The sequence below is a fragment of the Lytechinus pictus genome, chromosome 1 (assembly GCF_037042905.1).
Source record: "Lytechinus pictus isolate F3 Inbred chromosome 1, Lp3.0, whole genome shotgun sequence".
In the NCBI taxonomy this organism is placed as follows: domain Eukaryota; kingdom Metazoa; phylum Echinodermata; class Echinoidea; order Temnopleuroida; family Toxopneustidae; genus Lytechinus; species Lytechinus pictus.
The window spans coordinates 38,735,001-38,940,000 of NC_087245.1; the positions used below are offsets into that span (position 1 = coordinate 38,735,001).

General features: G+C 35.9%; 5 protein-coding genes across 22 annotated transcripts; 2 read left to right on the top strand and 3 right to left on the bottom strand.

Moving 5' to 3' along the window:
* The first annotated feature begins 2,773 nt into the window (after nucleotides 1-2,773).
* On the top strand, nucleotides 2,774-22,214 carry LOC129262414 (dual specificity protein kinase CLK2-like). Of its 2 annotated transcripts, none has more exons than XM_064102425.1 (13): nucleotides 2,774-2,948; nucleotides 6,744-6,892; nucleotides 8,021-8,210; nucleotides 9,572-9,665; nucleotides 10,274-10,343; nucleotides 12,329-12,442; nucleotides 12,980-13,070; nucleotides 14,050-14,125; nucleotides 14,737-14,831; nucleotides 15,160-15,289; nucleotides 15,803-15,885; nucleotides 16,935-17,014; nucleotides 18,629-22,214. In XM_064102425.1, exons 1-13 carry the CDS (start codon nucleotides 2,898-2,900, stop codon nucleotides 18,891-18,893), a joined length of 1,488 nt encoding a protein of 495 aa, XP_063958495.1. In that variant the 5' UTR covers nucleotides 2,774-2,897; the 3' UTR covers nucleotides 18,894-22,214. The 2 variants fall into 2 exon arrangements, with proteins under 2 accessions (XP_063958495.1, XP_063958501.1); XM_064102431.1 differs by lacking the exon at nucleotides 2,774-2,948 and adding an exon at nucleotides 3,045-3,144.
* Nucleotides 22,215-26,238: 4,024 nt separating this feature from the next.
* On the bottom strand, nucleotides 26,239-40,287 carry LOC129262394 (protein archease-like). The gene is made up of 9 exons (XM_064102435.1): nucleotides 39,969-40,287; nucleotides 39,083-39,107; nucleotides 38,236-38,246; nucleotides 37,010-37,041; nucleotides 32,791-32,869; nucleotides 31,679-31,761; nucleotides 30,559-30,611; nucleotides 29,704-29,740; nucleotides 26,239-29,030 (listed from the first exon to the last, which is right to left on the bottom strand). Exons 1-9 carry the CDS (start codon nucleotides 40,195-40,197, stop codon nucleotides 28,941-28,943), a joined length of 639 nt encoding a protein of 212 aa, XP_063958505.1. The 5' UTR covers nucleotides 40,198-40,287; the 3' UTR covers nucleotides 26,239-28,940.
* Nucleotides 40,288-43,606: 3,319 nt separating this feature from the next.
* LOC129262403 (protein D7-like) lies at nucleotides 43,607-65,393 on the top strand. Its single transcript, XM_064102442.1, has 8 exons — nucleotides 43,607-43,739; nucleotides 50,225-50,482; nucleotides 52,463-52,589; nucleotides 54,391-54,492; nucleotides 56,071-56,125; nucleotides 56,880-57,088; nucleotides 57,742-57,893; nucleotides 59,459-65,393. Exons 2-8 carry the CDS (start codon nucleotides 50,288-50,290, stop codon nucleotides 59,588-59,590), a joined length of 972 nt encoding a protein of 323 aa, XP_063958512.1. The 5' UTR covers nucleotides 43,607-43,739; nucleotides 50,225-50,287; the 3' UTR covers nucleotides 59,591-65,393.
* A 5,279-nt stretch (nucleotides 65,394-70,672) lies between these two features.
* LOC129262435 (regulating synaptic membrane exocytosis protein 3-like) lies at nucleotides 70,673-87,052 on the bottom strand. 6 transcript variants are annotated; one of them, XM_064102468.1, is made up of 6 exons: nucleotides 86,538-87,052; nucleotides 84,362-86,404; nucleotides 76,914-77,143; nucleotides 76,083-76,218; nucleotides 74,841-75,058; nucleotides 72,624-74,684 (listed from the first exon to the last, which is right to left on the bottom strand). In XM_064102468.1, exons 2-6 carry the CDS (start codon nucleotides 84,373-84,375, stop codon nucleotides 74,338-74,340), a joined length of 945 nt encoding a protein of 314 aa, XP_063958538.1. In that variant the 5' UTR covers nucleotides 84,376-86,404; nucleotides 86,538-87,052; the 3' UTR covers nucleotides 72,624-74,337. The 6 variants fall into 6 exon arrangements, with proteins under 6 accessions (XP_054756531.2, XP_063958538.1, XP_054756540.1 ...); XM_054900556.2 differs by lacking the exons at nucleotides 84,362-86,404; nucleotides 86,538-87,052 and adding an exon at nucleotides 82,289-82,694 and having other exon boundaries at nucleotides 70,673-74,684; XM_054900565.2 differs by lacking the exons at nucleotides 84,362-86,404; nucleotides 86,538-87,052 and adding an exon at nucleotides 83,443-83,927.
* A 16,485-nt stretch (nucleotides 87,053-103,537) lies between these two features.
* On the bottom strand, nucleotides 103,538-141,280 carry LOC129262450 (regulating synaptic membrane exocytosis protein 2-like). 12 transcript variants are annotated; one of them, XM_064102516.1, is made up of 14 exons: nucleotides 139,628-141,280; nucleotides 131,017-131,171; nucleotides 126,844-126,903; nucleotides 124,172-124,391; nucleotides 122,672-122,795; nucleotides 121,644-121,729; nucleotides 120,710-120,864; nucleotides 120,093-120,223; nucleotides 116,801-116,966; nucleotides 116,068-116,365; nucleotides 113,311-113,463; nucleotides 110,910-111,737; nucleotides 106,705-107,053; nucleotides 104,354-104,751 (listed from the first exon to the last, which is right to left on the bottom strand). In XM_064102516.1, exons 1-14 carry the CDS (start codon nucleotides 141,159-141,161, stop codon nucleotides 104,403-104,405), a joined length of 4,608 nt encoding a protein of 1,535 aa, XP_063958586.1. In that variant the 5' UTR covers nucleotides 141,162-141,280; the 3' UTR covers nucleotides 104,354-104,402. The 12 variants fall into 12 exon arrangements, with proteins under 12 accessions (XP_063958604.1, XP_063958617.1, XP_063958573.1 ...); XM_064102510.1 differs by having other exon boundaries at nucleotides 121,632-121,729; XM_064102503.1 differs by lacking the exons at nucleotides 126,844-126,903; nucleotides 131,017-131,171 and adding an exon at nucleotides 130,336-130,643 and having other exon boundaries at nucleotides 104,353-104,751.
* Between the last annotated feature and the right edge of the window lie 63,720 nt (nucleotides 141,281-205,000).

The following is a 205,000-nucleotide window of genomic DNA, read 5'->3' on the forward strand; positions in this document are numbered from 1 at the left end:
AGTTTTTCGTACAACAGGTTTATATATCTCTTTAAACAGACAATGCGAGCACCAGGAACAATGACATCATAGGCCCTGAGCAAATAAAGTTTCATAAAGTTAGGATAAAAAAAATTTCTATGTAACATAACATGATTATAATATAATATACCATTATAATGAATAATAATTTCTTCTTTCCCACTACGTTCCTCTTCCTTTCTCCCTCTTTTTCTCCTTTTCCCCGTTTTTTTTTTTTTTTTTTTTTTTTTTTGTCAGCCGATTGGGGGGGGGGGGGGCACGTGCCCCCCATGCCCCCCGTAGTTACGCCACTGACTACTACTACTCACTACTACGTACTACTCTACTACTTCTAAGTTCTGCTATCACTATACTAGGCCTATACTACTGCCGCTAATATAATCGTAAGCGCACATATCCGCCTTTTTAGGTATTCAAGCCCGTGTTCAAGACGCTCTGATATAATCACAAATTAGCTATTCAATTCTAAAATGTCTATTTTCCGCTCGCTCGCACTATTTAGAAAGTTTCTCCAACTCTCATTGGTTTCCCGGGGGCGCACTTGCTATTGTTGTACACTCGTCGGCAAGACTTCGAGTGCCTTTTAAAATTTTTGCCCCCAAAACAAGTAGGCCTACCCCTATAATGTTTCACTTTACATAAACATAGCCGGGCCTACACCTTTTCCTGATTTGGGCCCTTTTGACATCTTAACATTTTTAGGCGTTTTTGTTTTTTTTAATATCGTTATATATTTTTTTTTTTCCGGGCGTGTGTGCAAAAATTGAGTGACCCCGGGCATTTTTTTTACTGCCCCCTTTCCGCATTTTCCCTCTTTTAATTGATTGATTGATTGCATTTATTATTTTTCATTCCAAAATTCAACAAAAGTTACAATGTAAGGCAAAACACAAAAATATAATATACAGAAATGAAAAAAGGGAACCCACTGGAAAGCAAAGTTTGTTGGTATGGGTTCCCTGCAATAAATAGTTAAAGTATAGCTTTGATCAATGAAATTCAAATCGTAAATTAAAAAGGTTTGTACAATGAAAAAGAATACTAGTGGGGTCAAGCTATTTATGCCTACTCATTATGTGACAATTAACAACAAAAATATTTGCTGTATAAAACAAACCCTTAGTTCAGGAGTGTGTGAAAAGACAATCACTTGGACAAGACAGGACGAAAACTAAAAACAAAACAAAACAAAAAAGGCACACACACAAACAAAAACAAAAACAGGACAGGATAGAACAAGACAGCGAAAAAAACAAAACACACTACAAACATAGACAAACAGGAAGATCAGAAAAGCAATAGAACTAGACAGACATTAACATGATTAAAGGGGAATCCAACCCAAATAAAAACTTGTTTTTATAAGAAAAAGAAAAATCAGACAAGTTGATAGGTGAAAGTTTGAACAATATTGGACAAACAACAAGAAAATTATGAATTTTTAAAAGTTGTAAATATTGGTAATCACTATACCCATGGAGACTTCAAGTTGGCCGCATATGGGATGTCATAGTGATGTAAGGCAAGGACTAGTCTTACATGTACTCCAATATATATCATGGCTGAAATGTCATTTTTCCCAAAAGTTTTATTTCAATTTATATTTTTCTTTCATGAGGACATAAAACAATATACTACTTGGATTATATCCCGGATTATATTTAGATTACTGCCCCAGGGGAATGGGTACTTAGGAGAAAACCACAAATCCCTGATAATAAAGTACATGGCCTATGGGAAAGTTGTCCTTGCCCCTTGTCATAATTACTTACCCAGTTGCCAATTTGAAATCTACATACTATTAGTGATCTCAATTTTAAAGCAGCTATAACTTTCTTATTGCTTGTCCGATTTCTTTCAAACTTTCGCCATTCAGTTTGATTTATTTTTCTCCTTCCCAACACAACATTTTATGGCCAAGGCTGGTTCCCCTTTAAGGTGATAGGAAGAGAGAGAGAGAAAAAAGAAATGTGAGAGGAGAGGGGGAAGAGAAGGAAGAAAATAAGAAGGGAAGAATGATGTCGGATGTTATGAACTTGAAAAGGCAAGATTACTCCACATGGACCATGTAGATCAAATTCTAGACAATATTAGTATTGCACCATGTGCATAAGATATTTTATTCCGATACATTATGGCAAATAATTTCACCCGTTATCTGGTGGACCATTATCATATCTCCTCTCCTCCTTCTATAATAGAGTGAGTACATGTTTAAGTTCCCCGAGTCTCCTTTCATATATGGTACGTAGTTTCTCAAATCCTTCACAAGTTTTGTTGCTCGCCTGTCCTCTGTACTCTCTCAACCTTCTTGTTCTGTAAATCTACCGTTCCAAATGACGCTCCCATATTCCAGATGTGGCCTAATTAATGTCTTGAAGAGCATTGGCAAGGTAGATTTGTTTAATATATATAGTAGGACCCCATTGGAAATACCTTTCGGCTTTCATGGGTTAATATCCCATCAATACAGAGGCCGCGGAACGGTTTTCAAAGTGGGGGGGGGGGGGCCGACCATGCACAAATTCACAATCATTTAGTAATTTTTACGTTTTTGTACATGGTTTTGGGAAAAAGTGGGGGCCGAAGCAGTCAGTCAGTCACTCAGTCAGTCAGTCAATCAATCAATCAAACAAATCAATAAATCTCTCGAAAGTAGATCTCGAGATGATCCCAGAGTTAAATACGTAGGTTTGTATTGTACGGATGATCCTCACATACGCGCGCCGCGCCAGCTCGCTCGTCGATGATCGATAATGCGCGCGCGCTGAAAAAAAAACAGCAACAAAAAATTGATCAAGACAGGAGACGAAACGAAGACGTAACGTATTGAAAAATATGCATTTTCTCCTGAAATATGAAGTTTAGCATTATTGATGAATACAATTTATTTTGTTGAAAGAATCAAGGATCTTCTAGGCAATGCGGTATGTAATTCTGTCTGGTTCTTTCATATGTAGCGATCTACAAAAATCTGGCATTCCGTATTCCTCCACTCCGGCCGACCATTTTGTATGTGCTTTGAATTTGGTCGACTGACTGCCAATGTGTTTGTGTACTGTGCTGAGCTGTGTACATGTTTAGCGGAGAGTGCAGGCGGCTGGCGGGAGTGCAGAGCATGATGTATGTATGTAGTGCAGAGCGATTGGGGCAGTGAATCAAGATCTGTGTTTGTGAATTGTGTCGGTGTCGGGTGAAATTTAGGCCTACTTACTTACATACATGTACTTATGGATTCTTCTGAATGCAGTCTGACTTAGGATTAAACTAGACTAAGTCTGTAGTCTGTAGCCTGGGGGGTCGGGTGTCCGGACACTTTATATTTTTGAAGCCTTCTTTTTTGTATTTGGATTACACTAAAAATATGAATTCAATACTTGTAATCATCTTCTATTTTGTTCTTTATAATATTTCCTAACATTTTGTACTAAAAGTTTATGAAACTTCGCTTGTAAATTTTTCCAAATTACTTTCTAAAATTGATTGTCCGGACACACAACCTGTCCGGACACACAACAACTGGGTATACTAGATAGACAGTTGGCAGCCGTCTGTTTCGAGGAGTTTTTTAACATTTTTTAAATTTCTCCTCATACACAGACGGCTCGCTATCGTGCAGCCACCATTAGGGGACTTACAATGCAAAATCCCCCCGTCGGGGCTCTTCAATTTTTGTCTTTAATGAATCAAACTTTTGAAAATTAACGCGACCGAAATGCAAATTAATATTCCCTCTTGGCACTAATTGCCAAAAAACGGGGAAAATCGAGTTAAAAGGAACAAAAACAGTGACTTACCTCGGCTGTCGCGCAACTTCACTGCCCTGTTTTATCCGAACTTAATACACATAAACATATGGCCATTGAGTCCCCTGTACAGATCGCACTAAAACTTCGGTCTCTGTATTTGGTGAGTGAAGCCAACGGAGTTCAGCTGAACAACCAACATAACAGAGACCGAAGCTTTTGGTCTAGTACTAGACAGCTGTCTGCTTCAAGGAGTTTTAATTTTAACATTTTTTTTTCTTCAATATTTCTCCTCGTACACAGTCACAGTTTTCACACTCACAGACGGCTCGCGACCGTGCAGCCGCCATTTAGGCATTAGGGGGTTAAAAATGCAAAATCCCCCCGACAGGGCTCATAGATTTTTGTCATTTTGTAAAAATGAATAAAAAGAACTGGACCAAAATAAAGATTATTCCGGGCGCTAATGCAGTTTCGCACTGGCCGATTACCAGCATACCTCATCACCAATACTTGTTCCCAAATGTCATGACAAGTCTCTCAGTCACATTTCGAGGTCAATATACCCACCTCTTTTCCAAATATCGCGATCGGGAACGGCTGTATTTCAGCTTTGATCTCGATGCCGTTCGAATCCTCAGACATCACTTCGCGGATCGCTTGGATTCGCCGTGCGCCGTAATGTTGATATGGACTGAAGTTAGCAACCAAATCATGCGAACATGTGGCAAACAAACTGCCAGCATGCTGCGGGCGAATCTTTTGGTGGCATAGCTTCAGTCCATATCAACATTACGGCACACAGCGAATCCAAGCAAAAAGTTCATTTGAATGAGAAGAGAAAAATCCAACAAGCATAATAGTGAAAATTTCATCAAAATCGGATGTAAAATAGAAAGTTATGACATTTTAAATTTTCGCTAAATTTCACAAAACAGTTATATGCACATCCTAGCTGGTATGCAAATGAGGAGACTGACGTCTTCCACTCACTATTTCTTTTGTATTTTATTATATGAAATATTCTAATTTTCTCCTAATTGTCAAGTGATACAATGTATGATTAATTCCTCCCTGAACATGTGGAAATGAAATTGTTTAATACTATATGTAGGGACAGTGATTTTCCGTTTCTAAAAATTGCCTTTTCCGTTTCAGAAAATTTCAAATTCCGTTTCAGCATGTCTGAAAATGGAAATTCCGTTTCCCCATAGACTTTGTGTACATGAAAAAGTGACAATTCCGTTTACATAGAAAACCAATACGCAATGAGTAGCGATGTCAAAATGCTAGCGCTGGTCAAAATTTGCATCTACCAATGTACTAACATCGCTTTAAAATCCATTTTAATCGAAGAGAATCGAGCTCAAAAACTATTTAGAGAAACATAATCAACATGGATATATTCTCACCTTTCTTCTTATTAATATTAGCATTATTTTATTGTTAAATGGGATTTTATCGCTGATTTGGGGACTTTTCGGACATCGTTTTGAGCAGTCTACGACTTCCGCCTATCCGCCATTTTGGATTTGTTGAATCACCGTGATCATTATATTATGACCGAACGCAGAGGGCAGCAACACACGTCCGTATTCTGCCTTATATGCGGACGTTAGTGTAAACTAATTTAGATACGATCGAGTGATGGAGGGGCTCGAGTGTAGTTACGATGTGTTGATTGTCATGATTGTTATTGCAAAGTGAAATCGTGTTTTTTTCAGTTGATATTTGTAATTTGTTAAGGATTTGGGATTAATTTCTGTTGCTTTTTTGTGCATTTTGAGAAGAAACATGTTTTCCGTGATTTTCCGTTTGAAAAATCACTTTCCGTTTTAAAAGGCCGATTCTGTGAATTCCGTCCGTTTTCCGCGATCGCGGAAAATCACTGTCCCTATATATGGTTCAGTCAAGTTGGTCCTTATTGTCAAATCTGTAAAAAAATGAAATATTGTATAATTCAGACAATAAAAAAAAGAAATAGTGAGTGATGGACATCATCGACTGACTCACCTAGTTGTGCTTATCACTGTTTTGTGAAAAATAAGCGAAACTTTGAAATGTCATAACTTTCTTATTTTACATCCGATTTTGATGAAATTTTCAGCACTATGCTAGTTTGATTTTTCTCTATTTATTCAAATCAGCATTTTCCTGGGGTGAACTTGACCTTTAAGTATAAAATAAATAAAAGATTATTGGTTAGTGACTGTGCACAATAAGAATTCTGAACAAAATATTTTTAAAATCCACGATGAAAGCTCCCGTCTCGTCTGATTGAATCGTTATCAACTTCAGAATTTTTTATAAACATGAATATTCCCTATTCTTTGGAATGTGAATTTTACCAGTATGATAACAAGTGGAGTGGAGGTCGTGTCTACTGTTTCAACATTCCCGATCAACACTTTCCAATCGGAGAAGCTGCGTTTGCAATGTCATTGTGATCGATCATAATCAGATCTACATGAAATAACCATGAAAAAAATATATTCTGTTCTTTGCAAATTCTGTTTCTGTCCTCATTCTCTCATTATCAATATTTTTTTCTTTGTTTTTTTTCATTCAATTTAAAATTGAAAGTAAAAATGACTCTTATTTTTTGTTTAAAGAATGAAATAAATAAAAGAAATTGTTAATGGTTATAAATAATTTTTATAACCTTTCTTTTTAGAAAGAAAATTTATTATAAATGTATGACAGATCTTTAATGTGATAATGTGGCTGAGGGTCGGCGATCCTTTCTTTTATATGTTACTAATTTAATTTGGCTTTCATTGCCGAACCCCTCACCGAACCAAAGCTTTGAAAAAATTGTCGAACCCTGCCGAACCGAACTGAACCCGAACATGCCGCCTGACTTGCAGCACTACTTACAAAAATGTTGATGGTCCCTGACTAAGGCAGGCTCACCTGTTTGTGAAGCAAAAAACTGCTGAATAGTTACTAACTTGTCGCTGATCATTTTTCCTCCAGATGCCTCGTTCAAGGTACCAGTCACCGAGCAGGTACTCCAGTCGCCACCGTCACAGGAGAAAACTGAGGACTCCATCCTATGCCAGAGAGAGGGACCGAAATGACTTTTATAGCAAAGACTACGGTGCTTGCAGATATCGCTCAAGGAGGTACGTGTACAAATGACACCATTACCAGTGCAAGTGAATTCGTAAGCATGCAGGTGATGTCAGCCTAACCAGATGTACATGTAGGACATTGAAGATCAAAACATACAATGATGTATCTTTCACTTTGTTTGAATTATGTTCAGTTCCAAATTGATATTTACCGGTAGGTTGTGTATATATACACCGGTAGTTACAGACCTGCCAACCAGTACGTTTTAGCCGTATTTAGTCCTTTTTTTTTTTTTTACTAAATCGTAATTTATTGAGAAAAATAATCTCTATATGTCTCTATTTCATAAAACGTACACAAATATGGTCATTAGATCAATGTTATTTCAGGTAACTTGTTTTTTTTTTCAATCATTTTGTTAAAACCAGGGTGACGATGTACACATGTTTGAATGTTTTTTTTTTTTCATCTGCAAGAGCAGTGCGCATTTTAGCTTGCATGCAGCTTGAGCGCCGCGATGAGCGAGTGCGCCAAGCATTTTATTATGAAATACACTTTTGGGGGGAAAAATACAGTTTTTTTAATCACAGAATACAGTTTTTCATTCCCAGAGGTTGGCAGGTCTGAAGTTAGGATTTTTATACTGCCACCATGCCCATTTAAATTTCACCCTACTACACTTCCTGTCATTTTTTAAAATTTTGATGTGGCTATTACATCATTCATTGCATTCCCACTTTGTTTCTTTATATTCAACATACTTCAGACTGTGATCATCGTCATCGCACCTTGTTAACAATCTCCATCCATCTATCTCACTGGTTATAGTACCAATAGAATACATGTAAACATATTTGAATTTCATGCATACTTTCTGGATAAAATTGTACATGACAACTTGAAAGCTTGATAGAGGCATGCAAAACGTAGCAACAAGTAATGGATGCAAACTGGAGTCTTATTATTATCATGTATTTATTACTGACATGTTAAATGAATGCTTTGTTCCCCCTGGGGAAAAGAAATCCATTTTAAATGGATTTTTTTTCCCCAGGGGGACATGGTTTAGTTGAATCATTATGCATTAATATTTGGGAATGCAAATCTGGGCTATTGCATCATCTGTTGAATTCGTTTAGAAATTCAGAGTTTCCAATGTTTATGATTTCCATTTGCAGTCGAGATTACTACCGAGAGCCGTCACCATCACCCCAGAGCAGACACTGTAGAGACTTTGACCGCGACAGGGGACGAGACAACTTCTACGACGACCGCTTCAGAGAAAACCACGGGCACGAAAGTCAACATAGAAAACGTCACAGTAGGAGGTACCGGAGGCCACGGAGACGCTCAGATAGCTACTCAACGGTATGTTACCCTATTGAACAGTCACCAGCTTTAATGAATGGTCTTAAGATCAATTATCTTTGCTAGTTGAAAGAGGGGGTGGGTGGGTGGGGCTTCATTTTCAGACTATAAAATAATGCAAATTACTGAATTCAATTATTGATCGGATATTTCATCTGAAGCACTGCAAATGTGCATGAAATGCTATTTCTATACATCACTTCTTCCCATTCTCACTAATGCTACTCTGGAAGAAGAGGAACAAACAATAGATAAGTATTATATTATGGAAGCATTTTTCAGAATATATTTTTCTTTTGCTATGCTTACATGGATCCAGCCCTAGTTTTGAAATTTTACTTGTTTTCTGAAAATTCGCAGAATGCATTTTCAACATTAGGAATATGAAAGGTAGCCTGACTAGTCTCTTTTAATATTTATATTTTATTTAGGATGATTTGTAATAGATGTTAATATGGGGCTTTAGAGTTTAATGTTGAAAAAGTAATGCTGTAAAAGTGAAGTGAATGATGATTTACACATATATGGTAAGTTCAATCAGCTAGGATGAAAAATTATATTCTTATTGCTTGTAAAAGAGTATTTCGCTTTTGTTTTTTTTTTATATTATCTTTTCTGATTTTTTAAAACTGTTTTACAAAAAAAGAAAGAAAGTGTCAAAGGTCTCACTTGAGCTCCACAGCTACTCTGATAACTTTCACTTTTTTTTCAAATTTTTATTCATTTTGTGTTATAAAGTCAATATTGCAATGCAGATGTTTTATGGTGGGTCTCCTTTAATGTTGGAGATAAATGCTAGAAGTTGAGGGTGAACAAATAGAAAGTGAGCAGGCAACTGTCTGATACTTGCAGTGGATTATTACCGCCTTGCTTGACATTATTATGCCAAAGAGGCATTTTAATCAGAGAGAGAATGCGAGAGATGGAAAGAGAGAGAGAGAATATGTGTGTTATCAGGACATTTGCAAAGAGGGAAGGAGAGTGATGGTGATAAAGCACACTGATTTTAGTTATGTATGCCATTTGCATCCCTATCTTATCTTCTGTATGTATCCTCATGAAACCGTTTGTGGGCCAAAACGATGTTGCTCACCAAACAACCTCCATTCACTTGCCCACCTGCCCCCGCCGCCAAATGGAACAACTCAACCTCTTCCACCACCACCACTACCACCATCGCTACATGCACTACAACCCTACCAATCCGTCAACGTACCAATCCGTCTTCTACTCACTCCAACCGGGCTGATGATGGATGTGTGCCTACTGCATACTGTTGATCTTGTCATGTGACCTTTGGGCGGGGCTGGCCTGTTGTCGGCATGGTTTTCTGGTGTGGCTTCCGTTGTTTCCCGGTGTAGAGTCGGCATAGGGAGGAAGGGCACAGAGCAAGCGTTATAGATGATGATGAGGGTCATTTGATCTATCGACCAGGCGACTGCTTGCAAGCAAGATGTACACATGCAGCTTCGTAATTTCGTAGCGCTCCTTTTAAGACAAGTGACAACTTTCCCTCGACATCTACATCTCTTACATTCACAACATACCACAACACATTCCTAAAAAATGAACATAAAAAAATCCTCATACTTGCCCTTCCTTTACCTTTTAAGTCAAATGAATTGACTCGAAAGAATATGTACTTTGAAAAAAAAAATAATTAGGTCCTTCAATATATCACTGTCCTATGCAAAGAGTTGTACTTCTTTGCTTATTACTAGACTAATATTTTCTAGTGCATGAAAGATTATTTTCTTTAGCCTTTCAATTTTTGTTTCTTTGTCATTCATAATATTCGGATGTTTAAATTGCTAGGAATTTTTCAATATTTCCACCCTAATTTTCCATTTTGTTTGACTTAGGAAAGTACATGTAGATACTTCTGTACCTTTTGTCATGTGTGTGATTTGCTAGGAAAATACCATAGTATTGAAAAAAAAACATGTATTTTTTTTTGCTATTGCTACATGTATGTTAAGGGCAGTGATTTCTTATTCTTTTTTGCAGGGATCTATCTTTTCATAGACCAATTTCTAATGCTTGTCATGTTTTTTCTCCTCTAGATGAAATCACCTCCACATTAGGGGAGGGAACCTTTGGTAAAGTTGTTCAGTGCAGGGATAACATGTCTGGGTAAGTTTATCCATTTTTACTTGAATTTTCGATTATGCATTGCTTGGCTTTTAGTCCAATGAATTAACCAGAAAGGGGGGGGGGGGGGGGGGCTTTCATCAACATTATTTGACTGACAAATTGTCAGATCAGGCAAATTTGAAAGAGTAATAGTTTTTTTATATGCTGAGAGGCATATAGGTGTCTGACCATGACTGTGGTAACAGTTGGATAAACGACATTGCTTACGACTAGCTGCAAGAAAAGGTCACCAGCACTAAGAATAGATTTAATCCCCATGTTTATGGAACGCGAGGTTTTGTCTCCCTTCTTAAATATTGATGACAAAGATAATCCACCTGGGACTCTTTTGAAATTCAGACTATACTCATGTCGTGTTATTGTTTTCCTCCCTATATATAGTAGACCCTCTCATTTCCATAGTCTTTTTTTACTGCTTTTTCTTTAAAATGTCAATCCCTCAATTTGTATCTAATTCATATTACTTTATATTATGTGTGAATGGAAATGAAGTACTGAATTGAATTGAAAAAAATATATTGCAATATTAATATTTTTGAAACTTTAAATCACAGGCTTTAGCACATACATGTTTTGGCTGTTGCATTAGATTCCGTCAGTGTTGACTCTAAAGTGTTGATAGTTCTGGTGTAAAGGTCAAGCACTAAGCTAAATATTAAAACAAACAAATCGTCAGACGTAGCATCAATATCCCCATCTGGTAAAATCATTACGAGTCTGAATGAAAATTTGTAGATACAATAGACCATTCCTGTGCGATATTACGAGCAATCTTATTGGAGGATAAGACGAGAGGGAACCTGTGCGTCAGTTCATGTAAAAAATGATTTAGCATGGTTTGATGAATCTGTTTCTATTGTTTAGCCCTCCGATATGGATGGAGGATGACGACGTCACTGGGAACACTCTTATAGTATAGGAGCTTGTTCAGACAAAGGACACTTGTCCAGTTGTCCCGAAATCTACTGCCTACTGACATGAAACTTAATGGCCCGAATTCACAATGGTGGTTTTGAAAACCCACAGTTGAGTCCTGGATTATGCAGATTTCCTGTATAGATTACACTTAATTTAGCGTGTGTATAAAAATTCCAATGCTGATGCGTGCTTTTGTCACAGTGCGCCAAATTGACGCCTGTTACCATGGTTAGATACGCTATTTTATTCATTAGTCCACTGTTTGAAGAGTGGACTCATTAATTCAAACAGTGGACTCATGAATAAAATAGCGTAGATAACCACGGCAACCGGCGTCAATTTGGCACACTGTGACAAAAGCGCGCATCAGCGTTGGACATTTTTTTAATATATATGGTAAAATAAGCGTAATTTATACAGAAAATCTGCATAAACCATGGACTCAACCGTGGGTTTTCAAAACCACCTTTGTGAATTTGGGCCTATAAGATTGCCTGACAAAGCAAAACTCAATTTATGCAAACTGGATTCTAAACACAGAGCCTCACTTACAAAAAGTGAGTGATCAGAATATCTTGTTTCTCACTGCTCTTAACTGAAAGGTGCTTGTGTAAATTAGAGGGCTGCCAAGTTTCCCTGATTGCCAGGGAGACTCTCAGAAAATTGACTGACTTTCGAGTGGAAAATTGCAGATTTTCAACATCTCCCTGATTCATACATTGATTTCTTTCATTGGATGTGTAATTGGGACAGATCTCCCTCCTTCCTTCAGTAAATTCTCCCTGAAAAATGAATACCAAGTTGGCAGCTCTGAATTATTGGAATGCCCTAGTATTCACTCAGTCTCAGAGTGCATTCCATGATATCCAAATACTCTATTCTCTTTTCAAAAAGGATTTCAAAGCCGTTCAGGAGACACATCCATGATCTCATGAGTGCCTGATGCGAGTGAATAATTGTACATGTAGGTCATTTGGAACATGGGCTAATTACAAACTAGTCTATTGTTAAGCATGAGGTTGCCACTCGCATTATTTTCTTTTCAGGGGTACTAAAAAAGCATTGAAAATCATCAAGAACATCGAGAAGTACAGGGAAGCCGCCAAACTGGAAATCAATGTCCTAGAGAAAATCAACAAAAAGGAAGGAGCTGGAAAAAGGTATCATTTGTTTTGAAGATATTATTTAAGTAAGGAAAATGATTTTCTCTTTTGAAAAACTGCCCTTTGGTGTTTCAGTTTTAGGGTATTATGAATTCAACGTTACGTTGTTCAGTATGAAACCTTATGCATGTATTTAAGACCGGAGCTTGTTGTATATACTTTAAAAAAATAAATTCTGATGACAATTTGAAAATCTGTTGTTGCTGCATGCTCGCCTCTGAGATTCAATTTAATTCAAGTAAATATTTATTTTCTTCCAATTTATATTCTTTTTCATATAAAGTCATATACAGTCAAATCTGTCTATTGGGGCCACCCTAGGGAAACTGATAAAGCTTAACAAAAACTAGAGGCATAATTGTTTGTCTATGTTTATGGACTTTCGGGGCTGGCAGTTATGTGCATTTATATGATGAGTTTTGACAAATGTGATCCACCTATTTTTATATCCTTTAAAATCTTAATAACCCTATGCTTCATTCAAACGTCTGTGAATTGGAGCCATTGCATTCTCATTTTGCATTCTCTTTGTAGCTTGTGTGTGAAGATGTACGACTGGTTTGACTACCACGGCCATGTCTGCATATCCTTTGAGATTCTTGGTCTCAGTATATTTGACTTTCTGGTAAGTATACTGAAATTTGGGGTACTACAGTAAAGGTAGGGAATTTATGTTATGGTTCAGACAACGTGAACCAACAAGGCTTTAGAAGCAATAAGCGTACTGCCAAGTGTTTTCTTGGAGTAAACCATATTCCAATATGAAGGGAGCTTTCTAATGAGACACGAATAGTGCCAATAATATTTAACTATAAATGACACTATAAATTGAAACCTTTCCACTGACTTTATTTTGTGGCTAATTTCTAACTTCGTTATATTTTTTCCTTTCATGTTTAGAAGATTAATGTTTGTATCTATAGATTGACAAACTTAAATATTCATTGTTACCATGATACTTCAAAATAAATGAACCTTTCAATTAAAGGAGAATGAAACTCTTGGAGCAAGTTAGCTTTTGTGAAAGCAGAAAAATCAAAGAATAAGATCAACAAAAGTTTGAGTAAAATAGGACTAGCAATAGAAGAGTTATGAGCATTTGAATGTCGAGATCACTAATGCTATGGAGATCCTCCCATTGACAATGCGACCAAGATCTATGATGCCACAGATGAACAACTCTCCCCTTTTGGACGTTGAAAATATACCCCAAAACATCTCTTTTTGCTCATTCTAATCATATGACAAACGATTCATCAATGATATAATGTTGTGAAACCTCTGTACTTGTCCTCTCATAAAGAGAACACCTCACCTTGTGATAGACTATAAAAGTGAGAATATAAGTGAAATAAGTACTAAAGTAATGAGGGAGTTGTACGTGTGTGACATCACAGATCTTGGTCGCATTGCCAATGGGAGGATCTACATGGCATTAGTGATCTCAATATTCAAATGCTCATAACTTTCTTATTATACATTCAATCTTCCTCAAACTTTCAACAATATGTTTCTTTGATTTTTCTCTTTGATATGGATTCAGCTGGTTTCAAGGGTTTCATTCGCCTTTAAAGTTTTTTCTTTACATTGTTTCTACATTACAGAAAGACAACAACTACCAGCCTTACCCTTTAGGTCAAATTAAACAAATGTCCCACCAACTCTGCTCAGCTGTCAAATGTAAGTATGTGATAAATGAATCTTCATGTTTTATATCAAAGTATGGGCAGGTTCAGGCATTTTTCATATTCGAAGGTCTGTGCAAGATACAGCATTATGTGACTTAGTCGTAATTTGTAAGCAAAAGATCAGCAAGTTAACCAAAAACTATGCTGGAAGTTTATTCATGAGTGACACTTTGGCCCGTATTCTGAAGTCAGGTTTAAATTAGACCATGGTCCAACTCTGTGATAAAATTATGGGGAGCCAAAAGTGTCCAAATTTTTATTTAGTTCTATGTTTCTTATGTTTACTGTGCTCTTTCCTGATGTATCGATGATGAAGACAATCATCTATTTATACTTCCTAGACAATTATGAATGATTTGAGAGCCAAATGAGCTGAAATATGATATCTCTACTATTAGTGATTTATGTAACAATTGGCTATCCATACTTAAACCACAACTGTAAACCTGAGTTTAAGTTAAACCCGACTTCAGAATACAGGCCTTTGAATTTAGACTATCTAAAAAGTAGACTGATTGCTGGAAGATTAAGTGAATATAAACTCACATGTACAGTTTCATTTATGTGCTCTTCTCTGTTTTTTTCCCTCTCTTTTGTTTCAAGTTCTACACGATATGAAGATTACACACACAGATCTCAAACCAGAGAACATTCTCTTTTTGGATAGTCGATCATCTATCAAATATGATCCGGGCAAGGTAAGATCCTTAATTTTTGTTATATTTTTGGTGTGTTTAGTTTGATGTATTAATAATATATTTATCATTCATATTAATATTTTTTAGATATATAACTTCCTAATATTTCAGTTAGAAATTGTATTCAATGCAGGCTAGGTTGTTTTACCTGTTTGAAACATTTAGGGGGGGATGGGCTGATTTTGAGATCAAATTAAATCTCATTGTATTGATAAATCTGAAAAATTTGAGCTTAGAATTTGAAATGCATTTGAGAAAGCCATGTTACCGATTTCAGTATATTGCATTAAAGTGAAATAAATGTATGTTGTTTATCTTTTTTTTTCAGAAACAAGATGTAAGGCAAGTACTGAATTGTGACATCAGACTAATAGACTTTGGATCAGCGACCTTTGACCATGAACACCACAGCACAATTGTTTCAACCAGGCATTACAGGGCACTTGAGGTCATCCTAGGTATTTAGATTTTAATATTTACTGTATCCCCCTCTCCTATCGTTATACCTGTGTATAGAATCTTTAGTATTGCTGATGTATTGATAATAATTATGATAGCCATTTATGAATCACCATCTATCTTGAAATAATTCATTCCGAGGCTCACTCATCTTATTACCCTGGCTTGAGCTTGTGCTGCCGTTTCTAGTGCTTTGCATTCAAGGAATTCCTCCAACCGGGTACCCATTCACCTCACCTGGGTTGAGTGCAGCACTACGTCGATTTTGCTGAAAGAAAATACACCTCGGCTGGGATTTGAACCCATGATCCTCTGTTTCAAAATGCGGAGAACTAATCAGGGCTGCAAAGCTCCAAATAAATTATATCGAGTACCGTGTTCTGCTAAAATTTGTGTCTCTTGGGCTCATATGAGAATAATTGATTGTTGTAATCTACATTAAGAATATATACAGAGCATTTCAAATATTCTGCCGCAGCTTACTATTTACTATTTTCTGTTGTTTATTACAGAGCTTGGTTGGAGCCAGCCGTGTGATGTATGGAGTATTGGATGTATCATATTTGAACTTTACACCGGATTTACATTATTTCAGGTGAACATCAACAGCTTTCATCTTTACATGTAACACTGTTACAGCCCGTCTAAAGCTTTGGTATAGGGTCTGTTGTCATCTAACATTCTAATCATACCAAAGTGTAGTGGCCGTTGAATATTATTTCAGCCGTCAAAGCTCACATTTGACGTTGTTTCGTATCTAGCGCCCTCTCTTTCAATGTTTTTTTTATATTTTTCTTTAAAAGAGTCTCTTTGAGCACTTCTCTTACAAGTATAGTGATTGTACATCAGAAAACTACAGAAAATTTTTCAGCCTATTCTATGCCTTGTAATAGGTTTTATATCAAAAGAAAGAAACAAAATGATAATTCATTTTGATCGGGCTGCCAGATCAAAATGGTTAGTAGACAAACTTGTTGTGGAGTAACTAGGATTAGATTATGTGGGGATGAGACCAAATGGAAAGTAGAAAAAGCAGGTGAACTGGCAATTAAATTAAATTAAGTATACCCAATATTTTAATTCAAGTTTGTATGCATTTTTATTGTAGTTTGATATTTTCAATGTTACAGGACCGTGTTGAAAAACAGTGTATTTTATCTGAACATGTTATCCTGTATAAAGATGTTTTAATAAATAAATAAATTATAGGTTTATTGTGGAATGGTGTCATAAAGTTTCAGTCCTGGTATGGAAATTGGATTTTGATAGCAAATGGTTTGAAGCAATCATAAAGTGTTTATCATATGCCAGAATGCTTATTTATTTAGATCAACAAATTTAAATGGAAATAATTTAGGCTTGCTTGAAATTATATTCATTTCATTACCACATGCTTCTGCGGGTGTAGCCAACACAGGGAACAACATGTGGCATTTTTTTGTATTTTTCTAATCTTCTTTTGCTCATTACTGTGAAATTATACATCTTCCTAAAATATTGTGTGACAGATATCATTTATTAATATTTTTTTTAGAAATCTGTGTAGGTTTTACTCAATTCTGTGAACATTTTAATTTCTGATGTTACCAGTAATAGGGTCAATCTTTATTTTTATTGTTTCTATTTTGTATATGAATGTCGCAGACCCATGATAACAGAGAGCATCTTGCCATGATGGAGAGAATACTAGGGAGTTTCCCTTCCTGGATGATCAAGAGGACAAGGTAAGAAAGAACGTTGACACCGTAGACAATCCATCACATCAGGGCCCCGTCTTACAAAGAGTTGCGATTGATCCAGTCAGTCGTAACCATGGAAGGCCAGCAATGTCAACATCTAAAATGCATGTTTATTTTTAAAAAATTCTAGTTATGATGTATATTCATACATTCATTGTTTTCTTGACAATTTGGTCTCTTTGCCTTTGTTTACAAAGGACATTTTGCAAATTTCCTGTAGAAAAAATTATACCGATGGATTTCCATAGAGTTACGATTGATCCGATCAAGCGCAACTATGGAAAGCCAGCAACATCCAACATCGATTATGCATGTTTGTTCAAAATATTTTCTAACTATGATGTATATTCATGCATTCATTGTCTTCTTGAAAATTTGCTGTGCTTCTCATTGTTTACTAAAGACTTTGTGCAACTTTCCTGTAGAAAAAAATATGACATTGTTGGCTTTCCATAGAGTTATGATTGATTGGATCAATCTTAACTCTTTGTAAGACGGGGCCCAGGTGGATGTTTCATAAAGCTGTTCGTGAGTTAACGACCACCCACTGACTGGTGATCCTTGTGGTAAACGATATACACCTAATATCCGTTGATGTTAATGTTGCACCTGAGAAAGGATTGCCAGTCGTTCGTAACTCACTAACAACTTTATGAAACGCCCACCCGGGTCCCATTTCATCAAGACTTGTTGTAATAACAAATGCTTATTTTCTATAACAAGTTTACTACCAGCCGATCAAATAGAACGATTTTAGTAGCTTTAAACTGTTGTTGAAAATTTGCTATTATTATAAAACATTTTCTCAAATGGGTCTCTTTGGACTATAAAATTGCAATCTTGAAAAAGTTAAATGTTCATTGAAGTGAAAAACAGGACTATTGTTCAATTCATTTACAGCTAAAATTGCACAAGTTGCATATTTTTCCAAGTTGAAGTATTTTTTTCGACCAGTGCTCCGTAACACAAAGATTAACGACCAATCGCAAAACGGACTGACCAATCAAGATCAGTGTTACACGCGCATTTAGTTCAATTAGAAGTGCTCTTTTATATTTGCATTCATCGCTTAGCTTTGTGTTACGGGGGGGGGGGGGGGGGTGTTTTACAAAGAGTTAAGTATGATATGCACATGATATGTAACACGCAATCTTATTGATTGGTTAATATCCTGTAACTTGCATCCTATTTGACTATTCCAGTGATGCCTTTTATACACAAGGCAACTGGAAATTTAAGTGCGACTCTGAAGTCATACTTGACTCTATTTTAACACCCCCCCCCCCTCCACGAGATTATGCAAAACGTGTGAAACACCATTGTACTGTAAGATAATCTTGTCATTAACAAATTATTTTTTTAAAAAGAAAAAAGTGTGAAATAGTTCTTGTTAGACCACTGACAGTCTGCAAATTAAGAAATCAGTTTTTTGAAAGAAAGGTTGTAGAAAGAATCTGTCTATATTCGATATAAACCATTTCAGATTGTGTCATAGTACATTTGATCAGCATTTGAGTGTGTAAAATTACTAGAGGATAGGGAAACACAAAGGAGGCTAACAAAATGAGACTTTGATCTATTTCCACTTTCAACTTTCAGAAAGAGCAAGTACTTCTACCACGACCGTGTTGACTGGGACCAGGACAGCTCGTCCGGTCGCTACGTCTGCGAGAACTGCCACCCGCTACGCTACTATCCGGACAGCGATGCTGACGAGCACCGCCTTCTCTTTGACGCCATCGAGGAGATGTTAGAATTCGATCCTTTCAAGAGGGCGACGTTAGGTCACGTCTTAGAACACCCTTACTTTGCGGACATTCACCACTATGGAGGAAGCAGAGACATGCACAGTATCAGTAGGTGACGCTAGGCCATACTAACAGAGACTCTTATTTTCTTTTAGCTTTCCCCTTCTTTCCATTCTTATTTATTTTCATTTTCAGATATGAAAGTGAAATCTTTTTTGCCCCTGCATGCATACTTGTACTTGTTTGAGGAAGTGGATATGGAAGGAAGTAAAGATCATATCTTTGCCCTTACATTTATACTTGTACATGTATGGGGAGGCAGTACGAGTTGTGTTCTTTATTCTCTGTCTGTATTACTTCAGAACCATTTTTGATTGGATTCAGATGAAGTATACCGGATCATGCAATTATGAGCTGATAACATCCTAAATGCAAGGGAGTGAAGTTACATGCCAAAAAGAGTTAAGCTATTAAAGGTGTGTGACACTCCACTTCTGCAGAACCACTGGATATAATTGAAGGATCGAAAGATCAAAACCATGTGCTACTTTTACCAATACCACATATTTTAAACATTAGATCAAACTGCTATGTATTCAATCTGCAAATGTTTTGCAGCACATTTGCATATTACCTTCATCATTTGAGATTTGAATTATCGGGTAGACATGTTACTAGTCGGATTCACGTGTGGTTGAAGCTTTAAATTTGGAGTGCAGTTTCAATCCGTTCGGCCAGACATTCGTCAAAACTTAAGTGTATTGCTGTCCCAGAACTGCAAGTAAGATAATGGTTAATAATAATAATCCGCTTTTGTATAGCGCTTAATACATCGGAACGACGTGGCTAAGCGCTTTACAGATATATTATTACCCCGGTTATAGTTAATACACCAGGGTCATGTATCACAAAACTTTGTGCCTGATCTTATGATGGATTCTCACAACTGATCCTGCATTGTGGTCAATGCAATCCATCAGAAAATCTTGTTTTAGGATTGATTATTAGTAAAATTTGTGTTATGGGGCCCCAAGGTCTGTGATCGAAGCGGCAGTCAGCAGAATGTCCCGTTGTCTGTTTTTGCATATGTTTCTTCAGGGTTGGCATTATTCTCAGTCCATGACTGGATGCCCTTGTAATTGGTCACGATTCCCCCTCTCATTGGTCAGTGGCCTTAGAAATTTTTATGCCATTCAATTATTTTCCATATATGTGGTCAAATTCAGGAATGTGCCCATTGAAAAGAGGCATTGTCCGTACTGAAATTTGAGGCCCAACGTTGAAATACCAAGTCGTTGAGGTTTGATATTATTCCACTCCTTAAAAAATGTTTGAATAGTTTCGAGAAAACTATGTCTCATTCTTCTCACTCGCTAGCTTTGATTATCTGTACTATTTTGATTAATTTCTATTTCTCTTTATTACATTCATAACACTATATATATGCAAATGTTCAGTATTACGACACAAACGAAGGTGTTTTTGTATAACATTGTAACAGCATGCCAAATGATTGCAAGTATGTCACTTAGGGAATGCTGCCGGCTGTTAATTTGTTTGAAAAATCGTTTGAATGATTATTGAACTAATGTATTGTATGATGATTATATTGATATTGCTGCGGGTTATGGCTTTAGCAATGATGGTTACACTAATGACAAGGTGTGTAATGATGATGGCCAACTGCCAGTTTTGTAATGCAAAAAAAGTATCACTTTTGTGCTGCGATTGAGCAACTCGTTTTTGTAGAGATTCCAGTTGGCATTTAGGTTTCGGGTTTTCCTTGGATTTGGGATGCAAGGATCATGGTGTTCACGTTCTTATATGTTGATAATGAATGCAGGAGGGAACATTTTGCTTGCATAATTCTATTTTGAGATGACATCACTTTGACGACATGCAACCCAAACTCCCTATTCCAACACCTTTTTATCAGTCTGACATGAAAAATACACGATTTTCTGCAACAATTACAGTGCAGCCCTCTCAGTTTGAAAATGTTCCATGGTTATCATAAGTAATTGTGTTCATATCTAATCTTCCCATCGGAGTATTTATATACTCATTTTCCCTCAATTACATCAGCAGTCTTTTCGTCATAAAATTGAAAAAAATATCTTCTTTTTTTTTCAAATTCATAACAAGGTCTTAATAAATAATAGCCCAATTTTACATCAGCGTTTCTTATTTGTTACTCATTATATGAAGTGTTTGTTAATAGTATTGTATGATATAATGTATTTATGAATTTACATATTGATTATTGAACATCAGGGAAGAAATAACTCCATTGTAATATCTATAAAAAAAAATTAATAAAAAAGAAACGGTGAAAAGGAAGTTATTTGTTGCATCTGGGATAATTGACAGTTACTTGGGAATACAGAATATATATCTGGATATCAGCAATGCGATGGAAAAAAAATGGTATGTTTAAAAACTATTTGATCAGCGTCAATGCCACACTACTCATTGCATACTGTATCGAACCTCAATGTTTCAAATATATTCAAGGAATTAGCTTCAAATTTGTCCTCTCATCTTGTCAAGTTTTCTTAAAAACTGCTTATAACTTTGGTTGTAGAGTGTGATTTAGGTCTTTAAGAAGACATATCAAGTTTGCAGATCAATTTCCAGAAATATCTACTGTGGCATGGGTTTCAAATTAAAAAACTTAGCCATAGTCTGCATCGAGATTGGTAAAGAAAAAACAAGAGTGAAGATGTATCCTACATGATAAATAATCTTGAGGTCAAGATCAAAGCTGTGAAATAACCTTTCCTTATAATAAAAGTTCAAAGTGGAGAAAAGTGAACAGTACAGTTGCCAAATAAACATCTTTATTAGAAAAATGTAAGAAAGTTATTTTTTGAAGGTCAAATTGCCCTACCCCACCGAAAACAAATCAGTTCGGTCACATGCATTTTTGAATTTGGATTGGTTACTTTTCTTTTTTTTTTTTTCTTCTGTTCACTTCCACTGTCCTAATCATGTATTTTTTCTGTCTATTATAAGGAGGAATGTTAGAATTCCCATTGAATATTAAATGACTATAACATTATTACGAATAACGCAGGTATTGGGGGCAGGAGATGTAGGAGATGCTGTATTATTTACCTTTTGCTTTATGACATTTTATCTGTCAGACAATACCGACTATTTTTAAAGAAAATAGTCCCGGATTCATTTCTCTTTTTTTTATTTGTATCATCTCCTTCACTGTACATTTATGTTGGTCAGCATTGAAATTAGTTTATTCTGTTTATATCTCTTGACTATTGGATACCTCGCGGAGTATGAAGTAATCGCAATAGTCGGTGCATTGTTGCCTAATTGGGGGGGGGGGGGGAATGGAGGATGGACATTTGTGAATGTATGTTTTCTTCTGTATGAATATTTTATGAACAATAAATGTGTGTAAATGTCATCCGTAATAATTGGAGAGTGAATGGTTCATTTTCTGTGTTTGTTCTTGCAAAGGAGGTGTGAGGAGTGACACAGATTTAAATCTTGAAGAATAGTGAAAGTTGAGGAATGGTGTGTCGCAGTGTGTAAAGCCCCCATCATACTTATTAGGAATCAGCAGGAATCAAGCAGAATTAGCTGGAATGAATAAAGTTTAAAAAATCTAGAAAAATTAAAGGAGGGGGTCAGAATTCACCCAACTGGAGTTCTAATATGGTAAATTTACCAGGCAACTCATCACACACTAGTCTAGAGTCAAAATGAGCCTCAATGGAGTCAGGTTTAAAATTTGTGCTGCGTTCTTGGATATTCGAGGGGCATTCTAAAAATTCTCTTCTATTTTTGCATTCGGAATATTCGGGCCAGTTCTTGTGGGTGCTCAAATGTTTGGGTCATGTTCGAAAAAAAAATTTGCGTTCGAAGTGGAAAGAATATCAAACGGTGTTCAAAGTACATTTTTACTGCATTCTGAATGCATTCTATGTATTTTTTTATAAAACTTGACCAGTTTGTGGTCGAACAATATTCATTTAATTCCAGCTGATTCTGCTTGATTCAGAATAAGTGTGATGGGGGCTTAAGAGGTAAATGTATATCCAAATTTTTCTCATTTCTCAGTGAAGACCTTTAAGACCATGATCATTTTCTAGTTCCAGTTCAACCTTTTGTGCTATTGGGCTCTTGTTAGATGACTCATCAGGCATGAACAATTTACCATATAAATACCCCAACCTCGAGGTAAATTGCTAAATTGTCTATTGCCAACTCGTCCACTCATCACATGGTCTACCTTCATTTTATCCATCAAAAATTTGTCTTGGCCAATTGGTCCAATCATCACTTCGTCTCATAACCAGTTGGTCTAATATCCATTTTATTTTCATTCATTTTGCCCAATTAACACTTATTCCAATTAGACCAAAAATCGTATATGGACTAAATGGCTATTGGATGAAATGTTGAGTGGACAAAATGGTGATTAAGAGTTAACCCTATAGCACCTGAACCGCCCGAGACCGCCCTTCCTATTACACACTGAACCGCCCTTAACCGCCCGTACATTTTCTTTGCGCTATAGTATCTCTTGTCTATGATTTACCGTGGTAATATTGCGTGTGCATACCGTATAGGTTGGCTGCTATATAGATCTGCAAAGAAAAGTGTATGCTCCTATTGAGTATAAAAGAGAAAAACCGATTGACATGCATCGGTGTGTAGCAAGTTTCAGACTGTTGCGCAGTCGATCTCGGCAAAGATGGCTGCGTCCATGTCTCGGAAAACCACTTACTTCGCCGAAGAAGCTCGGGCGTTGCTATATGTTCATCAAAACGTTGGATATCACACAGAGTGACATCTAGATGTGAGTTGGAATTAATTTTTGACATATTTGATCCAAGATTTGGCGAAAACTTTAGTATTCTGTCAGTGATACTTTACATTTTTTTGAAGGCGTGGGACTGGGGCGGCTGAAACCCGAAATTTTTTTTTTCTTCTCGCTCTGCAAACGATTGTCAAAGGTCAATATTCGTACATCTGATTGAACTTTGCCATGTACCATTCTATTCAACAGGTCCTATGCTACAAAATAAATATAACTTGTAATGAACAAAAGTAAATTTATAAAAAACTATTTCAATTTGTTTGGAACAATGCCTACTTATTACCAGTTTTATTGTTTCATCCAGTGAGTAATTGCCATTATGCATAGGAATCTGTAGGTGCTATAGGGTTAAGTCTTAGACTATGTGGCTAGTGGATGAACTGATGGTAGACAAAATGATAGACAAATTGGCTTGAGACAATTGAAAATAAACCGAACTTGACACAGGAAGCAGATTATCATGTAGTTTGTATCTAAATTATATTATACTTTATTATCCAGTATTCACTCTTGTTGGAATACTAAAAGATGCATTCATCAACAGAGAAAATGCAGCATGATAGTTAATCACATAAATTCAAACAATTTTAAAACTGGCAATATGGATCCCAATCAAGTGATTGGCTGACATCTATCATGTGACCATTCTATCTTAGCGAACAGGAACAATTGCCAAAGACTGGTACTAATGACTAGTAGCCTTCTATCTACAAGTCATGATTTTGAGATAAATGGAGTTTTGCAAGAAACCTGCAATCAATTGAAGGTCCCAAAACCAATTATCAGTCTTGCAAGTAATTGCAAATATCCAATAGGCCATTTCGTAGTTCCGGTCTGCGCATGATCAGAAAAAGTTCATTGGTACTAAAGTGACATGCTGTTTCAATATTTAATGAGATAAGCACCAACTTTGATGTCTTGATTATCAATAAATTCCTCTGAATAGTGTTTTTCACTAGATCCACAAAAAACAACAATACGTCTACTAGCGACTGTTATATCAGTAGACCAAGTACATAGTTACAACAACATGCTAATGCACTCAAAGTAGAAATGCAACAAATACCTTCTCGTCACCTGGTCTATTCAATTTCTTCATCCTGCTATGTAAGGCATGCTTACACAATATCTTGCTTTCAAATCTGCCTATCATAATGAAAGAAATGAAAGGTCATTTGACCGAAATTGCACATGAAGTAAACTACGAAATGGTCTATTGATCACTGGTCCGCTTCTTATATTAACAATCATACATAACTTTTAGTTACAAATCTTTTATCACTTGTACATTTGCAATTGATTGCAAATATTTTCTTGTGACGCCACCCATGATTGTTTATCAAATAACAAGGGTCCACATCACTATTTCATAAAACATACATAATAACAATCATTTTGCTCGAGCATTATGCCCTGCGCACACTACGCGAATCGTTGCGATCCGAATTTTAAAGACATTGTAATAACATTTGAGATGAACATTCCAGCCAATAAATATCTTAGCGATCATAATTCAGAAAACCGGTAGTGGTAGGACTGACATCGAAATTCAGTCTACTTCAAGCCTCCCTGTAGGAATTAAAAAAAATTAAATTTCAAAATCGCAATGACATCATCGGCTGCAACTTGAAGCCGATTTGGACTAACCCAACCTCAGACCACAGCTTTCCGCAAAGCAAAATTATGATTTTATTATTCATATCATAATGCCGAACTTCAAATAAAATAAGTTTACTTCTTGGAACCTTCACATTTAATGCAAAATATGATTTATTACTAAATCGCGTCGCATCGGATTGCATAGCGTGCGCTGGGCTTTAGAATAATCACACAAACTTGTCACCTTTGTAACAGTCAAAATGCCCTTGGCTATGACTCTGGCGTATTCAAACTGTTCCAAAGGTAACTTGTGCATGCAATTCATTCTAATGACCTCGACGGTGTGTATTATTTGTATACACGTATTACATTACACGCATCTGTATCTATTCAATCCATCAAAATGACTGGACTACTAGGACTAAAAAAATCATAGAATCATTGGCCCGTATTCTGTTCTGCAATGCATTCCGGTTTAACCTCGACCATGGTCTAACTCTGTTAAAGTTATGGGAAGTCAAATATTTCAAAATTGTATTTACATTACATGTTTCCTATCTGTTTTTGGATCTTTCCTCATGTTTTAATGAAGAAGATGATTATTCCACTAATTATTCCCAGTCAGTTATGAAGGATTTGAGAGTCCAATGAGCTGAAAAAGTGAACTTGTACTGTGAGAGATACCCGTCATAATTGGTTATCCACAGTTAAACCAAAACTTTAGACTAGTGTTGGAATTAATTAAACCCAAGATCAGAAAATGGGCCAAAGTGTCAATGGAAATATTTGTCCAGTTTGATGGCAGGAGGGAGACGAGGTGAATTCACTCAATGTCAATGGTGTTATGTCTCCCTCTGCAGGCACTTATGTGTACATGTGCACGCCACAACTGGGTGCTGTGGCGTGCACCTGAAATCCAAGCTATGTGGCGAAGTTACAAATTGATGCAGACAGAGATTCGAGCCCTGGTCGCATCTTACGGATGGTGACGTGACGTTAAAGGTCAGTCCCAGACGTAAATAATCATATCCGATTGATACACGTCTGACAAAACTCTCACACACATAATTATATCCGACCGAGACCTTATGGCCCGAATTCACAAGGGTGGTTTTGAAAACCCACGGTTGAGTCCATGGTTTATGTAGATTTCCTATATAAATTACGCTTATTTTACCGCGTATATTAAAAAATGTCCAATACTGATGCACGCTTTTTGTCACAGTGCGCCAAATTGACGCCTGTTGCCGTGGTTATCCATGCTATTTTATTCATGAGTTCACTGTTTGAAGAGTGGACTCATGAATAAAATAGCGTATATAACCATGGTAACAGGCGTCAATTTGGTGCAGTGACAAAAGCGCTCATCAGCATTGGGAATTTTTTACACACGCGCCCGATACGCGCTTAATTAAAGCGTAATTTATACAGGAAATCTACATAAACCATGGACTCAACCGTGGGTTTTCAAAAAGACCTTTGTGAATTCGGGCCTATGAACGCCATCTAATAAAGTCACCACTGGAATTGTAAACTCAGGAAAAAAATCACCCGGAGCCTAGTAGGAAGGGGGAAGGAGAAGGGGAAAAGAAAAGTGATCACCATGCAAGTGAAGAATGAAACACCGTCGATTTAAGCCGAGTTTGCAGTTCCAGTGGTGACTTCAATAGATGGCATTCATAAAGTGCAGCATGTACACAAAGTGCCTCCACAGTGAGACATAATGCCAATGGCATCATTCATGATCACAAAACACATAAAAGGACATCATTCCTCAGTGCCTAGGATATACAAGAACAGGCAAAAAAAATGTCTGAATGGTAAATATATTATAAAATAACTGTTAAATTTAAGTAAAATTGCATCAATCAGTTGCATCAATTTCAGATATATGTGCAAATATTATTCCCTAGTAGGGGCCGTTCGCATAAAACCCCTTATTAGCCGTCAGGAGTCTGGGAACATAGACACCCTACAGAAACACATTTCAATTCTATAACCCAAGTATCTATCAGCATAAAGTCAATGATGGAGAGCATTTGTTAAACACTTAACCCTAAAAGGACTGGGGGTAAGGGCAATTTTTCTGGACTGCAAATAATGCCACAAAATATTACGACAGTTTCCTTTGAACTTTTAAAACCAACTTCGCGACATACAACATTACATGACCTTTATGACACAAATTATGCTTTGTGTACAAAGTCAATGGAAGATCAAATTCAGAAAAGGGAGACCGAGACGACACTAATTTCTCGAGTCTTAATTTCTCAGGAACTTCATTATTAGAGGGGGTTATGTTGTGATGTAGTTTTCGGCTTACAAAAATGAGAGGATTAAGGTTTGTGTTTTTGTTTGGCTTCACGTGCAGATTTCCAACAGAGTAATTCGAGCAAATACCATCATTAATCTAAAGCACAGGTATTGCATCATTTCAATGTAGACAACATATCATGTTTGATAGGGCCCACTGGGAGAACAGTTCTTAGCTTAAGTGGCTACCTTAGGTAAAGAGAAACCATCATTGTTATTATCATTACAATCATCATGAAGTATAAAATATTAAAAGACAACTTTTATGCTTTACAAAACATACTATTCCACTTTTATTGACTCTCAAACTGCTAAAGAAAACTAAGCTCTAAGGACTTTGTTTGGATATGAATTTACATGTATTTACATTGGCATAGCAAAGGTTAAAGGTCCTTGAATTTTGGAATCCTGAAACTTAGAAGGTCACTGCATTTCACCAGGTTTCCCTGCACTTGCCCCAAACTGTGCAATTGACTGCAAGTAGGTTTTTATAGAAATTGCAATAAGATTGGTTAAATTGAGATTCAAATTGTAAATCGTTCATGACCGAGGTCCAGAAAGGTCATCAGATTTATAAATATCAAAACTGCTCACAATTTTTGGTCAGCGAGTCAAAAGAGGGCCGACTTGGATACCAGTTGCAGGCCCGACTTGGATACCAGTTGCAGGCCAGCTGCAACTGAAGCAGCATCGCTGTCATTCTCTGCCTTCTGCCATTGTACAGGAGTAGACGGGCCATACCACTCTGCAATCTATATACTTATTCATACAGCAATTCAGGATATACATGTAAATTTGAAATTCGAAATAATTTACCTTGTATCAAGAAATTGTATAAAACATCACAATTTCTTTCACAAATCCAGTAGCCACTCGCACAGTGTAAAGCAATCTTAGCGGCACACATCATATTGCAGCACTGCCACATATACACTCTAAGACTTCTGTGTGGACAAAAAATCCTCTAAAGATGTATGAAAAAAATAGGCACCATAGATCCTCATCCAGCTGATAAAGATAAGAGGCTGTTCTATGTACAAGCACACATGTATTATTTGTTTTATTTATTGATTAATTAATTCATTTTCTTTATTTTATACTGCAGGGTAGGCCTGTTCAGTTATGCAAAACTGCTTACCATCACATCTTTCCAGATGCTTGATTTACAGTCATGATTTGAGCTGGTTTATGCTTTCGTCTATAAATGTTCCTACATGATAGATTTTATCAAATTAGAAGCCAGAAAATACTTTTGAACAGCCGTGGATGATCAAGTATAGAAAGACATAGGAATTCACTTCATCTCAGCATTGAAGATACATTCAAACAGCTGGTACAGTCCCATATACTCGCTCCGATGTTTGCTTGCATGAGGAGAAAGTCTATGCTCTCGATTGAGCTTGTATCAGATGTCGATGATCACGTAGATGTCATTTGTGTCCTTATCTTCGTGGATCTGCATGTTGGAATAAGTGATGGCTTTAACCTCTGTCCCCTGTAATAAACACAAAAATATATAACACGTTAAATGGTGGTATTCTTTCAATCCAACTTCTGACATATAATCATAAATAATAAAAGAATAAAATACAGTTTCTGTGCAACACTACCAAAATGCCTACATTATTCAGTAGTGCACTAGATCAGACCTTGCACTATATATGGTAATAATGTAGAGGTGTTGTGAGTGAGTGGATAAGTCTCCATGTAGACTTTATTTACAAGGTCTGGGGTTCAAATCCCACTCCAGCACTCGCATCTTTGGCAAGGCTTTCTTCTACATGTGCCACTCTCAACACAGGTGTAATAAATGGGTACCCGGTAGGAAGAAATTCCTTTAATGCTCGAGCACCTGATGAGGGTAGCTGTGATAAAGCCAGGGTAATAGTATGCAACGCTCAGAAACATTATATATAAATTTTGCATATCATCATTATGACCTTGGCTCACAGCCCGGCTGCTGTTTCAAGGCATCGGTGTATGTCAGGAATTAATCTCGTTAGGTACCCCATTCACTTCACTTGGGTAGAGTGCAGCACAATATGGATTAATATCTTGCTGAAGAAGATTGACAAATAAAAACAGTGCATCATTCTCTAATTTTAAGGTGTGGTATAGAGAGTTGTTCACGGATTTGAAATGTACTTTTTTTATTGCTTTAGACTCACCTGTGGATGCTTAACAAGATCAAAATATTCTCCAATCCTACATGGAAAAAAAATGTAGAGGGAAAAAATTACTAACAATCAATGACTCCATACAACATAGAGTCATAGAGATAAAGAAATTTTGTAATTATGAGCAAAGTAAGCATGACATTGCCATTCCAGGAAATGTTGGGTCTTTTCCAAGCAATAATAAGACACAGTCCCACATGTGCTTCTCTGTGTGGATGATCTTGAGTGTGATTTTTTTTTCCGCATTAGATTTCATGATTTAACAAGGCTCTTGGTTAAAGACCAATAAAATATAGTATGAATGGTATATCTTGATTAGTTCATTAATATTTGATAATTACTGATTAATACATGAAAATATAGTGTATAATCCTACCAAGTATAACAATGTCCCTAACTGCCAATCTAAGATAAATATGTATTTAGTGATCTCATTTTTCGAAAATCCTAACATTCATATTCCTTTTTCAGATTTCTTTAACTTTTATCATTCAGTCAAGTCATCATTTTCTCCCCTTGTCTTGATTTCACATAGAACGAACAGACAAAAAAAAATTATCAGTAACTACACATTTGTATTATCAAAATGTTTGATGATCAATACTCAAATATAATTCACATTAATACTAAATAGGTTCATTATTGCAAACTGAAATAATCGCTAGAGGGTATTCATTTGTCTCGCAATCTACTATGGTCAACAAGTGATCACGAATTTCCTTGTTGACCATAGTAGATTGCGAGACAAATGAATACCCTCTAGCGATAATTCACATTGTTGAACCTTTACAAAACTTTAGCCAGGCTTTAAACAATATCTATAACCAAACAATGATGTTTTCTCACCCAGTTGACTGAATTTTAAATTTCTTTGTATCAAATTCTGTGATCTTGACTTCCTAGAATTTGAAAGAAAAATCAAACAATCACAAAAAGTAACAAGACATTATATTATGAAATTTCATACAATATTTTTTCGTCATTGTACTCCAGAACATTTATTATTAATTCATATGCTGTATTCTTGGCAAAGTAAGCACATTTGGATGTTTAGTCGAATAACTTCTTGGAGCAGAAACCTAAGGATCAGAGCAGAAACCTAAGGATCATACATGAAAAGAATGATTGACATATTCCACAAATATTCTACAAGCAGTTACTGCATCAGATTCGTTCATTTGATGATATTTTGAAGGGAAAAATATCAAAATCCCCAAATAGGCAAATTTTCAATTTTAAAACATAGGTGCCCTCTATTCTTCATCAATCTCAGTCACGTTACTTCGGGGCCCGTCTCACAAAGAGTTGCAATTGATCCGATCAACCTCAAGTATACGGAAATCCATCAAGTTACATAATTTTTTTTCTTTAGGAAATTAGCACAATGCCCTTTGAAAACAAAGAGAAGCATACTGAATTGTCAAGAAAACAGTGAATGTATGAATGCACACCATATCTGGAAACCATTTTAAACAAACATGAACTTTAAATGTTGACGCTGCTGGCTTTCCAGAGTTGTGGTTGGTTGGATCAATCTTAACTCTTTGTGAGACGGGGCCCTGTTATGTAACAGTTTCCAAAAGAAGAATTACCGAGAGGCAAATTTAACTGATAATGATTCAACACAACTTTTCTTGTCCTCGTACTGGCTCAACGCGAGGGCTCTCGCTAGTCGTCGTGAATTGCAATGAAGAGGTTTGTATGGGAGTTATCCTGAATGATTTGGAAAAAGTAGCTCACAATCAAATTCATCATACAACAGGGATGAGTTCATGGCCGGCCCCGAGGTCATATTTTGCCGGCCTTGGCCTCAGCCTCATGTATAAAGTCTATGGGAAGTTTTCTCCAGCAGCCTCATGACTCGTAGGTACTGGCCTTGACTACATCACTGTCAAACAAAAAATCATACACATAACTTGCAAGAAGATAGCCATCGCATGAACACTACAATGGACTTTGGACTCACCCTAGGGATAAAGAAAGGTTCAGCCGAAAAAACAAAGAGCCATTCGTCCAAGAAATTGAAGAGTAAGGACTTCATATCATCTCCTGCAAGTGAAATAGGAAAAGGAGTGGAGAAAAAAATAGAAGAACAAAAAAATGCAGTTAAAATCATGTAAAATCCAATAAACAAAGTACAAACTCATGCATATCCGCAGATCCAACCTGTTCACAGTATTTAGCATGTCACCAAGCTTTTATCTGCATTCAGCAGGGTGTCGAATGGAAACTTAGATTTTCTGACATATTCACTATTTATTTATAATAACTTCAACCTGTGTTTTATGTACAGTATGTTATCAAAGAATGAAGAATTTGATGTTTAGAACACCAAAGAATATGGAATTTGCATTTTAGAGAACATAAACCTGGAGATTTCAACTTAACCCCCAATAGTCATGGAGGGGGTAGCGGATTATGGCCCTTTAAGATCTTGTCCGCAGAACGCATGATTGCAGCAAAATTCACACTATGCTAGAAAATGACTAACTATGAGGGTTACATATAAATAGCTAACTTTCACTAAATCTATATATATTACATTTTATATGAATTTATTGTGTGGTTGTGGGTCGGTCAATTGGAGGTGCACACCAGTTTTGATTCTTGATTAATAGTAGGCCTATAGGTTCATTAGCTGTGTCATTTTCCCCTGCTACATTGTTTTCTTTTCTTTTACCGGTAATCCCACAGAACACAGTGCGCTTAGAAACACCAGTAGTAAGCACCTTATAAATGTTATGTATTATTATTATGCTAATCTACATTTATACATGAAATTACACTTGTTGCTCTTATTCAGTGTTCAATAAAGTTCCTGGAATGCTAATTTTTGGTGTAAATATTCTCTATTGCATTCCTAACATTAACTGAACTGAAAGAGTCATGAAATATTGAGATGCAAACCTCTAAAGTTACAGATATATCACAAAAAATAGTGAGGTGCAGGCCATTATGCCCCCCCCCCCCCTGACGATAAAGGGATGACCCTTCAAACAACCCCCCCCCCCCAAAAAAAAAAAAAAAAAAAAAAAAAAGACATACCCTAAAATTATTAATTATTGAAAAAAAACATACCTTCAACTGAAACTTCCTGATTTATGGTACTCTCTACACATCTGATGTCAGTCATGTAATCAAACATTGCTTGCACTACCTGTCAGGGTTAATATACACAGAATTTCATTATACACTACATTTTGAGGATGATGATGATCAGAAATGAATCAAGTGCTAGAACTGTGGTCTTAAAAGAAAAAAAATTATATTTTGTAAACAAAGTACAGATTTTAATCATTTCATTTCATGACTGATGGTATTGAGGCAATTATCTAATAAAGAACAATTCTCAGTAACAAATCCTTAAAAAAATAGATCGATGATATGGAAGAGGTTCATCGTGGTTAAGGATTGAGTAGAATAACCAGTTGTCTCATGATGTATCAAACATAGTTTGATACATCGTGAGACAACTGGTTATTTCTTCAAAAAATAGATCATGCATACAATGTGCTCTATACAGAAAAATTGATCATGTATACATGTGTAGTGTAGTGAAATAAAATGTATTTTTTTCGGCTATGAGTAAATGAAGTGGAAATTAGACCAACTCGGTACTACAGTACATGTAGACTACATGAGAATTATATGCTTTTCACACTGCATTTCCTTAACCTCATACTATATTTTCGTGGATTCACTGTCTTTCTTAACCCCATACTATTTGCTTAGCCAGGGTTAATGCCTTAACCCCAAACTATCACACAGCTCATGAATATTGATGATTTTACCATACAAAGCATGATTATCATGCAATTTTGGCTTGAGTTTCGACGTGATTGGCTAATGCTTAGCCCCACTTTTCCTTAGCCCAGTTTTGTTTCACACTGCATCTCTTAGCATTGCAATTGTGGTGCTAGCACCACAATAAGCCGGCTTACCCTGCTTGTTTGCACGGTCAGATGGTACCGTACTAATTACCGTGATAGCCACTTTGCTAAAACGTAGTGTGAAAACGAAGTGGGCTAAGCTTAACCCCGGGAAATTGGTGGGGATAAGACCCGACCCCCCCCCCCCTTTGCCCCACCAATTTCCCTGGGTTTAAGAAAAAAAAGTGCAGTGTGAAAAGCATATCAGAGTTACAGTAGTCTATGTGGGTATTAAACCAAGTATAGGGTAGACCCAATGACAATTACATGTAGACCACATTGCCAATTCATGAGAAGGCCAATTGAATATAAAACCCATACATGTAAGTAAGTTCACCCTGGAGTGATCCCCCACGATTGGGTTTTTCAAACGCATCCTCCATTGTGCATCATATTCCAACACAAACACTCCTTTATTGTTATGTGACAAAAGCATGCCAGAGAGTGGGCGCGCTTATGTCAATAGAAGTGTAGACTATTATCATACAGAATTCATGGGAGAACAGTCGCCCAGACAAACTAGATCTCAAAAACAAATTCATCTCGATGATCAGGGAAGAGTTATTTAGTCCTGTTTGTATGCTTCCCCTGGAAAATTCCCATTCACGATAATGCTTATCCAATGTTTCAGATTTAGGTAGAAGGTAGTAAAAAGTAGCCCCCGAAACTAAGAACAAGTGGAACGCCTCTGGCAGTCTCGCCTGCATTACGCAATTTAATATAGCAGCAGTGCTAACTTTGAAAACTACTATAAAATAATCATTCACAAAAACACCATTCATATAATGACATAATACCACGTTCATTGACCATAGATGACATTTGAACGGTGACTTAAGACTTGTCAAATACACCCATGTCCACATTTCATTCACTCTATCCATAAACTTTCAAAGTTATGATGGCAATTCAACAATTACCCCAACATGGCCTCAGTTTATTGACCTTATCTGACCTTTGACCTTGGTTTTGTGACCTGAAACTCACAGGGGATATTTAGTGATACTTGATTAGTCTTATATCCCAAGTTTTATGAAATAGATCCATAAACTTCAGAGTTAGGATGGTAATTCAACAAATACCCCCAACACGGCCAAAGTTCATTGACCTTAAATGACCTTTGACCATGGTCATGTGACCTGAAACTCGTACAGGATGTTCAGTGATACTCGATTACTCTTATGTCCAAGTTTTATGAACTAGATCCATAAATTTTCAAAGTTATGAAGGTAATTCAACAAATACCCCCAACTTGGCCAAAGTTCATTGACCCTAAATGACCTTTGACCTTGGCCATGTGACCTGAAACTCAGGAAGGATGTTCACTAATACTTGATTAACCTTATATCCAAGTTTCATGAACTAGATCCATAAATTTTCAAAGTTATGATAGTAATTCAACAAATACCCCCAACTTGACCAAAGTTCATTGACCCTAAATGACCTTTGACCTTGGTCATGTGACCTGAAACTTGAGCAGGATGTTCACCAATACTTGATTTACCTTATGCCCAAGTTTCATGAACTAGGTCCATATACTTTCTAAGTTATGATGTCATTTCAAAAACTTAACCTTAGGTTAAGATTTGATGTTGACGCCGCCGCCGCCGTCGGAAAAGCGGCGCCTATAGTCTCGCTCTGCTATGCAGGCGAGACAAAAATTACTTTTTGTCCGATGGGGATAATATTTTGGTTGTTTGACAGCTCTCACTGATTTAAGGAGCAGTATTTCCATGCACCAAATACTGCCTATTCAAATTTCTGAGATCTGATTTCCAACCTAACTTTCAATACTTTTTGTCCTACATGTAGGCCCCCTCCCCTATACACCACACCCCCAGAATGAATGGAAAAAAAATCAGCGATGTTTTAAATTTCTCAAAATTTAAAGTATATTTTGTATGTCACAATAGTAAAAACTAACTTCTACCAACCTTTTTTCCTATCCATCCACTTAGGGGTAGATCTAGGATTTATCAATTGGGGGGGGGGGGCACTTTTAAAAAAATCGACAAGCTACCCCCCCCCCCCCAAAAAAAAAAAAAAAAAGACTTGTGGAGACCATTTTTGTGTAACATTTCATGGACATGCCCCCAACAAAAAAAAGAAAAATTAAAAAAAATAAGAAGGGCTAAAAGGGGGCACATGCTTCCCCCCCCCCCCCCGAGTCAAGCTTGCTCCCACTTAATTCAGGGTTTAACAAACTCATGGTCTTCAAACTCTTAAGACCAGATACACATACATGTACATGAAGGAAAACTTTAATCTATGGGTCATATAGTTTGAAATCAATTTGAGAATACTCAGAGCTTGTAGACTAAACCAGTAAGCTCATTTGTCTCAAAGTGGAGCAAATATTGCATAAGGGCAGATCGAAATAGAGGAAAGATCATTCAATGTTTAATGTATGCTTAAATGTGGGCAGGTAGGAAGTGGGATAAAGGCACATTGTTCTACAAACAAGACCAAGCTCCTTACAATTGTGGGTCTGGACATGCAATGTACATAGAAAATTTTAATGCTTTGTCACCACTTGCGACCTTAAGCTAGACTTCTTTCAAAACCCACTTATTGATTGAAATTTCAATCATGGTCTGTGCTAAGCCCCCCCCCCTCCCCCTCTCCACCACAGCCTTGCCCAACTGAGCCAACCTTGGTCATAAAATGTTGTGTGGGAAAGGAGAAAAATAAGTTTAACAGAATGGTGAAAGTTTGAAAGAAATCAGACAAGCAATAAGAAAGTTATGACTGTTTTAAAATTGAGATTCCTAAGACTATGTAAATTTCAAATTGGCAACTGGCTAAGTAAATTATGACAAGTGGGAAGGACAACTTTCCCACAGGCCATGTTCTTAATTATAAGGGATTTATAGTTTCCTCTTAAGTACCCATTCCCCTGGGGCAGTAATCCAAATATAACTAATGAAGCATAACGGTTTGATAGCCTCATGAAAGAAAAATATAGTTTGAAATAAAACTTTTGAAAAAAGCGACAATTTCACAATTGTATGTATTGGAGTAAATAGCAGAGTAGTCCTTGCCTCACATAACTATGACATCACCATTGTGGCCAATTTGAAGTCTCCATGGGTATAGTGATTACCAATTTTTTACAACGTTTAAAAATTCATAACTTTCTCATATTTTGTCCGATTTTGTCCAAACTTTCACCCATGTACCTGTCTGATTTTTTTTCTTCTGATAAAAATAACTTGTTATTTAGGATGGATGCTCACTTAGTAGACTCCTATGATTTTGCAGGCATTGGCCTCTCAGACCTACATGTACTACCTATCAGATATTGTAAATTTTGAAGTGGTAATGATAAATGTCGATAAATTGCATCATGAAAAATTTTTAGTACTCACCGATTCAAATGAATCCTTGAGTGTTGGACCCCCTGTTGCATCAAATTTCTGCTAAGGAAATTTGAAACAAACTATTGCACACATCTGCATGCACATATTTTTTTTCAGGTACAGTAGTATTGGAAGACAAAACCAGAGTTACAAGGAGGCTCAAACTACCCTTCCAGCAAGGGGGCTGCATGATCAGGGGGGTTCTGATAGGGGGAAGGGAGGTGAACTAAATTTGAGGACTTCTTTCTTTTTTTTTCTTATTGAAAAAAAAATGTGGAACTATATATCTATAGTTCCATGACCATGCTCATGCCCTCTTTCCAGTAATCTTCTTTCTTTCTTTTTTTAGTTCTTTCTCTTCCCCTTTCCCTTCTGATTTTTCACCTCTTTTTTTTTCTTTCTAAATTACATGAAAAATCATACATGACAGGCACCATCCTAACCAAGGAGCAAGGCACCTAGCTAACATTGAAACTTCATTTGATTTCATTTATTGTATTTTTTTTTGGGGGGGTGGTATAACAAAGAATTGGCATATTATTGACAGTTGATTGTACTTTTTTCTTCTTTTTTTAGTTTCACAGAGACTTGCAGTTATGCTTCTAAAAATGAGCAGTTAACCCTGACGATAAATGTGTTTTAATAATTTCAACGGAAAAAATAACGAAAATATTGGTGTAGGTTGACAAAAATCTATGGAAGAGTTCTGAAATTTACATGTATAAGCAGCAGCCCAAGATGTCATATGATATAAATTCAATAAATTTCCATTTTTTTATGATTCATGATGACTGAATGTGCTTTAGTGGGTATATAATGACATATCTAATGACATGAATGCACAAATAAATCAATTTCAATTTTCTAAGAAAAATGGCATTTTATTGAATTTATGACATCCGGTCAATAAGAGAGCTACCAAATCTTTGATCTGGACTTCGCAAAATTTTCACCAGTAGGTTCTTATGTTTTTTCTGCTTTTATCAAAACCAACTTTACACATTTTAATAGAATAAGTGATTGCATATTAGAGGGTTGCATTATAAAATTATATTACAGGGCATATATTTCAAAATTTGGGATCCTTAAAAATCATATGATTCGCTTTACCCTGAATATTTTATAATGGAATTATTTCAGGAATGGCTTATAGACATATCATATATATATATCACAATGCCTATAATGAATTATTTGTATAAGGTGAATATAGTAGATCATAAGATAAAGGATACAAGAGTGTAATCTGCAAAAGAAAAAAGAAATTAAAAAAAGAGCAAAATTATTGCAACTTGAAAAGGAACTAAATAAATTCCAACCTTTGATCTGTCATAAACATTACCCCTAATTTAATGTCACAAGATATTAACATTAGAACACTGGACTTTTTTTTAATATGACTGATACTGATAATAGAGTTTGATCATAAAAAATGTTATTGTACACATAAGGACTAAGAAAACATCTGGGGAAATGGCACAAAGTTCAAGATAAAAGAAAAGTTTTAAGTAAAATAATGGAAAGTAAAATAAGAGTTCAAAACCATATTTAAAGATAAAGGTAAGCTGGCAAGGTCTACTTAAATTCAGGAGCAAGCAAGTAAATGATTTCGATTTTTTATTGATTTGAGGGCAATAAATGGATGGGGGGGGCATTAAAAAAAATATATCATAGCATATACACATGTAATATTTAACATAAAAGCTGAATAAATAGGGTTTCAGAATACATTTAAAAAAAAATTATTTCCCATCTTTCCAGAATGCTCCTGAAAACTTGAACTCAGTCATGGCTTTGAACTAAACAGCATGCATTCTTAACCTTTATATGGTAGGGAAAAAGAAAACTTACAGTACGGTCAGTAGCGTACCGTGAACCGGAGGAGACAAAGCATTGGGGGGGCACTGCATTGTCTGTGAACAATGCTGTGCCCCCCCAATGCTTTGTCTCCTCCGAGTCACGGTCCGCCACTGAGTACGGTACTAACCAAAAATGAAAAAAAGAAAAAAAGAAATTGGAGCCCTGTATTATTGCTGTAACTAAAGACCATGAAAAAAATGAAAAAGACAAATTATCACTCACTGGACATCTGCAGTATGATCCAAATCTGAAATGAAAAAAAAATAATTATGGTGATAGAGGTCTATGGAACAATCACAAAATTTCTGACATAAACAGTTGAAGGCTTTGGCTAGCTAAGGGACATTTTTATAGATTGATAAAATGAAGACTGAAGAGGATATAAATAGAGGGAAAAGAATATTCAAGAGGAGAAAGGTAAAAGAGTTAAAGGCATGAAATTACTGTTTTACATGTACGTCTCAATTTATTATGACTATGCTTTGGCAAGCTTAGTAATGTTGTGGATAATCTTGCAAACAGTAGAGGTGCTGATCCAAAAATTGGGATTGTCCCAGAAAACAAGGATATCCTCAATCCTCATACTGTAGACCAAGACAAATCATGTCTTGATAAATTGGGATTGTCTTTGTTTATGGGAAGTTTTTTTTCACTAACCCCTGAAGGAGACAGCAATTACAGGGATTGAGAGTGCTATAAAAAGAGATTTAGTGACCTCATGCAGTTCCCCCCAGTTCACCGTCTATTTTTCATGACTTGCCATCTTCCAATGTAATCTTGTGTAATAATGAAACCCGAGGTGAAATACATCCACTAGGTGACTAGCGCACTTGATCGGTGTCGGCACCTGATAGGTGAATGAACTTTCCTAGAATTCTTGTGCGGAGAAATCTTTGAAAACTGAGACAGTCCCTGTAAACTGGGATGATCCATCCCAAATTTCTGTCACGCACAAGCACTGCAATAACCTTGTTAATTGATTGAACGAGTGCCCTACTGAGTGTAATTGTTGTAATGAGCTACGGTAGCTAAACTAAAGTAAAGTCTAAAGAGTAAAGTAAAGTCAGATCCCCAAATTAACACTATAAAATTATTTTTTGGTTCTTACATTCATAGTTTATACCACCGGCTGGTTTATCATCTGCGTATAGAGGATAGTTTCCCTTTTGATGACCAGCAAATACGTGCAGTTGTTCTTCAGAAAAGTCCACAGGCCCAGCAGACTCGGATCCAGCAGCATCTGCGTCTCCCGGGGTCGAAGTCGCCCCGGTATCTCCGGCGGCGTCCTCAAGCTCCTTTCGCTCCTCCAGCTTTGCGGTGGTGGCATCTGACTCCATCGTTATTTTTGTCTTTTAATTTTTTTAGTTTTCCACAATTCCGTCTATTCGTTTATATTCCTACACTACCACCGTTTTTCTGTTTTTTCTCAGCAGCCACAGCATCAACGTAACATAAGAGCTGAGAAAATGTTAACACCGGTACTACGCTAACTATTACTGGGTTTTAATTTCGGATTGGTTAAGCCCAATTACTGAAGCAATATAATATGGGTACGGCACATCACAGTGCTAGTGATGAATCGGGCCAGTGCTCGGGCCGCGCGCCGGGGTTCATGATCGACGTGAAAATCCAAATTTCGCAACCCTATGCAACAATCTCGACTGCACATGCAATAACAATGGCAAACTATGGGCGGCCGTTTATAACAAAATTAAATAAGAATCCCATAAGGATTTCTTCTTTCCTGAAATTTTCCTTAAATTTACGAGGAAGTGAAGCAAATATATACGCAAACAAAACTCGAACACTTAGTCCCAATATTTTGAACAAGATTCATTGCACTACAATATTTTCTGTTTAAACAGATTTGCATCTATAGGGCTTATACGCCGGTAGAATATAGCAGGGGCCGCGGAATGGTTTTCAAAGTGAGGGGGGGGGGGCTGACCATGCACAAAATCATATGGTAATTTTTACGTTTTTGTACACGGTTTTGGAAAAAAGTGGGGGGGGGGGGGCTTCAGCTTCCCCGGCCCCTGTATAGACAGGGATAGACATGGGCGGATATCTCTCCCCAAAGGTAGGGGGGACCAGGCGCAGATGAAGGACTTTCCCCCCGGAAAATTTGAAAAGCAAAAAAAAAAGATTATCACCCAAAATGTATGGTATTTTCGTCCAAAATAAATTTGACAAGCACAAAAAAGGGTATCACTTTCAATGGGGGGGGGGGGGCACACTTAATTGGAGAAAAAAAATTCTATTACAAATTTTGATTTTAAATGATGTATTTTTTCCATCATAAAAGACCACAAATAGTAGGGGGACATTTGATAATGTGTCCCCCCCCCCTTTCCAAATGGTAGGGGGCGTGTCCCCCTGTCCCCCCTGGGATTTTGGCCCATGTATATAGAGGATAGGTGGCTACCGTAATGGGCGGCCTCAACACCCCGGCCCACGACAGTCCCAATACAAAACACACAAACCCAGACACAATTATAAGTTTCAAGTTTATTTTTATTGATTTGAAATCCAAACATAAATGATCACAATCAAAATAAAATGAACAATTTTTTTACAAATTATCGAACATAAGTTACAATGATATATTAACATTTCTAACAATAAATAGAGTCACAAATATATATATATATGCTGTCTGATACACATAACTAAAAAAACAACTTTAACAGAGAATGTTAGACTTTTCTTTGAAGTGTCACGACCTACATGCCTCCAAAATAATCTGGCCTATGTGAGGTAACACTTTTTAAAAGAATCTATGCGTTTTTTGTTACTGTCAAAAGTCGAGCTGTTATTTGTTATGTATTTCATATTGTAAAATATTTACTTTCTAATTCTTTTCTTTTCAAGCCCTGAAAGGGCACGTAGGCCATATAGTAGCCTAGCTATATACTATATTATTGGGTAAATTCTTGTCAACAAGCATGCGTAATATAAGTCTATATCATTTCAAGGGAAACAATTCTATAGGCCTATGATATACCCAAAATATACAGAGTTGTTATTAGCGCCAGAATAGACTACAAAGTAAGTTCTACGAGTTAAGATTTCAAATTGATCATAAACCGCTCGCTCTCAGAATATACAACTTGTATAAATACTTTACTTTGTATTTCAATTATTAAAAATATCCTATGGAAAAAGCGTTTTGCTTACATCTCCACGAAAGACACAGATACTTCAGGCGAAAACACAGTGCATGCATGCATGCCTCTGTTTTTACTCCAAATCCCCTTCTGACATGTTATGTTATGTTATACCGAGGTTTTTACCTGACTGCTAAGAAAGCAAGAATGCCTGTGAGCAAGCAACCAGGGGACCAACGGCTTAAGGTCCTTTCCGAGGGACCTGGTAATGAGGATAAATGCCTTACCAAAGGGCACTAGCGCACCACTTGGGAATCGAACCCGGGTCACCGGAATCCGAAACCCCCGCTCTATATAATATACCGACTGAGCTATCGCGCCTCTTAAACACAAGCTTTTTTTTTTGCCTTGCCGGATCGACCCCGAAGAAAATACGTTCTGTCGCCCCTGATTCCACATGTAGGGACGGATCCAGATTTCCAAGAAGAGGGGGTGGGGGGTTCTTCACTCCCAAAAATATTTATAAGAAAAAAATTGACGAAATGCATGGAAATCATTTTGTTCCAGGAAAAGTTTGGCAAGCCCAAAAAATAAGGGTCCTCACAGTGCGTTTTTTTCCTTCTTTTTTTTTGCCTTGACTTAAAAGAAAATACGTTCTGCAGCCCCTGATTCCACATGTAGGGACGGATCCAGATTTCCAAAACAGGGGGGGGGGGGGTCTTCGATCACTCGTCTCCCAAAAATATTTATAAGAAAAACTTTGACAAAATGGAAATCATTGTTTTCCAGGAAACGTTTGGCAAGCAAAAAAATAAGGGTCCTCACTTGCGTTTGCACGACATATACCCTTTACAAATATTGTTTATGTCTCTCAAAGGGGGGGGGGGGCGGGGATGGGGGACGCGGGCCGGACTTCCCTTGAAGAGGTATACTCTCCCAAAAAGCGTACACGCTGGAGAGTGAACCTTGAAGAAGGCACCGGCCCTGGATCAGCCGGCTGGCCACATTTCAGACACATACGTATGATTATTTAGAGGGGGTATATGCTTTAAAAAAAAAAATTTGCATCAACAGTGCCAGCAAAACTCAGCTTCATGTATACTTCATCCGCAATCTTCACACAACGTAGGCCTATACTAAACCACATTTAAGCTCTAACAACCAATAAAAATTATCTTCAGTTTAATACTTTCAGCTGAAATCAACGGTCGGACCTTAATGGAGGAAGCTAGCTAGCTAGGATACAAGAGAGAGAGAGAGAGAGTGCCCTTTATGCCACAAATTTTGAGGGGGCCAGTATCTGGCAAAATGTACAATTGAGCGAGCACTGTCACGTGCACAGCAATGCCTAACATTTTTATTGACAAAAATCCAATTTTGTGATAGATTTTGACATAATATTCAGAAAATTTACCTTTCTCTCTTTCCTTAATTTTCTCTTATTTTCCTTGGTCGTGATTTTTTTCTCTTTTTTTTTTTTGGGGGGGGGGGGCGCCCCTCCCCCTCCCTCCATCTGTGTACCAGGCACTGAAGGTGAATCGTCGTGTATTTTTTTTTTACTTAAACTTCAATTCTTTTCTTTCTTTTTCTATACGTGTTGGTTTTATCAGAGCAAATTTTGTTCCTTTTGGCTAGCCATACAGAACGCGCCTGCGCAAATCACATTCAGTAGATCGGCGAACAACAAACCAAGTCCAAGACCAAACCAAACGAGGGAATCTCACATCACGTCACCAAAATTGTCAGATGAACTAAGAACCAGATCAGATTTGGTAATGACAGTTAGCATGTAAAGTCTTTGTAGCATAAGCATGATGACTATCTATTTTAGATCCAAAGAAATTTTGCAATGGAATTTAACAATCGAATTTTATCTGTATTATTTTGAGCTGGCACATGTTGAGTGGACACACACGAGACTAACAGTGTGCAGTTGTGTGTGAAGAATAATGTGACGTCTGTGGGGTGTGTGAATGTGCATGTGGTTGAAGCTGCACTGCACTGCAAGCCACATGCTACTTTTAATTTCCAACATTTAAACGCACACTCCAAAAAGTGCAGTGATAGCTTTTGTATAAAAGAAATACTTAATTCCAGGGTTGCTGGATGGTATCCAGACAATTGTCTTTTTAACTTTAATTGTAACTAGAGTAGTTACTACTAGTAGTAGTACTACTACTAGGCCAGGGACTTTTACTTTTAGGGTCTATTTCTGTAGCGTGGGTGTACCGTATATGTTACAAAAAAAATAATTGAGAAATGAGTTTTTAGATCTCATCAAGACCTTTCATTTAATACCTCATTCATTTCAATAGCCCCAGTATAACAAGAAAGTTATGGTAGTTTTAAGTTCGTACAAATCGCCTATCCAATTCTTATGACTGTATTCCTTTGTTTTTTAAAACAAAAGTTGGGACCTTAATTGGGACCAAGACGCACTATATTAAAGGAGAATGAAACCCTTGAAACCAGCTGAATCCATATCAAAGAGAAAAATCAAAGAAACGTATTGTTGAAAGTTTGAGGAAGATTGAATGAATAATAAGAAAGTTATGAGCATTCGAATATTGAGATCACTAGTGCCATGTAGATCCTCCCAACGGCAATGCGACCAAGATCTGTGATATCACACACGTACAACTCCCTCATTACTTTAGTACTTATTTCACTTAAATTCTCACTTTTATAGAGTCTATCACATGGTGAGGTGTTCTCTTTATGAGATGACAAGTACAGAGGTTTCACAACATTATATCATTGATGAATCGTTTGTCATATGATTAGAATGAGCAAAAATAGATGTTTTGGGGTATATGTTCAGTGTCCAAATGGGAGAGTTGTACGTGTGTGACATCACAGATCTTGGTCGCATTGCCAATGGGAGGATCTCCATAGCATTAGTGATCTCGACATTCAAATGCTCATAACTCTTTTATTGCTAGTCCTATTTTACTAAAAGTTTTGTTGATCTTATTCTTTGATTTTTCTGCTTTCACAAAAGCTAACTTGCTCCAAGAGTTTCATTCTCCTTTAATATGATGGTGGGCCCCAAGTCTGCGCACCTAACAATTTGAGTTAAGATTTAACATGAATTTCTTCTTATTTCACAAAATCTTTTACTTAATAATATTCCTTATATTATTATTAGTAAGTGTACCAAATTTCTCACAAAAAAAATGAAAGAATATATAGGATTTTCTTGAAAAAACCTCGGGCTGTCATTTTCAGATTGAAAAAAAAAATGGTTCCCCATGTCTGCGCACTCATTCACTTTGCACACGATTCGGGGATTTTGATGAGAAAGGCTGCATTTTGAGGCCTTCACATGAAATGCCCTAAATTCATTATTTTTCCATCATTTTGAGTCGGATTTTTTTATGAATACCTGTCTATGTATTGCATGTGTAGAGTTCGTGCTCGTTGCGTATCTTCTTTTACTAGAATCGCGCAGATACGCGTGTGTGCAGACACGGGGGGACTGCGCAGACTTGGGGGAACTTGCCATACTAGGAAACAACAATGCGCATACATTGGCATACGGAAGTGCACAACAACACTCCCCAAAATTACAGACGTCGCCGAAACAGGGACATAAAAAACACACTGAGCGTCGGTAGATTTCTTTCAAATTTCACCACAAAGTTGTTGAAATGTTCTATCGGAATGAATACCTTTTAGAGTGGGATGATACCTGTAAAGAATAGCAAGAGGTTGAAAGCAAGACTTAAGTTCCAGTAGCACACAGAGTCGCAAGATCACCGAGGGAGATTTTTTTCAAGTCTAGACAGCTGCCATAGACATTCAACTGCGTAAAAACAATGATGTCATGGGGAATAACCTTTTCTTGCACATGCAAACACAATACAAAGCAATGCCCCTACAGTCAACCTGTGGTTATAGGCAGCACACTCAATGTCTCGTTCAGAATGCATCTAGAGGGTGCTTTTGTAACATACCTAATTTCTGGTAGATTCTAAGGTTAGACTTAGCCAGGCCAGAAGGCTCTTCGAGAGTAAAAATCATTGACTAACGTATGCTTACTCTCCACAGAGCCAGGGATTCGATTGCGTTCATCTACACGTGCCGCCAAAAAACCTCAAACTTTCGCCCCCGAGATTTCTACTTTCTAAAAGATCTAGCCCTTAATCATGTATGGGATTACCTCAGGCGATGTTCGTGCAGGCTCCACTTCACTACCGCTACACTACGCTCCACCTACCCGAACATCGGGACAGTGAACTAGATCGGATATTCCGAGTCATAAAAGGTGGGATGGCAATCATCGTAAAAATTAAAGAAAAAAATTATAACGAGGGATATGAATGACTTAATATCTTACTCTACACCCGTATTTCACTCCGTGTCCATCCTCCGGTTATCCTCAAAATTGGTGATTTTGGGCCAGTATCTTTTTCCTCACACGTATTATTCACGGCCGATTTCAAAACATCGCATGCGATCGGTCGCTGATCGATGGGGAAGAACAATAGGGGAAAAAAAGAAAAGATTTTTACTCTCTAAGAGCCTCCTGGCTAGTTAGACTCAGAGTCTGGTCATAGTCTCATAGAGTCGTAATTAATCAGTCTCCACAAGATAATTTTCAAAATACTGAATAACTTTTATCGCTAATCAGAACCACAATGCGTTATGGGATCGAAAAGGGGGCAAGCAAGCTAGCTACGCGCACTGTCTGCAGTGCGCGTAGCTTCTTTTTCTTTTTATGTGCCCATCCTACGCCTACGGGACGTATTATGGTATCACGCTTAATGTTCATCTGTCCGTCTGGCATCTGTTAACTTTTCTTTGTAAACGCGATAACGTCAGTTTAACTTAACCTATTCTCATATAGTTTGGTGTGTATGATACTAGCATGGATCCCAGGAAGCCTATTAATTTTGAGGTCAAAAGGTCAAGTTCATAGTGACATGTTTTCATCTTACCCTTCTGAAAACCGCGATAAAAAAAAAAACGTGATAACTTCAGTTTAACTTAAAGGAGAATGAAACCCTTGAAACCAGCTGAATCCATATCAAAGAGAAAAATCAAAGAAACATATTGTTGGAAATTTTAGGAAGATTGAATGAATAATAAGAAAGTTATGAGCATTTGAATATTGAGATCACTAATGCCATGTAGATCCTCCCATTGGCAATGCGACCAAGATCTGTGATGTCACACACGTACAACTCCCTCATTACTTTAGTACTTATTTCACTTATATTCTCACTTTTATAGAGTCTATCACATGGTGAGGTGTTCTCTTTATGAGAGGACAAGTACAGAGGTTTCACAACATTATATCATTGATGAATCATTTTGTCATATGATTAGAATGAGCAAAAAGAGATGTTTTGGGGTATATTTTCAGTGTCCAAAAGGGGAGAGTTGTTCATCAGTGACATCATAGATCTTGGTCGCATTGCCAAAAGGAGGATCTCCATAGCATTAGTGATCTCGACATTCAAATGCTCATAACTCTTCTATTGCTAGTCCTATTTTACTCAAACTTTTGTTGATCTTATTCTTTGATTTTTCTGCTTTCACAAAAGCTAACTTGCTCCAAGAGTTTCATTCTCCTTTAAATAGCAAGCCTGACCTATAGGCTCATATAATTTAGTGTGTATGATACTGGCGTAGATCCCAGGAAGCCTATCGATTTTGAGGTCAACATGAACAGGTCAAAGGTCAAGGTCATAGTAACACGTTTTCATCTTACCCTTCTGAAGTCCAAGTTGTAAACGCGATAACTGTAGTTTAAAGGGATGGTCCAGGCTGGAGATATTTATATCTCAATAAATACAGTAAAATTCACAGATCAAAATGCTGAAAATTTCATCAAAATCAGATGACAAATAATTTTAAGTTATTGAATTTTAAAGATTTGCATTATTCCGGTAAAACAGTTCTAGGCATGTCTTTATGAATATTCATTAGGTGGGCTGATGATGTCTTATCCCCACTTGTTCTTTTGTATTTTATTATATAAAATTAGGTGTTTTTTTTTTTTCTACAAAGAACTAAAACAATTGGATTGACAACTGATTAAGTGCATAAGTTTTTTATTGCCGCAACTTATTTCATCATAATGGAGACACATCATTTACACATGTATGGAAAAATGAAACAATTATGGTTTCATGTAATAACATTAAAAAAAGGAAAGTGTGGACATGACATCATCAGCCCACCTAATGAATATTCATGACGATGTTCACAAAATATTGATAAACTTTAAAATTCAATAATTTCTTTATTTGTTATTCAATTTTGATTAAATTTTCAGCATTTTGCTTTGAGAATTTTGTTTATTTATTTAGATATGAATATTTACAGCCCGGACCATTCCTTTAACTTATATAGGCTCATATCATGGATCCCAGGAAGCCTATTGATTTTTAGGTCAAAAGGTCAAGTTCACAGTGATATGTTTTCATCTTACCCTTCTGAAAACCTTGCAAACACAATAATTTCAGTTTAACTTAACCTAGGCTCATGTACATGTAATTTAGTGTGTATGATACTGGCATAGATCCCAGGAAGCCTATTGATTTTGAGGCTAAAGGTCAAGATCACAGTGACGTGTTTTCATCTTACCCTTCTTAAGTCTTTTGGCGTGTTTCTACAGAGAATCGTTAAATCGGTTTATCTTTTCCGGAATAAAAAAACCATTTCGCCCTTAAACCAACTTGTTTCTACAGAGCGAATAATCCGATTAACTCAGATTCCGCGTTGCAAATAAACAGATTAATACGGCAATAACTAAGATTAGCAATGACCACCTCCCAGAGGTGGTTATGAGAAACTGTATTTGGCGCTATGCAGTTTGTCAATAAATCGCATCGCGTCAGTTATAGGGAAATTTTCTTGTTAAAGGAGAATGAAACTCTTGGAGCAAGTTAGCTTTTGTGAAAGCAGAAAAATCAAAGAATAAGATCAACAAAAGTTTGAGTAAAATAGGACTAGCAATAGAAGAGTTATGAGCATTTGAATGTCGAGATCACTAATGCTATGGAGATCCTCCCATTGGCAATGCGACCAAGATCTATGATGTCACAGATGAACAACTCTCCCCTTTTGGACACTGAAAATATACCCCAAAACATCTCTTTTTGCTCATTCTAATCATATGACAAACGATTCATCAATGATATAATGTTGTGAAACCTCTGTACTTGTCCTCTCATAAAGAGAACCTGTCTCACCTTGTGATAGACTCTATAATAGTGAGAATATAAGTGAAATAAGTACTAAAGTAATGAGGGAGTTGTACGTGTGTGACATCATAGATCTTGGTCGCATTGCCAATGGGAGGAACTACATGGCATTAGTGATCTCAATATTCAAATGCTCATAACTTTCTTATTATTCATTCAATCTTCCTCAAACTTTCAACAATGTGTTTCTTTGACTTTTCTCTTTGATATGGATTCAGCTGGTTTCAAGGGTTTCATTCCCCTTTAAACAATTTTCTGTAGAAACACACCGCTTGTAACGCGATAACTCTAGTTTAACCTACATGTAGGCTCACATATTTTAGTGTGTATAATACTAGCATGGTTCTTAGGAATTTTGAGGTCAAAAGGTCAAGTCGCCACTTTCCTTGCTTGACCAATAACTCAATTTTTCGTGTTACAGGTGGGCTTATGGTTCGCTCAAGCGACACTCCTGTTTTGGTTAAGCAAAAGCAAATATACAACTATACAAATGCTTTTTTTTTTGTGAGTAAATGCTAGATTTGAGCAAAGAATTTGCTAAAGTTAGTATTCTACAATAGCTAAAATGAAGCACTGATATGTGCGTTTTGACTGCATAAATAAATTGTCTCATGCACGATTTTCTTTGTACAGTACAGCAGCCAAGGTATATGTAAAAAAAATATTACCAGTTGACCCAAATTTCTCATCTAGAGCAACATTAAAGACCATTCAGAGTATGTGTTGACTGTTATGTGCTTCTTGACTATAACTCACTCTCTCAAAATGTTTCCACAACACTGACATCCCAATCTTTTCATGCCTAGTAAACATTACAGAAGAATGGTGCTCATGTTTGACCCTTCCTCCCTTTGAATTATCTTTCAATTGTTTGAATCCATATGCTTTACATAACATACCTTACAGATTTAGCTGTGATAGTGTCTTTGACACCATCATGACCAGGAAGGAATATGTGCAGCCTGAGCAGAAGACTACAGATATTTTTTTTTTGGTGGAATTGCTCTCGTTTGACCCTTTTTCCCCTCCAACCATCCTTTCAGGTGTTACTTCAATCCATGAGAACTAGACCCTTGCAGATTTTTACCTGAGAAATCCCGATCAACATGCCTGGACGACGGGGCGTCTTTGACGCCATCATGACCAAGGAGGATTACATGCAGCCGGAGCAGAAGGCTGTACCGGTCAAGTTGGCGGAATCCTCAATCAACGACCCAGACGAACTCATCGAATGCCCGTACGACAAAGTCCACAGGATTCGTCTTGGCCGCTTTCCTATGCATCTCCTGAAGTGTAGAAAGGTATTGTGAAAATCTTCTTTAGTGTTGGTTTGCATATCCATATGAGTGATATTTGCTGTGGATGCAAATCCATATTCACATGCATGGGGTGCACTTTATTATTCACATCATGGGATGGGGATAGCAGGCCTGCCAACCAGTACGTTTTATGCGTATTTAGTACGTTTTTGCAACCAAAATACGACAGTACGTTTTTTCTTTAAAAAATACGTTTTTGTATAAAAAAAAATTAACAAAAATTGAGAAAATCTTCTCTATATGTTTCTATTTCATAAAACTTACACAAATATGGTTATTAGATCAATGTAATTTCAGGTAACTTGTTTTTTTTCCAATCGTTTTGTTAAAACCAGGGTGAGATATACCGTAAGTAACGGTGTATTAACCGCACCCCCCATTTTCTGATGGAAAAAAAAAAAAAAAAAAAATCATAAAAAAAATATTTAAAAAAATCATTAAAAAAAAAATTTAATCAAACTTACTTTCTATCTCTAATATGCGTATTTAAGAAAGAGTCAAGAACCAAAAAATATCGAAGAATTACTGGTAAAAAATGATGGGAAATCAGCGCTTCGTCACTTATCTGCAAGTTGCCGATATTATTGGCCACTTCCACACTCCGAGTCACCTCACACACACACATATGGTACCGGTGTTCATTGAAAGTACCGATACCAGCATCAACATGGGGGCTCACCCATACGAGAAGATCGTTCATATCATATTTCCTGCATCACAGCCCCACTTTTGCTTTCAGAATTCTGTCTAGCATTCAATGTCTTGACATGAATTTTAGACAAGGGAATACGGGAAGGTTCAAGATACGAGAAATTTGCGATTTTGTTCAGGTGTTTTTCTTGTCTGCTTTGAACCACTACCGGTAGTTCTCAGTACGTGTGTGGCGGTATCTTACAGACAGCAAAATAGGGAAAAAAAATGCTAGTACCGGTATACCGTATTTTCAATGGGAGCTCTGGGCGGGAATAAAGTGAATAATAATTAAAAATAAAAAGTCGGAAGGAGTGAAGATGGGGATTGAAGATTGATTTTGAGATGATGGATGATAGAGAGAAATGAAGGAAAGGCAAATGAAAGAAATTAATTGTCAAATAATACCAATAATTTGTCAAACAAAATAACTTCCACGGAAAGGTAAAGCGCCAGCTTACGTTGACGTTGCGATAAACATTACCCATGCATGTCTTATTCGGCTAGCTGCACCGCGCTGTGCGATCGATTGGCGTCTGAACTTTGCCGCGATGACTAAAAAATGACAACAAAGACAGAGTCACACCATTAAAAAAAGTCAGTTTCATGAAGGTAGGTGCGTTTGTTACCGTAATCTAACTTTGAGGGACATTTACGGCAGATACCGGTAGTCATAGTTCCTTCCCTTTTATACCCGCGGCTCATACCCCTCTAAACGGGATTGCCCCAAGCGGCTACGCTCGGCCACCCGACGCGAGTTGAAAACTGGTAGTGGTATCGGGCTGAGATTGGCTTGGCTCAGACCTGTCACCGTGTATAAACCGCAACCCCGACTTTTGATTCTGTCCCGCCGAGAAAAAGGTGCGGTTAATACACCGTTACTTACGGTACACATCGTTCAATTTTTTTTTTTCATCTGAAAAGAGCAGTGCGTGTTTTAGCTTGCATGCAGCTTGAGCGCCGCGATGAGCGCATGCACCACCCATTTTATTATGAAATAAACCTTTTTTTGGAAAAATACATTTTTTAATCACAGAATACAATTTTTCATTCCCAGAGGTTGGCAGGTCTGGGATAGAGAAATACCATCAGATATTTTTAGAAACATCTTATAGTTTACCGCTCATAAACATTGTATTAAATGTTATAAATGTTGCATATTATCTGCTACTAATGTAATCATTAACAATTAAGTGAAAACACTAACCATATAGCCAAAAGATAACAAATTAAATTAATTACATTTGAATCTTATTTCATTAACTATTTCAGAATTATACAGGGAAAGAAATGTTCACCTGTCCATTCAATGCATGCCATCTAGTTCCAGCTCCCGAAGCAAGGCACCACGTCGCAAACTGTCCAGACAAGGCTTGTGTGGAGAAGGAAATGATGCGAGGTATCTATTTATGTTCTACTTCAGTTCAGTTTCATTCAATTTTATTAACACGTCGTTATTAAAAAAAACATATAAAAAATGTTTGATGCTTCATAATTGATAATGATGATGGGATCTTGCACAGCGCCAGTCTCTGCCTCTGTTGGGCACTGGTGGTGCTTCCCCGAAATAGGAAATTTACAGTGCTACAATTAGGTTATTCTTGCGATGATGGTGGATGGGGAAATTTGACAAATCAGTACATATCACATAATACAACATATTAGAAATGGCATAACTTAGCATTGTAAAACTTAAAAAAGATAGAAAACAAAATGGAGTAAAGTATTGAGTGTGTAGGGAATTTAATAACAAAGGCCATCTGTATGTCAAGGTCAATCCCCAATTTACACTCTAAAAAATAAAAGACAAAATACTTGAATACAAGATTCTCACAAATTCTCACAAAACTTGTATTTCCTTATCGTTCACTCGTTAACCCATATGTGGATAAAGAGTCATGTGCAAGGTTAGGCTACAATGTCTTTCCCTAGACAGACAGGAATGATTGTTGATTAAGCGTCAGTTTGTGCACCGTAGCACTGCAACACAGACATATTATGCTTAAATGTATTTCAGTGTTTATATTTTTGGAATAATTGAGATCCAGCTTCTATTTTTCGTCTTTTCACAACCAGTATATAACATCAAAGATAATTAGGTTTGATGTTCTTAAGATACATAAAATTAAATAGATCTACCAGACTTAAAATTTTGTGTAAAAAGCACATTTCAAATGAGTGGAATAAGGCTATTGTAACCATTTATATAGAAATTGGTGAACTTAAGTAGGAAGAGATAAATAACTATGAATGCAAGGTTCCCCATTATAAAATAGACTTACAAATTATTGTTTTGAATGTGGTTTTGTAATGGCAGTGTTATGATTTTGAATGTTCATGGTGGTTAAGGACATTAGCCGACTCTGACCATTGCTTTAGTGTCAGAGGTCCTAATCTGAAGTCCAGTTTGATTTAGGCCATGGTCTGCTAACTCTGTGCTTATATAACAAGAAACAGAAAATGTCAACTTTCAGTCTATGTTGTATGTGTGTCTTACACTTACTGGCCCGTATTCTGAAGTCGGGTTTAACCTAGACCATGTTCTAACTCTGTGCTAAAGTTATGGGAAGCCAAACGTGTCAAAATTTTGTTTACAGTGAATGCTTCACTAATTATTTAATAGTGAAGACAATTGTCATACTTAGCCTTTCCAGGCACTTAATGTTTTGGGAGTCATATGAGCTGATACATTGAACCTCTACTGTTAGAGATTTATGTGACAACTGGCTTTCCATAATTAAACCACAACTTAAAACCAGAGTTTAAATTAAACTCTACTTCAGAATACGGGTCATACTGTGTTCTTACCTTATGCTTTACCATTAAAGAAATATATTTTACTTATTGTTCCCAGACAGTTATGAATGCTCCGACTGTCAAATATGTGTCACAATTTGCTATCCAAACTTTAGCTACAACTAAGGACCAGAATCTAAATCACACTAGAGTTCAGGGGAGCGTTTCATCCACATTTTCATTTGACAAGTCAGATCTTCCCTTGAATGTGATTGGCTGAGAAGCACTGTTACTACGGTTACTGTCGGATAAAGTGGGACTTGTCAGAACAATCATCCGACAAGTCCTTTCGTGAAACGCTGCCCAGATTACGTGCCAGTCAATCTGAAATGACCTCGTGAACTCTACGTTTGATTCGATCGCAGTGATGACAACATTTTCTCTCTCTCTCTCTGTCTTTGTAGGGTACGATGCGAATAATACTTACTGCAAAGGCTACACCAAGAGTCCAGCATACAAACGGACGGAGGACTTCGGTCACAAGCCCTCCGAAAACTGGGATGAAGGTTAGTAAATGAGGTCTACATACGACAGACTGTTGGAAGACTGATAATAAAAACCTGGGATGGTATTCTGAGATTGCTTTTTATCTGAGAGGAAATTGACATTTTATCTGTTGAGATTTCATGTATCAAAACATGATATTAAATTGGATAATTTGACATACTCTCACCTCCATGGGTTGAATAAGATGAGTGCTATTGAACACTGTTTCTGATTGGATATTGCTTCATTAAAAAACATGCCTTACAGGGATAAAATGAAGATATACCAATTCAGAGAAATTTTAGGGCTGTTTTATTTCACTGATTTTAACAGAGATAAAAAAAATTATCTGAGATCAAATGAATCTCAGAATAAAAACCCTGTGCATCAAACTGATCAGGGAACCATCTATGTAACCATTTAGCTCAGCATCCACATAAATAAGCTTCCAGGCAATGTTCTCAGTAGTTACGAGCCAAAAAAAATCCCTTAGGCCCGTATTCTGAAGTCGGGTTTAACTTAGACCATGGTCTAACTCTGTGCTAAACTTATGGAAAGCCAAACGTTTCAAAATTTTGTTTACAGTGAATGCTTCTCATGTTTAACTGTGGTCTTTACTAATTATTTAATGATGAAGACAATTGATACTTTTTTCCTTCCTAGGCAGTTAATGATGTTTTGGGGAGTCAGATGAGCTGATACATTGAACCTCTACTGTTATAGATTTATGTCACAACTGGCTTTCCATAGTTAAACCAAAACTTTTAATCAGAGTTTGAATTAAACCTGACTTCAGAATACGGGCCTTAGGCTTCAAAAATCAAACTTAAAAGATGAATTCGATGTAACTGCCTACTATGTGAAAATGTGGATTGTTGTGGTTTAGCAGCATTGACTCTGACCTTAACCCTAACCCAATCAAGAGCATTGTGTGTTCAAATTGCACCACAGGCCTTGAGTCCTTAGCCAAGGCATCAGTCCACACTTTGCCACTCTCCACCCAGGTGTTGAATGGGTACCTGGTAGGGATGTGAAAGCCAAATGTGGTATGCCTAGCAATTGAGTTGGAATAGAGAGTGGAGGAAGTGCATACGTTGTATGCGGGCAAGTCAGGATCTGATAACTGGGGTAATAATGTATGATGTTGTGCTTTAAGACGTTCAAATATATTAAGTGTTAGAAAAGTGGAATGCTATTTTTATATTTATTACTGCCGTCGAATTATGAAGTAGAATTTAATGAAAAAAAACAACATTTTAGTCGTACTTTGTAATAAATAAATTCAGACATGGGTTGCTGTGGTAGGAGACCTTCCTCACAGTGATCAGCCATATCGTAAAGATGTACAATGTGTATTTACCAAATACATGACTGTATTCATATGTTCTATGTATATAAAATCATTTAAAATATGTTATTTCTTTAATACAGTCTTGAATCCTAAGAGTGGGTCGATATAGTTAATGATAAAATGTTTTACCTTTTGTTGTCAATATGAATTAATCTTCCTTGTAATTTGTTTCCCCGACCCGATGGAATAACCCAATTTTAAACGAAGAGACTAATTTTCTCTTTTATTATATGTTCCTGTTTCTCAGAGATCCGAACAGACCAATCCAGAGAATACTGGGGCCCCGAAGAAGGAAGTAATAGGTAGTAAAATTTGTCTTTTCTTATTTTTTTGATTTTTTTTTTAAGTGGGTTTTATCTTACATTTTCATAGTTTTGTTATTTTGATTAAAAGGAATTGCATCTTTTACAAAAAGAACCTTTTTGAATTTGATTGGTCCGTAAAAGGGTTTATATCCTCTTGGTGTACTAGAAAATTGTCTAATTCTCAGTTCATCTAACACCTTGGCTTAATCCGCTTCAGTACCATGGGGCAGCATAATGGTTCTGAAATCAGGGGGAGTGGCAGGTGCTGACCATGCCAAAATACAATCAGATGGTAATTTTATATTTTTGTCCATGTTTATTGATTTAAAAAAAAAAGGGGGGAGCTGATAGCCCTGGAAAAATAAGTTTAAAGATCAGATTTGTTCATTTAGATTTCCATCAGACATGGACATTATTGTGGACAGTTATAAATGCTTGGATAAATAATAATAGTTACATATTGATTGCACATGATAGCTACATGTATGTTAAAAATAGATTTGAAATAAGTTTTCCCATAGTTATGCCTTGTTGTATTGTAGTCTACCTATTTTTACATTACAATTTATGTAGCTTATGGGGCCATCATTCTGAGATGATGGCTATTTCTTTCTGTCACAATTTTGCCCAAAATACTTGAAGTTTCATGGAAATAACTTCCTTTTTCTGAAGTTTTGTTACCGATACAATGCAGATGTTTGCAATGTTGGTTGGTTTGCGAGGTACCCATGCCACGAATTCTCTTTCGTAGGGAGTCCAATCATCTGCCAAGAGCGAAAGGCAGGGGTGCTCCTCGAGCCATCGGCCAAGACCGTTCCCGGGAGCCTGTAGAGATGAGGTTACCGAGGCAACCAGCCCAAGCAGCCGCAGTAGCTCAACAGCGCCACCAGCAACTTCGACAGCAGCAGTATGGCACCGTTCCTTCGGCTCCGGAACCCCAGGTCAATGGCACAGCACCAGGTAAGTCTATACATTAGGTGAATTCAAGTCCGGTGTTGGCCTTGGTGTTGAACTTTGGATTGCTTCCCCTAGCTCCAAAACTTATTCAGAGTTTGCAAAACTGATCCAGATCACATTATTGACATCTCAACAACTAGTGAGTGACTTTTTGGGACCATCTTATTTATTTTATGTTAGATGTTATAATCGTGTAAAGATTGACCTAACACCAAATCAAAAGGTCAACACTGAACTTGAAATCACCCATTGTTGCTTGTTAAAGATTCTTGTAACAGCACATTAATAATTGTGCTGTTTTGTCAATCATAGTTTAACCAGCAAATTTCAGGGAAATAAACAAATCTTTCTTTTTAATTGTTTAATGTTTATTTCTGTCTTAGATTTAAAAAAGTTTTTAAAAAGATCTAAAAGCAGTTTTAATAACAATAAGGAGAAAATATGCAAATATGGCAAGGGGATTAAAATCCCCCAAATATTATCCAGATGAAAAGCAAACTATTTTTTAACTTGTTCCTCTATTTTCAGAGGACATCAATGAAGTATGAATTCATTCTTTCAACAACCTACCAAAGTGCCTCAGTATAACCTGTCCATGTTATCTTTCAAGTACATTTTCTTTATCAGTGTCTCATTTCTTTCTCTCTCTCTTTCAGCACCTGTGCAACCATCAGCTGTGGCTGGTCTAGGCAGAGGTCAGTTCAAAGGTCGTGTCATGGCAGCCAATCTATGGGGTGCTCCCCCCCAACAGAACCAACAACCCTCAACCAAGCCTGGTGGACTGGCTCAAAGCTCCTGGGCAATGCACGTAAGTTATGCAAATTTATTCTGATTATTATTCAGGAATGCCAATTTTCAGGTTTTACTCGGAATTCAACTTTTTTCCCCGTTATCTGTCTTATTTCCGGGTTTCAGACTTTTCCTCTTTTCTGTATTAAAAAAAGTTGGAATATCCCTCCTTTCTACCCCCCACTCTCTCGATCGCTCTGTATGTCGATTGACCGAATAAGAGATGTATACACGCGCGCGCTTACCATAAATTTCCTCTCCAAACCAACACGCGTCGACCGGTCACCGTCAACCATCCTCACCGGGGGCAGCGGTATGGACTGTGCACAACATCGCGCTAACTTGCTGCGCTGGCCATGTGACTTGCGACCGTATTTGGTACGTCGCAAGCACAAGGTGTACGAAAGGGCTCGGCCTAATTTTTCTAACTGGATATTTTTTGGATCATCAAACTTTTCCATTGAATTTGACATATTTGTGGGAAAATACTTGTAACTATGCAACCATCACCAGAGTCTTTGGATTATGATTCTCTGCCACTGCACTGTAAGATACACTTGACTCTCACTGAATAACTAAGCATCATGTTACAAACACAATCAGAGATTGTGCTCACTACTATTTATCATTTCAGGGGATAGCATGTGATTTTGGAGAATTATTGCTGAATTTACCCACAAAACCACCAATTAAGTGTCATTGTGGGTTTCTTCTACAATTAGAGAAACTATTTTGCTACATGTTATAGGGAGTCGTCACTGTCCTTGGGCACTGCCCCTGCCAGCAAACAAATTTCAGGGTTTTTGGAGGACACCTAGTGGCATCCCTGATTATTGTTATTCACGTCTCCACACTAACTTTTTTTTTTTTTTTGTCCTTCAGCTGTGGCAGGTGTTGGCAGAGGTCAGTTAAAAAAAAAAAAAAAAAAAAAATTAAAATTTTAAGTTTACAGGGTTAGTTTAATGTGGATCTAACGTTGGCTGTTCCGTTTAATCTTAGATCGTATTTAGATCTAGACTATATTGGAGACTTTTAATTGGTTCATAAAAGCCCTAATACACCTATGCATTGCGAACACCAAGCCTTTGAAAGGTTAAATAGTAGGAGGGAGGAGGATGCATTGAATAGAGTAAAGTGGAGGAAGGGGGAGAGGGCGATCTCTGTTGGTGCAACGTATAGCCTGCCAGCCACCCCTGTAGTAGAGGACTAAACCGGATTTAAAAGCCTGGATGACTGACTAAAACCCAGCACAGTGAAACATATTTAGTAGATCCCTTCTTATACACTTTCAAAGCAGATTCAAATCCTGGATGACTAGTAAAAATCCAGCACAGTGAAACAAGGAATAGTAAATCCTTTTTATACCCCCGCCAAACGAAGTTTGAAGGGGGTATATAGGAATCGGTGTACGGTCGGTTGGTCGGTCCATTGCAAATCTAGAGCATCAAACTACTTCCTCAGTTTTTAACTGATTCTCATGAAACTTGGCACACACATTGGTGTCAGGGTAAAGATGTGCAAGACACATTTTTGGTAGTTTATTCACCTTTTATGCGTACCCCCTCTCATTCTTTGAACATACAGCAAGCTTCCTCTGGGAACAGTAGCTCTGGTCCTCCGTCCCTAGAAGACGACTTCCCTCCTCTTGGTGCACCTCAGCAGGCTCACATCGGACTCGGGCGCGGTCTTGGACGCGGCAAGGTCCTCCAGGGATAGACTGATCGCTGGGATACAATACTTATGCATGATGGGTAAAGTTTATTTTTCACGAGACACACGGATGATTTGTAAAGGATTCTAAGAATAAAGTGAAATTACAAAGCCAGATATTCACAGTTTATGCTGCAAAAGTTTGCCAGATCGTGTGCGTTGGTTAGGAAACTGTCAAGTGCTTGTTGTTGATGTTGTTTTTGGTTTGAAGCTATTTTTTTTTAAAAGGAAATACTGCTTTCTGCACCATTTTCTGTGCAATCTGTTTTGAAACGTGTCTTAAGAGTATCGTCATATGCACACGACATTCGCAGCACATATGAAATGCTTGCAAAGTATTTGAAAATCCCTTGTCGGGTCATGAAAGATTTATGAATGTCCCGCTCAAGTCATGAAGTTAGCTAGCCCTTCTATTTACAATTTAATGTAGCTTGTGATTCTTTGGTCATTGCTGTAGTCAGTGGTGCACACAACATTTGCACCAAGGTTGAGGAACTTCCCTAAAAACTGCAAGAATTGTTCTACAACTCGGTTGCAGGGAGAGATTCAGAGAACGCTTCTCTGAATCTGGACTTGAAATATTTTTGAAGAAGAAAAAAACACTAACACACCAAAGTGAAACAAAAGAAGGTAATTGTTCTTTTGATTTATTGTCAAATATCATTTTCATTGTCAAATAAGTGGTGATTTTCAAGAGTCATTATAGTTTTGAAAATGGGTCAAGATTATTTTCCCCAATTTAGAAGGATATAATAAATACATGTTTAGTTTTCCAAAGATAAAGATAGATTTTCAACAAATGACATCAGTTTTTGTATTGATAAGTTGACTTGGGTATTTTGTCTCCGGCTTGAGAGGAGTTATGTTAGTATCATATTTTTATGCCAGATTTGTGACTTTGTAGGGTTTTTTTGCCAGGATATGTGGTCATACTTCCGGGTCACACACAACTCAGTCTTGTTTATTGTTGGAAATATTTGTTCTTTCTGGTCTCAAATAGTATACGAAAGAATATGAACAGGAAGTATTGTGGGTCATATTTTTTCTAACATTTCTTTGTATAGTTCTTTTCAAATGATAGATTTATGCATACATATAGTTTTTTCAAATGTAATTTTAAGAGAGATTCATTGTTTATTCTGATGTTGATTGCGTTATAGTTGTCAAAATTTGTTGTTGTGTCAACGCGAGTCGAAATGAAGACAATAAGGTCTATAGTTGTGTTTCTTTATATTTCAGTTATTTCTAACGAAAGAGATCTTTTTTTAGAAGGTACCTTCGATATTATCTGAGAGTATAAGACGCTCTTTTTCTGCAATACCAACTATCCACAGTTTGCAACTTTGTTGATGTCTTTAGTCTGCTCAAGTGTGCTTGCAGCTTATTCTTTGTTTGGAGGATCATTATTTAGAATTTTATCTAACCTACTAAAGCCACATTGCTTGCTTTCAATTATATTTCCACTGCTTTCCCCTCAACATTGTATTATAAATGTACAGTGATATCAAAATTTCATTTAAACTATTAAAGACATGTTTTTACCTATGTTCACATTTATAAGCTATCATAATTTCATTGTTATCATACTTTTGGTTTGTTTACCTCAATATGGATCATCAGCATGTTGCAGATACGTTAATAATGTATTTATGTTTTGTATGTGTTTCCCAAATATTTCATTTAGTCGCACATAACTTAATACAAAGATGAACATCTTTATACTTTGGCCATTTAATATCCTTGATGTTTAGAGGGTAGATTAAAGTCTGTATTTAGCATTGGTAAAGGGTCAGTAAATGAGAAGTATATTTGAGGCCAAAAGTTAACATACACCCATGAAATTTAGTGAAATTTGTTCGCTTGCCAAACATAAAATTTACTATATCTTCAGAAATATAAATACTACCATGACGAATTTGTTATCAAATGAAAGAGAGTATTAAGCTCTTTCACATGACTGGGATTAAAGGATATTTCAGGTGGAATTTTCTTTGAAGAAAAAAGGTAATATTCGTGCCAAATGTATTCTATTTTTTTATATATTTTCAAATAATGTTTCATAGAAATTTATAAATGTCAAATCTGTGATTTATATTACATTTTCTATCATGATATAGCACCACTGAACAAAATAGTGTAATCTGAAGTGTTTGTGTTGAAAAGTAACTAGCACAGATAGGAAATGTTTTTGTCAAATTTTTATTTTTGATTTGTCTAAAATATGAAGATTTTTTTTGGGAAAAAATGGCACCTTAATATTTTTCAGCTCCTGATGACAAACCAATGAGATGAAGAGGCATGACATACTCATATGTTTGATATCAAATTTGTCATGATAGCACAAATATTTTATGATGTTTGGCAAGTGCCAACTTTTAATATTCAAAACACACATATCTTGTGACCCCTGTCAGCGATATTTTTGTTTTCCTTTAAAATGGGACTTAAAAGCATTCATCTCACAAATTTAGGGATTGGATTTATAAAAAAAAAGCTTCAGACAAAGATTATATACAGCAATTTTCAGCCCAGTCTCTTCTTTAGAATGTGTCTTTTTTATCAAATAGAAAAACCACACAAATATTCATAGGGCACCCGATTGAAATACTCTTTTATGTGAAATTGTAAAATTTATCCTGAAAAACACATTTTCATTCCTTATCCTCCACATTAATAGTGGACTAGTCATAGCCACAAACATTTCGGGGGATTTACCAAAGCTTAAAGGTCAAATTCACCTCAGAAAAATGTTGATTTGGATCCATAGAGAAAAATCAGACAAGCATAATGCTGAAAATTTCATAAAAAACGGATGTAAAATAAAGTCATGACATTTTAAAGTTTGGCTTATTTTTCACAAAATAGTTGTATGCACAATTTAGTCACATGCAAATGAGAGAATCGATGATGTCCCTCTCTCACTATTTTGTTTTTTATTGTTTGTATTATACATTATTTCAATTTTTACAGATTTGACATTAAGGACCAACTTGACTGAACCATAAAATGTTTGACAATGGTAATTCCACAAGTTCATGGAGAAATAAAACTTTGTTTCACAGGACAATGAGAAGAAAATTAGAATATTTCATATGATAAAATAGTAAAGAAATAGTGAGTGAGTGATGACATCAGTTTCCTCATTTGCATACCGACCAGGATATGCATATAACTGTTTTGTGAAATTAAGCGAAACTTAAAATTGTCATAACTTTCTTATTTTACATCCGATTTGGATGAAATGTTCAGTGTAATGTTTGTTGGATTTTTCTCTTTTTATTCAAATCATCTTTTTGTTAGGGTGGACTCGTCCTTTAAAGACTTTAATTTCAGCGAAAGAAGCAAATTTTTTTTTATAGTTTTGACAGAATGAGTGGTAAATACTCTACACTCGTGCATGATCTAGAATATATGAAAGATTTCAACAAATGGGAAGTCATTGACTATATTAAACAAGTGGAGAATAATTGAGCTTCCCCATACTCCATGTCACCTGCCAAGAACACAGATATCATGTTTTTCAGGATAATTTGTATTAGTATGGTGGTACAATAAAAATTTTAAGGCATTTCCTGTTTGACGTAAAAAAAATTCTATTAAGATTACAAGAGATGCTGGAAGAGTGATCTTGACTGATTCATTCATTTATTTTCACATTTCATGAAAAGAACATTAAAATACAGTGCACAAAGTTAAAGTCAAATTGAATTTTTTGAGTAATCACCCCATGTTGAGCTTGCATATTTGTTGGGTGAAGTTGGGTTGTGCCTTTAATGCTTCATGTGAGATGACAATTTCCAGAGCACTCTAGTATACTTTTATACAAAATTGCGTAACGTTCATTCCATTACTTTTGCTTGAAGTATTGTTGAGTTGTGTTGTATATTAAGACAGTTCATTAAAATTTCTTTGATTTATTTTGATATCATTGATAATGTTTTTCGTTGGTAATATTCAATCACGCTCCCTTCGAGTATATTTTTTTTGGTAGTTAATGAAATTTTACAGTGGCATTCATATCAAGATGGTATTGATTGAAGATGTGTGTGTTGAGGGTTTTTAAGATTGCACTTAGATTTGGAGAGAAAAAAAAATCAATCCTTTCAGTGAAAACAAATGCATCTTCCAGAACCGAGTACGGATGTGTTATTCATTTTGAGGTATTTTTTATTGAAGTATGTCCATCACATTTTAAGATGCACAACAGACTATTGTAAAGGCATGATCTTGCATGAAATCTTGCACAAGTGTTGATTTAATAGTTTAAGTCAGTGAAAGTATGTGAAAAAAATTCTTGCCATCAGATTTGATCAACTTCTCTGATTAGTGATTGTCTTTCATAGGTATAGTATAATGACTTCAGGGTTATATGGTAAAAACTTGTTTTGGTCTGGAGCATATAAGTGCCATTTCAAACTGATTTGCTGACTTCACAGTTCAACAAATGAACAATGACTCTTCCTCCGCCAATGAAAAATAAGCAGCCAATACTTTTTTATATTACGTGACATCCATGTGCTGTTTTTAAAAGGATAATTGTTACTTGGGATCGTAAAATCAGTTGTTAATTATAAGGAAAGTCCACTTAAATTATAATAATAATAGCCATTTGTATAGCACCATCTATCTAGTAACAATCTATTCCTAGGCGCATTGTTATTATTATTACCCCGGCTTTAGCTCGAGCTGCCTTTCAGCGCTAGTGCATTCAATTAAATTCAATGGAATTAAATAGCAGAGCCCTGTACCATAAAGTTTAAGGTGTATCTCACTGAGCGGTGGATGCTTTACACAAGCAATGCAAATTTTAGGATTTGCCAACTTTTCTTTTGAGTGATGCTAATGAATGTTTGTAATATCAAAGTCTATTTGCGAACTGCTACAAAACGGGGGAAAATATGTTAGCCTACGTTCGTTACGCATTTTTATCAGTGGGTAGATTTCATGCAGGAGCCATGTAATTATGTCACTATCATTTGGCAAATTACGAGATATACAAATGTTTTGCAAACGGTAGCAAGCGGTGGCAGAAAAATAGATTCGCAAAGAAATTTTCAACATTTCTTTGCGACAGGAAGAACTGCTTGCAGCAATGAAAACCTTTCACAAACCTTGTGCAACCTTTTAGGAACACTGGCTAAATTTCAAATTCGCTACATAGGCAAGCATTGCTGCTCCGTCAGATATCCCTCGAATGATTGCCCGTAAGGACAAATCCAACTTGCATAAAACAGTAGCAATCAAATGAGAAATAAATAAAAACATGGAGATTGAGATGATTGTCATGTATGCAATTTAATTAATTAGGAACATTTGGTTTTGGTTGAAAGAGCAGTAAATTTTCAAGCAAATGTTGTTTACATTGGGGAAAGAAATTACTGTTTGAGAACTGCTGGCATTTGAAAAGTTAACCTCGTTCAAAATTCTTCAAATAAAACAATATCTATTGGGACCGAAAGAGTTGATACTTCTGCTACACCAATCTAAAGTCCGATGTCAAGAGCTATGTTCAAGACTTTTAACCAATCTAGACTTGGAAGTATGGAATGCAATTTTGTGTGTGACAATCAAAACTTGGGAAATATGCATAGATGTGAGGTTTTTGTTTACTTTTTTATCTTCTGTAAATCGATGTTTATGAAAATTTTTATCGTAATAAGTAATCATATCTATGTACAAAATATTAACTGCAAAATGATACATTTTACCTTGCTTATGATTGCGTTTAAAAAAAAAGAAAGATGTCCTAACTGTAGGCAGTTTCAGCTGAATTAAATATGTATTTGTATGTTTATAGCAAAACTAGAAATCTACTGTATAGAGAATTGTTATTTTCATGTGTTTTTGTGTAGAAGAATACCGATTCAAGGAAAATGAGATCTTTGGATCAAGATAGCTTGTGTCAGATAAAATTAAAATGAGATCAACAAAAGTTTGAGTAAAATTGGATAAAAAATAAGATCCATTCATTGATCTGTTTCTTTTATTCTCCCTTTTTATATAATCCAACTGTTTCCAATCGTTTCATTCTCCTTTCATAGCTGTAGATTTGCATCAGAGTGTACTGTTTTATTCAGTCAGTTTTGTTTACACCTTAATTTCAAGTGTATATTCCGTTTGAATTGAGAAGCAGAAGAATATCGGAAAATTACACGGGGGCTGGGTAGTCTGCTGTGCAAACCCTTCACTCGAGTTAAGGGTCTAAATTGCAGCCTACTCATGCTTTGTGTACCGAAGGCCCCTGAATTGAAACAGCAAGTTTTGTATGTGCTAGTCTGCGTGGAGACGCACTTGTTGATCAAAGTTTCAATCAGGGTCTGTGCCTGCAGACTAGGGGCTGGGGGCGATGTAGCCCCCGAAATGCGCGAAAGAATCCTGGAAACTGATAAAGGGAGCTCTTGAAATCTTCATTCATAGCAAGTTTAGAGCTTATCCTATGTTGCTGATTTAGGTGTTTGTGAAAAGTAGCCCCTGAGAATAAAAAAAATTTGCCTGAAGAGAAGAAATGGCACATACTGAAATTACCATTCTTACATTATTGAAATTAGGGCCAAGATTTTGGACATTTCTAAGAAAAAAAAAATCTGAAAACCATAATCTCCGTTTTGCTTAATGTCTTGCCGATTATTTCTCTCTCCCTCTCTCTCTTTCTCTCACCTATCATTTGTGTAAACATGCATAGCAATCTGTGTTCTTTCATTCACCGTCTTAAAATCAGCAGCAGCAGTAATCCATATATTCATTATCATCATTGTTCTTGTGATCATTATTATGATTTATTATCAAGTGCTTCTCTCATAAGGTCCAAATGGGGGCACACTTATTGGGTATGATTGATGCTAGAATTTAACTTCTAGAACTCCAAATAATTGGGTTCCAATGCGTTTTAACCCTACCTAGGCTGGGGGCCCCCTCAACGATTCGCGCAATGTTTTGCGCTGCGCGAAATTTTTTGACTGCGCCGCTTGCTTACTTTTTACTTTCAAGTCTTGCACATCTTTTGAGACCAAATTTGCGACACCCGGGTACGCGGTTCCGAAATTATGCAACATTTTGTACATGCATGTCAGACCAAAAATTGCTCCAAAATGTGATTTCACGTTCAAAGTCAATGCAAATTGTGTTTTCAACCAAAAATCATGAATGTATGATTTTATAATTTTGCAGGTCTAAATGGATTTATTTTATGCTGTTTATGATCTCAAGAGTCCCTGACAAAAGTTCATCGAAAAAACAATGGAAAACAAAAGGTCAATTTTTTGCTACGAGCACCACAAAGAGTTTCTACACCAGAATTTAGAACATTTGGAGCTTTATTCAGGGAATCAGAGAAAAGAATGATTTTGCATACTAATTATGCATGAATTATGCATGAATTAGCATAATCAATTAATAGCAATTTGCATGAAATGAATTAATACAGAATTTTGTAGATTATGTCCCAGACAACCTGCGTGCCAATTTTCGGCGTGATTGTGCGATCAACGGCCAAGATCTCAAGGGGGAGGGGGCCTGCCCCCCCTGGCCATATGATCTCCCAAGATGCCCGGCCTAGATAGGGTTAAAGAAGATTGATTATTCTGCAGGCACAGAACTTTTGTTTTTCACAATTTCATTGTGTATCAAGCAGAGTCTGAGGTAATGAGACTAGATTCACTATGTACTAGTACTGTGGCTGCCACTTATTTTACACAGGAGTCTAGTCTTCACTCAGACATTGTATAATTGTTCAAATTGGCTAAGTAATCAGAGGAGTGTTTCATCAACAATTATGTGCGGTAAGTTGTCAGTTATGACAATTTTCATTGATCCTGATTAGCCCGTGAAGCACTGTTACTATGGTAACTTATATAAGACAAGACTTGTACATGAAGGATGAAACATCCAACAAGTCTTTTTATGAAATGCTCCCCTTGTTATTAATTAAGGGAAAGGAGAAAGGAAAGAAAAGGGGAAATAAATGAGGGGAGAAGAGAGAGAGAAAGAGAAAGAGCAAAAAAGCATAGAGAGAGGGGGAAGAAAAGAAAAGGGGGGGGGGGAATAAAAAAAAAAGAACCTCTACCCATTAGCCTAGGTTTTATATACAAAGGGCACAGCTTGCCGAGATTTTTTCAAAGTGATTCAAAGCATCTTGTTTTAATGGTAGTTGCAACTGATGGCAAAGTTACCATCAATTGAAGATTTTGTGCAACCGGATCCTTATATCTCACTTAACAAAACACTCGTAATTGGCCATGTGACGTAATAAAAGATACGGGTTGACACTGCTTTGTCATTATAGGGATTGAAACATTTTAATAATCCATATCATAATGATAAAGAACGAAAACCGGGATAACGTTTGAAAATAATGGCAAACAATATGATAATACGTAAATCAAACACATCAAAGTCGGATGTGCAGAGTACATAAATGAAACTGTTAATGAAGATGTTTCTTCTCCATTAAAATGCTCATTCATTTTCAGATGCAGAGAGATATAAATCAATATGATAATGATAATAATATGATTACACGTCCAAACAAAAAGTCATAAGAATCATTATGTTTTTGATACTTTGTGACTGAATATCAAGTATATCGCAAATACATCAGATAACTATTGAAAAACAAATACCAACTACACGGAGACTACTCATCGGCTTTTTTCTTACTCAACTGCTTTTATATGATAACAAAAACAATGTTTCACATTTAGGTGAGACATTGCTCAAATATTAACAGACAATAAGATTTGGTCCCACAGAAAGGTTTTAAGTAAAGTCAATACTTTGCCTACAATTAACTAAAAAGAGCCACATATTTTTCATGATATATCACAAATTAAAATTCGGTATCATTTGCTTTTCCGTTCTACATCAATACATGACATTCAGAAGGAAAAACAAAAAAATTATTAGCACATTAATTAGGCAAAATGGGAATGTCGGTTGCAGGGAATTAGTCATCTTCGATACAGGGAGAATCCTGATCTTTTCATATATTGCAACTTTTCCCCATTAAATAAATAGGACAATCGTTTTTGCTTTAATACCGGTAATGCATATGAATTCAAACCAAATATGTCCATATATAAAGATAAATACAATTAATGCTTTGTCCTTTCATCTTTAGCTAATTATATTTTTTTTCTTCTATCTGTTGACCAAGTGAAGTGAAAAAAAAAATCAAACACATCAAACTATTGATTAAAATATTAAATGCGCAAATATTTTCATTGCAACTTATAAAGTGCTCATATATCTACTCTATAGAGTGCTAAAGGCGCTAATATTTTCATTATCAAATAGCATTTTCCTGAAATGAGCATGTTTCTTTACACTGGCAAGGATGAATAAGTATAAATGTATATCAATAATTAATGGCAGTAAATTTTGTACTGAGGTCATGCTTTTCTCATGTTTTTTTAAATGGAAAATGAACAAAATTATTGTGCTTCATCATTTCATCTTTCATTTCAAAATAATGTTTTAGCCTTCCACCAATCAAATAGGCACATTTATTTTATATTGACGGTATATGGACGAATGCCTTCCCTTTCTATAACTGGTCAAACAGGGTCTGACAAGGTGGGCATTAACATTTTTCCAATAATAACTAATTAATGTTTAATATTGATAAAGAAAAAAAACTCAAGAATTTTATTGTTTGCCCTTCCCTCAAATAGATTTGTCCCAATCCCCCTTCACATGCCTCTACTGATTCTCAATGTTGAAGCCAATTTTTAGGCAATTGAAATATTTTTAAACTATCAATGTTACACATGAAAAAATTGTGTGTCTATAATTATTATAAAGGGGTATAAGAAATCAAAAGCTCAGCGAAAGATATAGCTATTGTTTTTAAATATACAATTTTCAAGGAAGATACATAGTTTTTCTTAATAAATATTACAAGATTTGGCATATGTCACGGGGAAAGATGCCTGTTAAAAACAGAATGATAATTCGCAAATGTCAGAGATGGAACATATAAAACATCTAAACCAAAAGTATAGATTATGCTTAAACTAAATATGTTCTAATTTCACATTCCGTACATAATGAATATAAATACATAAGTACATTTTACCTGATACATATAAATACAAGATAATACATAAACAACATTCATATTCATATAACATATATTTATTGATTGTATCATGGATTTTTTTTTCTTTGTCTTAAGAGGTCGACAACAAATTTTTTTCGTTTGTTTCCAATTCGTAAAGTAAATCCACTGAATATAATCGTTAAAAAGTAGTAAATAGTCCATAAATGTCCATTACATATTTGCATATTATTGGTATATAATACTTGTAAATAACAGTACAATCTGGTAGAGAATTAGAAATTACATGTATACATTTGGGCAAGTGGTGAAAATTGATTTTAGCTACATCTATAAAATCAATCTAATCAGTAAAATAGTCTAGTAAGAAAGAAATAAAATACATGAACATCTAAGTTGGCAGATGTATTTGTAACACAATTTAATTTCCACTAAAATATTTTCTACACTATAGGCTGATTGACTCTACAATAAAGACATCTATGTTTGTTATCTCCCAAAAGAGCAGTATACAGATATACACAATAAGCATGAAAGATTACTTAATATATATATATATCTTTAATAATTATATGTTTTATCATATTATATGTGTATTTCTCCTATTTACATTATATAACAGTAATATAATGTGTATTATGCATTCATAAATAACATAGAGTAAAGAAATGCTTGCATTTTACAGTATGTTTGATATTTCACCGGAACTCTACTTTCTACATATCCAGCCATATAATTCTGTCTCTCATACCATACCCTTTGATAGCATATACCCCATATAATTAAAAATATCTATGAATATAAGTAGAGAATGATATATATTACCTGAAATGAGAATTTAATATCACCATTATGTTGGCCATGACAGTAATAATCTGAAGAAAAATCGTTTCAAATCATAGAATATATGAAGAGATTACTAAATATCATGCCTTCCTTGCTTTAGAATATTGGAAATTTCCATGTAAAATGTTCAATTTAATGTTTGAAAATTAGAAGTAGCTTCAAATTCATCCTCTGTTTTAAAGTGTTTTGGATATGACAATTAAGGAGAAAGAATTGCACTTGCATTGTATGACTAATGTTTCATGTTATTAACGAGTAAATATGAAGCCTTCAATTCAAGAATACCCTTTCACATGTTTTATTTGAAAGAATTTGAACCCCACCCCCAAATCAACTCTTGGAATGTCTTTTGGACTACCTGATAACCAAAACAATAACAAACAAATAATGGAAACGCATGGAATAAGAATTCCTAACACTTTAGAATGGAATGCAATTTTGTGCCGATAAGAGCATGAGATTCGGAGTTCATCGTATTAACATTGTTTTCTCTTTGGTAATAGGCATTTTTTTTCCACTACATATACAACATCTATACAAGATTCTTTCCAGAGAATATATATATATTCATATATCTATATACCTCACCTCTCAGTCAATACACAAATAAAGCTGAAATTTTGATAGCATTCAAGTTACCTATGTCAATAAATATAATGATCTGCAGTTATGACAATAAACATCATTAAATATCACCAAAGCACATAATCAAAATAATAAACAATAAAAGAGCATTTTACAGAAAACAATCATAATTCTTGCGTCTCTTAAAACCAAGACATTCACTTGAAGCACTATAAAGCAAGTTAGTGCTTAGGATTTACACATCTGTCAAAGTGTATTATATATTTACACAATAATGATTATCATATGTACACATATATTTTTCCCATGATGTTATTGCATTTGAAATGACAAAAATTGTATGTGGAGATCATAACACAAATGTCTACTCAATTTACACCAGTCAAAATCTATACCTAACCGTCTATCATAGACTAAGCATCAACTTTTTCATATCTAGGCTGCTTATGGACTCTAACAGGTTTCCACAGATATTTCGAAGCCATTCAATGGAGGCCACAACATTGCATCTCAGAACTATTACTACAAGACCAATAAACCATCTACTTTTTAATTCTTTTTATATTTCCATAAAATGTATGAATGTTCCAGAACAACATCCTAACATTCATATAACAAAATATCAAAAAGTTATATAAATTTAGTCTCACCTGCAGCTGTTTCTCTGTCTAACTTCTTACTCCATAGGCTTTCATTACACTCATGGGTTCCCAGCACCCACCCTATATATCAGCTTCTGTAATTGGTTCAAAATACTCAGTCTTTCACCAGCCCACCAATCAAAACAGAGCTTACAAACCTATAAATGAAGTGTATGGTTAAAGTACTTGCATATACCAACATTAGAAAAATACCCTATGTAGGCATTCGAGTTCTATTTCATCTCATTTTTTTTCTTGTTTTCTCTTATTTCCAATCAGATAATGAAGGGAATATATGAATGAAGTTGTACAAGAAATTTACAAGCTAAAATGTAATCTACAATACCCTACATAGACAATAATACATGTAATATTCATAGCACACATGCCTAGCACAAATTAAGAAAAAAACAAATCAATGCGAGTTTCAAATAACCTATTTGTTCTCACGCAACATGACGGGATGTTTCGCTCCCTTTTTGCTGTCTTAAGGTTTTTAAAAGAATCTGAATTTCTTCCATGGAGAAAAAAAAAACCAACACAAATTCCACTAAAGAGACAAAGTCCTTGTAGATATTTTGCCCACATTCATGGCATAACCGATCGCTTGAAAGAATGAAATCGGCTATGAAATAAACAAAGTCCATTGGTATTTGCCGTCTAAGCAAATCTCTATCCCAAATGGTATGGAAGTTCTTACTAGGATTTCACAAACATTTTGTATAATGGAGATTACAGTATCTTCATTTTCCATCGTCGTTAAAAACTTCAACAGACTACTACAATTCCCATAAACCATCTCCCACCTCCTATCAGCACACCATAGGCACAATTTTTTGTTCTTTTCCTCTTTACTCGGGAAAAGAAGGCTTGAAATTTTGATCATGTCAATTCTTTTTTTCTTTTTTTTTTTCGAGATAAAGGTGTGCTTTACTCAAACACAGTATAATGTCATTAAAAAAAGACAGTAGTTGGTTAGGGCAGTCTCCAACTTCCTAACCAATGTTTGTTTTTCCACTAATACTATCTATCAAATGTGATTCTCTAGGGTATGAAAACTATTGCCAATTTGCAGAAAATGACAAAGGGAATTATCAAGTAAGCCGTCAGCGCATTCTAATTACATGTATGTGAGGTGCATAGATAAGAATTGGGTTGAAATGCCTCTTTTTATTCAAAATGGCCATAGTGGACTTAGCACCTTGTGGAATAACACATAATGGAATATCAAGTGCAAGGGAGAACCAGAAGGCTGCAACTCACAGGTTATTTTTCAGTCAGTGCTACGCAAGCATGAACAGAAATACTTTACCAATATTCTCCCATCATTTAATGATGAAGTAGACAATTTTTTTTTGTAAACAGAAGTCTACATATAAAGACATACTCTTACTCTTTGTAGACAATATTTTTGTTTCAGGGATAATTTTCATTGAATCAATATTCTTGAAATTTGCATTGTTGAACTGTGTTTTTTTGGGGGGTCATTAAATTTAAGACTTAAATGTCTCATCAGACAACACATTTAGACTTGTTGAAAAGTTTAAATTGTCGATTTTAATCAAAAGACGCAAGTATTCAATAGTGGTTGTAAATGATTACAAGATGTGAAGTCTGACATTGGTGCATGTTGTTGTCTGGTCTACGTTGATTTTTACTTTGTGGGCACTTGGATAGATTTGAGTGTACAACTACGGTATGATAATAATCCAAATCCATGATAGTTCATTTCAAGTAAATTTCGAGGAAAAACAACGATTTGGGCCATTAGGATTTTGTTTAGTATCTCATTCATTGCAGGCACGCTGGATAGAATTCCAGGATATAAACTATACACAAGATGGAATCATGTGTAAGAAATAATTCTCATACTTAACTCATTTGACAAAGAGATGAACCTGGGTTATTCTCATAATCATACACTCAATCTCAATACATTTACAAGTGGCATTGACTTGTGAGAACTCTGGGCAATATTAGCTTGATCAAACTCTAAGTTTCTGATAATAAAACTAAAAAAGAGATATCTTAAGGGTTTTTCAATATGAAAAATGCTTCTTCTGACTTTAGATATTCCACTGCTTATGGAAGTGTGAATCCAAATGTTTGCGTGACCCAATAAGGCTTGCTATCACCACCAACATTCAAATTAATTTAGGTAAGAAATGGTTTTCGAAAACTTTGCACTTCCTTAATTTCAATCCTCGTCTGCGGAATTATCTTCAAACCTTATCCTAATTTATCAGCTCATTAAGCCTCGTGGCAACCTGGAGTACCGTACAACCAAATATGGTTTGCTTAAGAAGATGCTGACTCGACCTAAAGCAGATACCAGAGACAAAATGAAAGATAAATACAGGTACCTTTCAACAGTGCCCATAGACCCTAACCTTCAGTTACTGAGGGAATATAAGAGCTTGGGTACTTTTCCCTGGCATCTGGAAGTCTAAATCACGTCCACAGTGACATTGTGCTCTACGACTTTGACCCTGATGATCTTCAAACTTCCATAGGAACCATTGACAGGCATCTGTGGCCAGCCAACCTCTGTGGCTAAATGCAGGAGCATCTCCTCTCAAGAGATTAAGATTTGATACATTGAACAACTAAAGGCTTTGAGAGGGGACTCATTTTGCGCTAGTCAGCGAGACCATGGACCCCTCCAGGGAAGAGATGGACCCCCGCTGGTGGATGTCCGCGACGGACGAGGTGTTGAAGAGCTTGTACCACCCCATGACAGGGTGTGAGAGATCGAGCTCGGAAAGCAGGATCTGCGCGACCCCCATGAAGATCTTGCGCTCCAGCCGGCCGTAGTCCCCCCACACGGTGATCTGCAGTACCTTGTTGCTGTAGTCCTCTTCTATGAACTTGAGTGTCTGTTGGTAAAGCGGATCCAGCGTCTTGCGGGCGATCTTTGTTTTCAGCTTGGCCGCGCAGTGCTTTCCATCCATCAGATACACCTTTACATAGGGAGCTAGAGATGGAGTAACAAGAAATAAAAAAATAATAAAATCATTTATTTGAAAAAAATTTAGGGTAGAGTATAATGATTTTTTTTTCATTTTGATTCAGTTGAAAAAAAAAAGATTATCCCAAGATGCAAAGGAAAAGAAAGATTCACTTCAATTACCTGGGGGGACTTTGACCCCTGGTTTTGCTACCAGACTCCTCGCCCTGATGACCTCTACTTCCAGGTTACCTCGTTTGTCCTCCAGACTCAGCTGGATGTCTCCCATCCAGGGCGACCCCAGGGCTTGGCGGCCCACCAACTGAGAGGGCCCTAGTCCGTCCAGGAAGTCGTTGAACTGGCTCTCCCCGCCAAAGCGGAAGTTGGCTGGGAGCATGAAACTGAAATGGCAAAGTATAAACATTGGCTTGAAATGACAAAGAAATTGTAAGACTAATAATAATGCAGTGACCATATTTATAGAAGGACCAAATGTCTGCCACCTGTCCATAAAGTCCACAAAATTGGCTTCCCTATGGAAATAAGATTTCTGAAGTAACCTCTTTGTTCAGAGAGAGAGTTATATATGGTGTTGGTAAAGTATACTAAAAAATGAATGGAGGAGACCATTATGCTATCTACACAAGATTTGAATGTACTAAATTTAAAAAACAAAACAGCTGTATCTCAATGTAAATTAATAAAGTGCTATGCAAAACAACATAAGCAAATATTCATCCTTATAACAATCATTTCTGAAATAATTTTCATGCTCAAAGAGTTATGGTGTTGGTAAAGTATACTCAAAAAGAAAAAAAAAATGGAGAAAAACATGCTATCTAGACAAGATATGAATGTATTACATATTTTTAGTCCTGCCCTGACCTCGATGTACATTAATTGGTGCTATGCAAAACTACCCATAAAGCAAAGATTCATGCATCTATATAATAATCACTTCAGGGATTCAATTTAAATCTCATTTGATGATTTTTCTTCTACAAATTTGCAAAACTAGTATTAACATTTACATTTTTCAAATCAAAGTTTATGTATCTGCAATGAACATTTTTTTTAAATAGTCAATCCTGATTTTGATGTTAAATCACTTTTCATTGGAAATTTTCAGTTTTAAACACAAATATAATGGTGCAATATTACTGGATGAAGTATGTAGTTTTTCTTTCTCTCACTCTCTTCTCATGTTGACCTACTTGTTAGAATTTCTCAACCAAATTTTTTAGAGCCAAAACACAAAATAAGGACCCACTGTTGCAAAAAGGCTAGGTGAAAACGGTAAAAATTAAAAAAAACGGTAAAAATCTAGGTGAAAATGGTAAAAATTTATGTAAAAAGAGAGAACCTAGTCCCACATGAAGTCTTTCATGTGGTAACCAAACCTTTTGTTGGACGATTGATACTCACCTACTAGAGCTATCACTGCCAAAACTGCAGATGCTACCGTCGTTGCTCTCTCGACTAGCCTGCTTCTGCAACCGATCTCTCATCTCCATAGGCAACACTTCCTCACTACGCTGGATGCTTGCACGCGGCTTCTTACCTGAAGAAACAAACATGGTTTCATGAATTATGAAGCAAAATATTACTGATAATACTAATAATAACAATAGATATAATAATAATGATAATAATCATTATTATCATTATTTGTTTGGCATCAGCTGTGCGTGAGAGGCAAAAAGCAAACTGAATCACTACCCGGCAGGTCTCTCATCCCGATATAACTGATTGGGGGAGTGCATGCAGGTATGGACCACTACACCGGGGTTTCCCCCTGTTCTTAATAAAACGTCCTATCCAAGGGACGGAGTGTTTTTCAATGTAACATACATGTAGCCTGCATCTATGGAACAGGGGAGTGACGTTTACACACAACGCGCTGGCTTCAGTCATCGGCCCGGGGTGGACTCGAACCCACGATCTTTGGTTCGACAGGCAGATGCTTTACCGACTGAGCCAACTTCGCTCTCCAATAATAATAACGATAATAATAATTAGAATTGCTTACATTTTTGCTTAATGCTTATTGTATCAGAAGTCTATCGGGGCTCTTCAGTAATGCAGCATAAGTTCATGTACCCTGGCTAATATACTCATAATAAACTGACAATATTTACACCAGAGACGTCAACTTGAATATAATCAGCTAAGTGTTTAAATGGCAATTTCCCTATCCCCAAAGTAGCCCCCCCCCCCTTCCTCTTTAATACTGTTATGCCCACTGACTGTCCTCACCAGCCAAATTGGAGGTGCTGTTGCTCTTCTTGGAGAGACCGACTAGAGAGGCAACCTTGGCAATGCTACCACGTCTCTTCTTCCCTTCTGTGCTTCCCTGCTCAGCCGCAGAGTCCGATATACTGCCCTCGTTCTTTTCGTACATGTACATGTCGGTGCTGCTGGTGCTGCGGTTAAGGGGCTTGCGCTGGGGGGCTGGGTGGTGCTCCTGCATCTTGGCTGTGAAGGCACTGTGTAATGATAAAAATAATCAAAACTATAATTTTGAAATGCCAAAGAAAAAAGGGAGTACCACAATATAAACGTGGAAGATAAGCACAAAAGATGTGAAGTTTTATCATATAGCAGTTTCATTTTTCCTACATTGGTTCTTATCATTTGTACTTCTATCTCAATATGAATTTTGAATTGCTCTTTTGACTTTACTGGTGACATTTCATCTTTATTTTTGGGAGAGTTTTTAATACAGAGAAGGGGATAAAGTCCACTGTTATGGCTCCATTCAAAATTATGGAAAAACATTTAATTTGATTGGCATTAACATGCATTTCGTAGAGAAAATCATTTGAAACTTGCAGAAATACTTTATACCTATCGATTATACAACATTTTTATAATGTAAATGACATGTAGGGGCTTATCAAACCGGGTCTGAAACAGACAAGTTCATCTAGATATATAATAATAATAATAATATAATGCATAATATTATTCAAATTAAGCTTTTCCCCTCCTTCTAACTGACCTCAATTTTTAGAGGGATTGCTATAAACCGGGAATTACAATAAATCTCACAGCGCTTCACAACACACATCCATCATAAATATGTACACAAAGTGGCGTGACTACCCCTGCAATATGGATCAATAATATCTGGGCTGGGTTGCCAACAAAACCCAACCCACACACTGACAAATGACACGTGTTTTCCTCTCAAACAACCATCGTCATAGACCGAGTTCCTTGAATTCCGCCCATTTCATCAATTGTTTGATCTGGTAACAGGTGTTTTATGATGGCTTACCATACGTTCCACCTATAACCTGGATATTTTATGCAACGTTGTGCAAACCCTTGGGGGAGGTATAAAACCATTACTAAAGGTACAATGCTAGCTTTTAGAATGTACATAATGCATGACCTACATTGTAAGATATTTCATTTTATTTTAACAATTACGAGTCAATTTTTGCTCTCCAGATCAATCATAAGCCTTAAAATCAATTGAAAACTTTAATAGCTGGTACGTTAGCACCTTGTAACTTGCGATACCATTGAAATATATATGAGGAACATTAATGTCTGAATTGAAAGTTTAGCTTTAAAATGTGGGTTTTAACTATCAGAGGATGCATAGTGAATAATAAAACAGAGGCTCTCCTCCTCACAGTGAATAAATCTCCTACATTCAATGGAGCTTTTTGAAAGGTCGAGGTATGAAAATCATAATCTCCACATGTGTGCCACGCCATGAGAGACAGATATGAATCAATGGACTTCAGGACTGTGCGTGGGTGAAAAAAAAATCTAGAAATAATGAACTTTGAGGCTTTTAAATTTCATGCTAACAATTGCTGCATATCACGTTATTCATCATTGGATTAATGTTGATTAGAATCTTTTAAAAGCTTATCCATGAAGCTCACCCATGCGTCCTAGTTTAGAGTTCACATGCTATTGGGAAAGTGAAGGACGTGATCGCTTTATAATGATCTGGGCCGGTATTCTATTCAAAGTACTGATGGAGTAATAAATATTTTACTGGGCAATCCCATAAAATACGTGTACGTCCGACCCCATATATGTGAAACCTTCATGAAATTTTCTGTCTCTCATTTCTGGTTCTTAGGACAGTCTGTAATGCTCTCAAATAATCATGATTTGGTCAGTTTATGAAGTGAAGTATGAATTGAGCTAAATGGGGGTCGGATGTACGAAAATGTTGATTCTTTTATGGAATTGCCCTACTTAGCATTTTACTTGGCTAAGGAAATGCTTTCAGGTAATTAAATAAAATCTAAGCAAAATACTTAATAAAAACCATTAGGATATCATAACGTAAAAGCCAAGTAATTAATGCGCAATTATGTATCCACCTTTTTGTGCAGGATGCATGCATGAACGTTTGTAAACTTCACGCAAGCCTCCCTACCTCTCTCCCTCCTCTTTGTTTACCTCCCTACCATTCATCTCTCTCCTTCCAGTACCATCAGACTTTAAATTGGCTGGGTTTTTATTTTAAGAGTAAATCTCTCATCCCATCTCTCTCTCTCTCTCTCCCTCACTGCCATAACCATTTTCCTATTAATTAGAGCATCAATAATCAAATCTTTGATCTTCCCACTACCAGCCTTTATCGGTCTCTCCTCCCTATCTCATTCTCTGCCTACTTCTCTATCTATCTCTACCTCAATACCATTCCTCAACCTTTCTCTCTCCTTCATTCCAGTGTCATCAGACACGCCTGTCCTTTTAAAGGAAAATATCCCATCCCATCTCTCTGTTTCTCTCTCTCTTTCCTTCACTGTCATAACCACTTTCCCTTTTATCACATCAATAAATCAAATCTTTGTTCTTTGATCCTCCCACTATCTGTCGTTAATTCATCGGTCACACTCACCCTCTCTCTCTTTCTCTCTCCTATCCTCCTTACTTGCAACCATTTCTTAACCTTTCTCTCTCCTCCACGCCCGTGTCAACGCACTTGGCTAGCCAGCGTTAATCACTAATTCAATCTTAAACCCTCCCACCAGCCTTCATCATTATCGGTCTAGAGCAAGAGCGTCCATTCATTTCACCCACACATGCAAATGGATACAATGAACGGTACAACCTTCCAAATTGCCAAGATATAACAAGGAAATCCCGCGAGATGATTGGATTTTCTCATTCAGCCAGTTCATAGATTCATCTCATACAGCCCCTGCCCCACTGGCTTTCCTCCCCCCCCCCCAAAAAAAAAAATCATCAAGGCTGAAGTGAATATATATATACCGTATTCCAAACTCCAGTTTAACTAATCAAACCATGGTATAATAATTAAGTCTACGCTAAAATTATGAAAATCTATAAGTGTCAAACATTTGTTAGCACTGCCAGAATTGGCTAGACCTCACGAGCCTCCCTGGGTTAAACTGCAAATATGATTATTAGAAAGGATCGATAAAAGTAAGAAAAAATAACATACAAAAAGTCTTGATTTTAGATATTTTCTCCATAACAAACAACTCTCTAATACTGTAAACAAGATATAACCCGCAATAGCTGAAACATCGCAGTTTAGTTAATCATATCACGTTCTGATGGCAAGCGAATGTATATAACCCATTTTAATACGTTCAGACAAAAACAGACTACACAATCTTCCCGGTTATTTCGATCAGCCTTGCATGCTTCACTTCTCTCATACATTACACCAAACGATCGGACGTTCTGCCCGGGTGCACACTCAATCATCGCTGCCTTGATATGGTGATCAGAATTCCCAGAAAAAAAATGATAAAGGAAACAGCGAAATGAAGAGAAACCCTAGAACTACATTAAGCTTCCTGAATATTATGTATGATTACATCCACAACGCATCCAGCTTTACGAGGTAATCAATTAGATGCAATTTGCATTTCTGGCAACAGGATGGCATTTGATATGACCTAGAGTCCATTTGTTAGGAGGGAATATATGGGGACTCATGATGATATTACCTCGTCTGAAAAACCTAAGCCCTCTTACACAAAAAGTATGATCAGTTGTACAATTAAATGTCACAGTGGGGAAACCATGATTTACAATTGTTAAAATCAACTGTTAATGTCAATTGTATCGATGTGTTACACCCGGCCTGATTTGATATCAAAGTAAACTATTTTAAGTTCTGCCTGATACAAGGGGGGGGGGTGGTAATAAAAAAAAATGCCTTGAAATAAACAGTTGATCCACAATTATTAAATCCATAAGTTCACCACTTTTATCGGTCGATCAACTGTAATCACAATTCTTCCCAATATTCATTGTAAAAGTGACTTAATTAAAAACATGAAATTTCAAATTCAAATTCGATTCTTTTTTTTTCTAACAGAACAATCTAACACAAAATGATTACATATATATTTTTCACTCTTGGTATCGAATGATATACCCTGGAAGCTAATCAAAAAGGATAAATAAAAATGCCTGTGGGTCATAATTATGATGATTATAATTTCTACCACAAATTATGACCAGACAGGTCCCTGGATTTACATCATATACCAATTTAAAGACGGAAAAGAGAAAAATCAAACCAATAATGATGTAACCCTGACCTGGCCGAGACTGGCTCGTTTGTTTCCAATTTAGAAAAAGAAACAAGCTTCTAAAAATAGCATCGAGGGAGCGGAAATACAATTGTAGATGGAGCGATCAGCTTTCAAATTATATCCATCAGGGCGGCATCTCATGAAGAAATGAATTGTTATAAGCTGCTGAAATCCTTGCATCTGATTGGCTCAGAGCAAATTTGTCAATGAAAAATCACTGACAACATGCTCCGTGAAGCTAGCTTCCCTAGAATTGATGTGTGCAATTGCCAGCATATTGGGGGACAATAATGACATTGAAAGTCGCAAAAGAAGAACCTGTTGTTTTTCAAAATGTAAATGAAGGATTTTCATTAGCACGATCATTTCTTGCCAACTCGTGCGTACGATGTCGACTCGATTGCGGCTGCATACGTAAAACAGGAGAACCAGTTTGAATGCAAATTGAGTGGCATCCAAACGGGGCATCATCGTCAGTTGATATGAATGCTAAGAGGAATTAATCTCCTATGAAATGATACTAGAAGTCACATGGCATCATGCATGGTCATTTTCTTTTTTCTGATGATTCAAGTTGTCGTATTAAATTTCAAAGAGGGAGGCGGCGCGTGTCCAACATGTGAATTTGTCGGCATTCACCAAAAATCTTATAAATAAAATCCAAGGGCTACAGCAGAGTCATGATAGCATGGGCTAGTGCATCCAAGGAACCTCATTTAACACAACTATTTAACTAGCTTTATAAAACGGCCCCCGGGATGTTTGCAGAGGAGGTAATGCTTTTGAAAAACTATGGCGCATTATTGTTAAAATCACTTAAGTGAGAATTTTTTGTCAAGCATTAAATCAATCACCTCTTGTCCATTCCATTCAAGTGCTAGCATTGAAGTGAAAGTGAGGAGAATGCTGCCTTTGCCAAAACGAACTAGCCAATGACTAAAACTAGGATAATGCCAACTAAGCAATTAAGACTGCAAGAATGAACAATTATTCCTTGATCACATAACTCTTCAAGAATAATACAGAATAAATTACTGTCAAAGAGCTGCACCTAATCAAAAACAATATTGTAAATGTTACCCTTGTTCTGCAGTGCTTAGCACTGCACGCCTGAAGTTTCCTGACATGGCAAATATCAGTGCTTGTAGTACTCATTCAACATGTAGCTGTGCATGCACATCCCAGATATATCCAAATGTTCAAAGTAGATTTGTTGCAATGTTAATAATTCCTAATCTGCTGTGCAAACCAGTTTCAGTCAAGTAAAGTGGGCTGAATGTGCAACTAGCCTGCAATGACTTGAGTACAGTTAAGACCCTTGAAACAACAAGCTTTACATGTACTAGTCTGTGCCTGTAGACTATTTATCTCCTGAGTTGCACATTAAGGCACAATGCACTTCAGAATGCTAAATCCCATTCAATAAGACTTAAGAATTGTGAATAATTGAATTCCACCTGTTCTCCTATTCTCTCTATAAAAAAAAAACAAGTATACCTGTGCAATGAATGGCTTCTAAATAAACAGAATGCTTGCCTGATTTGTTGAATTTGAAAGCAGTAATTCAGCTGATAGTTTTCAGATATGTAAAACTTCACAACGGGGAGAAGATAATCTGGTGCTGAATGTGGTTCATTCTATTCTTGTGTCTCTTTATCTCTCAATCTAGCCCCCCCCCCTCCTTGTGATCTTTCTTTCTCTCCTGACAAAAATTCCTCATTTATACTTTATTGCATCTCTCTTCTCCTTTTCTCCTATCCCCTCCCCGTTTTCTCTATGATACATCTATTTTCTCGCACCAATCTATTTATGTCTTATTCTCTTCATTAAATCTCCTCTCCTCTCGATCTTTCTAATTTGTTCTCTACATCTCTATCTCTCTCACTCCTATCCTCACCCTCTTTCCTCTGTCGATCTCTCCCCCCCCCCCTCTCTCTCTCTTAATTAAAACAGAGTACAACAACATTTACAGGTGCAGAAAAGTGAATATAATAATAATAATAATAATAAATGTGATTTGTAATGCGCCAAATCCACTCTGCAGAGTGCTCAAGGCACAGTGAAAGAAAGAGAGAGAGAACATTACAAATACAAAGATTGAATAAATAGCATTCTTATGCTACCACTAAGATGGGGGAAAACACACAAACCTGGATCCAGAGTAATTTACAAACAAATATTTTAGCATTTAAAATGTGAGAAAAAAATATCAGGAAATTTGATCAATTACTCACAAAATAGATGAGATGAATGCCGGCATCTTGCTATGTATTTTTCTGTCCTCTTTAAGAATCAAAATGAATCAGCTTTGCGCTGCTCAATGGCAATTGATGGCAATACAAATCGACTTGTTTGAAAATATAGAAATCTTCTGATCTCAAAAATACACAAAGCTGAAGGCACGGCTTGCTTGCGTTGAAAATGTGAAAAAGGCAAAAATAAAATAAACAAACACGACAGAGCCAGCTGTGTGTTGGAGCCTTCAACCCGCAAAGGCAGAGGATGTTCCACGGTGAATGTTAGAGCGGAGAGTGAGAGAAGCGGCAGGAGGCTTGCCAATTTATAGTAGAACATCAGCACAGCATATCTAGTGGGCAAAGATCTACGCTGGTGAGCCACTATAGCTGCGTGCTGATTGGCTGGTGGGATTGTCATTAGGGTTTTCTGCTCCATGGTTCATGCATTCTGTATGAGGTGCAGATATAGGTATGATCAAATCAGAGCAGAGATGACCATGGGCCGTTTATTCTTTGCTTTCATCTTTTTTTTATTTTAAATTTCTATTATTCTTCTTCACATCTCTTGTTATAAAATTTTACATCATTTTACTCAGTCTCAGATGCTTTCATTAGAAAGAGGACTTGGGTTAATTGTCTAATTCACATATCATTTTTTTAAATATAATAATACTTGGTTCTTATATTATCCAACCGATAATAGAAACACCACAAACCCCCAAGCAACAACAACAACAACAACTTTCTTATCCTTTACAGTACATTCGATGCCCTCTCAATGTCTCTCCCCTGATATTCTTGAGAAATTCCCCTTGTTTTGCTTCTTGGTTGCATTTATAAAATTAATTCAAACAAAAATTATTTTTTCTTTAATTCAAAGTACTGTGGGTATATTTCACATCTTTAGTATTGTTACCTTGAGGTTGCCATGGAAGCCACACCTTTCCATCATAGCAAGGTATATAAGGTATATGCAGTGGAATGTATCGTGTGGCAGGGTTAAGGAGGTCCCATGGAAACTATTTAAAAAGCCCAGGATTTACAGTTCTCTCTTAAAATTGAGGAGTGTGGGAGCATCAATATGGCAGACTATTAAGGAAGCTTATTCCAGTGTCTGTGTCTGTCATAATACATGTGTGCACTGGAATAGACAATATTTGGTTTCATGTATACAAAGTTCAACTATACTCTATTTTTTTGTTGATTTTCATACTGTCTTTAAAAAAATCTTGAGATTGGGAGTGACTTTTACTTGTTGAGTGATTTTTACACCTTCAAAAGTGAAATTTGAGTGAGAAATTTGTTCATTCACTCTAAATTCACTCAAAATTGAGTAATCTTGACATCACTACCATGGGGGGGGGGTAAAAATTAGAGAAATTTCACTCTTTTCTCTTTTAAGAGAAGCAAACAATGATTACTATCATTACAAATTTTGCTGTAACATCTCTTTATCCAATACTATTTCTGTACTTCAATATGAGTTTAAATGGAAATAGAAGTCTGTTTTTATCTTTTATACAGTTATGCCCCAACTCCTAAGGGTTGCTGTCTCCCATTCATCTCCCTTTCCTATCATTCTCACTTGAATTCCTTTTCCCCTCTCATTTCCATATCTTTTCTTCTCTGTCATCCCACCCACCTCTTTAAACCTTTCCACCATCTTAGCAATTTCTTGGATCATAGGGAGGATACAGACTGTATTAACAAAAAGGTTACATTTTGGGAAAAGCTTTAAAATAATGACCGTTTCTAAATACGAAGGATGGTTTCTCTGATTTTGATAGAAGCTCAAAAGTCTCTCTAATCAAATGATATCAAAGACACATTTTTTTATAAAAGCTTGAACAAACATTGAAACTTATGTCTAGGGTATAAACATGGCTTGCATCAAAATAAAAGAATGGCCAAGATATTAAAGCAGCAGTCTAGATTAGAAACTACCGAAAGTCTTGCTCTTCGCATCCATTCATGAAAATGACTGAATTATGTTCTCTTTTTCAGTTTCACGTTTGTAACATTCTATTTGTTTCATAATTTGCTTGATCACCAACTTCAAAATCCTTCTTTTGATTTAATTTGATAACGGATGCATCTGACCGTCAATCACTACCTCAAAACTATATTATAAAGAAACATGATTTAGACAGTTTTCCCTAAAATGTATTTTTTTAATATACACTGTATAGTTGATTAAATGAAGACATTTTTGCTTCCTCATCATGCAACTCTAATGAGGTATCTAGCTGAAGCACACATGTACCAATTTATATTTCAGGGCATGGATCATTTTGCCTATATCTTTTTTTTTTTAATGATTATATCTAACCAAATCTTATCCACCTGGTGATTCAAAAATCGATTTTCCCTTTTTTCAACCTTGGACTATTTCATCATGATCTAAAATAATCGTAACTTTTTAATTATGCTAACTGTCATGGAAACCTTGATTTTAATTGGCATTGGGATTTCCAGATTCAAGGAACAATTTTTTAATACATATAATTATAAAGCATTCTCCTCCGGCAAACTTAGAATAGATATTCACAAAGAAGAATATAGAACCGGATTTTCAGATTTAGATTTTTTTTACTGCATCTTTGTTTTACTGCATCTTTATTGTTCTTACAATTACAACTTCCAATATCCCTAAGTTGTTCCAATCTTCAAGTACATCTGGGGCCCGTAACACAAAACTTAGCAATGATCGTAGAACATTTTTCTACGATTGATTCCATTGACTACAATGTACCATCAATCATGAAAATCAAGCGTACGATCAATCGCTAACCTTTGTGTTACGGGACCCAGATCGAATATCCTGCTCCTATTCAAAGTCCCATGGTACGGCTTCGGCTTTGTGAGATCCTACATTAAGTGCTTTCAGACCGAACGGACTTACAAACCGACAACGCAGGGTATTCCTCGATTTGGAAACTATACTCTCTGATCTACCACCCTTTTTATCTTGAATATTGTAATTGTTAAGTTATTATTCATCTTAAATTATTATTCATACATTGTACGCGCTATGGTACATTTTGTTTTTAGCGCCTCTAAATATCCATTATTATTATTATTATTATTACCACAATCACAGAATACCTGGTATTATTATCACTGTGCATTAAAGCAAATACTCAAATATCCCTCAAAATAAAATATTTGCTAATTAGTGGGTATTTTGGGAAATTACAAGAACTCCCAGCATCCCAGCATGTACCCTGGTTGTAGGAGCCAGAGGGTGCGGGTTCCTATAGCTGGCTGAACTAGCAATATCTCAATTGAGCACCTTGCTTGTGTAGAGTAGCCAAATGTTTGCAGGTCTGAAAAACAGACTAAACTAGGTATTGTAGGTCTATGGTCATAATAATTTGAAGAGGATACCCTAAATGGGTCTGTTTTGGGGGCTTGTGCCATCACATGGGGCAATCGCGAAACCCGACCATTTGAGAAAAGGGCCCCCTAAGATCCCAAAATGTCAGGTCCAGTTTACCCGCCCATTCAAGTATTTGGCTATTATTTTCACAAAACATGGGGTAAATGAGACCCGACCTTTCGGAAATTTGGAGGACCTTTTCTTGAATGGTTGTGTAAACTGGACTCGAAGTTTCAGCAATTTAGGGGGACCCTTTTCTCTAATGGTCGGGCTACGCGAACGCCCGACCAGACACCATAACCCAACGTGATTTCACAAGCCCGGTTTGGGTGGATATAAGTACAGAATATAATCAAAGATATCGAGGACTGGACAAGTTCTTACAATAGTTGATATTTTGGTAATCGAGTTGGTCTGAAGGCATCATCAATTCCAAACCAGAACAAATTAAACATCAGGATGTAATTATGATGGTCTGAGTTGTACATCTTCATATCTATTTACAGAAGCTATTACAAAAAGAATTTTACCGGAAAAAGGGGCGAACTGAGTGATTTTGCTTTAATCACCATCACCTCCACAAAGTTTATGATTTTCAAGAAGTCACGAAAGGAAACAGACGACATGGATGCTTTGCAAGAAATCCTGATTGTGGAGGTGGTTTTTTTTAATTATTTATAGGAAACATAGGGGCCCGAATTCACAAAGGTGGTTTTGAAAACCCACGGCTGAGTCCATGGTTTATGCAGATTTACAGTATAAATTACGCTTAATTTACCGCGTATCGGGCGCGTTATAAAACATGTCCAATGCTGATGCGCGCTTTTGTCACAGTGCGCCAAATTGACGCCTGTTACCATGGTTAGATACGCTATTTCATTCATGAGTCCACTGTTTGAAGAGCGGACTCATGAATAAAAACAGTGGACTCATGAATAAAATGGCGTATCTAACCATGGTAACAGGCGTCAATTTGGTACACTGTGACAAATGCGCGCATCAGCATTGGACATGTTTTATACACGCGCCCGATACGCGCTAAATTAAGCGTAATTTATACAGGAAATCTACATAAACCATGGACTCAACCGTGGGTTTTCAAAACCACCTTTGTGAATTCGGGCCAGGATGTTTTCAACTTCAAACAATCTCCAATTTTTCATAGATAAAGGTCATATCTGTCCTTATAATGATGTAAATGAAAAACAAAGGGGAAACCCATTTCTTTCAAGTTTTTTTTTCTGTGAAACCTAGGTATTTCAAGGAGGAACAACAAACTAACAAAATTGTTTTGGAGGTCAAATCTTTCCCGAACGATGTTGATTTGTAAATTAAACACAAAGGGAAAACACAAGACAGTAGAAAAGTGCCAGTAAACATGAATTCTTGAAGGTTTTCTTCATATTGAGAGTCCAACAAATAGCTCTTCTTCTCGAAATAAGCAACTTTCATATATTTCTTGATTTATCAAAAGTATCACTTTATCATTCAAATGCTTAAGATGATTTCATTGAGGCTTTCTGAAAATTTACCAAATCCAATCCATTTTTTTTTTGCTTTTTTTTTGTTGTTTAAATCTCACCAAAATTGACCATCTGAATAGGTATAAAAGTAAGGGAAAGATATTAGTGTCATCGCCTGTAGACGTTGTGCGCGGTCGCCGCGGCTGATTGAATGCTTCAACGAATCGGATTTTACTTCCAGGCGCGGCGCTAGTACCCGAAACAAAAACTATTTCCCTTTCCATCTTTGTCAGGAATTTACGGGAATTATATACATATTTTGGAAGCTCACATCATCAGGTAATAAGCATGAATTAGCGATTCACCAGAGGAAAATTTTTGCGTCCAGGTTCTTGTCCCTTTGAATATTTGTCACGCCTTCCAACCAATTCATTACGGCACACATCGTCATTCATTATACTAGTAGTTGCACCCTCACAAGTTCTCACGGCAAACAATAGAGGTAAGGAACTCCTCTACACGCACCAATAAATTCCTCTTGGCTTGCCAGCCCAATGCCCGCGAACAATAGAGGTGCCAAAGCGCGGCTGCACGGGCTCGTTATGTCACTCCACGATGGTCGCAGGGGTGCTCTATTGATATGCAAATTCAACCTCATTAACTTCATGGCGTGCAAGCCCGTGCATGAAAAGTAATGAGCGCGTGTACACGCGTTTGCACACCCCTCCCGGATATTGACGTCTCGCCTTAGTCAACGTGAGTAGGCTGTCTTGGGGAAAAAATCATTTTGGGTAATTTATATCTCTCCTTTTTAGAGAACTTGGGTGGGTTCTAAACCTTGAATATTTCCCTTCCTTCCTTATTCTTGCTATATATATTCGTCCCATCCTCTTACTAATGAGAAATATGGGATAATAAATTTTGATAATTCTGTTTCCAGTAAACAACTAATCCTCTCTTTATCCCTTCCTCACTTCTCGAGTTTCCTACTTATTTCTCTGGAAACCAGGTGCTTAAGTTCATACAGCCTCATTAGATACTAATTTGCAGAACACATTGTTTTCGGATGGCAAGAGCTAATGCACTCCTGGGACCATATTTCACAAAACTTGAAATAAATTGCGAGTTACATGCAACGATTGCAATCTACTTGAATACAGTGCCATTTGAATCGCTAAACAGATTTTTTTCAGTATCCCTTTTGTGAAACATGGCCTTCCTGTCGGGTTTTAATGCTGATTAGTACTCTCTTAAGGAACGTGGAGTGGAAAGTCCCTGGATACCTCTACTTTCAATCCCTTAAAATCAATCTAATTGTCTTAAGGACAAAAATAATTAGGAATGTACTTCCAGTGCTCTTAAAACTACAGAGAGCAATTCACTTTTATATGAAATGTGGAATATGCGTCTGGCAGTGGGCGTTCTCGCCTGCATTATGCTATACAATATACTTGAAGTGCTGTCTGAAAAAAATAAAATAATGAAATAATATTTTCAGAAAGAGAGAAAAAACATGTTGATTTCATTTTTAAAAATCATAATTTTGTTGACCTTGACTAAGGAACTTGCAATCAATTTTTTGGGGACTAAAGAGAATGGATGATAATTTTGAATCTTCTATCTACCTCATCAATAATCAAAATGTCCTCTCCAAGCTTGAAGATGCTTAGTGCTATTGTTAAAGTCTTTATTCTTTAGAATCTGTCAATGAATCACAACAGATAACTAGCTTCTAACACCAAATATGCAGTTACGATAGTAATGAAAAGAATTTTATGCCCATTAAGTCTGTCTATTGCCGCACAAAGATGCATTATTAAGTTTCAAGTAAGTGCACCGCTTTCCAGTTCAGAGCACAGATGGCTATCATGTGCCATCGCATGTGATCTTAAAAAGAATCAACTTTTCCAAGGGTTGCACAGTTCAAGTATTTCAATAACTAACATCAATCACATTAGACTAGAAATTATCTATAAGTGGATCCTTCACCTTCTAAAAACTCTAATTCTCGCTTATCCCTCTTTGTTCCGGAATAAGTAGTGTTTGTACAACATTATTTCCTAGGGGGCGTTGAGGTAAACTGAGTAAGAACCAATCATAAGCAGTGGAAATAAAAATAAGCCTACATTCAGAGAAATGAAAACATACATTTGCATGTACAGTTAATCTGACAGGTTCAGATGGAGACTAGTCTGCTGTGCAAACCCTTCACTCGAGTTAAGGGTCTGAATGTGCTGCCTACTCGTGCCTTGTGTTCTGAAGGCCCTCTCGCTCAGAATTGAAACAGCAAGTTTTGTATGTGCTAGTCTTTGCGTGGAGACACACTTGCTGATCAGAGTTTCAATCAGGGTCTGCGCCTGCAGACTAGATGGAGACTGCATTGATCCCCTTCCCCTCACAATATTGAAAGACAAATCCCCCAATCAAGAGGGGGGGGGGGGGAATAAGCCTGAATTCAGAGAAAAAGAAAACATACAATCGAAAGGCAAAATCACCAAAAACGTGAAAGAGAGAGGAAGAGAGGGGGTGAAAGAGGGGGCGGGGGGGGGGGGGGGGGTGTTACACTTGCCCCTAACATGCATCACGTTTGCTACGAGATAGGCCAACATGAAATCCTACTTCATCTAAGATCAGTCCCTGTGCGTTGAGTCAATCCTGAGTACAAATTATAAGTGTACTTAATAACAAGAGTCTAATGGGGCAGTGCAATTCAACAAACTTGCGATCAATTACAAATGTATTTTGGATCTCCAAATCAGTCACATGTCTTATAATCAATCACAAATTTGCAATTGATCCCTGATCTGCTTCTCACAAGGAATGTGAACTGAGGTTCTACAATCAAAATTGATCAATCAATTGCAATATTGAAAAACAAATTGTAATTGATTTCAGATATTTTCTGCACACACTATCAATAAAATGACAAGCTCTACAACGCACCCATGTAAGTTTTTTTTTCTGTCTCTCCCCCACATTTTGAATGCCCCCATGAATAATTCCTGGGTTAAAATATTGGTTGGGTGCGAATGGAAAGGGGATCATATTAGCCTGGCGTCGTCGACGATTTTAGGCTTGAGACCTTCTCTCCAGATCATCTTGCTTCCGTTTGAATAATTATTCTTGGCAAAGAGGATGAATAAAAGATTAGAACGACAAAGGAGGGCTTCTTCAGACACCCTGCAGTCGAGATGAATAAAATATTATGCAGGATGTGTTGCATTACAGCATAATATTTGATGTGCATTCGTAATTGTTTGACACAAAGCAGAGGAACGGGGATTAAGTTTGACTGCATTAGTAATAAAACTCTGTTATGTATCAATTCTTAATACTCATTAAGCTCATGCATGTATTTACCTGTGATACAATATAATCGTGTGATGAGGGGCTAGTTCATTTAGAATGATACCAACTAATTTGAGCTTGTAGCAAAAGGCCCATCAACTCAGTGCTTAGTAATTGATCCTTTTATGAATGATTGTATTGACAATCATGTCTAATCAATCGCATAATCAATGACTGAATTTTGTGATATTGGACCATGTAGGTAATCCCTGTATTTTCACCAACTGAGGGAACTGATATCCTTCAAAAGATAAACAGTGGAACTCACAAGTTAGTGAACCCCATCAAAAAATGAACATATTTAAAGTGTTCACGTTCTGCCATATGTTTTAGATATTTCATTTTGAAGTCAGGAATTCAAATATTTCATTCAATAAAGTTTGTTTCTCTGGGCTCACTGAACATTGTAGTGTTGTTGTCTCCATTCAGCACTCGGCATGGAGTGCATTTTGTGGTGGGGTTTACTAACTTCAAAGCACGACTCTACATATCCTGTGTAATAAATCCAATGAGTTTCCTTCTACGGTTGTCTTTTTTTCTCCAAGCAAACTGCAGATGATGTCAATCCTTCTGCAAATTGTGAATGTTATAATAACTTGGCAGTAGATCATTTCTGTTTGGATATACATTTTTTGTACACTTAATCTATGACTAATGCTAATAAAATAAATCATGATAGTATGTTTATTATGTTATGATAAATGTATTAACTGTATGAAACGAATGCATAAGAAAACACTAAAATCAAACAAAAATCAAATGGTAGCCAAGCAGGACGACAGTCAAGGGTGCAGTGCATATATACCCAGAGCCAAACAGAACAGACGGGTTTTCATAAATCTGTTGGTAAGTTACAAGTGACTTTAGGAAGGAATGGTGATCCTTTCTGAGAAGCAAAATCAACTCTGGTGAGAATTTACAGTACATCATTCACCACGAGAAAGAAAGGATCACCAGTGGCTCGTAGCTTGCGAATGGCTTTATGATACTTCCACCAGGGCAAGTGAATGCGCCGCTTGACAGGCAAAACTCTAAAGGTTTGGACATTCACCACGAGAAAGAAGGATCACCAGTGGCTCGTAGCTTGCGAATGGCTTTATGAAACTTCCGCCAGGGCAAGCGAATGTGCTGCTTGTTAGGTTAACCTCTGAATGTTTGGACACCAAAGGTGTTCCATTCTTCAAATCTAAATTACACCAGAAGCATTCTTTGAATAAAGATTGCACTAATTCAAATAAAAAATTCAAGAGGTTAATATCTACCATAGATGTACAACCAAGCAGGTCGTTATTAGAAACAGATTCAAAGTTCAAAGGTTCTCAAGGATCAAAAGTGAGAGAAAGTCATCTTATTTTGAAGAAAAAAAATCATTGGTATGCAATAGCTGTGATTGGTACACTGCAAGGATTGGTGTTAATTATTTGGATATGTGTGCATATGAACAAAGCGTTTTTATGCACTATGCTCAAGCTGTTCCATGATAAGCTATCCATCACACAAAAAAAATATGTAGGAATGGAGACACCAGTTGCCTACTTCATTTTCATTCTGAAGATCAAGAGCTTACTGTACGTACTCTGATATCACCACGAATAATGCATTTTATCTCTCCAGGATGGATAAATCCCCAAAATCTCTCATTCTACCATTCTGATGGTCGTTTTATCTTCCTTAAAGTCTGCACTATGTCTCTCAAAAATGTACGATAAGTATGCCTAAGTGGTTATCTATCTCATGCTTTCAATGGACATTTCAAAAGTTAAAGTAAGTTCCACTCAAATTTAGGATTTACAAGTATATGGTTCACTGAAAATACAAGGAAAGAGGTGACCCCTTTCATAATTTTTGTGAGGCAGAACTGTAAGATCTACTCTTTTACTAAAATCCACTGCATAGCGACACTGTTTCGGTACAGCTTCAGTATTTTGGCATAGCAATGCAACAATTGCCTTTGCCTGAGTTAAGCCTCACCTTGCAACATCATTCATGTCCATGTGGCAGCATTCTCCCTTCCAATCAGTGGGTTGGTCAACAACCTGAACTCGGCCTCTAGGGCGCCCATGATTGACGGGGCAAACAAACATGGCTGGAAAAACCACAGCCCAGGATACCAGTACCAGCCGCACAGTAAACGTTGTTAGCGCTATAACAGTAGGCCCAGTCGGATACTTCCGATTGTGATGTCAAACTTGGATCCAAGTTGTAACTAACGTGATGTTGTGACGCTGCATTTATTACCGGTTGTAACAGGGCCTTTATTATGTGTTAGTGTTAAATAATGTTTCTGTGCTGCGGGTACTGATTTAACCAGTTGACTAAACTAAAAAAATCTCCAATGGCTAAGTAAACGGACCACCCGATTCCAGTGGGCAATGCTTCAATAACTACATCGCTGCTGAAGACAGGAGAATTTGAACGTTTCTCTCAACTACCCATTGCGTGGTCTCCAAACGATAAATGCACCCAAAATGAAGTACATGCAGGTTTTGGATTTATTTGTATGATTACTTTACATGGTATACGCCTCCGAAGTGAGCATATGTTCGATTGTTGAGACCTACTCATAAAGCAGCCAAATCAAAACCATCACTCACATCAATAACATACTGCATTACTGTACTCAATGAATAAAACTGAAAAATCTTGCTTAATATTTGGATGCATTTGCCACATAGCTCTTTGTAATGACTTGGGGGACATTGCAAGAATCAGGCAATAAAAAGCAAGTCAATTTCAAGGCATGAATTGATTACTAGTCCTTTTCAAGTCAATCATTTTTGTTGCAATTAATTGATTGATTGCTTAGTCTGCATTTTGAATTACAAAGCCTGAATTAAAACAAATAACTTAACAGGGACAATATGGTTTTGAAAGTGAGGGTGGGGGAACCATGAAAGAAAATGATCAGATCACAATATTTGCACCTTTATACACATTTTTCGAAAAAAAGCATGGGGTGTAGCCTCAGCAGCCCCCCCCCTTAACTGCTCCCGTTCCGCAGCCAATGAAAAATGATATTCAGTATTCAGTATGTAGCATTTATTATTATTACCCTAGCCATAGGAAGCACATAAAAAAATACATTTTGAATAAAAATACATAAATTTACATGAATAACAGGGGCAATGGGATAGTTTAAAAAATGGGGGTGGGGAAACCATGAAAAAAAATGATCAGATTGTATTTTTTCACTTTTTATATACACTCATTGAAAAAAGAGTGGGGGTAGCTTTAGCAGCCCCCCACCTACCAACACTCCATTCCACTAAATAATAATGGTTTTGCTTTAATATAGCACTTAATATTATTACCCTAGTCACAAGAAGCAAAAAAAAAACACAATCAGGAGATAATTTTTACTCCTATGTACACACTCATTGTAATAATTGCCAAACGGCTCCCTGGTTCTGCAGCCTCTGAATAATAATATTTCTGCTTTGATATAACATTTAATGCATCAAAATGATGTCCCTATAAGGCCTGGTCCGACTGGCCGATGGACACAAAACGTATTCGAAACGGATACAGCGGCCAAGCAAAATTTTTGGGTGTCTCCATCGGTTTTAATCCACTCCTGACAATGGACACGATGGGTGAACAATGAAATCATAGTGCTTGATGGATACAGAGCGTATGAAACACGTATGCAAAGACTACACAACGGATACATAACGTTTTCCAATGGATTTGGCAAGATTCTTTTCTGTTTTACATCCTCTCTGCATCCGTAAGTGCAGTGGGATCAAGCCTTTAGTGCTTTACATATTATTACCGTGGTCATTGGTTTCTGGAATACCTATATGCACACAGCTTTTGGGAGCATTCCCGCAAGAGTTTCCAAACCCCATCACTTTGCATAGGCCTACTATATACACATGGCTTTTGCATCCTACCGGGTACCAAGTTGAGTTACTTAACACCTGGGTGGAGAGCGGCAAAGTGTGCATTGACGCCTGACACTAGGCCTCAGTGGGAATCTAGTCTGCAAGCTCAGACTCATACTTGACACCTTAACCCAAAACAGGTCTAGAGTGAAGACTAGACGCCAAAGGCTCTGTCTGCAGAGCCAGCCACTGTAGGCCTACATATTGAATCTAGTCTCACTACTTCAGACTCTGCATCATGCACTATGCGAATTGAGACTAGCGGGAATCAAACACAATCTCATCTGATTACAAGTCAAGAGTCAGAACCACTACACTTTCACACCTTTTTTTTCTCCAAAGTTGATATTGATATGTTGATTTCAAATTCATCACTGATATTTGTACTCGATAGGAAATAGCTTCCTTGCAATTAATGCCCCCTTAGATTCCACCACAAAGAAAAAGACAGGCCATTCCTTATTTGGAATCGTAATCATAAATCACTGTCAATTATGCATGGTTTAAAAAAGTCTTTAAAATATAGACACTATATAGGGCATAAATTGTTTATATTGCCACTGCTAAAACCTAAAGAAATATCAAATTTCATTTATAATTATGATTAAATGACATTTAAAAGGAAGTCATATAAGGGAATTTGGGGCAGATTTTTCTTTGACCCCAACCTGCACTCTATTTTGATCTAAGAGGTTATATTAATTGGAACACCTTCAATGCAGGGTTTCATGACAAATATACGTTGAAATTCTTATTTTAGAAAAGTGATCACAATTTACAGGATGCTTTAAAACACTACGACAGCATGTTCAATAAAAATTCACCCAGACTTTTCTCTCTCACTTAATGCTTTCTTTTAATGCCATGTTATTGTTTCTTCCCTCCCTTAATGTAACTTCCTTCAAATGCAACATAATTGCCCCCAGTAATTTAATATTATCTCTTTTAAGGGGCTCTTTGCCCTTCTTTACACTTCGTTCCAATACAATAATATTCTGTTTCTGTCATTCAGAATTTACCTTTCAGTAAAACTTATTTGGCCCGGCCCTCACCTTCCCTCCCTCTCACATGAAATTACCTTTCAATAAAACTTAATTATCCCCTCCCCTCTCCATTTATCATTTTAATCAGGGGCGGATCCAGGATTTTCCAAAAAAAGGGGGAGCACATTTTCCTGAGAAAAATTTGACAAGTAAAAACAAGATTTTCACGTAAAATAGAGGGTAATTTCGTCCACGGGAAATTTGTAAAGCAAAAAAAAAAGGTCCTCACATTAAAAAAAGGGGGGGCACACTTGGGTAAAAAGGGGGAAATTAAAAGGAAATAAAATTTGTTTTCATTTATTTCAACTGTAATTGATAGCTATCATGGAGAACAGACTACAACATTGCCAAAGTGCAACATCTTTCATTGCCATTTTCTGACATCATACAGAACCGTAACTTGGTTTGTTAAGATGGAACATCATTCGCACTTCAAAATTTTAATGACTCAATGACGGAAAGAATGATAAATATGCTTAGGATTAGGTCAATTTTTTTTCAAGATAATTTTCACAAGTGTGATAATATTTTTAAGGACTACTATACCATGAATCCATTTGTTTTGAGTTACGAAATCACATGTCAGGCCGCGTGGCTGCAACATGTTTATTTTGTAGTAAATAATAAATAATACATGAGATTTGTATAGCGCACTTTCCATCTTGAATAGATGCTCGAGGCGCTTCAGAGCAGAACAACATCTGACATCATACAGAACCTTGGCTTGGTTTGTTAAGATGGAACATCATTCGCACTTCAAAATTTTAATGACTCAATGACTGAAAGAATGATAAATATGCTTAGGATAAGGTCAAGTTTTTTTCAAGATATTTTCACAAGTGTGATGATATTTTTAAGGACTACTATACCATGAACCCATTTGTTTTGATTTACGAAATCACATGGCAGGCCACGTGGCTGCTACATGTTTATTTTGTAGTAAATAATAAATAATACATGTATGAGATTTGTATAGTGCACTTTCCATCTTGAATAGATGCTCGAGGCGCTTTAGAGCAGAACAACAACAAAAGCTATTTACATACATGTCTGAACAATAAGTCAATGTCTAAAAAAACACTCTTAAACAGGTATGTTTTCAGGTTGCCCTTGAAGGTGGTCACTGAAGTCTGGGTTTTCAAGCTCTGTGGAAGAGAATTCCACAGGTTAGGCCCTGCATGAGCAAAGGCCCGTTTCCCTGATTTCTTAGCAACTGGAATTTGTGAGAAATTAGATGATGCGGATCGTAAGGTTCTTTAGGGTTGGTAGACTAATCACGTGAAAGATATGAATTTAATAATAATTATGAGGAATATAGTCTGAGGCAAAGAGAGGAGAAAGAATAAAGAGAAACAAAGAAAGATGGTTTCCAATGATATATTTTATTGTAAAGTGCATGGAGAATCAAGAACTTAATTATTATTTGCTTAATAAATCTATCATTATTATTGTTATCAACTCTGTTAAGAATTTAAATGTGATTAATTCTGATAAATATTCATTGAGAGTTTAAGTCTTTCAGACATGATCTCTTGGGCTGAATATTCCTTACATCAGTCAATTATTACTGATTTACAATAAGGACAGAAAATCCAGGTTCTCAAAATTTACCATGCATGCATGCATTCAGGGCTCTGAGACAAGGTTGAAATCAAGTCCTTCTGCTTCTAAACTGACGTATAACAGTTTCTTTCTATTCATTAGCACAAAATAAAATCATTCTAAATACACAGACATGCAATGCGTTTCTTCTAATAAGCAAAGGCAATTATACTAATGAGTTTGAATGGGCTATGGATGCATGCTTATAAATTCACTTTAATACTATTAATAGTTGTATTATATTCCATCAAGAATACTGGATTAATTGACAAATAAAATTGTTGCTTTGAGGGCAAACGAACAAGCAGCCTTTATGTCTGGCCAGGTTCATACCCACAATGCAAATTTCTAAGCAGTGTAGTCTTGTGACATAGGCCCACTTTAAAAAATGGTAGCAAATTCATTCACTGCTCAATACTTTCATATCAAAACAATTCATCTGTTAAATTGTATCTGATTTATACTGTACTGTATTCATCTGTAAAATTGTATCTGATTTATATTATTTTGTATTGTGTTTTGAATGGAAATGGAATAAAGAATTGAATCGAAGTGAATTATGTTATCAAGAAGCAAAACAGGAACCTTTCCTCTCAAAAACATTTTAGTTCACTTTTTATGTATAAAATTATAGGCTAATTTATCTTCTTTATATTACTAATAAACTAGTTATCTTAATAGGTATATTTTAAGACTAGGCATTTGAAACACACACAATTCTCTCCCCCTTTATTTAAATGTTTATCATCTTGCAAATACATCATAAATCCCCTAAGAGTGACAAGCAGGGACTTTCCAGATAAAATGGCAATGAAGATGAATAAATTTTGTAATACCATAGGATCTTTAAGCTGTGAGATTAGATTATTTGTAATTTTACTGTTTAAAAGCGAAATAATCTTACTCCCAACTATATGGTGTTGAATATCTTTCAAACAAATATCACTTCCTATGTTACTGCATTTCTTTCTATTTATCTCAAATATTAGAACATTACTTTTACGTTAAAGTATATTCCATATTATTAAGTGAAACATCTTTCTTGTCAATCCAGCCACAGTCTTTAATATTAACCTATTTTCACAAATAGCTCGGGCAAATAAACATGCAGTATGTTGTTGTTGTTGTTCAAATGAAAATCTGCTCGTGAAGAACCAAATATGATATTGTTTCAAAATATGATATTGTGTAACACAGGTATTTTGTCCGTAACAGTTAAGATCAAGTAAATTGTGAATTTTCTGGATCATGCTTAGGAATTTAGAAAGAAAAGAAAAAAACAAACACATATGGCGCAAAATAATTTACATAGAGATTGTAACTGAAATCTTTATTTGTTTCTAAATTGGACTCCCTGCGGAGTCCTTAAAATGTCAACCCAGTGGCTCATGAAATACAACCTTTACAACTAAATCCCTAAAATGGGACTTTTCTCCAAAATAGCATCTTAAAATCCAGAGAGAAAAGAGCAGTATTTTCACAACGACGCCCGATTCAAATGGCAATGTAACGAGCCAAGCTTGATAGATGCCGAAGAAGACGTAAACAACTGACAAGATGACGTTGTACGTACTTTCAGATGACATCATATCTGTATCTCAAGGGATATAGACTAGTTTCCAACTAAAATTAGTCTCTAGACCCCTCAAGCCAAAGATAATCCACTTCTTGATCTTTCTATTTTTATGTCTCATCATCAATTTATTCAAGTTTATCCTCTCTTTTTTTTCTGTTTTTATGCTCCCCTTCTTATCAAATCTCTGGGTTTTTTTTCAATTCTCTTGAATCACCTATTCTGTCTTCTTTATTTTTGTTTCCATTTCCATTTCATTCTTATAGTGACATTACAGTTTACATGTATTTTTCTTTTTTTATTAATATATTCAATTGTTAGTGTTACTTATTCCACGTGTTACATTTTTCCTAATCATCTCTATTTCTCACTGTCTCTCTCTGTTTAACTCTCTCTCTCTTTTGTATCTTTCTTTCTCCTTTTCTCTATCTCTTCCTCCTCCTCTCCCTCTTTCATCCTCTCTCCTCTTCTCTAACCCTTTCTTGCCTTTTTCTCTAGCCCTTTTTCTCTTTATCGAACTCTCTCACCCAATCTCTGTATATCTTTCATGTGTATCTGTACTCCTCTTTTATTATGTTCTCATTCCACTTTTTCATTTGACAATCTAATCCTCTCGATACCATTCTTTCTGGGAATACAATCGTTTAGAGCTACTCTCATTATATCAATAAGGCTTGCTGATGCAATAATGAATCATTTGAAATATTTATATTTTTTTGGTCTGAAAAAAAAAAATGAAATTAAAGAATCACTGACAATCTTATTCCGAGATAATCGATGGCAATCGGTAAGAATAATCAAACATACCAACAAATCTTTAGGTAATGTAAATGCCTCTGTTCTCATTTGATTTTTTAGGGCCAGTTACATGAAAGATATCCCACAATCAATTGAAACTCATACACATATGGAAAACCACATACAAAATATTAGTCAGCTGTAAATATCAATTGTTCTGTTTCATGTTAATACACAGTTGTAACTTTTGATACCAATATAAATTTTTCACAAAGTCACATAAGATAGCAGAATCCTTGCTTTGTGTAATTTAACAGACTATAGGCTTGTTACATCAATTTAGCAATATGCCACAACTCTCAGGGGAAAAGTGATTACTGCCTCACAGTTAAACATTCAAAGGTTAAAATCATCCCAGATGTAACCATCAAATTTAATTGACATGTTTTTGTTTGCAATGCAAATTAAACGGCATCTGAACCCTCATTCTTCATTCGTTCCCTGTCGTAAGATCAAAACGAGGCATTGTATAGTCTTTAGAGAGTGGGCGGAGGGTGGGTGGGTGGGTGGATGATAAAAAAAAATATTGTAATTTTTTGACACCTCAAGGAATTCATGTAATTATGGTCAGAAATTAAATGCTGTGTATTTGTCCTTTATGTTAATACCAAAAAAAATCATCATACCAAAAATAGGCAGAATTATACGTTCTTGACGGAATTTTCTTAACGAAAGATGTCCTTTCCACACAACGTGTGTCCCAGGCTATTTTACTATTCCCCTTCCTCCCACACAAATTAATACAAACACACATAAACAAATACAACACACAAAAAACAGCTAGAGGGTAGGTTGCCATAAAAAATGTACTGAAGGTTCACTTTTGAAATCTGGTTTATTATATTCGCTGAATAAAGAGAGATATGTTTTTTAAAATCAAACCTTGTGAAATCAAGTATAGAATGGATAACAGCTGGAGGCTATAAGTAGCTGTGGACTATCATTTTTTAAATTAAAGACATTTGGCTTGAGCTCTTTGAAATCCACGACCACACCCACACTAGTGAGTGGTCATTGAAAGGGGGAATGTAATCAAAACAAATGCAAACCTTCTTCATATGCAGATACCCTAAAGAAAAAAATATATATCATGTCTATTATTGAATATATTCAATAATTGACTCTTATTCTGGTGACACAACATTTTCTCCGGCAACGATTGCTCCGAGCTTTATTTCATGTAAGATTAGGGTAGCAGATAGAGTGTTAAATCCAGGGTAAAAGTTATTCTTTTGGTTAGTATGAGGAATTTACAGGGGAGCATTTGTCGCCAAACCAAATGTCATGTGGTAGTTATTCCAACCCAACAATTTAAAGAATCTGTACTGGCTGTTTTATTATTTATCATTGATTTATTCTTTGTGCAAAAAAAAACATATTCATTTGACTGCTGAGTCTCGTAGTAATATGATCTTTTGTAATAAGGGCTCTCTAAACATTCACCTTATAGATTGAGTAGTATATTAGGAAGCAAAATATTGAGATTGTATTCTGATATTTACACCCCTTTCCCTAACTGAGTTTATAGCATATAGGAGACCCTATCCTACCTCTTACTTCACACATTTTAAATAAACAATTTACCTTTAAAATCAGGGGGGTGTTTCACAAAGATTTAAGTATGACTTAAGTATGAGTCGCACTTAAAGGCCTAGTTGCGTGCATTTTAAAAGGCAAGACCGCATTGGTCAGATCATGCCCAGAGGAAGCGCACTAATAAGATTGTGCGTTGCATATATACGTGTCAGCATTTAAGTGCGACTCTACGTCATACTTAAATCAGTCTAAGCGGTAAACACCAAATAAAACAAGTTAAAATAGCATGAAACAAGGTTTCTTATGACTACTTCTCACACTTTCATTATACAATTTGATCTCATTGGATTCTTATTTTTATGGAATATCTTTGTTTCTTTTATTGTGTTTTAAAAGAGCCGACAATCATAAGTCTTAAGCACTTCACGAATATCAGTATCATTATATATGTGTGTATATATATATATATATGCATATAAGAAATTCTGTGTGTTGGATATAGATGAAGAGACCAAAGAGACAATAGGTGGTTTCAAACTGCCTCTATCACAAGGATCCCCATTAAATGATGAGAACCTTTTCAGGCTAAAAAATACCTGTTATTCTCGCATTCACAACACCCCGAAACACACCCGTCGGGATAAGTTCCTGAAATTACAAGCATGCACGGTATTGTCTGATAAGAAAGCAAGACACTAGATTTGAAATCGCTAGCTCAGAAACCACCCACGGTGCCCACACCAAACTACACGCTGGGCTAAAAGTTCCCGTAATTTGCTTTCACACTGCCAAAATACCTGCGACCTTAGAAAAACCACCACAGAAAGTTCTTGTCATTTTGACAAGTAACTGCTATTTTCTTTCTGGGAGATTACACATAATTTGCTTTCACACTGCTAAAATTACCTGGTATTTTCTAATCGGGGTAAATTTCCCAACTTCGAGGAGGTCTGAAACCACCTAAAGAGTACACCTTGTTAAGTTGATTTCCCCTGAAGAAGATGTGGGGTTGCGTCGAAAATTCAGAATATACATCGAAATAGACTTTTTTGTTGGAACTTCATGCATCATCTCTCTAAGGTGTACTCTTTGTCTCTTTTGTATAGAAATTCATGTCTGTTTAAAAATTTCTCATGTTATCTTACCCAAGAAATATGAATATCAACAAATTGTCAGAAACAAAAAATTTTTGATTAGCACACCAATATGTAATTAGGAATCAATGAAAAGAAAATATTTGAATACGACAATATTTCATGGACTTTCATGCAACAATCAGTAGCTCTTGTAAACAGCAGTTTATGTAAGTTTTAGAACAATTACCAAATAAGCTGACAAAGCATGTTTTTCTTTCCAAAAGCTTTTTTTAACCAACTCACCTTGCTTTACCTTTCATCAAGTTCAGAAATTAATTAATCAAACTGTCTTAGAGTTCAGTGATATCAAGGATAAAAGATTATTTTTTTCAATGGTGTAGAAGGTAACTTCAAATCAAGTACCATCCTTAAATAGATATTACAAGGACATTTCCTTATGTTGTCTGTGTTTTATATATTTTGGAAGTCCATCCATCACTGAACTATAAAAGAAAACTTTGACTCATTGATTTCTGTACTTATGAAAGGTAAAGCAAGGAGAGTTGGTTATAAAAGCTTTAGGACAGAAAAATATGCTTTTCTTTCAACGGTGTAGAAGGTAACTGAAAAATCATGTAACCATGTTTTAAATAGAAATTACGAGGACATTCACGTTCATAATCCCTGATGGAAGGTCATTAAAGCAATGACATTTGGTTTAAAAAAAGCTTTAGGGACATAAATGCTTTGTCAACTGATTTGGTAATTGTTCTGAAACTTACATAAACTGCTGATTACAAGAACTACTGAATGTTACATGAAAGTTTATGAAATGTTGTCTTATTCAAACATTTTGATTTCATTGATTCCTTATTCTATAATTGTATGATTAATCAAAAAATGTTAAGTTTTATGTGTATAAATATAATGGGTGTTAAAACAAAATCATAGGGAAATGACTATTAGAACTTTTAAAAAGTGAATTCAGAGAAATAAAAAGAAACAATTTCATCAGTTTAAAAAAATGATGAATCACCTTCTGTTTTGATTTGATATTTATAGTGCAGAATATACTTAAATCCATAATATACTTCTACTAAAGAAATTTCCTTTTTAATTTACAAGAGATTGATTCTATAGGCCTGTTTTAAGGTCATATTTTGGACAAACTTCTCAGATATAGTACGAGTCAATTCTCCTCTTGAGATGCACTAGGTCAAAGTTCATTTTTGCAGATTACTTCGCTCTTTGAATTCTAGATGTACTCGTCCTCGTTATCCGAGCCATCGGAGTAGTAAAGCATCTGAATAGCAACCATTCTTGGCTCCGCCTTCTGGACACGCCCACTTTCACCCTGGACATGCCCACTCTCACCCCGGAACACCTGCTCTGACCTCTGAACCTTGACCTGGTGGCCAACATCCTCCAACCTCTCCTCTCGGTGTCTGCCGAGTTTCCTCCGCATCAGCCGAACAAAGAGCCCTCGTTCCCCGCTCCGTGGAGACCGCTTGACCTGACTTTCTGATAAGCTACGCTTTTTACGTGACGCAGAGTGAATATGCTTAGCACTGCGATTTCTACCCGAGGAGTTTAGAGAGAGTGTACTATTTGTGTAGGATGTAATGAGATATATGTTGGTTATTATAAATGGAGCAATGAAATGTCCATATTGTGAAAACAGTGTATATAATTTAAGCAGAGTATAATGAATGAAATATTTGATGATCAAGTATAAAAGCAAGAATGTAGAGTTTTTTAAGAAAATGAAATTTAATAGGCATAGATGATGAAACATAAATATGAAAATATCACATATATACTCCGAATGGAATGTAAAAAAAACCAGAGCAAAAAACATGATGTTATATATATATATATATATATATATATCGTTATTTTTTTTAATAATGTAAAATAAGATGAATAAGCAGAAGATTTGCAAGCATTGAAAGAGGATGGTTGGGAGGAACAAAACAAGACAAACAAAAACAGAGAATTAGACATGACACAATATCAAATAATCAACAACAAAAAATACTGCAACACTTTACAATCATCAGATAAACAATGAACAATTATGGTTCATGTTCAAATGAAAAAAAAAACAGACATACGTTTCAATTGAAGATGGTAGTGATGTGTATCCAAGTTTCCATGTCTTTCACTCATTCAGGTGCATTGTAAAGACCATCAAAGGTACTCACTCCTTTCTGAGAATGATTATCACAAGTTTGAAAACTTACCCCCTCTTACAGATATTGTATTTTCAACTCATGTGAATAAATCTAAATCATGAAAAGCCAGCAATGGCAATATAATCCATTTTCAATGAAGTGTATCAAATGTCAATTGGTAGAATCATGATTGCATATATGCATTTACTTAACCTCTCAAGGGCATTTCACTGGGACAAACATGTTCCACATTACAAATTATAATCAATGGCTTCACAGTCTGGTAAGTTTCCATTTCATTTCATCTTAACACGGTATCACATTTTGCCGTATTTTGTAATGTTATTGTTGAACTTGAAATGAAATCAATCCTTTATCACTCAATAAAGCAAACAATCAATCAATCGAATGACATCAAATTGTTGAGAATTCCTACTGCTTGCCTTCCACTTTTCAACTTTCACCTATGAACTTCACCCATGACCTTTATGGTATCTAAGGGAGATATGAAACTAGCAAGACACATTTCCCCAAGAAGTATCCTCTTTTTCCTCCCATCATAGAGGTTGAATGACCGGCTCTTTTTTTTTGTCTAAAAGGTTGTTATCAAGAGTGTAAACTCGCACCTGTCATTTGCTTTCATACTACTCCCAGGGATCTTTGATTAATTACAAGAAAGCTACAGATATTAAAAGATAAATTGTTAAGAAAACAATCTAGTTCCAGACATGTGTATCTTTATTTTCACATTTTCTTGCACGTTATCTCTCTCTCTTTTGTTTTCTCCCTGTATCTCTATTTCTCCTTATTTCTATCATTCTCTCTTCCTTTCCAACTTTCTGTCTGTCTCACTCTCACTCTCTCTCTTTCAACCTTTATATAGAGAATATATCTTTCTCTCATTCTCTATCTGGCCATGTACATTTCATGGATATCTCATCTCATAACCAAATTGACTGTCTCTTGCAAATCTCTTTTCTTTGTGTTTCCTGCATTTCCCATAAATCTCCAAGAAGGCTTGAAGGTATTGATCAAATTCATGCAGATATGGCATATCAAATGACACAAAAATCTTCAGCGCTCAGATAACAAATCATACAATCAGGGAACATGCATCACCATGTCAACTCTCAAATAAATAAGGTTTTCTTTTTTCATCCAAACGTTACACCATCTGTATGGGAATTTTAATTGGTTTCAGCTTTTCCTCATTTTATTGCATAAGTTACAATGGTAATGTTTTGTGAAACAGGCCCCTATTGAAGAACACGCAAACATAGAGTCAAGACTTGAATCTTTTAGAATTTACCGCACAAGAAACGGCAGGACGTGGGCTCTCACTCGAGGAATAGAGCATAAAAAAAGAAATTGAGGCCGGCCTACCTGAACTTTCTGGTGGGCCGGGGGCGCTCCGATTGCGTTGAGAAGGCACTCGCCGTACTCGCAGCTGTTACGGCCGAAACGTCGCTGGTGCTTGACAGGTTGCTGTCGGAGGACTTGATGCTGATGTTGTCGGGGCTCTGCTTGCGTCGGTGCGAGGAATGCTGGAAAGGGAGGGACATGTCGTGGCCCGGCGACCCCATGTGGGACCCCCTCTCTAGGCTTCCGCCACCACCACCGCCAATACCCCCGCCGCTTCCGTGAGGGGAGAGGGTGTTGGCGGAAGCGGCCTGCTTGTACTGGCTCATCTTCAGCTTGATCTGCCTGGCTCGCTCTTCGATGTCGGCAGTGCCTAGAACAAACGGAGAGAATCACCACATCATTACACACGCAAAAGATGATCTTTGTGGCTCTGCTCTACGCCAATGCAATTTAATGTTTAATCGTGCCATCACAAGTGGCTTTCCATAGATGTATATGGCGACTCAGCCAGGACCAACGATTGTTTCATCACCCTAGCCAAATTGTCTGTAATTTCCCTGCATTGTCTACTTGAACGGTGGCAGCGGTGGGATGACAACCCATACCCTTGAAATGACTGGTGCCTCAAACCAGAGAGATTCCTGGCAATTTCACAAATTGTTTTCTTATACATGGAAATTAGAGCACAAGGACAGGGACAACAAAATCAGCACTGAATCCTATAGAATTGAAATTATATCAATTTAATCTATGAAATTTAATCTCTGCTTGAGTTAAATCTCAAATCCTACCTCTGGAGTCTGAGTTAAGCTAAAATAGTTTAAATTGACTCCAACTTCACATAGAAGGTGCTATCACGAAAGAGGGTGTCGATCAAACTTCTACTAGGAAAAATTTGCTGAAATAATGTCTTCACTATACCAAATTCTCTTAACGCCACCCGAAATTGATTTCAATTTACAACAACGAGACTAAGCATCTTGGATGCACTAGAGATTTCCCCTAGATTTTCACATAAAAAAAACGTATATAAGGAAATAAAATAAGGAAAATATAATAAATACAAACTAGGCAGTACAGATTTATGTCAAATTGTCAAAGAAAAAGTATTTTCTTTCCATAAAGTTATAAGTGCATCTTCAGTAATCTAAAAGATGATAACCAAAATGATCATCGCTTATTCAGCTGTAGTTGTGATTATGGCTTGGCTTGACCCTTAATAATGATATGTAGTTCACTTTCCCTTGAAAACCCCCAGACCATTTGATGCAAAGAATTAGATTATTTATTCATCATACAAGAAAAGTTAAGCCGGGTTTTATAAGTAAGACCATTAGGGAGAGAAAGACGCCGGAGCACATCGCATTGCTAATTCCTGATCAAGCTTTTAATTAGATTTCTGTTGGCGAGTAATTCAATAAAGTGTGAACCTTAACATGTGGTTGACCGCTGTTTACAAGGAAATTGACCTTCGTTTCAAGAAATCGGGGGTAACCGGAAGAGCTCTTGGAAATTAAATTTCAAAGAGGGGTGAAGATAGAATTGCATTAATGAGGGATAACGAAGCCCAATTGGCAGGAAGCCATAGAGAGGGAGAGAAAGAAAAAAGAGAGGAAGAGAAAGAAAAACGAGAGGGAGAAACAGGAAGAGTAAACACACCCACATGGACACACAAACACATATACACACAGAAATACTGGGAAAAGATCAAGAAAGACAACTGTTTGGAGAGAGAAGAAAGAGAGAGAGAGTGGAGATGAAGCAATAGAAAGAGGGAGAAAGACAGCAATAATTAAAAAAAAGGATGAGAAAGAAGAAACACACAGGTACCAATTGGGTAAAAGACAGAGGATGAGAGAGAGAGAAAGAAAGAATAGAAAGAAGCAACAAGAGAAGAAAAAACACAGGTACAAAGAAATGCTAGGTAAAAGACAGGGGGAGAGAGAGAGAGAGAGAGAGAGAGAGAGAGAAGAGAGTGATACAGAGACAGAAAAGGTTAAAGAAAGGAAATACAGAGAAACAGAAATCCAAATTGTCCATCTACTTGTGCTTTGTATTCTCTGGAAGAGATGCGCTGATGTATGCATCCAGCTATTATTATTGTTATCAGGAAGATGACCAAAAAGAAGGAGGGTACGACAAAAGAATACTTGATATTGAGAAAATCCAATACAAATTGAAGAGAAATTAGAAAAGGGAGATATAGTGTGAGTGAGGTTATGTGTGTGATTTTTTGTGTGCATGCCACTGTGCTTAATGATCACCCTATTTTTCAAGCCACTTGCTTTTCTAAGGGGTTTGATTCTCTCATTTTGCAATGTATGTAATTACTCATGCAATTCCTTTTTTACCTAATGAATATTGAAATGAATTGAATTGCATGTGTATGTGTGCATGTGTGTGTGAGGGAGAAAATGAAAAGTGTGGAACGAGAGCTAAAGGAAGGAGAGAATAAAAGAGACAATGACAGAAACAAAGAAAGGGAGTGTCCAAAAAAATGCTTTAAGGTATTGAGAAAAACCCAAAATGAGTGATTGAGACAATGTGTACGTGTCTGTGTGTGTGTGGGTGTGTAAGTGAGATATCTGAAAGTGTGGGAGTCTTCACAACTGCGATCATAAGTGGAATCTCAATCATCGGATTCAAGCGCAAATGCTCGGAGGTCAAACACCAGTGACTAAGAACACCTGATTGAATTAGATCTGATTACCCCGGATAAATCGGGTATGAGCATCCCTCACTTGAAGGTGTCTATTGGGGAAGAGCCAACTTCTCTACGACTTTGTCATGATTACGATCCCACGAGATTCAAATTATCTGATCACCTTCAAACACTTCATTGCTTGTAAAGCAACATTCAGTTAACCCCACCTAAACATATCCCCTCCCCTCCCCCTCCCACTGTCACTTAACATTTCTCAAGGTTTGCTATATTCAAAGAGATAAAAATCAATGCAATATGGCTCAATTTCTAATTGAAACTATGACGACACTCATCCAGATCCTATTTTGGGTCATCTAGTTGGAAGACATAATTCTAAAGCTCAGGTTTTCAATTTCTTTAGTGCTTACCTGAGCACCATAACCTTGCATATTTTTTTCTTTCTTAATATAATTATGACTGCGTTGTATTAATTTTATATCTGTGATGCAGAATAGCATCTTACAGCATCAGGATGGCAAGGAAAAATTGCTTATTTTGTCTTGATGAAGCCATATAGTCTAAGCTATATCAAGTGACTAAATGGCAAATAACTTTATAGTAATTGCATGGACTTTTTTTGCATAGTTTTAGGCAATGAGAGAATAGGTCTAACAGGTGACATATAGCATACAGTTAATTAAAGGGATGGTCCAGGCTGAAAATATTTATATCTTAATAAATAGAGTAAAATTCACAGAGCAAAATGCTGAAAATTTCATCAAAATTTGATAACAAATAAAAAAAGTTATTGAATTTTAAAGTTTTTCAATATTTTGTGAAAACAATTATACGCACATCATCATGAATATTCATTAGGTGGGCTAATGATGTCACATCTCCACTTTCCTTTTTATGTTATTACATGAAATTATAAATGTTTCATTTTTTCATACATGTGTAAATGATGTGTTTCCATTATATTAAAATAAGTTGCGGCAATAAATAACTAATGCACATAGTCAGTTGTCAATCCAATTGATTTAGTTCTTGGTAGAAAATGTTTGAATAAACCTAATTTCATATAATAAAGTACAAAAGAACAAGTGGGGATAGACATCATCAGCCCACCTAATGAATATTCATAAAGACATGCCTAGAACTGTTTCACCGGAATAATGCAAATCTTTAAAATTCGATAACTTTGTTATTTGTTATCCGATTTTGATCAAATTTTCAGCATTTTGCTCTGTGAATTCTACTCTATTTATTGAGATATAAATATTTCCAGCCTGGACCATCCCTTTAAAGACTGATCAGCTAATTTCTATGATTAATATTGTGGAATCATCAATTGTTAAAATCAGCCCCATAATGAAGCATTATGGTCTTTGTAATTGGGCCCTGGGTCCCATTTCAGGAAAAGTTGTTATATAATAACAAAAGCACAATTTCTGTAACAAATTTACTTTCAGCCAATCAGATTGGCAGATTACAGTATCTTTCAACTGTTAGTGCAATTGTTTTATCATAACAAGTTTTATGAAATGGGTCCCAGGTATTGGTGTCAAGTGGTAACAATTACCTTTATCAGCTTTGGATGAAGGGGGTATCTGGGGTAGCCTTCGCTGTTGCTTGCGTGGCGTTGAAGGGGTAGAGGAAGGACTGTTACGTCCCGCGTGGATAGGAGAGTTGGGTAAACTGGAGGAATCTAGACCCGACGTAGGAGGAGGAAGCATGTGGCGCCCTCTGTACTGTCTGTCGTACTCCATCTCCCCTCGGTTCTCGGACCTGCTACGCCGCTGGTACGAGTCCGACTGCGAGGTATCGACCGACCGGCGGCTTGGCGACCGGGATCTCCGGGGCTCATCGTATTCGTACATGTTAGGAGGGGAGAGTGTCCTTGAGCGGTGCTCGCGCTCCCGACGCGGGGGCGAGCTACGGTCTAAGCGGTGAGGGGACTCACGTTCGTGACCCCGGGAAGATGTCGAATTTGGGGAAGTCCTTATATCATCAACCTCCGTGCCCCTGTAGGAGTACATATCGCGCTCTCTCTCGCGGTCCAGTTCGCGGTCAAGATCTCGGTCGCGGTCACGTTCCCGTCCTCTCTCCCTGGTGTGATTCCGGTCCCTTTCCCGGTCTCTATCCAAAGGTTGGTCGCGGTCCCGATCTCGATCTTGATCGCGATCCCTCTCCATCTCCTGCTGCAGGTCCTGTGCTCGATGTTGTCTGCCATATTCTATTGCTGGTTCGGAATGCCTCGTTCTCCCTCTCTCTTTCCTGATGGGGGACGGGGATCGTGGCCTCCGGGACACTCTCTCGGGAACGGCAAGCGTGCTCTGCGAGTTGCGTCGCTGTTTGCTGGGCATGGGTTCTTCGTTCGGTGTCAGGTCCTCTTGAGTTGGAGGTGTCACTGCAGAATAATTTTGAAAATATAGTTCATGAAGTCAAATCTGTTTAAGCCACCATCTGTAGGAAAGGACTTTATGACTATAAAGCCCATGAATTCAGTATCCTGAATATTTTCCCCCATTGCAACATCTATGGTAGGAACCCATCATTAAAGACCAAGACCTTCTTGGGAAGACTGTTTTTCTTATCTCCTTTGGGAGATCCTTGAGACAGGTTTCAATGTCATTGAAAATGGTAGATTAACACACTAACTCCTTGTAGAATAAAGAGTTGAGGTTGTATTCCTCTTAATATTTCAAATTGGAGTATATACAGTATATAGTACATTGTAATGCATATATATTTGTATACCTCAACTGAAATAAAGTTTGTCAAAAACCCTGAGAAAATGAAATAAACAGTCATTCATCAATGAATAACAGGAAGAGACTTAAATGACAATACATGTATCCCAATGCAGTTATTTCTTCTAAGAACATGCTAAACTATAGTAGGTTTTTATGATACATGCTGTAAAGATTGACAATTCATATGATAAATGAGTTGATGCAATTAAAAGTACTTGTATGTGTTATTAGATAGTGCTGGCTCAAAGGTAATGTATATGCTATAAAAATATAAGAAAGAAACATACGAAAAACAAACAATTGTTACATTACACATGGTAAAAATTAAGTGTGAAAATGAGAAAGAATGGAGAAAATATTAGAAGGAAATTGTTAAAATTGTTATTGATAAAATAAACTATATGTCCTGTCAATGTTTGAATTTGCTTTTTCACATTGGTTTTCAACCCCGAAATGGCTGATTTATTAGATCAATAAAAAGAAATAAAAACACATTTTTTTAAAGTTATTTTTGAAAGCCTGTAATAAAGTTCTTCAGTGATGGACCCACTTTTCTGCAATACAGAAAACAGAAGAAACAAATCACAGGAAAAAATAAATTTCCAGGCCAAAAATATTTGAATTATGAAAAACGTAGTGAAAATCATACAAATCAAAGCAAACTCAAATGAACAAAACAAACTGTGCATGGACGAAAAATCTGATCACATCTTTTTGCATTGTTAAGCATGACTGAGCTCGCATCTGCATGATATTACAGATAGTACTTTTCTAAGATATCACTATAAACAAATGCTCCATCACAAGTTTTCTGCATTTCATTAATGAATATGTATTTTGATGTTTAGAGCATTGAAAAGGGGGGAATTGGCATTTTAGAGAAGGGAAAACCGGGGACATAAGTCTAAATGGGAAGAAGGGTTGGTTGAGCAGTGGTTATTAGGAAAAGGGTAATGAGGCTAGGAAGGGGGAGGGGAAGGGGTAGGGAAGGGATAGGGGAAGTTGCAGGGAAGTGGAAGGGAAGGGGTGGGGAGAGGTGGGGAGAGGTAGGGAAGGGAATGGGAAGGGATCGGGGAAGGGAAGGGAAGGGGTAAGGAGGGGTTGGGGAGGGATAGGGAAGAGGTTGGAGAGAGGTAGAGGGAGTGGGGGAAGGGGGGTAGGAGAAATGGGTAGGGGAAGGGGGTAGGGGAAGGGGGTAGGGGAGGGGTAGGGAAGGGGTGTTAGTACCTATGCCAGCACGCCTGTGCGGGGCTTGACTACGTGGAAAGTCAGTATCTTGACTAGAGGGTCTGTCATCCTGGTCGCTGACTGGGGGCGGGCTGCAGCTGCTGCCAAATGATGAGATACTGGCTACGTCCCCCGCCCCTGTGGTGGTCCCGCCTACAAGATGTCAAGGTTTGGTTTGTTAATGGAGGAAGAGGAAAAGACAGAGAAAGAGGAAAACAAACATGTACACAAAATCTTGTGTAGTATTGATAATCTTTTTTTCGTTTTACATCACACAAAAAGTTTAGGAAACCAGAAATTTATTGAAGTGTTATTGTCAATACTATAATATCATTGTTTTCATTGGTATTATTTTAAAGGTTTTGATTGAACAGTTTCTTAAAAGTAGGATATAAGATGGTTTTACGTTTTTCCAGTTTAGAGAGTTATTTCAAACCAAAACAAAGACAAAAGCAGAAATATCACTTTTCATACTGGATAATCTGTACATTTTTCAAAACCAGGCAAAATTCTTTTTCATTTAAATCTGAAGAATTTGTTAGTTTAATTACACACAAGCTCTGGCTTTTGTAGACTAATCATCAAACACAGATTTTATTTACAAAAAAAGAACAGTAGAAAGCAAGAAAACACATTATGCCAATGCATTAGATATTTAAAGGAGCTTATTACAGAAAGAACGATGCTAGGTGCAAATAGGATATACCTTGTGGGTGTTTCCTAAAGCTGTTTGTATAGTTATGCATGACTTTAAAGATGACGGGAACATGTACTTAGGTACTAAGACACCGTTCTCACTACCGTCCTAAAACTAGTTTAGTGGAAACTAGTTTAACGAGTAATGAGAATGGTGGAAGCGATCTTCCAAACCGATTCAGGAAACCACCTCAAAATGTAGTTTTGAAGATCACTTTGCCTCGTTAAACTGGTTTTGGCATAAAAGAGGACACAACCGTTCTTCGGGAAGCAATCTTCGCACATTTCAAGCACGCTACTCCACACGCCGTACGGTATGCGGAATGCCTACGCTGCAGTTTCAAATTTGGCACGAAACATGTCACCCCACTGCATGAGAGTGTTCCCATGGCAACAAGACCGCTTTACGTCAAGTGGTTTTGAAAAACACTTTCGGATGATCAAATGGGGAACGCTAGCAATTGGCGATCTTCCAAACTGGTTTCCTGAACCGGTTTCCAGTAGACTAGTTTTAGAAAGTATGTTGAGAAGGGTGTCTTAAGTCAGCTACTCAGGGATCATTTCGCACAAGAAAAGGTTACTAGTTGTGCATAAAGTCATTTAATTGTAACTTACAATTAGCTGCACCTACCTGAGATGTTCCATAATGCTGTTGGGTAAGTAGCACACAATTAACACACAACTGGTGATCCTTTCTTGTGCTAAATGTGATATACCCCAAATTGCACACTTTTTCAATGAGATTTCACTTTCTATAACCCCATTCAAATTTTGAAAAATATTATATTCTACATTGGATGATTTCAAATTCAGTTTTGAGCTTTTGGTGTTGGTGTTATAGGTCAATTATTTGACTATTGAATTTTTTTCCTTGGTTGTTCATTTGTATTCAATTGTGAGCAAATAAGTTTCTTATATCTCACTATGTCAATTATATTTTGTCTAATTCCATGAGGGGAAGTTACCCAGACAAACTCTATTTTGGGGGTTTTATAATTTCCCTATTTCCTTTGTTGTTTGAAATGTTAACTTATCGTCTACATATATATTTTATGTGGAAGACTTTTGTAATACATGTATTTGGTAACATTTGCTCAATTATGTATTTTCATGAATTTCTTATACTGTGATTTTTAACTGGAAATAAATGAATTAAACTTAAATTTTTTAATGACACCAAACAGAAATAAAGATGGTCCTCAAAAGTCACTCTCTAGGTGTTGAGCTGTCAATATCGTGATCTGGATTATATTTGTGTAAACTCAGAATAGGTTTAGGAGTTGGGAAACACAATCTAAATTGTGCTTTCAGCACCAACACCAGCACCGGACTTGAAATCACCCATCCAGGTGCTGGATACAATGAACATTCTAATCTACAAAGATCCATGACGCTACAAGATGGGAATCAAAATTAACCCATTGCCTACTGGGACCGGATAATTCATGTTCAAAGACAACTGTGAAATAAAGAATCCAGTAGTCAATGGGTTAATGAGAATCTGGTCTAGCACCCGAGTGAGTCTGACCAGCCATTCATAACTTACAAACAGCTTCATGAAAACCGCCTTTGTTAGATGTTAAACAGGTAAGTTCATCAGGAAATGACATGCTCATTAAAAGCAATGCAGTATGTTATTAAGAAGAAAAAAATTACAGAATGCAACCAAGAAAACCATTCATTCCACAAACAATAAGTCACCATGAAAATGAAAAAACTTAAGAAATTCTTGCCATAAATACAAATTTTCCCTCTTGGGAAGAGTATGCACCTTTTCCCACTTTATAAATCATTGTCATTAACTGTTTTGTTTTTTATAAGTTAGATTATTTTGAAATTCTTGAGACTTAAATTGTTTTGATTTTGAATAGTTTGCTGGTTGCAGAGTTAAGAAGATATAAATGATTATGCATAATTACTCCCCCATGCCTGGCGAAACCAGATGATAATGTTAAGTGATAATCAGTTAAAAGCCACAATACCACAAGTCAGTGGTATATATCTTTCACACAGAAATTCTGCAAGTGCATGGCTTTTCCTGGCAAATCTACGATCATATACCTGATAGGCCGGTCAGTCCATCATCAAAGTCGGAGACATCGCTGTCCGTGATCCGACCCACTGAGCTGGGGGAGAGTTGTTCTCGCATGTTGCCGTTCTCCTGGGCCATGCGCTTGCCGATGATGTCGTGCATGCCAGGGTTGCCGTTGTTGTTCGTGGTGAGCGGGAGTTGTTTCTTGGGTTGTGGCGGAGGTTGCTGGGGTGGCGAGGAAGGCTGGTTACGTGAGCTGCCGTGAGGGTAGAGGGAGTACCAGTGGGACTGGCCGTCAAACGGGGCTCCCTCTAGGGGAAGTATCATCTACAAGGTCAAAGACAATGTTATGATATTAGCTATAGACAGAAATATAAACAGGTGGCATTTTATACGAAAGAGACAGACTGAAAGGTCGGAAAATAGAAAAGGTAGAAAGAGAAAATATAAGTTGGTAGAAAATAAAAAGATGTATATATGTATCTATATAGATAGATGGATGGATGAATAGATGGACAGTTGTATAGATATAAATAGACAAATAGGTAGGTAGATAGATACACAGATAGACAGACAGACAATATTTAGGGCTTACTAAGTGAACTCCCCCCATCAGAAGCCTCTACTCATCTTAACCCTTGTTCACCAGGTGGTCCCAATCAATCTAGACTTTATTTTCCTTTATAATGCACGTACAGTATGTTCACTCTATGTGATTTACAAAACGTCATAAAGTTCAGTAACTTTTTAAATAGTCCTTACCTGTCCCAGGAATTCTTTAGCACCGTATTGTTCAAAATCCCAGACGGTGACCTCCAGGTCACGACCCCTGAACTCTGACCTCTTGATGGGGCCAAAGGTGAAGGTTTGGTTCCATTTCGGGCTGAGCGTGTTCTGAATGGTCTTGGTCCGTCGTTTTGTCTCCTCACTGAAAATAAGGAGAACATACAGGGCATGACTGAGACAAGATAAACAAGAATTATTTACTGGTAACTACTTAAAGGAGAATGAAACCCTTGAAACCACAGCTGAATCCATATCAAAGAGAAAAATCAAAGAAACATATTGTTGAAAGTTTGAGGAAGATTCAATGAATAATAAGAAAGTTATGAGCATTTGAATATTGAGATCACTAATGCCATGTAGATCCTCCCATTGGCAATGCGACCAAGATCTGTGATGTCACACACGTACAACTCCCTCATTACTTTAGTACTTATTTCACTTATATTCTCACTTTTATAGAGTCTATCACAAGGTGAGGTGTTCTCTTTATGAGAGGACAAGTACAAAGGTTTCACAACATTATATCATTGATGAATCGTTTGTCATATGATTAGAATGAGCAAAAAGAGATGTTTTGGGGTATATTTTCAGTGTCCAAAAGGGGAGAGTTGTTCATCTGTGACATCATAGATCTTGGTCGCATTGCCAATGGGAGGATCTCCATAGCATTAGTGATCTCGACATTCAAATGCTCATAACTCTTTGATTGCTAGTCCTATTTTACTCAAACTTTTGTTGATCTTATTCTTTAATTTTTCTGCTTTCACAACAGCTAACTTGCTCCAAGAGTTTCATTCTCCTTTAACACTTGCTTTCAACAACAAAAATATCAATCATAAAAACTCACCACCCAATGAACATGTGCATCTGTAAAACGAGTGGATAATTAGCTCTTTATATGTCATTCCTAATAAAACATGAGATTTCATAACATAGCAATAATAACTATGTTGAAACTCAGTCACTGCAGAAGTAAGTATGAACTAAATTTATTTAACAAACATGATGGTGGATATTTCTAACTTCTCGGGAAGGCAGAGCGCCATCTTGTGGTCATAAATTGCCATTTTATAATTGTGTCTCCTATTGATGTTGTTGTACCAGTAAGATCAGACAAGGAAACTAATCAGTTTGCATTAAATTGCTTTATCTTTGTTAATTGCTCTTCACCCGATGTACACTTCAGTTTTGTTGTCTTTGAAAAATGATTTCTTTCAGATATGTGATTGTACAAAAGCATTATATTCCATCAGTATATCAAACTACTTGTCCCTTTTAATATTTTGAACCAACAAATTACTATATTGCATTCTACTATTCACATGCATGCCACTTTTCTTTTTAGATCCTATTCATCTTTACATTTATCATTGTATTTGTACAATGACCAGCGTCCTCACAGCCTTACAGGCAAGAGATTCTGTAAAATAGCCCAAGGGGGGGGGGGAGGTTCCACTTCCAGTGACGAGTGAATACCATGAGTGACCCCCCAAAAAAACATGTGAAAAGGAATTCTTTTTCAAGATAGGGCACGTTACATACGTAACGTATGATAAGGGTGTAAAAAAAAATTAAATTATTAAAAAAGGGTATATATTTTGCTAGGAAAACTATGTGTATACGGCCCAATTTGCCAGGGGATAAAAAGACTAATATAATTCATAAAGGATGTACTTTTTGCCCAAACACTACGTATTTAGGGTCCAATTTGAGCAAGGTGTGTGTGGTGGTACTAATCCCAATGAAAGTAAAGGTAAAGACAACACCCGTGATCACTTCCGTGACATAACAATTAAGATATCATTGTCCTTGTTACCCTAATCTTAATTCAAACTTTGTTAATAATAATCTGCTTTTATATAGTGCTTAATACATCAGAACGACGTGTCTAAGCGCTTTTACAGATATATCATTACCCCGGTCATCGGTTCCAATCAGTCATTCCCGCACACAATGTGTGCACATCCTCCACTCCGTGGGGAGTATTCCAGTCAGTCGCCGGTGAGGCGCACAAAGTACCGGACAAGCTATTATGACTTTCACATCCTACCGGTACCCATTTAGCACCTGGGTCGAGAGTGGCAAAGTGTGGATTAACGCCTTGTCAAAGGACGCCAGCTCCGTGGTGGGATTCGAACACACCACCCTCTGTTTACAAGGCGAGAGTCAGAATCACTACACCACGCTCCTCCTTACTTTTCTCCTTAGTTTTTGAAACTACCACTATGACTTGTAAATTTAAAGAAGTGGAATGCCTCTGGCCGTCTCACCTGCATCACGCGATTCAATATAGCAGCAGTGCTGATTTTGAAAACTACTATGACTCGCACAAGATGTTCAGTGATACTTGGTTACTCTTATTTCCACGTTTTATGAACTAGACCAATACACTTAAAGAGATATGATGGCAATTCAACAAATACATGTACATGTACCAGCAACGTGGCCAAAGTTCTTTGACCTTACATGACCTTTGACCTTGATCATGTGACCTGAAACTCGCACAGGATGTTCAGTGATACCTGATTACTCTTATGTCCAAGTTTTATGAACTAGACCAACACACTTTCAAATTTATGGCTGTAATTCAACAAATACCCCAATTTGGCCAAAGTTCATTGACCCTAAATGACCTTTGACCTTGATCATGTGACCTGAAACTTGCACAGGATGTTCAGTAATACTTGATTACTATTATGTCCAAGTTTCATGAATATAATCCATAAACTTTCAAAGTTATGATGGTAATTCAACAGATATCCCCAATTTGGCCAAAGTTCATTGACCCTAAATGACCTTTGACCTTGGTCATGTGACGTGAAACTCATGCAGGATGTTCAGTGATACTTCATTAACCTTATGTATAAGTTTCATGAACTAGGTCCATAAATTTTCTAAGTTATGATGACATTTCAAAAACTTAACCTTAGGTTAAGATTTTGATGTTGATCCCCCCAACATGGTCTAAGTTCATTGACCCTAAATGACCTTTGACCTTGGTCATGTGACATGAAACTCAGGCAGGATGTTCAGTAATACTTGATTAACCTTATGGCCAAGTTTCATGAACTAGGTCCATATACTTTCTAAGTTATGCTGTCATTTCAAAAACTTAACCTCAGGTTAAGATTTGGTGTTGACGGCGGCGCCGCCGCCGTCGCCGTCGGAAAAGCGGCGCCTATAGTCTCACTCTGCTATGCAGGTGAGACAAAAACTGAAATTTGCAAAGGATCGCAAACCATTGCTTGCAACATTCTCTTAGACATACCTTCTATCTGGTAGTAGGAAGACCTTTACATAGGGGTTGCGGAGATCCCCCGTATCTCTTGGTTGCGCCCCATGCATCGTCAAGACTGTCATATTGATCAGGTAATTATTGCTATCGTACCAAAGTTTGATCTGAAAAAGGAGAGCATATGGAATAATCTTGATATTACTATTACTGATATTTAAAAAACACATAATACTACATTATAATTAATCTGTGGATCCCCTCAACTGCTACTCCATTGACCGGATAGGTTAATTGGTAGCATTATTGAACTGGTAAGCTGTTAAATACAGCATGTAACTTCAGAAGGTTTGCATGGGGAAGAAATAAAAGTGTAGTGGTTTCACGATACACCATGTATCATTTCGTGGGTATGTGTTGGCCCTAAAAAGTACCACCCAAATTCGTCGTTTCGACAAGTGTGTTCTTGTCATCATTAGGATAATGAAAGATGTTATACAGCATGTTGGTAGTGTTGCACATTCTGGCAAATCATTTGTAGATCAAATCAATATAAGCTGCTTCTTCTTCTGTTCTAATAGACTCCATTATCGACCTGACTGGTTTGTGAGTTCCTAACAAGCCCACTATTCCTGTTTAAACTGGTTCCTTACCTGAATTTCACCCAAGGCAGTAGGGGATGTGTTCCTTCTTGGTAGGCCAGGACTTCCTGGGCTAGTGATGGTCACCGAGGGCCGCTTGACCCTACTAACAATCGGCATCGGCTCTTCTTCTTCCTTTGGCTTGTTGGACTCATACCCACTCGAACCTGATAAAGGAACAAATACACATATCCGGGTTAATTACCCTGCATTTTACTGTGAAGCGCCTAGAGATTTCGACTTCTGATACAGCAAGTGTTAAGCGCGCTATATAAGCAAGTACAATTATTCTTATCATAATTAAAACAAATATATATTTCAGTAGTCTGAACTAAACAAAGGGACGAGCAACCTTCCATAAAGGTGATACAGAATCATCCTTGTGGATTATAAAATATCATAAATCTTAACTAAAATAATCTGAAAATTTTATATATATTAAATCTACATTCTTGGCAATTGTATAATTGATTTTAAAACCATATATGCTTATTTTTATTTTAATAGGTTTATCATGAATAATTTAACTAATGCATTCTTTTATTATCTATTATCTATATCAATGATTTTCTGTGCAATTTCTATGTGAATGATTTTAATTATGAATGCATTTTTCCATCATATTCCATTACAGCAAGACGTGTCTTTTCAATAACCAAGAATTGATTGACTAAATCTTTGTATGCAGCACACAAGCATTTTAAGCAATTAATTTCTGCCAGGTATCCATTTACCTCACCTTGGTTGAATGTGGCAAATATGGATTTGTGTCTTACCAAAGGCTATTAGTGCTGCGGGAGGGATGTGAACCCTGTACCTTGCAGTATGGAGTCTAGAGACTCACCCACTGGACCTTTATCACTCTTGATAATATATTTCAGAGTGAATGTTTTAAAGATTATATTTTGATGATAATAGTATTTTCTTGGCTCACATTGTAACTCACTTTGACTGCTTCTCTTCATGATAGAGTCTGGTCTCGGAGACTGGAACTGGGCTATCTTATCCCTGGAAGAAGGAGGAATCTCACTTCTGTATGAAAGTAACAAAACAGTAATTAACTTCTGCAAAACTTCTACAGATTTCCGCAGAAAGCTGCGGCTCTGGCTGTTAACAATCCTTAGAACCACTGAGCTAGAAAAAAGTTCAAATGTGCTTTAACAGGGAAAAAACCCAACTCTTTCTGGGGATGTTTTGTCAGACCCCCATATATCGCTATTCTTACTTCATAAAATGAGTGCATTGCAATCTTCTGTATGAACTAGAAAACAGAGACAAATAAGATCAGGGGCCCGTCTTACAAAGACTTGCGATTGATCTGATCAATCGTAACTATGGAAAGCCAGCAAAGTCAACATATAAATTGCATGTTTGCTCAAATTTTTTTCTAGAATTGAACATATATCCATGAATTCATCGATTTCTTGACATTTCGGTGTGTTCTCCTTTGTTTACTGACAAAGGACATTTTGCACATTTCCTGTAGAAAAAATTATGACAACGATGGATTTCCATAGAGTTACAATTGATTGGATTAATCGTAACTCTTTGTAATACGGGGCCCTGGGGCCTGTTGCAGAAAGAGTCGCGTTTAAACGCAAGTCCCGAATACGGGTGCCTCATTGGCTGGAAATCAAGTTGCGCAAGATTTTTTGAGTTGCGTTTGATCGCAACTCTTTCTGCAACAGGCCCCTGGACAGTCTCAAAATAAAGGGGGGTGGAACAGACATATTGAACTTATTCTATGGAACTGCCTTACATTGTATGACAGTATGGATTGGACACTAGGAATTTTTAGGGGCTCCTCGTTCAATTTTTTCATGCCTTAATTTTTGGGGCATTTTCAAATTAGGAGCAAACTTGCCCATTTATTTTCTAGAGGGTTGTTTTATAAAGATGTTCCAGTCTTTCGTAAAGTTGTGCGTAACTTTACGAACAGCTTTATGAAAACACCATCCAAGTTGACAATCTTACCCCATTGGTCTTGCAACCACAAGCTCAACCTGAGGTTCACTCTTGGATTCAAAGATGATGTTATAAACTTCATTGAGATCTTTCCCTTGAAGATTATGACCATTCCATGAGAGAACTTCATCACCTGGAGATAAAAAAAAGAGTAATAAAGGTTGGAGATTTAATAGTTTTGTAAATACATATTATGATTTTAAATGAATTCAAGTCATATTGAAGCTTTTATTTCTGTAAATTTATTTTGTTTACCTGACTTGATGAAAAAGTAAAATTGTTTTAGTTTTCAATGTCAATATCCAACTTTCAGGGTTTCTTATTTCCTGGAACTTCTTACTAAAACAGTTCCACAACATTTGCTCCTGCCACGACTACTCCTTCTGAAAATCCACACACTGCGCCAAACATAAATTCAATCTTCAAAACTTACCTTGGCTTGCACTTAATCATAACCCTTACATTATTTTGAACCAAATAACCTTAACACAACCCTAATATCCTGTCCTTATATCATCAGAGAGATTTAATAGCGGACAAGCAACAGTCGTAAGAGCAAATTTTGTGTTACAACATCCATGTTATGGCAAAAAGTCATCTTTTCAACTACTTGTCTTTATAAATAATAAATCTGCTATTCCAAATGATAGAAAATGAAATAAGATACATCCATGGGTAGAGATCTTTGAAAATATTCAATAGGATGCCCTGTATATCCAATTAAAAGTCCTATGGGAATAACAGATTTCAGTTGTCAGTATATTAATACAAATAAGTTCAATGTGAAATGATTTTAACAATTTCTAAAGCTAGGTAATGTTTAAAGTTCTAATAAGTAGCAAATCCCACCGCTGCCACCATATATATATCACTTAGTTATCAAAATTCTACTTCTGGTTTATCATATAATCAATGGATTCGCACCCAATTACAAGTCTCTAATATACCAGTATCAACCTGTATGCACCCTTCGATCATCCCAGTCAAGTCTTTTACATATCCCACTATCCAAAAAATCCTGGGGTGAACAAGCCTTTGCTTATGCCAGACCAGCCCTGTGGAATACACTACCACAGGAGCTGAAAAAACTCAACTCTGCAAGATCCTTTAAGGGCAACCTTAAATTGCATTTGTTCATCAGCAAGTACTAGGTTTGAAGACAAGACATTTTCCTCTATTGTAATGAGCCTCTTCTTGTACTTATCTTTACTCTTTATTTTTGCCATTTTCTAAGTGCCTTGAGCATTTAACCACAATTGAAAAATTATATATAAATCTTACGTATTATTATCATTAGTATTATTATATAATGTTCTCATTTGTAGTAAGTCTATGGCAACTCAAACAGATGAGAAGTACACAATTTCTTTACAGTGCATGAAAGTGATTTATATTATGATGTACATATATATTGTAACAGATAATAGCAATACATAAGACATTAGTAGACCAATTAAATTCAAAATGAACAAAATAAATGAACGTAAAATAAGGGAAATATCAAATTACCTGCCCGTAGATGACCCACAGTGTCCGCTATGCTACCTCGTTTAACCTTAGAGATAAACGCCCCCAGTCGCCCCGCCTCCTTCATCTTCCCACCAATCACCTTCAACCCTAGTATGGCGCTGGAGTCTTGATGTGTGCAAGCCTCTGATTGGTTCTTCCTCAAAACCATCTGACCAATCAGGACGTTGTTCTCCATGTCAGGTTGCCAATTTACAGGGTACTGTAAGTGATACAGGTACGTCAATGAGCACGTGTTTGACTTAAATTTGATATATTTTGCATATTATTCTGCACTTTATCAGTACAGTGAGAATAATGACTAATACTGGTAATTACTGTTTGTTACATAGTTATAAACGTGAAATATATAATTATGTACACATGCATAAATAAATTTTATGTACTTGTTAAATTTGAAATAATATCTAAAAACATGTCAAAGGATCAAATAATATACTACCAGTAGATGCTTCTGATGGAGAGGGGACGTTTTTACTTCAGATTTTAAGAAATTAGTACAATTTACCAACAAAATACAATTATTGTGAGAAAAATGTTAATGTTTGCTAACCTCCATAAGGAGACAATTATAACAACAAGTGGAATGCCTCTGGCCGTCTCACCTGCATCACGCGATTCAATATAGCAGCAGTGCTGATTTTGAAAACTACTATAACTCGCACAAGATGTTCAGTGATACTTGGTTACTCTTATTTCCACGTTTTATGAACTAGACCAATACACTTATAGAGATATGATGGCAATTCAACAAATACCCCCAACGTGGCCAAAGTTCTTTGACCTTACATGACCTTTGACCTTGATCATGTGACCTGAAACTCGCACAGGATGTTCAGTGATACTTGATTACTATTATGTCCAAGTTTCATGAATCAGATCTATAAACTTTCAAAGTTATGATGGTAATTCAACAGATACCCCCAATTCGGCCAAAGTTCATTGACCCTAAATGACCTTTGACCTTGGTCATGTGATGTGAAACTCAAACAGGATGTTCAGTGATACTTGATTAACCTTATGTATAAGTTTCATGAACTAGGTCCATATATTTTCTAAGTTATGATGACATTTCAAAAACTTAACCTTAGGTTAAGATTTTGATGTTGATTCCCCCAACATGGTCTAAGTTCATTGACCCTAAATGACCTTTGGCCTTGGTCATGTGACATGAAACTCAGGCAGGATGTTCAGTAATACTTGATTAACCTTATGGCCAAGTTTCATGAACTAGGTCCATATACTTTCTAAGTTATGCTGTCATTTCAAAAACTTAACCTCAGGTTAAGATTTGGTGTTGACGCCGCCGTCGCCGTCGGAAAAGCGGCGCCTATAGTCTCACTCTGCTATGCAGGTGAGACAAAAACTACTCTCAATTCATAATTAATTATATAATGATCTGCACCATTCAAATACTGTATTTGTTAGTAAATTTGCTTGTTAAAAATATATATTTCCTTGAATAAATCATTGAAACATAAATATTTGTCCAATTGGCTAGATTAGCTGATCTGTGAGGTATAATCATTAAAACCAATCATATTTTATCTATAATTGTAGTCTACTAGAACTAATCAATTTTTTAAACATTAGTTACCATTCACAGTTATATAATTCTTCCCTAATGCATAATTATATCAATTAATTTCCCATAAATTGATACTTTACATTGCTGAATATTTATTTTCTACATAGATAAAATATATTTATATTCAATTAATGAAATTAGAAAAAAAAAACATTTTCTCTTATGAATGGCATTTAACAATTGAGCAGCTGGTTGTGATTAGTGCTGAAATAGAAAACTCTTGATTTTATGATATTGACAAAACACAAGGTTAGCTGATTAAAATACTATAAGAATATCAAATGATACAATGAAATGAATGAAAGCACATTAACAGAACAATTACTAGCCACTACATTTATGAAACAGGTATGCATGCACTATGGACAAATAATTTCATTCCTTGATGACAGCAACACAAAACATGGTTGCAAAACAAACAAAAAAGTCCCAAAGTTATTGAAAACCAAATCACATAATATTCTAGAAAACACCACACAGAAAACTACAAATTTATGACTATTGTACAATATATGCATTGCCACTTTATAACTCATGTGAGCTAATGAAATTTTGCAAGGGTGCATCATTTCCTTCACAAAGAAATGGTACATTTTTGGAAAATAACAAACTTGAAAATGTGATTAAAAAAACAAAGTGTTACTTATTAAAAAAGAATAAAGAGGAATGGGGTATGTGTTAAACTGTCAAATATATCCTAAGCAAAGGGGTATATGATATCAAATTAAAAAATATGTTGATAATCGGCATTACAATTAAGAGAACCAACAAACTGAAGTTATTTGGTAACTGTACTGGCTATACATGGAGTTCAGGTCAAGGGGATATCGAATCAATTAAATTATCATAATTACTCATTCTTTTTTAATATATTATTAGATATGTAGTTGTTTAATATTTGAACTTACCTGCTTATGTTTCTTCTATTTTGAGATATTTCATTTTGGCATTATAACAATTTTACAAGGTGGTTAATATATGAAGGGTCTTAGTGTATTCACCGAGGAAAGAACCACTTGTTAGAGAGATAAATATATAAATAGGGATAAATGTTAAATTGCTTTACCAAGAAGTGTTCATCAAGTAACGATTGGCGTAGCAGATCGAGTCCGTTTGCTTTCATTGCCTACAAGCATTTGCCAAAATGTGAAATTGAGAAAACCTTAATTAGAAAGGCATTTTTATTTTCAAAAACTCACATTGAATTTTCATCAAGCATATTCCAGGAAACAGGTGGGGGTGGGGGGGGGCTTTATAACAAATACCCGGATACAGAATTGGGTTTTCATTGACTCTGCGGACACTATAATCAATGGACCTTTGCTAATTATAAGGTGCTTTTAGGGGATAAGCCAAGCTTGAAAATTGAGTCAATAATGATGACTCAGAGATACTGATGATTTTAAAAAAATCAAGAAGATAGTTCAATTTGGATGGCAGGGAATAAATTGATAAATTAAGAGTACTCAGAGATACTGATGATTTAAAAAAAATCCAGAAGATAGTTCAATTTGGATGGCAGGGAATAAATTGATAAATTAAGAGTATCTTGTAAAATGAGTGTGGGTTAACGATGGATTATAACGGCCAAAGTTTGTCAAGTCATAAACATTCTGAATTCTAAGAATAATAATTGAATCTAACACTTAAGCCCTAAATAGAAATTTGACAATAACTTTTGTAGAAATCTGAAGGATATAAATGAGGGAATCTACGAGGACGGAAAAGAAAGCAAGTGAGACAAGCAAAAAACAAAACAAAACAAAAAATAAAGCTGCCAAACTGGAAGTTAAATTTTTTTTTTTTCAATAATTAATCTTAGCATATTTTGTTTGTTTATAGGCTGAAGAATATACCTAGAAGAATTAGAAAATGAAATAACATTCAAGTAAAGATCATTGTGAAAGAACCACACCTTAAAGAAGAGTTTATGAGATCATTCAAAGTGGTGCGAGGTAACGAGGGGGGGGGGCAGGATGACAAGAAATTGATTGGAAATTAAAAAACAGGAGTATAATGGATGATTCAATTTAACGAAGAAAAGACTTTATTCAGAGAACATATGTCCCATTATCATCTGCAAAATGGCACAGGGGGATGTTCAGATCTAATTCTTTATGTATGAATCCATAATTATTCATAGACAGAAAAATGGAAGATCAAAATCCTAACCAAGATCAAGCTAATGGAGCCTACAGAATCCTATTCTGACACTGCACTTACCATTTCACATAAAGGTACAAACCTAATTTCCTATAATCATTATCTACATTCTAATCATTTCATGTGAGTTAAAAGAAATGCAATTTTTGCCACATTGCGTTTTGCTGTCTACTGCTGTTTTATTATTATTTTTTTGTAACCAGTAGGTGAAGCTGTAATATGTATATTCTAATTATATATACCATGCATGTATTTGACTCATAGGGTCAAAAAGTGAAAGGGGGAAAGAGCCAAAGACTACAAAATTATTTTAATGATGAAAAGTGGAAAGACAGAAACATACATAAACAGACAACTTTCAAAGGTCAAACAACTCTCTTATATGAGTTCCGATTTGTCCCCAGGTGGTGACCCTTTCATTTTACAGTCACAGCGGTGTGTAACCTACATCACAAGTGTGTTACCCATGTAATGTGTAACACACATAAGAGTGTTACACACATAATATGTAACCCACATAAGTGTATCACACATAACGTATGACTTACATTACTGAGTAACCCTAAGGTATCACACCATATAATGTGCGTACTTATATCAGCGTGTCACCCACACAATGTATAACCTACATTATAGAGTGTGTCACACACATAATGCGTAACCACATAACGTTAGAGTGTCGTTGGACAAAAAAAAGGAGAATGTTTTATGGGATTCACTGATGTTTTCCATTTGATTCGATCAGTGTGACATGTGACTCAATTAAGTGTGTCATTTTACTCACATTTATTATAAAGGGGGTTGTCTGGGGACAGGTGAAATGGGTGATTTGACCTTTCAAAGTTTTCTGTGTAGGAGGAAAAGTATGAAATAGTGTTTGCTCTTGTCAACTTCACAGAATGAGGAAGGTGAGAACAAATAAGTCCAGGGGCAAATTCCATGAAACAAATAACCAGTGATTTTCACTTGAAATGTACTCTCATCCAATCAGAAGCAAGGATTTCAGTAGCTTGTAACAGTCGCCAGTGAAAATCACTGACTATTCGCATCTTGATATGCTCCCAAGATGCGTTAATACACACTCAGAACTTAAAACAACAACCACATGAAATTCAAACCACAAAAATAGCTCGTACATCAAATTTAAAAAAAAAAAACATAAATGAAATGGAATGCAGAAATGGACAAAAATGGGAATGAAAGGACTGAAATCACTGGATTTGTTAAAAGTTTTTGAAAATCAAGTTTGAAATCATCAGCTTGATGACGGCCACAGCAAGATCTGACCTAGTGTCAAAGGTCAGAAGTCAATAATGTCATGCTTCAATGAACATAAGATAAGGCAGCCATACATAAAAAAGCTGATTACAGTTATTCTTTTTTTTTTTACATTATATAACACAAAAGCTTGACTTAACTTTCATGAGGCACATGCAAGCAAGATTTTCTGTAATCAAATGATAGAGTATATGTCTCAAACAATTGTCCCTATATCTATTTTGATGGTTTTCTATTGGAATAAATTGCTTTTTTTATCTGACATGAATATTTTCAAAGAAGAATAATGCTCCATCATGCATTGCTAATGCATAAAGGATGAAGATCTTGTGGTAAACTCATCATAACTAAGATATACGTATGATAGATATTTAGATACAATAGCTTAACATTAGAAAACTAATTAATGTGTAAGCAAGTTGTGTTTTGAGATAACTAAGAAAGGTGAAATCAGCAATAGGTGTAGCATTGATCAGTGCATATCAAAATGCAAGGAATTTTTTTTTCAATTTTTTTTTAAGGTGCATTCAAATCTTCTTACTTCAATCAGGAAAGACAGTTTGTGTTTAAAAGTGTATCCTCTTGCAATTAAATACATATGGAAAATACACACAAGTGTGGCTTAATATATCTTTGAGTATTAATGTTAATGTTTGAGTATTAAAGAGAGCTATCTATATATCAAGTTCGCTTGATTACATAAAAGGTGCCTTTAGATAAAAATCAGGGAATATAATTTTGCTTTCCAAATGTGATAAGCATTCTTGGTCATAAGAGAAACGTTCTGTATATCTACGTAAAAGTCCGCTGCACAAAATACTTCATTTGTAGCAGTCTTTAAAAATGTGGAGCAATTTGCACTATGATAACAGGAAACTTATTCCCCGAAAAAATATAGTAATGTAAGAGCGTAGTAATATAGCTATACGTATCATGCAAATGATTACCGTGCTGGCAACATGTATGACATAAGCATAACATGGCAGTGAATAGGTGGTGCAATACAAACGATTGAGCGTGCTTGCATGCATGATTCATATATATATACAGTATATAATGAAGCAACGACCTTTTGACATGACTCATGTAAGTTTTGTTTCATGAACTGACATCTGACCTTTGCCCCTAGGTTATGCTCCTCGTTGAGCGTGGTGCTGCTACACGTGTCGATCCCCGAATCTTTGATCTGTCTGTCGTCCTCCTCCAGCGAGTGCCCCGCCTCGCCACGCCCAAAGTGCACAATTTTCTTGGGGGACGACACCAGGTTTATCTCCGACTCAGAGTGGTGTCGGATGTGATGGGAGGAGGAGGAGGGCGCGGGCGCCCCCGTCGGGGACGACTTGACCCCGTGACCCGACGCAAGCCCTGGATGGTTATTGGATCCTGCTGTAGCGGGACTGGATGTGATGTCTAACTCCCCTGACCCTGAGGTCACGGGAATCAGGTCACAATCAATTTGAATTTCATGATATTTGGGGTACATTATTTTTTTCAGACAAGGGATGTGCAATTCCAAGTGTTTTTTTTAATGTTATAGAAAGGAAAGGGAGTAGTTTTTGTGTTTTTTATTTTAAGTCAGCAGTTTCGTGAACAGGAGGGATTGGATGAGATTTTTGTAAAGGAATTAAAAAAAGAAAGAGACAAACACACAGAAAATGGATTACATCACAAAAAAAACCAATTCAGTAAGCATGATCTACTTTGGAAATGAGGTAGAAATTAAAAGTTTAGCAGAGAAGAGAGTGAGGACTGGGGGTTAAAAATCACGCCTGACATCTAGCCTCTAGGTTCAGCTCACCAGTGTTAGGGCCGAGTCCGCTGCGGTCTGACCGTGGTTGTTGTGACGGGGATGATGATTATGGTTGCTATGGTGATTGTGAAGATGATGATGATATCGATGGTGTCGAGGAGCAGAATCAGGACCAAGCCTCTCATCCCAGTAGTCTAGCTCACCTGGTTTAAGGGGGGGTCAAAGGTTATATCCAGCGGCAACCAAAGGTCATGGGGAGAATTGAATGTTTTGTTAACAATGTCCGTTATTATCTGTAAATCACATCATACCTGGTAGCAATAGGCCTACCCAACATTTTGGATTGCACTGACATGGCAAGATATAAAATGAATTTCTACAAATGAGTAATCTATGGCCCATGAGCAAAAATCGCCTACAATCTTTAAAATAAATTTACTTCAGACTCCTCCTAGGTCAAGAGAATACAAAAGAACAAATTCATATACATTTCATATTTGATGCAAATATTTGTAAATTCTTGTATTTTTTGACATCTCTAGCAATTATTTTTTTATCACTGACAAATTTGGTACTGTATTTGATAAAATTCCATATTCTGTCATTTAGGTTTTATACAAGACATGCTTTTTAACAACATTGTAAATGCTAGAGATGTTGCTATGACAGGCATTCATTTAAAATCCTTACGCAGCATATCATTTGAGTAGTCCATCCTAGTGAGTGTTAACACTGGAAAGAATAGTTTCACACACTTTGTGGAGCACTTTACATGCTGTTAAATTTGAGCATTTCAACAGTGTGAAGCAAATTTTTAAATAGTCCACTATGTGAACACAGTTTTAACATTCATAATGTTGAGGTATCCATGTTCACACTGTTGAATTTGAGCAATTTAACAGAGTTATTCACATTTTAAAATAGTCCACTATGTGAACATTCTTTTAACACTCATAGGCCCGAATTCACGAAGGTGGTTTTTAAAACCAATGGTTGAACCCATGGTTTATGCAGATTTCCTGTATGAATTACGCTTATTTACCGCGTATATTAAAAATTGTCTAATGCTGATGCGTGTTTCTTGTCACAGTGCGCCAAATTGATGCCTGTTGCCGTGGTTATATATCCACGCTATTTCATTCATGAGTCTACTGTTTTGAATTAATGAGTCCACTGTTCAAACAATGGACTCATGAATAAAATAGCGTATCTATATAACCATGGTAACAGGCGTCAATTTGGTGCACTGTGACAAAAGCGCGCATTAGCATTGGAATTTTGTAATATATGTGGTAAATTAAGCCTCATTTATACAGGAAATCTGCATAAATCATGGATTCAACCGTAGGTTTTCAAAACCACCTTTGTGAATTCGGGCCATACTGTTGAGGTGGTTCCATGACATTTGCTCCGGCGACAATTGCTCCGATGTGAAATCTGCATGTTAAGGAAAACCTAAAACCTAGCCTCTAAAACTATATAAACCTTAATCCTAATCTTTACATTACTCTGACCCCAAAACTCTATACTATCGTAACTCTAACCCTATTCCATCCGAGATATTCAGACCGGAGCAAATTTCGCAGGAGCAACTGTCGTGTCACCGTTGAGGTATCCATGTTCACACTGTTGAATTTGATTGCTTTAACAGAGTGAATCACATTTTCAAATAGTCCACTATGTTAACACTCATACTGTTGAGGTATCCACGTTCACACTGTTGAAATTGCTTGCTTTAACAGTGTGATTGGCATCTTCACACATTTCACAGTGTGAACACACTGTGATCACACTATTTGACACTGTTCTATCCAGCAAAAATTAGCAGACAGATATGTACTAATCAAAACCCATTGTGTACTTTATATACTATATGGTGCCATGTCAGGTAAACCACTCTTGCTCCCCGAGTATAAGGCCGCCCATATGCTCCACTCACTGCAGTTTGTAGTAAGAGGTTACTAACAGGGGCGTCGATCCATTTTTCAGATTGGGGGGGCGAAATCATTAACGTTCCAAAGGCGCTCGATCGTACAAAACACCCACCCACACACACACACACACCCTCACATACATATATATATATATATTATATATACACACACACACACACACACACACACATATATATATATATATATATTTATATACATGTATATATGTATATATATATATATGTATATATCTATATATATGTATGACTCATGAGACACAGACACGTATCTCACTACACAGATATATAGTACGAGTGCCGAGAGTGAGCTCAAATTTCTTTATATTCTGAGCTGAAAACTTGATATTCTAAGCATTTTTGGTACCAATGATTAAGATTTGTATCTAAAAGAGAATAGATGCGAGCGCGAAGCGCGAGCTGAAAATTTTGATATTTCGATCTGAAAAAATGACAGTTTACTGGATGTTTTTGATAAAGAACAAGCTATATATCCAAGAAAAGATGATTGCAAATTGAAGCAGTTCTTTTGAGGCTTAGAACTGAAAATGGGACATTTACATTCACCAATTTAATCATGAAAAGTATGGGTTTTTGCTACAGAAATGATGCGAGCGCGAAGCGCGAGCTGAAAATTTTTATATTCCAATCTGAAAAGCGGACATTTTGAGCACGATTTTAAATAAAGAACGAGTTGTGTATCTCAATCTCGCTTGCTGAACATTACAATCTTGTTTTTTTTTAATGCATATCCGGAATTATTGGGGGGGCAAAATGATATGTTTGCCCCCCCAATATTTTCATTGGTGGGGCGATCGCCCCCCCTGCCCCCCCAGGATCGACGCCTCTGGTTACTAAGAGCATCTGGGTTAGACTCTACTCATGATAAATATATGTTTTATAAGAATTTTAAATATGAGATGCTTCCCATAAAACTGGATGAATAATCAGACCACATGGGTAATGAAGATATATGATAATTGATATAAAAGTCATAATAGCATTGAAATATTCCACAATGAAATTAGTTGAAATGGAATATATATATATATAAAATGCTCAATCAATATATATCCATACAAATAGCATACAAAGAAATATATTTTAGTATTTCCTATTCATGTTAAGAGAAGAAGGAGTAGTAGTATCACTAGTGCATTTTCAGAAAGTATTAGGATTCATGAAAGATGTATTAATCGATACCGTTTCAACAATAATTTTGGTCAGTCATATGTTCACAGACTAGGTGGCTATTTAACAAACCAAGTTTAAGAATGAACTAAAATATTAAAAAAATTTCCTAATGATATTTCACAAAAATAAAATAGTCAAAAATCATATGGTTTGAAATCAGATGCTTCATAATTCATGTTATCATCATTAATAATGAAAATTTGTTTTTCATCACTATCTAAATCAAAGTATGTTACTCATAAATGATACTTGATTATACTTAACAATTATGGTAATTTATGCATATTTTCAGGACGAGAATGATTTTTATGCATCATTTTTACAGTTATTATATTTAGAAAGTTAATATGAATCATCATCAACTTTACAAATATCATGAGAGTAAAACTTTTCTTCAGACATGCACAGCATACAATGATTATCATTGAGTACACACACAGATAATTGTATATAATACTATGCTTTTTTCTGTGGTTAAAAGTAAATAGGCAAATGGCAAAACATATCATATTATAATTCATGCCATCCCTCGGATAAACAAATCCATGAATAAAAAAATCTGTATAAACAATGTTAAAGATTTGCAATGATTACCATATGCATGAAGTAAACTGAGGAAGTATAAGATTGTAACAAACTGGTTGTAGGTTTTCAAAAGTAATGTTCAAATTCAAGTTGTGAGTGGTGGAGAACACTTGTCTTTTACGATGGAGAATAATACATGTATTTCACATTGACAGAATGTGACAGAAATAATGAAGAAAGAAGTGCATCAGTTTTATTCAACCAGGCAAGTTCACAGTTTTATGGAAAATTAATTCCTGTTATGTTGAAATAGATGTGGGTAGGTAGATATAACCACCTTCATGAAGCACCCCCCCCCCCCCCGCACTCTCTCTCTCTCTCTCATTCTCCTCCTATTCCTCCTCTTTTTGGTCATGTTATACTCATTTATGAGAAAGAGGCTGTCCATTTAAAAGCAGTATACTTTTCTACTTCAGAACACAGTAATTTCAATTGTCACTGATTTAATCTATGAAATGGCAACCAATGTAAAATGCAGTTGATTATTTCTAAATGGATTAATTGTTCTCTCTAAATATACCACTACCATTTTTATTTGCTTAAAAACTCCATTGAAAAGCAAGTTTTGTACATGGGCCTATGGGATATCCTTCGGATTTTGGCCCTTTTTAGGGGTACGCTTTCGTGTTGGACAGGCAATTGTTGCAGACCAAATACACATTTTTTGCTGCATCGCTAAAAACACTCCATATAGACATTAATACAAGAAATATGCATAGTCCCTGGTTTTGTACCATGGTACAATTAAAACCATCTTGTGAATATTGGCCATTATGGATCGACCCCCTTCTAAATGCAAGAAAGAATTAACTAACATAAATGCATAATTAATGCTATGCTGTTTCCCTACAGCTGATGACCTGATAGTGCGCATAGACTCTGCCCTACATCTTGCAAACACCCTTGACCAAATATGAGTTCATATAGATGAAGAATTCTCAAACACACTTGGAGTACATGCAGGGTTTCACATGGCAGCATTTAATTGTTCTATTGTCGTCATGCCTGCATGCCCATCTTGAGCGTATCGGTACAGGCAACGCTTCACAAAACATCTCTCCCGTAACTTTTATAGGCAAAATTTGCTCCCAGCCATTCAACTGCAAGCTTTTAACAACTGCCAGTGAAAAAAAATAATTGAGACATCTTCAGTAGATGTGAAAGTACCTACTTTATACAGTGAACGAATAGTCCTTGATTTTGATTGAAAATTTGTTATAAGCCACTGAAATCCTTGCATCTGATTGGCTCAGAGCAAATTAGTAAGAGACAAATCCCTGACAAAATACTTAATGATAACACTTGTCAGATGCAAGCTCCAAAAATAAAAGAAAAATAAGAAAAAAACTGTGACTTTACGTTTGAAAAAAAATTTGAAATTAAACATGTGCTTGGAATTTCTTAGTGCTTTATAGAATTATTTTTTTCTTTTCTTCAATCATGTGTAATATTCATTTATTCTTAGACCACATTCCCCTTATCTTGCAAGTCAATGTCATTCACAACAACATGAACCACTCTAGAATGATCAAATGGATCTATATTATTTCCAATAAATGGAAATTAAAATCCTGAATTCTGTTCAGCAAGGATATAACTGGAGTTTCAGTAGCATTATAAAGTGTCATTTTTCACTACTGCATGAAATCAAAATGTTCATTCCCCCTTAAACTGAAAAGAAAATCCAAATGCAGACATGCATTTTTTTTGTAAATTTATTTCTTGTTTGTAGAAACCAATTTCAACAGACGGTTCATTAATAGTAAATTATTAGTGTTTCCCTTTTTAAGGTGGAAGCGAGAATCATTAATCATTCATTACTGAGGGGGAAGTTGCTTGGTATGGATTGAGACTACTGCATGGCTTCTGCGCGACATCAATTCCCATTTAATGAGGTTTGAAAATAGTGACTGCAAAGATCCCGAGGGACGGGTGAAATGAGACCGCAGATCCGGTCAGCAAGATCCCCTCCTTAAATTTCCTTTCTCATGTTTGTTTCCTTCATTCTGTCATCCCATCTAACTGATGTAAAAGGTCAAAAGTTCATGACCGGAATTGCTTTTAAAATCCAGTACAAATTCATTTCTAATTTTTGTTCATGCCTTCTCATGTTCACCATCCAGTCTGTTAATCACCATTACGGTGTTGGCAAATTGACCGATTTCCATGTCCTGATAAAAAATTTGTTAATTGATAACCATAAATTAACACTGATGAAAGTAGTATGGTGTGTTGGCCGTGGTTTCAAAATTGTATTTGTACTTATGGCGCAAAAGGGTTTCCATATTTGACGATTCTACCATTTTAAGAATAACGTTTACTTTTTCTACTTTTTAAATGCCTGCATTTATTTGACTTTCAGTAACTTCAATATTGATATGTAATTCTTGCAAATTAATGAAAATTTCAAAACCATTTTATAAGGATTGACTTTCAAGCTTGATTATTAGTGTGCAACAGAACTAACAGCATTAAGTACCATATAAAACACATACTATTTAAAAAAGTTATTTCATCATGTGAAATATATCATTTCATTTCAGAAAAATTATACATTGTCACTACCTTATATAAAACACTGAATGAAAGCTGAATGGATTCAAATTCAAATGTCTCGGTATTTCTTTAATCTTTCCTGAAAATAACTTTCCATATCTCTCATAATAATTTGAAAATTCAATAATGATAAGAAAAACTTATGTGCATCTGATTTGTCATCACGTCATCACGACATCTGATCTACTCATCCATAACATTTAAGAATGTCAATGATCTTAATCAGGCCAACATAATTGGATGCAAATTTTGATACTCACTTCACATAGCTTACAAAAAGCTCTCTTAAATGACTCAAGGTCAAAGGTAAAAAGAACAACCTACAAGAGTCACCATATTATGACTAGATTTTCCCTTTTTTTTTCTTTCCTGATATTCATCATTAAATACTCTTTCAAATGCCCATATATCCTGAGGACGTTTTCGTCCCACCCTCCTGTCAACGCTCTCCCCATCTCGACACACGAGGGCCTCCTAACTAATCAGTCGGACGCTGCCTGCATTACCTCGCCCCGTGCTAATTTTAGACTCTCGCAATAAATTGGGTCTTGATGAAATGAAGAAGCATGGACAGAGTATGGAAAGAAGAGAGAGAAAGAGAGAGAGAGAGAGACAATCTCGTTGGTATATGCCCGGGCTTTGTATTTACCTCCCCATTCCGGTAAACATGCGAGGTCGGAGCAATTTTCTACATCTGAATAAATCTAATTTGAAGTGATGCCTAGTCTCTCAAATATTGTAAAAACATGTCACCGAGCTGCCCCCTTGATACGGCATGCTTACATGCACATAGTATACATACGACATCTGACATGATTTGTTTAGAAGGCCATTAATGCCTGGCAGTCGGTACTATCGATGTGCTAGGTACACTCTTTATGCAGCTTAAATCATACATTCTGGTACGATTTTTTATTTTCCCTCTCTCTCACAAAAACATTTTCTCTCCCTTTCTCCATGATTTCATGCTTTGGATGAATTATATCAATGTTTTTCTATTAATTTTTTTTTCATTTCCTATCTCTTCTAACACTAGTTATTTTGCTATTTTAATGCTGTCCTCTAGTCATATCTGTATACTATATTTTCAATTATCATTTTGTAATTTGTGGCATAAAAGACAAGTGTTTTCCATTCTAAATAGTCAGTAACAAATTATTATTTTTCTTTAGAAGTAAAATATTGTTTTATATTCATGAAGCAATTCAGTAAAAACCATGCAAGCCTTTAAATATTTCTATGTAACAATGAAATAAGTCATGAATATTATTATTTCAATGTAAAGGCAAACACAACACATAATGAATCAAAATTTGAAGATAAGATATCAATGCAATGATCAAGGACAATCAAGTTATTGTAGCATTTGAAATACAAGAAAAGAATACTACCACCTACTGACAAAAGGGAGCAACTCTACTTTCAAGTCAAAATCAACTTTTTCTTGATTCGGTATATTTCATGTATGCTCTTAATGATGGCCAAGCAATTGGAGACACATAGCCAGCAATTTCTGAAATATACATGTAGTCTAGATGTTTAAAAAGCAAGTGACTCTATGTATCTAAGCTTAAACAATGACACATTTTCCTCATTTACTCAGAAACTCATCCCACAGAGTTCTTTCCTTTTGTCAGTGGACGGAGGAATATCTCACACGCAAGCAATATTTTTATCATAAATCGGATGGGTGCTTCACGAAGAGTTACGCTTCACTTTAAATGAATTAGTAAGGATCAAAGGACGAGTTTCAAAGGGACTTAAAGGCAAATTAGACTTAAAATCATGTTTAAACACTAATCAGCACATATAGTATTCATTGTAATACAAATGATGACTGAGCACGTAGTAGCATGCATACTCCTGACTGCTACCTGGCAAATGCAGATATGTGTTCACTGCATGCAACTTAAACTATTCCTGCGTTGTGAAACTGCACCCCCAAGAAGTGGTTACCTGACCCTAATTGTGAGGGGGTGGGGGGGATCACAAAGCTTTTTATATAATCAATGCAAGCAAATCTAGAGAACAGTTCTCATGGTAAATGAGACATAGGCCTACCCTTACTATTGTCAAGTTTATAAGTTACTATTATCAATTAATTTTGTAGAAGCCAACCGTTGACAAAGTCTAGACTTTGCATGCATATGTTCAGTTTCTCAATGGATTAATTTTGACGCAAAATTAAAATTCTACAAGAAAATGTGGTAAAATGGAGTTCTGATATAGTCTTCGGTTAAAATGGTGCTATATTTAGGTAAAAAAAGCCTTAAGTGTTAGTGCACTTTTATTTCCAACATAACTCTTTGTGAAACACCGCCGCAGAAATTAAGAAACTAACTTGCTCAAACTCTTTGCCTGATATGTACTCACCTCTTTCGCTGATGCTACCGCTTTCTATTTCCCCCTCATCGCAGCTGGTATAGTCTGGCGTTGATCTTATTTCCTCCTCGGAACTGCTCAATGAGTAATCACGTCTCTTCCTCATCCCTTTCCCTTTGTGCGGTTTAGGAGGTGGCGGGCGCACACACTCGCTTTGGTCCGAACTTAAAGAGTCATTGCGTATCATGGAGTCCGTCTTGCGCGAATCTTTTGCACTCACTTTCCCCGCCGCCGAACTGGGGTCTAGATGTTGCTTTGGCGTCACGTCAGTCCGCACTCCGTATAAATCCCGCGTTCGCGCGTCAGGGATGTCTTCCCCCGCGTTTGTGTGTCTATGCCCATGGTTTCCTCGCTTCCCGGCAGAATTACCATAGTTCGAGGATCGATGCATTCCATATTGCACAGGTGGTGGCCCAAAGTCACTTGGGATACGCTCTTTCTCGCGAACATTCGATGGCACTGTATGAGTTATGTGGTCTCTCCTATCGCGATCACGAGGTCTCCTCTCTATATGAGGCTCGATCTCACTAGGACCCGAAGGAGGTTCCATTCCTTCTATTCTATTGATTGAATCTCGTTTACCTACAACACTAGAAGAGTCAGAGTAAACATCCTGCAGAAACTCCTGCTGAGGATCATCATACATCCGTCTTTGACGGTCCAGGGATCGTCCACTTGCGGTCCTGGACACAGGCTCCTTGTGATAATGTCTACCCCTCTCTTGATCATCCGAGTAGAATCGTTCTTCCGGAGGAAAGCCTCTCCCTGGCCCATCACCTTCATGGTATCTGGGAGGATACCGATCATTCTCAGGGTAACGTTCCCGACGATCTCTGTATTGATCTGGTTCGGGGTACTTGCGACCGTCCGGCTCGTGTTCGGGCCCTGGAAGCTTTCCCCTTCCTGCATAGTTGGCACGATCCCCAGCCTGTCTGGGTCCATATCTATCACCACTTACTGACCGATCACGGTCGCCCGGTCGGTCCCTGCGAGGGTACCTATCCCTATCCCGATGCCTATCCTGATCTCTATGATGCAAGTCCCCGCTAGAGCCGTGGAGAGGTTCACGCCTTGACCCTCTATTCCCTGGTATATCCCGATCATGTACATGTCTCAAGCTGTCTCTACCATGTGGTCTATGCACTGGTCTAGGGGTGCCCGGTACAGAGTCATCATCCTTTGAAAGCTGGCGTGTTAAAGGCGCATGTTGGCTACCCCCTCTTGACAGACCCTTGGACTGGCCTCCACCTAGAGGTGTCCCGTCTTTACCCGGTTGTCCACGTATGGAAGGCGCTTTGCTATCACTCAGTCTTTCTCTGTCCCTAAGGTTCAGGCTCGATGATGTCGATGATGCTGGTGATACTGTCTTGGTCGTCGTTGTCACCGTTGTCGTCGATGAAGGGCTCGTTGTTGTCGTCATTGTTCCGGCTCTTGCCGCAGTCGTCGAGGGTGTGTTTGGAGGTCCTCCTGCCCCAGGAGTGCTTGGTGCTGATGATAGGGCTGCAGACAGGGATTCTGTTGACATGGCCAATCGCTTGAGTTTGTCTCCTGGAGTAGAAGGGGGTGTCTTTGTCCCACCATGATACCATTGTCCTGTCTTTGTCAGGTATTCCTGCTTCTTCCGACAAAGCTTGCACACCCATAACACCTGGATGTAAAGATGAAAAAGAACAAGTTCAGATAAACATTCTGGTCATTGACTCACATTTAAGGAAAACCAAGAATGGCTAAAGTACACATTTTACATGGCTATTGCAACAATAATTGAAGATAATTACCATATCATACTTGGATAACAAATATAATACACTGGCTCCATCTACTTTGTCATTATGGTTCCAAGTCATTTTCATTTTGAAAAAAAAAATAATTTAGCTAATATAGTGCAAAATTAAGAAATATTTTCATTCAAAACCCAGAATAAACCAATACTTAAAAAAATAGAATTGGTGCATTTGGTTTTTAGTCATGAAAAAAAAAATCATTTAGTTGATCAATACACCAAGAATAAAATAAAAGACCTTGAAGAAAGAAAAAAATCTTATGGATAAGTATATGATTATAATAATAAGCTATTGAAAATGAACAAAAGCTGTGGCAAAAATAGTCAAAAGAAGAAGTATATCAACTGACAAAGAGAACAATCCCGGAGTTTAAAGGAGAGACTTTTTGATGTAAAATTAAAGCTGCAAGTGTAATGAAACAATGTCACTGTAATGCACTTTGGCTGTAACCTTGTTATATTTATACTAGGTCTTTATGCTTTAAAATGCGGGAAGTTTTCATCCCTAAAAATCTGTATCGGACAGTGCAGTCTGTGCTCCACGGCCAATCGAAATCAGGTCTGGCAACACGTCAGATGACACAAGGCTCTACAGAGGAGCATTACATGAAAAGTATTGTCAGTGCTATTTTTGCTCTCAGCTGATTAGATGCAAGGATTTTCAGAAGCTTATAATATTTATCTGTACAAATCACCAACAAACTCTTCATCAAACATACGTTCCCATTTACCAACATACAAATACCAAACAAAAATGTTTAAGTTTGAATGCAATAAGAAAGCCAAGACAAAACAATCCAGTTTGGAAGCCTGTACATCCATGTAGTGTCCATACCAAAATATTGATTTACATAACCAGCATAAAATAGAGAATATACCCCAGATACCGTACCATTAAGGGGAAGTTCTCCATGACAATTTTTCATTGTTAAAATGGCAACAAACATAATAAAAAGATATTGGTGAAAATTTTAGGAAAATCTATCAAACACTAAAAAAGTTTATATAATTTTAATTTTTGACTAACCCTAACCCTACCATATATCATGTAGTAAAAAAATCAATGAAATATCAGTTTCTCAAAAATTGAAAACAGTTTTAATTGTACCTTCAGTATATCAATGGACTAATCAATTGACGCTCGCTCCTGATAGAGACACATTTTCAGTCATCAAAAATCAATAGAAAAATCAGAATTTTATACATTTTGCATGGATTATCATCCTTGTCACAAATCAAAAAATTAAAATTTTAATAACTTTCTTAATATTTGATGGATTTTCCTCCAACCTTAACCAATATTTCTATTTTTTCTGGTGTTTTTACAACAATATTTTTGTCAGGCTGACCTTCCTCTTTAAGTGAAAGGGGTGATTTGGGCATAGAACTGAAGAAGGGGTACTTTGGTTTGGAGGATTGAATTGATGGATAGGATCTAAGAAGGGTCATGCTTTTATTTCCATTCCATACAAACCAAAAACAAATTTCTCCTACTTGTTTCCTTTAGCAAAATAAATCCAAAACATCATGTATCGCACTCCTTCATTTTATTGCAATTTTGGTGTATTTCTGCTTTCATTCACAAACCTTTTAAGCACCGTTTACTTTGGAAAAAATTGTGAAAATTTTAGTTTATAGGAGTGAATTCAATAGCGTAGATTTTCACTCATATTGACCCTGTATTGACTCTTTTTTTTTTACAAAAATCGAACATTCTTAATAACTTCATTCCAGAGTAAATATAATCCCAAAACATATATGATTTTTCATATATATATACAAATGCTCCCCATATCAGCAAAGCAAATCATATACATACAAGGGTTTTTTTTAAGGTAAAGGCCGCAATCAATAACTTCATACTATAAACATACGTGCACACAGGGTATAATGAAAATTCTCATTCTCAATGGAAGAACCTGAATAGGGACAAATTAATATACAAGAAAAACAAATAAATTACCATATTCATTAATTGCATGTATATGTACATTCCAAAGACAATTTGGATTATCGATTGAATATGCCATCATCATATAAAACATGCTCTAGCTCAAGAGTGAATGTAGCACATAAAATATGTATTATCATTGTTAATTGGGCTTACATTAAAAAAGGAATGGGATTATTCAACTCCGTACTAAAATATGCGATATTTATTACTCATTTTCTCAGTTGAAATACTCAGCTGATTTTAGAATTCAATCCATATATCCTGATCATTTTTCTACCTCATAATCGTGTCATTTCTTAGGGAGACTAAAGCCAAATAATTTGGAAATCTTATTGGCATGAAAAGGTTTTTGTATGCAGTTATCCTGAACAGTGAAATAATGACAAAGCAACTCTATTTGTTACAATGGGCTAGTTGCCCGTTGTAACAAATATAGTGGGACGTAAACTTGCTTCACATTTAGAATTTTCAGTCAAAGCTTGATTTATGAAATGAAAATGCTATGTATTAAACTGAATACGGAAAAGACAAATTTCTTAGCCTAGTACATGTATAATTAATAAGAATTTGCTTAATCCAAGTTTTGAATTGAATACCAAACATAGAACAGGGGTGTCAGTGGTCACAAATGAAAAGATATGAAAAAAACCTTAAGAGTGTTGAAAAGATCTGAAATAGAAAGAGCTCCCATACTTTTTTATACAGAGGAAAGCCAAAAATAAGCTGAAACTAAGCTGAAAACGAAAACAAAAAAAATCTGAAATCAGCCAAAAATCTGAACTCTCACACCCCTGATAGAATTCATACAAAAGATTGAAAGTTGAAAATTACTGTTATGGTAACATTGCCACCCAATGGTTAACTTTCCTGAAATCCTTTATTGTGATTGGCTGTTGAACATCGTTTATGTTACCATGATTACCATTTGAATACAAAGTCACCAAATAGTAACTCTTATGCAACAGGCAAATGTTGTACAATTTTTAAAATCATGCAATAATCCATCATCACATACATTTTCCTGTAGCCAATGCACTCTCAAAATTGTTAAACTAACCTATAAAGCCCCCTACAAGATGCTTAAAAATGAATCAACTAATTAATTGTTGATTAAAACAGTATTGCATGCAAAAGGAGTTAGAACTTTTTAACCAACATTTGGTTGGTTCATATTTCTTTTTAACCAACATTTGGTTGGTTCATATTTCATTCAATGTTTTGGTTGATAACAAAAATTCTGAGAGTGCACAAGCTAGACACCTCTATCATACAAGAAATTGAAACAGTAGTATTTCTGTAGTATTTCTCGTTATTGGAATAACCTTGTGTAATAATGATTATCCTTGCAACTCTCTTGTGCATAACAAAATATGTTGTGTTGTAAACAAGTTTTTTTCCCCCTTTTTTATTTCACCTCAGCTCATTAACCCACTTCTTAGGTAAATTCAGCATAATGTCTACTGAGAAATTAATTGCAGAAAATTCTAGGAGACTTTCTTAAGATTCACAACACTATTTGCTGGACATGGCTTTAGGCTCAAATCCAGCTATTCCAATTTTGATAATTATGTCACACTGATTTGTCATTCTAGCATAGTAATCTATGAACCTTCAATTATGCTATCATCTATAGAAAAAGTAAAAACTTAAAATCTGCTGAAGCCAATTTGAAGAACACCAGCTCAAGATCTAAACTATTATAGTTCCTGGATTTTTACCAAATATGCAACATTTTTCATCATAAAATGACCAATAACATATACATCATATTATCATGTCCCCGATTTCAATGGAAAGCATGGGTTCTTTGTTCAATATTTAGTTTTCTTGCATTCTCTGACATCTTGAATCCAACATAATTCTAGATCATAATAGTACTTAATTGTGAAATTATGACACAACCGTCACAAAAGAATCTGGAGACTATTGATCTCGCTTTTTTTTCTTCATTTTCTTTTTCCTTCTTTCTTTAAAAAAAATATACATTCAACTGGATTCATGGTCAAATTTCTACCATGTTGTATTTGTTTTGTTTATACTGTTCATACAAATATGTAATAGGTGGCTGCATTCTACAAGCTTTGCTTTTTAGCAGCTTCCTCCGTTTCCGACCTGATACATGGTTATCTTGATTATTATACATATTATACATATAAGTTTCCTTGTTTTATTGATTACAATTATATCGAGATGTATGTAACAAAACTTATTGTAAATGATTGTTGGAAATGGAAAATAAATTAAATGAAATGAAAATACATAACAGGTAACAAAGACTTCCTTTTTTTTCACAAATTGACGGCTGTCAGTTTTCGCCAACGGTTTATACTTTAACAACTGAGATCTGTCACCTCATGAAAATCCCCAAATGTGAGTAATGTGACGTTGTATACATCTTCATAAGCAGAGTTGCACAATGCTTCCATTCTTGATGGATGACATTTTATTAATTAATTACTTGAGAAAAATGTGAAGTATTACTATTATAATTCCGTTTATTGATGGTATGCATGTAATCTCACATCTTACATTAGTGCTTCTTCCCCCCTTAACCCCATTTTTTTTGCTGAAGGAGTGTTTCACTTAATTTTGATCTAAGATTTTTACTCTTTAATTTTATTATTTGTAATGTATTAATGTATCGTGGTGACCCCTTTTATAAGCATCGCTTCTCCGGGGTCTCCGAACCATCTATTTTTTTTCTGATACTTTGTTAATACTGTATATTGTACTGTTTTTATCCTTTTGATGGTTGAATAAATAAATGAATTGAAATTGAATTATTCGAGTTCATTTATTGATCATGTAATGATTTTTACTTGTGTATATTTTGAAATTATTAAACTCAATAAAAAGCCTTTTGGAGAGCTAAAAACCCCTTTTTAATTTTTTGTCCCAGAACTTGACTATAAGAGTTAATACTCTCCATTAAATTAATCCATGCATACAGTTAGGAAAGTTAGCTGGATAAAAATAAATATGGATGCGCCGAGCTGCCCATCCTCTTACATTTACTTTGCTAATGAGTAACTTTGGTAACGTTTCGTGGGGGGGGTGGCGGTGAGCACTCAGTAATGGGAAAATGGAGTGAGACAGAGCGAGAGTGACAGAGAGAGAGAGAGAAAGAAAGAAAGAGATATGGAATACAAGCATTGCTTTTATACCTTGGCTGCAAATGTCAATACATTGGTGTACAAATAATTCATGGATTCTCGGCAAGATTATCACCACTCCTTGCATATCAATCAATCGTTCTTTTCTACGGCTTCAGGATCGGAGATGGAAAAAAAAAAGAGTCTCTCGTTTTCATCATGCCTCAATGCACACGGGTGATAAAGTGTCTACTCATTTGCATAGATATGGCCTCTGGCCGTGGCAACTCCAGCTCCTACAGTTAACTGGTTAATTTGACAATCAGCATTTTACTGATGTTAATGTACAGATATATAAGTGCATATACAATAGACAAATTGCATATTGTATCTCCCATGGTGAGGCTTTTATCTTGGAAACTAAGATATAAAGTGAGTTCAAATTGCTTCAACTAGCTTTTATTGACCAGAGTTGACATTCCATCTAAATGAACTCTTCTGTGATATGAAATGTTGAAATAAAAATGATTATTATTATTGTTTTTTTTTTTGGGGGGGAGGGGTGGGGGAGTTATTTGGAATTTCGATGCCATAACACTGTAAAAGTATAGAGTAAAAGTCATATAATTTGATGCTGTGAAACCTTCTGGTGTTAAAGAATGGAGTTTGGTTATAACACAGTGTTTATAAATAAAACAGACAGGATACTTATTACCAGAATGGTGTTCATCTCACACAATAAACTTATCACTAGTGTAAAATGTAGATGCGGTCCTCTCAAAACTGACATAATTCTAACAGCACTGGTTTTTTAAGTGTAGTGATGACTTTTGCACAAAAAAATATAATTCAAACAGGTCCCAAATACTGGAATGATATCCATCAAAGCCTTAAACGAAAAACAACATACACACGTTAAAAATCATCCAAAACTTTCATCGATTCATGAATACCTTCAATACTACTTTCAAATTCTCTATTTGGCACGATACTTTGACTGTCGATCCTTTTCTATTTCCAATTCTAAGATGACCACCATACTAGTTTTCCTTTGGTTTACCACTTTATTTTTTTCTTTAAATTTGTGATTTTATTGTTTTTGTCTTGTTCTGTTATTTTTTTTCTCTCTCTGTCATCAAAAAATCTATAATGTTCTTCATTATATTTGATCATATTCACCCTTCCCTACTTTTAATTGACTATGATTAAAATCTCAATTCATTTCCAGAGGGGCTTATCAATACAAGCTTTATTTTTAGTAAGTTCCTTATTTTCATATATTAATCATGAACTGTAATTATTTAATTATTCATTTATCAAAATATTTTTTGAGACTACAACTTATTTATCTACCTATCACTTTTCTATAATATCATTTGTAACTAAAATATCTATTATGACGTTTATTCTGCTTTGTATAATTATGTATGTATATGTTTGTTGTTATGTTGTTGTTGTTATGCTTTTCCTTGATTATAATTTTTTTTTAATTCAAGACTTAAACCAATTTCAGCTTGGAGTGTTTATGTACATGTATAAGAACAGTATGGTTCCTTTTGCATTTCATATGTTTTCTTAAAATAACAATTTTCATAGGTATCCTACCAGACATGCCGATAACTTTCATTTACCTATCCTAAGAACTTGTTTTGCTCAAAATACTTTTATTTTCACCGGCCCCAAATTTTGGAATTCCCTCCATAAAGATATTCAACAGGCCCCCTCCATCCACTCCTTTAAGAGAAAACTAAACATATTTCTGTTAAGTCACGCTCTCTTCGATCCACGTCTGCACTCTCGTTCTTGTCCCCCCCCCCCTCTCTCTCTCTCTTTCTGACCCTTTCTCTCTACATAAATATCTGTGTGTGTGTGTGTCTCCCTCTCTGTCTGTCTCTCCCAACTTATCTTTTACCTCTCAGTCTCTTCCTCTCTTGCTCCCCTTTCAGTACTTTATTCCTTCTCTCTCCCCTCTATTCTTTGTCATGTCTTTGTTTTCTTTTGCGTTTTTAGTATCGTTCCGCATCTCTGTCATCTTTTTATTATTTCTCGTTATTACTCACCATCTTATCATTATTCCCAATATTCTATTTTAACTTAATTGCATTTTCTTACGCCTACACATGCGAATAAGTCCCAATTATCAAATGTTTGATATAAACACCGAGTCTACTGTGAATTACTGTCATACTGACTATGATGTAGAGCTCATCTTACAATGAGAGAATAATTGCATGATAATGATAACAATAGGCAATTGTATAGTGCCAAATAGATATCAAAACTTATATCACCATTGCATAAAGTGATCTGATAAACAAATAAGCCTATGTTGGATATGAGGGTGAAAAAAGATATTGTTGAAACGAGAAGAAAGTATTAAAATATATAAACAGATGATATTAAGAATACAAGGTTGGACTCACGGATAAGATTACTGCAAAGCTAGATATAAGGTTCAACGGAAAACAATACTAAAACGCAAAGTAGTGGACGTCATGATATAAACACTCTGCTCTGAAGTCCTCTAACAGAATTTCCTGTCATGAATAGAGATATATATATAGTTTTATGGTCTGAGGTCCTTGCTTGATGCGAGCTATTTCAAATTATGTAATTCTGTTAGGAATACACTGCGGAATAGCAGAGAAAACAGGGGGGCTATTTGTTCAATTTGCCAGTGAGGAGAGTGGACGGGCTGACATTTCATTTGATATATGCCTATGACTACAATATACATGTACGCTCACTTTACTGACTGTAATACCTTTCTGAGGTAATATACCTTCTCTCATCTCTCTCTCTCTCTCTCTCTCTTTCTCTATGCTTCTCTCCACCTTTCTCTTTCCCTCAATCAATTGTTCTCTGTTTCTATCTTTCTCTCTGATTTATATAATATACTGCTTTGAATTCTTGGAGATTTGTTATTTAATCCAAGGGGCAGATCCAGGATTTTCCAAAGGGGGGGGGGGTTACATTTTCCCCCGAGGAAAAATTTGACAAGCAAAAAAAGAAAAAGTCTTCACTTTCAAAGGGGGGAAACACTTTTGTTTCAACGGCATTTTTACATTAATGATTTTGATTATGCACTCAAAAGGTGGGAGGCATGGGCCGGCTGTGCTCCCCCTCCCCTGGAACCGCCATTGGAAATCCTATTCTTTGTTTTCGTTTTACATAAATTTCTTTTATTCCCTCCCATGATCTTTATTCCCCATTTGTACCCCCCCCCCCCTCAGCTTGATCTTTATCTCTCTCTCTTTCTGTCTTTATCTCTCCTTTTATCCTTTAAGTCACATGTTGCTAGTACTATTTAATCATTCAAATAATAAATTTCTTATCATATTCTGTCCTAATAAGCAGATGTCTATTTTTTTCCCTTTTATTATGTTGAAAAGCAGAATGATCCCTATCTTAAATATCAATTATCCTATCTTTTATTTCAAATCAGTTATTCATATCTTTGAGAACAGTTTTGTAATACAAGTAAATATAATGTGTTTAAATAACTTGTACATATTATGTAATTGTTTTTCTCTATAAAAGGCATTTATAAAGATAATTCCATTTTGCACTTCATAAGTCGAGCTTTATCATCATCATCATCAATATTATCATCAATTATCATTAATATTATTATTAGTAGTAGTAGTAGCAGTAGTAGTAGTTGTTGTAGTAGTAGTATCATTGTTATTGTTATTGTCAATACATGTATTACTAGAATTTCCTCTCAGAAATGTGCCCATCAAAGCATCAAAAGCATAAAAAATAATTCACTCACTGAAGGGATCTAGAAGGTGTCTTTTATCATGGACTATTATCCTTTTCTCCCCATCTTTGAAAATACATTACAAATATATATTTATATCTTATCTTGGATTCTCACATGATAACCTTCAGGCTTAATCTTCTATATGAAAGCGACGATTATTCATCTTCATAAATAATTCTACAAAAAAAAACATGTTGTCATGGATCTGCCGTCAAAAAGCACATTCCGAATGAGGAGCTACCTGCTGAATAAATACATCTATCTCCCCGTCTCTCTGACGGACAACGGCGACGACATCCACACAAGTGTAATATATTGGGTATACACGGCCCACATCAGTTGGTGATGTTTTATGGCCACACATAACACCTTCCATATACACACACACACACAAACCTGCCATGTTATGTGCGTGCACCGGAACTCAACGGCCAAGCAGACCATAATACACTTAAACATAATGAACGATACGTTCAGAGGACCGTGCAGCCGAATACATTTAACTTGACTTTCCCTTCTCTTCTTGTTCGTGAAATCTCTCGTGCTGTCTATCTCCTATCTCCCTCCCTCTCCTTCTTGTTGGTCATTCATGTATCCCCACCCATATCTTCCATCCCCTATCCCCAATATCTTTCTTTCTATCACCATCATCTTCTCATTCTTGTTGTCATTCTATCCCATTCTAAAAAAATACATATTTAAGAGAGCCGCTAAATATTTCGTTTAAATTTCTATTTTAAACACGTTTCACTATTTGTATATTTTGCAAAAAGTGATTCCCCCTTTTCTTTATTTTATTTTCTCCCTGCTCTCTCCCTTATTTCTTTTATCTCTATTTTTTCATCAATTTCTAGTCATGCATGGTAGTGTCCGGTAAAGTATCTATCTTATTTCATAATTTCTTGCAGGATTTCTAATGTTAAAGGATTATATTTCTTGACCGTGCATTTTGTAAAATACAGCTATGTAATATGGATGTATTCTCCTATTCTCTAAATTGTCTATTATTTTACTTTTTTCTGAAGTGTTATCGATTTTTCTTCTGATACAATTTTTCAATTTACAATGCAAATCCCTCTACCAAAACCCCCTTCTCTCTGTGTGTGATGATGAATCTCTTTAATTTTCCCACTCTAAATAATTTAAGATAAGCTAGTCCATTTTACATCTTTCCTCTACCCCCTACCACACCCCCATCTTTCTATTTTCTCTCTGCATGTCTCTCTTTCTCTTTCTTCTTTTTTCTTTCTTTCTTTCTTTCTTTCTTTCTTTCTTTCTTTCTTTCTTTCTTTCTTTCTTTCTTTCTTTCTTTCTTTCTTTCTTTCTTTCTTTCTTTCTTTCTTTCTTTCTTTCTTTCTTTCTTTCTTTCTTTCCTTCCTTCCTTCCTTCCTTCCTTCCTTCCTTCCTTCCTTCCTTCCTTCCTTCCTTCCTTCCTTCCTTCCTTCCTTCCTTCCTTCCTTCCTTCCTTCCTTCCTTCCTTCCTTCCTTCCTTCCTTCCTTCCTTCCTTTCTTTCTTTCTTTCTTTCTTTCCTTCCTTTCTTTTTTCATTCTTTCTTTCTTTCTCTCTTTCCTTTCTTTCTTTTCTTTCCTTCTTTTTTTTCTTTCTTTCTTTTCTTTCTTTCCTTTTTTGTCTTTCTTTTTTTCCATTCCTTCCTTTCTTTTTTTAATTTTTTCTTCTATCCATTTATCCACCCTTCTTTCATTCCTTCCTTCCTGTCTTTATTTATCTATCTCTGTCTCATTTTCTTTTTCTTCATTTGCTGTCTCTTCAATTTTCTTTTTCTTCATTTGCTGTCTCTTCCTTTCTCTTTTTCTCTCTATTCATCTCTGATATTCTTCTCTCTCTCTGCTGCTCTCTTTCTTTTCGCTTCACTCCCCCTCTCTATCCGCCTCTCCTTCTCTTTCTCTCTCCATTGCTCCCACTCTCCGTCTCCCCATGTCCAAACAACTCCCCGGCTGCCTGCACAGCAGAATCAGCAAGTGTACACTCATCCCCTTGCATGTTGACATACACATAAAGGAATGGCCTACACCGGGCACGGAGAAAGCTCATCCGATAGAACGAGATACAGAGGGAGCATGAGGAGCAAGTAGACAGAGAGAGAAAGGGAGAGAGAGAGATGGAGCTGTGACGTCATACCGCCGATCGAAGAAGATTCAGGGTTATACCCCGTTCTGCTTCTTCCTCTATCGAGATATGGACGAGATGCACCAATCGGGTGGCCTGATCAAGGTCTATGGAGCAAGGACTCCACACCACATACGGAATTCAAACTAAACGTACAGTCTATAAAAATTCCTTCTCCATGCATGGTGTAATTCATCTTCCAAAATAACAATAAAACATTTCAAAATGTCCTAGGAGTAATCTAATTGGTGATTAAGCTTTGAATAAGAATGCTGTCCTTCGAACATGTCGATTATTAAATGAGAGATATTTTTTTATCACATGTAAATGTTTATAATATTCTTTTTACAATATCAGATCCTTTGCAATAAGACACTCACTCATTAGCATTAGAAATAAAAATAATTCAACTTCCTTCACTGTCCTATAGTTATTTTGTGTATTCTCACCACTTTTAAACATTTTAAGTGCTATAACTATTCAGTCAAATTATATATCCCCTCAATTGAAAGGGCAATGAATATGCAAACATTGTACAAGAGAGAATGACCCATTTTTTTTTCATTATGAATAATTGACCCCCTCACAGCTGCAACTGTACATCCCACACCAATAACACTTTAGGTACGTGTTGGCCCTTGACGTCTCTTTAATAGTCTGTAAATAGTCCCACCCAATGAAGAACAAAGTTGGTATGCCATTACGAGGCAAAGGGGTCATTAATCTTTACCTTTAAGGTGGAATTTTGGGCTGGTATCTAATACAGAATGTTTGCCACAAATGTAAGCAGAATCCAGTTTATGATAACGGTAAAGTTATTAATTTTGTTGATTAATTCTACCCAAAATTTGTGATTTAGGCTTATGGTTTTTGGAGCCTTGAGTGGCAAAGACTTCATAAACATTTCTTGAGATCATTTGAATGTTTTTTCAGATTCATTAACTCTTTGCCCGCCACGGACGACTCGCGGCACATACAGCGGACTGCCAACGACGACTCAAGTCACAGTTCGCACACAATGCATACGGAACGCATTTAATTGTAATTGTGTGCACACACATACAATAGCGACGCATGTATTGCATTGTTTACGAATCTAGCTTTCATGTTATAGCTTTCGCCGACGTTGTTTACATAGAGATTTTTCGCGTAAAATTGAGTTTTTTAAACTGCTTTAGGATATATTTCGATGAGCTTTCAATAGCTTGCACTGCTTTCCTTGTAATAAAAGAATGATACAAATTACCACCTCCCTATTACAATAAGGGGATCAAAGTATCAATAGACGGGTAGTCTCCCAGGACGGGAACAATTCTATTGAGAAGTAGCCAGGGACAATTTCAATAGAAGAGTTTAGTTCATTGTCAGTTTACTCTTTTTGAATGCCCCATTTCAATCCTAAACTGCTTAGCTCATAATGACCATATAGACATGGATTTGATATGTAATGAAAGCTAAAGAACACATCTTTTCAATGGACTAACTTAGAAATTTAACCTTCATTAGAAAAAATTGAATATAAGAGGTATAAAATACCCTCCTAAACAAAAAATTGGAAACAGAATGTAAAGTTAAAATTCTCAAAATCTATGATTTTATATATAGCAAAAATGATACCATTGGCAAGAATATTTATTTCTCTAAAACTTTGCTACACAATTTTTTTCAATACGACAAACTAGTAAAAAGTTATTGCTAGTTGAATAAGACAGTGCATGCAAACCCCCTCTGAATGTGGCACCCCAAAATTAATGTGGCGCAGAGGGGATAGTGTACGTGGCGGGCAAAGATTTAACCACTGGCAAATTTTATGAGACAAGGATTTCCATTGTCCATTTGTTATAAGCTACTAAAATACTTTCATCTGATTGGCTCAGAGCAAATTTGCCTGTGAATAATCACTTATTTGTATCATAACCCCCCCCCTTGTTGACAATGCTATGTAAAGTATATCAATCTATAGTAAATTAAGAGGCTTTTTTATAGGAGGAAATCATAACTTGTTAACAAATTTTTTCGGCACCACTCCTATTTGTTTAAGATCAGTATGCTCGATCCGTAATGAAAATCATAAGATCAGTATGCTCGATCTGTAATGAAAATCATAAGATCATAAGTCAGAAAAAAATTGGAACCAGTGGGATTCGATGGCAGGTTCGAATCCCACTGGTTCCAATTTTTTTCTGACTTATGATCTTATGATTTTCATTACAGATCGAGCATACTGATCTTATGATTTTCATTACGGATCGAGCATACTGATCTTAAACAAATAGGAGTGGTGCCGAAAAATTTGTTAACAAGTTATATCAATCTAGTCGCAAACAGATTAAATGTGAAATCACAGTGCTTGTCATTATTCCATCATTGTTAGACTTAGTATCATTATCAAGAAAAACATTAGAAATTAAAGGAACGTTTGGTGAAATGTTGAAGTCCACAGTGTTATTCATATATATATGAGGGTGTGGTCCCTCACTGACAACAATGAATGAGCCCTATTAGCATTTTTCTTACACAGTGTATACTTCTGATGATTTTTTAAGAACATTAAATGTTTGCAAGATACATGAAAAGAAAGAGTATTCTGAACATGCCATTTTGTTTTGTTTCACATCACTAAAATCTTGATTTATATGTCTGAAATTATTAATTCTGCAATCGATTGTAAAAAAAAACATGAGAAAGCCTTTTATTTTCATATCAAAATTTTCCACTTTTATATTTTAGTATAATAAAACCATGCATACTGTTTCGCTGGGGTCGCAAGAAACACAGATCATCAACGCAGCAGTAGATTAGTGATATTGAGCTAATTCGAGGAATATTATGTGATCATAAAGTGTTCATACCATTTTAGAACTCAGCAAACAATATGACACGAATGCACAGTCATAATCTTTACAGTTTGCTCCCAGAGAATGAAAAATAAAGATATTTGCTATCAAGGGTTAAAATCAAACAATCCCTCGATTGCAGCAGATATTTACAAGCAGTTGAAATCTGTTTTCAAGCCTATACATGATGGTTAGCTAAAAATAAAGTTCACAACCTGGTGTTCCTAGAAAAACAAATTAACTTGAGAAAATCAATCGATTGTAGAGCTGATTTGAGGTATGTCCTTTGTTTGAATTAAACATTTTACCTCATCTCTCACGTCAGGTATATCACTGTCAACTGTAAATTCACACAACTGCTGTTATCATTTATTCATACGATCATTATCTTTACATGTATTACCATTAATTATCTTAATTATAACATTATTATTATTATCATAATTTATTTATTCATTCTTATTAGTAGTGTCAGTATCAGTTTTTTCCCCCAATCTAGGATTTTACAATGATAGAAATAATTACAATCATGGCTTACTCGCGACATTACGAGTATTGTTGCTGTTTTTTATTTTCATTGCTATTATTATCACCATTAAGTTTATTATCATTATCAATATTATTATTGTTATTATCAATATTATTATTATTAATATCATATTTATTATTATTACTAATCTTATTATTATTATCCTTAGTTCAACTGCTGTTGTTCTTATCATTTTTTTAATTACTATCATTAGTATTACTCCAATGATCATCTTTATCCTATTTGCATAATCACAAATACTCTTAATTCTATTTTCTTAATATCATTGTTATGATAGTAATTCATTATTACTATCATTATCATCATCAACATAATTATAATCATCCTCAGAATCATAATCATTGATTAAGAATGATTGCGCTGTCTTCCTTAGATGTGAACCAACTGCAATCATTCCGTACTGTATGTGATTCAAATTAAGTTTCACCGACACAATTGTTTCTTAAATATTTATAAATATTTTCATCATAGTACAATGCCAAAATGAAGAGTATAAAATTTTAAAACAACATGTCTCCTATGAAATGCCTATATTCGTAGATGATGCAAGATGCTAAATTACTCGGCAGAACAATCTAGAATGTGATGTCACCCTTATTTGCTTTGGATCTCCTCAACCCCCCCCCCCCCCGCTTTTCACCCACAGCCTATATCAACATCTCTCCCTACCTGTTTCCCCTTCTCTCTCTCTTTCTCCCTCTTCTCGTTCTTCCTCCAGTACCATTACCCCTGCTGAAAGCCTCAGCATCATTGGCATAAAACCAACATGTATCCAAATCCATCTAACTTATGACAAGCGGATGTCTTACATAACCATTTACCATGACGCAACTCGGAGATGACAACTTTTTTTTCCTGCCTTCTTCTGACTTTGGCAGAGGATTCATTTTACATTTCCAGAAACACACCCCATTGTGCATAATTTCCTATTTCAAATATTTGGTTAATTAATTAAACATGTGCATGGTATAAACATGGAATCGATAAGTCTTGTAAGCTTACACGGAAAGGAGAGTGACTGTTTGCAACATGTTAGGATCTGAACAGATATTGATGTTCATGTGCAGTTTCAGAATAAGAATATTAAAAACTTGCAAGAATTGGATGATCGTCACATAAATTACATGTTATAAGTGATATCATTAGAGGTAAAGAATCATCAAAATGCATGTACATGTATGACACGAAAGAGCCAAGCAGGAAAGGAAATAAAACATTTTTAAACATGGTATGACAATACTAACTTAGCGTGACAATCTACGCTGATAGCATTATTTCTATATCAGCACACTTAACATGAAAATTGATGATTGTAACACTCTAAACATCTGTGTGTTACAACTGAGAACAATTGGTGTCCCTAGAGGGCCACAACCTATAAGGTGTCAAAATTACACCCCAGACTTTGAACACAAAACTGAAGAGTGTTACCGTAACAAAAAAAGGTGTTGTAATTAACACTGGATGCTGAACTAACACTGAATTCGACACCATGGCATATTTACTGGAGTGGCCCACTCTGCGCATTGGTTACCCAAGTTTCTGTAGTGTACTTTTTCTTTAGAATGCACTAAAGGCATATTTCATTCTCATTTCAATAAGTCAATCGAGCTGGTTCCTTCTAAAAATGGCAATCCAGTTATCAGTTTCTTGGCTTTCCTTTTATGGAATGGGCTTCTAAATACCACCCACAACCCTGATCTTTTATGTAAACTTATTTCCATCTTAGCATTGTTGCATGTTTTTCATCCGTTATCATGACGTCAAAACCGTTTGCTTTGAAATCCGTTTTGTACGGTACTGTGTCTGAGCTGTGAGGTGCTGCATCGAGAGTCCTTCATATGTTGGGTGACGTCAGCCTAGTCTCAGATACCAGACTCCTTCACCCTGGATACGATAGGGAGTGACATCGTACATATAAAGGAAGCCAAACATTGTTTGTCCAATTAAAAGTGTTTTTCCCCCATATATACACAGTGCTTCACTGGATATCATCAATTGACGTAAATGTTTCAAGGTTTTAGACTAAACCTTCAAGAATCCTTCTGTGCTGCGGTGTATAAATAACTTGATTGATGTATGTTGTGCTGGGCAATTTTTGCATGAAAACAATTTCAATAACAACTGAACATCTACTGTTTTCTTTGTAAGAGTTCTTGTTTTGAATAAACAGATTTTGTAGTAATAGATTGAAAATACATGCATGTCTTTAAAAAAAAACACAATATAAACTTTTGACCTCCATATAACATTTCATTGCATTTTATTAGCATATTTCTCAGGCTCTAGGTATGCTGCTACTCCTGTATGATCATATAAAAATTATGTTAATTACCAAAAATTACAATTGTTCATCTTGCGTCACAATTCATGATTGCCATAGTGTGTCATAATATATTAGTGTCAATTGATCATGTTCTGACAGTGTGTACTACTACTACTACTACTACTACTACTACTACTACTACACAGTAGCAATAGATTACCATGTCTGCCAGTGTGTCAACCACTATGACAACTAAATGGTTGCAAGTTTATCATAATAACATGGATTAGCAAATTACAATGCTTGCTATGGTGTTTCCAAATGTTCTTTTTGACACTGGTTGCCAGTGTGTCACACTTTTCTATAATGGTGATTATTGTGTGTCATAAAATCCTAAAGTGGCACTGGCACATTGTGGTGGGACTGATTAGGGTATTGCAGCAAATTATACTAAAGTAATGATTGCTTATCATAGTTGCCACAGTAAGTTATATTATCCTAAAGTACTAATTGCTTATCATGGTTGCCACAGTGACTTATACTATCCTAGAGTAGTGATTGCTTATCATGGTTGCCACAGTGTGTTATACTATCCTAAAGTAGTAATTCCATATCATGGTTGCCACAGTGTGTTATACTATCCTAGAGTAGCAATTGCTTATCATGGTTGCCACAGTGAATTATGCTATCCTAGAGTAGCGATTGCTTATCATGGTAGCCACAGTGTGTTATGCTATCCTAGAGAAGCAATGTTTATCATGGTTGCCACAGTGTGTTATACTATCCTAATTTAGCGATTGCTTATCATGGTTTCTACAGTGAGTTGTGCTATCCTAAAGTAGCGATTGCTTATCATGGTTGCCACAGTGTGTTATGCTATCCTAGAGAAGCGATTGCTTATCATGGTTGCCACAGTGTGTTATACTATCCTAGAGAAGCAATTGCTTATCATGGTTGCCACAGTGTGTTACATGTATACTATCCTAATTTAGCGATTGCTTATCATGGTTGCCACAGTGTGTTATACTATCCTAGAGAAGTGATTGCTTATCATGGTTGCCACAGAGTGTTATACTATCCTAAAGTAGCGATTGTTAATCATGGTTGCCACAGTGTGTTATACTATCCTAGAGAAGTGATTGCTTATCATGGTTGCCACAGTGTGTTATACCATCCTAGAGTAGCGATTGCTTATCATGGTTGCCACAGTGTGTTATACTATCCTAAAGTAGCAATTGCTTATCATGGTTGACACAGTGTATTATACTATCCTAGAGTAGTGATTGTTACCATAGTTGCCACAGAGTGTTATACTATCCTAAAGTAGCAATTGCTTATCATAGTTGCCACAGTGTGTTATACTATCCTAGAGAAGTGATTGCTTATCATGGTTGCCACAGTGTGTTATACCATCCTAGAGTAGCGATTGCTTATCATGGTTGCCACAGTGTGTTACTATCCTAAAGTAGCAATTGCTTATCATGGTTGACACAGTGTGTTATACTATCCTAGAGTAGCGATTGCTTATCATGGTTGCCAGTGTGTTATACTATCCTAGAGTAGTGATTGTTACCATAGTTGCCACAGTGTGTTATACTATCCTAGAGTAGTGATTGTTACCATAGTTGCCACAGTGTGTTATACTATCCTAAAGTAGTGATTGCTTATCATGGTTGTCACATCATGTCACAATTTCCTACATTTGAAGATTACTAACATGAATCGTTATCTCACTATGATAGCAAATTGTAGTAAAATTAATTTGTGGTTATGAAATACCAGTACAACAATATATTTCTTGGTAACCATAGTATGCAATCATTAATGATAATTAGATTCAAGCATATAATTTTACCACAGTGATTACAAAAATAATCAAAAGCATTGTATGTATAATGTTATAAGCACAGTAATGGCATATATTATCATTTGTAGAACCTACATTAATCTCATGATCATTTTCAACACAGTTCTAAGAGACAAAGTTTCCCAGAAAACAGAGTTTGGTCCTTTTTGTTACTTCTTTTGGGCACATATCACAACGTTTCACTCATTCTATCAAAGCCACAGTGTGGTGCACATCACATTGTTTAGAAATACGGTATATCAACAACAAGTGAATTAAGCAGCAATGGTAATTTGAATTAGTATGCTAGAATGACAGGTAAAGTTATTTCCCTCAATATACAGAAAGTTATGACACACAAGAAGTTGATGTAAGAGTTCATTGTACACACAAACACACACACACATATATATATACATGTAGCTAAATATTTCGTAAATGTTATAACCTGTTAACTTTTCTTTTTTCAACACTGTAGAATAAAGATAGCATGATTTATCACACATCAAAACTTTAATTTATTAGTTTTGATATATTGTGTAGTATTGTGATATCTATATTTTTTTTTTACATATTTCATCGACTTTAAGGCACAGTTTGTTTCATTAAACACCTGTTGATTAAAAGGACACTAAAGGGTTTACTAACTAACGGGGTACAGATAAATATCCACAATGGGTTTACATGGCAATATATAGAAAGTCATTTCCCGTGAAGACAAATAAATTTGAGCTTTTTACCCTTTTAAAGGTTTTTTTCATTTTAGATGGTTGGTTGCCTTAGTTGCCTGCTATATTTTTTCTATTCAAAATAGAATTTATAGATTTCAAAATTGTCTGTTTTGTAAGCTTTGCAAGAATTAAAATGTTCATCATCTGAAAATGCTGTTTCTTCAAAATTTTCAACAAAAGATATGAGTAAAAGAAAACAAAATGATCATAATGATTTTTGACTAAACATTGTGCTTTCAGAATAATTATAATAAACTGTGCCAAAAAATATCCAATATTGGGCTGATTTCATAATGATTATGATAAATAGTAGAAACTAGACGGGATACAATAAATGGTTTAAAAATATGGGTATCACTTAGGAAGAGGGTTATCTACACTACACCCAGTTAGTATTTCTAAAACTAAAACTTCCGGTTATAATTTTTTTTTTAACTGTACCTCTGATCTGCCGGTGCCTTTATCGGGTGATGGCTATGTAAGCGTTAGATGAAAGAATAAAAGAAAGAGAGATACTGGTATAGTTCCTCAATGTATACCTGACTACTGTGGTGTTAAAAACACCAATAGTCAGTGTTCTGAGAGGAGGAACACACCCAATGTGTTAAATTTACACCCTTAGTTTGAACTTAAAACCAAATAGTGTTAAATTGAATAAAAGAATGTGTTACAATAATACCAAAAGGTGTTATAATAACACCAAAAGGTGTTGAACAAACACCATGAAATAGACACTGGTGTAAAATGCTTGGTGCTATCCTCTCAGAACAGGTGGCAGGGCCTATATTTTTAACATTATAGGCCTAACTTTACAGTGTACAGTGTATACTGTAAAACTGTATTAACCTAATTGTATTTGCAAGGGTCATCACATTAAAAAACCCTTATTTCTTCTCAAGCAGGCTTATAATGCCACTGCTTTTGAGAATCAAATCACAATGTTACATGGATGATAGATACTGCCATTCGAGTATTCAGTTATCACTCAGATAAAATTCTCTTTGTCTTAACTCACAGTTGTAAAACAAATACCAGTGCCCCAAATAATATTATGTGCAGTACACAACATGCTTCAAATTAACGTTCATGCACCATCAATATTTTCAAATTTACATAACAAACCCAAACACTTAATAATTTTCATTACATCATCATATTCAAGCAAATGATATTAAATGGGCATAAAATAATAATGATATTTCATGATTCATAATAATAACTTGAGAAGATAAAGTATCTGAATTGATTTGTTGGGTATACATGTGTAGCTATTGTATTTCACAATACAGATAGAGTTGTGTTTAAACAATAAAGGTATTGAGAATGATACATTTTATTTTTTCATGTAATATAAATGAAAGGCACTGGCCAAAATAACAATAAATAATACAAAAAGGATGCTTAAACAAAGTAATAAAATCAATATAAAATGCAAAGAGCAAAATTATAAAAAAAAACATTGATTTTTTTGCCGCTATATAACAGACTATACATTTCATCAAACATATATTTAGAAAGCATGAAATCTCAAATAATTAGTTTTTGTGGTTCACATATTAAAATAAAAATGAATAGAATATTCAGCCAATCGTACAGGATTCCATGCATCCCCCACAAACATCTAAGAGGAATCGTTATAATCCTTTCACATAAAAAAGCACGTAAATGCCCTTTTGCATGGTTTGATAGTCATTCATTTCCTTTTTCATTTTCAAACCATTTTCAATCCATTTCACTTACTTTTGTTTTCATTTTCTTGACAGGATTTTCAATGACAGGGTTCATCATCACAAATCAAAATGATCAAAAATATCAAAAATTCTATCATTGTTGAGTTTTTTAAAGAACTTCTCAAAAGCCTTTTATAGAAATCTTAGCTCTTTATGCGCCTTGAGGAATGTATATATTATTATTCCCTCTCTGAAATTATAAAGAATCAAAGCGATGACATCACAAAAACATATTTTGCATTTCAGCATTTCTTTAATTCCATATTTTGGTAGAGCATGATAAAATACCTCCACAACCCGAATTTGGTGGGGATCGGTCCATGGGGATCCAAGATATGACCTCATGAATACATAATTAGCTCCACTGAAGTCAATGTATTATTTGCCTGGATCTTAACATTTAGAACCGGGAGAGGGTTGTGGAGGTCTTTCATCACCTTTCGAAATGCGGTACCAAATATGCTGAAATGCAAAATTTGAAAATTGATGTCACACTTTGGTTTACTGTCGACCAACAATTCCACCCCGACCAAGATACTGAAATTAGGGTGGGGGGAGAGAGACCTACCTTATTGGATCTTAAAGTGACACGCCCACCGCACCTGGCACATGACTTAAGATTGCAGTAGTTGCAGGAGTGGCCCACCCCATCGGCAAACTTAGTTTTGTGACAGATTTGACAGACTGCCCCGTTCTGCTGCATGTTCTTGACTTTATTCTCCTCCGTGATGACCTTGACTGTCTGCTCTGCCTTGCTGATGTCATCCTGCAACGATCTGCAGAAGAAAAAAAGAGAGGATAAGAATTTATTCAACCCGTTGCACGCTGACATTACAATCTTGAACATTTGTACAATTAAATTCAACAATCTTAATAATTAGTTTTCTCCCTTACCTTCAAATAAGATAAGCAAATAAAAGACAATAGTTCTTGGATAACATCTATATAATAATAATAAGTATCAATGGTGCGATATGGAAATCTTGAATTAAAGAATATAACATGGAAACAATTGACATTATCATCCCCCTAAAATTAATTCAGCATGCGAAGAGTTAAAATTTCATCTGAACGATATTCCATTATGTGCTACATCTCCTGATTTGTGTTTATATTGTCTACAATTATGTTTATTCCTGTTTATATTTGTACTACTTTATCTTGTCTGCCATTTAATATATATGTATATTGTTTTTATTGTGCAAGGCCCTCAGTGATAGCAGTTTGTCAACTGAAAAGCCTAAGAAAAGCTTATTTAACTCTGTAAATGTAAAAGAGCTAATCTGGTCCCTAATCAAACTCCTCTCAGCATGAGAAAGTGGACCAGTTTTAGAGTGGGATTCACATCTTTTGAGAGTGCATTCTAGCTCTTTCTGGAGTGAACACAGTATATTTCTAGACATTTTCACTCTAGAATGAGCTATAATGCACTCTCAAAAGATGTAAATCCCACTCCAAAATGACTGGTCCATCATCTAATTCCAGGAGGAGTGTGATTAGGACCAGAATAGCTCTTTTGCATTTAAAGTGTATATTTGATGTAAAGCCAATCAAAATGGTAATCAAAATTTCATATCAATGTGTGAAGTTGGCTGATACTGCTTAGACAATCTGCTGGTATTACTCATACCCTAAAAATACATACATTACTCAAATGATATCAATCATTATCATCAATTATTAAAAGAGCAGGGGGAAAGAAAATCAAAGAGAGGAAATAAGGGCAAAATTGGAAGGAAAAAAATTAAAACAAATTTCAGAATGGCGAGAAAGACTAAACTATAATTCATCATCCACTTGATTATGTCATTTAATTAGTTACCATGGCGACTATACAAACAACAGTTTCATGTGTACAACATACAAGGTATGTATATAGAGATGAGAGGTACATATATATGCCATGCAATTACAGATTAGACCTTGGACTATGCCCATTTGTCATGCTTATTATATGATGTGTTCTGCTAATAACAGTTAGCTATTGCTAGATCACAACTCGTCATGTAGGGTAGATAATACACATGTCATACCAGATATGGACCTAGTTAAATGAACTCTTTAAAGGGTGCACGTGCCACCCCAACAAAAAGCTGATTTTGATCAAAGGAGAAGAAAAAAATCTAAACACTGAAAATTTCATCGAAATCGGATGTGAAAATTTAAAAAAAGTCATGAAATTTGAGATTTTCCTTATGTGCACATCCTGGTTGGTATGCAAATAAGAGAACTGGTGATGTCAATCTAGGGTATATATTATTCGGTTTGTATTTCATTATATGAAATATGAATTTCTTTAAGTTTTTCATCATTATAATGAGAAAAAGAGTTGATTTTTTTTCTGAAAAAAGTAGAAATGCGATGTGGTATAATGAAGAATTTCATGGTCAACTCTGAAAATATTCTTGTCAGATACTACTATACAAAAATTACTCTCTATATTCCATCCATTCTTCTTCCAATGACCTCCTTCAACAAAAAACACACATTGGATGTGGGCATTAATTCATCTCGACAAAACAGCAATAGGCCATATAGGCCTTGTTCTTTTTTACCATCTTCACTATCCATTCCTCCCACATAATAGCACTCCTACCCATACACAGCTTGTCTATTCAATGACCAATGCATAATTAATGAGTCGATGTGCGCAGCTACAGTGGCGTCCCGACGTTTGTATTATGTACATGTAGTAGAGTGTATAGGTATTTGACAAAGAGGGTGAACTGTTTTATTTGACCTGGTGCGTAAGTTAAGATCTATGAATCTATTCTGTCGGAAGATGCACCCCAAAAACATGTGCCCCCGGTAGAGGAATGCCCCTTTGGTCACTTCTGTAGTCTACGGGTTGTGAATCACAAGGTCCGAGGTTCAAATCCTACCGCGGCACTTGCGTCTTTTGGCAAGACATTTATCAACATTTTCCACTCTCCATTCAAGCGAAGTAATTGGGCTTTTTAAAAATTATTGAATAACCCACAACACTTAGAAACAAGGCATTAAGTGCCTAATCGATGTTGAACATTAGATAACAGTGAAAGTGGTGATTGCAATTCTTTCAATTACATCTTAGAATCATATAAACACCTTAATTACAATTATTAAAAGAATACACAAATTACATAACCATACAAGTGTGAGCTAGGTTTTAAAATCTTGATCATAACATGATATCTGGAGGCTTTTGATGGCACTAAGTTGTTTGTTAACGTCTTAGCAGCTTTCATAGGTGCCCTCCAGATATCTCAATCATATTGAAACTCATCAGCTAAAATAAAGATCTGATTTAAAATAGTTTAGCGATTATAATTATCTGAATGCAGAGTTTACAATTTGTCAAAATTTATTGAGGGTTATACACTACTTGAAAATTGGGATAATCTCATTTAATACAAGAACAGGAGTCCGATGCATATTAAAAGAAAAAGTCTGCCAATTTTTTTTTTTAATATGTAAGTGTAAATGGCATAAATTTTGTTTGCCAGAGTTTTTGGCAAAAATTTTCTGCAACAGGCTCCAGGGGCCCGTCTGATAAAGAGTTATGATTGATCCAATTAATTGTAACTCTATGGAAATCCATCAGTGTCATAATTTATCCTGCAGGAAATTTGCAACATGTCCTTTGTAAACAAAGGAGAACACACCAAATTGTCAAGAAGTCAATGAATTTATGGAAATACATTCCTATCTAAATTTTCATTTTGAACAAACATGTATTTTATATGTTGACTTTGCTGGCTTTCCATAGTTACGATTGATCGCAACTCTTTGTAAGACAGGCCCAAGATCACCAGTCATATGTAAAGTCTGAGGAACAGCTTTATGAAAACTGGTATATCATGTTAATTCAACTTGGTCCCCCTTTCTTTCTCTCCATTTCTCCTATATATTTTTTTCCTACCACAGGTACTCTGCATTAGCCCGTTGTGTTTCTGAGTACAATGCCCACTGAGGTGCATCCCTAGCTATGCCCCTACTTTCAAAACAAATCAATACCAAGTAATCAATAATATACATGTAGAAGCAGTGTTAGATGAAAGTCTGGGATAGACAGGTATCCTAAAAGGAAGAATGAATCGCATTAATTATTCAACTTTATCCACAAGGGGGTCGTTTATAATGTTCTATAATGAATTTGTCAGTGCTGATAATGTCGTCAGATTAAGATTAAATCAGTGAGGCTAATCCGAAGATGATTAAGCATGTTCAGTTTAAATTCATTGTCAGATAAATTGAAATGTTTTATCTGTATCATAAAATATGTATTGTCAGATGAATCATAAAGCACATATTGTGTGACAGACTCAACTCAAGATCTGATACAGGTGAAGTATCTAATTCAAATGTCCAAAATTAACAAAATATGGTTCCTGATGAAAATTTCAGGTTACAATTTTCCATATAGCTATATGATATGCAATTGGTATAGTACATGTGTTTGGAGATCTTGTATTAGGAACAATATTTTAATGACAGAGGATGTACATTTACAATCTAATAAAAAGTTCATCAAAAATAAAAAGATATCAATACATTAATATTTCTTAAAATGAATGAATGGCTGAATTCAATCCAACTAAAGAAGACAAATAATGAACATTTTTAAATGTTTCTATTTCAAGCAATTTGCTTATAATGACAATCCTGCTAATTGTAAATGTTATATATACTAAAACAACAAAATGTATGCAAAATAGATCTGATTACATGGAACTATTCGTATCAAGGACAAATATGATGTACTCAACCTCTTATAGTGCTGTATATAATGTCATTGGGAATACATATATATATTATGATGCACAAGTTGAAAATGAGATGGAGATATGTTGAGGTAGGAAACGGAGGTGATATTGTTTGATATTAGATGTCATGTTTGGGTAGCCTGCGTAAGAGGGAAGGGCACTGTTCCAAATGAATGCCACATTTTGATCAAGGCCAGCGCGCAGAACAGCATGACCAGTGACGCCATTACATCTTATCCATTTAAATAGAGAGAGAGATAGAGATGCAGGGATAGAGAGGCAAAGATGGACAGAAAGAAAACTACAAGTGTACTACAAGTTAAATAGAAGGTGAGGAGAGAAAGAAACAAAGAGCAAGATTACGAAAGACAGTAGAAAAGTTACAAAATGCATTAATTGACCCCTTTCCCCTTCTTTAGCCTAGTTATCTCCTTCTCCTCATACTTCTCCGCCTCATCCTTCTCCTACTCTTCCTTCTTCTTCTCCTCCTCCATCTGCTCCTCTTCCTCCACCTCATCCTTCTCCTCCTCATTCTCCTCCTGCTCCTCCTTCTCTGCCTCATCCTTCTTCTCCTCCTGCTCCTCCTCCACCTCATCCTTCTCCTACTCCTCCTCCTCCTTTCCTCCTTCTCCTTTTCTCCTGCTCCTCTTCCTCTGCCTAATCCTTCTCCTCCTTCTCTTCCTCTGTATTCTTCTTCTTCTCCTCCCTCTTATCCTGCTCCCCTTCTCCTCCCCCTTCACCTCATACTTCTCCTCCTCCTCCTCGCAGACATACCCTGCATTAACCCACGATCCCTTTATGTTTACAGGCAGTGCAACACATACCAAGAATATGTAAAGCTTAGAAAGGACTCCTCGCTGAAAAAGAAAAATACCCTATCATGAAATATAAATGAATATGAAAAAACAATCTGGGAGAGCAAAACGACATTCTTTATCCCTTTTCATTCATCATGTCATATCATTACCATCACCACCACCACCACCACTTGGCCGTCATCACCACCACCACCGTTACCACACCCCCACTTCCTTGCCAGACGCTCATCAATTACTCTGAAAGTGTTGGATTGCTCACATGCAGTCAATGTACTTGCAGATAAAGGGAGAGGTTCGCTAACCAAAATCAGTAGTGTGATAATGTACTTTTGCACGCATGGGCAATATCCAGAGGAACTTAACTCATCTTCTACAAGCGACCCCCGCCCCACCCTCAGAGCACTTAATATAGAGGTACGGGGAGGGGGGTGGGGGGTTATGGGGAGATCATACACATAAAGAGATGGATAGAATGGGAAAGGATTAAAGATAAAAAGAGTGGGGGCAAAAAATATGCAGAGATGAATGGGCAGATGAATATGCCTCCATATTTTCCTTTATTGATGTTTTGTAAAAATTTAGATTACGCTTATGTTTTGTCATACCTTCCATTTGGTTGTATTTGAATGTTTTGCTCTATAAAAAAAAATAAAAAAAAAAAGGATATAATCTGTGCAACTGAATGCAATATATCGAGATCAGCTTCACTTGGATTGCTTCAGATTTTCTATAAGACTATTGCAAAAATGACCATTTCATTTTTTTTTTTAATATGCTCATTCTTTTCGCAGGCTGTAAACCACCTTTCATCTCATAGGCCATAAAAAATAAACAAACAAAGGATAAAAACTGTGCAATTGACGCAAAAATATCTAGATCCGCTTCACTTGGATTGCTTCAGATTTTCTATAAGACTATTGCAAAAATTACCATTCATTTTTTTTTTTAAATATGCCCATTCTTTGCGCAGGCTGGAAACCACCTATCATCTCATAGCCATAAAAAATAAACAAACAAAGGATATAAACTGTGCAATTGACGTAAAATATCTACATCCGCTTCACTTGGATTGCTTCAGATTTTCTATAAGACTATTGCAAAAATGACCATTTCATTTTTTTAAAACATGCCCATTCTTTGCGCAGGCTGGAAACCATCTTTCATCTCATAGGCCATAATAATTTTTACATTCCCTGTAAATGTGGAAAGAGAAAACAAGGCCCGTCTTACACAGAGTTAGGATTGATCCAATCAGTCGTAACTCTATGGAAATCCATCAATGTCATAATTTTTTCTACGAAAAATTTGCAAAATGTCCTTTGTATGCAAAGGGAAGCACAGTGTATTTTCAAGAAAACAATGAATGCATGAATATGCAGCATAGTTGGAAAATATTTTGAACAAACATAAATAATAGATGTTGATGTTGCTGGCCGTCCATAGTTGTGATTGATCGGATAAATCGTAACTCTTTGTAAGACAGGGACCTGAACTCCCAGTATAACTGAACCAATTGTCTGATCAAAACCAGGAGGGAAATTTGAGAAACCGCATTCAAATGTCAAGACCGCATCGGAAAGAATCTTTCTATGCATAAATCATCCTCCTCTAGAAATCTCAGTTTACAATTATATTCAATTCTGGGGTCCGTAGCACAAAAGTAAGCGATTAATCGTACGCTTGATTTTCAAGACTGATTGTACATTGTAGTCAATGCAATCAATCATAGAAATATGCCCTACGATCATTGCTAAGCTTTGTGTTACAGGCACCTAGTGTGTCACAAGATGAGAATCACTCTCTCTCTCTCTTTCTTTGTACCAATTTCTAATAGACAAATGCAAAGAATCTTTACTTTAAACCCTGGACAGTGGATGAATCAGGAAGAAATATGGCATTTACAGAATTCCAGGGGTTTGATTTGTTGAAATGGGTTTTCCCTTTTGATTCCGCCCACTCGTACACTGTATATATCCTAGGTCACCCTTATAATCTTGAATTCTCACAATTGGACTGTTTTCAAAAGAAGCCCATGTCCAGATAATTTCAAAGAAAACCATGCAGGTCTAATGTTATTCATACTGATAAATATTGCATTAAAAATAGTACGTACCTGAAAATATCATTATAACTGACAAAAACTATTTTGAAAATGAAAAATAAAATATTGTGAACTATTCATTCGTCCAAACTGAATTAAGTTTATATATTAGTATATTTCTGAGCATATTCTATTATCTAAATTTCAGCTTGCAGTAATGACAACAATAATAGTTGGTCAAAAAATCCATGATTTTGATAATTTTTCAGGGAGGTGGGAGAGAATGAATATGATTTATGAAAAGATTAAACTTGATCAAACCATGAACTTGATGAGGATTTACATTACACTATAATGGCAACTGATCATAAAAATCAAATTTAAAGGCCATTTGCACTGCTTAAAAAAAACATAAACCATTAGGGGCATCTTCATCATAATAAAGATATTTGAGAATTCTTGGGGGGGGGGGGAGAGGTTCATATCAATGGTGTATCAGTAAATAGTTTTGAAAATACTAAGTAATATCATGCCCCCAAAAAGTGAAGTGATATTGAGAAGTTGCACATTCATGAGATTGCAAAACAGATGTAGCGAAGGCCAGAAGAAGAGACATAGGGGTGAAATTGTGAAGTCAGCCCCCCCTCAAAGAAAAACAAAACAAATAAATACAGCAGCTGAAAAACAAAACAAATAAATACAGCAGCTGAAAAGCCTTAGTCAGGGAATTTTCAATGTTATTTGGAAATGACTGCCTCACCATTGGGACTGTGAAATACATATTGCTAATCCTTGTGGGACCTGGACAGATGGCACTACCAGGAGTGTTAGCACAGGTTTTAACAAACCGATTCCTATGAACTTTGGATCTTCATGTCAGAGATGAGTACCGATACATGGCAAGGCAAACTAGCCCAAAGATGAATGTAACAGCAATGGCCTTTATTCTAAGTCAGGTTAACTTAGGCCATGGTCTAAGTTAAAGTTATTGGAAGTCACACACTTAAAAATTGCATTTACAGCTTGTCTTCTATCTTTATGTGACTCTTTCCTCATGAGGAGGCGCGATAGCTCAGTCAGTAGAGCGGGGGATTCGTATTCTGGTGACCCGGGTTTGATTCACACTTGGTGCGCTAGTGCCCTTTGGTAAGGCATTAATCCTCATTACCAGGTCCTTCGGAGAGGACCTTAAGCCGTCAGTCCTCTGGTTGCTTGCTTACAAGCATTCATGCTTTCTTAGCAATCAGGTAAAAAATCCCCACCAATCAATCAATCAATGTTTTCATGATATTGAAAACTATTTCAGTAATTACTCATATGAATGATTTAATTGTCTAATGAGCTGACAAATTGAACTTGTCCTTGAGGGCTACTTGTCCCAATTTGCTATCCATAGTTAAACCACAACCTGAGTTCAGAATACGGGTTCATTATTTTTTTTTTGGAGGTTCACTGGATGGTTGCTTTCTAGTTCACTGTCAGTGTTTTATGGAAGCAAAACTCAGATTGATGCCTCTATAGCTGCAAAACCTTACTAGAGTTCACAAATATCACCCAAATCTCTAGATAGCTCAACAACCTAATGAGAATTCAATTTCAGCTTTGTCTTTGGTATGGTGTTGTGATATCTAATATTGACACTAACACTAAAAGCCTAACACCAAACCTGAAATTACTCACAGTAAAACTTTTTTTTCATGTGTGAATTTATGTGAAATAGAAAGGTATCAAGATATATAGAAAAAGTATCCATCTTCCTTTAAACAAGCGAAATAGAACAGTGATGAACATACAATGATAGACTTGGTACATTAATTCAATTCTTTAAATTAAAAAAGTAATTCAAAAAATGAAAATACATTACCAGAAGGTGTAAAAACTATATTCACTTTCAAAATTCAAATAAAGAATGAGTAGATTAAAAAGATCTAATAACTTATTGGCTTTTATTACAAGGTTGGAAAGTTAGATGACATTCCGATATAATTCACATGATTGAACCAGTTACCAAAGCTTTAGACAGGCTTTTGGACTAATTATAGTTCAATCCTTTCTCATAAAAAAGGGGAAACCCCTAGAATAAGAAACATCTGTATATTTCCAATCAGTGCATGGGGAGATATGCCCAAAGCTAGGGGAAGGCTTGCATTCATCTCTCCCAAATACAGATGTGCATGTGAAAGCTTGATGCGATGGACACCATTGTTGCTTTTATTGAATTTCAAGTTTTCATAGCATTTTTTAATCAAATCATGTATTTATCCAATTCAGCACATGTGTTTCACATTTTCGTTCCAGATGATGCTGTTTTAAGAGACTTCTTATAAACATCATTGTCTTCAAACCAAACTTTGGTCCCAAGTCAATCCTAGGTTTTGCAATTAATTGTAAAATGGCGATCGATTGCTGGCCTGCTTTTTGCAAAAAAAAATTGTGCATATTAATATGCAGTAGATTATGCATTTATGATTAGTTTTCCAATGTTATCAGAATACTACTCATGGATTTTGAAGCTTGTAATATTCTACATTTAAAATGAGGGAATATTTTTTTTGTTTTGGGGTTTTAACTCTCTTCATCCAGAACTACTGGTTCTCTCACTCTAGAAAGTTGAAAACAAATGCCATTTCTATTCTACAGACTAAAGGAAAAGGTAAGAATAAAAAAAAAACTTTGTTACTTTCCATCGAACAAAAGAAAAGTGCTTTGTTGAGGTGTCTGAATTGATCTCTCGATGCTGGATGCATGACTGTGAAATGTAGTTATTCCATCGTTATCATAAAACAATTCCTGATTTGACACTGACAACTGTCTAGCTATCTTTATGATCTGCACATATTTGCATTTTCAATGGTTTGCTGTACTTATCTGTGGTTGTGTCTTGCTTCCGTTTCAATTAACATTGAATAACTGGGCTTTTCCAGACAAATATTATTTGATCGGTTATTGCACTTTAGATCTAAAATTTGATGTTACTGTGTACCAAAGCTATACAGATGGGAATATAACACCAATCAAGAGGGTTAATAACTAAAAGGCCAAAATTAAATTCAAAATAACGACAAGGGTCGTGTGGTCCACAAGGGTCGTGTGGTCCAGTGGTTAGAGCATTGGACTCATAATCGCAAGGTTGTGAGTTCGAATCCCAACTCTGCCATTGTCTCCACTTTGATAAAAAGGCCCGAGAGTGATATCTGTCGTCTATAACGTCAGCCACTATGACTGATTAACCTAGACGTAAAATGTTTCCTAGGTAATTGGTTATATACCAGCTTGGCGTTTACCAGCAAAAATGCTGTCCTGCCGAGTTCCTACGGGAGTTACCATAAACAGAAACAGAAACAGATATTTCATTCAGAATTTTACTTGGTTAAGTATTTTTCTTTGAAATATAAGTTAATTCTTGAAAAGACTTATAAGTAAAGTATTTTTGTCTTGATTTCGTAATGCTAAGAATCGCACTAATAGAGTCCGCAACCCCCCCCCCCCAAAAAAAAAAAAAAAAAAAAAAAAAAAAAGACATTGATGAAAAATAGTCTAAAATGCAACAATAAGACCGTCAAAAATTAAAAAGTGCATGTGTTTTTCCTCACAAAAGTCACTTTAAGAAAATCAGGGAAAATGTTTAAAGGTTTAGATTGATGGGTGCAAGCTTTTATGGTTACCATCATGGGCTGCATGAAATTATATAGCATTTTATAGTTGAACAAGATATCAGAATGTTTTCCAGTGAGAATATTTTGCTTGAATTCTGCCTGATGTTCATTACTCAATTGAATGCAACCCAAGAAAAAATATGGCCACATATGGCACAAAGTAATTTTTTTTAATCTTGTATGGAAGTGAATATCCTAACATCGGCCTTGACTTCAAGAAGTTGTGATGATTCTATCTCAACTTCAGATACATGTATTATCTAACTTCTATCTTACAGTTTTGGTCACTATTGATTTGAGTAATGCACTGCCTTTGATAAAAGAATGATGGTGTAATTTGAGATAATAATGTTGTTCTATTTTACATAGCATATTATCATGAAATAATTTTCATGCCATTAATTCCCTACAAAAGTAGAAATGAAACGTATGATTGAATTTAATGACTGCTATATAACAAGCACAATCAAATTCAAATAAAGAAATACATTAAGATCTTGGCATTACACCATACTTAAAGGAAAATGAAACCCTTGGAACAAGTGGGCTTGTGTGGAAAGAGAAAAATCAAAGAATAAGATCATAGAAAGTTTGAGAAAAATCGGACACATAATGAGAAAGTTATGAGCATTTGAATATTGCAATCACTAATGTTATGGAGATCCTCCCATTGGCAATGCGACAAAGATGTGTGATGTCACATGTGAACAACTTTCCCTGTGAGGGACTATAAAATACCCCAAAAATGTCTCTTTTTGCTCTTGCTTATAGTGATACAAACTCTTTATCCATAATGTATTATTTAAATATCCATATTACATGCCCTCTTATAGAAAGAATGCATGATCTACTGATAGATGTGATAAAAGAGGCAGTTTAAGTGAAATATATACTAAAGTAATGGGGAGAGTTGTTCACAAGTGACATCACACATCTTTGTCGCATTGCCAATGTGAGGATCTCCATAGCTTTAGTGATCGCAATATTCAAATGCTCATAACTTTCTCATTATTTGTCCGATTTTCTCAAACTTTTGTTGATCTGTTTCTTTGATTTTTCTGTTTCAACACAAGCTATCTTGTTCCAAAGGTTTCATTCTCCTTTAAAACAAATAATATATGAAATAATTTAGATTATTGCAATATGATAGGATACAAATAATGCATTGCAGATGTCACTTGACCAACCACTCATTTCATTTGACCAATGACCAATGGTTTCAACAATGACTCAATATTATGAGTCATTGACAAATAACAAATTAGATTTCATAGAACATCAACGAGTCTATAATATGACCCTACTGTGTATGTTGTATCGTTTTCATATGAAATTTGCTGCAAACCTACTCAACTGCAAGTCCAGCAAGTCCTTTCCGCTGTTATAATACATTTCCAATTCGTTACAGCTACTTATTGCATGAATAAAAGCCATTATTAATTGCTGAGTTTCCTGGTCACCTAATTGGAGCTTAATCCAATGCAAATGCAATCCAATTTTCCATGTACTGTTAAGTGGGGTACAATAGTGTGTATTTAGGTGAAAGAATGAGAGAACAAGAACCAATAAACAGATGGGAGAAGAGGGTGGGGGGAGATGAAGAGGATAGATATGTGATGGAGGGGGTGATGGCAGGAGGAAGGAAATTAAGAGGAGAAAGATGAAAAGGGATGGTGATGGTGGTACATGAAAGGAATGTGATGATAGGGTAAAAGATGGAGAGATGGGAAGAGAAAGAAGAGAAAAAAGAAGATGGAAGGAGATTATATGAGAGAATAGAAATGAATGGAGTGAATATGAAGTGTGGGTGACGGATGAACAGAGGGGGTTGATTAAAAGATAGTAAGAGAAAAAGAGATAGTGATGATGAGCATGGATCGATAGACAGAGAAGGATGAATAGAGAAGGAAAGATGTTGAATGAAAGAAAGAAAAAAATGGATCCATAGAGAGAGTAAAAAAGATATTGTTGATAGGTGATGAATGAATGGATGAATGATCAATCAATCAAATGAATGAATTATTGAATGAATGAATGAATGAATGAATGAATGATTGATTGATTGATTGATTGATTTGTTGAATGAATGAATGGATGGATGGTTGGATAGAATGAATGAATGAGGAAGAAAGTACAGAGAGTGAATGATAAAGAGAGATGATAATAACTGAAAGATGAAGAAAAAATATTATATATGAAAATGAAATTTGATAAAGGAAATATTCATAGAAAGACACAAACTCTCTTTCTCTCTCAAATGCTCTTTTTCTTCTATGCTTCATTTGTTCTAAATATTAAACAAATATTCATACAATTTTACTTGAAAAACATGTAGTTTTACACTGTAGGTGTGAAATTTGAAGACACTCCTTATTGAAATTATGTGGGTATCACAAGTTTGTATTAATGCATAAAATTGTTACATTAAAAAATAAAAGAACATATAATGAACTGAATAACTATCTCTTTTTAAATAAATTAATTCATCTTCCTTCACATAACATATGCCAAGAACAGAAAACATCTTCATTCTGAGCAGTTAATAACATTTTCCTCGCATAGTTATAGACCAAAAGACCCAAACTATTTATTCTCTGCATGGAATTTATGATGGACATCATACAAAGAGTTGCCATTGATCCGATCAACTATTGAAAGCCAGCAACAGTCTAAATCTAAAATACATGTTTGTTTAGAATATTTTGTAGATATGATGTATATTCATATATTCATATTTTTCTTCAAATTCAGTGTGCTTCTCTTTGTTTACAAATGACATTGTGCAAATTTCCTGAAGGAAAAAATCATGACACTGTAACAATTGATTTGATCCATTGTAACTCTTTGTAAGACGGGGCCCAGAATATCACGTTCTATTGGAGCTGTACTGTCATTTATACCACAAATACACATCATATGAAATAGGATTAATTACAAGTGATTAGGATTAGGACCTAAAAAATAGGTCAATGAAAAAAAAATTTGGGGTACAAAACATCAACAAAGAACATAATCTTATTTGTATACTACATGTAGTTTACTAATAAAAGGATGATTTCATTGTTTTTCATTTTATATGAATATTATTTTCTACCATTTTACTAATTTCTTACATTTACTCATATACATGTATATGTATTCTGAGTCTATGATTGTTTTATTTGTCAAATAATAACAATATACCAATATATCAATTCAGACTACTGCATTGACAGGAGTGGTACAACAAAGTAAACATTTTATGAATTATCAACTTAAAATCAATAAAATGTTTGCCACTATTCACATAATTGCTGTGCTGGAAGAAGTTTCCACAAGCACAGTTTATCTGAAAGAGCATTGTTCATCCAACGCAACTGCTCTTATGAAGGATCTCAAATGAGCTAGCCACGTATGTATTGCCCACATGCTTCCTATCCTCCTTTACCCACACACACACACGCACACACACACTCTCTCTCTCTATATCCAATACTCTTGATTGCAGGCCAGCATTTATCAAAGCGCACACGCTCCACGGACCATGCTGCAAAGCGACAGCCAGGCCCATTCCCACTGAATCCCATCAGCGGCGGGCAAACTACGTTATGAGTATGTCTGTTACCACGGCAACTCCACTATGTGCAGCTCTCCGAACAAGGACCTTTGGTATTTGACAAAAAGATCTTTACATTGAGCATTGCATGCGCTAGCCCATTAAGTTGTGCGAGGTATAGGGCTATAGATCCCCTCTCCCTATCTTCACTCTCCAGCCAGCCATGTATCGCTTGCTGGCGTCTCTGCACGCATGGCAGATTTCCCATTTAAAATTTCATGCGCTATTCTTTATAACCCCCCCCCCCTCCCCTCCATTGCCAATTGAGACTGTCCATCCAGAGAAATTATGGAATCCTCGGTAGATTGCCCGGTTGAATGTATACATCATTTTTGCTACTTCGCCACAAATGTATCACTCTATTTTTATGCTAATTGTGCATTAATGATATACTTTTGGAAAAGTGCATGCTTATTCAGTATGCACTGATCCTTTACTCATGTAAAAAAAAAAAGGAACTTGCGTAAAGCCCATTCATTTTACGGTCGCAATTAAATGGTGGCATTTGTCAGTGCTGGTGATGATTTATTGCTGGACAATTGAAGGTATATTTTTCTAGAAAATAAACTATTATAAGAATACATGATTTTAGAGCAAATGGAAAAAAGGCATAGGATGAAATAGAAGAGTACAGGAGGTTGTACTCTCAAAAATATTAAAGAAAAAAAAGACACGCAGCCGACCATACCCTAAATATCATTAACATCCCAGATAAACTGAAAAGTATATTGATCCCATGCTTCAGCTGTCTCCTATTTCTGCAATGTGTGCAGCACTTCATATCTTCCACATGTAATGTCATTATAAGGGGGGATAAGAAATTGAAAAAAGTAGTGTTATATAGTAGTAGCAGTAATAGTAGTAGTATTAATAGAAGCAGCAGTAGTAGTAGTAGTAATAGTAGCAAAAATAGAAGTAGTAGTAGTAGTAGTTAGTAGTAGTAGTAGTAGTAGTAGTAGTAGTAGTAGTAGTAGTAGTAGTAGTAGTAGTAGTAGTAGAAGTATAGTAGTAGTAGTAGAAGTATAGTAGTAGTAGTAGAAGTATAGTAGTAGTAGTAGTAGTAGTATAGTAGTAGTAGTGGTAGTAGTGGTAGTAGTGGTAGTAGTTGTAGTAGTGGTAGTAGTGATAGTAGTAGTAGTAGTAGTAGTAGTAGTAGTAGTAGTGGTGGTAGAAGTAGTAGTGGTGGTAGTAGTAGTAGTAGTAGTAGTAGTAGTAGTAGTAGTAGTAGTAGTAGTAGTAGTAGTAGAAGAAGAAGAAGAAGTAGTAGTAGTAGTAGTAGTAGTAGTAGTAGTAGAAGAAGAAGAAGTAGTAGTAGTAGTAGTAGTAGTAGTAGTAGAAGAAGTAGTAGCAGTAGTAGTAGTAGTAGTAGTAGTAGTAGTAGTAGTAGTAGTAGTAGAAGTAGAAGTAGTAGTAGTAGTAGTAGTACTAGTAGTAGTAGTGGTAGTGGTAGTGGTAGTAGTAGAAGTAGTACTAGTAGTAGTAGTAGTAGTAGTAGTAGTAGGAGTAGTGGGAGTAGTAGTAGTAGTAGCAGTAGCAGTAGTAGTAGTAGTAGTAGTAGTAGGAGTAGTAGTAGTAGTAGTAGTAGTAGTAGTAGTAGTCGTAGAAGTAGTAGTAGTAGTAATAGGAGTAGTAGTAGTAGCAGCAGCAGCAGCAGTACCAGCAGCAGTAATGAATTTTGCCAAACTCAAGGTCAAATATATTTTATAAGTACTGCAGATGTAACACTATCAAAGTAAATTTTGATAGGATCTTGTCTACTGAAGATGTGAAAGTAGTGGAATCAAAGCAAGAAACACAACAAGAAATATCACCACAGATACATTCAAATACAACCATGTTATTGATATACTCTAAATGATAAAAAGGCAGGGGTAGCCATGTTCAGTAGCTGATATTGTCTACTGTGAATTGCATTTTGTTTAAACCAACAGTTAGTCAGTTCTTGTATTATCTTTGTGGTTGGTTACATACAGATTTGTAGTGTGTGCAACTTAGGCTTATAAATGAAGGTCTTTTTGGCTCTGAAAGGGGAATAATTCAGAGTCATTTCTGCAGGATGCTAGATGTAGAAGGGAGGAAGTAAGGTTTGAAATGTCAGCAGAATGTGTTAAGAAGTACCCTCACAATCTCTGTCACAAGATCAAGTATCTTACATTGGCCTTCAGAGAGCGGATGAGTCAGGCTTTATCATCCTCCTATGACAAGTGGATTTCTTCTTTATCTTCTCTCTCTCTCTCTCTTTTATTTCCCTCCCACCATCTTTATTTTTCTTTATAGTACCCTTCCTCTACCTTATCGGCCTATATTCTGAACTCAGGTTTAAAGTTGTAGTTTAACTATGGAGAGCCAATTAGGGCACGAATCTCTATCAGTACAGTTCAATTTATTAAGTCTTATGACACTAAGATCATTTAGAACTTTCTTAGAATGATACCTGAAATAGTTTCTTTATTATGAATGCAAAAGGAATCAAAATAGAAAATATAAGAAATAGATAATATAAGAAGAATTGTTAAGCTTTTGGCTCCCCATAATTTGAGGCCAGACTTAGACCATGGTTTAAGTTAAACCTGACTTCAGAATACGGACCATCATGTCGATCTCTTACCATGCTCTCTCTCCCTCTCTTTCTCTTATACCTCCTCTCTCCTAGTTCCCTTGTGTTTTCTTCTTATACTGTACCCCCTCTCTGAATCTCTCCCTCTCCATCTGTCTATCTATATCTTTCTCTTGTTCTCTCTCTCCCTCTCACCCTTTTTCCTTCAACTGTGCCTGTTGTTGTACCTTTCTCGACACAAAAACAGAAATACATCCCTTTCCCACAGCCCTTAACAATATCACAAAATATATAAAACATGAAAGCTTTGAAAAATATATTCTTATAAACAGTTGTCAACTAAATCTTTTTAGCTCTCCCAGAAACGGTCAGGGGAAACGGTAGAAGACCATTATGACATACAATGCTGTGTTTATAGGGCAATCATTTTCAAAACAATCTGTACTTAAGGTTTTTTTGTAACTATGATTATAATGACATAGTCCAGGCTTGCAGACGGCATGCTGTGTGTATGGATATAAGTGGAGAAGGTCGGGTTGTAATCATTATGAAACCTCAAAAAAGTGCATGCCCATCTTGCATCTGATGGGGCTTAGCGGCCCGATAACGATAACGCGTGACGCAGAAACAGCGTGGAGGATTTAGGTACCACTCACCCATAAAAGGTCTGAACGAATGATTACAAATGAAGAATATGAGCTAAATCATAATTCACCAACTTGGCGCGCAAGATCGTCGTAAATAATGACCAAGAATGCAAATTGAGTCTCGTAAAATAAATTTCTAAACTGTCTGAAAACAGGACTGTTGGTGTTAACCTTGAATTTACCTTGTATCAATCCACCATGAAAACATGCACATCATCTTAGCTGAAAATACATAGTTAATATTTATTTTTAATGATATTCTTACAAGTAATTTAATTTATTTATAATTCTCATTTGGTCTCATTTCATATATTTGTATAATCTCATTTCATCTGCAATCAGGTCAGTATTGATGACCTATCGGCCCCTAATTCTGTTTGGTATTCATGGTGTAAATTTTAGCACAGAGGGTGTGGTCCTTTTAGAACAGTGTTGTTATTTACACCATACTCTAGGGTGTTCCTCTATCAATTTGTTAAAAAGCTCGACATTCAAGTGCAAGCACTGAAACAAATAGGAAATCACTCTCACCTAGACTCATCACATACATCAAGTTAATAATGAGAATGATATCAAATGGCTATCATTTCGGCACACGAGATAGCTGTATCACACGAGCTCTGAAATAGCCCCTCGTTGTTGTATTCTGAAATGAGCAATATTCCTGTCCATGGTACCCCTGCATAGCCCTCAAGGCCATTCAATATGATATAATTAACTCGCCTTACACCTAGAGCAAATGATGTGGAATCTAAAACCACTATCTGACACCAACAATATATTTCTTTTCAAGTAGTCATTGTCCTTTGATCAGGGCAAATAACATCTTTTCTGTCTATAATATTAGTGCTTTCATATTTCCATACTTTATCTAAATGAAAACATACATTTTCTTTTTAAGATTTTTACTATTCTCAATTGCAGTGGTGCATATTTTGTACATGTTCCAACAGAGAACAGAATGTAATGTTTAGATTCTAGAACACCACAGAACAAAGACTTTCTGAAATAATGAAAATAAAAGTGTATAGGGATTTTTTTATAGACCTTTCTAAGGCATTTTATTCACTTTATCATATCATTATTTCAAAGAAACCACAGTCTGTGTTGTCACGGGTATTTGTTTTAAATGGTTTATTTCTTATATTTGAAAAAGAAAGCAATATACTATTAATTAATTCATTCTTATCTGATTCTAAATCAATTGAGACCGGCGTGCCACAGGGGTCAATTTTAGGGCCCTTATTCTTTTTCATGTGTATCAATGATCTTGTGAATTCTTGGCACTATTTTTATGTCATTTTGTATGCTGATGATGACACTGCTCTTCCTGCCTCCAATAGTAATTTCATGAACTATATACAAATAATAATTCTAATCTCTCAAAAGTCGCAACACAAAAGACAAGAATCTAAATGTTAGAAGGTACAGATATATGAGATCTTCGCAAATGCCATGTCGTCACACAAGTCTGAATGTATCTTCCGTTTTGCCACAAGCAAGGTTGTATCAAAGAGAAAAGGGCAATGTCAAACTCCAACAGGGAGGGGCATGCAATGTTGCATTGTCAATTTACCCTATTTTCATAATATAAATAATGTAAAGGATGAAACCATATATGTTCTAAGCAAATGATGGCCTTCAGTAAGGCAATTGTTGTAAAAGGATTGATGACATTTCATTTTGTTCATTTATGATATTACATGTGCATGTATGTATAATTTCAAGACTATTTGTCATTAGTGTTAGTTCCAAATTGTGATGATTTGACTTTATACACAACCAGCTTTTATCAGCTACATGGCAGGCTATGTAATATCTTTATTAATCATTTTGCATAATAATAATAACGCAGTTCTTGTATAGCGCATATCACATTATGTCATGACGTCCCTATGCGCTTCCAAAGAACTTGGATATTGCATGTATATCCAATCACATTTACAGTATGAGATCTATTACAATTTATATTTTTATATATTTACACACACACAAAACTTTGAATTCATAAATATGTTAGCATTGCATTTTCTCCCATTATTTCATATTTGCAATTAATAACATTTAATATATGAAATACATGATATTCTGAACAATTTGTTTAAATCTCAACCCTCAAATGCATAACATTTCATAAAACTTTTATAATATTTTATAACCAGTGTTCAACAAAATATACAGATCCCATATCAAACAGTGCAAACACATAGAAACATCAAGTCTTCAAACTTGGCTGCATCATTTGTTTCAGAAAAAAAATAGTTTCGTGCCCAAACTGATTCGTGCATACATGGGATCATGGTTTGGCTGTATTTTGTACAAGCAGCGTGAGGACATTTATAATGTATACAAAACCACTTATCTTCCACACCATTAGCGATATTAGAGTCATTTTGGAACTCGTGTTGTCATGCACAGTATGAACTATTAATATGATACATGGTGTCATTCTGTTTTATCTATCATAACTTAGTTTGCAAAAATGGTAATGAATAGGTTGATGATAGTAACAATAATAATAATCATTATTATTATTATCAATATAATCATTATCATTTTTATCATTAATTATCATTATTATTATTATTATTACTATTATTATTATTATTATCATAAGATGAAAAATAAAGCTAATGCTAATAATAACAAAAAGAATAATACAATAAATAATTCTGATTAAATATTCAAGTCTCCGTATTATAGAAACTCAAAAGCTTTTATTCATATATTTGTACAACAAATATAGCCGACACTATTCATGTTCTAACTACTCAAATATTATAATAGACTAAAAACAACCTTAAAGCATGATTACAATCGTGAAATACTATATTATTTTTCAACCAACCTATCAGCTGGTTAAAACATGAACTGACCAATGGTTTATTAAAACAAAATCTGTAAACAAATTTTTCGGCATTACTCCTATGTGTTTAAGATTGCATGCTCGATCTGTAATGAAAATCATTAGTCAGAAAAAATTGGAACCAGTGGAATTCGAACCTGGCATCTACTGCTTGCCGGGCAGCAAAACTCAACCACCAGGCTATTCTGGTTCACGGCTAAGTCACGATGAACTGGAATACAATAAAACAAAATTGCATGCAAAATGAATAGGGATTTTTCTTAAAACAACAGTCGGTCGATTCATATTCTAATCAACTGTGGGGTTGGTTAAAACATTTCTGAGAGTGTACAATTTGAAGCATTATTTTCTTTTTTTAAACAACATTTAGATTGTTGAACCATGTCAGTGTGCACACTTTGACTTCATTATTACTATAGGATATGAATCATTGAGAGTCTGGTGGGGGGGGGGGGCATGGTGGTGATGATGATGATGACGAGGCAAGGGATCGCTCGCTGGCGTTCTACAACAGTGGCATGGGGACACAAAGTGAGTAATTAAGATCACTGATGAATAGGCAAAGGTCAGCAAAGACTCAATGGAGATAGCATTATAATTAAGACCTGAATTATAGGCCTAGTTTCCATCTCCATCGACCCCCCCCCCTCCCTTCCTGGCCCACTGCATTATATTGTATTTTTCCTTTTCTCTGTCTCTTTCTTTTGAATTTGGAATCATCCATCTCCCTTCTCCTTCCATTTTTGTCTTGTAGGACAACTGTCATCAATTTCCTCCATTGTTTGAACTGTTTTGACTCTGTAACCCCCCCCCCCCCTCCTCTTCATTCTCCTATACTTCTTATCATCCATCATGCTCTTCTTTCAGGTACAGGCAATCTCATCATTTTATGAAATTCTATCAATTCTTCCAACTTCTTCCTATAACTCCTCCCAGCCCTCTTCCTCTTCTCTTCTCTCTTTCTTCTCCTCCGTTTTCTCCATCCCCATATTTTGCCTTATTACTCTCCCTTTTATATATATTTTTTTGTCTTTCTCAGGTAATCTTTACCTGATTACTTCCCTTTCTTTCTATCTATCCCTGCCCCTACCCTCTTCTCTTTGTTCTTCTCCTTATTATTCTTCTCCCTCCATTTGTTTGCCTTGTTATTCTCATCTACTATCATGTTTTTCTTTCTCTTTCTCTGGCAAATCTAATCATTTCATTCGAAATTATAGCAGTTGGTGGTGATTTTTTTTTTACCTGATTGCTAAGAAAGCATGAATGCTTGTAAGCAAGCAAGCAACCAGAGGACCGACGGCTTAAGGTCCTCTCCGAAAGACCTGGTACTGAGGATTAATGCCTTACCAAAGGGCACTAGCGCACCAAGTGGGAATCGAACCCCCGGGTCACCGGAATACAAATCCCATGCTCTACCGACTGAGCTATCGTGCCTCCTCTCATTTTCCTTCTTAATACCCACCCCACCTCAGCCTTCCCTCCTCCCCCCTCTTTCTTTTTTCTTTGTTCATCTGTCTGTCTTTCTCTCTCTCTCATCCCCTTTCTCTTCCCCTCCCTCTCTGACCTCAGAATACACAGAATTGAAACAAGAAGATGGATTTTACACCATTTTCAATGACACTGGTAAAATTTCATCACGGTCCCAATTCATGAAAAATTTCTCAGCCAATCGGATTGAAGGATTTCCCTAGCTTTTAACTGTTATTGCAAACTTGTTACTATAACAAGTTTTATGAAATGGGCTCGACCACACAGATTATCCAGCGCCTGCAAGATAAACCCGCCAAGAATTGCATTCTGAACTTCAAATATTATTTGTTCAGGGAACACCCATTTCCAGGAGCCAACAGCGTTAACAAATCACTTCCTTTCCTTTAAACCATCTGACCGACATGCTTGCTTGGATACCAACGAGAGACAAGATGATAAGGAAGGAAGGAGTCAGGAGGAAGAGGAATAACAGTTTATCTGGTATCACTGGCATCTCCACTCTAGTCTGCATGCACAGACCTTTGGTTTTTTCGCAATTCGCATGGTGCATAATCCAGAGTCTGAAGTAGCGAGACTAGATTCACTTTGTACTCCGACATCACACACACAGAATTTGGTATCTAGTCTTCGATTTAGACATGGTATGATTCATTGAAGTATCAAATACAAGTCTGTGCTTGCAGACTAGACTAGCACCACTCTCTGTTTGGTAGTACATGTACATTGTTTCAAGCCCTCGGGCACTCGCACATACCTAACTACATGCCATGTCCCAATTGATTTACAAAATTGACATGCATGCACTGCTCTTAAATGAGTGGATACGTACATTTCAAACACAGTCTGACAGTACATTTCTTTGATATCACACAAATCCTCTCCCAACATTCAATACATTAACCTACTTAAACACAAGAATACAAATTATTTGGAAGAATGTATATGCTTTTCTAGGTTGATCTCGTGAGCAGGTGGTTTAAACGAAGCTGTATAGGACTGATTGGGTCACAATAGAAGTTATTCATAAAATGACACAATTCAACGCCTTTCCGGCTACAAAGGTCCGAGAGGTGTTTCGCAAAGATTTAAGTATGAATAGAAGTCACACTTAAATTTGTGCACTTTATTCATAGTTGCATGTTCTATATAAAATGCATCATCAAGCTGGTCAAAAGATGTTCAGCAGACACACACTACTGCATACCAATCGATTAAAGCGCATGTTAGGTATCATGAGTGCGTTGGCGCTAAGCATGAATTCAAGCCACACTTTGTTAAATCTTTGTTAAACACTTCCAAGATCAGACTTTACTCTTCAATACAATCCACACCCATCCCTTTAAACAAAAGAGAGGAGACAAAGTCCCCCAACGGTAAGAAACTATTTTACATGTGAATGAATTTATTTTATCATCCAATGCAATGATAATAACAATTTACAAGTTTACAGCCAATCAGTTATGAATACATAGAAAAGCAAGAATAGGAACCAGAAAATAGCATGAATGCTAGTCAAGCCTGGCCTCTTCTAGTTTAGGCAGATAGAAACATGTTTCTTAACTTGTTAGTTAAGAATGAACAATCGTGAGTCTACTTAATATACTCAATATCATATAAACAATGCCTACATAACATAATTTTAACAAAAACTCACACTATTTACATATGAAACATATATAGATAACAAAAATACCATATAGATGATAACAAAAATTCATTTTTCCAACAGATGTTCAACAACAGCTTTACGAAAACTTGACCTTGATGGTTTCTTTCTGATTTCAATTGGTAGCTCATTCCAAGAAGTTGTGCCTACATAAGATAAACACTCTTTTCCCAAGCTTGTCCTAACCTTTGGTACATACAGATTCTCATCTTCCTTTTGCCTTGTATAGTTATCTTAGTTAGATGTTAACATGTTGATAGTTAGGACACTGAGGGGACAGGTTTCATGAAACAAATAGCCAGTGATTTTCACTATTGTTATAAGCTACTGAAATCCTTGCATCTGATTGGCTAAGAGCAAATCAGTCAATGAAAATAACTGGCATAACTCCTCATGGAATACTCCCAAGGTTTACACCGGGTTCAGGGTTAAGTCTGAGGTTTGAAAATTTGGTTAGCATCTTCAAAAGGGAAGATGATGTCACTGCAATGTGTACCCAGAACCCTACGACCCCTGCTACCACCGTCCATCCCTGTTACACAATCCTCTGCAAATACAAGTCCGCTAACTTCAGGCGAGAGTGCCCATGCCTGCCTGTACTACCGGACCCCGATTCTTGACTGAAGAAAGAGCCCTTATCTTGCGTGTACTGTTTGCAGAGGTGAAATCGGACCCGTGATGAATAGAAAAAACAGTGCGGAGAGAAAGACTGTGTGCTTTGGCGATGCGGGCAGTGTATCGGGGGCAGATGGCAGAAACAGGTGTAATCATTTCTACGAGATTAAAAGCAAAGTTACATGAGACGGGTTACACGTCCTTCATCAACCTTTCCATACAGTATATAGATAGATAAAGCTGCATGGGTCAGACGATCCAGTTCAGATTCAAAGAAAACATGACATCTGCACTTATTCATAAATGTGCTTGAATAAGTCTTAAATCAGTGGGCGTGCTGTGATCTGATGCTTCTCTCTTTCATCTTAACCCTTAACATGCCACGGACACATTGCAATTGTATTTATTATCTACGCAATTGTAATAATTAATTTTCTCTTTAACGATGACAGTACAGGCTTTGCAAAACAATACTTCATGTGTTATTTGGATTAATGTCCAGTCAATTACACCTGGCAAGGCTTCTCCATATTTTTCTAAACTTCTAAAAGAATATCCAATATATTTCTATAGAAATTATTGTGAAATAAATAAATTTGAATTTGAATTTGAATTGTGGCATGTTAACGACAACGACAAGATGACCAACACTTTTGGCAACCGCAAAAGACAAGACTACCCTTGCTCTACTTGAGTAGCATGATCTATCCACATCAATTGCAAGAAGGCTATTTGGGTAATAGAATACAGAGTTCTATATCCTGCATGTATGTCCCAGCTTTTTACAAACATCCTAATTAAGGTGCGAAACCTGTCTAGACATTTTAATAACATATATTGTTAATTGCCTTGATATGTGCTTAATGAGGCCTTTTGACTCTTTCAGCAGACTTTTTTTGTTAAAGGTCTGATTTGACTGCATGATTTGCATCAAATTGGCAACAATATTCTTTTCGAGTTAAAATACAGTAGATTACAATGCCCACCCTCTCTCTTATTTTGCATCTTCTCTATGATACTCTCCTTCCCTCCCCTCCCAATTACCCTTCCTCCCTTCCCCTTTCATTTCCCCTTCTCTATCTATACCCTCTCATCTCTCTTGATCCTTCTATCATTCTCACTCTCTCTCTCTCTCTTTCTCTCACTCTGTATCCCCCTTTCTACAGTATATACTTCAACTCCTTTCTCATTAATCTCTCCCTCTGCCTCTCACCCTCCCCCACCTCCTCTATCTCCCCCTCTCGCTCCGACTCATCCGCCCTCCCTCTTCATCTCTTGCTTTCCTCTAACCACCTATTTCACTGGAGCATGCATTGCTATGAATACACATCCATCAATGAATATAATAAATTACAACCTGGAAGTCGGCTGTATATCTGCTCCCCTCTCTCATATATACAGACCACCCCTTGAGATACCGTTACGGTGCCCACTTTAATTAACATTCCCCCGACAGTCCCGCCTTCTGGGTTGAGGTCACCAACATGGCATGGCAGCTGAATTAACGACCACGTCTCCCTCACCATTTCGGCCACTTTTCCCACAGATCTTATCCCTTCCCTCGTAGCTGCAGCAAGCAAATTAATTATATATATATACATTCAATTTCAGAGGCAATGGGTGAACCCCAAAAAATGGTGGACCACGTCATACATCATGCAGGCTTTGTAAACTCAGTGGGCTTGTTGGGGGAAAAATCAATGTTTCATTCTAATTTTGTAAACCCATAAGATTGGATTCTATACTACAATAATGATTATGAACATATAATGTAGCATTGCATTTGCCACTTTACCACGTGGTGAATATTTGCAAGGGAGCTGAGGCCATGAAATTCCACCCACTTATCTGACGTATATATCTCATACATTGATATATATATATTGCCATGGTCAAGAATCCTGCTACTTAACATACTTTTTATACACAAAGGGTACATACTAACTTGCAGTGAAATTACTTCTTTATATTTCTTTATGCCAAAAATTCACTATTGTGCACGCAAATTGCTTAAGGGCCCTTTTTGACGAAGATGCGCGCCAGTTATGCCTCACGCCAAAAGGGAGGAAACGTAAATACGCTTCGGTTACTTACGGCCCTTCTGGCATGTCTGGCGTAAATATGCTTTGGTTACAGCCCTTTTGGCATAAATATGCTTCACTCAATGCATATGCCGAAAGGCCCTTGACACGTTTTTTGCTCATAGCATGAACATTTCTCCACATTTTTCCAAAAATACAATACAATATCATGTAAAATGTAATAACTGAACATATATTGAAATTGACCTCCAAAACGAAGTAATCATCATAAAAAAAATTACTACTTAAACAAGCCAAAACTTTAAATGCCATCATCTCAGAATGACAAAAAACATTTAAGGCCCTTTTGGCATAAGGCCGACGATATCATAACGTGTTATTGTAATGAAGATAAATTAACAAATTACATATTACAATAGAACATATAAATAATGAAAACGTGGGAGTCATTAAAAAGCAGACCTTATTTCATAATCCCCTATTGAAAATAAATTGGAGTAATCTAAATCATTGATAAAGTAGAGTAGGGTAATTATGACCATTGATGAAAATGAAAAAAAAGGAAATTAATTAAATCTTAAAGAAAGAAGAAGAGAATATCATTTGTTGTAGACAGTAAAAATCATTTTTACAAATCTTACATGTAAATTCACTACATTTAGATACACTTAACTCATATGATCATGATCCTTATCATGCATTTGCACACGGAATTGCAGATTGGAAAGGGTAATGCAAATCCTTAAGAATTAGTCGATGTCATATTCCGAAACCTTTGCTTGGCTATTTATACCCACGGGAAGTGACAAGCCGTACTTGCATAGCAGCTCGACTGGAGGCAGAAAATAAAGCATCTACATTTCTAATTAGCATAATGGGGGATTACAGCCCAGGCATACACTTTATCTAATTTAATTGCCCCATCCAATCTAATCAACAATAAAGGTCTCGTTTGCAGTGCTGACAGTACACCTTTCATACTGCAATGTTCAAAACCTGTCTGAAAATCTTTATTTCAGTCATAAAATAATGAATAGTTTGAAGCCAAAAGGTTTCAGAGTGTCTTTCTTTCTTTTTTTTCCAAAATCATGAGTTGACATTAATTTGGATGAGTTTGAACATAATTATCTCAGGTTTTAATTCGTTGAGTTTGTTATATATTAATGACATCTCACAAGCTCTTGTTGTAAGCTACTGAAATAGTGACATTTGATTGGCTGAGAAATTTTTCTGTAAAACAAGGCTCAGGAGAGGACTGTAAAGGGTGAATTTTTGTTTTGTGTTTTAAATGCCCATATATTTATTTCCCTATATGGCTGTTTATACACAAAAGGAAAAAAAAGAACATGAATTTAGCAACTTGTGCATGCAGAAAGAAACGTGTACAGTCATCACCCAAATTACGGACCTGTATACTTTCATTCTTACAATTTATGTAAAGTAGAGTAAAACTCCTCAAAATGAAAGCTGTCATGGTCATTGCTGTTAAATGAGAATATCATATAATATGGTTCGAGTGTGAATCATAACAAAAAATATAGTTGATTGCCTCAAACCATCAAATGAAACAAAAACAAAAACAAAAACAGGACAAATTGAAGTCAACGTGATTACCATTTAATGATATTTGTCTGAGAATTCTATTTATGCGCACAAATGCAGGTGGAAGACAGATATTTTAACGAGAAATGTTAATAAAGAGATGAGAATGCTGCCTGTATAACCTTGCAATTATAATTATACAAATGCATAAGTGGTAAGTCAAGGGAGAGGAGGGATATTGATGTCTTTGGTGCATGCCAGCTAATTACATGTTCCTGTCTGAACTTCCGGTGGAGAGAGAAGGAGAGAGCGGGGATAGAGCGATCAACGATGGGGGGAGAGAGGGGGAGAGAGAGCAGGAAAATGGAACAATGGATAGGAGAGGGAGGGGTAGCAGGAAGGAGAGGTATGGCAGAGACATCTATATCAAGAGAGAGAGAGAGATACAAAGAAAGGAAGCAAAAGAGGGAGGCTGGAATGGGATATGGGAGTGAGAGAGAGGGGGGGAGCTGGAAAGGGAAGGGAAGATATAGAAAGGGAAGATACACCAAGTAGAATAATGGAGATCTAATGATATGACAAATACAGTATAGAAGTGTTCTTTCATAAATGGACTGCAGATGGGTATATGGAATATCCAAAGATTAAATTTGCCAGAGATATGTCTGATATATATCGGTACATATACACATGTCGGATAGAATCAACGAAAAAGAGAATTCGTAAATTGATAACACGAAGCGAGGAAGAACAAAGCAGAAGAAATGGACATTTAAAGTGTTAAGATAGAAAAGGGAAGCGTATAGACTGAAATGGGCGAGGTTAACAAGCAAGAGAAATAGCAATGAAAAATGATGAAGGGAAATTGAGAGAGAGACAGAGAGAGAGGGACAGTAATGGTGTCCAGCATTTATTTGGGATCGCTTAAAACAGGACAAATTAAGGGCTGAGGGGGAAAGATATATATATCATAAGAAAGACACCAAGTATACCATTAATAGCCATAATGGCGGTGGTGTATGTCTGTTGGTATAGCGACAGCTGGAGTGCTCAGGCATGCACACATTCAAATGGGATGGTACTAATTAGGGTCTGCTTGCATTCTCTCTCTGAATCGGACACCATGGTTCGACTCTTATTCGCAGCCACCTCTCACACTTTTAATCCTATCTTTGGTAGATGAGGATGCATTCTTAGAATTGGATGAGTGGGTCTTTGTGTGTCATCCCATAGCAAATAAAATGAAATATTGACAGAATACAGAATGGTATACCTGAACTAGGGCATCTTATAATGATTAGTGCCTATTTGAAAAATGGAGTACTAAACAAAATTTAGTCAATGTGATACAGACAGGTTGGAGATTACATATCTTAGAAACTTGGTGTTACAAATGTACAATATTTTTTTAGTTAACAAATTTTGAATGAAAAATCATTTGAATAAGTGCATATTGCATTTGAAATAGTTTTAAAACAATAGAAATGATCTTAACAATTTCATGTGACAAAGCTGTTTCTTTGTGTTTTCTATGGCAGAAAAAAGGTGTATTTTTTAAGTCTGAAATTAGACTTTAATCTGAATAGTAGTATTCCTGCATTTTAGAAGGGTGGTGTTCGCAAAGATGTTTTTTTCTTTATGATTGTTGAAAATAAACAATTTTCCCATCTAAGATGTTTTACAAGCAGAAAGCAAAACGTTTATCTTTTCAAGATAATTAAGAATTAATTATCTGTTTATCTCACATGCAGCTGTATATAAACACAAAATTAAAAATGTATGGAACAAAACTGGTCCCTGTAAAAACAGAAATGTGTAATTATCTATGTCAATAACAACATTATACAATTACCAAAAAGTAAGTCACTTGATTGAATTTGAGCATATTTTTCAATTAACAAAACAGCTGAAGCAGAGGCATGTTTCTATTTTAATTTGTACGTGTTTACACAGTGTAGGGCACACATCTGCAGAAGGTCGGTCGAGCTTCATTCGGAGGAAAAATATCCAAGAATATAATTTTATTTTCTTACTGCCTTGCCTAGAATAATCATTGCTAACATCAGTCCTAAGTTAGTGTTTTGAAATTGTGCATAGAAAATATATTGAATGTCAGAACACATATCTAAATTTCCTATATATCAAATCAATATTGATGATAATATTTATGTCAGCTTTACACGCACACAAAAATTCAATATAGTTGGATCTAAGTAAAATAGTAAAAAAGACCAGAATTTTATCATACAAACACTTTGTCTTTGTCTATATATATATAGATCTGTGTCGGTGGGTGTGCGTGAGTGTGTTCATCAAAAGAACTTCATATTTTTATTTGCTTATTATTGCAGTCTTCTTTTTCATTTTCCTGAAATAACCCCTTACTCCCCTCCCACCTTCGTCTTGATTGGTCCTTCTTCTCTAATAATTCTCTCTCTACCCCTCGCCTTCTCAATTTTTATTCCCTTTTTATATTTAAATGTATTGTGGGCTTCTTTTTCATTTTTCCCCCACAGAATACCGGTACCCGTTTTAATCCCCTCCCCTTCCTCTTGACGATTCTATTTTTACCTAAAAACGCCCTCTCATCCTTTGTCCTTTTCCTGGTTTATTTGTTACAGGATTCTTTTTTATAACTTCCTCAGGATAATACTTTTATCCTGCCTGCCTTATGAATTTCTACTTATCTATTTTATGTTACAACTCTCTCCCTCTCATTTCCTCCATTTCTCTTATTGGTTTTCATCACATGCTTCTTTTTCTTTTTCGTTTTTCCTCAGTATATACTTTACATATCCCTTTTACCTTCCCTCCCCCCTTTTCGTTTCAACATATCTATTTTACCTAACCAATCTCTTTACCCATCTCGCTTCCTCAATTTCTCTTCCTTAAACTTTCAAAAATGAGCTTCTTTTTCATTTTCCTTACTATATCCCCCCCTTTAACTCTCCCTGCCCCTTCCTCTCAACAACTCCATCCTATCTATCAACTCACCCTCTCCCCCTTTCTCAGTTCTTTTTATATGACAAAAAATCATTACCAACTTTTTTCATTTTTCATCAGTATGTACCCCTTTAACTCTCCCTGCTCCCTCCCTCTCTGATAATTTTACTCCTTCCCTTTCTCAGTTCTTTAATTCTTTTTTTTTATTTTCATTACTGACTTTTTCCCATTTTTAATCAGTGCATATACCCCCTAACTCTCCCTTCCCCCTTTTCCTATTTTACTCTAATTCTTAGTTCTATTCCTTTTGTATATTTTTTCCTAAACTCCATAACCCCCTGCCCCCTTTCCCCTCAACAATTCTACTCTACAACCAACCAAACCAACCCCACCCCACTGCCCCCTTTCCTCTCAACAAATCCACCCTATATTCAATAACCAACCCTACCACCACCCCCACCACCACTGCCTCCTTTCCTCTTAACAAATCCACCCTATAACCACCAACCAAACCAACCCCACCCCACTGCCCTCTTTCCTCTTAACAAATCCACCCTATATTCAATAACCAACCCTACCCCCACCCCCACCACCACTGCCCCCTTTCCTCTTAACAAATCCACCCTATAACCACCAACCGAACCAACCCAACCCCACTGCCCCCCTTTTCTCTTAACAAATCCACCCTATAACCACCAACCAAACCAACCCCACCCCACTGCCCCCTTTCCTCTTAACAAATCCACCCTATAACCACCAACCGAACCAACCCCACCCACCCATTCCTTCCTGTCTTTATCTCGTCTCTGCCTTCGTCCCATTTCTTTAGGGTGTCCCCAAACATTACAGCCAGATCCATATTCAATTTGGCAATACTGCGGTGATGCAGCAGGGAAGCGGTCACTCAAGTGCAAAGAAAGAGGTCCAGATTAGATGAGTGCTTCCTAGGAGAAATACCACTTCACGAAATGGGTTTAAAGGGTCACGTTCACCGACATGAAAATCATGTGACATCTTCCAAATTCTACACTCTATATTGCAGGGATTTAAAATAAATCCAGTTGGACTGTATTAAGGGACCAATCTAATTCTGGATTTAGTTTGAAACCTTAAAAAATCATTTCCAAATCTTGAGGGATTTAATTTTTTGCATGTGATTCAAATCCTTCAAGATTAAAAAAATCAATCTTTAAGTTTAAAACTAAATCCATAACCAAAGTAAATTTGGATTAATTTTAAATCCCTGCAATTTAGAGTGTAAATGATGATAAACAAAATGATAAATCAGCAAATGAAAGGTTGGAGTGGCCTCCTTTTACCAAATGTTACATCCAGCCTTGCTTTATGCTGAATCCAACAATACAAGTTTTGGATCGAACCAATTAAAGTGGTAAATGCAACATTTGGAAAAGGTTGTCAATCCAACAACCTTTCAATTGCTGATGTAACATGTCTTTTTTGTTGTTGTTTTGCTTATTTTCCAATTTTTATTGATTAAAAGAAAAGAGTTGGCATGAATCTTGCCATCGTAGTTGTGCTGACCAAATAGGAAATTTTGTTGACATGATTTGATTAAACTTGGGCACACAATCAATTTATTGATATTTTTTCTAATTAAATGGTATTGTCTTAAAGCGTTTCAAATCATTACAGATCTCCAAGGTGATTTGAGTAATCTGACAATATTTCACTCAAGCAATAAATGGACACCTTAGCAATTATCTATTTTCTTCAAAACTAATTTTGAAGATACTTTAGAAGAATAAGATGTCCAAGACAAAATCATGTTAAAAAGTCCTTTTCAATTTATCTTAGAATATCCCCTTTTCTTAAAATCTTCAAGGCAAAATAAAAATGAGCATACATGTACTTTAAATAATTACATGATGTAGTGGAGAGTATGAAATTAAAAAATAATCTGATGGGTAACCAGTACATACAGGCCCACTTAAAGAGAACAATTAACTTTGTCAAAAGTAAAAAAAAAAATACATGAATAAATAAACATCTGACAGAATTAGAGAACTACCATATTTTTTAATGATGCATATGCAACAATGTCTCAATGTGCGACGAAACGGAAAGAGTTAGCTCCCTAAAAAGTAGAAAGGAATTGAGGTTTGCCGTGCATCTTGCTTGAGAGCCTCAAGTGGGCACAGCATGTGCATGAGATGCTGCAATCTGCCTGCAATGCATACAAAGATTATGCTTATTGGAAGAATTCTTAGTGGTTTGTTACCTGGTATGCTTAAGATTCAATAAAGTGTATATCTTAAAGGGGAATGAAACCCTGGGAACAAATGGGTTTGTGTGGAAAGAGAAAAATCAAAGAATAAGATCAAAGAAAGTTTGAGAAAGATCGGACAAATAATGAGAACATTATGAGCATTTGAATATGGCGATCACTAATGCTATGTAGATCCTCACATTGGCAATGCGACAGATATGTGTGATGTCACATGTGAACAACTTTCCCTTTGATGGATTATGAAATACCCCCAAAATGTCTCTTTTTGCTCTTTCTTATGGTGATACAAACTCTTTATCCATAATATATTCTTTGAAAATCTGTATTACAAGCCCTCCTATAGAAAGAATTAATGATCTACTGATAGATGTGATAAAAGAGGCATTTTAAGTGAAATATATACAAAAGCAATGGGAAAGTTGTTCACATGTGATATCACACATCTTTGTCGCACTGCCAATGGGAGGATCTACATTACAATAATGATCTAAACTTCAAATGCTCATTACTTTCTTATTATTCATTCATTTTTTCTCAAACTTTCATTGATCTGTTTCTTTGATTTTTTCTGTTTTCACACAAGCTATCTTGTTCCAAAGGTTTCATTTTCCTTTAATACAAGAAAGTCTATTCAGTCTATGAAGGTAATGTGATTCATATTTGATCTGAAGAGTATCAAGCATGATTACAACAGTGGAACACATATTTTGTTTGTTTAATCATGGATAAAGTTACACCTTTAATTTTTTTAATTGAATAAAAAGGTAAAGCAGAATATCACCTTGATAAGAACTGTGCCTCAAAAATATAGCAGAAAAAAGGGTGTCCAAACCATGATAAATTAATCAAGCATTAATCTGTCATGCATTTTCAAAGAAAGAAACTGCTGAAATACAATAACACTTTTTAATTAAAAAAAATAATTTCCACAGAGTGTAAATATATAATCTTCATAGGTAAGGAAAAATATCCACATTGTTTTGAAATGAATTCATAAAAAAGACATGTTTCTAACATTCCGAACAATTTATGATGCTCAGATAAATACATGTACCCAAATAGAATAAAACATATACATTTTTTTTTTACAGATTGGGATAGATAAGGACGGAAACTAAAGTTCTTGTATGTTGGCCTACTGTATGAATTTATGCAATAGACATGTTTGTAACCTTTTGAAAAATGTATAATGCTGAGGTCCTGTGACCTTTATGGTGGGAGTTTGGTTAATGAATATTTTACTTCTCCCTTCTATCGGCCAGCATCCACTTGATGAGGAGTAATGATTTATGTCTCATAGAATATAATCATTGGATACTTTAGAGACACCGTCCACTTCTCCTTTGAAATGTACTGAAGATAGTGGTTTGCGCGGTTTTGTGTGAATTTTCAATGTCAATTTCGTTAACATGATTAATGAATGATAATTAACTTCATTATGAAATTTTCCATATTTCACTTTAACAGGATAAAGAAAAAAATAGATGATTATATCTGTAATACTATTTATTATGTGAGAATAAGAGAGATGGACAATGGTGACAATATTATGGCTGATTGCCAATTAAATTGAGGAAAAGAAAGAAAAGAAGATCTTTGTAGTTTTCCATCATGAGTGTTTGAAACTGTAGTGCCAAATGGAATCGTAATTGCTATGTAGAGATAAGGGATTTTTATTTCATATAAATTGGAACAGTTCAATCTCTCTTGATTTTCCTTCAAAGTGTAATTCTGATGAGATCCAACATATCAGTTTGATATTTTGAAAAAGATACATATATTAATTGTTATAAAATATTCCCTCGTGAAGTTGTCTTTATTTCATTGTATTTTGTCAATCCTAAGGGTCAATAAAATACATATATTTTAAATAGATATATAAAGACTTAAATGAATGGACAAATTATTCATCAATTTTTAATAATATGTATTTCTTTTGAAATATTTATGGCAATAAACCCTTTTATTGCAGGTGAAGGGGAGTTGGGCAAAGTACCTGGGTAAATTGTACCTTCTCTATTTGATTATGAAATAAAGATGATTTATATAACATACCCCATATCCAAAATATCAGTACATATAACATTATTGTATAAATTGTTAATCCATTTTTTGTAACTCGTCTTTAGCATTTATACTATACTACACACATTAGGTACAACATCCTTCATTCTAAAAACCCAAATCTTTACATGAACTTATCAATAATTTGCTTTTAGTTTTACAAGAGTTTTCGGAAAATATTGACAAGTGCAATTAATATAATGAAAATATACCATAAATGCACTCTCTGTATTTTGTTCATCCTCAACATCCTCTGTATTTTGTCAACAAATATCGACATGTTTTTGTTTAACATATCAAATTATAAATTATTTCTGATTCATCACACATAGTGCTTTAGTATTCTGTACTATTTATACTACTTTATAGGGTTTTATTTCATTTGATAGACAAAGCAATAGACTACTGCAAGAGTGATAGAGAGAGAAAAAGACGATACGTCATGTGGTTTAGTGGTTACAGAGATATCCCATATTTTAACTTTTCACTTTAAAAAAAAATCCTCAGTGGTTTTATATTTTCCATCCCTTCGAGTGCTTTGTGACAAATTTCTCTATGTTCGTTCAATTATATTCATATGGATATTCATATGTACATTATAATGAAAGATAAATATCATTTATTCACAGTGTGAGGAGTCGTTAAAAGCCACAAGCTTGACAAGCTAATACCTAGAATTGATGATTTCATTTCTCCTCACATATCACAAGTCAGATAACAACACACTATTCAACAAACAAAAGCTACAGATGTAAACATCATTTTTCGACCATATCCTTTAGTCAGATAAAACCCATTTTGCTCAACTAAAAAATGACCATGGCTATATTTCAAACAGACATTTCATCCTTTAACGTTATACGAGCCAACGAGGAGTATCCGCCAGACGAGGAGTATATATATATATGACAGTAAGCGCTGGCTCCGAAATTTGGCATCTAATTAGGAAGAGCTGCATATTTAATGGAAGACATGCATGGCCAGAGTATGGCTTCCCTCTTGTATACAGATTACTCTAGGGTTGACAGCCCGGTTTTTCGACCACCGGCTCAGCCGCTCAACGCCATGCAGCGCCTTGTCGTGTATATATATACATGACTGTGCGAGTGTGAGTGAGTGTGAGCCTCTGTGTGTGTCAATTCCATGTACATGTAAGTGTGTAAAACCTAGCTAGGGTTGTTGAGTGTGTGTATGGGTGTGTATGGACGGATGGGTGGGTGGGTGTCCTCTTCTACAGCATATACATACATGAAGAGGAGCAAGCTAAAAATTGCATCCACTTTGCGAACCCATCCTATCACAAATTTACATGTAAACTGAAATGACAACTTTTTTTAGAAAGTGACTATACATTTATATGATTGTAAAGGCTTATAACTATAAGTATAACCCCCAACATATATACGGTTGGAAAAGTAAGAGATGACAGTTAACATTTCAAATTGATTGCATACAAATAATTGTAGTTTTTCCCCATTGTTGCTTTTTCATCCATGTTCCAATAATGCTATAAAAAAACAATGTTTTTGACAGAAAATACTTAAGAACACGGAATTGCATGCAATAAAAATTCATAGTTCTAAATAAACAATTTTTTTAATAGTTCTTGATTTGTAATGACTGAAGCTACAAACTGGTCATCCATTTAAAAGCGAGTTACGTTCTATGTCAATAAAAACATTATTATAATGAAGAGTTAAGTTTAACATTGCCAAATTAAGAAATTAATTGAGGCACCTTAATAAAATAATAATAATGATAAAAAACAAACAATAATAATAATAACTTGATTTATAATGCTTTTTGCCAGAGGATACAACACGCAACTTTTATTGCCCTGGCTTTAGCTTGAGCTACAACTTAATGAACAGCACTCGATCAGTGCATTTCAAGGTATTTATCCTACTGGGTACCCATTATATGCACCTGGGTTGAGTGAGGCTAAAGGGAATAATAACTCACGCTGGGTCACAACGCTTATCAAACAGGCTCGGAATGCAAGAAAGTCAATGTAAAATATACTAGTGCCCTTATATAGCAAGTTTTCTGCTAATGAAAAGATGTAGATCTGATTTTTGGTAAACTAACTGACATATCTTGAACTACATTACAAAATGGTACCCACATATGCACCCAAAGCTACACCCACACATGCACTCACACACTAAATTACATCTAATGTTTGTAATACATCAATTTGAACCATTGCTGCAAGGACATTATGATTACAAAATAATACACATTTAGAATGAATAATGACAAATTTCACATTAGTTAATGTTGAAGGATTAGTGAGATTCATGATCATTCTTAAACCAATTTAACCATTTTTTTTTACATCAACCATCCTTTTCTTTATCAGGGCTTTCTGATTTTGTATGGATTGAGACTGTATGAATAAGTTATGTGTGTGGGCTGGTGCTGTATTTTCAAAGTGTACATAATCCTTCTTTAAATGATTAAGGTTTCTACCTATCGGAATAAAAAGGGGGAAATAAAGTAATGTAAATATTGTAATCAATCTTGGCTGGCAACAAGTTTTTTTTCCATTTTATTTAAGCTTAGAGAAAGGGAATCTTGAAGATTACAGGTGATATTTTGAATTTTCCTGCCCACACATTTTATTCTTTCCATTCATAAAAAATACTCCCCCAGTACAGTAGTCAACTAAATAGATGAAACAACATTGAAAGGGATAAGATTGGTAAGGGTCAAAATTAAGGAGTCAGAAAAGGACTATAAATTTTGATATTTTTAGGACAGGGATATGTATTCTCATGGCACTTTGTTACAGCACAAATATGGGGAAATTTTTTAAAGGGCATAAAAAATTTCTGAGGCAAATGAGTGGGGGCATCATGGTCAGTAACACATCAATGGGTGTGGCCCATAAAAGCCCTTGGATAGTCCTGCAAATATATTTTTTCTATGGGCCTTTTCACAGTATGTGAATCTTGAATCATCATTGTAATGATGATTGCAATTCGTCTTTAAAATCATCAGACCTTTCACACGCTCACTCGAAAACTGTGATTTGAGTGAGACTTAACTGGAATTCACCTCCGGAGTAGAATTTGTGATTGTGCGTTCGTGATTCTAACCATGTTCTGGTTTGGTTTCACACGTGCTAAAAGTTCATCATTAGCCTTATTTTTCACTGGAATCATCATTCAAATTACGATTTTTTTTTTTACCGTGTGAAAGGGCGGTAAGTAAAGATAAATGACTGTGGGATGTACAACTAGAGGTACCATGTATCTTACAATTTAAATTAATAAACTTTAACCGTGTCAAATAATTAATTTGTAATGGATATATCCACATCAAGTTTATATATATCCCGTGCAATTTAATATGTGCTACAGGTGTATCCTGCCACAATCTACTGCTTAATAGTAGAATTTCACCTTTGGTATATATTCTTATTCTCTTACCAAGAATAATTATGGATCATTAGTTTATGTTGGAAAATCATATTTTGTGAATACGATGGAAAATAGATGTTTAATTTGAATGGATGATAGATTGAATGAATGAATGAACAAACGAACGGACGAGCAAACGAATGAATGAATGAATGAATAAATGAGTGAAATGAATGAATGAAAAAGTACACAAACCACTTCAAATGTACTTTACTTCACATAAAATGTTAAAAATGCAAATCAAAATGGCATTTTGGAGCATCAGAAATAAAGCTGTACATATTTATCCATTGAATATTTCGTTAAAATCATGGACATTTCATTAAAAAAAGTCTTCAACTTCCCTGTGGTTTCTTCATAAATTTTCAAATGTCAACTTTTACAAGCAATTTGTAACATTCTTATTCTTATATAAGACATATGTTTATAACCACACAACAAGTACATGTAGGCCTATATCATGTATAATTCATTAAATTTGTGTTTTTAGTTAGAGGAGTGTTTTTAAGTGATTTTTATTCCATTCTGTTCTACAGTATAGGTCCTGACCTAATTATTATAACTGACTGCAACTGACATTTTTCTTTCTATAAACTTAACTTGTTATTACAAAACCATTTCAGTTATTCGATTCCTTGCTGCAGCATTTCTATCCAGAACCTACATAATACAAAATAGAAAGCACTTCAAACCTAATTTCGGGGAACCTACATATTGTGGAACTTATAAATAACTCCACGCACCCCCTCAAATCTTAAGGAACTGGGAGAGTATTGAATATGACGACTGAATACCACCATGCCAGCCAATGTAATTAGAAATAGATACGCTCTGTAATCTACCCAAAGGGAATCCTTGGTGGAACTGAATCCAAAATTGAACAAACAAAATAAATGAACATCATATATTACTACCAAATTGGTACGACAGACAGACAAGGATTACAAATTTTTGAATTGCAGATATGTTTTTCAGACTAATGGTAGAATCCTATACTTTTGAGGGAAATTGTACTCAGTTAACTAGACTTAAACATAGCACTTGCAGCCAATTTATTTAAATCCTGAAACTCTGATAGAAAACAAAACTTTCAATTTTTATTTGTAAGCATAGTTTTCTATTTCAAAGAACTAAAAAAATTTGAAGAAATCAGGATTTTCTATCTACAATGTATTCCTCAAGACTAAAATGTTTACCGTATATTGTCAAGTTAATTGTAGTTTTATTATAATTTCATTTTCATTCATCACCGGACCAACATGTACAGCACTAATTCTTTACACTCACTTCATTGTCGTATTCTGATTTTTTTGTTCTATTGTCAGGGCATATATAGATGAAAAACAGCTGTTTACTAATCTACATACTTAGTACATCTATTCCAATAAATAGATTAATTGATATTCTTTTATTATGAGTAAGAGATCAAGCCAACATTTATGATGAAATTTTCCATTATTATCGAAAATTTTATTTTCAAATCTACCAAAAGGATGATTGTTCAAATTACCAGTTTGGGTTAGGCCATATATATATTATGTAAATAAAAATAACTATGAATACATATCTTATATGAATACTGTTCTTAAGAACGGGTATCACTACATAGACCCTAGTTACCAAATTGTTTCATAAATTCATAATTTTATGCCTCCGTATGAGAGAAGATGTACATTCTAACTTTCTATTGACCAGTTTTATCTGACTTGAAATGACCTTGATAATTGGCCACAACCAATTCCATCCCCAGAACAAAGAAATTACAATGTGGAATGTCGTATTGATTGGGGTTTACTCTGCCAATAACCACAACAAAGAAAAGGGTTGCTCTGTCATTGCCTCCCACAATCCTTAAAGGGGAATGAAACCGTTGGAACAAGTGGGCTTGTGTGGAAAGAGGAAAATCAAAGAATAAGATCAAAGAAAGTTTGAGAAAAATCAGACAAATAATGAGAAAATTACGAGCATTTGAATATTGCGATCACTAATTAATGCTATGGAGATCCTTCAATTGGCAATGCGACAAAGATGTGTGATATCACATGTGAACAACTTTCCCTGTGAGGGACTATAAAATACCCCTAAAATGTCCCTTTTTGCTCTTTCTTATGGTGATACAAACTCTTTATCCATAATGTATTCTTTAAAACTCTGTATTACATGCCCTCTTATTGAAAGAATACATGATCTACTGATAGATGTGATAAAAAAGCATTTTAAGTGAAATATATAGAAAAGTAATGGGAAAGTTGTTCAGAAGTGACATCACACATCTTTGTTGCATTGCCAACTGAGGATCTACATTATGATAATGATCTAAACTTCAAATGCTCATAACTTTCTTATTACTTATTCAATTTTTCTCAAACTTTTGTTGATCTGTTTCTTTTATTTTTGTGTTTTAACACAGGTATCTTGTTTCAGGGGTTAATTTTCCTTTAATCTATTTGGAACTGTGTTTTGCATTTAAATTAAATCTTCACTTCTCTCTTCCTCTCTCTCTCCCCCTCTCTCTGGGCTTGCAATTTTTATATATGTAGCCGGGTACGGCCACTTTTTACCATAGGGCACAAATCTTCAAGGTCTCTGACAGGGTACCAAAACTGCAAGCTACAAAAGGTATACGTTTACATTGCTAATATAGCCTTGATAATATGCAGGCCTTGTCAGAGCATCCACACACACACACACCTACCCACCCACACCTTCATTAAGACACACATAGTTACATGTACTTACTCTTTTCATTATTTTTACTAAAAAGTATGAAAGAAACTAACTTGATTTGATATTCGATATTGAATCCTTCCTCTCAACATGTACTTTTTAACAATTTTTTGTCTTCAAATATTAAAATTGAGACTGTTGAATACAGGGATGGAGCCAGGGTATAGTGTCATGTGGTCAAAATGACCGACATATAAAAGTGATGCCCTTTTAAAATGATACAGGAAATAATTATGGAGTGTCACGAACCTAACTTCAAATGTTGATATTCTCTTCTCTTCCTCTTTTCCTTTTCCCTCTCTCTTTCTGCTTTTTCCTCTGTCTTCAACATATTCTTCATAGCAAAGAACTCTTTGTGTGAATAGCTTTGCATTTGTTCAGTGATTATGTTTATATCAATAATATGATTTCGACCTTTTTGTTCCTTCTCGTTTTTCTTGTATACATACACATATATGAATAAGTCAACAATATTTCCTTCATTTCCAAGGGGATTCACACATTACAAGCTTTGCTTTTAGTGGACCCCCCTCATTTCCATTGATGCTCAATATAATACTGTTTTTTGTTTTACAAAGTAAGAATGCTCGTCTGTAAAATTGTACTTGATTTATATTACTTTATATTACTTTGTATCATGTTTTAAATGGAAATGGAATAAGGAATTGAATTGAATTGAATTTTCATCACTATTTAGTGTTTTATTTTCTTTACAATACTTGAAAGAATCATTGGAGGCAGACGGCTCATGCCAAGCATCACCCAAGCCCCTCCCCCATGAACCCCCAAGCCTACCCCCCCCTCCTTCCCTTGCTTTTAGCACCAACCTGTATCTGTAGTCTCACAAAATTTAATTCTTTACTGTCTCACTCAATTCCTTACATGTTTTACTACCAAAAATGAGGTATCCAAAATTTAAAATTCAATTCAATCACACGTGTTTAGTCGTACAAAAATAACCAAAACACCAAAGCTAAACTTGTATTATGATAT

What these genes read in the sequence shown, in the direction of transcription:
- LOC129262414 (XM_064102425.1), top strand. Translation starts at nt 2,898, where the DNA reads ATGAATACAATTTATTTTGTTGAAAGAATCAAGGATCTTCTAGGCAAT. An exon ending in ACTCTGCTCAGCTGTCAAAT is followed by an intron (nt 14,126 to 14,736) that starts GTAAGTATGTGA and finishes TTTTGTTTCAAG; the next exon opens with TTCTACACGATATGAAGATT. An exon ending in GGCACTTGAGGTCATCCTAG is followed by an intron (nt 15,290 to 15,802) that starts GTATTTAGATTT and finishes TGTTTATTACAG; the next exon opens with AGCTTGGTTGGAGCCAGCCG.
- LOC129262394 (XM_064102435.1), bottom strand. Translation starts at nt 40,197, where the DNA reads ATGGAGTCAGATGCCACCACCGCAAAGCTGGAGGAGCGAAAGGAGCTT. An exon ending in TTTAAAATTCAGTCAACTGG is followed by an intron (nt 29,741 to 30,558) that starts GTGAGAAAACAT and finishes TTTTCCATGTAG; the next exon opens with GATTGGAGAATATTTTGATC. An exon ending in ATCTTGTTAAGCATCCACAG is followed by an intron (nt 29,031 to 29,703) that starts GTGAGTCTAAAG and finishes TGTTTATTACAG; the next exon opens with GGGACAGAGGTTAAAGCCAT.
- LOC129262403 (XM_064102442.1), top strand. Translation starts at nt 50,288, where the DNA reads ATGCCTGGACGACGGGGCGTCTTTGACGCCATCATGACCAAGGAGGAT. An exon ending in GGAGAAGGAAATGATGCGAG is followed by an intron (nt 52,590 to 54,390) that starts GTATCTATTTAT and finishes CTGTCTTTGTAG; the next exon opens with GGTACGATGCGAATAATACT. An exon ending in AAAGCTCCTGGGCAATGCAC is followed by an intron (nt 57,894 to 59,458) that starts GTAAGTTATGCA and finishes TTGAACATACAG; the next exon opens with CAAGCTTCCTCTGGGAACAG.
- LOC129262435 (XM_054900556.2), bottom strand. Translation starts at nt 82,335, where the DNA reads ATGTCAGGAAACTTCAGGCGTGCAGTGCTAAGCACTGCAGAACAAGG. An exon ending in CTAAGCACTGCAGAACAAGG is followed by an intron (nt 77,144 to 82,288) that starts GTAACATTTACA and finishes ATCATTACACAG; the next exon opens with TGCCTTCACAGCCAAGATGC. An exon ending in AGGGGTCAAAGTCCCCCCAG is followed by an intron (nt 74,685 to 74,840) that starts GTAATTGAAGTG and finishes CTCCATCTCTAG; the next exon opens with CTCCCTATGTAAAGGTGTAT.
- LOC129262450 (XM_064102495.1), bottom strand. Translation starts at nt 141,161, where the DNA reads ATGTCAACAGAATCCCTGTCTGCAGCCCTATCATCAGCACCAAGCACT. An exon ending in TGTGGGTCATCTACGGGCAG is followed by an intron (nt 122,796 to 124,171) that starts GTAATTTGATAT and finishes TTTTATCTCCAG; the next exon opens with GTGATGAAGTTCTCTCATGG. An exon ending in GTGGTTGCAAGACCAATGGG is followed by an intron (nt 121,730 to 122,671) that starts GTAAGATTGTCA and finishes ACTTTCATACAG; the next exon opens with AAGTGAGATTCCTCCTTCTT.